A 288,358-nucleotide genomic window follows, 5' to 3' on the forward strand; every position below is an offset into this window, starting at 1 on the left:
TAGCATGAAAAAATGCTATGCATTTCCAGATACAGAACTGATGAATTCAGAGTACACAATAAAGCAAACTTACTTTCTTTCTTCTCAGGTTTTTTCCCCAGACATAATCAAATCAGAAGTGTGTTTTGCATGACTTCATATTTGTGATAGGTTTTGTACTTTTTTACTTTCTCAGTGGGAAAAAAGGAGGTGAGGGACGGAATCTGGAACTGAAAATGAAATAAAATAGAATATTTTAAATTAAAAAATAAAAATTTTTAAAAAGCGGATAGATAATATCTATCTAGGATTTGTCAGTTAAGGTCTTGCTAGGTTGCAGGTGGATTAAAAAGATGAACTATTAAGGATTCTTTCATGGATAGGGTTCCATGATTCTTGGGGATCAACAATAGAGGGCAATGCATACCATGGCATGCATGATACTTACTTTATAGAAGAAAATAAAGAGACTGTGAAAAATCAACAGCATATGGTGTAAGTTGGACAAGGTTGTGCTACTACTTGTCCTAAGCATGCTAGGAGTTTAAGTGAGCAAATTTCATGGAAGCACCCCAACATGTCTCTGCTGATAGATTTATGCAATACAATGAGTGCTACCAGAAACAACTTCAAATTGGCATCTTTATTAGGTTCTCTCAAATGGTTACTCCATTAAAGATTTCTATTGGGAACTCTTAGAAATACCACTTTTCCTAGGTTTCCTACTGGTAAAATGCCAGATAACACAGCTTTCATTGCATGTGGTTTAATTCAATCAATAACCATTTTGATTCATTTAAATAAACCAACAGGCCTGTGGTTTTAGTCAATTACATAAAGGCCAGGAATAAACTGGTACATGTGAATATTTGAGGGGGTGTTTGTTATACTGAGTGGCCCAATACCAAGTTCACTGTTATTTCCATCTTTATATGCTTCTACCACCCTGGGAATTTTTTCCTCAGGCTGATGCCATTTGACTACCTGTATCTATTCTATTTTGTTTTTTTAAAATGACTTACCGCTTAAATTTTTTAAATAATAGGCATTTATTTTCTTTCCTACCTTTCACTACTAGAAAAAAGAAAGAAAAATAAGATTCTTGTAAAACATATTCACAGTCAAACGAAACAAATTCTTGCATTGGTCATGTCCAAAAACATATGTGGAGTTATTTTTCCTAAGTTTGTGTCTTGGGCATCCTTGGCTCAAAAACAGCTTTTTTATCTTGGGTTTCCTTTTTGTTCACTAATTCTTCATTTTTATTGAATTATAAAGAATTTATTAATTTTAAGTTTTACAATTTTTCCCCTAATCTTACTTCCTTTCCCCACCACCCACAGAAGGCAATTTGCCAGTCTTTACATTGCTTACATGGTATGCATTGATCCAAATTGAATGTGAGGAGAGAGAAATCATATCCTTAAGGAAGAAAGATAAAGTATAAGAGATAGCAAGATCAGACAATAAGATAACAATTTTTTTCTAATAAAGATTTTATTTATTTTTAGTTTTACAATTTCCCCCCCCAATCTTACTTCCCTCTCCCCACCCCCCACAGAAGGCAATTTGTCAGTCTTCACATTGTTTCTATGGTATACATTGATCCAAATTAAGTGTGATGAGAGAGAAATCATATCCTTAAGGAAGACACATAACATAAAGTATAAGAGATAGCAAGATCAGACAAGAAGACATCAGTTTTTTTTTTTCTAAATTTAAGGTAATACAGGGGCAGCTAGGTGATGCAGTGGATAGAGCACCGGCCCTGGAGTCAGGAGTACCTGAGTTCAAATCCAGCCTCAGACACTTAATAATTACCTAGCTGTGTGGCCTTGGGCAAGCCACTTAACCCCATTTGCCTTGTAAGAAACCTAAAAAAAATAATGGCTAAATTTAAGGTAATAGTCCTTGGTCTTTGTTCAAACTCCACAGTTTTCTCTGGATACAGATAGTATTCTCTATCGCAGATAGCCCCAAATTGTCCCTTATTGTTGCACTGATGGAATCAACAAGTACATCAAGGTTGATCCTCACCCCTCTGTTGCTGTTAGGATGTACAGTGTTCTTCTGGTTCTGCTCATCTCACTCAACATCAGTTCATGCAAATCCCTCCAGGCTTCCCTAAATTCTCATCCCACCTGGTTTCTAATAGAACAATAATGTTCCATGTCATACATATGCCACAGTTTGCTAAGCCATTCCCCAATTGAAGGACATTTACTTGATTTCTGATTCTTTGCCACCACAAACACAGCTGTTATGAATATTTTTGTACAAGTAAAGTTTTTACCCTTTTTCATCATCTCTTCAGGGTATAGAGCCAGTAATGGTATTGCTGGATGAAAGGGTATGCACATCTTTGTTGTCCTTTGGGCATAATTCCAAAATGCTCTCCAGAAAGGTTGGATGAGTTGACAGTTCTACCAACAATGTAATAGAGTCCCATATTTTCCACAACCCTCAAAGAATGATCGTTGTCCTTTCTGGTCATATTGGCCATTTTGAGATATGTGAGGTGGTACCTCAGAGAAGCTTTAATCTGCATTTCTCTAATAAGTAATGATTTAGAGCAATTTTTGTATGACTTTGGATTGCTTTGATCTCCTCATCTGTAAATTGCCTTTGCATATCCTTTGACTGTCGATTGGGGAATAACTCTTTTAAAAAAAAACTGGCTCAGTTCTCTGTATATTTTAGAAATGAGTCCTTTGCTGAAGCTAACATGTCTAATAAGATATTGAATAGTAGTGGTGATAATGGGCACCCTTGTTTCACTTCTGATCTTCTTGGGAATGCCTCTAGCCTCTCTCCATTAAATATAATGCTTGTTGATGGTTTCAGATAGATACTGCTTACTATTCTAAGGAATAGTCCATTTATTTCTAAACTGTCTAGTGTTTTTAGTAGGAATGGGTGCTGTATTTTGTCAAAAGCTTTTTCAGCATCTATTGATATAATGATATAATTTCTGATAGGTTTGTTTTTGATATAATTAATTATACTAACAGTTTTCCTAATATTGAACCAATCCTGCATTCCTGGGATAAATCCTACTCGGTTCAAATGTAGTATCCTATTGATAACTTGTTGTAATTGTTTTGCTAAGATTTTATTTAAGATTTTTGCATCTATGTTCATCAGGGAGATAAGTCTATAATTTTCTTTCTCAGTTTTAACTCTTCCTGGTTTAGGTATCAGCATCATATTGGTGTCATAGAAAGAAAGAGTTAGGGAGAGTTCCATCTTCCCCTATTTTTCCAAAGAGTTTATATAGAATTGGAACCAATTGTTCCTTAAATGTTTGGTAGAATTTACTTGTGAATCCATCAGGCCTGGAGACTTTTTTCTTAGGGAGTTCAATGATGGGTTGTTTCGGTATTTAATCTCCTCTTCATTTAACCTGGGCAACTTATATTTTTGAAATATTTGTGCATTTCACTTGGATTGTCAAATTTATTGGCATAAAGGTGGGCGAAATAATTCCTAATTATTACTTTAATTTCCTCCTCATTAGTGGTAAGTTCACCTTTTTCATTTATGATACTAGCAATTTGGTTTTCTTCTTTCTTTTTTTTAATCAAATTGACCAGAGGTTCATCAATGTTATTGGTTTTTTCATAAAACCAACTCTTGGTTTTATTTATTAATTCAATAGTTTTTTTTGCTTTTGATTTTAGTAACTTCTTTAATTTTTAGAATTTCTAATTTGGTATTTAATTTGATCTTTCTCTAATTTTTTTAGTTGCATATTTAGTTCATTGATTTCCTCTTTCTCTAATTTATTCATGAAAGCATTTAAAGATATGATATATTCCCTGGCAGCTGCTTTGAGTGAATGCCATAGGTTTTGGTATGTTGTTTAATTATTGTTATTATCTAGGATAAAATAATTAATTCTTTCTATAATTTGTTGTTTTGATCCACTCATTCTTTAAAATGAGGTTATTCAGTTTCCAATCAGTTCTGGGTCTATATCTCCCTGGACCAATATTGCATATGATTTTTATTACATTGTGATCTGAGAAAGATGTATTCACTATTTCTTCCTTTCTGTAATTTATTAGGTTTTTATGCCTAGTACATGGTCAATTTTGTGTAAGTACCATGTACTGCAGAGAAAAAGGTATATTCCTTTCTGTCCCCATTGAATTTCCTCCATAAGTCTATCATATCTAGGTTTTCTAACAATCTATTTACCTCCTTAACTTCTTTCTTGTTTATTTTAAGAATTGATTTATCTAAATCTGAGAGTGAGAGGTTGAAGTCTCCCACTAGTAGAGTCTTGCTATATGTCTTCCTGTAGTTCTTTCAGCTTCTCCTCTAAGAATTTGGATGCTATTCCATTGGGTGCACACCTATTCAGTATTGAAAGCACATTATTGTCTATGGTACCTTTTAGGAGGATATAGTTTCCTTCCTTATCTGTTTAACTAGCTATTTTTGCAGCTGCTTTGTCTGAGATAAGGATTGCTACCCCTGCTTTTTTCACTTCAGCTGAACAAAATGTATTTTGCTCCAACCTTTTACCTTTACTCTAGAAGTAAGTTTCTTACAAGCAGCATATTGTAGGATTCTGGTTTTTAATCCACTCTGATATTCACTTACGTTTTAAGGGAGAGTTCACCCCATTCACATTCAAAGTTATAATTACTTTTTATTGCCCTCCATGCTATCTTCCCTCTGTTTGTATTTTTCCCCTTTTATTCCCTTTATCCATATTCCCCAGTATTTTGTTTCTGAATACCTCCCCCTTCAGTATGTTTGCCCTCCTATATCCATCCCTTCCCCTTTCTTTCCTCTTTCCCTTTCCCCCCTTCCCTTCATTCTATTAATTCCTTGTTTTCTCCCTCTCCCTGTCCCCCTCCCCTTTTCCCTTTTTAATACTTGAGAGGTAAGATTTTTTTAGTTTTTTTTTTTTAACAAGGCAATGAGGGTTAAGTGGCTTGCCCAAGGCCACACAGCTAGGTAATTATTAAGTGTCTGAGACCGGATTTGAACCCAGGTAGTCCTGACTCCAGGGCCAGTGCTTAATCCACTGAGCCACCTAGCCGCCCCAGTAAGATGTTTTTTTAAGTGTTTTTTAAGTTAACTGAGTGTGTGTGAGAGTTAATTTTAAGCCAAGTCTGATGAGAGGAAGATTTAGGTGTTTCTCATCTCCTCCTTTCTTCCCCTCTATTACCATAGGTCTTTTGTACCTCTTAATGTAATGACATTCACCCCATTCAATTCCTTCCCTCCTCCCATCTCCTTCCTGTCCCCCTTTTTAAGGAGGTAGTGTTTTTAAATCATTCTATCTGAGTCATAGAAAATCCTGAGTATCCATCACTTCTGGCTAAGTATGTTCTATCTAATAGAGTTACAATTCTTGAGAGCTATTAGAGTCTTTCTCCCAAGTAGGAATATAGCCAGCTTCATCCCATTGGGTAGCAGTCTCATGGGTAACTCATGAGTGTCCATCATTTCTGAATAAGTATATTCTCTCTGATAGAGTTACAATTCTTAAGAGTTATGAGACTCTTTTTCCCATACTGAGATATAGCAAGTTTCATCTTATTAAATAGCAGTTTTTTTTTCTTTACCCAAACCTCTTCTTTGATGTCTGAGTTTTCTATCTAGCTCTGGTTTTTTCATCAGGAATTGTTGGAAATCTTCCATTTCATTAAATATCCATCTTTTCCCCTGAAAAAGAAGGCTCAGCTTTGCCAGATAGTGGATTCTTGGCTGCATTCCAAGCTCCCTTGCTCTTCGGAATATCTTGTTCCAGGTCCTTCAAACCCTTAATGTTGATGCAGCCAGGTCCTGCATAATCCTTACTGTGGTTCCTTGGTGTCTAAATTGTTTCTTTTTTAGCTGCTTGAAGGATTTTCTCTTTTATCTGATACTTCTGGAATTTGGCCACAACTTTCCTTGGTGTTTTCATTTTAGGATCTCTTTCCAGAGGGGAGTGATATATTCTTTCAATAACTATTTTGCCCTCTGGTTCCATGATATCAGGGCAATTTTCCATCACTAAACCCTGTAATTAGAAGTCTAGGCTTTTTTTCTCTTCAACATCTTCAGGAAGACCTATAATTCTCAGGTTGTCCCTCCTCAATCTATTCTCGAGGTCAGTGGTTTTGCTAATGAGGTATTTTTACATTTTCTTCTATTTTTTCCATTTTTTGGTTTTGTTTAATAGGCTCTTGCTGTCTCATGAAGTGATTTGTTTCCACTAATGACTCCATTCTTTTTTTTAGAGAAGAATTTTCTTCATTTACCTTTTGCAACTCCTTTTTCAATTGGTCAATTCTATTTTTGAAAGAGCTTCCCATTTGACCAATTGAAGTTTTCAGAGAATTATTCTCATTTTGTATTTGTCCAATTTTATTTTCCAATGATTGGTTTTCTTGTTGCAAGGTGTTAATCTTCTCTTGGGTTTCTTTTCCCAAGTTTTCCAATTGATTTTTAAACTCCTTATTTCTTCAAGAAAGTCCTTCTGTGCTGGAGACCAGATCATATTCTCCTCAGAAGTTCTAGGTCTCTCTGAGTTAGGGCCTTTTCCTTTCATGAATTTTTCTATGGACCCTCCTTTCTGCTGGCCTTTCTTCATTTAGTAAGACTTTGAGTTGAGGAGGGGCTGATTCACAAAGGTTTGGTGTTGGGGTCCCTAGAGGCTTCACTCAATTAGTGTAACATCTCCAGATGGCCAGTAGGGGGTTCTAGAGGGTTTGCTTTTGCTCACTGAGTGTAATATCTCCAGCTGACCAGTAGGAGGTGCTGGTTGCTTTCTCTGGAGTGTCTGTGACCTTGATTGAGGCCTTCTTCCTTAGCCTGGAGGGGTTTACTGAAGCTGCTAAATACTTTTGTCTTTGAAGCTGTTAAATACTTTTGTCTTTGAAGCTGTTAAATACTATTGTCAGCTGAGGTAGTTCTTCTGCTCAGCCTTAGCCTGGGGCAGAGGTAGTCTGGAATTGTGTTTGGTCTGGGAAGAGGCTTCAGCTGAAAAGGAAGTGTGGACTCTGAGTTGCTCCTGCCCAGAGAAGCCCAGGGATGATGTCTGTAGCTCTCCTGCACTGGAACTCTCCCTCTAGCCCTGACAGCAAGCTCCCAAGGGTCAGTGCCACCACCAATGCTTCTGCTCTCTAGTTGACCCAAGCCCCCGTGGTAGACCAGGATCTAGCCCCACTGCTGATTAAGTTGGTAGGGTTCTTGGTCCCTCAGGCTCTGGGGCTCCAGGCCCATAGCTCATCAGACTAATCCGAGGCTAATCCAGACTCCCAGGGTCTCTCTGGTCCTGTGCTCCCTGCAGAGTCTGCTCTCTGTACCTGGACTCACCCACAATTGCAGACGACAAATCCTGAGGTAGTTGTTCTTTCTCCTGGCTTTTCTTTCTGGGTTTTGTTGATCAGATTTCTGTTATGAGGTTTGTTTCGTATCATATACGGGGGAAGATCAGGAGATTTTAAAACTGTGCCAGTCTTCTCTCTGCCATCTTGGCCACAGTCTTATTCACTAATTCTTTTTTTGCAAAGCAATGGGGTTAAGTGGCTTGCCCAAGGCCACACAGCTAGGTAATTATTAAGTGTCTGAGGTCACATTTGAACTCAGGTCCTCCTGACTCCAGGGTGGATACTCTATCCACTGTACCACCTAGTCGCCCTTTGTTCACTAATTCTTCTAGTCTTACTTCCTGAATTCAAATTTTGTGTTAGGGTGTGGTTGTGCATGCTTCTGGAGAAGTATTCTCCAGTATCCTGGTGTTGCTTTCTCTAGATATTGAATTTTGTCTTCTTCAAAGATCTCAGGAACACCTTGGACCATGGACTGGCAAACTTTCAGTATGCCCTAAATTGTCTAATCCATAACAAAGTCTGATTGCTGCCCTCCTGGTCAGAGATTTGCAAACTTAGATTTAGGTCTGGCAAAATAACTGTGAGTTTGCCTCTAGTTGAAACTCCAGTAGAATCTACTGGTTCCAGTCCTATTAGCTAACCAGAATTTTCTGTAGGCTCAAAGCAATAGAACTACAGGCTCACCTTTGGTCTGAGCTCCTTGCCTTGGTATCTCAGCTGTTAGTTCCAACTCCATTTGTGAGATAAAGGTAAAATAATCCAACTCAGGAGTCAAAATGACAGAGCTGCCAGCTAACTCCTGTTCTTAGTTCCTGCACAGTGTACTGCCTTGGGCCCTGTCTGAGCTACATTCCCAGTGCTGTTCTTTGACCTGTTATATAGGCCCACACAGGTTCCAACCCAGTTCCTATGCTGAAAGAATATACATGGACCTTCCTGGTTAGATACTCCCCCACTCAGTGCCAGCAGACCTCTGGCTACCTCCCTATGCTGAACTGGGTTGGCAAAATGATTTACTGTGTTTCTTCTTTGATTTCCTAATTACTATTAAGTATGATGCCCTTCTTCAATCTCTATCAGTGTGGTTGTGTGTGTGAGAGAGAGAATGTGACTGTATTGCTTTCTCCTTCTCTGCCCTTTTTAAGCCAGTATTTCTAAGCTGATCCTTATACATCAGAGATGACTCTGTTTTAATACTGAAAAGCAAAAGAGTGAGTCTTTTTTATGACAGAAGACCACAGCTCAGGAGGATCTGCTTACCTAGGTTGCCTACATCTTTTACAAGTGGTTCAGAGACATCCATGTTTCCAGTATTAAGAATACAATCTCTCCCCTTCCTAGATAAAAACTGTAAACAAAAAGAGACAATGGATTCACTGAGCTTTAATGCCAGTGAAAAGTATCTGTCCATACATTTATATCTTTCCTTGGAGCTCTAGCCTAAGCCCTTACAAATGATATGTGCTAGTACCAAAAATCCTTAAATCTCTAGATATATGACCCCTCTTTTAATGGTTAACTCTGACACTGCTGATGGGAGGTTTCAAAAGGATTGTGACACTCTGCTTTGCCTAGCCCAGCAAATCCAAAAAGCTCAGCTACATCTGTATAATGCAATCTTAATTCCATTTTATCCTATATTGATTGAACAGAGTCTAGAAGGACATAGGATGCATACATAGCAATGGTGTAGAAAGAATTGCACATCTGGATCCCAAGACTTGACCAGGCTCTGCCAACTGTGGCTCTCAACATGGTATCAGGATGTTTTTTCTCTAAGTCGCATTCAATAAACAGAGTCTATACTCAGAGATGAGTTGAAAATGTCATTAGTCTTCCAAAGTTCTGTCATCTTCTCACCAATAGTCAACTGAGGTACTAGGGGAAGGAGGAAAGTATTCAGGTTCAGTTTAGATTCTCTCTTCTTGTTTATCTGACACAAGAATGATTTTCTCTTTCATTTAAATGCAAGTGGCACCTTGGTTTTCTCATTCATGTGCATACTTCCTGGAATAAGTAAGTCAATGGAGCAAAGCTCTCACTATTCTTCACAGTTCAGTTGGAAAATAAGTTGTTAGATGATGAGCTTCATTATCAGCACACTTTGCACTTAGGTGGCATACTTGTTCCAAAGAGTGTATCTTGGGTGGAAGAGAAAAGCTACAAGGTCAAGTAGAAATCATACTGACCTAGAACTTGGCCTGTGTCAAATTCCCCATGTGCTTTTTAAGCACTTAGGCACTGGAAAAGGGGAGGATGGAGAAAGGTAGAGAATCATTGCAGCTCAATTGGAGTTTCTGGACTGCTGTAGCTCCCAGGGGTGTAGATTCAATTCACTAAATGGTTATTTAGTGCCTATTAGGTTCCAGGCTCTGTCCTAAGTTCTGAGTTAATGAAGACAAAAATGAAAGAGTTCCTGCCCTTGAGGAACTTCCATTCCACTGGGAGATGGGGGTAGGGCACATTGAAGCAACAACAATTTCTCAACATATACAAACCCACTGTGTATGGGTAATATATATTTGTAAACTGACTGAATGACGGACTGACTGAACAATATCATGAATCTCTGGGAGCAGAAGGTCACCAAGTTCTACTGACTATCACCTTCCAAGCTGTCATCATTACTTCAAGGACCTGTGACCTTATTGGTATAGTAACTCCCAGTGTGGTAATTCCATCTGTTGATAGAGATAACAATTCATCCAAAAAATAGTCTTAAATAACTTCCTAAGGCTCAAAGAGATTAAATGACTTGTCATTTTCATGAAGTTAGAAAGGACCAGAAGTTGACAACAATAAGATTCACAAATACACCCCAAAATGACCTAACAATTCCTACAGGAAAAAGTAAATGCATGAAAATGTTTATTGTACAGACTATCATACCTACTTGCAAGGTTACTCCATTGAGTTGATATAACAATACATATATCTGGGGCAAGGATTGTAGATAGACAACATGCTAAGCCCAGAACTAACAATGACAAAGGAAAACCTAGAGTGTGTTTGGGGAAATATACAGTGTTTTTAAGATCCCAAGCTGTTCCCTAGCATAAAATCCCATCTTTTGAACACAAATATTCTCTCAGTGATGTCCTATAATTAATGAATCCTGAACCACTACAATCTCCAAAGACTCAAAGGAACAATGAAGCGCTACACAATGACTGCAAATAGGTCATTACAGTGCTTCTAATGATGATTGACATGGAAGAAATGTTGTTAAGTAATATCAAAGAAGTATATAATAGGAAAGGGGGAAGGCCAGTGCTGGGGCAAGAGCAGAGGATAACAGATGGACAAGTCAGTATTCCCAAAATATAAAAAGATGCAAAGAATGTCCTTCACTAAATTAAGCTGGAACTCTGTGGATGTTCTATTAGGAAACATAGACAAGTATCATGGGATTAAAAAACACATATAAGTTGCAATGAGCTCCAATGAAGGGAATATTCATATCATCAGGGTCACAGATCAAGTGAAGTATATCATTACCATCATTAGTATAATCATCATTGTTGTTATTACTCTGACAGCCAACCCAGACTGAGAGAATAACATGAAACAATTCTGGAGAGAAAGAACTCACTGAGTTGGTATCCTGTGGTTTTCTTAGATGCTGATCGAAGGGAAAAAACCTCAGCAAGATGTTAGCCTTGAAAAGCTCCCCGGGTAATTTTCATAAGGATAATATTGACTGTGTTAAAGAGACATGATGGCTTCATATTTTACCACTAAGTCAATCCCATTGTCATTGCTCAATATTGCTACACAAAACTGCCTAGCAAAATGACAGCCATGCTTCATTTATCTTGATTTTCCTATAATATATTTGGTAAGAGACTGATATTGTTATATTGCCTTATTTAATATTGATTTCATTTATGGAGCAATTCTTTAACAAAGACACTGGCACTTACTTTTACCTTGAACACAGAAATGAGATTTTTTTCAATGGGGCTTCATACATATGGTTTGAATGAGCAGCCTGGGTCTGAAATCAATCACATTAACAGATTGGAGTCCATCTCTATGGATTAGGGTAAAGCAGCCCAGAGACTGAAAGGTGTGGCAAGTACTCTATCATCTGGAAAACACGAGTAGGAATGAGCCTCATACAGGACATGGGACCAAGCCAAAAGATTTTTTTCAAATGACAAGTAGATGTTTTGTAAAATGAAAATATTGACAAACAAGAATACAGAAAGGGCTAGATGCCCAAGTACTATAGTACACGCCCCAAAAAATTTAATCCTATTCAGTAAGGGTATCTATACATGAGTTTCCCACAATGAGCCATATACAGGAATTCATGAGATACACACAAGTTAAACAACTCAGTAGATTTACATCTTGCAGTTTTCTTCTATCAAATTCTGTGCATCCTTCATATTGGGGCCTTTACTAGACTGCTGAACACAATCATGGGATCTATTCATGAAAGGATCCTCCAGAAAGCATCATAATTAGTCTGCCAATACCTGTGGCTTTCTTGATATAGCAGAGTCAGGAAGGATACTTCCATCTGGTTTGTGACCACTTGATAAATCAGCAAAAGGGAATAGGGAATACACGTAACCCTTTTAAATCCCAAAACTCTGAAGATAGGTTAAGCCAAGCAATTCAATGATAATTAAATCCCAAAACATTTCTAAAGTGTCTGCTATGTGCAAGCCACTGTCCTAAGTGTGGAAGATACAAACATAAATGAACACTCCCTACCCTCAAAAAGTTTAAATTGGATAGTCACCCTGATAATACTCCCTTGAATTCTGACTATCCAGAGAAAACTAGGTTCCTGGCCTAACTTTGTCTTTGGTTTATCCTCACTTGAATCCCAATTTGGAACATATCCTTCTTTCCCCAGAAGAGAATTTCCATCCTGACCTCCTATTCTTCACCTTCAGTAATAACCAGAATCACTAGTCCATGTCCCCTCCCTCCACTTTTTCAGGAGCATAAAACTCTATTCTCTTTCTCCAAATGAGTCATGCCAAGTTGTCAATTTGTAAGAGACTGCACTAGGCCAGGGATTCCCTGAGAGTAATTTCTTGTTTTGACAACTCCCTGCTCCACACGTTAAACTTTGAATTTCTCTTGTCATCGAGGTTACAGTTAACAATATCAATTTTAAAAACAGAAAAAATGGACAGAGATGCAAGGTAATAAAGATATGATGATATAAAAAGTAATCTTACTATTCCCCGTGAATGTTTGTGGGCTATATCATTGGATGAAGGGAATCAGTTCATTTGAGTCTAATGATGCATGACTTAGCCTTGAGAAGTAGAAGCACAACCTCTTGCTGGGTGAACCTGGATTTAAATCTGCAGGCAATCCAGAGTCAATGTAAATTCTCTAAAAAGGAAGTAATATGACAAAGGTAGTGCTTGAAGAAGCAAAACTAAACAACATGGGCAGGGAACCTTGAAGGGGTAAAGATTAGAGTTTAACTGTAATAATCCAAAAGAGAGATTAAAAGGGCCTAAATTATGGTGGTTGGCAGGGCAGTGGAGAGGAGGTAATAGACACAAGAAATTCCTTGGTAGCACTTAGGTGATCACTTCCCTAATCCCTCCACAAAATAAATTGTCTTCTTATCCCTGAAAGCATACAGCATTTTTCTTCCTTTTTCAAGTCTTCCCATGAAAGAGGCTTGTAGAATTATATATTAGTGCCATGAAAGGCCTAACCTTTCTGGAGAGCAATATGGAACTATGCCCAAAGAGCAATAAAACTGTTCATTCCCTTTGACTCAACAATTCCAATTCTAGGTCTATAATCCAAAAGAAATCATAAAAACTGGTAAAAGTCACACATGTCCCAAAATATTCACAGCAGCTCTTTTTGTAGTGGTAAAGAATTGGAAATTGAGGGGATGCCCATCAAATAGGGAATGGTTTAAACAAGTTATGGTATATGAATATTAGAGAATACTATTGTTCTATAAGAAATCATAAATGGTCTTACTCTGGAGAAGTATGGAATGAATTACAGGATCTGATGAAGAGCAAAGGGAGCAGAACCAAGAGAATAATGTCCATATTAGCAGCAGCATTGTGAGATGATCAATCTTGATGACAGCAGCTCCTCTCAACAAGTCCAGAGAGCTAGGTCAACCCTATTAGACCAGCTATGGACAATGCTATCCCCATTCAGAGGAAGAAAAGCAAAACAAAGAATTTGATGAACACTACTTTCCCTTAATCCTAATTCCTCATCCTGAAAATGGCTAATCAGTAAGCATGTTTAATATAAATGTGTATGTACAATATTAACCTGACTGTTTGCCACTAAAGGAAGGGAGGTGGGAAGAGAGTATTGAAGAAAATTTTGTAACTTAAATATATACATAGGCATATTGATGAATGTTGAAAAACTTTCATAACATGTATTTGGAAAAAATAAAATATCAATAAAAAAGAAACTTACGTTCTAACAGAAGACAATGACATATGAAAGGAAGCTGCAAGGAAGGGAAAGGAAGTAGAATAGACTGGGGGAGAAAGTATGGAGAGTCAGAAGTAAATCCTGGAAGGGAATAAAGTCATGACCAGTCTGAACAATCTTTTTAAAATAGAGGCTCCAGGAGGAACAAACTTGAGGAAAGGGAAGCAGAGGCAGAGAACACTTCCAGTGAGAGGAAGTCAGAGACTCAGACAACTCTGTTCAGCAGGCCAATGCAGTTTTGGAAGGTCAAGAAACATAACAAATTCTCTTCCCACTTCAGTTTCCTTATAAACATGCACTTCTCTATGAAGAAAATGATGCAAACATGTTCACTGACTCAAGGGACTAAAAAGCATCGGTGATGCAAGATGGAAATGCAAAAAAAAATAATAATAATTGAAAAGTGGGAAGTGGAATTTAAAAGAAGAATGAGTCCCAGATGAGATGGACTTCTCAGAAGCTTTGGAGTGAAAGAGAAAAAAACAGCTGAGAAATACTAGAGCAAAGAAAAAAGTAAAGAACCAGGAAGCAGGGAGTTTGCATTGTGGGACCTGTGACTTAGGACCTGTTTGACCTTGGCAAAGTCATTTCAACTCAGTTTCCTCATTTGTACAATGAGGAAATTGGAATAAAATCACGGAAGATCAGACTTGAATGGGGCCTCAGAGATTAATTAGTTTCCTAGCATTCTGAAAAAAAAAGATTTCTCTACAACCAAATGTGTATTCATCTAGCTTTTGCTTAAAGACCTACAATGAGAGGGGAGCCCATTACCTTCTAAGGCAGTCCTTTCTACTTGTGCATAGCTTTAATTGGTGAAAGTTTATAATTATATATATATATATATATAATATATATATATATGTGTGTGTGTGTGTGTGTACATATATGCATATATGTACATATATGTATATATATAATATATATATATATATATATATGTCAAAGGTGGTGTGATAGATATGATCTGATATCTGGCCTGATTTTACAGAAAGCTGGAGGGGAGCATACCAGAACCTATGAGGAAGGTCAAACCGACTCTAGAATTGAGTGAGCCTAGGCAATCTCTCATATATCTAAGAATAAGATAATCCTTAGCTTATACTTACCTACTTAGTTCCTTCACACTAAACACTGGTTAAACAAAAGTCCATCATGGATAGTGACTAAACCTGTTTATCCCAGTAAAACGGCAATAAGAAACTGGAGGACTCCTCTTGATTAGACTATTATATTACCAAAGAATATGAAGAGTAAATGAGCTCTTCAAATAAAAATCTAAACTCAACAAAGAGAGAACACCCTCAATCCAGAGATACATTCTCAATCATCTCTAGAATTACAAACCTGGAGATCAAAGAACATAATGGAATCTGCTACCATATGTGTCTAAGATCTCCATGCTACCACCACAAGTTTCCCTCTTGTCCACCTCCCTGGAGCTCCCCTCTCTAAGTGTGTCTCTGGAGTTTCTCTAACAAACTGAAGTTCCTGTACAGATTAAAAGTAACATTCAGCATTCTCTCATCAAGTGTTGCATCTTCCTCCAAATATTCCACAACAAGCACAGGGCTATCTTTTAGCAAAATCACCCCCAAGTCTGGACAGAATCAGGATTACACATCCACTAAGCCCAACTTTCCATTCATTGCTCCTGGTTTTTCCATGTGTAATACTCTTATACTTGAAGACATTTATAATATTCTCTAAGTCTTCTTTCTGGGGGAAAAAAATCCCCAGTTCTTCAGTTGATTCTCATTTTCCATGATCAAGGTCCTTGACCATCTTGATTGCACTTCTTGCACATTTCCAGCTTATTAACATTCTTTCTAAAATGTCAGGACTAAATGTAATACTCAAGAGGTAGTTTAACCAGGGCAGGATATATGGGATTATCACCTTTCCAGTTCTAGAAACATATTTTGGCATTTGAAAAACCTAATGCAAAGGAAAAGAAAACTCATCCACAGTCTCTGGTTGGAGGTCTCAAGAGACTAATGGAATTTTCCCAACCACAAAATCTGGTGATACCAACATACTTTGATTTTGTAGGGAGCCAGGCCCAGTAGCCTTATAGATTCATTCTGCCAAATCAGAAATAGCAATTCTTCCAGTGATATTTGATTCTGCCAAATTTAGAGCAACCCAGTATGGGTAAAGAATGGTCCTAAGCCAGAGGGAATGTACTCCAACCACTGTCATCTCCTAGAGACCACAATATCAGTTCATATTTCAATAGCAATTTCTAAGCTCTTCTTCCTGGAGCAATCATTTTTGACTCACTCCCAATATCTAAAATGTTCGGCCATTGCTGCTAGAGGAAATCTTTCTATTATATTGGTTTTCCCCTATAATTTAAACCTTAACATACACCGCTGGGAGATAGCACAAATGACCCATGCGAAATCTCCCAAAAATATATGTGCAGTTTCAATGACTAGTTCAGATGCTATGTGCTGCAAAAAAATGCAGGTGACATTTGTTTTATTTGAAGTAAAGTATAAAACCTTCCTGAGCTGAAACTTGGGAAACTAAACATCTACCCAAGGAAAAATGTCTGTTATTATTTATTTTTAAATCATGCCATTCAACCACTTGAAAATTATGGAAGCCAATGTTTATGAGAAAAGAAGCATTTGTTCTGGGGAAAAAAGTAGAATATCCAGATTGGTCAAAGCTATAACAATATAGTCATTCATATAATAAAGGAAAATGGAAATTAATGACCTTTATTGGTACAGAGATGACAAAAAGGATAGATTATTAGAACTAGACTATTCAAGTGCTAGATCTATTTTACCTCTCTCCTTTCAGCAAGGTGTCAAATGAGGCCTGTGGAGGAGAAGGGGTTTGACTATAGCAAGTAGCCAAGTTGATACTGGACCCCAGACCAACTGACTACCAATCTGGAACTTTTTCAGCTACCTCATTCTGCATCCAAGTGAGCTCACATAAAATGCTGGACAGTCACTCTCAGTACAATGAAGGTCATTAATTGCCATTTTCCTTTATTATATCAATGACTATTATTATAGCTTTGGTCAATCTGGATATTCTACTTTTTTCCACAGTCATCTTAACAGAAAAAAAATAAGAAAATACCAAAGTTCAGTTTTGATTCTCCCTCCAAAATATTTAATCTGGGCAAGTTGTTTAACTTCTCTGTGTCTGTTTCCTTCAAATGAGATAATAATAATATTGGGTTGTCAAGTGCTTAGCAAACCTTAAAGTTCTATGCAAATGTGAGTTACTATTCTTATTTTATAGAGGAGGAAAACAAAGATTTATAGAGGTTTAGTGACTTGCCCTAACTCAAAGAAAGCTCAGGCTCAAACCCTGGCTCTCAAAGGCCATATCTAGTGCTATTCATTCTTGATTTCCACTAACAAAGCTTCTCTCTTATGTTATTCTAAGAAAGAAGCTTTATGACAATATAGATGGAAGTCACAGAGAGGCAGATTTCAACTCACTATAAGAAAGAATAACTCAGGGGGGGCTAAGTGGTGCAGTGGATAAAGCACTGGCCCTGGAGTCAGTAGCACCTGGGTTCAAATCGGTCTCAGACACTGAATAATTACCTAGCTGTGTGGCCTTGGGCAAGCCACTTAACCCCATTTGCCTTACAAAAACTAAAAAAAAAGAATAACTCAAGATTTGATAACTGCTTAATTATAAATATCTAAACATTGGTGGCATAAACTTGGAAGAACATACACTCAGAGGTATCTGTCAAGTCCATCTTTTTAAGATCAATATTTTTCTAGTCATGGTATATGGTTGTAAGTTCTGAAATACCACAACACCTGAAGTTGTGGGTCATTCAAAAAGCTCTAAAGAGGTGCATGGTAGATGCAAATGGGCTGCAACCTATTACCACTGAAGAACTATGAAAGAGAACAAATGTAAAGTAGGTCATCAAAGAGATCTAACTGCCCATACTAACCAAAGCAAAGAAGAGTCACAGACACCCATGATTGTTTCAGTGAGAAAGAAGTAAGAGACTGTCAGGAGATACAGAACCCTGAGTGAATCCCATGGGGAAATTTCAGAAGAAGACAAAGGATCATAAAGGAAAGGGCATGTATGACTTACCACTTGTATCAGTAGACAAAATATCTACACTGAAAAGACCACAAATACACTAATATATTTAAGAAAAAAATTGTCTCATAAAGTAATAGTCTGTGTGAATAAAAGTACCCTGTAAAGGCTGGCTCATTCTGTAAGGGACAAGGGAAGAAAAGAATAGAAATGATGGAACTGGTAACTCCTTGCTGAAAGAAACTGATACTGTGATTGTCTAATAGAAATAAGAACTCAAGGCCTCTTCTTCCCAAGGCAGGTAGCCAAGATATAACAGAAAACCTCCCAAGACTTGAAAAAACACATGATGACTATGTACTTCTGATAATTCATAAGCAGAAACCTAGAAAACACTGCTATAGATTAGAAAGTCTAGAGACAAAAAATAAAATGAAGACTATAGAACTTAAACAGTATTTTCTTGGCATTCTTGGTATTCTCATTGCATGTAAAAGATGAAGAAAAAAACTAATTTGGGAAATGAGGCTAAGATGATGAAGTGCGGATATAGAAATTTAGATTTCTGGCCCATGGCTTAAAATATAGGAATGACCAAATGGAGTATACCTGATGTATTTAGTTGGTATCTTAAAAGTCTAGTCAAAAGAGTTTTAAAATTAAAAGGGGGCAGCTAGGTGGTTGTAATGGATAGAGAATCAGCCCTGGAGTCAGGAAAACCTAAGTTCAAATCTGGCCTCAGACACCTGATATTTACTCATTGTGTGACCTTGGTCAATTCACTTAATCTCATTGTTTTTCAAAAACAAAAATAAATAAATAAATGAAATTAAAAAAAAATAAAAATAAGAAGGGAGGGAGAAAGGAGAAAAAACTACCTATATATCTCTACCAAATGCTATATAAAGCAACTACAAATTAGGAAGAATAGCAGTTGATACACTCAGAAGTTCCACAGGGCAATAAAATACAAGAAAGGAGCAAGTAATAAAAAAGGTATTGGTCTCAGATGTCTATATACAAATGCCTAAAGTTTAGGCAACAGTAGTCTCAAAAGGATCCCTGTAGGCAGTAAATTGGTTTAGGTTTGAAATGTGATATCTCTCCTTTACTGTATTTTTATTTAGTTTGTTGAATATTTCCTAATTGCATTTTAATCTGATTCAGGCTGCACTTGGGAGAATTTGTGGGCTGCAAGCAGTCCATGGGTCACACCCATGACAGAAGGTTGACACCTCTGAAACAGAGGATATAATGTTAAGGATAACATGACCTGAGAGGTGTTAACGAGTCTTTGTAGAATGAGATCTGTGACTGGAATATGACTCAGAATGAGTATACCTTATTCAAAAATAAACAAGCTAGGTGAACCAGGAAGGGAGGTGAAGTAACATTGTATATTGAAAAATAATTTCCTCATGTAAGAAAATTCCAGACCCAAATAGAATAAAACATGTTAAAGAGTGAAGGAAAAAAGTAACTTTTTCATCAGAGTGTTCTTCCTACAAGACCACCTACACCTAAATGAAAAAGAAGAGACACAGAGTTAAAAAAATAGACTTCAAGCCTAGCACAGAAAACATGCTCTATATTAATGATGGCAGACTCCAATTATCCAGTAATCTTCTGGAATACTGTCTGTATCAAAAATAGAGCAGTTAATAACTTCTTCATTTACCTTAATGATAACTTCATTCTTTAAAAAGTACAGGAACTAACAAGGAGAAATTCTATTCTGGGGTCTAATACTATGAGGAAGGAAATGTTTGTTGAGATAGAAATAATGGAAAAAACTGGGAGAAAGTGGAATACTTTATCTTAAAATTTCTGATGGAAAAAAAGGAAAGTCAGGCAAAAAATCTGACATGTGTCCTAGATTTTAGGAAACAAGATTCCAAAAGGGTTCAGAAGAAGGATAGCAGAATCTCATTCTACCAGGGAAGTTTAGACCAGGAGAGATGCTGAAGACACAAAGGGAAATTGTTCTGAGGAAAAGAAAAAATAGAAGTTATCTGAAGAAATAAATGTAGATACACAGAGAACCTGCTAATAAACTTGGATTTTAAAGATATATACCAGGTGGCAGAGCCAAGATGGCTACTAGAAAGGATCATGTCTTAGGCGCTGTCTCATTAAAACTCATAAGCTAAGGACTCTAACTAAACTTTCAAGAGACAGAACCCACAGAGGGGACCAAAGGAGGCAGTTCTCCTACTCAAGGTAACCTGGAAAAGAGCAGAAAGGCTCTGTTCCCCAGGGTCGGAGGGGCGGCCCACCAGAGCAAAAGAACTTCAGCCTCCTGGAGGCAACCCCAGAGTGCTAGAAGCCACAGCTCACAGCAGTGGGGGAGTCTCTGGAGCTACACCCCGGCAAGCATCAAGCACAAATTAGAGGAACAGTGGGGACCTCTGCCAGAGCAAGCACATGAAACCCAGCCCTCAGGGCACACAGCCCCAGCTTGGCCAGCACAGCCCAGATCCAGGAAATGAAAGCAGGCTGAGCTGGCAAGCAGGAGCCCCCAGGGCATGAGACCATTGAACCTAGGGAGGGGAGTGAAAAGAGAATGCAGAGCTCTGTCCTCTGCCCCCTGGAACAGGACTCTGGGGGTCCTGACCACATTCAGATCCTGATCCCAGTCTAGGCCCCCCCCATAGAACAGCAGGGCCCCCTCCACCTCAGCCCCGTAGCAGAGGGGGGCACATATGGGTCATTCACAGACCAGGAGGGAGGACAGAGTCTCACACACTGAGACCCTTGTGGGAGTGTCCCAAAAGCCCAGGAAGCACCCCAAAAACAGGCTCAGGCTGGGAAAATGAGCAAGCAGATAAACAAGAGGAAGACCATTGAGAAATATTTTGCAAATGAGCCCAAGAAGGATCAAAATACTCAGTCTGAAGATGAGGAAGCACAAGCTCCTGCATCCAAAGACTCCAAGAAAAACAGAAATTGGGTTCAGGCTATGACAGAGCTCAAAAAAAGACTTTGAAAATCAAATGAGGGAGTTAGAAGAAAAACTGGGAAAAGAAATGAGAGAGATGCAGGGAAAAGCATGAAAATGAAGTCAGCAGCTTAGTCAAGGAAATCCAAAAAAAATGCTGAAGAAAATAACATGCTAAAAACCAGCTTAAGTCAAAATGGATAAAACAGTTCAAAAAGTTATGGAGGAGAAGAATGCTTTAAAAAGCAAAATTGACCAGATGGAAAAAGAGATAAGAAAACTCTCTGAGGAAAACACATCCTTCAGACAAAGAATAGAATTCAGGGAGATTGATGAGTTTACCAGAAATCAGGAATCAATACTTCAAAACCAAAAAAATGAAAAATTATAAGAAAATGTGAATATATCTCATTGAAAAAACAGATTTAGGAAAGATAATTTAAAAATTATTGAAATACCTGAAAGTTATGATCAGGGAAAAGAGCCTTGACATCATTTTCCAAGAATTACTACAGGAAAATTGCCCTGATATTCTAGAAGCAGAGGGCAAAATAGAAATGGAGAGAATCCACTGATCCCCCTGAGAAAGAGATCCCAAAAAAACCAACCCCCTAGGAATACTATAACCAAGTTCCAGAACTCCCAAGTCAAAGAGAAAATATTACAAGCAGCCAGAAGGACACAGTTCAAATATCGTCAGGATCACACAGGACTTAGCAGCAACTACTTTGGAACCTCGAAGGACTTGGAATATAATATACCTGAAGGCAAAAGAGCTTAGAATGCATCCAAGAATCAACTACCCAGCAAGGCTGAATGTCCTCTTCCAAAGAAAAAGATGAACTTTCAATGAACCAGGGGAATTTCAAATGTTCCTGTTGGAATGGCCAGAGCTGAACAGAAGGTTTGATCTTCAAATACAGGACTCAGGTGAAGGATAGAGAGTGGAGGAGAAGGGGAAAATATGAGGGACTTAATGAGGATGAACTGCATGTATTCCTGAATAGAAAAATGATATTGATAACACTCATATGAACCTTCTCAGTTAATAGAACAGGTAGAGGAAGTTATTATAGTTGAAGCACAGGAGAAAGCTGAATTCGAAGATAAAATATGGTGTAAAAATGGAGTCAATAGAAAAAAAGGGAAACGTAAAAAGGAGAGGGAGAATAGGCCAAGATATTTCATATAATAAGATTTTTCTTTATTACAATGAGCCATTGCAATGATATAGAAGAGGGAAGGCAAAGGGGAATGAGGGAAACTTCGCTCTCATCAGAGGTGGCTAGGAGAGGAAACAGCATATATACTCAATGGGGTATAGACATCTGAAGTAAGGAGCAGGGCAGGGGGAAGGGGGAGGTGATGTGAGTGATGGAGGAGAGGATGGACCATGGGGGGAGAGTGGTCAGATATAACACATTTTCTTTTTTACTTCTTGCAAGGGGCTGGGATTGGATGGCCTGTCCAGGACCCTAGGGCCAGTTGGATGCTGGGCCTAAGGGGTGGTATGGGGGCTCAGGGCCTCTTGTCCCCAGAGCCGGGGATCTGTCTGCTGTGCCACTCAGATACCCTAAAGCAGAGTCAGAGTGAAAGGAGAGAGAAATTATAGTACATGGTATTGGAGAAATACGAAAGGAGGGAGTTGCGATCAGCAATGGAAACAGTGGAAAAATATGGAAGTAACTTTTGCCATGGACTTATCATAAAGAATGTGATCCACCCACGACAGAGTTGTTGGTGTTGGAACAAAGACTCAAGCACATTTATTCTTATTATTTTTAGGGGGGGTGCAGGGCAAATGGGGCTGGGTGGCCTGCCTGGGGCCAGACAGCAGGGTGATCGTTGGGTGTCTGGGGCTGGATTTGGACCCAGATGCTCCTTGCTCAAGGGCCAATGCTCTGTCTGCCACCTAGCCACCCCTACTATTATTACTATTTTATTTTATTTGGGGTCTTTTTTCTTTTCCTTTTTTTTTTTTTTTTTGGTTTTTGCAGGGCACTGGGTTTTGGGTGGCTTGCATGTCACATGGCTGTATGATTGTTGGGTGTATGGGGCCGGACGTGGACTCAGGTGCTTGTGGCTCCAGGGCTGGTGCTCCATGCATTGCGCCACCTGGCCATACCTACAATTACTACTATTTTTTTTAATTTTAATAATTTTTCTCTCCCCTTTACTTTATCACTCAAGCAAATCTATATTTATGGGGGGAGGGGATATTTCGTTTACTCTTAAACAAGAATATTTTATTAATGTAAAAAAACATTATTTGTACAAAATGAGAATAAATATTAAATAAAAAGGTTGTAAAAAAATAAAGATATATACCAAAGAAAGAAGCAAAGACAAATAATAGAGGATGAATACATGAATACAAGCATGCTCTTATAAGAACAGTGTCCGGACATGGTCAATTCAAGAATTTATTTTGATTGAGTATGCATATCTGTTACAGGGGGGTTGTTTTTCTTTATATTTTTTTCAATGGAGGGAGGAGGCAGGAAGAGAAAAACAGATTTTTATTCATGGGAAAAAATGAAATTGAATTTTAATAAAAGGATACTGTCAGGAATGCAAAAGTTCATGCTGGATTTCTAGAAGGAAATAACTATTGTTCCCCTCAGGTTTATGGCTGTTGTCCTTCATGCTCAAAGAGGACTAAAATGACATCACTATGTTGGGGGTCAAGGTATAGTGTAACCAACTGTGGCTGATCAGATCAATATGAGCTTAGAAGCCTCTACTCCAGATTGGCTATATGAAGATCTGGAGTAGAGATATCGCTATATTTGTGCATCTCACATTTCTTTTGAGCTACTGCAATTCTACTTCATTCATAGACTGTGGCACTTTCATTGAGGAGGGCATGCCATTCTGGGCAGACCTGTGCCAGTATCTCCTATTTTTCACAATTGCAAAGTTCTTCAGAGAGACCTTGAGAATGTCCTTGTATTGCTTCTTCTGACCTTCATATGAGTGTAACAATATAATAGTTATTTCCTTCTAGAAATCCAGCATGAACTTTTGCATTCCTGACAGTATCCTTTTATTAAAATTCAATTTCATTTTTTCCCATGAATAAAAATCTGTTTTTCTCTTCTTACATTATGTTTAGTGTCTGTAAAATAGTCTTGTAGACAAACATATGTTTGGCATTTGAACAGTGTGACTAACCAATCAGAGTTGTACTCTTTGCAATAGAGTATGAATGTTTAGCAGTTTAGCTCGAGAAAGACCCTCAGTGTTTGGTATCTTCTCCTGCCAGGTGATCTTCAAAATCTTCCAAAGACAAGTCAAGGGGAAACCATTCAGTTTCCTGACATGGTGCTAGTAGGCCATCCAGATTTCACAGGCATACAACAATGGGGTCAGTACATGGCTCTATAGACCTTCAATTCCATAGTCAATCTAATACCCCTTCTCTCCCACACTTTCCTTCAAAGCCTCCCAAACACTGAGCTAGCTCTGGCAATAACTGTGTCAACCTCATCATCTATATGGACATCCCAGGAAAGTATACTGCCAAAGTAAGTAAAGCTATCAACAGCATTAGAAATTTCTCCATTTGGGTAACCAACAGTTCAACATATAGAAGATGTGGTGCTGGCTAGTAGAGAAACTGTGTCTTCTTAGTGTTAACTATTAGGCCAAAATTAGTACAAGCAGCAGAAAATCAATCCATATTCATTCAGTCTTTAGTAGTAAGTGACCATTGCTGTACCTGTTCCTGACTCTATTCCTCCCAAGGACTCCCTGTCATGTCTGATAGTCTGTGGGCACTGGCATCAAAGCCACCTAGAAATATGAACTTGCCTTCTTTCAGCATGTTGATGACAAGGGTCTTCAGGTATTCACAAAATTTTTCTTTGACCTCATTAAAGTTCATCATGACAGCACTTCTGAGCAAGTTTTGATGACATTGTCATGAGCCTGTGATACACTATTCCTGGTAGACATATAAGCTTTTTGACTAGAATTGTTTTGACTACAAAACCTATCCCAGGGGCAGTTAGGTAGCAGAGTGGATAGAGTACCAGCCCTAGAGTCATGAGAACCCAAGTTCAAATCTGGACTCAGATACTTGATACTTACTAGCTGGGTTATTTGGGGGGTAAGTCACTTAGCCTCACTGTCTCACAAAATACCCCCTACAAAAAAACTAACCCAGCTTCATGGTGCTCCCCATTACTTTGAGTACTCCAGAAATATGAATATACAAGTCCAACTTTGGTATACTGGACTTCATTTGCCAACCTTGTTTCACTCAGGGTTATTAGGGAGATGCAATACTTCCTGAATTTTTTCACAATGAGAGCTGTTTGTCTTTTCAATCTAGCAGATTTCATGTTGTCTACAAGCATGCTCACATTCCATGTACCAATGAAGAACAGAATCATCTTTGCAAAAGTTTTTGTACATTTTTTGTGTTTCAACCACAGGGTAGGATCCTTACCTGCCAAAGTAAACAGGTCAGGGTTAGGTTGGGAGAAGCAGACAAGTTTAGGGAACCTTTTCTAGCTCCTTCTTCATGCCAGGAGGTGAGTCTTAAAAAACACTGCTCAACCTAGGAGGCTACCCAATCCCACTAGTACTTCTGTTCAAAGAAAAGATAACCCTATGACCTAGGCCACCTATGTACAGGGTTGTGACTACAGCACCCAGTGTATCTATACCTGCTATTTCATCACTTGCCCATTGTCACAGGGCTTTGAGGTAGGGAAAATGGTAAATTGGTATAGGTGATGTCTTTTGACTCACACATAAATTGGATTTAAGCAAGGCAGAGCTGCACAAAGTCATCACTCTCACTCTTTGTTCAAAAGTCATCAAAGTCCAATGACAAGACAAAAGTTAAATCGACTGGCAATGACCCAGGAGTCAGTGACTGACCTTGGTGTCTTTGATATCTGACCAAGCTCTAAGTTTTCCAAATTACCAGCTTCTCCTGTCTTCATAGTCTTTGGAACAAATTGTTATCATCTATGTACTCTGCCAGGGAAAGTCTTCAAATTCTTGGAATAGACACTCCCCCTAACTCTCTAATGAGTTTGAGTAACATTGATCATTTTCAACCTGGTTTAGCCTGTCTACTGAAATGGTTTACCAGGACATGACCATTACACTTACCATGGCTTCTTAAAATCACAGGTGAGATTTGGGTGACCACTTGGTGGCCAAATTAGCAGCCCTCACTAATACCAGAAGTAGAAGTCTTTCCTGAATATTTGTATATCTAAGAATTTTTAGAAGGATCCCTGAGGTGTTGGACGCCTAATATATTAGTATTACTCATAAACCTCATCCAATATGCTTAATCAATGAGTAGAATTCCATTAGCTTTTACAAAAGAGTACTTAATGAGAAGCTATAATAAAAATAGAATTTATGAACCTATATTCTCTTCCCAAAACTGGAGGCACACTCTCCCTTTGCACATACAAGGTCCCTGGAGAAAGTAAGCTCAAACTTAAAGTCTACTTGGAGTATGGTACATGTGTAAGGAACACATATAGCCAAGATCTACCTCAGAAGTCCTGGTACTCGAAGTTCTTTTTCCCTTTGTGAAGTCTTCATGAAGTTCCCCTTAGATGAAGTTCTCTTCTGGGTTCAGTGAGCCAATGCCTTTATAAAGTCTATAACCAATGGTTTGCCTTATCAGGAGTAGTCAAAATCCTTGAAGCTTCTACTAGCTTTGAGAACTGTATTTTCACTTTTATCTAAAAGTGTTCCTAGTGTTAGCCACCACTACTCTGTCAAACTCTACTGCCAACTCCTGAGTAATCAGGTCCTCTGACTCTGCAGCTGACCAAGACTCTTCATCACCATATAGCATCAGCCCCCTGGTTACTCATAACCATAAGCAGGTTCATACTATATACATAGTTGAACTAGAGCATGCTGGGAATTATCTGCTCATGTTCTGTATAACCCACCAGGAAGGACAAATTCAAACATGCCCTGCCTGCTAGGTCTTCATTAACCAGTATTCCTATACACAAAAAAGAAGCTGGCTTATTTCTGGGTAGATGAAACAATGATAACTGACAATAGAGAAAGAAGAGCAACTCGATTTTCATTTTGTTTCTTTTTTCTCTTAATGTTGAATGGTCCTTGGCCAGAAAAGAGAATGAAAATGTTTAATAGAGACCTAATATCCAAATAAATAATGATATAGTAAGAGAGCACATATCAACTTTAATTTATTCAAGTCAGCAGGTCCAGATGAGCTATAGCCTTATGAACTGAAAGAACTAACAGTAATAATTGCTGATCTACTGTCTGTGATATTTGAAAGATTACTGAGAATAGGACTGGAGAAGAGCAAACATCATAATCTTCAAAAAAGGTCAGAAATGGGAGTCCTTAAACTATAGACAATGGAGCTGGAATTAAATTACTTATAAAATTACAGAATATTAAAGAGATAGATAGTGAACACCTAGACAAGCAAAGGATCATTCAACAGCAAGAAAAATAGGTTAAATTAAGTTAACCAACCAAGCCCCGAAATATATTTCCTAGTCACCCAGCTTCAAAGCTGTAGTCCTTGCTGCAGAGCAGCAGATCAGAGGTTCCAAGGCACATTTTTCATATATACTATGCCAGTAGTTTAATAATGATTCCCAGAGGAACTCTTCATATTTAGGTTGTTGGGACAAATCACTAAGAAAAACAATTTGAATGAATGAATGAACTTTATTAAAGCATTTACAATCTGCCAGACACTGTCCTAAATGATAGGGATCCATATACAAAATGAAAGACAATCCCTAACCTCAAGGAACTTACATTCTAACCAGGGAGAGTACAATATATATATATATATATATATATATATATATATATATATATATATATATATATATGTATATATATGGAATGGGGGGGAGTATGGGATGATTTGGATTGGGAAATCAGACATAGTGACTCTCCATTTGATGTCCAACAAGCAATTCATCACCATCCTTTACAATCCCAAAAGGTTCTAAATAAAAAGTACAAAGTCAACCCATCAACCCATAAATTTCAGTTATTATTAACAATAATAACATCTACCACTTAAATAGCTCTTTAAAATTTGCAAAATATTTTACATATGTTATTTTATTTAATATAGCTACAGGACAGAAATAGTAAATATTCCTATTTTTCATAGTATTTACTGCCTGGGATCAAGTCCCTATTCCTCCACTAAATTGTTGTGTGACTTTAAATGAGTTACTGAACATCTAGAAGCCTAAGCCTCCTCATTTGTAAGATGGGGCAAGCAATATCGCCCAAGCTCCCCAAGAATGCCTTTGGGGAAATATTGTGAGAAAATTTATGCAAAGCACATTGTGACAATAAAAATGATATATTAGGGTCAGTTTCATTTGGCTTGTAAATCACAAATCTTACCCTTAATCCTCAGGCTAAAAACTTCCTATGTAAATTCTAATTGGTTTTAAGAAATCAAGGTGACCCAAAAATACCTGTAAAGGGGGCTTCTTCCTTTCAGTACATTTTATAGGCATTGATACTCTTATTCACTGAGGCCCAGAAAGGTGGAGAGATTTGATCCGGGTCTCACTACTTGTGAACAACAGCAAGACCAGGATTCAAAGGGAGTGAGATCTCTTCATTTAAAATTCATGGCTCCCTTTCCCTTTCACTAGGCTTTAGGCCCAGGTACCAGGACTTCTCACCTAACTAATGAGGGGAAATTTATATCATGTGTCAACTGGGGGGGGGGTAGAGGGTGAATTTTAAAATAGAGCTTCAGGAATAGTAAAATCTTTAATTTGATGGAAAGAATATACTAATGGGGTAATTTATTTTGTAGGAGTGAATTTTGTGGACCCCTAAAATACCACCACAAAGGCAGCTTCTACCACATCTACACACAGAACCATCACTGACACTAGAAAATGGTTTTAGTTGATGATTTTTAAAGAAAACAACAGGACAATTACTCTAGTCAAATAGCCCAGAATGTGATCTCCATACAAAAGAAAGCACATAAAAAGAAAAATTCCCAGTGCCTTTTTTTCCTTCCATATATAAAAAAGCTGGTACTTGACATAATGATATTCCAAATTCCATTTGTGGTGAAAGAGATTATACAGCATTCATAAAAGAAACCGCAAATAATGGATGTGCTTTGGAAACAGCCCAGCCTTGTTAACTTCTCATTTTGTCTGTAAGTTCTCAAATTCCAATTTTCTCTACATTAAGACTGTCAGTATCTTTTCCTCCTTTGTTTACATTAACAAGTAGTTGGCAGTAAAAGCCCACTGAACAAGGAGGAAAGTATCAATGTATGGGACATATGCAGTGCAAGGAAGTAGTCCAAGGAGGGGCTTTTCCAAGATGGAGCAGCACTAGGATGGTTTAGGGTGATAAGGTCAGTCATTGAGTAAGCAAGCATTTCATAAGCACTTGCAATGTGCTAGTCATATAGTGATGTCATCTTGGTCTTCTTCAACAACAAAGGACAAGAACCAAACCAGCTAACAATGTGCCAATCGCTGTGCTAACTAACTAGAGCTATTAAAAAAAAACCAAAGACAAAAACAATCCCTGTCTTCAGAGCTTACATTAGAATGGATCTGTGACTTGATTCAATTCAACAAACATCTATTAAACCCTCACTAAGCACAAATCACCAGAAATGGGAAGTCACCTAACAAAAAAGCAGAGAAGAGACTCTGCTGCTCCCCCATGTCAGAAAAGAAAAGAAAAAAAAATACTGACCCAAATGGTAAAATGTCTCATTTCTAATGACAGTATGGGAAACACTGAGTCAATATGTCACATTTAAAACCAGAGAATCTGCTATTTTGGTCAAAAGGAAACAGGGTTCCTCCAAAGAGAACCAACCAAAGATGACATTAACCTTAGAAATATATCATCTGTTGAACAAGTATGGATGTGACCTTAAAGAATATAAAATTCAGAGCTGGAAGAAACCTCAGGCATCATACAGTCCAATCTTCAACTTTTACAGATAATTAAATTTCAGAGTTGAAAGCATGGTCATATCCTCCAATAATCCACTCTGCAACATACCCTTGCTTGCAGATTTCCAGTGAGAAGGAATCCCTCCACCCCATAAAAGCCTTTCAGACTTGATAATTACCATGCTCCTTCTGTGCATCTCATGACTTCAAGGCCCTCCACACTTCTAACTGCCCCTCTTCTTGATGCTCTCCAGCTTAACAAGTCCTTCAAAAAAATTAGTCCCCAAACTGAACACACAATAGTGGTTGGATGGCTGCAGAGGATAAAGAGGTTACAATCTCCCTTGTCTTGGGCACCATGCCTCTGAATAAATTTGTCTACCATATCACACTGAGCTTGCAATTTGCTAAAACACCTATGAGAAAACTGAAACCCGAAATCACTCCGACAGTAAGCAGCAACAGCAGAATTCAAACTCAAGAATCCTTGGCTCTAAATTTAAGGCACTACGATGATAAGCTTGAGGTACCAATAAAAAGCATCACTCTGAGATGCTTCCCCAAGAAACCTAGGTTTCCTAAGGATTAGAGTCCAGCAAGAAGACCAACTATACTGATAGCCAAAGAGTACATACAGGATCTCAAATTTCAAGTGAGGATGAGAAGACGGAGATCCAAAAAAATGAGACAGGATGTCCACTGATTGAGAAATGGCTAAACAAATCATGATATGTGTATGTAATGGCACATTATTGTTCTGTGAGAAATGACAGAGAAGAGGAATTTGGGGAAATGTGAGAAGACATGTATGAAGTGACACAAAGGAAAGTAAATAGAATCAGGAAAACAATATACACGATGATTGCAACATTGTAAACAAAAGAACACTAAAATGTAGCCAAATTCTATGTGGCTGTAATGTGCAATCTTGACCAAAGAGAACTCCTTTCATCATAAGGACTATAGTGACAGATCGTGGCACATAATGGTAGATGTGGTTGCTGTCAGGTGCTTTTGTTTAACTGTTTTTCTCTACTCCGAGAAGACTCATTGAGGAAGGGGGAGGTGGCATATCTGATAACTATATACTAGGATTTAAAGAGAAAAGGCATAAATTTAAACTTTTTTAAAATGTAGATTTCAGGATGGTGTTGTGGGAGGGACCAATGGTTGAAAAATTAAGCATCTTAGGCCCTAGTATGGGCTCTGTTACTAACTAGTATTGTGGCCCTGGCCAAGTCACTTAATCTCTAGGGCTTCATTTCCTTGAAAATAATAGGACAAAGAAAACAAGTTCTTCTAGGTTAAAAACCTATTACAATCAGCAAGTCGTAGGCTAGGTGCTGTTTTTTAAAACTGTCCACTCAACTCTCCCACTTCTATTCAATTACTTCAAACAGCAAAAGTTTCCAGTTACCAAAGAGCAAATCTGCATTGTCTTTGCCAAAGGATTCCCATTTCATGACAGTACTGTGATTGGCGTGAATTTTTCAGATGTCCAGAAAGTTTGAAAAGATTCTCTCGGGCCGCTAGGTGGCGCAGTGGATAAAGCACCGGCCCTGGGGTCAGGAGTACCTGGGTTCAAATCCGGTCTCAGACACTTAATAATCACCTAGCTGTGTGGCCTTGGGCAAGCCACTTAACCTCATTTGCCTTGCAAAAACTAAAAAAAAAAAGATTCTCTTCAGAGGAGACCAAAGACATTGCATTTGTTTTGTGAAGTCTTGCCTAATTGACACTAAATTAAGTAGATGACAGATGGAATGGGGAAAACAAATAAGTAAAGTTACCAAGAGACTTCTCATTACTGTTCCACAACAGAGTCACAGCCAAGAAAGCTTGCACCTGGATAAGAAACAGGAAAAGTGGGCTGTTTTGACATGGGGCAGGGAGTTAAATACAAAAAAAAACCCAACAAAATTAAAAATCTTTGCCCTCAAAGAATTTATTTTCTATTGGAAGATGAAACATTGAGGAGGGAGAGAGCCCTCCTCAAGTGGGAGGACCAGCAGAGCTTCCTATAGGAGGCAACACATGGAAATGAACCTTGAAGGAAGTTTAGGAGTATTTTGAGGGACCTCATTGCAGGATGGAAATAGGAAATGTAATCTTGAGCTCCTGAAAGTTAGTTTGATTTGGCTGAGACAAAGTACACGATGAGGAATGAGGTAAAACAAGTATGGAAGAAAGTCTGGAGCCCGCCGGTGAAGGGCTGTGACTGCCAAGTTGAAGGCTTTGTACTTAAGAAGTGGTAATAAAGAAGTAAAGCAAGTTCTTTAGCAGGGGAGCAACATGATCAGGCATGCCTTAGGAGGATTACTCTGGCAGCTGTGTGGAGGCCGATTAGCTAGCAGACAGACTGGAAACCAGAAACCTGGGTAGGAAGCTATTGCAATAATCCAGATGAGAAGTGATGCCAGAGGTGGCCACGTGAACAGGGAAGGACACAGATATGAGAAATGCTAGGAAGAGACTTGGCAACCAGTCTTTTATAAGAGACGAATAGGAGATAAAGCTCAAGTTATGAAGATAGGTAACTGCAAGGATAGTGGTATCCTCAACAAAAAGAGATAAGCTTGGGGAAGGAGTGGACTAGGTAGGGGGAAGGAGGAAGAGGAGTTGTTGGAGATATATTAATTTGCGATGCCTACAGAAAATTTAGTTGAAATGTCCAATAGGCAGTTAGTGATGTGGAACTGGAGCTCATAGGTTAGATTAAGGTTTGATTTATAGATCTGGGAATCAACTTCCAAGTGATGATAATTGAAGTCAGAAAGCTAATGGGATTTACCAAGAGAAGGTGGAGACACAGAAGAGGGACAGTGGGTGGCAGGGCAAAGAAGACTGAATCAGACAGATAAGGGATGAGGTAGGAATAGTCTGAAAACCCCAAGAAGAGAAAGACAATATGCAGAAGGAAAGGGTAATCCAACGTGATCCACCTGCAGATCCACAGGTGATCAAAGGTTGCAGGGAAGTCAATAAGGATAATGACTGAAAAAAGGCTATTAGTTTTGCTAACTTGGCAATTAAGACATCACTGTTAAATTTGTAAGGAATAAATTCAGATGAATGGTGAGTCAGGAAGTTCAACTGAAGGAATGGAATGGAAACAAGAATAGAAGACTTCTTCTGGAAGTCTGGCTGTGAAAAGAGAATAACTGGAGATATACAGGCCAGTACTTTCCAATTTAAAACATTTTTTTCTTGTTAGCTAAGTGCTGGGTCAGTCATGTATGGACAGTACAAGATTCAGGTATAAGAAAGTTAAAGGTCTAAAACCCTTCTCCACTAACCTACCTTTCTTCTCCACCACCATCATCTCTTTCTGAATACTACCTGGTCCCTAGATACCCACTTCTGCTTCTTCTCAATGGCTGTACCAGGTTCAGTTCCAGGAGGTGGGATCAAGAACTTACTGGCTCTCTCAGTTCTAGCCAAGCAGATGCATAGTGTCACATCCACCTTGTATGGGGGGATGGGAGGGGGCAAGGGGGCAAAATGCAGGCTTAGCCAATGGGAAAAGACCCCAGCTTCAGCTAAGTGTTGAGGTGCTAGGGTTGGATGGGTGCAAATCTCCCATTCACCACTAGGTGGAACACTAGAAACAGAGCGACCCACACTCTATCCTCCCCATAGCTTGAAGTAAACCTTCAGAGTCAGGGACTCCTGGACATGGCCCATTCCCAATCCACTCTGCCTATGCAGAAGGTGGCAAGAACATTGTAGCTAAGGCTGTCAGGGAAGAAGTGATGCCAAACTCTGCAAGGGCAGGAAAGTGATCCAGAAGTCCATGGACCTGTCTTCTCAGCATTCCATTCCTCCTGTGATGCTAACTCCAGAGTGGAGCTGATCTCACCATGGAAAACATGATCTTGCCTCTACTTCATCATCCTGTCATTTTCTCTGTCCTAGCCACAGCTCTATTCCTGGGCCAACATTAGGCTCCATCCCAGTGAAGGAAGAAAGGAAACTGTCAATTTCCTGCCTTAGGGTAAATTCTTCCCAGGAACAGTGGCTTCTTCTCCACAAACTCAATTACCTCTGGAAATGCTCCTGTCTCACTCTATACCAGGTGTTCTTAACCTAGAGTCCAGGGCTGTAGCTAGATTTCAAGAAGATTGTAAACTTAGATAGGAAAACTTTACATCTTTTAATATGACTGACCCCTAATTTTTTAAAAAGCCAAGATCCTAAGAATGGGTTCATAGACTTTACCAGCCTGCCAATGAAACCAAAAAAAGCTCAAAAACTCCAGTTCTAAACCCACCCACACACCACAGTCTCTAGCAGACAAAACATGCAAAAAGACTATGATTTTAATTCCCCTCTGCTTTATTAAGGTGGTTCCTAAATAGATTATCTGGACCAGAGTTTCTGGATCTGCAACAGGTATGGACTCAGTCAATAGCTTGATTCCATTTCATCCCCAACATTAAAAAACATCCAGGTTAGATAAATGCAGTCTAATTAACTAAAGGTTACTTAATCTTAGTTAATAATTCTGTCTCACAGTAAAAGAAACACAAAGCCATTCCTATAGGGTGCTACTACTGGAGTCAGATTAGCCTACCACCAAGGATCAAAGACAAGATTCATCTTTAAAGTACCCTCTTGGACTCCACCCCCCATGCCAGGAACTTTATGATCCTATGATCATTGCTCCCTAATGACCCATCTAGGCCTGCCCTCTTCTTGCCCCTGCTTCCCCTATCACCAAAAAAAAACCTTACCCACCCTATGTCCTATTCCATCTGGGCCATGCTAATAAGGTAAATTAGCTTCTACAAAGGTATTAGAGAATGATAATTGCTAAGTGTGTCTTCCCAACACTCTCCCCTCTTGCTGCCCCAGGTCACGCATGGTACTTGTATTTTAACAAGCAGACTTCTAGAGACACAATGTCTCCAAAGGAGTAACCCTAAGAATGGGAGCTTCAGGCATCATAAATAACAAGCCAAATAAATAAATGAATGAATGAATAGATAAATAAATAAATGACAAGCCAATAAGGGACATCTTGGGGCCCAGGGGCCATCAGCAACCCTACAGATCATAACTATTGGGCCCACCCTATAGTGGGGAAAAGGACTCAAGGTGCCTTCTATACCAATGTTGTTTGCTGTGCATCAGCAGATATGTTTTGACCTGTAATACATATTATATATATATATATATATATATATATATATATATATACATACATATATATATATATATATATATATATATATATATATATATATATAGGACTACAGGCAGGAACTGTGGCCTTGTGGAAATCTCAAAAATAATTATGGGTCACATAAAAACGTAGGGAGAAGGGGCCCTACCCTTCTTCCTCTTTCCAGCATTATCACTGGCTGGCTGGACTGTCATTCAGTATCAGGTTAGTGAATGATAATACTCATTGGTCACTTTATTATTTCTCCTTGGCCTGATGCTGATTAACTGTTCAGCCCTGCCAATTATAGGAAACAGAGGAATACTGTCTTCTCCCTCCATTCTGTTAATTCTACATAAGGAGGTGGTCCCAGCAGCAATCTGATTATCCAGAAACACTAGGGCAACAGCAGGCTAATGCTAAAACTCAACATCTTAGTGTCTCCCTCATTATAAGTTACACCAAAGAGGAGAAAGGGGACTTCCTGGGGCCCATGCATCTCCAAATAGGGCACAATTTTAGTCCTAGGCAGCAAACCTGCCTAGGTTGATGAACTCTGTTCTACATTCTATTACTTCATCCTTTTATGTCGACAAAGAAATAGATGAGCCCCACCATCCTAAGGCCAAGAGGATGTTGATAACAAACACTAATTAAAGCCTCTGGTCCTAAACCGGGGAAACTTTCCAATAACTGACTTATTATACTTGTCAGTACTCGCAGCTATCAGCTGATTTCACAGCTTCAGCGGACTAACGCAGCATGGAAAGGATGTCAAATAGCCACCTTCAGCTACAAATTCACAGGGAAAAAAAGAAAGAAAAAGAAAAGGGGTGCACTGCTCCAAGAGACAAAAACTACAATCAATAGCTTCCTCTCAAAAGTCACTTATCTTCAGAAAACCATAACATGAATGCTCATTCAAGAACTCACTTCATCTTAAAAATAAGAGACAATAAATATCAAAGAAAATTAACTGGCAAACATGAAAGAAGCCATTATTATTTATCAAGTCCTGAGCATGACATCTGCAAGACAGAGAAAATTTCCTTTGCTGATGGCTGCCTCTGATGTGGTTTTTCAGTGTTTGGTTCAATCTGCCCTGCCCACAGAAAGGCTAGAGAGGGAATTAGAATACCACTGAACAACTTCAAAATCGGAAAGATTGAGACCTGAGAGCTAATACCAATTCTTCTTAGCCATGAGTTCCTGGATAAGTCACTTCTAAATCTTAGTTGCCTCATATGCAAAATGGTGACATTAACCACTCCATAGAGCTTTTCTAAGGAAATTGTTCCACCAACTAAAAAGCACCATAAAAATGTGAGTTGTTTGTTCTTGTTGTTGTTGTTGTTGTTGTTCTTCTTCTTCTTCTGTTCTTCTTCTTCTTCTTCTTCTTCTTCTTCTTCTTCTCATTATAGGCATAATCCTTCAAGTGCCTTCAGTCTTTTGGGTCTGATCAGGCATCAACTCAACAGGATCCTGGGAGAATCTAGGTTCTTAGTGAAGAATTATTTGAGTTACTCAGCAAAAATAAAAATGCCCAGTACTGGATGCTTTAATTGTACAAACAGAGAAAGTTATCATATTTCACATTAGCAAGGCAGAACTACAGAGAAGAAGGGAGGAAGGGAGAAATTAGTGCCCACAGCCCACTTGCAGTGGGGTAACTAGGTAGACCTCAGAAAGAGAATGGTAACTACCATTTTTTTCTCTGCCTCTTGGACAAAGTAGGCTTTTCCCTTGTTCCAAGACCTTATAACTCTTTGTTCAACCCACAAACATTTATAAAGTATCTACTAAGTGCCAGACATTGTGGTAGTACTAGAGACAGGAATATCAAAGGGAAAATCCATTCATTGCTTCAAGTTCCCAATTTCAGAAGGTTCAACCCCAATAATTTGACACTGATGAGGTTCATACCTAAACAATATCCTTGGGCTCATCCTTTAAAGGACAAAGAACAAAAGAGAAGGGGGATATACCAAAACTTGGTTCCCTGGCAAAAGGATTGTGCCATCGCTTAGCCTGCAGGGAACCAGATGAAAGAACAGATCAGCAGGAATTGGAGATGTGGAAGTCCTATCACAACATGGGTAAGATTTTTATGGTGGCCTGGGGGAAAGAGGGACCTCAGCAGGGCAAGAAGAGGACAGACCTGTATGAGCCACTGGAAAACAATAACCAAAAATCATAGAGTTCCTGGCATGGGGGTGGAGTCTAAGAGGGTACTTTAAAGATAAGAAACAAGTACTGAAAGAACAGGGAGCCATGCTGTGGAGGAACAACCTGGTTCTAGCCCTACTCCTTGTACTGTGAGTTGTGTGGATAGTGAAAGTCCCAAAGGACAGTAGAAACTATTAGAGTATAGGGTTGCTAGACTCTTAACAATATTGAATTCTTTATACATAGACATATAGATACACATATTGTCATTACCTATTAGACTACCTAAAACTTGTCCTGTTGGATTCAAAGGGGCCTGTAGAGCTGGACCTACAGTTAGGAACACTTGAGTTCGAATTTGGCCTCAGATAGTTACTAGCCAAGTAAGCTTAAACAAGTCCTTAACCCATTTGTCTCGGTGACCCTAGCTGTAAAATAAGAATAATAACAGTGCCTACTACTCCCAAGGATTGATAAAGTGAGATTATATTTGTAAAGCACCTAGAACAGTACCTGGTGCATAACAGGTGCTAGAGAAATGCTTACTCCCATTCCCTTCCCTTCCCTTCCCTTCCTTTTCCTCCCCTTTCTACTTTACATGGGACCTGAAGACCCTCTTGTTTCGGGGGGGAGGGGATTTTGGATTCCACTTTTTGTAGAACTAAATTCTAATATTTGGCTACAAGCCAAAGAGATTTATTGAGGCCTTCAAGATAAACTCAATTCAACTGTAGCTCTGGACCATGAGCTAGAGTCACCACTTTCCCCACTGTGATCTGTCCCCCTGCCTCTCCTCATATGCTGTAGCCAGTCTAAGAGCCTCTAGTGGCCATTCCCCAAATACATCCATAGTTCCTACCTCTGTATATTCCACACCATTCCCTATACTTTTCTAGTCTTCTTACATTTTATACACATACCACACCTCCAAAATCCCCACCCCTCAACATATTTTTCTGTCCAGTGATAGTGGCTGCCTTACTATTCCTCACACAACAACACAACTCATCTCCCACCTCCCCAACATTTTCACTGACAACCCCCATGACTGGAATGCTCTCTCCCCATCTCTACCTCTAAATGTCTTGAGTTCCTTTAAACTCCAACTCAAATCCCACAGTAGAGTAGCCAAATAGGCATCAGTCTACTGCTGAAACCAGATTTAAATGTCATTTAGAAACATTTAACAAACTAAATTAAAATATTAAAGAACATAATATAACCATTTGAGTTTGACCCCACTGCCCTACAGGAAGCTTTTTTTCTCAATTCAGTGACTTCGCATCTACTGATTATCTTGTTTGCCCATAGTTATTTGAATGCTGTCTCTCCCATGAGATTGTGAGCTTCTTGGGTACAGAGGCTGGCTTTTTCTTTTCTTTGTATTTCCATTGCTTAGTGGATAGTATGCTCTTCATGAATATTTACTGACTGACTGCCCCTCTGCCTGCCTTTATAGAAAGCCTCCATTTTATCTCTGCCTTTAGAGATGCTAGAGTCCTTGTAGGCAAGCACAAAGGTAGAGGAGCCTTACACCAATGAAAATATGTGCCCTTGACTTTTTCCAATATTTTTATGCAGGTTAAATCAGATTGACATAAAGACTGAGGGTAGCTTTGGAGGCATTTCAACCTTAAACAAGGTAGTAACAATGGCTAGCATTTGTTACAATACTTCCTGTACATTATTTCATTTGACTTTCACAACAAACCTTGGAGAAGACATTGTTATTTCCATGGTCACATAAAGGTTTAGTGTCTAGAGGGTCGGCCTTGGAGTCAGGGAGAAGTGTTTTCAAGGCTAGTCTCTGACAAACACAGTAATTCTCTGATACAGGAGGGGGGGGTTGTGTGTTTGTGTGTGTGTGTGTGTGTATGTGTGTGTGTATAAGTAAACACACACATATGTATATATCTTAGATACCTTTGGTACCCTAATGAAAGCTATGAACACTTTCAAACAAAAGAGATATTTCTAAAGGGTTTAGCATAATGTCTGACCCATAAAAAATTCTTAATAAAAGATTATTCTTTTCCCCTTCTGAGGATATTGGGTTTTTTAAATGCATCACTGAAGGAATGCTAAATTTCAGCTCAGGGTTAAAGAAAAGTCAGCTGTATTTTTTCCCCGTCAAAGTTTACAGACCCCAAGAAAGCTATCCATAGGCCCCTTTGAGTTTCATGGACCCCAGGACCTCAGGAATTCTCCAGAATGATTGAAATGGTGTGAGAGCAAGTCCACATCAGCCTGCCAAGGTCTTTGTTTTGTTGGCCTGGCTTGTGCCCTAGCCTCCTTGTGGTTCCACAAACAAGATGCTCCATCTCTTGGCTCTGGACATTTTCTCTGGCTGTCCGCCCTGCCTGGAATGTTCCCCTTCCTCCACTCTGCCTCCTGGTTTCCCTCAATTCCTTCACATCCCAACTAAAATCTTCTCAATCCTAGTGCCTTTACTCTTTTAATCACCTCCAATTTATCCTGCCTATAGCTTGTCTGTATATATTAGTTTGCATTTTGTCACTCCCAATAGACTGTGAGCTTCTTTGGGGCAGGAAATGTATTGCCTCTTTTTGAATCCCCAGCACTTAGGGGATTTGGCACATGGTAGGTGACTAATAAATTTTTAACTGGCTAACTGAATTACTGGAGAGAAGTATTTTGAAGAAGCATCAGGGTCTTCTGATGGGCACTCACTTGTCTGTGAAGGTCATCACCTTTCATTCCACAAATGAAGAGTTTGGGAGTTTTTCCCCCTGGCACATTTTCCCTCTTCACTCTCCTAAGCCTCTGACTTGGGAATGCATCTCAGAATTCATCTAGTCCAAACCCCTTTACTTTGCCAATGAGGAAACTGAAGAAAACATTAAATGACTTGCCAAGTATCAGTGACAGTAAATTAGCAAGAAATTTGAACCCAGATTCTCTGACTTTAAATTCAGAGTTCTTGCTCATTCATTCATTCAACATGCATTTCTCTTTTTTCATTTTTAAATTTCGATTTTATTTTTCCTCAGTTACATGTGAAAACAATTTTAACATTAATTTTTAAAACTTTGAGTTCCAAATTCTCCCCCCCTTCCTCCATCCCATCCCATGCCCCATTGATAAAGCAAACAATTTGATATAGGTTATAAATGTGTAGTCATGCAAAACATTTTCATAATAGTCATTATAAAAGAAAACATAGACCCCCCCAAAAAAAAGAAATCTCAAGAAAAATAAAGCTAAAAAGGTATATTTTAATCTGGATTGAGTGGGATATTCCCTCTTAAGAGTTAATATTCCTAAAAAAAAGAATTAATATTCCTAGTGAAGTCCTCTCAGGGTTAAAAATCATTAAAACAAAGACAGACTATTACTCTTAGACTATTCTTAGAAGAAAGAGGGAAAGAGACCTTGCATTCCAAGCCAAGCACCCTCCCGATTCTGTTGGGGTGGGGTGGGGGGAATAGTGGACTATTTCCAGAGAGACTGCATTTTCAGTTAGTCACCTATTTGATGATAAAACTTTCTTAACTGGGCGAACAGTAGACTTTTTTCATGAGAAAAACCTTGCATTCTAACAAAGCTCATAAGACTCCTCTTGTTTGATGATAAGTAGACTGTTACTTCAATAAGATAGTTATAATCCTGAAGGTTATTCTCACCATCTGGATGGTGAGGTCATATTTTATGAAAACCTTTCATTCTTTTCTTTGTTGCTGGGCTAGATTTTTACAAGTAAAATGTAATTCTGAAAACTAACCAGTGAGTGGACATAGAGGGATGATAGGGAGGAGGGGATGACGTTAGGCCACATAATCTTGCGTGACTGTTAATTCGGGGCAGCTCCTTGATCTTCACTACCTTTTCTTGAGAAAAGCCAAAATAAACTTTCTTTCTTTTTTTTTTACTCAGAGGAGTCTCTATATTTTTTAAAGTGGATTTTTATCCCATACAGTTTTAAGACACTATCAGATCCTTCTATGGAGATGGATAGCTTCCTTTATTATATGTCCTATAGAGTTATGTTGGGTCACAGTATTGCTGAGAAAAGGTAAGTCTTTCACTGCTGATCATCCTACAATATTGCTGTTATTTTGTATACAGCACATTTCACTTTGCATCAGCTCATATAAGTCTTTCCAGGCTTTTTTGAGAGCATCCTGCTTATCATTCCTTATAGCAAAATAATATACCATCATAATCACAAACCACAATTTTGTTCAGTCATTCCCCAACTGATGGGCATCCCCTCAATTTCCAATTCCTTGCCACCAGAAAAGAGTATCTTTACATATCCTTGCACATATAGTACTTTTTCTTTTTCATCTCTTTGAGAATACAGAAATAGTAGTGGCACTGCTTAAGTCAAAGGTTTTATAGATCTATGAGCATGGTTCCAAAATGCTCTACAGAATGGTTGAATTAGTTCACAGTTCCACCAACAATATATTAATGTCTCATTTTCCCTACATTCCTCCATCATTTGTCATTTTTCTTTTCTGTCCTATTAACTAATCTAAGAGGCATAAGGTAATAACCTAGAATTTTTTAAATTTTCATTTCTCCAATCAGTAATGAGTTAGACTATTTTAATATTGCTATAGATAGCATTAATAACTTCATCTGAAAATTGTTCATATCTTTTGATCATTTATTAATTGAGAACGTTTTTATTTTTATAAATTTCTCTCAATTCTGTTTGAAAAATGAGATCTTTATCAGAGAAACTTACTTCAAAAACATTTTTCCCAATCTTAATTCCTAATTCTATTTTCCTTCTTCATATCCCATCCCTATTTATTCTGTCTCTTCTCTTCTCTTCTCTTCTCTTCTCTTCTCTTCTCTTCTCTTCTCTTCTCTTCTCTTCTCTCTCTCTCTCTCTCTCTCTCTCTCTCTCTCTCTCGTTACCCAGTCCCTCCTCAAAAGTGTTTTGCTTCTTACTAGCCCCTCCTCCAATCTGCCCTCCCTTCCATCACCACCATCACCTCTTTTTCTCATTACATCCCCTCCTACCTTCCTGAAGGTAAGATAGATTTCTATACCCTATAAACTGTGTATGTTATTCTGTCTTTGAGCCAAGTCTGATCAGGGTAAGATTCACTCACTTCTCCTCAACTCCCCCCTCTTCCACTTCACTTTAAGTTTTTTTCTTATTTTTTTTATGTGAGATAATTCATCCCATTCTACCTCCCCCTTTCCGTTTTTCCCAGTACATTTCTCTCACCCTTTTTCAGATATCATCCCTTCACATTCAACTAACACTTATGCCCTCTGCCTATATATACTCCTTCTAACTGTCCTGATAATGAAAAAGTTTGTATCAGTTATTAGTATCATCCTCCCATGTAAGAATATAAACAGTTCCACATAATTAAATCCTTTATGATTTCCCTTTCTTATTTAACTTTCCATGCTTTACTTGAGTCTCGTCTCTGAAGATCAATTTTCTGTTCAGCTCTGATCTTTGGTTCAGGAAAGCCTGAAAGTCCCCTATTTCACTGAAAATCCACCTTTTCCTCTGAAAGAGTATGCTAAATCTTGCTGGGCAGTTGATTCTTGGCTACAACCCAAATTCTTGCTTTCTAACACCATATTCCAATTCCTATAACCCTTCATCGTAGAAGCTGCTAAATCCTGGGCTAATTTGATCACTGCTACACCTAACAATGATGATGGTGGGAATGAAAGCTAACATCAATATGGCTAAGAGGTTTACAGATAGCTTTATATATAATAGAAGCCAAACCTGGAAGTGATCTAAAGCAGAAGTTGCCAAACATTTTTGATCATGTACTCCATCATTAAAAATTTTTTTTGAGAATGCAACACATTATTTATTCATAAATTCCTAAGTTTTTATATATGCTAATAAGCATATGCTAAAAAATAAAAATAACAAATTGAGAGACCTAATTCAAATTATATGCCATAAAACTTAGAATTCAAAAGAAATAGATTTATCTAAGAAATATAATATACCCAAATTAATAGAACACCAAATAGGAAAAGTGAATATAAGTTCATCAAAAGGTGTCATAGTCTTCAGTTTGATCCTGTCATTTTGCAGACAAGGAGACCAAGGCCCAAACATACTCTCAGCAGGATCTGAATTCAGGTTTTTGACTCCAGGATCAGCCATCTTTCCACTGAATTCTCACTCAATCCTCCTCTGAAACTTTATAGAGACAAGAAAGAGATTCTGGGGTCTCAGGTGCTGGCTTGCTCAGATATGGGCTCTCTGACAAGTCCTACTGAGTTGGAGGGGGGGGTTGAGTCCAGTCTTGAAACCTTCCAAGGGCTAGTCCCTAAGACCCACTTTGGCCAGTGTGGCCCCTCCACATAGTACCAAGAGCTTTCATTAGTGTCTGCCATCACCATCCTTTTGACCAGGTAAAGGTGGAACTCCTCTATTTCTTTGGCTATTAAGAAAAAGAATGAAGTTGCCGAATATGGCCCGGTTTGTTATTATGGTACCAGTAAGCTGGTTACTCAGTTATTCCTCATAATAAGAACATATCCTTCCCCACACAGTCTGCCGTCATTAGCATGAGCCCTAGACCAGGGGTTCTTTCCCTTTTTGGTGTCACAGACCCCTTTGGCCATCTGGATCCTTTTTCAGAATCAGAATCAAGGCAATTGCTAAACTTCAGGGAGGGGTTAGTGAAAATAGAGATGCAAATTGTTTTCCCAGCCAGATCCCCAGTTAAGAGCCCCTGCCTTATGCTTTCAACATGGAGAGGAATGTATTGGATATGCATGGCAATGGATAGATTCCTAACATTGGGTGGTATATACACGCATCTTTATGGGGGGGGGGGGGGGGGTCAGAATGAGATAAGATGGCGCTGAAACAGTGTTTGATGGGAAGCCATCGGGGTTTATTGAGTAGTGGGGGCAAGAGGGGGGCCATGATCGCTTTGGAATCGGCAGTTAAGTGGAGAATAGATGGGTTGGGGAAAGGCTAGAAGCAGGTGGCCCCGCCGGCAGGCGCGGCCTGTGGTGAGGTGATGGAGGCCTGGGCCAGAGTAATGGCAATACCAGAGTGAAGGAGGCTCGGAGGAGAGCAATTACTAAGGCTAAATCAGCCGGCCTTAGCAACAACTGGGAGGGGGGGGGGGGGGAGGCGGAGAGGCATGTGGGGGAGGGGAGGGAGGGAGAAGAACAACAGGCCCCCGGGCCCTGACGGACGGACCGACCCTGACGGAAGGGGCCCTGGACCACCTTAAGGTCGCAGAGCAAGGGATGGGGAAGATAAGGTGCCCCCAGCCTCAGAGACTAAATGAAAGGGTGTGGGGAGGGGCAGGGAACAGTTTTACCCCCTGGCCCGTGGGGAGGGGAGGCCCCCGATTTGGGGCTCACAGAGGAAATGAAGGGCGCTGGGGGCGGGGAAGGGAGCGGTTCACTCACCAGCTAGTTGGGGACAGAGAAAGGGAGGCGACGAGGTGTTTCCCAAGACGCCCCGGTGCGTGCGCAAGAGGGCCGCGGTGGGAGGGGGCCAAAGGTGAGAGTGCTGTGGGGGAGGGGCAGTTGGGGAAAATACGGGGCAGCTTGCTGCACTCGGATTGGCTGCTCGCGCCTTCTGGGGCCAAGCCACAGTGACCCTTTGCAAGCCCTGGTGGTCCTGCTAGGTGAGCTGCTAGGTATCCTGAAGGGGGGACTTTGGGCCAGTCACTTCTTACCCTCCCTGGGCCTCAGTTTCCTTGTGCATATTTGGAGGGAGGTCCTCACCTGTCTTAGCCAGCTGATTTTGTGAAGTGGAAAAGAGTCCTAGGCCCTGAGACTGCCAGAGAACTGAGGTCTTCAGCTGCCAGGCTGTGTGACCCTGGACAAGTCACATGCCCTCTTTGGCCCTCTGTCTCCTCCATAAAACATGGACATGCATTTCTGAAGCAGAGCATGTGAGGACTCTCAGACAAGAGGATGCATGCAGCATATAACTGTTACTGTACAATTTGGGATATAATTAAGCACCCAATTTCTCCTAAGTGTCTGCTAGCTCCAATGGCAACAATGAGTCCTTCGCTGGCAAGGAGCTAACAGGGACACAGGAATGGAGTGTATTTGAAGTATGTGAAGAATCAATATAAGGGAAAATTGTTTAAAAAAAATAATATTAGGGGTTAGGGAGGGTGAATCCTAACAACGGAGTTGGATCAGGAAAGGCTTTGCATATAGTAGTGTCTTAGAGAGTCATTCTCTGATTCTGAGGTGAAGGCAGTAGCTCCAGGCGACTATCAGTGCAAATCATTAGTTAGGAGATGGACTGTCCTAGCCATGTCCAAGGAGGAGGCTTCCAAATCTGGTAAGGGGGCAGCTAGATGGCACAGTAGATAGAGCACCAGCCCTGGAGTCAGGAGGACCTGAGTTCAAATCAGACACTTAGCAATTACCTAGCTGTGTGGCCTTGGGCAAGTCATTTAACCCCATTTGCCTTGCAAAAAAAAATCTAAACAAAAAAAAAAACAAATCTGGGTAAGGTTTATTGCTACCAAAAAAGGCCTGAAGTGTGCTACCAGTTGCTCTGGTGTGTATGAGGGAGATAGGGTGAGGGAAGAGGGGGGAAGATCACAGTTTTGCAATCAGGTCCCTCCTGATAGCAAAGATAAAACTGCCTATAACTTAGTAGGTCAGTCCTGGGGAGATGCCTGATGTCCAGAGCCTTGGAGCTAAGAAATCAGAGATGAGCTTTGAACTCTCAGCTCTCCTGATGAAGCCTCCCACCCAAGCCACTATTCCAGGGTTCCTCTTTAATACAGTTTAAAAATAAGAAAATAGCTGGAGATATACTTCACTCTCATTATCATCCAGACGGTTCCAAGGCTTCAATCTAGACGCTCAAAAAATGCTGCCTTCTAGCTCCGATATGATGTCACAATAATGGTACCTGACATTCTCAGGATGTTTTATATACCTCCTCTCTTTAAAGTTTCACAGCAACCCGCTGACATAAATACCAAAGGGATCATTAGCCCCATTTTACAGATTTGGAAACTAGGATTCAAAAAAAAAGTGAAGTGACTTCTGTTGTCCAAAGGCACCTACCTAGCAAATGTGAGAGGTGGGATTTGAACCCAGGTCTTCTGATTCCAATCCAACTCATGGTTTAGGGTTTTTATTTTGCTGTTTTTTTCCCCACTATTTCCTGCCCTGCCTCATTCTTGAAGTCTGCTCCCTTAAAGAACCCACCCTAAACAGCAAAGTGGTCCCTCAACATAACAAGGGATGTCCTGGTCAAGAAGCCACCACCTGAGACCTAGATGTCCATCCCCAGACAGAAGCAGCCCTCTAAAGAGCCCAGGATAACAAGGGGAATGAAGACTCCTGGTTGCTTGGGCTCTGCCAGCTCTATTGCCTTAGAGAGGCTGTTTCTTCTGTCCCACATAACTTGGTGTAGAGCCAGGCCCAAGCCCTCACTTGGCCTCTGGCCAACCCGAAAGCCCGAGGTGTCTGCAGACACAGCCTTCGTCTGCCTGGCACTGGGTAGTCCTTGGTACTTTGCCAGCCCCTAATGTAGCTTGGTTTGTTCTCCCAGCTCTGCAGCTTGTCTTTCTTATGGAGCCCACAGATCAGCCTAAGAGCAGTGATTGGGCCTCATCCTGGGCCCAAGTGGAAAGCATATGGCCTTCTCCTGAGGAAGTCTACAATCCTCTTTCCAGTGATTTTTTCCCAATTCAGTACAAACTCAGGATCACACAGTCAGCAGGAGACATGGCACCAGCTCAGACCGTGCAAAGATTTCTCCCCAGCCTTGCACAGAACCCCTGCCTGCTGGGCAAGCCTTGGCCTCCAGTTTCAGAGGCCTTCCCAGCTAACTGTAGTTTAGGGTTTTAGTATCTTCATTAGATAATGGACTGATTTCTGTGAAAACTGAATGCTAAAGTATTTCTTCATCACTGACCCCAATGTTGTCCCATAGAGATCATAGCTTAAAAGCTGCAAGAGCCTCTCAAAGGCCATTTAGCCCAAGCCCCTCATTTCCAGATGAGAATCCTGAGCCTCAGAGAGGTTAAGGGACTTGTCCAGGGGCACACAGCCAGTGAAACAGCAGGATGAGGATTCTAATCTGGCTTTAAAACTCTGCCCATTGGGATACTCCCTTCAGTCAAGTAATTACCTTCAAATGTTTACAACTGCTGAGGACTTGGAGCCAGACCATGGAGACCTTGGGGGGGGCATATTAGCAAAGCACAAGCAAAATGACCCTGAGAAACCACACAAACCACCCTTCTCTGAATGAGTGGAAGCACAACTGGGAGAAAATGTCCAAACTGCAACTTTTCTTTCCCCTCTGAATTTAAAGATGTCCCATAAAGCACCACCACAGCTTACCCTCTCATTTTAAAGATAGAAGGATCAGAGATTTCAGCCTGGAAAGGAGCATAAAGATCATCTAGTCAAATCTAACCTCCTCATTTTTCAGCTCAAATAATCCAAACCTCTTTGCCCCAGGTTGGTAATTGCTTTCCAAATGACTGGGATCAGTCCTAGAAGCTGATAACCAACTTGAGTGACCACCAAGAGAATTCTTGTCCCTAGGCCACTAGTGTTCCTCACTATCAGAGTGATTGGCAGCAACCCTGGCTATAGAATGGGGGCGGGGTCAACCCTGCAGATGCATAGGAATGTAATCAGTTCTGAAAACTGAAAACCACCACTCCATCTGAAGGAAATGGCCAGAAATTCCTCAGGACCAAAAGAAGGGTCAAATACCCCAGAATTAACTTGTGATTTTCATTCTGTATTTTGGTCATATGCACAAATATAGAACATGGGAGCAAAGTATTCATCTAGCAACACTGGAATACATGTGTGTTTAATCTACTTATATACTTTATTTTTAATAAACTTAATAGATGTAAACATCTACCTTTCTGTTTTTTCCTGGCCTTCAAGGAGTCTTAAAACTGGGAGAATGTTTTGAATAAAGAACCTAGGGCTCCCTCCAAAGCAGCATGAGAGGGTACCAATGAGACAATGTCTTGTGGCTTCAGAATTAGTATTCCAGGTTGTAGTTCTATACCCTTTAAAGTGACAGTATACAGACACTACAATTATGCAGGGTCTGATGTGGGTTCTGGGCCATGGGGGGGGGGGGGGTTAAATGATGAATCTTAAAATAATCCATTTGGATCAGAAATCTTTAACAAATTCCTTGAAGACAGTCACAGGAACCAGACCCCAAAGTTACAATGTTCTGACAGTAATAAAAAAAAATTCTTAAGAGTCAGAAGCAAGAGGTCCTGGATTCAAGGTTCTTTCTGACATTAACAGTGGGACCTTGGGCAAATCACTTCAGCTCTCATTGCCAAAGGCACTCTAGTCCCAAACTATAAGCTCCAGAGGAGTCATTGTCTGTGTCAATGAAGAGTATTTCTACTCCTGGGAGTTCCTGAAATGGATGAAATCCCAGACCTAGCCCAAAAGAAAATAAAAATTTTAGTAGATCCTATGAAAAGCAGCAGCCATAAAAACAACAAAAAGTAAGCAGAGCTTAGAGACATTGTCCATGTTTTAAAAGACATAGCGGGGGGCAGCTTGGTGGCCCAGTGGATAGAGCACCAGTCCTGGAGAAAGGAGGACCTGAGTTCAAATTTGGCCTCAGACACTTAATAATTACCTAGCTGTGTGACCTTGGCCAAGTCACTTAACCCCATTGCCTTGCAAAAAAAAAGCAAAACAAAAGAAACGTCTTCAGAAATAGCTGCAAGAATTCCTCCTCAGTCAAGTGAAAGAGCATGGATCCAGGCCAAAGGAAGCCTGATCCATCTAAGTGAGAGGGAAAGGAGTAGGGGGATTATCCATTCCCCCAGGCATTGCTCCAGATCTCCAATAATCTATGTAATATTACCACAAATCATGTTTCATTCCCTTCCTAGAGATGAAGCTCCATACTTAGCAGCTGGGTTTGCATGAAATCTTGGTGCCTAGCCTGGGTCCTCCTTCATCCTCATTGGGGTCATTGCAGTGATGAGAGATTTGGGGCTGCTCTCGCAAGGTATACAAGTCAGGAACTTAGAAAATTGTAATCCTCGTCCTGTCATTCACTAGCTACGGAATCTTGAGCAAATCACTTACATTCCCCAAGTCTCTATTTCCCATTCTATTAAGAGTATGTTGGAATCACTGCTCAGGCATCTCAACATTAGAACTCTAAGTTCTAAAAGAGCTCATTTCCTCCAGAAGGAATCTGAGGCCCAGGGAAATGAAATGTCTTGCCCTAGGTCATGCAGGTAAGAAGCAGTAGAATTGGGATTTGTGACTCATTCCAATTCTACTCTTTATACTGACTTCACAGGCCTCCCAGGACAAATTCACTCTAGATTGTCCATGAGGCTGGGGCAGAAAGCCTCCTTGGCATCAGTCTCCTTCCTTTCTGTTTGTATTTCATATCAGAGTTCTAGCTATTTGACTGCTAATGACCCCAGACTGTTTTCCCCCCTCCATCCTCCCAGTAGCCTGTGTTCCTGTCACCTACTTCAAATGATCCTCCTGAATTTGATCTTGAGACTTCCTAACTTTGGTACCTGCAGGCAGCTAGGGAGCACTGCAGTGGATACAGCACAAGACTTAGCGTCAGAAAGATTCATCTTCCTGAATTCAAATCTGACCTCAGACTTAATAGCTGTGTGATCCTGGACAAATTAACTTTGCCTCAGTTTCCTCATCTGTAGGATGAGCTGGAGAAGGAAATGTTAAGCACTCAAGTATCTTGCCAAGAAAACCACAAATGGACTTGCTCATTCCATCAGTACAACAATCAGGGACAATTTGGGGCTGTCTGCGATGGAGAATACCATCTGTATCCAGAGAGAGAACTGTGGAGTTTGAACAAAGACCAAGGACTATTACCTTTAATTTAAAAAACCCATTATCTTATTATGTAATCTTTCTATCTCTTTTACTTTATTTTTCTTCCTTCAGGATATGAATTCTCTCTCATCACATTCAACTGAGATCAATGTATTCCATGGAAACAATGTAAAGACTAACAGACTGCCTTCTGTGGGGGGTGGGGGAGGGAAGTAAGATTAGGGGGAAAATTGTAAAATTCAAAATAAATAAAATCTTTTTTTATGAATAAAAGAAAACTAAATAAAGAAAAAAGTAAAAAAAAATAGAAAACTTCAAATGGGATCTCAGAGAGTTGGGCTCAACAACAACAAACTTGATATCTAACAGCTCCCTTCCTTTCTAGTCAAACTCTCAATGCAGACACAGACACACACACACACACACACACACACACACACACACACACACATACACCGCATTCATATCTGAGAATTACAACCCTCATCACCATTCCACTGTTTGTCATTGGCTGCTCCCCTCAGGAAGGAATCAGGAAAAAGCACAGACAGTACAAGCCTCCCACTGATTGATGAAGGGTCTTATAGGAGCCTAGATCTAGACCTAGAAGGAACCTCAGAAGCCATCTTGTCCAATCCCCTCATTTTACAGATGAGAAAACTGAGACCCAGGGAGCTAAAGTGACTTGTCCAAGGTTATACATAGAATCACAGACTTAAAGTCCATTTAGCCCAGCTTCCTTGATTTACAAATGAGGAAACTAAGGTTCTGTGAAATTCGGAGACTTGCTTAAGGTCATAGGGCCCACAGGAGTGGACACAGACCTCTCATACCTACAGCAAGCAGATGCAGAGCCCATTTATTTCTGTGCCTTATATCTCTTGTTCTCCCTTTCCTTGATCTCCTTCCCAGCACCCAGGAGCCACACAGCATCTTCCTGAAGCCTTAAAATAGCCCCTTGGCATCAGTAAGCAACAATATGAACCAAACTTAAAAAGAAAGCAAGCTGCTTCTGCCTGGTAAGTTGGGCTCACCAAACCCAACTGATGATTTCCTAGAAGTTGTCTTTAAGGCCAACCTAAAGGGCCCCATAAAGGTCTAGACTAACCCAGAAAGGTTGCCTCTTGGTCACACAAACCAAGCATATGTGGCAGATGCAGAGGCCTACTGTGGCCCACCATAGTTGGCAGCACTGCCAACAGCCATGATTGGCACTTGTACTTGATGGCCCTCTTGACTGTCAAGACTGATTGGTCCATCATATTCTGGGTGTGCAAGACATTGTGCTCTATGTTGTCCAGGAGCTACTGCTGATCTGAGAGGAGTACCCTGGCTGGAGGAAAAGGCCTTCCAGGTCCGCCAGCTGCTGTTGGTACATGTGACCATGGCCAGGTGCTGCTTGGTCCTCAGTATATTGGAGCTCCAGTCCACAATATAGGGTAATGATTGGTTGGCCATCAGTTGCTCAATGTCTTCCTTGCCTAGCTCCAAGTCTGCCAGCTCAACTTTTCTCAGTCTTTTCCCCTTCAGCATCCTCACATACTGAGTCTTCTTGGAATAATGGCAGCTGATGGTATCTTGGCAGCAGTCCATCAGCACCTCAAGCTGACTCTTCCCAATTCAGTGTTCCACCCACCAGCCCTGATGCTCAGGGGCCATTTCTCGATGGATGGTACCAAGTTGGGGTTAGACCCAACAGGCCAAGCTGGCAAAAGAGCTTTCAATGGGCTTAGCTCATGCTTGGCCCCCAGCATGCGCTCCTCTATAGCACAGCACAACACACCCTGCTGCTTCCTGTCTATCAGATAGCCTTTCCAGCTCATTCAGTGCCAAGGAAAGCCTGGCCACTTCCTGGAAAAACTTCTCCATGGGATTGGCCTCATGATCCTTGAAAGCAGGGTTGTCAAAGTGCTGAGTATCATCCAGCTCAGAGGGGTTCCCTTCTTGGCTAACTTGGCTCTGTAGCTCCTCCAGTCTGGCCTTCATCTTGGCCTCCAGCTGCTGGCCTGCCACATCTGGGGCAACAGGCAGCAAGAGGCACGCATCAGCTTTGTTCAGCAGTGTGGGGAGGTAGGGATCGAAAGGACGCCTGCGTCAGGGGAAGCTATTAAAAAGTCTTTCCTCCCTGGGCAAGCAAATATTGACAAAGCCAACAGGCCCCACAATGTTGATTTAGGGTCATGTGGTTGAAGAAGATAGGCTGGTCTGGATTGCCTGCCAGAAACATGTATAAAGTCCTGACTTGTCAAGGGCAATAAGGACATCTGCCCGAGCTCTAGAATGTAAGGGAGAGAGGGGACAAAGAACAGGGCTGGGGTCCTGGTCTGGATTACCTCCTCTGCTATGGCATCCTGCCCAAGGTTCAGGGGGGACTTGTATGCAGACATTGGGGAAAAGAGCATAGGATTGAGAGATGAGTCCTGAGAAATGATGCATTCCCTTGGTCTGTCATTGTCTCAGGTCCAGGAATCAAGGAAGTCCTGTGGTTTTGCCAGCATGGGGTGTCAGCCCAAAACACTGACTGAAAGGAATGTTCTTTCCCAGGATTGCAGAGCACAGCAAGGCCAGCATAGGAAGATCTATGCACTTGGAAAAGTTTCACTTTGCTGCTACCCTTTCCTTCATCATCTCCCCTTCCTTCACCTCCCCTTTGTTCATCTCCCATTCTGGATCCAATATATTCTGACACATACATGCCTGGGCCTCAGTCTCTGTATCTGTAAAATCAGGATAATAATGCCTATAGGAGTAGCTATCTTACAGGGTTGGGGGAAACCAATGCAATAATAGGCTACAAAATTGTTTACAATCCTGAACACTCTCTAGAAATGTGTACTATTATTATTTTGTTAGGTCTGGGCTTTCATTTCATTTCCCCTCCCTTCACCTCCCCTTCAGGATCCAATATATTCTGACACATACATGCCTGGACCTCAATCTCTGTATCTGTAAAATTGGGGCAGCCAGATAGTGCAGCACTGGCCTTGGAGTCAGGAGGACCAGAGTTTGAATCTGACCATAGACAACTGACACTAACTGGACCAAACTGTTTACAAATCTTAAAGCTCTCTAGAAATCTATGCTACTGTTGTTTTGTTAGGGCTGGGCTTTCTAGCAAGCAAATTCAAATAAATGATCTGTGTTCATGGGATATGATGTTACTCTGAACCACAAAACATAGATTATTACCATTAGAAGAGATCTCAGAATTGAAATGCTTCATTTTACCAATTCAAAAACTGAGGACTAAGAGGGGGAAGTGGTCACTTGTTTGCCTTTTCTCAGAGGTCTATTGAAGATATACGGACAACTCAAAATAAGAAGTATTTTCAATGACCGTGTCAGGGAAGTAGGGGAGAATGATTCCTTAGTGAGAAGGTGAAGCCAAGGTCTAGGAAATAAAAAATGAACTGGTTGATGAGCAGATTTTTTTTAAGTATCATAAGAACTTAGATGTAGAAATAAATTTCTCTTGGCTTCCAGCTCTCCCCAATCATCATCTCCTGTGACTCAACTTTCCTGTATACCCCACTCCATCCCATACCTTATTATTATCTTCTCTGGGTTTGTCAAAGGATTGACAATGACACCCATCTGAAGGAAGTCTAACTTGGGCCATTCCAGTGCCAGCTGGCCTTTTCCTTTGCTTAGTTATCAAGAATACCAATATCTGATAATCCAACACCATAGAACATCAAATGTGGATAAAACCATAGAGATCAGCTAAGAAAACTAAAACTTAAAGAGCCAGAAAACTTGAATTGAAGTTAGGACATTGACTTCTCCATTAGATCACAATGAAGATGAGGTGATGGCCCCTTTTGGAGTAGACTAAGGGGAAAGGATTTGGCTCCTTTTCTTTCCCCTTAGCTCCCAGGCTGAGACCCAACACTATGATATCAAGAGGACAGAGGCAGGTCCAAAAGGGAAGTAAGTGGGTACCTACCCTAGATCTGATCTGATGGCAACATCTTCTACCATGGGAGGTCCATGCATTTCTCTGTGTTAGACACTGCCTGCTTCCCTCTCCAGCCTTAACCATTTGGCACTTGTGGAATTCAATTCAATCCGGCAAACACTTAGGAAGGACGTACTGTGTATAAGACCACATGGAAAGAGATTTAAGATTAAATCCCTGAGGACTTTCCATTCTACCTAAAGTTTATAATATGTACAAGTGATTGTAGAGGGAGGAAACTCAGTAAATGAAGATGATCTGGGAAGACTTCAAGGAGGCTTCTGGGCAGTTCTGTACACTATGTCCTCTGAGTTCCATCTTCCTATCTAAAACCTTATCATTTCAAGAGGGCAAGTCCAGAGGAAGTGAATTTCAGGTGGGATACCTTTTTTTAAATTAATAAATCACTTACTTTGGTTTCAGTGAAAAGGCCTCCTCCCTTAGACATGCAAAGAGACTGCTAAAGCATAGGTTAAAATTCAGTTAAGGGAACTCAAGGTGGGACATCTGAGATAGCACTACATGGCTCTTGGCACCAGTTCCCTCCCATCTGAGGACTCTCAAACCTGTCTATAGGCTCCAATATCCTCTCTGTCCCCAAAGAAGGGGACTCCCAAATTTCCTCCCTTATAAAATGAGGAGTTTCCTTCCAGCTCTGTATCTATGATTCTATGATTCCTCTCTTCAATCTCTCATCCTTTCCCCTCTTCTCTCTCTCTCTCTCTCTCTCTCTCTCTCTCTCTTTCTCTCTCTGGAGGTGGGTAGGAGGGAGAAGTGGAGCTTAAGGGAATAGTTCCAAAGACCACTAAGCCCAAAATGACCACTAAGATTTAAGATGTTCTGTGACCCTGGGCAAGTCACTTCACCCTGTTTGCCTCCATTTCCTCATTTATAAAATGATCTGGAGAAGGAAATGGCAAACCATTCCAGTATCTTTCCCAATGGAGTCATGATGAGTTGTACATGTCTGAAAAACAACTGAATAGCAACAATCTCAATCTTCTAAATAGCTGCTGGTGGACATGTTTCCACCCCCCCCCAAGTCCCAAACATCACTTTATAGTTCATCAGGTTGATCAACACCCTGCACAAGTCCCTGTTATCTCTAGGACTAAAATATCAACTCTCTCAATCAAGGAGGCAATCCTCTCATTTTACAGTTGAGAAAATTGAGGACCAAAGAGTTAGTACCTTGGTCAAGTTCACACTGGTAGTGAGTATCACAGGAAGATCTTCTCATACCCAACCCAAGGTTTATCTACCACTCTTCCATGCTGCCTATAAATAATGAATATCAAATTCATATTAGAGATGACCCTTGCTTCAGTTATCTCCAGTTATCAGCCTCCACTCCCCATACTCATTCTTCCTTTCAATTCCTAGGCTAGAGAATTCCTCCACACTCCCATGACTCCATGAATATGGAGGGAGGAAGTTTGATTTGGACAACATTCCTCAAGTAAGATGGGCAAAGCTTCTGGGGCTCTACCAGTTAAATCACTAGGCAGGATTCACCATAATTGCTTCCAGTTTCCATTATGCTCTGGGCATCAGCTGATTATTACTAGACTTGGATCCATGAGGTACCTATCATGGGCACAATGGCATCTCCTCCTGCAAGGCTGGCCTAGTTAATCACTCTGCCCAGGAGTCTTGATTTTCCCAAAGGCCATAAAAACATCCAATCTCCCCCTATATTTTCCTCAGATCGGGTGAAGGCTAGCATGTCACCTCTCTCCCGAGCACCCCAACACACACACACACACACACACACACACACGCGCGCGCGCGCACACACACGGCAATCTTTCATAATAGAAATACTCTAGAATCGACCTCACAATGTTCCTCTCCACATCTTCCAGTGACATGGAAAAAAGGCAAAGGCAATGAAGCCAAAGCCATCCCCTCCCCCCAATTTAGATAACCATGGGAGACAATTTATAGGAAGGCACAGAGATGGAAGACAGAAAGAAGCTTCAGTTTCCTCATATGTAAAATGGGGGCCCCTAATCCCCTGCCCTTCTGATGAAAGGCTCTAATGAGATAGTGAATGGGAAAGAGAGTACTGTAACTCTTAGGAATGACTCTGGTGATACACAAAGGTAGATTTCTTAGGAATTTGAAAGACACTTTAATGGATTTTTTCCTGCCTAACACACTAGATCCCAGGGAAAGGTTAACTGAAATTCTTGACTCACATCACATTGTGTGAAAAGAAATGAAGCAAGATTCAGATAAAAATGTGGGCAGGAGAATGCCTCATTTTTGTACGCATTTGATATTGAAAAGATGGGTCAGGAAAAAAATTATTTGTCTCACTGACAGAGAGGAAGAAGAGGGAGAAAGAGACATAGACGCACAGACAGAGACAGAGTGACAGATAGAGACAGAAAGACAGAGGAGAGACAGAGTGACAGAGAGAGACAGAGTTGCTTGGATAATAAAAGGGAATTCAGCAGGGTAATTTTTTCAGAGAGATTCCCTTTCTCAGGGCTCCTGGCCAAGATCCCAGGAGAACGCCGATCCTTCCAGGAAACTAGGCAAGGCTGATTGGAAAGACCTAGAAGTCATACGTATCTGGGCCCTGGAAGAGTTCCCTGTCTACCTAAAAACATAGCAGGGACTCATTGAAAGAGCACTAAATTGGGAATCAGAGGATTGGAGTTGAAAGGTTGCCTCTGACACATCTTTCTTATTGTGTTACATTGAGCAATTCCCTATTAATCTGTAAAATGAAAAAGTTGGCTTAGATGACCTTTAAGGTCCCTTCCAACTCTAATGACCTGTTTTGTAAGGTTTCTTTGGCTTTAATATTCCATGTTCTGAAATCCCTAATATTCTTTATTTTATGAGTTTATGAATCAATGGTAACCTGATTGGTGATTAGAAATTTTAATGGGACCCAAAAGGGATTTTACAAATGCTCTTACAAGGCAAAGAATCAGTCATTGCTTGTTATCAGTTCAATCTCTTCCAGGCTCAACTATTCATTCATAAAGTATCCACATTACTAATCAAAATGCTCAGAATTATTTATCTATGCAACCAAGGTGGAAGGAAAAGGAAAAGGAAATCCATTTGTCCAGAGAATTGAAAAGGTGGCTATTGTGAAATAGTTCTTAAGCACCTTACTAGCAGTCTTTGCTTCTTAAAAATGCTTCAGAAAGAGGAGAAATTTTTCATAACTGAGGCTGGGGAAAGAATTTTTAACCAAACAAGGGAAAAAAGAGGTTGGAAAGGAGAACCAAATCAACCATTTTCATGACATAAAATTAAAAATAGTTTTACACAAACAAAATCAATGCAACTAGGATACAAAGGGACTGGGGGCGGGGGGGATCTTTGCTTATATTCTATGCATCAGGCCAGATTCTCTTGTTAGCAGTTTGATGAAAGTCCTGTCCTCTACCATAGATTTATCTCAATCTTTTTTCCCTATTCAAAAAGTGGTTTGCTAATCATATCCATGCTTTGCCTCTCATTTCATTTCACTGCCTCTTCTCTCCTTTTCTCCTTATCTGCTTTTTCAAGCTAAATTCACAGAGCCTTCTCCTTCAGTAGCCATTTGTGTGCAGGAGATAGAAGCTAACTTCATTTTTACTATGGTTTAATGTAAAAATACTAGTAGTATTTCTCGAGGAAGATGTTCTGCTAGAGAGACCAGGGGAATGAGATGGGGAGAGGGGGCCAGGGGAGAGGAGGTGAATGATAGATTTCTGAAATCTCAGGATTTGGTTCCTGGGAATCTCAGGCCTCCTCTCCTCTGGAGTGTTAAGTGAAATGGAATCACAAAAGTTAGCTTCCCCAAAATAAACAAACAGAAAATTCACCTCTAGCTCTATTCAAGAGTCAGGCTAGCCCTGGCCTTGAAAATACTGGAAAATGCATCTGTTGCTTGGGCCCTAGGAAGGTACATTAGCAGTTGGGTAGTGTCAGGTTGACAAAAAATCCAGACAGGGGATGATAAGTGCTACCAAGCCGCAAGTGGTTGGCCTCCAAATGGTGGTACATCCTTTCCTCCTCCCTCTCACTCAAAGTAATTACATTAATGTTCAGGGAAATGGCCCACTTAGAAAAATCATTTCTCCAGGCTGAGTCTGATTTTTATTCTTCATATATTGATACATCGATTCTCTCCCCCTGTCTTCTGCCCAGAGGCAAATCCTGAACCCTTTTGCCAAATGATTTTGTTTGCTATTCAGTAACAACCTATATTTGCCAGAACAGCCTGGTTCTCATATGGCAAGTGGGTGAAGACACCATAATAATCAAGCATCCTTTTTATGCCTTGGTTGGTAGCATGGAGGGATGGGAATTAGGTAAGGGGAAGAAAGACTAGGAGAGATGAGAACAAATCAAAGGAAAGTACAAATTAAGGAATCTTCTTTTGGGGCTGAGAGGGGGTGTGTGTGTGTGTGTGTGTGTGTGTGTGTGTGTGTGTGTGTTTGTGTGTGTGTTAAAAAGAGCAGGTAAGGGGCAGCTAGAAGGCACAGTGGATAGAGCACTAACCCCGGAGTCAAGAGGATCTGAGTTCAAATCCAGCCTCAACCACTTCAAAATTACCTAGCTGTGTGACCTTGGGCAAGTCACTTAACCCCATTGCCTTGCAAAAAAAGAGCAGGTAAGATGTGAGGGTGAATCTCAATACTTAGTTATTGTGTGACCAAGAATAAATCATTTAAACTCTCTGAGTTTTCTCATCTGTAAAATGGGAGAAGGAATTACCTAGAGTACCTCCCTCCTGGGACTTGTTATGAGGCTCCAATGACTTGTAAAGCACCATGTAAATGTTAGTTACTGTTAAAATGAAGTCATTTGCTCATTGTATGTAAAAGATACCAACAAGAAAATCTGCTGCCCTCACTGAGGAATGGCATTAGGGACTTTGCTAATCCCAGACCATCACCACAGTAATAGCATTCTCCCTGACAGATCGTTAATCCTGGTTAGTATGGGTCTCAGCACAGGAGGTCTCTCTAAATAGGTTAAGCATTTATCTGAACCATAAATATGTAAGCCACTGCCCAGAGCTAAAGTCCTTTCTGATGTGAGCTCAGGTACAATCTTATAGGCTTAAAACATAACAAATCTTCTTCTTAGTTCATGCCACCTCCCCTTGAACCCTTTCCCTCTCTCTCAGAATATTAAATTTCTTTCCAACTCTCCTTTCAGGGTAAGCTGAATATCTCTTCTGTAAGCAAACAAGGCATTCAAGCTTCTTTTAACCATAGAATCTTATTTCAGACTCTGATAAAATGAGGAGGGACTAGTATTCAAGCTGCTTTACCAAGAAACTAATCAATATATCTCACTCTAAGGTGAGTACCACCACCCCTGCATCCAGAGTAATTTCATCTTAGTTTCCTCAAAAACAAAACACCAATAATCAAAGTCTAGAACAGGGATTTTCCATCTATTTTGTATCACAGACCCGTTTGGCAGTCTGATGAAACCTATGAACTCCTGCTCAGAATAATGCTTTTAAATATATAAAAATACATAAGATTAAAAAGGAAATAAATTATATCAAAATACAGTTTTTAAAATACTTAAAAAAAACAAAATCATGGACTCGAGGAATAGAGAAGGTTCTAGAAGCCTAAGAGTACTATAATTGCTAGTCTCCCGGGTTCCCAGCACTCTGTTTGGAGCTATATAGAAGGTCGTGAAGGTCCTTTGTGTTAAACTTCAAAGATGTGGGAGAAGGCATGAGCATCATCCCTGCATCAGCAGGGAGATAAAGGTAAATGTCTCCCTGAGGGAGCCAACTGTGGCCAACCATCCCATCTCAAAGAAAAATTTCTGCAAACATTTGGAAAGAAGTTCAAGTAGTACCAAGGAACCAGTGAGGACTACACAAGAACTGGTGACTTCTAAAAACCAGAGGAGATCTTGGACCATAATAGTCCAAAAGGCAAAAGATGTAGGCTTTTATAATAATCAATCAAGATAATCCAAAATAACAACCCGCAAAGCTAAATATCCTACAGAGGAAAAATAAATCTTTAATAGAATAGAGTAGTTATAAACATTTCTTATGAAAAAGTCAGAGATAAGTAGGAACTTTGAAATATAAATTCAAGAAACCTAAAAAGGTAAACTTATTGGAGCAATCAGAAGATAATATGCAGATATCATGCTAACATCTAATAGGGAAAAAGAAGAAACAAATGTCACTTCATAATCTTAAGATCTTCAAGATATTAAGGCTATTATTAGGTAACTAGGGAGTACACTGGACAGAGTGACAGGTTGAGTCAAGATCAGAAGCCAAGCACTTGGTCATTCCATCAGTGCAATAATCAGGAACAATTTTAAGGGATCTGTGATGGAGAATGCCATCTGAATCCAGAGAAGGAACTGTGAAGTTTAAATAAAGACCAATGCTTATAGTCTTCGATTTTTAAAAGTTGTCAAGTGCATAATGTAATTTTGCTATCTCTAATGTTTCATTCTTCCCTTTGGATCTGATTCTTCTCTGACAACCCATTCAATTTCGATCTATGCTTATTGTGGATGTAAATGTAAAAACCTCTCAGATTGCCTTCTGTTGGGGGGAGGAGGGAGGGAAGGGAGGGAGGGAGAAAAATTGCAAAGCTCAAAACCCTGCAAAAAAAAGGTTGGTAGAAACCACCATTGTATATAATTGTAAAACAAATAAAATATTTATATAATAAAAAAGATCTGAAGTCAAATCCAACCAGAGGCACTTATTAGTTTTATGACCACAAGCAACTCACTAAGCCTCTGTTTCCTTACTTTTAAAAGAGATGATAATAATAATAATACCTAGCCAGGCTTTTTATGATGACCACTTAAGGTAATAACTTATAAAGTTCTTTGTCCAGCATCTGGCACAAATTAAATACTATATAAATGTTAACTGGTATTATTAAATGAGAAAACAAAGGACCTGGGGGAGATTATTTCTGTTATGAAAGTTTTAAGAGGGAAAAGAGAGTAAAAGGAATATACAAGTGAAGAAAGGAGGAAAAAAGGAAATAGAACTGAATATAAGAGAATGGAATCTGAGAAGATTATGTAAATAGTAACAAGGTAGAGGGAAAAGGAGGATATGGAAATTTTTTTAAAGTCATAGAAGGAAACAAAAATAAGCACAGGGAAGGAATGTTTTGAAAATAACATATACAGGGTGGCTAGGTGGCACAGTAGATACAGCACCGGTCCTGGAGAAAGGAGTACCTGAGTTCAAATCTGGCCAGACACTTAATAATTACCTAGCTGTGTGGCCTTGGGCAAGTAACTTAACCCCACTGCCTTGCAAAAAAACCTAAAAAAAAGAAAATAATATATACAATGATAGTTTTCTTAAAAGCAAGAAGAATGAAATGGAAATTCACAGTGTTTTATAGAATCTTATATTTATGTTCTACTAAGCACATAAGAGGAATCTAGGTGGCACTGCAATAGATAGATCACTAGACTTGGAATCAGGAATGTTTGTCTTCATGAGTTCAAATCTTGCCATAGATACTTACCATCTGTGTAACCCTGGACAAGTCACTTCACCCTGCTTGCCTCAATTTCCTCATCTGTAAAATTAGTTGAAGAAGGAAATGGCAAACCACTTCAGAAAGAAAACTCCAAATGGGGTCATGAAGAACAGGATTGGAATTATACCCAAAGGGCAACAAAAATGAGCATACCCTTTGATCCAGCAATACCACTACTGGGTCTATACCCTGAAGAGATGAAGAAAAAGGGTAAAAACATCACTTGGACAAAAATATTCATAGCAGCCCTGTTTGTGGTGGCAAAGAATTGGAAATGAAGTGAATGTACTTCAATTGGGGAATGGCTTAGCAAACTGTGGTATATGTATGTCATGGAACACTATTGTTCTATGAGAAACCAGGAGGGATGGGAATTCAGGGCAGCCTGGAGGGATCTGCATGAACTGATGCTGAGTGAGATGAGCAGAACCAGAAAAACACTGTACACCCTAACAGCAACATGGGGGTGATGATCAACCTTGATGGACTCGCTCATTCCATCAGTGCAACAATCAGGGACAATTTGGGGCTGTCTGCAATGGAGAATACCATCTGTATCCAGAGAAAGAACTGTGGAGTTTGAACAAAGACCAAAGACTGTTCCCTGTAATTTTTAAAAAAACCCATAATCATATTATATAATTTTGCTATCTCTTATACTTTATGTTTCTTCCTTAAGGATATGATTTCTCTCTCATCACATTCAATTTGGACCAATGTATACCATGGAAACAATGTAAACGACTGCCAAATTGCCTTCTGTGGGGGGGGGGAGTGAGATTACAGGGAAAATTGTAAAACTCAAAATAAATAAATAAATTGAAGAGGAACAAAAGAACAGGATTGAAATGATTCAACAATAAGAAATATATATATATATATATGAACCCATATTAAGATATGCAATCCACATGGGGAATCTAAATGTATAGACATGAATCACAGGTGGCATGGATCCCTGGAATTCTCAAAGGAGACTATTATTTCCTTCTTTTTTTAAGATTTGATTTATTTTGAGTTTTACAATTTTTCCCCCATTCTTGCTTCCCTACCCCCACCCCCACCCCCCACAAAAGGCAGTCTGGTAGTCTTTACATTGTTTCCATGGTATACATTGATCTAAATTGAATGTGATGAGAGAGAAATCATATATGATTTCCTTCTTGAAGGGAGTAGAAGGGTTGTGGCTGGGTGCTTGTTCCTTTCCTTGCCTAACTCCAAGAGAAGTATCAAGCTAGAATTATATTTACCTGTTCTCTTTAATCTCTCTCTTGTCTAGGGGTATGAGTGGTTTAGAAGAAAAGCTGTTTCCCTGATTACTCACATCTAAGGAAGAAGAGAGTCCTTAGCTTACATTCTCTAGCTAAGCTCCTTCTAACTGAACATTAGTTATGCAAAAGATCATCACAGATAGTAAATAACCGGTAAACCCACGTATCAAAGCAAATAGCAAAGGGAAATTAGAAAAGTTCCATGGATTAGAATACATAGTCATTCCTGCTAGAACATGTTTCAAAAACCGGAATTTGTTCCAATTTGATATCTTCAGCCTATTTAGAATTTCATGTTTGCTTCTATACAATTTCTTAGATGAAAAACAGCAAGAATGGGTAAAAGTGCACCACTTCAAAATAACTCATAGGGGCAGCTAGGAGGATAGAGCACCAGCACTGGAGTCAGGAGGACCTGAGTTCAAATAAGGCCTCAGACAATAATTACCTAGCCGTGTGGCTTTTGGGCAAACCACTTAATCCCATTGGCCTTGCAAAAACCTAAAAAAATAACTCATAAACTACAACCCTTCCTGATTCACTTTCACAGACAAATTTTTTTTAGGTTCTTGCAAGGCCAATGGTGTTAAGTGGCTTGCCCAAGGGCACATGGCTAGGTAATTATTAAGTGTCTGAGGTCAGATTTGAACTCAGGTCCTCCTGACTCCAGGGTGCTCTATCCATTGTGCAACGTTGCTGCCCCCAGTTCTTTGTTAAACTGGATAAAGTGCCATGTTTATCATTTATCTTCTGCTGCGATAAGAGCTGTGAGTGGAGAAGGCTGGGTCCTCACCAAGGCCACCTCCTTCTCCTTATAACTTCTAGATCTGGCCTACACAATTAGTAGAAACCAGAGATGATGCCACTATTTCTTGTATTATTCATGTATTTCTCGATCACTTAACATGTATGTTACCATTTGTATTAGGTTCCTACTCTTTTTTCCTATGTCACTGATAAAGTTTTTGAGTACTATATTGCTAGCCCCATTTTTTTTAGAAACCTTGTGGATTTTGGCTCAATTTTGCATGGTGAGGTGCTTTGGGGGAATGCATATGTGGAGTAATAGCAGGACTGTTTATACTAAAGACTAAACAAGAATGAAATGAGTTCCTAGAAAGATGAAATCTCATCTCATGGCAAGAGAGAAGACTCAAGGAGGTTCAGTCAGGGAGGTGGTGGAGAACACTTTCTAGTTGTGTGACTGGGCAAATCACTTATCTGCACTTTTGCCTATGAATCTACAGAGAGAGAGAGAGAGAGAGAGAGAGAGAGAGAGAGAGAGAGAGAGAGAGAAAGAGAGAGAGACATATGCATAGATACAGACTGTGTATCATAAGAGACAGAGAAGAGTCCAATTTGGGTTGGATTTTATTCTTAGAGCTGAAAGGGATATTCAAGAGTATCCTCCTCCTTTTGTAGATAGGAAAAGTAGCAGAGTTGTTCTTCATATCTATTTCCCCTAGACCCAAACCCAAAATTCTTTGTTATGTACCATGCTCTCTTATGCTACTTCTCTTGACTTAACTTCTATTTGCCTCACTTTCCTCAACTGTAAGATAGGGATAGTGATACTACCTATCTCAAAGGATTGTTATGAGGATCAAATGAGATAATGTAAAGGACTCTGTCCATAGTGTGGTACATAGTAGGCATTCTGTACATGTTAGTTATTGTCATCATCATTATTTTTTAGGAAGATTTGATTTATTTTGAGTTATACAATTTTTCCCCTAATCTAGCTTCCCTCCCCCCCACCCCCATGGAAGTCAGTCTGGTCTTCTTTACATTGTTTCCACATCATTATTATTATTGATTTTTGCTGCAGCTAGAGGTTAGGGAAAGCGCCTTGGATTTGGAGCGGGAGAACCTGCTCTTCAATATTGGTCTTCCTGGGCTCCATTTCTTGGAACTCAGACCTTGAACAGACATTGTAGTTAGACAATGAGCTGGAGCCAGAATTAGTTGGGGAAAGAACAATTTGTCTGGCATTCAGCAAAATGTACAGTGACCTCAGACTGCTCCTCGACGCTCATTGTCTTTTTCCCTTTTCCTTATTTCCTTTCTAAAATAGTTTTATGATTGCATTTTATTTGTAACAACTGATCTTGCCCAAAGAACACCCATATGAACTGTTCCTACCAAGGACCTTTCCTAAATTAGTTTCTTTTTTAATGATAACCAGAAAGGAGGGATAGGATTTGAAACTTGGACAGTCTGGCACCTTTGACCTTTTCCAGAATGCTGTTCCCTTTCCCTGTTGACTTTGAGTCTGTCATTGATGTAATGTGTACATTGTCTTTGAATCAATTATGAAGCATTTATTAAGCACCAACTGTCTACCAGGGACTCTGGATCCCAGTCTGGGGTTACAAAGAAAAAGAATGAAATAATCCCCACTTTCAAGGTATTTGCATAGTAATACAACATTGCAGTCACTGGTGATCATTTGTCTATTTTAAATACATTTGTTTTTTCCTTCTGAACTTAAACACCAAAGAAAATGGGCATTTTTTTGAGAGAAACAGATATTCAGAAAGAGAGAGAGAGAGACAAAGAGAGACACACACAGAGAGCAAGAGACAAAGACAGAGAGACAGAAAGAGCAAGAGAAAGAGACAGAGAGTCAGAGACAGAGAAAGAGGGATGGACTGACAGAGAAAGAGAGAAAAAGAGATAGACACATAGATAAAGAATTTTAGGTATAATGTTGAACCTCTCAAATGCATTTCAATTTTATTATACACACATATTTATAATATATATATATAAAGAGTAAATATTAAAAATCTAGGGTTAAAACAAAATGACAGAACATGTAGGTTAGATATGAAGTTTTACTAGGATTTACCAAGGAACCTACAGGTTGGCAGTCATCTATCCAAGATGACGACACTGAAGTGAGAGAAAGGGTATTCACACTTGAAAAGAACAAGGGGATCATTAAAAGCTTCTGATACCTAGTGAATGAGGTTACACATTTGCTCATAAATATGTCATCCTTACATTCCATGGAGAAAATGGCTATCTCTCTTGTACCTGATTTAATATTTAACAAATACCAGAAACCTATGTGGTTGTTACAAAGATAGCTAGCCAGGTTTCCCAAATTCTAATCATCTCTCTTCCTGTGATAGTTAGAACAACCCAATAGGACAGATAGAAATTCCAAACTCACAATCCTTTGTTACAGATTAAGAATTTAGACTTTTCACAGTAGCATAGACTGTAAAAATTAACTTTGATTACATATATGCATATATATGCATATATACAATAAATTTAACATGTAACTTTTAAAGCTCTTGTGTTATTTGTGATTCTGGTCTTCTGTCCTCTTCTGTGCATTTTAATTTTTTAATTTTTAAATTATTTTATTTTATTTAAGGCAATGGGGTTGAATGACTTGCCCAAGGTTACACAGTTAGGCAATTATTGTCTGAGGGAGGATTTGAACTCAGGTCCTCCTGACTCTAGGATTGGTGCTCTATCCACTGCATCACTTAGTGTGCATTTTTTAATAAAGTATCTATGGGGCACTGAGGTGGCACAGTGGATAGAGCACCAACCCTGGAGTCAGGAGGATCTTAGTTCAAATCTGCTCTCAGATACTTAATGATTGCCTAGCTGTGTGACCTTAGACAAGTCACTTAGCTCCATTGCCTTGCAAAAAAAGAAAAGGAAGAGTCAAAGTTCAAGAGTTCAATAAATACATGTCTTTTTAAAAAAGTATCATAGGGGCGGCTAGGTGGCACAGTAGATAGAACATTGGCCCTGGAGTCAGGAGGACCTGAGTTCAAATCCAGCCTCAGACACTTAATAATTACCTAACTGTGTGGCCTTGGGCAAGCCACTTAACCCCATTGCCTTGCAAAAACTAAAAAAAAAAGTATCATAGTGACCCTCTTTCTTTTTTCCTTTTTTTTTTTCCTTTGGTTATCTGATATAGCCCCTGTCTGCATCCCATGAACCTCCCTAAAATGAAAAAAACAAAAAGCCAAAGCCCCTGTAACAAATACACATTATCAAGAAAACACTGGCTGTACCTGAAAACATGTATCTCATTCTGCATCTTGATCCAGTACCTCTCTATCAGAAGGAAGACTGACCATAATTTCTTCAGTCATTCCCTATTTGTTGCCATCAGTCTTTTAATCAAACACCAGTATTCTCCTGTGATATGGAATGTCTACATAGCAGAAGGCACTATGATCGCCAAGCTGTCAATATGGCAATAGAAGACTGCACAGTGGCTGGTAAAGCAAGGGGAAGCATGAGGATCTGCACTAAGAGGTGGAAGAGCTGGGATCCCCCAAAGAAAGTTGGTAAGTCATGTAGTAAGAGTGAGACAGACAAAAGGCTAGAGCTGTTACACCGGTGGTATTCCAGACCCAAGAGGAAGGTTGTCAAGATGGTGGGCAGATTTTCTACAGAGGACTAGTCAAATGCACGTATGAGAGTTGCACAAGATGAGAAGATTTAGTTGACTATAACAAAACTAAGTTAATGGAAGCTAGGTGGCGCAGTGGATAGAGCACCGGCCCTGGAGTCAGGAGGACCTGAGTTCAAATTTGACCTCAGACACTTAATAATGACCTAACTATATGGCCTTGGGCAAGCTACTTAATCCATTTGCCTTGCAAAAACCTAAAAAAAAAACAACAAAAACTAAGTTAAACAATCACTAGTTTCTCCCTGCCTCCATGGTGGAATGGAGAATGGGCTGGAAAAAGGGCCAGAAAAATGGGCCTAGGTCAGTTCCAGTTCCAACCACTGCTCACAGTCCAATGGGGAGGTGCCAACTACATAGGAGATGCTCACGAGGGGCATGGTGGGTTATTAGGAGGAACAAAGAGAAGAAATCTATGGTCACCTGGCTCAAGGACCTCCCTGGGCTGCTTGCCATACATCAGAGCCCTTTAAGGCTTCTTAAGTGCCTTCTTCACAATAACCCTTGGAGGGAAGGGCTACAGTTACTAATGTGCTCAGAACTCTGAAGCTAAATAAATGGCTTTTTCTTCCCCTTGAGATGACTCAAGCATCATAAATTTGGTCTCTGAATTGTTGATCCACAGGAAGTTGGACATCAGCCTCCCACTCACTCGACTCCCTCTTCAAACCTGTAACCATGGTGATATGTCCCTGGAAGGACCATGTGTTGAGGTGCATTAGCAGAGCCCAATTACTGTTTTCCTTCAAATTTTTTTCCTATTAACCTAGAAGTAACCTAAAAACCTTCTTCCTCTTCTTGCTTCCTTTCTATCCATCTCTCTGAGATAGGACAAAGATGTCTATGGAAATGACTTGAGCATGTGAGTGTAGACAAAGGACTGCCACTGTGCTAGCCATTTCCATCTGCTGAAGACGCCAGGTGTTCCACCATGTCTGTAAATACGTTATGTGGTTCCGTGTACATTTATTTCTGTTGGTTGTCTTTTCACCATGGAATAGAAGTAGGTACTGGGTTTTCGAGATGCAGTAAAACCCCTTAGTAACATAGAGAGGAGTTTACATTTTTCACAATTCCTTCCACAGGCCCCACTCATTTTCTCTTTTGTTAAAGAACTGAGTCTCCCCTTTTTTGCCACAATTTGCAGACATATTTCTTAGACAGATTTAGTCAATACCCCCATTATTTGTTACAAAAGTCAGCCCCCCCGAAGAGCAGAAGATTATTTTCTCTATGAATTTAGCACTGCCTTTGGAATCACAAACACTGCAGCCACGTCACCCAAAGGGTCCCGCATGTAAGCCATCATCCCTTACCAGAGCTCTCTAGGCTCAATCATGGGAACTCTCAATAATTAGTCCTTTCAGTGCCTAAAGCACCCAACTCAGAATCTCTGTTAAAATAAATATATGACTTGTGTTTAGCCCTCTCCTAGAGGAAAGGGCATATAAGCCAACTAAAGCTTACAATAAGTATTTGATTATAGAATATTATTTCAAACTATAATGAACAGAGGAAAGAAACAAGAAGGTATCATCTAACTATGAGATGCCCTGGCATTGTGTGAGGTGCTTTGATTCTCCCAGCAATCCTGGGAGATAGGTACTACTATTAGCTCCATTTTGCAGTTGAGAAAACCAAGAAAAACAGAGGTTAAGTAGGTATAGATATAAGATATATATATATATATATATATATATATATATATATATATATATATATATAGACAGAGAGAGAGATATATATATATATACACAGAGAGAGAGAGAGAGAGAGAGAGATACTCACACATTTGTATTGTGTAAATGCACATAAAGGCCTGGACAAGTCACTTAAACATTGTGGGCCTCAGTTTTCTCACCTCTAAAATATGAATTCTATTAGTACCTACCTCAGAGGATAGTTGGAGGAGCTAGGTGACTGAGTGGATAGAGCACTGGGTCTCGGATCAGGAAGTCCCAAGTTCAAATACAGCCTTAAACAGTCACAAATTATGTGATTTTGGACAAGTCACTTAAATGGAATTTTTGCTCAGTTTCCATAACTGTAATTTAAAGATCATAATAATTTAGGGATTGCTGTAAGGATCAAATGAGATAATGTAAAGAGAGTGTTCTTTAAACCTTATAATTATAAAAATGTGAATTATTATTATTATTTTTATAATCCCAATCATGTTGTTCATAATCTGATCCAGAAAAGAAATTCTCCTCAATGGTTCAATCTTTTGAAGGATGGAATCATCTTAAAGTCAAATCCAGAAATGATTAACTGCTTAGCCTTGTGCATGGAGAGAACTGCCATAAGCTATTCAAGATCACTGAAGTTGGCTGCCCCCAGAAATATGAGCAGTTATGTCCTTTTTCTCGTCTTCATGGTTAGCATTCAGATCCAAACAGTCTTAGACAAGACTCTGTCTTGCTGTCGTTCTATATTTCATGTTCCACAGACAACTGAATAGACCAATAAAATAACTGTTATTTGTAGTGAATAAAAGGATTAGGATGTAAGCTTATCCCTGGCAGATTCATGGCATCCTTGGTACAATTACTGTCAATGTTATCATTTCATTCTCATTTTGTCAATGTAATTCCTGTGATTATCTGACAAATACATTATCATTTCTCATCTTATTATAATTGTTATTATCAAGTTCTTAACACAGGGAATCCTTTATTTGGCACAGGGGAAGAGACTATTAATCAAATCCAGAAACATTTAGTGATCATCTATTATGTGGCTGGCACCTTGCTAAGCTCTGAGGACACAAAGAGGCAAAAGATAGTTCTTGCCCTCAAGGAGCTTACAATCTAACACTAAAATACAAAGGTAAAACTAAGGTAGAATACTTTGTCCTTACAGAGTGGGCAGTCTAATAGGCCAATGAGATGGAGAGGTAGGTAGATAGACTGGAAGGATTGGTGGATAGGAGCCTCAAACAACTCTAATCAGGGATCCTAGGGTAAGTGACACATCTATCTATTTGGAAAAGGGAAGCTGGGAGAGCCGGAGCAAAATTAAAAATAATACAAATCTATTATCTGGGAAATTGCAAAATACTCACAAATCACCTAGGAAAGTCCAGTCCCTGTTTAGGTCGATGGTACCGGACAGTGGCAAAAGGCCTGAATTTGGAGTCAGGGCAGCTAGTTTGAAACTTACCTCTGCTACTTTCAAGGTAAGTGACTCCCATAAGATTAAGAATTGAACAAATGTTTGCTGACTAGTGCAGTGGACAGAGCACTGGACTTGGAGTCGAGAAGACCTGAGTCTAAAGTTGATCTCAGATACAACTAGGTGGCCCAATGGATAGAGCACCAGCCCTGGAGTGAGGAGGATCCAAGTTCAGATCCAGCCTCAGAGCTTGACACTTGCTAGCTGTGGGACCCTGGACAAGTCACTTACACCTGACTGCCTCACATCCAGAGAAATCTCCATTTGTCCTGATGCATATCTGACCACTGATGATGACTGTGGAAGAGAAAGTGAGGCTGGGGAGTTAGCGCAGCTCCTCTTCACTCAAATCCAGTTAATATACTTGCCACGGCATCACCTCCCTGATCTTCAAGAATGAAGGATAGGGCAGCCAGGTGGTGCAGTGAATAGAGCACCAGCCCTGGAGTCAGCAGGACCTGAATTCAAATCCAGCTTCAGACACTTAATAATTACTTAGCTGTGTGGCCTTGAACAAGTCACTTAACCCCATTACCTTGCAAAATACTCAAAAAAATTACACAGAATGAAGGACAAACAGCAGCAACAGCTAGTTGTGTGACACTGGATGAGGCACTTAAACTCTGTTTTCCTCAGTGTCCCTATCTGTAATATGGGGATAACAATTGCACCTACCTCTCAGAACACTTAGCATATTAAGTAATAAATGCCTATTCCCTTTCCTATTCCCTTTCTCTCTGCCTCAGTGTCCTCATCTGTCAAGTTCACTCTCCCACACTTGACTTCCACTACAAGTTCCTTCAGGAAAGATGCAAATGAGTTCCAAATATTCACTTTAGAAATGAACCTTTGAAATCCAACTTATTGGCAAATTGGGGCCTGCCTACCTGCAGTCATTTTACAAAGAACAAAGAGTTGCTTGTACTCACAATCATAATCCAGATTTAATTAATTCCCTTTTCCAAATATTTATTCTGTGTTGTGTCACAAATTTTCACAGTCCTTTCCAAGAGATAAAAACCATCCCTAATCCCACCCCCAAACAATTTTCTAGTTGGAAAGCCTCACAAATAGGGACAAAAAAATAGGACATGCTATCCCACCATCACTTAGCTCTGCCTCAATAGCCCTTACAAACAGGTTATTCTGCCTCCTCTCAAGTCAATCTAATCAGTATCTACTATAATAAGATCAGGCATCAAGGAGGAAGAAGCAAATGGTACCAGCAATGGCAGTATAGTTTTTGTTCCCTTCATGCTCAGTGTTTCAGGTACAGCCCCTGGTTAAGAGGAAAGGGGGTTCCATGTTCTGTTTCATCCATACCTTTGTAGTTGTAATAGCTTCTGCCTTAAATGTCTTCCATTCAAAAACCTACAAGAGACACACTGATGCACTGGTGATGAAGTTGTGAATTGGTCCGGCCACTCTGTTAAGCAAACTGGTACTATGCTCTCAAAGTCACTAATCTATGCATACCCTTTGACCAGTGATACCACTTCTAGGCTTATACCCCCAAAGAGATCAAAGAATGCAGAAAAGGGTACAAATATGCAAAATTATTTATACCAACTCTCTTTGTAGTGGTAAAGAACTAGAAGCTAAGGGCATGCCCCTCAGTTGGGGAATGACTAAGCAACCTTTGGTATGTGAATGAATGGGATATTAATGTGCTATAAGAAATGATGGAAAGAATGGTTTCAGAGAAACCTTGAAAGACTTACAAGAGCTAATACAGAGTGAAATGAGAAGAACCCGGGCAATAACTAATGTAACAATTGCATTATAGGTGCAGCTAGGTGGCACAGTGGATAGAGCACCGGCCCTGGAGTCAATTTTCCCTGAGTTCAAATCTGACCTCAGACACTTAGTAATTACCTAGCTGTGTAGACTTGGGCAAACCACTTAACCCCATTTGCCTTGCAAAAACCTAAAAAATGCATTGTAAATGCTGATCAGTGCAACAATCAATCACAGTTTTAGAGGCTCAATAGCATGCTACCTCCTAACAGGTGATGGACTTATGATACAGAATAAGACCTACATTTTTGGACATGGCCAATAGGGGAATTTGTTTTTCTTTCCCTTTTGACTTGTTACAACACTTGGGGTATTTAAAAAAACCTCTTTATTCTGGTTTAGAGAAAGAAGGAAGGGAGAAAGAGTTAGAATTATTAGAAAGAAAAGAAGAGAAGAGAAGAGAAGAGAAGAGAAAAAAGAAAAGAAAAGAAAAGAAAAGAGGGTCACTGAAACATTTTAAATGCACAAAAGAAGTTGGAAGGAAACACACAGGACATCTTTGAAAGTTACAGGTTGTGTATAACTTACATTGAATTATTTGCCTTCTCAATGAAGGGGATTAGGGAGGGAGGGAAGGAGGGAGAAAATTTGGAACTCAAAGTTATAAAAATGAATGTTAGGGGTGGCTAGGTGGTGCAGTGGATAGAACACTGGCCCTGGAGTCAGGAAGACCTGAGTTCAAATTCGACCTCAGACACTTAATAATTATCTAGCAGTGTGGCCTTGGGAAAGTCACTTAACCCCATTGCTTTGCAAAAACTAAAAAAAAAAGCGTTCTCTCCTCATTTCACATCATTTAGATCTACCCCTGATACTTATTTCCTCCATTTTAAAAATGAATGTTAAAAATTATTATTACATGTAATTGGAGAAAATACAATTCCAAGAAAATAAAAGAAAGCTATATGCTGAATTTATCATATCCTTAAAAGGAAAAGTAGGCTATATACACAATAGAGATTCATAGCTTCATATACAATTATCTTTCTATATCTCCTACTTTGTATATGGAAATATTTGCGCTTTTTGGTGTTTGTTATTTTTTTTAAAAAAATCCTCCTCAAAAGTCACCTCTTAGGGTGGCTAGGTGGTGTAGTGGATAAAGCACCGGCCTGGGAGTCAGGAGTACCTGGGTTCAAATCCAGTCTCAAACACTTAATAATTACCTAGCTGTGTGGCCTTGGGCAAGCCACTTAACCCCATTTACCTTGCAAAAACCTAAAAAAAAAAAGTCATCTCTTCCCTTATTTACCTCCTGCCTTTATCCAGCAAGTTCTCAGAAGAAATGGAAATGACGATCATTCAGAAGGCAATGAGGAGGTACATGGAAGACATAGGCAGGCCATCATACAATAAAAAGGAGTTACAGTGATGAAATGGTATAAAACTCAGATGTCAAGCTGGCAGTCCACAAAACTCACACAGATTCAAATGATATTGGGAAAGTTTCACAAAATCAATAAAAACGAAATATAACATAGATAATGTTCATTTGTAGTTTTCTAAGTCAATGCATAGCTCACAGAGACCCATTTCTACTTGAGTTCACCACCCCTGGTATAAAGGATGTCATTTACAAACTGTAGGGTCAAAAAATTAGATTAACTGGTCACCAGGCCAAATTGAGGCATCATTAATGGAGGAGTCTCCTGGTTTCCCTGGCTTCTTTCAGGACCACTAAAATCTCACCTTTCCCAATCTCCCTTAATTCTAGAGTCTTCTTTCTGTTAATTTTCTCTCATTTAAGTTACTGAAAGCTTGTTTGTCTGCAGGTCAACACCCCCATTAGACAGTGAGAGCAAGGACTATCATATGTCTTTCTTTTTATCCCCAATGTTTAGCACAGTGTTTGGCATCCAGTAGGTACTTAATAAATGTTTGCTGATTGACTGACTGACTGACTGCTCTCAGCTGGGGAAGGGAGAAGGAGAAAGAGAAGGCAGAGGAAGGTTATTGAGCTGTCTAATGATTTCCAGCAACCCACGTCAGGAGAGCTTTGAGCAAATATCCATAAAGCTGTGAATATCTCTGTAAATTATGGCTATGAGTCACTCAAAATCTCTCTGACATTTAAATTCCAATAACTAGCTACTTTGTTCTGGGTCTTTTTATAAAACATTCTCTCTTTAAACCATCTCCCCACTACTGATAATTCAAAAAAAGACAAAGCTCATACAAGGGTTTTGTATACAAGAGATGCTCAATAATGATTTGTTGAATAGAACTAAGTGAGAAAAGAAAAGTCCAGAAAATGATCCCAATAAGTCAGGACTTGATAATGCATAGGAATTGCTTTTCTACACTGTAACTAGGGTTGGGGGTCATCCTAGATTGAACCCAGGGCAACTAAAACATGGAGTTCATTGACCAACTCTTCTGCAGTATAGAAACAATTGAGCTTAGCATCCAGTGGACAAGATTAATTAGATCAAACTTTGAAACTTTTTTTTTAGGTTTTGCAAGGCAAATGGGGTAAAGTGGCTTGCCCAAGGCCACACACAGCTAGGTGTCTGAGACCGGATTTGAACCCAGGTACTCCTGACTCCAAGGCTGGTGCTTTATCCACTATGCCACCTAGCCACCCCTAAACTTTGAAACTTTGAAAGACTTGGGAACTCTGATCAACACAATAACCAACCAACCACAATTCCAAAGGACTCCTGGTGAAACATGCTGCCTCCTCCTGATAGAGAGGTAAAGGACTCAGAGGGCAGACTGAGACACATTTTTTAGATGTAATCAATGAGGAAATTTGTTTTGCTTGACTACACACATTTGTAACTTGGTTTGAAAATAATATAAAAATTAATTTCAAAAAAAGAATAATTACCTAAAACAGAAAATAGCTATAGAAGAAGGCAGTTAGATAGCAGATTGCAAGGATTCTGGGATTTGAAGACCTGAGTTCTATTCTTGCTTCTCTATGGCCTTTGTGACCATTAGCAAGACACTCACTTCACTGGGCTTCAGTTTCCTCTTCTGTAAAATGATGGAGTTGGATTCAATGGTTCCAAATGTGCTCCAAATGTGTGATCCTATGTGCCCATGGCTTCTAACAACCACAGTTCTTCTACATCCCACATGAACTTCTGGGCAACCCATCCTATCTTCCACAAAAAGTCATTTTGGATACCCCCTAATTCTGGTGCCATTCCTTCATGAACTATCTCTAACTCACCCTTTCCATATCTTAAGGTGGACATATCTGTTTACAGGTCATCTCCCTCATTAGAGTATGAGCTCCTTGACAGCAGGGACTGTCTTTTGCCTTTCTTTGTATCCCCTGGGCTTAGCATAGTGCCTAGCCCATAGCTAGAACTTAATAAATGTTTTTTGGACAAACTGACTAAGGCTGGGCCTTGGGATCAACCAATGCTCAGAGAGCTCCTTCTCTGCCTAGCTTCTAATGACCATTAATTAGACACCCTGAAGGTCTCTCTTAAGAACTTTAGAACTGACTGTGAAGCATGGGAGACCCTGGTACAGGACCACCCAGCATGGTGTGCCCTCATCAGTGAGGGGAAAGAACTCTATGAGGAAGGCAGAATGGAAGAAGCTCAAAGGAAACATGAGATGCATAAGTTTAGAATAAGCACCCAGGCGTTCACATGGACTGTATGTGACCCACCTGTGGTAGAGCGTTCTATGCTCCTTTAGCCTGATCAGTCACAGTTGGATGCACTATAACTCTTCTCTAATATAGTGATGTTGTTTTGGTCTTCTTTGAGAATGAAGGATAAGAATGAACCAACCATTGGTCATTAAAGCTTCATATCAACATCTTTCACTTGAGGCAATGAGTCCCTGGGAGACTATGTGACTCCAGCTCACATGACAACAGTCAAAGGGGAGCCACTGGGATCAGTTCTTCACTTGGCAGCAAATCCTATGACTCTATCATGCTAAAGTTTATAATAATAGCTGATATTTATAAGTCATTTTAAGGTTTGTCCCCAAAACCAGAAGAGTTGTTATTTTTCCAGTTTTACATATAGGAAAACTGAATCTCAAGAAGTTTAAGTGACTTCCCCAGAGCAACACAGCTAATGAATGCCAGAGGGAAGAACCCAGGTCTCCTGCTATCAGGAGAGTTCCGTTTTTATTATGAGGAGGATCCCAGAATATTAGAGCTGGAAAGAAACTCCAATGTAGTTATTAACACTCTCTTTTGTAGATAAGGAAAATAAAGCACAGAGGAGGGGAGGGGAAAGAATGGCCTGAGTCAATACAGTCCAGGATTCCAATCTGGATCTTGTGTTGTCAAAATTCCTTGGGAAAAGAAATAAACATTAATAAAACATTGGTAAATTCCAAAAGGGGACACAAATGACCATTGTGTTAACTACTCTTATTAAATTCAACATGTATCATTTAAAAAAAATAGAACTGTTTAAGGAGTTTTCTGTTTACAGTACAGTTCTCTTCTGTCTTCTTGCATACAGAAATATTCACTTTTGTGTGTGATTGTTAAGATCATAAAAAAGAAAATTAAAATTAAAAATAAATAGAAAGCACCCACACATATATACTCAAAGAATTCCTTGAGACATAATTACTAAGAACAATGAATGCTGAGCCAGGCTCTCAGGATAACCAGAAGAAGGGATGGGATGGCAATCACTATAGTCCCTGGTCTTTGTGACTATCATCTAACCATGACCTCCCCCTGCTCCCTCTTGCCCCTATAACACAAGTCCTTGAAAAGTCCTGCTGTTGTTAAGTATTAAAAAGGGAAAATACAAACAGGGAATATAACATGGAAGGCAATAAAGAGTTAGTAATTATAACTTTGAATGTGAATGGGATGAACTCTCCCTTAAAACATAAGCAAACAGCAAAGTGGATTAAAAACCAGAATTCTACAATATTCTGCTTACAAGAAACTTATTTGAAGCAGAGAAATACATATAGAGTAAAGATAAAAGGTTGGAACAAAATATATTTTGCTTCAGCTGAAGTGAAAAAAGCAGGGATAGCAATCCTTATCTCAGACAAAGCAGCTGCAAAAATAGATAGTGATAAAAGAGATAAGGAATATAAGGATATGATTTCTCTCTCATCATATTCAATTTGAATCAATGTATACCATGGAAACACTGTAAAGACTGACAAATGGCCTTCTGTGGGGGGGTGGCAGGAGGGAAGTAAGATTGGGGGAAAATTAATAAAACTCAAAATAAAATCTTTAAAAAAAAAGAAAAAAAGAAAAGTAGAATAAAATGAAAAAAGAGAGAGATAAGAAAGGATACTATATCCTCCTAAAAGGTACCATAGACAATAAAGTGATTTCAATACTGAATATATATGCACCCAATGGGATAGCATCCAAATTCTTAGAGGAGAAGCTGAAAGAACTACAGGAAGACATAGACAGCAAAACTCTACTAGTAGGAGACCTCACCTCCCACTCTCAGATTTAGATAAATTGATTCATAAAATAAACAAGAAAGAAGGTGAGGTAAATAGATTGTTAGAAAACCAAGATATGATAGACTTATGGAGGAAACTTAATGGGGATAGAAAGGAATATACCTTTTTCTTTGCAGTACATGGCACTTATACAAAAACTGACCATTTACTAGGGCATAAAAACCTAATAATAATAAATTACTTACAGAAAGGCAGAAATAGTGAATACATCTTTTTCAGATCACAATGCAATAAAAGTCATATGCAATACTGGGCTAGGGAGATACAGAGCCAGAACCAGTTGGAAACTGAATAACCTCATTTTAAAAAATGAGTGGATCAAACAACAAATTATTAGAAAAATTAATTATTTTGTCCAAGATAATGACAATAATGAAACAACATACCAAAACCTATGGGATTCACTCAAAGTGGCTTTTAGGGGATATATTATATCTTTAAATGCTTACATGTATTAATTGGAGAAAGAAGAAATCAATGATCTAAATATGTAACTAAAAAAAATTAGAGAAAGAATAAATTAAAAAACCCCCAAGTAAATACCAAATTAGAAATTCTAAAAATTAAAGGAAAAATTACTAAAAGCAAAAGCAAAAAAACTATTAATTAATAAATAAAACCAAGAGTTGGTTTTATAAAAAAAAAAATTGATAAACCTCTGGTCAATTTGATTAAAAAAGAAAGAAGAAAACCAAATTGCTAGTATCATAAATAAAAAGGTGAACTCACCACCAATGAGGAGGAAATTAAAGTAATAATTCAGAATTATTTTGCCCAACTCTATGCCAATAAATTCAACAATCTAAGTGAAATGGACGAATATTTCCAAAAATATAAGTTGCCCATGTTAAATGAAAAGGAGAATAAATACCTAAACAACCCCATCTCAGAAAAAGAAATTCAAAAAGCCCTCATTGAACTACCTAAGAAAAAAATCTCCAGGGCCTGATGGATTCACAAGTAAATTCTACCAAACATTGCTTCCAATTCTATATAAACTCTTTGGAAAAATAGAGGAAGACAGAACTCTGCCTAACTCTTTCTATGACACCAAACCAGGAAGAGTTAAAACGGAGAAAGAAAAGTATAGACCTATCTACCTGATGAATATAGATGCAAAAATCTTAAATAAAATCTTAGCAAAACTGGACAATATATTATGACCAAGTAGGATTTATCCCAGGAATGCAGGGTTAGTTCAGTATTAGGAAAACTATTAGTATAATTAATTATATCAACAACAAACCTAACAGAAATTATATGATTATACCAATAGATGCTGAAAAAGCTTTTGACAAAATACAGCACCCAGTCCTACTAAAAGCACTAGAGAGTGTAGGAATAAATGGACTGTTCCTTAGAATAGTAAGCAGTATCTATCTGAAACCATCAACAAGCAGTATATTGAATGGGGAGAGGCTAGAGGCATTCCCAATAAGATCAGAGGTGAAACAAGGATGTCCATTATCACCATTACTATTGAATATCATATTAGAAATGTTAGCTTCAGCAATTAGAGAAGAAAAACAAATTGAAGGAATTAGAATTGGAAAAGAAGAGAGAAAACTCTCACTCTTTGCAGATGACATGATGGTCTACCTAGAGAATCCCAAGAAATCATCCAAAAAACTACTGGAAACAATTAGCAATTTTAGCAAAATTGCAGGATATAAAATAAACCCTCATAAATCCTCAAGTTTTCTTTATATGATTAGCAAGATACAGCAGGAAGAGCCAGAAAGAGAAATACCATTCAAAGTAACCTCAGACAATATAAAATACCTGGAAGTCTATTTGCCAAGGCAGACTCAGAAACTTTTTGAAAACACTTCTACAAAACACTTCTCATACAAATTAAATCAGATTTAAATAACTAGGCAAACATCAACTGCTCATGGATAGGTCGAGCTAATGTAACAAAAATGACAATTCTACCAAAACTGAACTACCTGTTCAGTGCCCTACCAATCAAAATTCCAAAACATTACTTTAATGAGTTAGAAAAAGTTGTAAGTAAATTCATATGGAGAAATAAAAAGTCAAGAATTGCCAGGGATTCAATGAAAAAAATTGCAAAAGAAGGTGGCTTACCCCTACCAGATCTAAAATTATATTATAAAGCATCAGTCATCAAAACTGTCTGGTATTGACTAAGAGATAGAGTGGTGGACCAGTGGAATAGACTAGGTACAATAGCAGAAAATGATGATCTGCTGTTTGATAAACCCAAAGAGTCCAACTATTGGGATAAAAACTCTCTTTGATAAAAACTGCTGGGAAAATTGGAAGTTAGCATGGAAGAAACTTAGATTATACCAACCTCACACCCTATACAAGATAGGATCCAAATGGATACAGGATTTAGACATAAAAAACAATATTATAAGCAAACTAGAAAGTAAAGGAACAGTAAATCTGTCAGATCTATGGAAGGGGAAGCAGCTTATGACCAAGGAAGAGATGGAGAACATCATTAAAAACAAACTAGATAATTTTGATTACATTAAATTAAAAAGCTTTTGCACAGACAAAACCACTGTAACCAAGATCAAAAGAAATATAGTAAACTGGGAAAGAATTTTTACAACTAGTATTTCTGACAAAGGACTCATTTCTAAAATGTACAGAGAACAGAGTCAAAATTTTTTTAAGCCATTCCTGAATTTTCAAATGGTCAAAGGATATGCAAAGGCAATTTGTAGATGAGGAGATCAAAGTGAGCTGTAGTCATATGAAAAATTGCTCTAAATCATCACATATTAGAGAAATGCAAATTAAAGCATCTCTGAGGTACCACCTCACACCTCTTAGACTGGCCAATAGGACTAGTAAGGATAATGACCATTGTTGGAAGGGTTGTGGGAAATCTGGGACACTATTACACTGTTGGTGAAGCTGTGAATTCATCCAAGCTTTCTGGAGAGAAATTTGGAACTATGCCCAAAGGGCAACAAATAAGTGCATACCCTTTGATCCAACAATACCACTACTGGGTCTATGTCCTGAAGAGATGATGAAAAAAGGGTAAAAACATCACTTGGACAAAAATATTCATAGCAGCCCTGTTTGTGGTGGCAAAGAATTGGAAATCAAGTAAATGTCCATCATTTGGGGAATGGTTTAGCAAACTGTGGTTTATGTATGCCCTGGAACACTATTGTTCTATTAGAAACCAGGAGGGATGGGAATTCAGGGAAGCCTGGAGGGAATTGCATGAACTGAGACTGAGAGAGATGAGCAGAACCAGAAAAACATTGTACATCCTAACAGCAACATGGGGTTGATGACCAACCTTGATGGACTCACTCATTCCATTAGTGCAACAGTCAGGGACAATTTGGGGCTATCTGTGATGGAGAATACCATCTGTATCCAGAAAAAGAACTGTGGAGTTTGAACAAAGTCCAAGGACTATTACCTTTAATTTAGGAAAAAAACAGATATCTTATTGTCTAATCTTGCTATCTCTTATACTTTATGTTTCTACCTTAAGGATATGATTTCTCTCTCATCACACCCAATTTGGATCAGTGTATACCATGGAAACAATGTAAAGACTGACAAATTGCCTTCTGTGGGGGGGTAGGGGGAGGGAAGTAAGATTAGGGGGAAAATTGTAAAACTCAAAATAAATAAAATCTTTATAACAAAAAGATGAACAAGGATAATTAGCACGATCTGAGTTGTAGGGTTCTGTCATGTTACAGCTTGAGTCATATATCAAAAGGCTGTTCTTGTACTAAGTCAGGCCTTTAAATCAAATCCTGCCTCTGGCACTTATCGGCCCCTCTTTTTTTGTATTTATTTTTGCAAGGCAATTGGGTTGAGTGATTTGCCCAACTTCACACAGCTAGTATGGATCAAGTATCTGAGTTCATATTTGAACTCAAGTTGTGACTCCTAGGCTGGTGCTCTATCCATTGCAGTGCCACCTAGTTACCCCTTTTAGCACCTCTTGATCATTTCCCCAACAGCTCCCTAAAAGACAAGGAATTACAGGACACTTGATCTTAATCCCTCCAGACAACTGAGTGGTGAAGTGAATAAATACCAGGTCTTAAGTGAGAAAGCCCTAGGTTCCAAGTAGACCCCAGCCACTAACTAGCTATGTCAAGCTGGAGACGGATCAAACTCTGTCTGCCCAGTTGTGATATAAACCCTTATCCCCTGACTCTAAATCCAGACATCAGGAACAACCAGTGAAAGGGAAGATAGATGGTCCAATGTCCAGGAGCTCTCCTTACTTGATGCTTCCTTTGAGGGATGGAATTAAGATTTCTGCCCCTTAAAGGAGGGCAGCCTGGGACCCAGGGCCCAGATAGTGTCAAACACACAAGGCAGACTACATTACATTTTACTTAACAGTTATTCCAAGCTGGAAGGAGCCTCAGAGATAATCTAGGTGAATTCCCTCATTTTTCAGATGAGGAAGCTGAGGTTCACAGAGGAGAAATGATTTTCCCAAGGTTACACAAGTTGTGGTTTCTAGTTTTCCTAACATCAAAGTGCCATAATTTAAAAACAAATGCTGTAGGGAATTGTAATTAAAAAGTCAATTAAGACATGATCCCTATGCCCTGGAAACTGAAAGGCCAATTGGAAAGTTCAGAAGTAGATGTATAAAGTAATAAATGTGTTATACAAGATGATATATAATTAGCTGCTGAAACATATGAATTTAACGAACCTGAAGACAGGGCATCTTAATCTTAGATCTAAAACTTCCGAGCTGTGTAATTATGGGCAAGTCACTTTATTTCCACAAGCCTGTCTTCTCATCTGTAGTATGAAAATTGTGGGGTCCTGAGAACACAGATTTATAGAAGGCTGACCCTTTCATGTGACATGTAGCACCCTCTTTGGGATTATGCCACCAATTTGCATTAGCAATTGCTGTGTGGGTCATTAGAAGGATGATTGCTACCTCAGTTTGGAGTTATTATGTCTGACATTACAGTTACCAAGCCCTACTACTTAACCAGCTAGTGGACTCAGTGACCTCTCTTTTAAAATTAAATTGTCCTTTATTTTCAGATCTGTAATCTCTCCCTTCTACCTCCACTGAGGAAGCAAGAAAAGTAAACCCCATTACAAACTGGTAAAGTCAAGAAAAAGAATTTTCTACATAGGCCATACTTATTTACCTCTTAGAAAATATATTTACTCAAATAGCAGAGCAAGAAGGGTAGTTAAAAATCATTTCCTCTCAGCCCCTGGAATGTTCTCTCCCAAAGACCCATGGAACTAGGAAGGATGCTGTGGAAAGAAGGTATCACAGCAGTGAAGCATGTGGGTAAGGAAGACATATGGTCAAGGCAAGTCACAACTCCAGAATCCCAGGCCTCAGTGACCTTTCTTTTCTCATGGAATTCACTGTGTGGTAGGATGATAGGATCAGTCACTACCTTGGACAACATTGGGGAAGGAGGAAGAGAAGGCAGGTCCCTGGCCTACTCGAAGCTGGCTCCTCCTAAAGTATGGTATCTATGTTGGATGGGTCCATCTGATAGACTCCCTCTTTGACAGGCATGTAGAGTCTATCACCTCCAGCTTCAAGTTTGGGTTTGGATAGATGTTACTTCTTTTTCAATTGGAGTACTCTTTCAAAAAGGGCAGATGGCTATTGCCTAGGAGGCAGAAGTGAATTAGCACAATCTAAGCTTCAAGGCCTACGATTTAAGGCTCATCAATCCCCAGTTTGGAGTGGAACAAGTATATCCTCTCCTATTCACGTTTCCTGATTCAGAGTCATCCAGACTTATGGAGATCATTCTATTACATCTCCCAGATTCACAGGCTTGTTAGTAAATAAAAATGAGTATCTAAGAAATTAAGGTAGGAGACAATATTGTCCTGGAGGCAAATATTATCCAAGAGGGTCTTTTCACATATAATTAAGCTATTCAATACGCATTTCTAAAGCCCCTATTATGTACATTGGCAAAATAACAGTCTGCTCTCCAAGGGTCCAGAGTCTAACGGAAAAGACAACATGCAAACAACTATTTACAAACAAGAGTTAAATTGGACATAATATCAGAGAGAAGCAAAGATTTAAAAAGAACTGAGTCAGGTTTCTTTCAGAAGGTAGGATATTAGTTAAAATATAAAGAAATTCAAAGAAGGCAAAAGGCAGAGATGAGAAAGGAAATAACTATTCAGAATCAAGTGATGGAGTATGTGAGGAGTGAGGAGGAGGCCAGGGTTCCTAGATTAAAGAGGACATGGAGGGGAGTAACCTGTAAACTAAATATATCAACTAGTAAAACAATTAGAAAAGTAGGAAGGGGAACGGGTTATGAAGGGCTGTCTGCTATTTTTTTCTGTCATTTTATTTTAACCCTGAATTTTTAAGGTTTTCACAGTTTTAGGTTTCATAAAAGACAAACAGAAGATTTTATATTTGATCCTCTAGGAAAAAGGAGGCACTTTGAATGGGGTGGGGGTGTTGACAAGGTCAGAACTATTTCTTAGGAAGATCAATTTGACAGCTGAAAGTGGAGGATAAAATGGATCATACAAGATATAGACTGTTTTACCCCATCCTTCCATCTCATTGTCTCTGACTCAAATCAAATCAAATTTTGGAGTGGGAGAGTCAACAAAAGGATGGAGTGAGATATTTCTCCCAGTCTAAGACAACTTAGAAGGTTGGCAGGAGAAATCTAGGACATAAGGGAAGGAGTGAGTCCACAGTGTACAAGGCAGTAGCGCCAGCAGTGGGTATTGGAGGCAGTTCTGATAGTGGCAGCAACAGCAACTTCAGCAGTTCTCAGTTCAGAGACAGTAAGGGGGTCAGGTAATTGGCCAGGAAGAGATTGCAGCGGACCCACTGTGGGAAGTTGGTGCTGATAGACAACCCTATTGCTCATACAGTTCTGGGTCACAGTTCCAGGGTAGAAAAGAAAGCTTATGTTTGATTACCAGGGAGCAAGGGCCTTGGCTGCAGTTCCAAGGTAGAGAAGATCACTGGTACTTGGAGCTGTAGGGGAAACAGAGGAACTGCTCATAGTCACATGGTCAAAAGTTGCAACTACTGAGGAATAGGAACCTTTCCTGTAAAGACCAAAGAACAGGGGTGGCTAGGTGGCGCAGTGGATAAAGCACCGGCCCTGGAGTCAGGAGTAGCTGGGTTCAAATCCGGTCTCAGACACTTAATAATTACCTAGCTGTGTGGCCTTAGGCAAGCCACTTAACCCCATTGCTTTGCAAAAAAAAAAAAAAAAAAACTTAAAAAAAAAGACAAAAGCACAGATCAGTAAACACACCTCTCTTCACACCACCTTGGAAGAAATAAAAACTTGTATTCAGAGTCCTAGCACTAGATCTGAAAACAGAAGCACAAAAAAAAAAAAAAATCTCTAGCTTGGGACAGGGCCTCCCCAGCTCTTGGTGAGCAGAGACCAACTTTAACATAAAGTTCAAAGTCAAGAAATAAGCTGAGAAAAGAGCACACAGAAAAAAAAGAACTTGACCATAAAAACTACTATGGTAGCAGTAAAGACCAAAACACAAACTCTGGAGAAGATAACAATATCAGTTGTTGCCAATTAGCTCATGGGTAGGCTGAGCTAATATAATAAAAATGACAATTCTACTTAATTACTTATTTAATGTCATACTAATCAAAATTCCAAAAAGTTACTTTAGTGAACGAGTAACTAAATTCATATGGCAGAACAAAACGTCAAGAATGTCAAGGGAATTAATGAAAACAATGCAATAAGAAGGCAGTCTAGCCATAACTACATCTAAAATTATTTTAAATCATCAGTCATGAAAACTGTTTGGTAATGACTAAGAAATAGAAGGGTGGATCACTGCAAGAGATTAAGTGCAAAAGAAACAGCAGTAAATGACTATAGTAATCTACTGTTTGATAAACCCAAAGATTGCAGATTCTGGGATAAAAACTCACCCTTTGATAAAACCTGTTAAGAAAACTGGAAGATACCATGGCAGAAACTAGGCATAGAACAACATCTCACACTCCATACTAAGATAAGGTTGAAATGAGTGCAGGATTTAGACGTAAAAGGTACTATTATAAGCCAATTAGGAGACGAAGGAATAGTTTACCTGTCAGATCCAAGGAAAGGGGAGTAGTTTATGACCAAAGAAGAGAAAGAGAACATTATAAAAACCAAACTGGATAATTCTGATTATATTAAATTAAAAAGTTTTTGCACAAACAAAACTACTGCAACAAAGATTAAAAGGAATGTGGTAAGTTGGGAAACAATTTTTACAACTAGCCATTCTGGCAAACAACTCATTTGTAAAATATATAGAGAACCAAATCAAATTTATAAAAAAAACCAAGTCATTCTCCAATTGATAAATAGTCAAAGGATATGGAAAGGCAATTCTCAGATGAAGAAATCATATACCATAGTCAAATGAAAAATTATTCTAAATAATTATTGATTAGAAAAATACAAATCAAAACATCTCTGAGGTACCACACCACACCTATCAGATTGGCCAATATGACTAGAAAGGATAATAATTAATGTTGGAGGAGATGTGAGAAAATTGGGACACTAATATATTGACAGTGGAGTTGTGAACTCATCCATCCAATCTCGAGAGCAATTTGGAATTATGCCCAAAGGGCAACAAAAATATGCATACCCTTTGATCCAGTAATACCATTACTGGGTCTATACCCTGAAGAGATGATGAAAAAGGGTAAAAACATCACCTGTACAACAATGTTCATAGCAGCTCTATTTGTGGTGTCAAAGAATTGGAAATTGAAGAGATCCCCATCAGTTGGGGAATGACAGAACAAATTGTGGTATATGAATGTGATGGAACACTATTGTCCTATACAAAATCATGAGGGATGGGATTTCAGAAAATCCTGGAAAGAGTTACATGAATTGATGCTGGGTGAAATGAGCAGAACCAGAAGATTATACACACATTAACAACAACATGGGGTGATGATCAACTATGATAGACTTGTGCATTTCAGCAGCAAAATAATCAAATATAATTTTAAAAGATTCATGATGGAAAATAAGAAGGAACTGTGGAATTTAAATGAAGACCAAAGCTTATCACCTTCAATTTTTAAAAGTTATGATGCATTGTGTCATTTTTTTTCCCCTCTCTAATGTTTTCTTTCTTCTGTTTGGATCTGATTCTTTTCTCACAACATGATCAATATGGATCTATTTTTAGCATGGTTATAAATCTAGAACCTTAATTAGATTGCTTTCTGTCAGTAGGTGGGGGGGGAAGGAAGGTAAGGAGGTAGAAAATATAAAACTCAAAACCTTGCTGAAAAATGATTGGTAAAAATTACTACTGCATGTGGTTAGAAAAACAAATAAAATATTTTTACAAAATTTATAAAGAGGGAAATACATAGTAATCATAATTGTAAATGTAAATTGGGTGAGGTCACCCATAAAACAGAAGCAGATGGCAGAATGGATTAGGAACCAGAACCCAACAATATGTTTACAATTGTTGTTTACAAGACTCTTTACATTGATGGGCAGCTAGGTGGCGCAGTGAATAGAGCACCGACCTTGGAGTCAGGAGTACCTGGGTTCAAATCTGACCTCAGACACTTACTAATCACCTAGCCACGTGGCCTTGAGAAAGCCACTTAACCCTGTTGCCTTGAAAAATCTAAAAATAAAAAAATATTGTTTACATTGTTAGCACATGTGTATAAGAGACACACTTGAAGCAGAAAGTCACACATAAGGCATTCAAATAAAGGACTGGAGCACAATCTATCATGTTTCAGATGAAGTAAAAAAGGCAGGAGTAACAATCATGATCTCAGACAAAGCAAAAAGAGACCTAATTAAAAAGAGATAATCAGGGAGACTGCATTTTGCTAAAAGGTACCATAGACAATAAAGTAATATGAAAAAATTTTACAAGAACTTTCTCTGATAAAGGTTTTATTTCTCAACTAGAGAACTGAGTCAAATTTTCAAAAATAAGCGCCATTCCCCAATTGATAAATGACCAAAAGATATGAACACACAGCTCTCAGAAGAAGAAATCAAAGTTATCTATAGTTATATTAAAACACCATAAATCACTATTGATTAGAGAATGAAAATTAAAACAATCTGGGGTACTATCTCACACCTATCAGAAATGACGAATGTGGAAAGCATTGAAGGAAAATAGGTGTTGGTAGAACTATGAACTAGTCCAAACATTCTGGAGAATAACTTGGAACTATGCCCAAATGGCTCTAAAATTTTGCCTATCCTCTCACCCAGCAATACCATTACTAGATTTATAGCAGCTAAAGAATTGGAAATTGAGGAATGCTCATCAATAGGAATGACTGAACAAGTTGTGACATATGATTGTGATGGAATACTATTGCACAATAAAAAATGATGATGGGAATGGTTTCAGAAAAAAAAAAAAAACATGGACAAGCCTTAAATGAGCTTTTCTAAAATGAGGTGAGAAGAACCCGGAGATCATTGTACACAGTAACAGCAATGCTGTAATGATAATCAGCTATGAAAGACTTGGTTACTCTGATCTAGACAATGAATTGAGACAATCCCACAGGACTCTAACAACGCTATCCACTTCCAGAGAGAGAACTGGTGGACTATGAATGCAGATTGAGGCTTCTTGATTTCTTAATTTTTTGTTCTTTTTTTATAATATGGATAATATGGAAATATGTATTGCATAATTTTACATGCCTAATTGATATCATTTTGCTTCACTTCTCAGTGGATGGGGGATAGGTAAGAGAGACGGGGAAAGTTTAGAACTCACAATTAAAAAAGAAAAGAATAGGGGGCAGCTAGGTGGTGCAGTGGATAGAGCACCTGCCCTGGAGTCAGGAGTACCTGAGTTCAAATCCAGCCTCAGACATTTAATAATGACCTTAGCTGTGTGGCCTTGGGCAAGCCACTTAACCCCATTGCCTTGCAAAAAAGTAAAAACAAAAAACAAAAAAAAAAAACAAGAATGACAAAATAATAATTATTTTTTGAAAGTCAGTGGGGTTAAGTGACTTACCCAGGGTCAAATAGTTAAGTATTAAGTGTCTGAGGGTGAATTTGAACTCAAGTCCTCCTGACTCCAGGTCTGGTGTTCTATCCACTGTGCCACCTAGCTGTACCATAAATTTATTTTTTTAAAAAATCAAGCCAATTTCCTGTTACCATCTGGGGAAAAAATAATCAAGCTACACCCTTAGCCACTGACAAGGAAACTGAGACCCAGGAAGTTTAAGTGATTTGCAGGAATTTGAATCCAGATCCTCTGATCCCCTATCTAGGTGCCTTTTGCATTGCATCAAAATAATAAGACTTCTGCAGAGGTGTTCTAAAGAGATGTCTTTGTAAAATGTGAGCCTTGGCATTTGGAGTATTCACACCACAGGAATTCAGAGGAAAGATCAGTGAGGGAGTCATCAGGTAAGATTGGAAGCTGAATTAAGCCTCTGAGGCCCCCTTAGTCAGAACAGTTGTGAGAGTATCTAGGAAGCTGGATTTGTGGGGGATCCCTATGATCTATAATGACCTGGAGAATTTATGTGAAATTGTTGCTCCCTCAGAAACTCAGTTCATTGTTAGATTTTGCAAATTGATCATTTCAATAATCCATGAAAATGTGACCATTATCATTCGATCAGCACCTTCTGCAGCTCCAGTTCTAATATTAGGACTTGAAAGACATACTAGAGCCCATGATTTTCCTGCCATATTTTCAAAGGCCTGCAGATGTTTCAACTCTCATCTGAACCAGTTGCTAAATTGATTTTCTCCAAATAACAATTCATTTGTATGCACTGAATTCAACACAGGAGATTCTTGGAAGAAGACAGTGTGCCAGCATTCTTGAGACACCCAGATAGAGCCAGGTACAGGGCAAAAGGAAGGAAAGAGCTACCAAAGCTGACTCCCATAGCAAGCCAGAATCTGGTCCACACATCTGGCCAGATATGGAGTGGGGTGGGGGTCAACAGCTCCTGGAATCACCAAAAGTCAGAACTGGAACTCAAAAGCAGGTCCTCTGTCAGTTTCCCTTTAAAATATATAACAAGTTCATTCATTTTTAATTCTTCAGCTCATCTTTCTCTTTCCTTTCCTACATATTCCTGTGCCTTTCTCTTTTTCATCAATATAATTGCACCACCCCCCCACCTCTCAAAACTATTTTAGCAATTTTCTCTTTTTAATATTCTTTTGCCATCACAGTCAAAAGCACAGATGTTGTTCAGGCTGTGACTAATTTGTGTTCACAGGCCATGCACCAAATAAACAAACAGAAATACGTTCCATTGAGATGCCCCAAGCTACCAAAAAATTTCCTCTAAATGCTGGCTGGAAATTCTGTTTGGCCCAAACCATCCCACTTCAATTTTTCTTTTAAAAAAAGAAAAGAGAAGGCAGTAGAAAAAGTTCTGAAGTTAGTCTGCCTCTCTTTTTGGATCTTCTCCAGGGTCCTTTTTCTCCCTCCTTTTCTCTGTCAGTTTCCCTGTCTCTGTCTCTCTTTTTCTTTCTTCTGTCCATCTCCAATCAGTTCTACACTCAGTCTCTCTTCTTCCTTTCCCCTCAGTCTGGATTTGTCCTTTCCCCTTTGTTGCTTACTGCCTTCCCCAGTAATTCATTTCGTTTCTTCTCCCCCCCCCAAACTGGCATGGTCCTTTTCCTGAGTCTCTCCTCTGTCTCCAATGGTTCATTCTGTCTATGTGTGTTTGTATCTTTTCCCTTACATTATCAAATGATATATTCACAATGTCTGTCCCCCACAATTACCAGTGATGTCTTGACTCTCCCTCCCACTATAAAAGCTCCTTCCCTTTGTCTCTTCCTCCCACCTACCTAGAGTGATCCTTTCCTTTTGTCTCCCTTCAACCTTAATGATTCATTTCCTGAATGTGTGTGTCTCTTTCCTCCCACATTTCCAGTGTCCGTCCATTACCAATGGCATCTTCCCTCTCCAGCTGAGATAATTAAAATCCTAAAAGATGATGTTGTAAAAGTGCAGCACTCAATATGCCAGCAAATTTGGAAAACATAACAGTGACCACTGAATTGGAAAAGATCACTTCATGTCCTAATCCTAAAGAAGGGCAATGCCAAGGAAGGCTCAAGTGACCAAAAAATTGTACTCATTTCATACGGCAGCAAGGTTATGCTTAAGATTTGGCAAGCAAGGTTTCAGTACTATACGAACCAAGAATTGCCAGAAGAGCAGACTGGTTTTGAAGAGGCAGAGGAACTGGAGACCAAATTGTCAACATTCACTGGATTATGGCAAAAGCAAGAGAGTTTCAGGAAAAACATCCACTCCTACTTCATTTATTAGACTAAAGCCTTTGCCTGGGTGGATCACAACAAAATGTGGCAAGTCCTCAAAGAGATGAGAATACCTGATCATCTTGCTCATCTCCTGAAGAACTTGTATGCAACTGATTGGTTTAAGGTTGGAAAAGGAGTAAGAGAAAACTGAATAGTCATCTGATTTATCCAACTTATATGCAGACTACATCATGTGAAATGTTAGACTGAATGAATCAAAAGCTTGAATTAAGGTTGCTGGGAGAACTATCAACAGTCTCAGATATGTAGATGATACCAGTCTGATAGCAGAAAGTGAAGAGGAGTTAAGAAGGCTTTTATGAGGGTAAAAGAGGAGAGTGTAAAAGTTGACTAGATTAACATTAAAAACCCTAAGATCTTGACAACTGGTCCCATCACTTACTTCCTAGCAAATAGAGGGAGAAAAAAAATGGAAGCAGTGTCAGACTTTATATTCTTGAGTTCAAAGATCACTGCAGACAGTGATTCCAACCATAAAATTAAAAGATGCTTGCTCCTTGGAAGGAAAGCTAGGGCAAATCTGGACAGCAGACTGAAAAAACAGAGACATTGCCTTGCCCACAAAGGTCCATATAGACAAAGCTATGGTTTTTTCAGTAGTAATATACGGCTATGAGAACTGGACCATAAGGAAAGCTGAAATCCACAGAATCAAAGCTTTCGAATTTTGGTGTTGGAGAAGATTTTTTGAGAGTGTCTTAGCTAGGAGATCAAATTAGTCAATATTTAAAAGAAGTCAATTAAGGCTATTCACTGGAAAGTAAATTACTGAAGCTGAAGCTTAAATACTTTGACCATATAATGAGAAGATGAGACTCACTGGAAAAGCCCCTGATGTTGGGAAAGGTGGCAGGCAAGAGGAAAGCATGGGGCAGAAGATGACATACATAGATAGTGTCATGGAAAAATGAACATGAACTTAAACAGACATCAAAAAATAGTTGAGGATAAAAGGGTCTGGTGTGCTATGGTCCATGGGGTCAGGAAGAGTGGAACATGACTGTCTCCTCCTTCACCCTTCCCACTCAGTCTAGAATGGTCCTTTTCTTCTGACCACTTCTTAACTTCCCCAATCTTTAGAGTTCCTTTCTCTTTTTCTCCCTTCTATCCCCGATATTTTACTTCCTTTCTATGCATGCCTTTACCCTGTCCAAAATTCCCAATGGTCCTTTCCCTCAGTCTTCATATACACAGTGATTCCTTCCCTTAGGTTCTTTCCCCCTCCTCCAGGCAGAGTTGTCCTTCCCTTTGACTTTCCCCCATCTACATGGTTCTCTCTCCCAGTCCCTTTCCCCCTATATTCCCAATGGTCCTTTCCCTGTGTCTCCTCACTCCCATAACTAGTGGTGTCTATCTTCTCTTTTCCCTCCATCCCCAATGGTTCCTTCCCTCTTTCTCCCCCTGCCCCATCTACAATATGTCCTTTCTCCAGGCTCTCCCCTACTTTCCCAATACTCCTTTCCCTCTGTCTCTCTTCCCTTCCCACATCTGGAGTTCTGGAGTGGTCCATTTCCTTTGTTTCTCTCCCCCCATCTTCATGGTTCATTCCCTCTTCCCCTTCTACATCCAAATTTCTTTCCCTTCTCTTCCCCCCTCCACCTTATGACTAGTGAACTAGACATCTTGAAAAGGCTACAAGCCACAACCAAAGTGGAGGAAGTGTTGGTGCATGATCTGTTTGCAGATGATTGTTCCCTCAGTGTATTCTCTGAAGCTGAGATACAACAAAGGATGGATTGATTCTCTACTGCTTGTGCTTGTTTTGTTCTAACAATGAACTCCAAGAAAACCTGGGTGCTCCATCAGCCAGCACCACATCATCCATATGGGGAACCATCAATTACAGCAAATACAGAAGTTTTAAATACTGTGGACAAGTTCACTTACCTTGGCAGTGTCCTTTCCAAGGAGGTATACATGACAATGAGGTTGACACAGGCATTGTCAGAGCTAGCTCAGTATTTGGGAGGCTCCAAAGGAAAGTATGGGAGAGAAGAGGGATTAAGACTGACTACCAAACTGAAGGTCGACAGCGTTGTGCTGACCTTATTGCTGTATGCCTGGACAGTCTACCAGCACCATGTCAGGAAACTGGATTGCTTCCATTTAAATTGTCTTAGGAAGATTCTGAAGATCATGTGGCAGGAGAAGGTATCAGACACTGTGGTCCTTTCTCGAGCTAAACTGCCTAACATTCCAACATTACTATAGAAAGTGCAACTACGATAGGCTGGATATGTTGTTAGATGTACACTTGCCAAAAAACTCTTTTGTGGAGAACTCCCATGGGGCCAGTGCTCACAGGGGTCAGAAGAAGTGAAACTGAGACACCCTGAAGGTCTCGTTAAAGAACTTAAGAAATGATTGGAAGCATGGAAGATACTGTACATGGCGTGCCTTTATCAGTGAGGGTGCTGCATTCTATGAGGAAAGTAGAATTGAAGCAGCTCAAAGAAAATGTGACATACTTAAGTTTAGAGTACCCACTCCAGTTCCATAGTTCACATGGACTACTTGTGCCATGCCTGTGGTAGAGCATTCCAAGCTTGTATTGGTCTGATCAGCCACAGTAGAACATAGTATCTCAAATATAGTGATGTCATTTTGGTCTTCTTTGATAACAAAGGACAAGAGCTAACCAATCTACATCCAAATTTCTTTTCCTCTCTCTCTGCCCCCCACCTTATGACTAGTAATTCTGACTCTTTTCTTCTTCTTCCCCAGATCCCTGCAAATCAGAAATTGTCCTTTCTCTTTGCTTTCTCCATTTCTCCAGTGTTTCATTCCCTCAGTTTTTGTTTCCTCATGGTCCCAATGGTCCTGTCCCCCCATATATTTCCTTCCCTATGCCTCTTCTCCCTAAACCCAATTTAGAGAGGTTTTATTTCCCTTCTCTGTTCCCTTTTTCTGTTGTTGTTCAGTCTTGTCTGACTCTACCTGACCCCAAAGACTCTTACACCAGACCACTCTATCTTCCACTATCTCTTGAAATCCATCCATGTTCATTGTTTCCATGTCCCTATTTGTCCATCTCATCCAATCTTTCCCAACATCAGAGTTCCATCTTCTCATTATGTGTCCAAAGTATGTAAGCTTCAGCTTCGACTTCAGTATTTGACTTTCCAGTGAATAGCATGAATTAATTTCTTTAAGTATTGATTGATTTGATCTCCTTCCTGTCCAAGGATCTCTCAAAAGTTTTCTCCAGCACCACAATTGGAAAGCCTTGATCTGTCACTTACAGTCCAACTTTCTTACAGTTCAACTCTCACAGTCATTCATTGCTACTGGAAAAACCATCATTTCAAGTCAGCTTTTATACCCTAACAACCACTGGACAGTGTTGTATTTTCCAAATTTGTTGGCATATTGAGTGCAGCACTTTTAACAGCATCTTTTAGCATTTTAAATAGCCCAGATGGACTTTCATAACTTCCACTAGTCTTACTGTTAGCAATACTTCCTTTGGCCCACTTGATTTCATTCTCCAGGATATCTGGCTTTAATTTAGATCAGTAACTATACCATCATAGTTATCAGTGATATTAAGATCTTTCTTGTGTAGTTATTTTTTATATTCTTGCCACCTCTTCTTAATCTCTTCTGCATTTGTTAAATCCCTACCACTTTTATCTTTTATCATTCTTTTTTGTATGAAATGTTCCCTTGCTATCTCTAATTTGAAGAGATATCTTGTCTTTTCCATTCTATTATTTGTTTCTTTTAAGAAAACTTCTTTCTGTTCTCTGGAATTCTGCATTTAATAAATCTCTCCCTTGTTTCTTTATTTTCCCTTTTCCTTCTTTCAACTTTTTGTATCAGACAGCCATTTTGCTTTCTTAGTCTTCCTTTTCTTTGGAATGTTTTTTGTTGCTGCCTCTTGTACATAATATTGTGAACCTCTGTCCCAAAATACTTCAGGCACTCTATCTCTCAGATTTAATCCCTTAAATCTATCACCTCTGCTTCATATTCCTAAAAGCTGTCATTTACTTCATACTTATATGGTCTAATGATTTTTTGATAATTTCTTTCTCTTTGTATTTCCTCCATCTCCAGTGTTTCTTTTTCTCTTTCCCCCAAATTATCAATGTTGCATTGCCTTTCTCTCTCTCCCCCAGCATTTCCCAATATCTTTCCTTTGTCTTTCTTCCCATTCCATCCCAATCTGAAGTGGTTCTTTGCCTTCATCTTTTCTACCAATCCTAATGGTTCATCTCTCTGCATGTCTCAGTCCCTTCACATTCATAACTGTCTTTCCCCTCTACCTCCCCCCCACCCATTTCCAGAGCTTCCCTGTCTCTATCCTCCCCATTGACAGTCATCTTTTCTATTTTTCCTCTCCTATCTAATATTCTTCCCCTTTATCTCTCTCCCCATTTCACCATCCCCATCCCCATTCCTTCTGTCTTCCCCTCCTCCCTTCCTCCCTCCACCCCACCCTGGCCAAATCTGGAATTTTTCTTTCTCTTTGCTTCTCCCTCCTTATCCCCAGTGGTTCATCTCCTTTGTTTGTCTCAGTCTGCCCCACATCCCCAATGGTCCATTCCCTTTGTCTTCCCCCCCATTCCCCAATGTGTCCTTCTTTCCCCCACACTCCCAATGTTTCTTTCTCTTGCCCCCTACTATTCCAGTGGCACTTTCCTTCTAAGTCTTCTCCCCATTCTCAGTCGTGTTCTCTATTCCTTCTTTGCCCCCCATTTTTCTCTATGTCCTGCTCTTCAGTGGTCCCTTCTAACCCCTTACCCCTCTTCTTCAGAAGGGTAATGTTCATACCACTAGCCCAAGGATAATTAATGGAGTAAACTTTTCCAAAACAGGAACTATGGTCCTCATCGCAGACTTATAAACGGATAAAATTAAAAGTAAAATAAAGCATTAGCCCTAACTGAGCAGCCCAATAGATCAATTGTTCTCATTTCACTCAAGATAAGCCATTTAATCTTTCATTGCCAGGAAGGAATAAGTGGCCAAGGATCAGTTGAAAGGGAACTAGAAGTTGAAGCTTCTTTGCAAAGGTTCCAGGGCTAGTTTTTCAACCCACTTTTATATACCTATCATGAATGTGTGCACACAGGAGAGGGAGTGTTCCCAGCAGCAGTCAGGGATCACTTTATAGGAATGAGTAGCATTGTGTGGGAGCTCAATGGAGGTGGCAGCAGCTGCAGAGGGCATAGGCTTCCCAATCATCTTTCCTCTGGCCCCCTTTCTCCGGCAGAACCTGACTCCCCCTCAGTGACCTCAGACCACTCCAGCTGTTCCACCTGCAGGTCTGCCTCCTGCTCCCCACTCCCTACCCCCTCTCCAAAAGCATCCCAATCTCACCTGCTGACCTCATTAGGTATCAAGCTTGTAACACTGAGGCTGAGGCTGATCATGAATATTCTTTTTACCCCTCCCCAAGGGTATTTGAATTTTAAGAGAGAATATCTACAGACAGCAGTAATTTATCCCAGGGGAATGAATTTCTCTTGGCAAAACCCAAAGCACCAGAATATGCATCTGGAATCCAGATTTGGAGACTGAGTGCAGTTTTCCTAGCACTCTTGAGAGTGCTATACATAGGTAGCTTGTAAAACGGTCAGGGTTCAACTCCTTACTCTGCCACTTACTAGGGATTTAATTGGACAGATCCTCTGACTTCTCTGTGCCTAAGTTTCCTTGTCTGAAAATGAAGAAAACTAAATCTACACAACCTCAGAGGGCTGTCCATAGAGGTTAGAAGGGACTTAAGTTTCTAATTGTTCAAGATGAATGATATCACACAATTTGGTAAAGCATTTTGTGGCTGTATAAATGTCTCCTATAGTTACTGTTACTCTGCATGATACAGCAAACCCTAACCACAATGCCAGGAAAGCTTGCTGGCCCCATCCTCTCTTTCCCCAGCTGCAGCTGATGGACATGGATAGGAACATATTCCTGAGGTAACACATCTATGGAGCCCTGGAAGCTGGAGGAAGCCCAGTACCTAGCCGGAAAGTCCAACCTATGAGATGAGGTCTCCCTGGAATGGAGACCTTTGCTTTGTACTTTGGTGAAGCCAGTGCTCTATCCATTGCACCCCCTAAAACATTATTTTTATTATTATTATTATTATTATTACTTTGGTGAGGAGTCCAAAAACAGTTTCATCTAATAATAAGGGATCCTGAACAGGAGAAATTTGGAGGAGCAGGGAAAATTTATATAAGTTGTTGTTTGTCCTTCATCTGGAAGAAGACCATGATACCAGAGAGATAATGCCATGACATCCAAGGGAATTAGATTTAAGTGAGGGAAGGCTATGTAAAGTCACCAGTCTCACTTTTTCTTCTAGCGTCATCTGGGTTCAATAGTCAGATATAAAGGAGGATGTCTGTAGGTAGTACAGTGGATAGAGCACTGGCTCTGGAATCAAGAGGTGGTCCTGAGTTCAAATCCAATCTCAGACACTTGACACTTATTAGCTGTGTGACCTTTGGCAAGTCACTTCACCCCAATTGTCTCACATTCAGCACCATTTGTATGCACTAACAGAAGGAAGTAAGAATAACACAAGCAGGAATTAATATAATGGTTCAGGAAGGAAGGAAGGAGGGAAAGAAGGAAGGAAGAAAATAATGAAAATTACCTGTGAGGACAAATAATGTCATTTACATCCTGTCTCTGGGACAGTGTACTCTTTTCCAGCCAGGCTGTTCTTTCCTCTCGGTGCCTTTGTTATTTTTTTTAGAACAGAGTGGCTAATGAACTGAAGGTTCCCTGTTTTGAAGAGGCCTGGATTATCTACAAGCTAGTTGACAACTAACATGCATTGCCACTATGGTGCTTTTTGATTAATAGGTTTTTCTGTGTTTTTGCTTTCTGGCTGGGGGTGTAGTGGTGGCATAAATTCAGAAAAGGAAAAGCAAAAGAAAGATTCAAGGGAAGGGTCCATCCCCATGCCTGCCCATCACATCTCATCCAAATTCATTCAACAAACATTCCCCAAACACCTGTTACAAGTAAGAGGCAGGGCTGGTTGAATAGGAAGATAAATCAGGTGTTATTCCTTCCTTTGAGGAGTTTCCTAACTAACAGAGGAGATAAAACAGGGACCATTGGTGAAGTGAATACAAATTAAAATCAATACAGTAAACAGAGGATTTCCAGGGAATTGAGATGAGAGAAATCAGGTCATTCAATATGAATACAAGAAATATTTACTGAAACCTGTTGAGTCTTAGGCACTTGGGGAGAAGTTTAATAAAATGGGGTTCCTTCCTATAAGACCCTTGCCATCTATTATAGAGGCAAAACCAAATACACACATTTGGTACTCTAGGGGTTCATGTGGAGAAGAAACCACTCTGCGCTCAGTTGGGGGTGGAGGAAAAGGAAGATAGAGGAAGAGTAGTGAGCTGTCCAAAGATTATCAGCAACCCACGTCAAGAGAGCTTTGAGCAAACTTCCATAAAGCTGTGAATATCTCTGTAAATTGTGCTGTGAGTCACTCAAAATCTCTCTGACATTTAAAGCCCAATAACTCAGTACTTTGTTCTGTGTCTTTTTATAAAACATTCTCTCTTTAAACCATCATTTCACCACTGACAGTTCAAAAAGCTGAGACTCATATACTGGGCTTGTACAAAGCTGGTGCAACTGTGAGGGAAAAATTGGAATGTAGGGTAGTTTCCTATTTTATTTCAATCTTGCTAATTAGGGCCTTAGCTCAGTTGTTTCTAGCTGCTTAAAAAACTTATGTGTTGTAAATCTTCTAAATTTTTATGTCCTTAGAACCACACTAGCCCAGTTAAAACTATGGCCTAAAGTCCCTTCGCCAAACTGAATGACCCTGGATACCCAAATTACACCCTCTCCCCTCTCTGATCTAAGAGAACAACAGAAAGAAACACCTTGAACATAGCTCCTTCTTTGGTGGGGAAGGAGGATCATAAAGTTGATCTCTCTTGCTCATTCTAAAGCACCTGGAAAAGGAGAAAAAAAAGGAATCTCATTTTCTTCTCTTTTCCCATCTCATTTGAGATCCCTGCCCAAAGAAAGGCCCATCCATGGAAATTTCCCTAGCTTGGGTTTGGGCCTTTTTCACCCAAAGGTGTGGAGAAGGAAATGGCAAACCACAGGAGTATCTTTGCCAAGAAAACCACAAATGGGATCATGAAGAATGAAACATGACTGAAATTACTCAATACCAACACTCAATGGTCAAACTATGATAGTTTAGGAAGAGTGGGCAACAGGTCACATACAGATTCAATTGGACAGCTATGGAATTCTCTTCTAATATGGAAGTCCTATATCTTGTGAAGTATTTTCTCAAGGTCTCACAGCTCATTATTGGCAGACCCAGAGCTATAAGGTAGCTTCTCTAACACTTCAAGTTAAAACTAAACTAAAGTTGACTCCCAAATAAGCTTTATATTACCCCATCCATCACACTTATTTGCTTGCTAACATGCCTTCAAAATATTTCTTCTCAAAATATTTTTTTAGGTTTTTGCAAGGCCATGGGGTTAAGTGGCTTGCCCAAGGCCATGCAGCTAGGTCATTATTAAGTGTCTGAGACCAGATTTGAACTCAAGGACTCCTGACTCCAGGGCCGGTGCTCTATGCACTGCACCACCTAGCCACCCCTTCTCAAAATATTTTAAAGTGAAGAACATGATCTGCTAGACCTACTAATCTAGGGATGAATGATTTGGGAAATTGATACACCCCCACCTCCCTCGATTATTTTTGTCTTTTACTCAAACACCAAATTCTCCTCTCCCATATCAATAAAGTCTGACAAAGAAAAACATCCTAAAAATTAGCAAGCTACCAAAAAGTGGTATGGGCTACTTCTGAAGGTAATGGGTTCCTTTACTGTAGAGTTTAATTTTGAACCAGTTTAATTATGAATTGCACAAAATAGCTTCTGGTATTTCCTCCAACCACAGGATTCTTTAAAAAAAAAATCTATGTAATGGAGCCCTAAGTAATGGTAGAATATGGTTACTAATAGATCAGACCAAAATATACTAAATGAATCAATGATAAAGTGATCATGGTTGAGGACAAAATTCCCTCGGATTTCTTTCCCAAGATTCTAGGAGTCCAGAGAACACCGGTACCTCGAAGAAATTCCCCAGTTCTGAGACACTCAGAAGGTGGTGTGGGGAGGCATCTTTTAGAGAGAAGGAAGTTTAAAATTAGGGGCTGCCAGACTCAGGACAAGAATATAAGATCCACACAAGCTTTTGGGGATCCAAGGAAAGAACAATCAGTGTTTCCAAGTGAGGGGACTGGAGGAAAGATTTTGGGGGAGAGGTGATGTATGAGCTGGATCTTGACAGTTGATTTGAGGGATTTATTCCAGGCCTAGAGAACAGCACCAGCTAAAACAGAGCCAGAGTCTGTATCCAATGAATTGATTAGTTTGACATAAGTGGAGAATCTATCCAGGAGGAGCATTAGGCAATAAGGACAGAAAAGTAGGGCCTCTTAAATGACCTCAGCAAGAAGGAGCTTCCAAGATTTTTTGCAAGAGAGGGATGCCATCAGAGTAGCATTCTGGAGATTAATCGGCTAAGAAACACAAGAGACAGAGGGAGACCAGAGGTGGGAAGATTAACCAGGAGGCTATGTACTTTAACAAATGTTAACTTGATTATTGCAATGATCCAGATGTGTGACAATTATGAGTCACGGAAGCTTTTGTTCTTGCTAGAGAGAATCTTAAGTACAGGTAGAGAACTTTATCACCAACCTCGGTAATATCAAACACAAAAAGAAATGGGCCATTACTCTGTACAAATTGAATTTTTACTGCCACATAGTTACTTCGTTTTAAAATGTAATATTATTTATGTGTAATTGTATTTTTATTTATTTTATTAAATATTTCTCAATTATATTTTCATCTGCTGCCTGATGCACTGTGGAACACACATGGTGTGTTTGTCACCTCTGGCCTACACAGAACATCAAACTACCTGAAAGTCAATCCAGTACAGAAATTATTTCTTCAGAGCTAACAAGCATCTTTCTTTAAAAATCAAAATTAGAGGGAAGAGAGCGTAACATAGTAAGGTGCCAGGCATTTTTCAACAGTGGATCTAGATGTTAGGGTCCGTGATCTTGTTTTGAAAATATTTTGATAACTATATTTCAATATAATTGGTTTTCCTTGTAATCATGTTTTATTTTATGCATTTAAAAACATGATTCTCTCAAAAGATTACAAAAAGATGAATGATGAAAACTATCTTTGCATGTAATTGAAAAAATAAAATGACATTTTTAAAAAACCTCAAAAAAAAAACATGATTTTGAGAAGGGGTCCTGAGGCTCTGGGGACTATGACAAAAAAAAAGTTTAAAAACTGCTAATCACCTACTTTCTACTAAATAAGATATTCCTGCTGGAGGAATGGGAATTGGAAGGGGAGATTGGCATTTGAAGGCAATTTTAGAGGACTTATGTGGAGGGAAGCACTAAATTGCTAAGAGACAACAAGAGCAATGGGTTTGGGGGCAGCTAGTGGCACAGTAGAAAGAGCATTGGCCCTGGAACCAGGAGTACCTGTGTTCAAATTTGACCTCGGATACTTAATAACTATTTAGCTGTGTGATCTTGGGCAAGTCACTTAACCTCATTGTCTTGCAAAAAAAAAAAGCAATGGGTTTGGGTGAGTAGCAGATGAAGGAAAGGTATATAGAAAGGGATATTGGAAGGGCTCAAAGTTAAATTTCATCAACTTTACACTTTTGCCAATGGCCACATCATCTTAACAATCATGTCCTTTTTTTTAGGTTTTTGCAAGGCCATGGGGTTAAGTGGCTTGCCCAAGGTCACACAGCTAGGTAATTATTAAGTGTCCGAGGTCATATTTGAACTCAGGTCCTCCTGATTCCAGGGCCGGTGCTCTATCCACTGTGCCACCTCGCTGTCCCACAATCGTGTCCTTCTATACTATATATGCATATCTTTAGTACTTGGGCATTAGTTGTCAACTAGCTTGTGAATAATCCAGGCCTCCTCAAAACAGGGCACCTTCAATTCATTAGCCACTGACCTAAAAAAAATAACAATCAAGAAGGTTGATGCTCACACATGGGCATGGTTCCTTGCCTAGGCCTGAAATTCATTCCCTCTTCACTCCCATGTGGCAGCCTCTTCTGAAATGAGTCCTTTCTGGATCCCCTCAGTCACAAGCACTCTCTTCCAATTGAAATTATGTTGCTGGCAATTTGGATATGCTTTGTATTTATTTTCTTAACTCTTCATTGTCTCTGCCCTGGAGAGTGAAAACTCTCCTGAAGCAGGAGCACCTTCATTTTTGTCTGACATGTAGAAGGAGCTCAGTAAATGGTCATTTCAATCCAATAATTCTCAAATACCTCTATGTGTCAGTTACTGGGATTACCTAAATGAAACAATCCCTACCTTCTACTAGGGGAATAATGGAACAGGCAAAAAATGCAAATATATACCTTTATCCAAAGTGATTTCAGGACCAGAGTAAAGCATTAACAAATTGGGGTGGGTTAGGAAAAGTCTCCTCAAGGAAATATCACTGGAGGGCAAGTCTTGTATAGTCGAACTATAGATTCCAAGAAGCAGAGATGAGGAGGAAACAAAGGCACAGAGAGGGAAGAATGGTCTGGCTGGAAAAGAGTGTACTTTTGAGGTCATGGTGTGAGATCAATCTGGAAACATATGCTGGGGCTACATCATGGAGGGTTTTCAATACCAAGCTATTGAATTGAATCGAACAGACTAAAATGAAGGTTTTGGATTATCTGTGATCTAAATAATCCAGACTCTCTTTCCCCTATGGCCATGGATAAATTCAAAGCTGGTTGTACTTTGCAAATCCCTTTCCTTTCAGTTTAAGTGAAAATAAACCAGAGAAACCAGGTAAAAATATAATTAGAAGAAGAATCACGGAGATGAGTGTGAAAGCTAAAGCTTCATGAATCATTGAGTCTGGTCTCAGGCAAGTCATGCAAAATAATCAATATCACAGTGAGATTAGGGGATGATAAAAAAGATGACCCTGGACTATTACTGCCATTACTGAAGCCATCAGGATAAATACAGCTTCGACACAAACACAGCTGGGGTTTTTCCATCCTGTTCCGACTTTGCCTAATTCAGTCTTCTACTTCCCATAGCAACATGAACTGCTAACAACGAGAAATTAATTTTAATTATGGGAAGGTGTCTACTTGGAAATTTTGTCCACCACTTAGAGTGACAGAAGGTCAGGGCTGGAAGGAAACTGAATGTTCAACTACACCAATTCTCTTTGTTTACAGAGGAAGAAACTGAGACCCAGAAAGTGCTAATGACTTATCCAGCATCACATAACAAATGAGGAGCAGAGCTGCAACTGGATCCTAGGTCCCTTGACCCTGAGTCTAGTGTTCTTTCCAAATTCAGTCCCTAATAAAGCATTCTTTTAAAAAAACAGTTAGTAAAAGCCTGTAATAAAGACTAAGTGTCATCTCTCTCCCACAACCTTAGTGTTGCCCTGTCCCCTCCCCTCTTACCTGGACTACTTTGAAGTAGCCTTCTTCCTGGCTGGTCTCCCTGCTTCCAGTTTCTTCCCACTCCTATCCATCCTCTATACAGTTGCTAAAGTAATCTTCCTAAAGCAGGGGAGAACTTAATTATTTTGTGTTCATAGAGTCCCTTGTGTGCCATAGTCTGATGAAGACTATGGAGCCCTTCTCTCATAATAAAATGCATAAGATTGAAAAGGAAATCAATTACATTTTTTTAAAAAATCAAGTTCACAAACCAGTTTAAAAATCTCTGTTTAAAGTATACTTCTGACCATATTATACCCGTGTATGTATGTCTTGGAACACTATTGTTCTACTGGAAACGGGATTTCAGGGAAGCCTGGAGGGATTTGCATAACTGAGGCTGAGCAAGATGAGCAGAACCAGAAGAACATTGTACACCCTAACAGCAACATGGGGGCAATGACCAACCTTGATGGACTTGTTCATTCCATCAGTGCAACAATCAGGGACAATTTTGGGCTGTCTGCGATGGAGAATACCATCTGTATCCAGATAAAGAGCCGTGGAGTTTAAACAAAGTTCAAGGACTATTCCCTTTAATTTAGAAAAAAAAAAAAAACCCTGATAGCTTATTGTCTGATCTTGCTATCTCATACCTTATGTTTCTTCCTTATGGATATGATTTCTCTCTCATCACATTCAATTTGGATCAATGTACAACATGGAAATGATGTAAAGACTAATAGACTGCCTTCTGGAGGGGAGGGAAGCAAGATTAGGGGAAAAATTGTAAAAGTCAATATAAATAAAATCTTTAAAAGAATGTAAGCTCCATGAAGGCAAGGACTGTTCTTGCTTTTCTTTGTATCCCCCAAATATCATGCCTGGTACAAAGTGGTTGATGGTGGTAGTGTTGATTCTTGTTGCTGAATACCAAAATGACATCATAATATTTGAGAGAAATTACAGTGTGTCCGACTTCACTGATCAGCCCAGTATGAAGTCGGATTGCTCTACCACAAGTTGAGCACAAATAATCAATGTGAAAACCTGAGGTGGGTACTCTAAACTTACAAATGTCACATTTCGTTTGAGCCGCTTCCATTCAGCCTTCCTCACAGAGCACAGCCTCTTTACTGATGAGGGCATGCCATGCTGGGTGGTCCTGTGCTAGTGTCTGCCATGCTGTACAATATATTCTAAAGTTCTTAAGAGAGCTCTCCAGGGTGTGTTTCTCCAGGGTGTGTCTCTCCAGATCCCTTGTGAGCATTTACCCTGTGTGAATTCTCCATAAAATAGCTTTTTTTTTTTTTTTTTTTGGCAAGCACAGGTTTGGCATTCTAACAATGTGGCCAGGCCATCAGAGTTGTGTTCTCTGTAGTAACATTTGAATGCTTGGCAATTTATCTGGTACAAAATAGGTGCTTAGTGACTGATGGAATGCTAACTTTTTTTTTTAGTTTCTTAGTTTTTGCAAGGCAATGGGGCTAAATGGCTTGCCCAAGGCCACACGGCTAGGTAATTATTAAGAGTCTGAGGCCAGATTTGAACTCAGGTACTCCAAGGCCCGTGCTCTATCCACTGTGCCACCTAGCTGCCCCTAAAACACCAACTCTTGACAAGATTCTCTTATGCCGTCCTTGTAACTCCAATTGCCAACACAGTGACTGACACACTTAATAAATGCTTATAGAATAAATTAGGAACACATGATCCCCAAATATGAGGGGTCCAATAGAAGTGGACAGTTGAAACGGTTTAGTAATTATTGGGATTACTCAGTATCTTAGTGCCTTCACAATTATTGTCTCTTTTTTTTTATTCTCACGATGACACTGGTCGCTATTATTGTTCCCATTTTACAGATGAGGAAATTGGGACAGGCAAATGTTAAGTGACTTATCCATGGTCCCACAGGTAGTAAGTGTCTAAGGTCACATCTGAACTCAGTTCTTCCTGACTCCAGGCCAGGCACACTATTCATTGTGCCCCCTACTCCCAGCAGTGGAAAGAATGTTAAACCTGGATATACAACTTGAATTCTAATCCTGGCTCTACTTTTATTAGTCTGATGTCGTTGAACAAGCCATTGCACTTTCAAAGGTTTTAGTGCCTTTATCTCTAAAATTGAGGGTTTTGAACTAGAAGATATCTAAGATCCCTTCCATTTCTTATAACATTCTTTTTTTTTAGGTTTTTTGTAAGGCAAACGGGGTTAAGTGGCTTGCCCAAGGCCACACAGCTAGGTAATTATTAAGTGTCTGAGACCAGATTTGAACCCAGGTACTCCTGACTCCAGGGCCGGTGCTTTATCCACTGTGCCACCTAGCCGCCCCCCACTACGCCACCTAGCGGCCCCAATCCCTTCCATTTCTAAAGCTTGTGATCACCCCATGAAAGTTGCTCTCTAAGTCTCAGTTTTCTCATGTATGAAATGAAAGAGTTTAACTAGGTCACCAAGGTCCTATCTTTCAAGTCTTTACTTGGGGTCAAATCCTATCTTTTAAAATTTATGAGCATGTGATGATCAACTATGGGAGACTTAGCTCTTCTCAGAAAAACCACGAGCAAAGACAATCCTAAAAGAATTGCAATGGAAAATGTCATCCATATCCAGAAAAAGAACTAAGGGGTCTGAATGCAGATCAAAGCAGGCTATTTTCAATTTTTAATTTGTTTTTTGTTTTCTTCTTCTTCATGAGTTTTCCCTTTAGTTCTAATTTTTCTTTCACAACATGACTAACATGGAAATATGATATGAACTAGATTAAAATGGAATTGGAAGATATTTAATACAATCAATTAAAAAATACAATAAAATACAGATATTACACTTTAAAACTAAGACAATATGGGGTCCACAAAGATGCTTAGGGCTCTTTTTTCTGTTTTGAGTTTGATGTCACTGCTTTAGAGAACCAAAAATGACTAATAATCACTTGTATTATGGGATTCAGAAGTGAAAAGGATTTTAGGTTTCATCTACCATGGGAGGAGTTCTTAACCTAGGCTCCTTGAATTTGTATTTTAATATTTTGATAACTGTCTTTCAATTTAATTGTTTTCTTTATGATCCTATGTATTTTATTTTATACATTTAAGAAGATGATTTTTTACCTTTCACTCTTGTGGCCATCCTGTGGGCTGAAATTCCCATGATGATCACTTTGGCAGATGTTGGAAATGCTTGGAGAAATAAGTACGGATGGTTACCTGGCAACCACTGGCTGCCAAGCAATTGCTAGCAGTCCCTAGCAGCTCTTGCTTGATGATCTCATCAGCTCCCATGGGTTCAATTTTCCTCTCTATACGGATGATTCCCAAATCTACATATCCAGCCCTAATCTCTCTCCTGAGTTATAGTCCCATGCCACTAATTACCTCTTGGACACCTCAAATGTAATGTCCCATGGGCATCTCAAATTCCTCATGACCAGAACAAAACTCATTCTCTTACCTATCCCCCAGTCGCCCATTCCAAACCAAGGGTATCTTCCAATCATTCAGGCTTATCACCTTGGGATCATCCTTGATGCCTCACTTTACCCTGCCCACATTTCCAATCTACTGCCAATCTTGTGTCTTATACCTTTGCAACATCTCTTGTATATACCCCTGCACAGTTGCCACCTTAGTTAAGGCCCTTATCATCTCTTGCCTGGACTATTACAATAGCCTCTTTTTTTTTAGTTTTTGCAAGGCAATGGGGTTAAGTGGCTTGCCCAAGGCCACACAGCTAGGTAATTAAGTGTCTGAGGCCAGATTTGAACTCAGGTATTCCTGATTCCAAGGCCAGTGCTCTATCCACTGCACTACCTAGTCGCCCCCTACAATAGCCTCTTAAGTGACTCAGTGACCCAAGCCTCTTCCCACCCCAATCCATCCTCAACTCAGCTGCCATAGTGATTTTTCTAAAACTCAGGTTTCACCATTTTATCCCCTACTCATTAAACTCCGGTGGCTCTTTTCTTATTTCCAGGATAAAAATTAAATCCCGTTTGGCTTTTTGAGCCCCTTATAACCTTCATTCTTCTGATATTCAACTCTTCTCCACAGTGTGACCCCACTTCACTAGCTCCATCATCCCTACTCAGTCCCTTAGAATGGATAACGACAACGACAATATTAACTTACCCTGCGCAACAACAGTAATAACTTAGCCTGTGTCCAGAAAGCTCTCCTTCACCTAATACTTTCTGGCTTCCTTCAAGACTTAGCTCCAGTTCTATTTTCCTAGTCTCCCCATCTGCATCCTACCTCCTACTAGTGCCTTCCCCCTCTCAAATTCTTTAAATCTTCTAGGTAGATATTTTGTAATTATGCAGTAAAAATGTTTGTCTTTCCTTCTTGTAGAAGACCATGACATCAGTGAATTGAATTCGGGGGGGGGGGGCTGTACTAAATCACCAGCCTCACTTTATCCCCCCACAGTCATCTGAGTCCAGTGACCAGATATGAATCAGAATGATTGGAGATGGCCCTGGATGCGAGGCAATCAGGGTTAAGTGACTTGCCCAAGGTCATACAGCTAGCAAGAGTCAACAATCAGGCTGGATTCGAACTCCTGTCCTCCTAACTCCAAGGCCGGTGCTCTATCCGCTCCACCACCTAGTTACCCCAACATTTATTATTATTTATGCAGTAATTTGCATGTTGTCTCTCCAACTAAAATTTGAACTCCTTGAGAGAGGGATAGTAGTTTTGTTTTTCTTTTATTTTGATCTTTCTTTGAATCCCCAGATTTTAGTGTGGTACCATGCATAATAAGAAGCTTATTAACTTCCTGTTGACTGACTGGGAGATTCAAAAGGGATTGGTGGACAGAGTGGGGGTTAAGGATAAAGAGAAGTACCAGAGTCATCTATTGATTAAGAGGTATGGAAGAAGTGGATAGAGCACCGGCCCTGGAGTCAGGAGGACCTGAGTTCAAATCTGGCCTCAGACACTTAATAATTACCTAGCTGTGTGGCCTTGGGTAAGTCACTTAACCCAATTTGCCTTGCAAAAAAATAAACCTAAAAAAAAGAGAGATTTAAGAGACCAATAGAGATTCTAAACCAAATGTCATTTTTACATTTTACATAGGAACACACTGAGGCACTGACAGCATCTATGTCCTGAAAGAGCTGATTACCTTTCAAATACCTGTAGTCATGAAACAATACTTCATAATCCAAAACAGTATGTGGGAGGGTCAGAACCATGGTTGACTGGAGGGTAGAGAGGGTGGGGAAATGAATGGCACTTTTTAATATGATTTTTCATGAATGCACAAAGTTTAATGCCAGAACTGTTCCTTCTCACAATCCAAGGAGATCTCTTCTGTGATATGTCAAGTCACTTGGTGAAGCAAAGTAACAGGTGATTTAAAAACAATGGATGATAAGGAGTCTTTAGCATGTGACCCAACTGACCCCCTTGATGACTCAGATGTGAAACCTGGGATAAAAGACATCAGTTAAGACAAATATAATTTCACTCCTTGATATGCTCCCAGTAAGAAAAGGACAAAAAAGAAAGGTCCAATAGATCTAAAAATCTTTGAGGTGGCTCAGACTTAGAAACTAAGGGGGTCCCCAGAAGTTGGAGGACTAATAAATGGAATGAAATATTCTTGCACCCTAAGAAAAGGCAAATAGAATCCAGGGAAGGATGGAAAGATTGTTATGAGACAGAAGAAAACAGAACTGGAAAAATAATATCCAACTATAAAAATCTCTCTCTCTGTATGTATATATATATATATATATATATATATATATATATATATATGTGTGTGTGTGTGTGTGTGTGTGTGTGACAATGATAAACAAAAACAGACACAAAGCAACTGAACTCAAATTAATTGCAGAATGATTTTGTTTACCTTGATTATTAACTGCTTCTCCTGGACTACTACTTTTGGAAAGCAGTCCTGTCTCACTTCACTCCCTACTCTCTCACTATTGCCTACACAACTTTGTACTTTCATCTCTGAAACTTTGGTTATCTGTATTGTGGACTTCCTCTCCTAGATTCAGAAAAGTCATACTTAATTTAGCTTTCTAAAGTCAACTCTAGGACTCATTCAACTGCCTTGTCACTGTGAGACTACTCTTTCCTCCAAAGAGCCATGCTCAAATCAACTCTGGCATTTTTCTTGAATAGGATGTGTCAATCTACCTATCCCTGTGATTCTACTTACTATAACCCTGTATTACAGGAGTATTACATAGCCTACCCCAACTTCAATGGAACCAAAAAGATTTCTAAGCTCTGATACCTTTAGAGAAAGAAAGCCTTTTTGATTGAGTTACAGATGTAAAACTCATTGTGAATAATTCCCTGACATCTCTTTGGAATCAATCAATCAAACCTGTATGAGATAAATGTGAGGAGAGAAATACTTCTAGCCATTGGATGACATCAGATAATAAAACGTGTTGGGTTTGATTGAATTAGACATACCTATGTGTATCAGAGGATATTTCAGCAAAAGACTTTTCTGGCAACTGCATTGGAAGTCAAGCTTAGGGAGTACTTTGAGTCCTTTAAAAAAATAGACTTCTTGGGGCGGCTAGGTGGCGCAGTGGATAAAACACTGGCCCTGGAGTCAGGAGTACCTGGGTTCAAATCTGGACACTTAATAATTACCTAGTTGTGTGGCCTTGGGCAAGCCACTTAACCCCATTTTCCTTTTTAAAAAAACCTATTAAAAAAAAAAAGAAAATAGACTTCTTGTACCTATACCAGGAATCGGCAAGAGGGAGCAAGATGGAGGGAATATCACAGTGCCCCCCCCCATTCGTTTTACCATGTCATCAAAGACTGTGGACCAGTAACAAGAATTGAGATGATAAACTAGATACACTGAAGGAAAACCTAACTTGGCTGAAGTGAAGAAGGCAGACTCAGAAATCTAAAAGGGTCAGTTTATGACCAAGGAATAGAGAACAATAAAAAAAAACTGGATAATTTTGATTACATTACATTAAAAAAGCTTTGCTTTTACAAAACCACTGTAACCAAAACCAAAAGAAATGTAGTAAATTGTGCAATAATTTTTACAACTAGTGTTTCTGACAAAGGACTCATTTCTAGAATATATGTAGAACTGAGTTAAATTTATATAAAAAAAATTTCCCAATTGACAAATGGTCAAAGGATCTGCAAAGGCAATTTTCAGACAAAGAAATCAAAGTGATCCATAGTCGTATGAAAAATTGCTCTAAATCACTACTGATTAGAGAAATAAAAATTAAATCCTCTCTGAGATACCACCTCACATTTCTCAGTTTGGCCAATATGACCAGAAAGGACAATGATCAGTGTTGGAAGGAATGTGGGAAATCTGGGACACTAATGCATTGTTGGTGGAGCTGTGAACAAATCCATCATTTCTGTAGAGCAATTTTGGATTATGGCCAAAGGGAAATAAAAATGTGCATACCCTTTGACCCAGCAATACCACTACCGGGTCATAAAAAAGGGTAAAAATTCCACATGTACAAAAATATTCATAGCTGCTCTCTTCATGGTGGCAAAGAATTGGAAATCAAGGGGATATCCATCAATTGGAGAATGACTGGACAAATTATGGCCTACATATGTGATAGAACTCTATTGTTCTATTAGAAACCAGGAGGGATGGGATTTCAGGGAAGCCTGGAAAGACTTGCATGAATTGATGTGGAGTGAGGACAGCAGAACAAGAACATTGTTTACCCTAACAACAACATGGGATGATGATCAGTCTTCTAAGTTTGTTTTTTTTTTAGGTTTTTGCAAGGCAAATGGGGTTAAGTGACTTGCCTAAGACCACCCAGCTAGGTAATTATTAAGTGTCTGAAGTTGCATTTGAACTCAGGTACTCCTGACTCCAGGGCTGGTGCTTTATCCACTGCGCCACCTAGCTGCTCCAATGATGATCAATCTTGATGGACTTGCTCATCCCATCAGTGCAATGATCAGGGACAATTTTAGGGATCCAGGATGGAGAATATCATCTGTAACCAGAGAAGGAACTGTGGAATTTAAATAAAGACCAAAGCTCCATTTTAAAGTTTTTGCAAAAGCTGTCTTATGTTTACATAATTTTGCTATCTCTAATGTTTTCTTTCTTCCTTAGGGGTCTCTTTTTTCTCTCAACACATTCTATTTTGATCTATGCTTATCATGGAAACAAATGTAAAGACTATCAGATTGCTGTCTTTTGGGGGAGGAGGAGGGAAGGGAAGGAGGGGAAAAATTGTAAACCTCAAAACCTTGCAAAAAATGATTGGTAGAAACTACCATTTCATGTTATTGGAAAACAAAATATTTATGTCATTTTAAAAAAAGAAATCTAAAAGGTCCCCAATCCTCACAGTTCAGCATTAAAGGGAACCTTCCTGAGGATTCCACAAAGGAAGAGAAGGGATTCTATTGAACCAGAGGCTTTGAGTTTCCCCCTACCCCTACCAATTGTACTTTCTAAGCTTAATCATCTTTCCCCTGAACTCAGGGTGTCCTAGTTTGAAAGATTATTTGATAACTCCCCTTACTATACCGGATAAATAAAAGTCATTTCAGCTCCACTTTGAAGATATTCCATTTCTTATACCCCATCTACTCTACCAAAAACAAATTGCACATACAATACTCATAGCATCAGGAGCAGCAAAGGGGCTCATAGCAGAGTCAGTTTTCAGGGCTCCTCCTGGTTTCTCCTTAGAGGGTCAATACCTGTCCTTGTAGATACAAATTTCAATAATCTACCTGTTACCCTGGTGTAAGTTCTCATTTTTCAGGACTGTCTTCCCAGGAAGGCTCATTCTTCTCTGTTGTGCATATGCTGAATATCCATAGAATCACTTTCTCTGAAGCATTCCCGATCCATTCCTATAATCATATCTGCTACAGGGGTATTCAATTCTGTATTCACCAAGCTTTTATAACAAAAATAGGATTGAACAGTCATCTCCTCTATCCATCCAATCTGATCTATGACAAAATGGCAATCTTTCACCAGAGTAGGAGCTCTTTGAAGGGGGAACTGTGTCTTTGCCTTTCTATGTATCTCTAGTGCACAAATCCTTAATAAATAGGGATTGAGGAGCTCTCCCTGTTTGATGAATACTATCAAACCACAATCCCCCGCAGCCTCATTCTGCCTACTGACCACAGACTTCACTTCTGGTTCTTCCTAGATCTCTGCTAAGGTCAAATCTTGATCGCAAATGTCTTTCTGAGGCCTGGACCATGAATTAGGATTTAAGTCACTAACCAGTTGTAGGGTCCTGGACCCGTAATGTCTCCTTTCTGGGACACCATTTATTCTTCTGTAAAGTGAGAGGATGTGATCAGGGGTTCTTAATCTCTTTCTACAAAATTATTTTTTAAATCATTTCAAAAACTATTTCACTAGAATTCGATTTTCTTTTTAAGTCTTAAATAAAGACCAAAGGTTGATTAGAAGAGGTCCACACTGCCACCAGGCGGCCAAAAGGGTCTATGACAGCAAAGTGATTAAAACTTCCCCCCTGACTGGCTGATTTACAATATTCCTTCAAATTTCAATAATCTAGGAATCTAACTGAAACATTGCCTGATACTTCCTCCAGTTCTAGAAAGAAATGATGTCAGAGGCTCTCAGAGGAGGTATAAGGTGCAGAGGTTCATCCCAACGCAACATCTACAGAAATGAGGATGATTTCCCTATGATTGAAGGCTAGGGGGTTGGGGGAGACTCTTCAGTATCCTTGGGAGGAAAAATAACTCATGGGGCAGCTAGGTTACAGTGAATAGAGCACAGGCCCAGGAGTCAGGAGGACCTGAGTTCAAATCTGACCTCAGATACTCAATACTTCCTTAGCTGTGTGACCTTGGGCAAGTCACTTAACCAAACTGCCTTACAAAATATATATATTCACATCTCAAATCCATCCTAGTGCTTAATGAATCTGTCTATCTCAAGGATCTAAGGGAGAATACCTGCATGGCTTCTGATGCCAAAGCTCCCTTGCCTCATTGTTTACCCAGGGAGCTTTTCCCTTGCTTCTTTCCAGCTCCCAAGCCTCAGCTGTGGCTATTTCCTCCATCTCAAGTCTGGTCAACCCTGCACAATTATTGATGCCTCCTGCAAACTATCTACTGGTTGAGGGCAAATATATATATTTTTTCAGTTGTAAATCAGTCATTAAAATTTAATAGATATTGCAGGTTATCCTAACCCCATTCATTCCCTGAGTCCCTAGAGCAATGTGATTACCCTCCCCACAGACCCAGAAGGATCCAAGCCAGTGTTGTGGGCACCAGAATAGCCAACGAAAGGCTCGGAACCATAGTAGTTACGGCACCATTGTAGAGGTCACCAAGGCAATAGCTACTGTGAGTGGTATAGGACACAGCACCCACCAATTCCGTTTCCTCCTGTTCACAGTGATGGATCAGGGTGTCTGTGGTTTCTTCTCTTAGTTGAGCTGCTGCTCCAGTGCTTACCTTCCCCACATGTCCTTACAATCTCATCTGGACTATGGTCCTGATTGATGGACCCCAAAACAGGAAAAAGATGAACTGGGAGACCAGATAACCTGGATTTCAACATGAGGTCCTGACCAACCACTTGTTCATTTCAGCAGTACAATAATCAAAGACAATTTTAAAAGACTTGTTCCCATCCAGAGGAAGAAAAACAAAAACAAAACAAAGCCTACAGAATCTGAATGAACATGATAGTCACTTTTATTTTACATTCATTTTTTAAAAATTTCTCGTTTTTCTTTCCAATTTCATGGTTTTCTTTCTTTGCCCTTAATACTAATTCCTCATACAGAAAACAACTTATCTGTAAACATGTTAAAGACAAATGTATACATATGATGTTCGCTGCTGAGGGGAGGGGGTGGGAAGGGAGGGGAAGGAAATTATGTAACTTAAAAATGTGCATATGCATATGGATGCCAGTTGAAAAACTTTCATAACCTGGAATTGGAAAAATGATAAAATATCAATTAAAAAAAAGACTTGTGATGGAAAATACCATCCATATCCAGAGAAGGAACTATGAAGTTTGAATGAAGAACAAAGTTTATTAACTTCAATTTTTAAAAATTGCCTTATGTATTATCTTTTTTCTCTCTCTAATGTTTTCTTCCATTTAGATCTGATTCTTCTCTCACATCATGTTCGATCCTGATCTGTGTTTAGTTCTGTTATAAATGACTCGTGAATACTAAGTCCAGAGTGAACAAATGGTTTTTTATTAAGGGCTCTTCAAACAAAGGCGCATCTCTCTCAAGGTGGGAGGGGCAGCAAATATATAAATTTTGAAGGATATAAGCACATTTTGTAGCAAGCTCCCCAGAGCAAGGAAGGGAAAGGATGTCTGAAATTTCAAGAGGCAAAACAAGATTTAAGGGAAAAGCTGGCCAGATCCACAAACATTAGCAGCTTTGAAAATACAGGAAGCCTGCAAATGGAATATGAACCAAAAGAGACAGCTTTTTGGATACTTTTAACTAATGGGGTACATCTTTAGGAGCCAAGATCCAACAGGTGACACTGGCCTGGGGCTAAGACCTAAGTCCCAACTCTCACTCAGCCCCTGAGTAGCTCTATCACCACAGGCAAGTCACTTCCCTGTGACTCAGTGTGCTTTTAAGTCAAGTGAAATCAGATTAGATGGAACCCCAAATCTTTTCCAGTTTACCTGCTAGTTGGATGACTTTGCACAAGTCATTGTGATTTTCGGAGACTGTTTCCTTGTTCACAAAATGGGCACATTTGCACCATCAATCTCACAAGGCTGCTGTCTTTGTAAACACAGAAGCTCCCTAGAAATGAGAATGATTATCATTGAATTGAAAGCTTATTGCTTGTTTTAGATTTTATGTTGCTGCCATCTAGTGTTTAATCTATGTTTTGTCAAATCCATCCAAACTCCAGAAAATTCACATTGCAGAATCAATCTGAATCTTATAAATGCATCCTAAGAGCATAGATTTAGAGCTAGAAAGAACATCCAGCTCTAAAGGTCATTGAGGATAACTCTATCTTACATTTCAGGAAACTGAGACCTGAAGAGGGGAAATGATTTGCTTGATGTTTCAGACATGTAGCAAGCAGAAGGACTAAGTTTAGAATCCAGGAACTACAGTTCCAGAGTAGCAGTCCTTGAAATGCTGATATAACAAAAGTAATTCTATATTCCAATAAAGAGTTCACAGAAAGTGTCTCTTTCATCTGTTTCTCCAACTTCTCCAAAATGAAATTTCTTCCGCAGTAAATGCTTTATCTGATCCTTTCCATGATGATAGACTCAGTAACCAAATAACCTGATTCTTTTTTTATGCTGCAGAAGAGTTATGCTGGAACAGAGCTCTCTATAAAGCAATTGTTCAGCTACTAAACAATAATAACTCTCCAATTCTTCCCATCTCTCTCTGTATCTCAAATATGTCCTTCAGAAAAAACAACCCAATCAAATAAAGTATTTGTTTTTAAAGCTAGAGCTATAAAGACCATGGGATAAGGAGAAAGAAGAGACCTGTGGGATCATCTGGTCAAATCCCTAGTTACAGGGACTCAAAGATTCTCAGGTTACCACCAATCCCTCTTCTCCAGCACACATCCAAATCCAGGGACATGAGAAAAAAAAAGATTCTCAAGTCTACCTTTCCTGCTCCAACCTCTCTCTGACATCCCCAGCTGCCTTTCAGACTTCTCAGACTGGGTGTTTGTCTAATAGGCATTCTGAACCTAGGGTTCAAAACATACACAAATAAGCCAATGCCAATGCCTGTCCATTTCACCTTTGCAGCATCTCCCTGATTATGTCCAGATCTCTCCTTGGACACAGACACCTCTTGGGTGCAGACCCTTCTTCTTCACCTCCTGCCTGGATTCTTGAAGCTACTGGCTACAAGGCAGGGTCCACCTGCCTCAAACCTCTCACCATTCTGCTGCTACATCCTCCATTCAGTCACCAGTCATTGTCCTAAACTGCTTCTCTTACAGAGGTAGGACAAACCACAAGGTGGCACTATAAGACTGGGGCAAAGACTGGAGGGGCTAACAGTGGAGTGATACCAGAGGATACTGAGGACAAAGAGACCCAACCAGAAAGGAAGAACTGTGGATTTTCAATGACTTTATGTACTTTTCTGTATTTTCTTTCTTTCTAGGGCCTTGAAAGCTATACTTTCTATGGTATGAAATAAAGTGTACGTTGTTCTTGCTAATGTTTTATTACAGTGCGCTTGTTCAGCAGTTGAGGCCCTTTGACTCCCATCTGTAGTTATCTGTTGTTTATCCTTTCTTCTAGAAGACCACGACATCAGGGAGGTGATGCCATGACAAGCACATGAATTGGATTTGAGTGAAGGAGGGGCTGTGCTAAGTCACCAGGCTCACTTTCTCCTCCAGATATAAATCAAGATGACTGGAGATGGCCCTGATACGAGGCAATCAGGGCCGTGACTTACCTAAGGTCACACAGTGTTCAAGGACAGATTTGAATTTAGGTCCTCCTAACTGCAGGACTGTGTTTGACCCATTGCTCCACCCTAAGGGCCATATCAGATCTTTTCAGTGCCTCTTCTTGGGCTGATACATAGCCCAAGAAAAGAGAGCGTTAAGACTTTACACAGCCCAACTCCCTACACTCAAGTCGAAAACAAACTATCTTGAGTTTTTTGGTTTGTTCTTTTTGTTTCTTCAGTGCCTTACATATAAGGAACACAGCAGTTGTGTGTTGCAATTGGTAAGAGTGCTGGACTTGGGAAGAGCCAAATTCCAATCCTGCTTCAGGCGTTGACTGTGAGCCAGGCAAGTCAGCACATCTCTGTTTCAGGTTTCCTCACCTGTAAAGTGAGGATAATGGCAGTAACTACCTCAAAAAGTTGAAGTGAGGATGAAATGAGTTAATAGAAGTACAGCATCTTGAAAACCTCAGTGTTATTATTGATGAACTAAAATAAATCTTAGCAATGTGTTCAGTAGTACTAAGTTTATAATTCCTTTGAAAGCAAGCAAGCTGAATGTCCCACTTACTATTCATGAAATTCGTGGACAACTTAATTTGAAATCCAGAGAAGCCGAATTCTTTTCAACTGAAGGTCAAGCTCACTCGAAGACAGGAAACATTCCTTTAAGAAGTGGGGAAGACTAGATCATTTCTGGCCTCTGACAAAGTAGTCATCAAAAGTACAGGGTGATCTTTGAAGGGATGACAGAATTCCTTGCTTACATCCTTGCCCTTTTCCCCCACAGCGGGTCCTTATGCCAGATGTCAAATGCATGACTGGTTTCTTACCTTCCAGTGTCTAATTCAGTAGCTATACAGTTACTCAAGAAATATGTTGAATAGTTTAAAATGCAACCAAAAAATGTGCATTAAGTGGATATTTCATACCACTGCCAGATCAATGTTTCTAAGATACAGGCCTCTCTGATCATGTCACTGCTGTTCAGTATCCTTCATTATCCAAGGAAGAGGCCAAGTTGCTTACCTGGTTTTCAAGGCCATCCACCCAGCTTTCACATTATTTCACCTACATAGCTTCAAACCAATTTTTCACTGTATAAAAGCCTAGAATGCCATTTCAACCTTCACCCAGGGGCAGCTGGCAGCACAGTAGATAGAACCCTGGGTCTGGAGTCAGGAAGACGTATTTTCAAATCTAGCCTCAGATGCTTACTAGATGGACAATACAACCTGATCATGTTTTCTGGATTGTAAAAATGCTTTTCTCCCAGGTCTGCTATAAGGATCAAATGTGAAAAAACAAAAAGAATTGGTAGCAGTGTCTGGCACAGATTGCTTTATTGCCTTCCTGTTATCCTTTCCTTTCTTTGGCCAGAATTCCACTTTACATATAACCACTTATATATTTATCATTACTGTGTGTACACCTCCAACCCCCCAAAAACTCATAACTTCATGAGGATAAAACCCAGATCTTGGTCGTGATTCAGCCCATTCAGCACAATGGATACTAAAAACATTTGTTGTAAAGCTTTTTCTTTCTTTGCCTTTCCTTGGGCAAATCGGATCTGACTTAGGGTTCCAATTGTTGAAGAAATAAATACTCCTATTGCGAGCCTACTTTTGGCTGTGGTGGGGATAGGTCTGAGTGGTCTTGCTCAAAACTCCCAATCTGTACTAACACACACATATGCTAGGAACCATCTGGATAGGAGACTTATCTTGTGAACCTCGAGTCTGGGGAGCTTCAATTTGTCAAAGCATCAATTAAATACTTCAAGGATCTGTGATGTCAATCAACATGGGCACACAAAATCACAGCATTTTTCAGATGGAATGAAACTTACTGGTTATCCACCCATGTATTAGGCCATAAAATCATCCAGTAAAGATCTCCATTCCTCTATAACCGGAGTCACTAGGGTCGAAAAGCTTCATCACTTGGCGTTGGCAGCCCCAGACCTTCTACAAGCTATTCAGGAAAATTTCAGGTGGGAAGGACCTGGCAGAGCTAAGGGACTTCTGGTGGAGTGTTCAAGAGAGCTGGTCTAAGAGGTGTGCCTTCTCAAAAACATTTGTCTCACAGGAGTGGGAGAAAAAGACTCTTACTGCTTTGATCCCTAACCACTTCCAAGGTGAGCTACTCAGTCATTTTGTTAGCAGTCATGACCGAAGTGAATGACTGGGAGGATAGAATGACAGTTATCTTGTTTTCCTTTCCTGTTCACAATGAAAACAATGATTCAGTGTCATAAAACCATGAAAAATATCGGAGAACCATTGCTTTGAGGGCCCTCCTAGACCACAGTCTAACCCCTAAGGGACTTAAGTCCCTCCACAGCAAACCCCCCAAAATGAGCAGCTTTCATTCTGAGGAAGTCCATTGTAAGGGAGGCCCTCATTGTCTTCTCAAGCAGACAACTTTTACCAAGTTTTCCTTTCATCTGTTAAACCTCAACCAATCTTCTCTTCAACTTCTGCCCACTACTCCTAGCTCAGCCCTTGTTTTAAGACTTCAGCACTGTATTGAGCATCTTTAAAAATTAATTTAGTGCTATTTACTGAGCATAGATGTATAATTACATATGGGTAGAAAACAACTTTCTAAAACCTTAGAATTCTTGAAGATGATGAGATGCCAACTTGGTATTAGAATTCAGTACATATCCTGAAGATGAAGACAAGAGATTCAGAAATTTCTTGAAGTAAATTCAATTCAATGGGATACTGAATGGGACTATTTTGCAAAGATCTAACTTGTGGATGCTTATATTTCCCAGTTAAGAAGCAATACAGGGGGCGGCTAGGTGGCGTAGTGGATAAAGCACCGGCCTTGGAGTCAGGAGTACCTGGGTTCAAATCCGGTCTCAGACACTTGATAATTACCTAGCTGTGTGGCCTTGGGCAAGCCACTTAACCCCGTTTGCCTTACAAAAACCTAAGAAAAAAAAGAAGCAATACAAAAATCGAATCCAAAGCAAGGGTTTATCTTTTTTTTATTAAGACACAGCTGGAAAACAATAACATCTCAAATTACATAAGTGAACTCCCCCCAAAATTTACAGATTTACATGTTTATAATACAAACACTAACAGCTCATTGCATATAAATATTACATTTGGTCTGCCATCATTGGGTGGCATTAAAAATCCCTGAAGCATATTTATTTAAAGGGACCTGAGATTGAGGCTGTAAATATATGGGCATAAATATCCCTAGAAAATCAACACCCAAACTAAATGTATTAGTTCAATCTGGTTTTGTGCATTTTTGGTGGCCTGCTTTAAACTGTCAGGAACACATAAAATTGCAAGAGGTTAGACAGTACTTAAAACTTTGTTCAGAGCTCAACTGAAAAACGAAACGAAACAAAACAAAAACACAACACAAAACCAAAACAAACGAACCCCAAACTGATCTTCCCCAACCAATACTGCTGTAAAATAATATATTACTTTTTCCTAACAAAAAAAAAATACTTAATGTGAAAATGTTTCAGACTTAAGAAATTTGAAAAATGTTTCATTTTAATGTTTCAAAGGGAGTTTTTAACCTAATAAAACCAAACACTTTTTTTTTCACCCTCCCAATCATCAGCCAAGGGCCATTGTCATAGCCACTGGGGGTGCCAGAAAGAGATGGGTGATAACAGCATTTCTTAAAACAGTTTATTTCTTGAATTTTGTACAACAGAGAGATGTACAACATAAACATGCAGTCCAATCCTTGGCCTGCCAAAAAATCTTGAAGCCAGTGAAGTTCTGAGCACTGGGAGGGAAGTACATGGCTAAACACAGAAGGTAAGGAAGGAACTAGGCTGAAAAGTCCCTATTAGCTGACAGAGTGTTTGCTCCTACAGCTTCTGGCTCATGGTCACCCCCACCCACCCCTCAACCCCTCCCAATCCCGCCCAACATCACAAACCTCCCACCCTTCGCCCTCCCCAAACATTTTAGTAAAGCACCACTTAGAATGTTACAGTTAAGACTGCAGGCAATTCTGCCATAAATCAAAAAGTTCAGGGCTTTGTGGCTCAGAAAATCTTGTTGTGAGCCAGAGGAGGGTCTTAGACATCTCAGTTTCTGAGGTCTAAAACACTTCAAAGTGTTGAGACCAGTTTTGCAGGCTAACATTTTAACACAGCGAGTTGCCCAGTTTTCAAGTGTAAACATCAGATTTACCACCACTAAAAGTGACCCAACGCACATTAGCAGTAACTTTCCCAGGTGAAGAGAATCCTTCATCCTCTTAGCAGGAGGCTCCTTATGTCTCTCAGGTAAACAACATTTTAAAAACATTCTGTGGCAGAGAAAAGAACCAAAAAATGTAAACGCCAAGAAATGACATTTTCCTAACTAAACTAGTCAAGTTCCCATCTGGACCTACAGTAAGAAATTGCCAGTGTTAATCTGCCATCTTCTCATGTTTTGCTACCGACTCTCCTCATAACCATGAGTTAAGGCATAAAGTAGCAAGAGTGCATTTTGGCAGTGAATTTAGTCCAGTATTCTCCCACCCCACCCCACCCCCCAAAAAAAGAATATCACTGGTGCTCACTCAAAGAGTTTCCAAATAAAGTGTTCCTCTAACCATTGCTTTTTAAAGAGAAGTCACATTAGCTTGGCCCTCCTTACTGAATTGTTGGTTTTGTAGACCCCTGGTCCATAAACAGTAATCTATAAATGACATCAGGGTAATTTCTCTTCTCAAAACATGGACCCTAAGATTTAAGAAGACCACTGTGCTGTTAATACTATGTAGGGGTTTACAAAGGAAGAGAATGACAAGATAAGAGGATAAAAACGTTATTTGCTGATTGCCATCACCACACACTATTGGTTAAGAATTAGAATTTTTAGTACCTCCTAATAGCTAATATGTCTGTTTCTAGAGGATTGTAAAACTATGTCCCAAATCTAGATTTCTAAAGATTCTGATATCCCATCAATTTTACTTTCTAGAAAGTACTAATCATTCTCTTCTTAAACAATAAAGGTCTCCTTTTCTAGGTTTAAGTGTTACAAAAACAAGTGAGTATATAGTTAGGCAAACAAACACACCTTATTTAACTCTAAGCTGTAGGGCATTTCTATTTACACAATTGCCAGTCCTGCTGACATGTGCTAATTTAGGTAGCAGTTTTATATCACAGAAAGTAAAATAAAAGAATGATACTGGGCATGACAGTCCCAAGAAGATGAAGGGGAGAAAAGTATTTTTAAGAACAGGATTAAGTAAAAACTAGAAATAACATTAGGGAGATTTGAGTGCCACTAATCTGGCATAAATGTAGCACCTAGAAAAATGACTTTCATCTTTATATTGGCATCAAATAAAAATTTGGTTAACATGGAAATAATAACTTTCAGGTCAAGTGAAAAATGAAAGGGAATGGAAAATCTCCAAAGTGATTTTTAAAGCAAAAAATAAAGATTAATGAAATCTTTCTTTTAATGATACAAAAATTACTCTATGAAAAGATGTTGCAAAATTCTATTTCCAATATGGTTTCTGTCAATGTTTTAAGTATCATAAAATATCATTGAATTAACATTCAAAAACTGATGTTAAATATCAAAAAATGTAACCTTTCCTACAAATAGTATGAATTTCTGGAATCAAGTAGTGATCACTTTATATTCCAATAACAAATGATCAATACAGTATACCTAATTATATTTTACTTGAGATCTTTTAAAAATTGTGCAAAAATTCCAAAATCTGAAATGAGCACCTGTTGATAACATTGCACTAACTCATTCTCAGGATATGCAAAAACTAGCAATTGAGTATTGTCTATTTATCATGTAAGCCATAATAATACACCTGTGAAAAGGCTCAAAAGTGCTGGATTTTAAAATGTCAGTAGTGATATTCACATCATCCATTTTCAATACAGCTACCACAGATGCCTAATGGCAAATGAGCCATACAAAGAAAACTCGTAAAAAAAGAGAAAGAAAAGGAAAATATGTAAGAGAAACAACATCCACTAATTCTGAAGATGCTTTGACAGGGTTGGAAAACTAGGTTCAAATCTTTAAGACCTCAATTGTACAGAATTAACTCCATGATTTGCATTCAGTTAAGCCTGGACTTGTAGGAGGGACAGGAACAATAAACACAAACAGTAATTTTCAGGGAAGGAAAGAGGGGGGGGTAAAAAAGAGAGAGAAATAAAAAGGACAGTAAAACAAAATTCAATAAAGGCATATGGATACATACCTAACTTGGACTGATTAGAAGGTAAATCAAGAGCAGTAGTATCAAAGTAGGAATTCAACAATTATGAAATAAACTCCTTTCTTTGTCTAAAAGAAGGTGTGAAGATTTGAGGGAAGTGCAAATGCATACAGAAATGCAAAAGCTAGCCACCACTAGCTTGGGGGAAAGGGGGTGTGGAACAGTTCTTATTGCTAGAAGAGAAAAACTGCAACATACAATCCAGTCCCAAACAGGCAAACCAATTCCTTACAAATATATACAGCATACTCACTGCTAGGCTCTTTAAAGCCTTATTATGATGGTACATTGTAGGCTTGCTAACACCTTCACTAACCATTTATAATCTATCATATGAAGACCAGCTTCATAATGATATGTGAACATAATTTTATGGACCTAAAAATAAGTGGTCTTTTCTAGCAATGAAAAATGTTATGGTCTTTCACACCCTCCTGTAAACCTCTCTCAATCTCCTGCTCTACTTCTTTTAGGGTTCAATCAAGGTCACAAATGAACTCTGAGAAAATGAGAATGAGTAAGTAATGAAAGTTTTTAAAAGCTACCAAGTATCTACAGGATGAAACTTTAAAAATAATATTTAAATTGGAAAACAAATGTTCAGATATGAAAAATAAAAAGATTCTTACAAGTCAAGGCTATTTTCATGCATATAGAAAGTCTGCATGCAAACGGATGTTTTGCAATCAATGAGAACTACCACTGCTCTGACACAACTTTTTATCTTGTTCTTAAAATTCTAACCCAGAAGATTAAGACGCACACTAGAGACAAATGCTGCTTCACTATTAGCTTCACAGTATTTCAAGAGACATAAACTAAATTCTTCAAAGAAACACAGTTAACCTTATTCAAAACGATTTTACACTCAGAATAATGTCTTGGGGAATAAATGTGATTTCTCTTTATCAAATAAATAAATAATGTTTAAGCTAGCTAAGATTGCATAAATGGCAATTCTTCTACTATATTTTAATAGGGAAATGTCAAAAAGGAGTTTATGCTAAGAATCTATGATGGTATATACTGGAGTGTGCATACTAACTGAAGTATCCATGTTGCACTGCTCAGTGTTAAGGTCCAGGAAAACACAAGCAACAAACTCTTCTAAGTACACAAAAAAGGAGTGACTGAAATAGTGCACACAAACAAAAATCAAAGAGGAGAAACAGACTGCAAAATGATACCTGTTTACACCATGATTAAAACGTGGCAGTAAAATTGCACCTAAAATGGAGATGGGGTTTAGGGAGGAAAAAGACTACAACAAAAAGTCATCAATGACATTTACTGTACCAAGATTAGCTAAGTTAGTGCCATTAACAGTTCACAATAACACTTTTGTCAAGCCCAAAGATCATTTATAAAAGACAAAATGAAATAGGCTCAAAGATCAGTCCCAGATACCCATCACCACTTCATTTGCCCCAAATTCTGTCACCCCTTCCTCTGTTCTTAATGGAATTATCAAAAAATTAAACAACCCAAAAACATGGAATGATCTGTAGTTAGCTTTGTAGTTAAGCAGTAAGTTAGGATAGCTGAGTGTAAATTAAAGACCGGCTGGTTCCAAGGCTGATCCTATTTATAATGGTAGAGTCCAACAAATCTGCTACTGTTAAGTCAGAGACTACTGTTTTCATTCCATCCCAGAGCTAAATACCTGCTACTGAATGAATATGAATATCTCAAATGCAAGAAATAAAACAAGTCTTTTAACTCAAACTATCTTATGGCACCCACATATATTCTATTGCTGTAATCATGAGCACGAGGACATTCAAATCTTTCCTCACTCCCAGAAAGTCATCATTCCAAACAGCAGCATACAGTGCAACATGGTTCTTTTCCTGAAAGACTGTAACAGAAGAGCCCTTTTATGAATAGTGTGAACAGAATCTACAAAAGTTGATCCCAAATATTAGTCAGCTAAGTGGACATCACAGCACAAACTGGATGTTAAGTTTACAGGAATTGAAGGAAAACCAAAGAACCCACGTCTGTTCAATAGTAAGCAGTAGGAGAGACATAGAAACAACAACCCAATATACTACTTACACAAATGTGTTCTACTACAAGCTAAGGTAGAGTACACAAGGCTCGTGAAATTTGACAGTTACTGCTATTAAAGTCAGAGCCAATAGGATCATAAGCAACCTTTTGGCTTATCATTTGTGAGCAAAGCAATTCTAATGAAGAGCTAATTCTAACTTCTTAGTAATGCAGAACTGCATCTATTTTCTTTTAGGTTTCCAGTAGTTAGTGTTCATGAGAGGTAGCTGAGCTACTGTATTCAGAGAACTCACTCTGTGCGGATGAGGAATTTTTCACTTTAGCTACACAATGTCTAATAATGCAGTAAAATATAAGAAAAAGAAAATAGATGCAAGTAACTTTTGCATTTGGCACCTTTAGTCTAGATTTTGATACTTCTCAAGTAATGTTTTTTAATAAAGTTAATGCACACATCAGGACACACCACAGCAAAGGTTTGCTACATATTTACAAGGCACCAACCCTTTTCTCACCTTTTAACATGAAGAACCAATGAAAAGCATATCAAGATCCCCCCCCAGCTCCCCAACTTCTTGGTCAGGTACCCTCCCCCCCTCCCTCCCCCAAAAAACCTGTCGTATAAATATACTTCAGCTCAGTACAATTTGTGAAAGTTTGGCCTGGGATGATTAAAATAATCCAGATCCTTCTTACGAAATAGAAACTGTAAACATTTTATAGCTGCCTTTAGGATTGGTGTATTGTGCAAAAGTTATCATTATTACTGTGTATAGGAATCAAAATGGTTAAAAAAAACTATATAAAAACTCTGTAAGAAGGTGCTGCAATTTCTATAATACAAAACCAAAAAAGGGTGATTTCTTTTTTGTGATAAAAATGTCATGCTACTGTAGAGAAGCTGGATGCTCCATAAACACAGTAAATATGTAGTGTGTGGGGGAAACAGAATTTCTTTAATTTAAGGCCTAATGAGTAAGGCTTGAAGGGAAAATTGAAGTGTGGAGAGCTCAAGTCTCAAAACAAACATATACTGGCATAATGAAAAAGCACCACTGGAAGGAAGAAGAAGTCCCCACACAATTTACTTGGTATATTTGCCTGGTGAGTTTCACTGCAGTAGAAGGCCATTGGGATGTGATTTTTAAAAATTCTTCTAAAAGGTTTATATGTTAATAATTCCATCCCATGAGATGACTAACCCGGGCCTTTTCTGTCATTTTACGTACTCTGCCAGACCTGGACGTACCAAGATTCAATGGATCTTCAGTGGGAACAAAGCTGTCATTATCAGAATCATCATTATACAAAACAGTTCTCCTGCCTTGGTTTCTTGTTTTAATTCGGGGCAATCTACTAAATCGACCTGAAAACATGTTATCAAATTCGTCTTCTGCAGTGCGGGCACGTTTGGCTCTAGAGCTTCCTCTAAAGGGTCCTCTTCCTCCTCTTCCTCTTCCTCTCCCCCTTGCTCCATTTCCTCTTCCTCTGCTTCCACCACCTCGGCTTCCTCTTCCTCTTCCTCCTCTGCTCCGTTGACCCCATCTGCCCCATCTTCCTCTTCCTCCAGTTCCTCTGCTTTTCCAAGGCCTTTTGCCACCAAGATCCTTTCTGAGTTTTCTTTTCGGTCTGGTACGAATAACTTTGCTGTAGTCATGGTCTCCCTCTACATAACCACGATCTGTTTGGGAACTTGAATCAGAGTCTGTATCAGAGCAACACGAACTTTCAGAACTAGATTCCCCACTCTCTGATGAAGATAAACACGTTTTCTCTTTTGTACCTGTTTTCTCTCTTTCAGCTTCATCTTGGCTTTCATCATCATCTGATGTAAGTAATTTCCGTTTCACTCCTTTCTGAAGTTCTTTTCCATTACCATTTGTAAGACATTCAGCAACAGACTGATCTAAAAAAGGAGGAATGATTTTTAAAAGTTAAGATTGGGTTTGTTAAGATAGTTGATAAGACTCAAAACTGAGCTAAACAAAAATTAAATATATAACAAATAGAAAACAAAATGACTTCCTCCTGAAAGGTTAATATACAAAAGCACATCGCCTAGTCTTCACTAATACCAAAAGGAAGAGTTTGGGGCTGATTTGGGGGTGTGCATGTGTGTGCATGCAGGGTTTTTCAAAATTTATTTATTTTGAATTTTAATTTTATTTAATTTATTTATTAATTTATTTTGAATTTTACAGCTTTTCCCCCTAATCTCGCTTCCCTCCCCCCCCACCCCCCACAGAAGGCAATTTGCCAGTCTTTACATCATTTCCATAGTATACATTGATCTAAGTTGAATTGATGAGAGAGAAATCATATCCTTAAGGAAGAAACATGAAGTATAAGATATAGCAGAATTACATAATAAGATAACTTTTTTTTAATTAAAGGCAATAGTCTTTGGTCTTTGTTTAAACTCCACAATTCTTTCTCTGGATACAGATGGTATTCTCCATCACAGGTAACCCAAAATTGTGCCTGATTTGCATTGATGGAATAAGCAAGTCTATTAAGGTTGATCATCACCCCTATGTTGCTGTTAGGGTGTACAATGTTCTTCTGGTTCTGCTCAGGTTCAGTTCAGGGCATGTAGGTTTAAGAGATTTCCTATAACATGATCTTTTCTCAGGACTCACTGCCATGGGATTCCTGATCCCATAAGGAAATCTTTCCTTTTCCCAATCCCATCTAGGAGCCTAATAGCACTCTTTTCCCTTACTACTGGATAAACTATCACTAACACACTAAGGATAATATGTGAATAGTCTTCCAGCAGAATCTCCCATGCAGTTTTGCAGTTAATAAAGTCTCAATGAACAAGGCAAACTTTTTCAAAGACTACATCATAATTCAGTCTTGTCAATAGTTTAGGATGTAGAAGGGCCCTGGACTAAAAACTGAAGAAACAAATGAAAGGGAAAATTAAGTTCATGCCCTCAAGGGACTCTTATTCTAAACATAACAGTACACAAATGAATATAAATGGAAGCATGAAAGGGGAAAGGGCTTCTGAAGAAGGAAGGATTTAATGAGAATCTTAAGGGAAATGAGTGAAGCTTGTAAACAGGGAGGTAACAGGAAGCCACTGGGTTTTGCTGAATAGAGGGCAGAGATGGTCAGGCTAGCCCTTCAGAAAAACATTCTGGCAGCTGAGCAGAGGATGGACTGGAATGGGGAAACACTTGAGGGTGGAAGCCCCAACAGCAGGGTACTGCAACAGTCCAGTCATGAGTTGATAAAGTCTGCACCAGGGTGGGATCAATGTTAGAGGAGATGTTACGAAGGTACAAAAAACAGAACTTGACAACACAGTGAATATGTGGGGTGAATGTAAACAAGGATAAACAATGAAGATCAAGTCAGGGTGACAAAAGGATACTAGTGCTCTCAACAAAAACTATGAAGTGTTTGGAGGTAAAGAAAATGATTACAATTTGGGATAAGTTGAACTGAAAATGTCTATAGGATATTCTGTCAGAGATAACAAAAGACAGTTGGAGATGGAGACTGGAGGTGAGGAGAGAGATTAGATCTGAGAAATCACTAACAAAGAGGTTAAAAATGAATTCATGAGAATATGATGAGGTCACCAAGTGAGAAAGGAAAAAAAGAAAAAAATCCAGACAGGACATCCAGGGTTAACAGGCATGACATGGATGAAGCTAAAGCAATGGAAACTGACAATGAACTGTCAAGAGAGGTAAGAAAACCAGAAGAGATTAAGGTTGTGAAAGCAGAAAGGAGAGACTATCCAGAAAAAGGGAAAAACCAATAATGTCAAAAGCTGCAGAGTAGACAAGACATATGAGGATGAGAAAGGACCATTAGATTTGGCATTAATGCTCTTCAAAACTATGGAGTGCAGTTCCAATTGAATGACAAAGCTGGAAGCCAGATGGTAGAGTTTAGAAGGTAACAAAAGGAGAGAATGAGAAGGCACTAATGTGTGGTGGGTTTTTATTAAGTTTGGTTATAAATGGAAGGAGAATAACAGGATGAAAACTAGGGGTTGGATGGTGTGATCAAAGGAGGATATTGTAAAGATGAAGAAGGAAGGGAAATGTGAGCAAGTGTGCAGACAGTATTGAAGCCGTCAATGCATAGCATGAGAAGACTAGTGATGACAGAAGGAGCAACCTGGAGAAGATTACATGGAATAGGATCAATGGTGCATATGGAGGAACTATCCTTGACAAATAGAAAGGTCACTTCCCTCTTCACATGAGATAGGAGAGACAGAGAAAGATAGTGGGGAGAGACATCTGAGTGACCTGAACTGAAGAGGCAGAGAAAAGAGAGGGTGGTTCTTGTCAAGTGGCCTCATTTTTTCCCCCAAGAAGAATGAGGCCAGGTTCTCATGAGAGAGTGGGTAGAGCGGGTTCAATGCCAAGTTCAGAAGGAATGAAAATTTTTGAAATATTTGCTGTGGTGAGTGGGACAGTGAGTCAGTTATAGGGAGGTATAAAAGAGGATTGCCTTACTGCAGCAAGGAACTATCCAAGATTCACTGCAAACTAAATTGTAGTGGATCCACTCAGCAGTTTCATGATTTTCTTTTATCTCTGATCAACAGGATACCAACAGAAAAAGACTTTCAGCATTTCAATAAATTAAATATTCTTAGATGGTGGTATAAGACACATTATATGGCCTCAGATTAAAAAGAAAAGTAGTAGTAATAACATGTTATGAATTGAAAATCTAGAATTCTCCCCTTTTAACCTTAAACCATTGAAATTTTGATCATAAAAGTAAGATCTATTCATTTAAATATTTCAATTTTGTTTGTTTCTGTGATGGATTTTCTCACTTAGGTTAACTTTTCTATCCAGAATAATTTTAATTCCTGTTCAATTATCTTTTCAAAATCACAATTTGTTAAGAAATAACTATTGAGGGGCAGCTAGGTAGCCCAGTGGATAGAGCACCGGGCCTGGAGTCAAGAGTACCTGAGTTCAAATCCGGCCTCAGACACATAATAATTATCTAGCTGTGTTGCCTTGGTCAAGCCATTTAACCCCATTTGCCTTACAAAAAAAAAACCTAAAAAAAAGAAATAACTATTGACCATTTGCCTTCAGTCAAGTCATTCTCCTACCATGAGCAGAACAGCATGCATGTTGCTAAAGAAGGTACACAGTTTAGCTGAAACATACTTCTTGCCCTTCTAGATTTTACAATTTACTCAAGGGATACAACACAGATACTGAGGCCCTAACACACAAAACATGACAACTGAAGTCCAGGCATATAAAACAAAATGGGATGAGCAGTCCAATGAGGACAGACATCATTGAAGATCAGTGAAACTTTTATGCAGAATATAACATTTGAGCTGACTTTTACAGAATGTGTAAGAATTTTAAACAATGAAGAGTGGTAGGCTATAGGAAAGAAAGGACATTCTAAGTCACATGGAAGAACAGAAGAAAAGTACAAAAGAAAAAAGACATAGTATATGTTTATAAGGCAGAGAAGAAGTAGTTTAGTTTATCTAGAGGATAGAGAAGAGAAAAATCTGATCACGAAAGCCTGGAAAATGAAAGAGACACTCTATGAAAGGCCTTTGAATGCTAAGCAAAGATATCTGATTTTTATACTCAGTAGGCAATGGGGAGGCACTTAAGAATTTTTTTTAGCAGGCCAAGATAATCAGAGTTTTTATCTCCATGAGAATACTGTGCCATCCATAGGAAAGAAGAAAGAGAGGAGAGGTAAGAAGAATGTCTATTAGGCCATAACAGAGGTAAAGAGGGATGTAATTAGTAGTATTTCTGCTACTTTTTCTTTCTTTAAAATAATATATTTTGTTATATAGGATGGCTACCTGGGACAGGGCAGAAGAGACACTGGGGGGAATACAGGCAATGGAAAAATATAAGACATCAGTCTTATTATCAGATCTTGCTATTTCTTATACTTTATGTTTCTTCCTTAAGGATATGATTTCTCTCTCATCACATTCAATCTGGATCAATGTATACCATGGAAACAATGTAAAGACTGGCAAATTGCCTTCTGTGGGGGGGGAGTAAGATTAGGGGAAAAATTATAAAACTCAAAATAAATAAAATCCTTAAAAACAATTAAAAAAATAAAAAATATATCAATAATAATTTATTAAAAATGAAAACAAAAAACAGAAACCAAGATGTGGAAATGATGGTGGAGGAATAACGAAAGAAAACTCTGAAGTTATAAAGATGGGAGAGATCAGTGAAAGAGAAAAAATAATGAAAGCAAGAGAAGGGGCAAATATAGGAGGAAAGGAAAAAAAGACATGGTTTTATTTTGGATATGGTAAATTTGAGGTGTGAGTGTTTATAGCCAAGTCTTGTAGGTAGTCACAAATAGAAAATATAAAACCATATACTTTAATCAAATTAGTTACTATTAAATTTTTCAGACTAAAAGTTATAGAAAAACACTATAGATTTAGACCCGCCATTAAAAAAAGGGGAGGGGGGAAGATGGGGGGCCAGAGTGAGGTGGAATCTAGGTTTAATTCTTTAACTTCATTAGCTTTTAAAAGACTTATCTGTCTGTTTAAACAGAAACATAAGTCAATCAAATTTAAAAATTAACAAGTATGTATAAAGCAACAACAGTGTACCAGAAAATGGCAAAAAAAAAAAACAAACAAACCCCAAAACAAAACAAAACCAAAAAAATCCCAAATAGTTCTGGTCCTTGAAAGAGCTTACATCCTACTTACTGAAAGACAAGTTAAAAAAGAAATTATGAAATTATTTATATCCTACCTCTTTCAACTGGTGTAACTTTACCCTGGGATGATGTACTTTTCCCTAGATCAGAACTATTTCCATTTTGGCTCTGTTCATTTGAATTTGATGATGAACTTTGTCCCTCAGTGGGTTCATCAGCTACAGATCCAACAGGATCTTCACCAGGGTCTGAAACTTCATTTTCAAGAGAGTGCACTGTTAAGAAGACAGCAGTGAACAATCAGATCCACAGTTATTTAAGACCTGCAAAGGTGATCCACTCAGCTGTGCTATGTTATAATTAAAAATGGCAGAATTCTAAATTTGAATATGATTATAATGAACATCAATCACAGCTCTTGGTCAACGGCATCAATGAGAATGTGCTGAATGAGTCATACCCACCATACCACAATAAATTCTCATTTTTCACATTTCAAAATGAGTTTAAACTAAATATGAAAATAACAGCAAATATATGATGGGCGAATTTACATAATGGAGTCGATAAAAATGCTCAGATTTGGGAATGGGGGACACAAAAATAACTCGAGATATTATCTAGTCAGAAATCTTCATTTCTAGGGCTAATTGGGGTACAGCAGTTAAATGACTCGCTGAATTTTTCATCTGTCGGCATGAACACAGAATTTCAGGCTGTATGGACACTAATTCAGAGCTCATACAGGTGAGAAGCAAAGATCTACAAAGGCCATGAAGTTGTATACTTAGACTATAGTCAGCACTAAAATCTTCTAGCTCTCACTAGATCAAATGGAGGTAGAAAACAAATGAACATTTTTACCACGAGATGAGACAGAAGAGCTTGTCCGGGTCAAAGGCAGTGAGGTATTTGGGTCACTCAGAGACTTTGTTTGCATTTGTTTCCGTTTTCCTTTTGGACTAAAACCAAGAATATTCAAACATAAACAGATGGCCTACGATGTTAGAAACCAAACTGCAATGTGAAAAAATTATTTTTTACCATGAAATCAATTAGAAGAACCCCAAAACAACTACATTTTGGCAAAGTTAAATGAAGTAACTTCAAATTTTATTGAGTTTATGAGAGAATCCAGTAATAAATGAATAATAAAAATAATGGCTAGCATTTGAGAATAATAAGAAAATTAATGGAGGGATTATGTCGAAGCAAAACTATAGAGAATAGATCATATAGGTTGATTTAACAGGAAATAAAGAATCAGAACATGTGAGTGGGCTCTGGATGAAAGAAAGTGAAGAAGGCAGAAGAAGGCTGGAAAAAAGAAAGCTCTGGCACTGAGTATACATCTTGATCACTATCCTCTTCTTTACAAAGAGGTGACATAAAACAAAGAGAAAGTAATGAATAAAAAGAGGATGAAGGGAAATATGTATTTCCTAATCCTAACTGTGAATGAGATGATTTCAACCATAAAAAGGAAGAGAAAATTAGAAAAGATCAGAAAGCAGAATCCAATAATAATGCTGTTTTACATGAAACACGCTTGAAACAAAGATGCACAAAGAGTTAAAATAAGAGACTGGAAGAAAATCCCACCTTTCAGCTAAAATTCTTTTAAAAGGCTAAGGTATAATCACGTGCATGGAACCTTTATAAAAAAATGATCATGTGTCAGGGCATAAAATCTCACAAATGCAGAAAAGCAAAATATTAGATAATGACAATGTAACAAAATTGTTGGGATGTGATCAAGGCAGTCTTAAAGGGAAAAATTTCTATCTCTTAAGATTTTTCTCAGTAGAAAAGAGAACAGGTCAACAAATTGGCCAAGCAACTACCGAAAAACCAACAAATTAAAAAACACCAATTAATTATTAAAATAGTAATCCTGAAGATCACTAAGCTTAACAAAATCAAAAGCAAAGCCACCACTGATTAATAATAAAATTAGAAGGGGGGGTGAATAGCTACACTATTATCCAATTTTTTTTAAAAAGTTGAAAACAAATTTTTAAGAGAAAATACAAAAATTTAAAAAAAAGGATAACTTGGTATCTAAAATCAAGGAGAATCAAAACAGAAAAACAAAACTCTAGATAAAGATCCATAATGAATACTGGTGCAAAAATTTTAAATACATTAATAAGAGGGTTGCTGTAGCAACATATCACAAAGATTATAGACAATAACCAGATTGAATTCCTACCAGGTCTGCCAGGTTCTCAAGCATCTACTAAATGTTTATGATGTGTAACCTATAACTAGAACAAAAATCCTATTTCATTAATATATGAGAAAAAGCTTTGGATAAGATACACACCCATTCCTGTGAAAAATAAGAGATAGTCTGGAAAAAATGGATTTTTCCATAATGGAAATGGTCTCCATTTTAAAACTAAAAGTCAGAATTATACACAATGGGAATAAACTTAGAGGCTAGCTCAAAGATCAAGATGCCAGGATTACCATTATTATTTGAAGTCCAGCTTGAAATGCTACAGTTATAAGAAAAATAAACTTAAGGAATAAACATAGGCAAACAGAAAATAAAATTGTACTGCTTTTTGTAGTTATGATGGGTTATTTAGAGAGCTAAAAATTAACTGAAACAATAACTTTAGCTAATTTACAGTGTAAAAAATAAGCCCACAGAAATCCTCAGCATTCTGTAGATAACCAAGAAAATAAAGCAGTGGGGCAGCTAGGTGATGCAGGGGATAGAGCACCGGCTCTGGAGTCAGGAGGACCTGGAGTCAAATCTGGCCTCAGACACTTAATAGTTACCTAGCTGTGTGACCTTGGGCAAGTCACTTAACCCCATTGCCTTGCAAAAACCAAAAGATTTGGGAGACACTGGTAGAGACCAGAATTGAACCCATTAAAAATGAAGCAGGAAAAGAAAGGAAAAAATGTCATTTAAAACAACTGTAAAATGTATAAAAAACTTGTGAGATTACAGACAAAAAACATATATAAGAACTACATGAATATAACACAGGCAGCAAAGTGACATGTTGGATAGAGAATTTTTCCTGGAGTCAGGAAGAAGTGAATTAAAATCTGATTCATTTACTTCAGTTTCTTCTAAGGTAAGAAGAGGATAATAATTATATCTACCACCCAAAATTGTAGTAAGGATAAAACAAGAGGTAATTTGTAAACAGCTTTGCAAATCTTGATGTGTTGAAAATGCTAACTATGAAAAAATAGAAATAAAGCGAAAAAAATTGGAGACTTTAATTGCTCAGGGGTAAACCAAGTAAAAAAATAAAGACAATATGGGCCAAATTAATCTACTTATTCAGTCCCATACCAATCACACAACCAAAAGGTCACTAAGAGCTATAAAAAATAAGGAAATAGACCTGAAGGAATTACAAAGCTCAGAATCTCAAAAGAAAAAAAATGAAAAAAAATGCAAAGGAGGCCTACCAGATCTCAAAATAGACTACAAAGTAGAAAATGGATTATAATGGTGCAGAGAAGGAAATGAACCTGTAGTCTAATGGTTGATAAACCTATAGATTCCATTTATTGGAGTAAGAACTCACTATTTGACAAAAATTGCTGGGAAAACTGGAAAGCAGTCAAGAAAAAACTAAGAATACACCAACATCTAAATGTTTAACACATAAACAGTGTGCCATAATTTTAAATAAATGGCTAAATAATTAAATAACCAACTAAATAACTAAATAAAAGGAGCAAGAAAGAAATTACCTTTCAAAACTATGCTTAGTCCCCTAAACAAAGGATAGAGAAGAGGACCACAGATGAGAAATGAAGTTTTGATTACAAAATTGGGCTGAAAGGTGAGACAGACTTTTGTTCATTGAATTCTATCAATTTAAAAGGATGTCATGTTCACCCCCAAACCCTGCCCCATAATAAATACACAAGATATATTTTGAGTAGAAAAATGGCACAGATGATGAAGAGATCCTTTTCATGGTAAAACAGAATATTCCCTACTTCCTATCTGTGGGATTAAACTACTGACTAAAGATTCCTCAATAGATGCTTGCTTATTTTCAACTGAATAATTCTTTGTAATCGATATGAAAGAAAGGACCTAGGGGACAGAATTGGACTTCATTACTATAAGGACACTCAGATAAGAAAACTCCCCCTACCAATTCAGGTAGGCACTTTCTCTGCAACTTAAGTCTTAGAAAGTCATCTAGAGGTTTCTGCATCTGCATGTAAACTTTGAAAATGACAACTGAGCATTGTTTCTGCTGTAATGTATTTTTTTCAAATTTTAATCAATAATTTTCAACTACACTTTGACATTTCTGGTCAGGTCAGTCACACTGGCAGAATGGGACAGAGAAGAATTCTTGGTTTCAAAGCCAACCAGTTATCCATGGCACTGCTCTAACACTGAACCTTTTCATGTTCAAGTTCTCTCTGCATGTTAAGGATGAGCAAAAAAGTAACTTCAGGTTACATTGCTACTGAATTGTCATAGGCCAAAAGTCTACCCAGGTTTCATCTCCGCTGCATGGTAAACATTTCTAATGTATTATTTCCCCCAATTTGGACCTACTGTTACCTCTAAACTCATTCTTATAGTTCATACATTTCATTATTACAATAAATATGTGAGGTAGAATGGCAGATTTTTGGTCAAATTATAAAAAAAGTTCATTTATGATAGAATAACAAGAAAGTCCAATGACCTTGATGCTCTGCTACTGTATGGTGAACTGCTGCTGCTCCGGAGGCGTTTTCGGTATGGCTTCCTCTTCTGACACTGGATGGTAGATTTATAATAGAGATTAGAGTTTTAATATGATTGGCAAAAAAGGCAGATAAGCGAAGAGTCATGCTGTAGATCTGAAACCGGGAAACAAAACTTAGCTCTATTTCAAAACGCACAGAAACATCTGTATCATTGCTACAAACAAAACACAAACTCAGCAGTCATGAAATGCCAGTCACGGAAATGATGAATTAACTACAGTACAAATCAGTTAGATCTGACTATTTGGGGAGAAAAAGCATTACTGTACGACTGGAGAACATATTACAACTGCCTAGTTGGACTCCACTATGTTTCATTTCAGAGAGAGCATCGGGCAAAGGTTCCAAGACAGTTAAAATGTTAAAAGTTCCAAATTGTGCCCAATTATGGAGATGAGAATGGCAATATGATCATTTTGGGTATTTCATTTAGGCTATCTCCATAATACCAACCACCTTTTTCCCAAAAATGAACACTTGCCTAATTTTCCTCTTACTACTTACTATTGTCTTGACCTTTCTCTGATAGACTCAGGTAAAATGTACACACTTGAATGAGAGACAAGTGAAAGGAAGACAAGTTAATTCAGCATTGCTTATATGCAAAAATAACTTGATATGTGACATGCATACTTACTAACTCATTTGAGTAAAGATATTTCAAGTGACTGAACTATTATATTCACAGCAGCACCTTGCTTAAAGTGTAAAAAGTGACCAAAGACAACTTTAATACAAATGACTGATTGCCTAGATTAGGTTCAAGGAATTTTTTTTTTAACAAAATGGTTAAAATAATTATTCCATGAAGAATACTCATACCCTTGACTTTTTATTAGGAGTATAAGCTTTTGAGTTGGTGAATATTAGGCGAACATCCTTATAAAATTCCAAAGGACTGGCATAGTTTCCTGCTTCCAAAGTTTCTTTCACAGTGCTGAAGTCCATAGGAGTGTCTATAATATCTTGATAATCCTAAAAGTATTAATGTATGTTATCATATCTAAATCTTGGCAACAGCGTTCAACAACAGACATGAAGAAAGAGCTTTGCTTAGCATAACTAGATCCTACATACATATATATGTATTAAAAACCTTCCTTATGCTTTAGAAAGTACCCCCCCAAACCATGCTAGACAATCAAAACAACTACATGACAATGTAGAGATCTTGGATGTAGCTAAAGCTTCTAGAAGTAGAAATAAGCTAAGGAGGGACCTTAGCTCCTATTCCCATCCTTCAGAAGCAAATGGCTGTGCAAGGATACAATAGATTAGACTGATCATTAAAGAAGCTCAAGTCCTATAGAGTCTCTCTCTCTCTCCAGCACAGGGAAAAGTATGAAAGTTGTCTACCAACCAACCCCCCACACACACACACATTCCCAAAAGGCTTGCTCTCCTGTTGCATGGAATGATAGAACTATAAACATTTTCAGGATTCTGCCCTCTATCACAGAGTCCTACATAAATAGATAGATTCAGAGTTCAATTTGAATAGTTTTAAGGAAAAGATTCTCTTATTGTTTCACCTAGACCTCTCATTCTAGTAAAAAAAGAATTGAACCAATCTACTAATAAAGGCCAACATAAAAAGCCTTTAGCAAAGAAATCACAAAACCAAATTTCTTCCAATCAATGCAGAATTATGAAATGATAAAACCATCCTATTCTCTACAAAGAAATCGAAAAACAGAAAGTAAAAATCCTCTTAAGGAAAAGCTCTTTGACTCAGCTCCTCTTACCTTCAAATGAGGGACTCAAAGGACTCCAGATACCAAAAAAAAGAAAAAAAATTAATTTCTATTCAGGAGAATTTTTAGACAATCAATTCAGAGTCCAAAGAACCACAAAGAAAGAGAACAACCATCAAAATCTGATGACTGACAATTACAGCCCACAACTTTTCTAAGGAGGTCTTAGGCGGATAAATCCTGCATTAGTCTGACTGTAGCTCATCTAAACAAATATACACCTTTGTGGAAATGGACAAGAGAAACTTTAAAGAAGAAATCCATTAGACAAATGGCTTGTAACATTTTCTGTGCAACTTTTTGAAAAAAAACACAAAAAAAGGAAAAGGACAAAAGCTGTTGAATAGTTTTGTCAAATCAGAAAAAAGTTCACTGTAGTATGTGGGATGAAGGGGAATCAATTTTTTAAGTTTGATTTTGAAGTAGCTACTGGGGCAGCTGGGTGATGCAGTGGATAGAGCACCAGCCCTGGAGTCAGGAGTACCTGAGTTTAAATCCGGCCTCCGACAATTAACAATCGCCTAGCTGTGTGATCTTGTCATGTAACACCATAGCTTTATATAAATAAAAAAAAAATTGGCTACTGAGGGAGAAGAGATTCCTTTGATGCAAATGGATTTCAGCAATTCTTGTCCTTGCAGCTGCTTATGCTAGGAGAATAGAGTACATACTGTGTAGCTAGATTGCTATTAAGAAAATATTAAATGCCAAAAAAGCAAAAGTTTCCAAAACAGAATGCAATTTTAGTCTTTAAAAACAATCCTAAACTTTCCTTTCAAAATTGTCTTTGATATTGTCTAAGAAAAAAGATAAAATGTATCTATCCTTTAAAAATTAAAAAAAAGCAAAATTTGGAAGATTCATCCATTTCTGTTTGAAAATACCTTCCCTGAGTTAAACTGGTTTTTTATTCCTAAGAAAGAACTCATGGATAGTGGAATACACCTTGGGAGCAATGAGTTGAAGGGTGAGTTTAATGGAGACACTCTCAACCAGGGGCACTATTTCAAAATAACTGGTTACCTCTGTAATCTTATATATCGTCTTCAGCATTTAGAAACATTATTCTGAAGAGTTCAGACTTTACCAGACTGCCTTTTAAAAATCCAATACAAATAATATGATAAATAGCTTCTAATGATCTTTTCCTCAACTCTCATTCTCATAAAATGAAAAGTGGCCTTGTTGCAGTGATGACGTCTTAAGGATCATACTAAGAAAAAAGAGTCAATAAGAATTAAGCGAAAGTGGAAGAGTTTGTGCACTTGTTTGATGAATGTATACAACATGCCAAATCTACAGCAATTTTTTTAAAAACATTAAGAAAAAAACTATAAAAGTGGCTGACCAAAGTAGACAAGAAAAAAGCAGCACAGAAAGATTTGTGTTCCGACCAGAGTGGCATTTTCAGTTCTGGGATGCATAGGCATTCCACAAAGCAGTGACATTATCAACTTCCTGTCTGTGGAGTGAAACAGCGCTGGTTTCTCAATGAAGGAAGCACAGACTTACCGAGTAAGGTAACTGATCGACTGGGTGTCGTAAAGGCTCAGAGTCTTCACGCTCATAAATAAGGCTCAAAAGTTCTTTACACTGTTTTACCCATTCAACAGGAGGAGCTTGGATGGAAGTTTTAGGTAGGCATCTTACCTAGAAGTTTCATGGGAAACTATATTTAAAAAGCCAGGATTGAAGTCCATAATGGATTCCTACATCCTAGGTACTCAAAATCTTTCTATAAATGAGCTTCATTTAAGAAAAAATTATTTTCTTACTTTATTAACATGCAAATAGCTAGATTACTAAGTAAGCCTAATGTATACTAACATGTTTTCCTCTTAGAATGGTTGAAGTGGGTTTGCTGCTTTAAGAATATACTTCATGGAAATTTTAACCTTGGAAACATTTTAACCTTTGGAATCTCCACACTTGCAAGGCCCCCATATAGTCTAGCCACTCAAAATTTTTCCATTCAATTTCAGCAACATTTCTTGTTTTTGTTAAATCAATCCATTGTAGGGCCAAATAAATTTTACTTTACAGTATCCGTTTCATGATTCACCTCAGCTTGACAAGGAAAAATGTAACTTAAAACTTATACATTTACTAAATGTGGAAAATCTTGAAAAAAAGTCTTTCCTTCTTTCTCAGCAAGTCAGTTCTGTTACTTACTGTTATTCCAGAGGATGTTCCAGGGCCATCCGAATCTAAATCTGGCACTTGCACCACCTAGAATTCAAGAAAAGAAAAACATCGTCTTGAAAATTGTACAAACTACTTGAATAATCATAAATCTAAAAGTAGCCAAAACAGTCCTTCTTGGTGACACCAACAAAAGAAAAGTTTCAGGCGATATCAAGAAAAGAGTTTTTATTGCCCCACCCTCTCCCAATTGCTCTCTCTCCTGCCTTCTCCCCTCTTTCTCCTTCAATCTGATTGACAGCAATGGGGAGAAAAAAATCATTACCACTAACTGCTTGCTGGCAGGTCAAAAAGAGCAAACAAATAAAATGTTTGTTCTAAAATGCACACACACATACACACACACACACACACACACACAAACTAGTGACTTGCTTTAATATTTTAAGAATTTAAAATTTTCATTAAAAAATAGAAAACAACTATTGTCTTATTCTGTAATTTTGCCATCTCTTATACTTTATTTTTCTTCCTTAAGGATATGATTTCTCTCCGCATACCATGGAAACAATGTAAAGACTAACAGACTGCCTTCTGTGGGTGGGTGGGAAGCAAGAATAGGGGTGAATTTGTAAAACTCAAAATAAGTAAAATCTTTCAAAAGAAAAAAAACCAAATCCTACCCCCCAAACATTAATGCACAGAAGCCTGTGCTATGATTTGAGGTTGTACTATAGGATGTGTTACTAGTGCAATGACAAAAAGGCAGCAGCTTCTCAAAGTGTAGGCCAAATGTTCAGAGAGAATGGAAGTAAACCAAATACAAGCCATAATTGAACTGAAACCAATATAAAAGCTGTTCTTTTAAAGATGGGGCTTTTGAATTAGATTTATTCCAGTACAATTCTGTGCTACATTAGCTGCAGGAGTACTCTAACTCAAATGTTGCTATATTCCAAGCCCAAGTCAAGGGCAAGGTGAAAAACAAAACACAAGATTATGAGTAGGATTGTTATTTGTGTGTTACATTATAATAAAAAAAACACATGGAATTTTCTGTGTTTTCCTAATTTTATAAGCAACAGTATCTAACTCACTCTGGTAATGCATAATAATATTTTTTAAGCCTCCTCTATTTTCTAAGGATAGTAGAAGCTATGTACAAACATAAGGGCAAATGAAGACATGGCCTGAAGCAAAACAAATATCTCAAAACTGAGGGCTAAATACACTAAACTTACACATACTATCCAACAAATAAAAAGATACATAAAAATTTTAATAAATAGTAAGAAGTGCTAAATGCATTCTTTTCTAAATCTAGATATACTTATGACTGAAAATATCTTAAGTCATAAGAGTATAACAGTTAACCCATCTTTAAAACATTTGTGACATTGGAATGTCCCCCCCATAACACAAGTGAGCTTTAATTTTAAAAAGATGCAGTAATTAATCAAACAACTTGCTCATAGTCAACTCAAACATACTGATTTTAAGCACCATTCAGAAATCATCCACTTTTTCAGACATTCTTACCTCACTGCTAATGTCCTGATCCCCATCTTCCTCAGTACTTATTAAATCTTCTGCCTTAACTTTATTATATGTAGACAGAATATCAGTACAACTCTGGTCCCTGAAAAACAGGAGGGCAAATTCCCCAATTGACAAATGGTCAAAGGATATGCAAAAGCAATTTACAGATGAGGAAATCAAAGCAATCCAAAGCCATATGAAAAATTGCTCTAAATCATTAATTATTAGAGAAATACAAATTAAAGGTTCTCTGAGGTACCACCTCACACCTCTCAGACTGGCCAGTATGACCAGAAAGGATAATGATCATTGTTGGAAGGGTTGTGGGAAATCTGGGACACTATTACACTGTTGGTGGAGCTATGAACTTATCCATCCTTTCTGGAGAGAAATTTGGAACTATACCCAAAGGGCAACAAAAATGTGCATACCCTTTGATCCAGCAATACCACTACTGGGTCTATATCCTGAAGAGATGATGAAAAAGGGTAAAAACAATCACCTGGACAAAAATATTCATAGCAGCCCTATTTGTGGTGGCAAAAAACTGGAAATCAAATAAATGTCCTTCAATTGGGGAATGGCTTAGCAAACTGTGGTATATGTATGTCATGGAACACTACTGTTCTATTAGAAACCAGGAGGGATAGGAATTCAGGGAAGCCTGGAGGGATTTGCATGAACTGATGCTGAGTGAGATGAGCAGAACCAGAAAACTCTGTACACCCTAACAGCAACATGGGGGTGATGATCAACCTTGATGGATTTGCTCGTTCCATCAGTGCAATAACCAGGGACAATTTGGGACTGTCTGCAATGAAGAATACCATCTATATCCAGAGAAAGAGCTGCAGAGTTTGAACAAAATTCAAGGACTATTCCCTTTAATTTAGAAAAAAAAAAACATCTTTTTATCTGATCTTGCTATCTCTTGTACTTTTTGTTTCTTCCTTAAGGATATGATTTCTCTCTCATCACACTCAGTTTGGATCAATGTACAACATGGAAACAAAGTAAAGACTGACAGATTGTTTCCATGGGGGGGGGGGGGGAGTAAGATTGGGGGAAAAATTGTAAAACTCAAATAAAATCTTTAATAAAAGAAAAAAAAACAGGAGGGCAAAGTAAAAGGTGGTTCGTGACAACGTTAAAAAGTTTATCATTATGAAAAATCAAATTACTCTCTTACCCAATAAAGCGAAGTAAAACATCAGTTACAACTTTGGCTGCTTTAACTATAGGACTGTCGGGCTCATTGAAAGTCCTGGCATTATGTTCAATGTATCGTACTTCCCACATCAATGCTGATATTCTCCTGAATAAAGGAAAATTTATCTGTCAGTTGTCAAGAATAAGTACATTTATGCTGATAGTCTAAAGATTAAAAAAAATTGAAATAACACTCTGCATAACATAAGAAAGGTTATCAAATTGATGTGCATGATTGACATGCAAAAAGAAAAAGAGGGACGAAGAGACCGTGAATACACAGAAGTCAAGACCCACACTTAGGGTACAAGAATCCTAGCCTACACATCAAAATTTAGGATAAAAATGAAATTATCATGTCCTGGATAAAAAGTGATTTAGAAGGGTATTGGGGTGGGGGGGGGGGGGAGAAGGAGAGAGATGGAAAAGATGAGGAGGGGAAGATGACTTTCTCAAATAGAAGGAAAAGAAAGAGAAAAGAATGCTAAGGAATGTGATTTTAGAAGCAACAGTTCCATTAGGGGTTATTTTTAAATTTGGCATGAAATAATGCACCATATTTTGCTGATAATGGGATTATGGGATTCAGGAGTCCATCCACCATAACTGGATGAAATTATAATGGATCATTTAGAGTAATTCCCTATTTCATACTATAACAGTAAAGACATTACTGTATCTAGCGCAAAACAGTCAACCTTATATCTTCTTTACAAAAATTATAAGAACTCAACTAACCGATAAAACCGGTTTTCAAGTCTCCGTCTAATTGTGTTGAGGTCGGTAGGATAAGCGACTACAGTGCAATACAAGGGGTAGGCACTAAGGTCCACAGGAACAGCAAAAGGGCTAGCAAAATCTAAAAAGGACAAAGGTCAAACAAGACAATGTTAAAAATCAAATCACACCAACAAATGAGATCTGCTTCTCATCAATGCTTGCAAGGAGTAGGTGCGATACACCTATACTACATCATAGAACAATTAGCTGATTTGGTTTTCAATTTGTAAAAATATAAGCTTAGAGAACTAAAGAACTATCTATCCTGAAGTAAAGAAATATAATCATTTGGAGGAATACACACACACATACACAACAAAAAAGTCAAACGGGAAACTATAAAACTTGGTTTCAAAGTCACTTTTAAAAGAAAATTCTGTAGATAGTTTTGTGGGCCAGCACCATGTTTCATTAGTCGTGTACTTTGTGACATATAACAAGGCATGCAAATACGAGAAATGACTTACCTAATGTCTCTCCCAAATGAACCCACCTGAACAAGAAGTAATCGACAAGGGGCAAAAATCTGGGGAGAGCTATCTCCTCAATGCCAGTCACAAGAAAATGGGGAAGATAAAGGTACCTGGGTTCTTGGAGGTCTACCTTTTACCATTAGTCTCCAAAGAACATCAGAAAAAAGTATAGCAGTCATTTAAAAGCACTAATGCTAAAACAAATATCAGTTTCCACCCTATTAAAAGAAATGGGTATTTGAATATGGCAAACTGTGAAATTAGATTCCATTCTCCTGAGTCGAAAAATAAGTTCCCTTGATCTCACAAGTCCATCATACCCAGAGTAAGAAGATGATCGATGCCCTGAATAATTCGTTCACACTCTTCATCTCTAGAATGAACCCCCCATTCTCCTTCTTGAGGTCTGTAGAGTAGAGCAGTCAGTTCTTCCTGAGATACAGGGACACCAGCACCAACTTCATCTGGCAAGGCAGCTTGTGGAAAGAATAAATCAGAAACAATTAACTTGCCATCTCTGGGGATTGCCATGTTACTTTCAGAAGAGAGAGAATGAATTATCAAATGGATATTTACTTCCTTCTGGAATTGGTTCCATGTCCCAGGGGCTCATCTTTTCTCTCTCGTTATTGTCCCAACTATTTAAAAAGCAATAAGACAGAAATCAAATTCACATGCACTTGTTTTTACAGACACAAGACAGAACTTTCTGTGGGCTATTTGAAAAGGAACAATGCAATCTTTCACCTAGACAAAAATAAAAACCCTCAAGAAAGACAAAAGTGACTTTCAACTATGTGGTTCGGTATAAATTACCTCCAAGACCCAAATTTACATCTAAAACTGAGTCAAGAAGAAATGAAAGAAATAATCACTTTAGGAAATGTGCTTTTGAGAAAAAAGGGTGACCATATTGTATACTTTTTCATATTGTGAATGAACAGTTCCCTTGCTGAATCAAAAAGTTAGAAATGTCTTCTTATCCAGTCTGTAAAGAGTGAACCCCCAACCCATTCTGTAATCAATGATTTCTTGAAAATAAAATCTATAAGAAAACTAAGAATGAAACAACTGCATTGTTTTCCTCAGGACTCCTCAAATCACAAAATTAAATAAAATGTTAAGCTACATGCTCCTTGCTGTGTCAATCCAATCACATCAAATCACATGATGACATATTTCGGCAAGAAGATATTAGAAAGAAAAGAATCCTTGTCTAATTCAAATAAAAACATAAGAAAACAGGAAGAAGGAAGAAATAGTCTTAGTTATAGTTACACAATGGACCAACTATTAGGTGGTTTATTCTCTGAAAAACAAACACTCAAGGAGGTTTTTAAAGCCCATGTATTTATATACTATGGCACCAAAAATGTGCATAAAGGGCAACTGTAATCACCATACTTACTGAACACTGTAACACTGGAAGGAACTGTCGGGATACTCTGGTTGGAAAGGTTGTTGACTTTCCACTGTTCCAAACCACCATGCATCATCTATTATACTGCGAAATCTATCACCTAAAATTTTTGTTAAAAGACAATTTTTAAAAGACACACATAATTCTTGAACAGACTAAAATCTATGAATCTAGAATGTAAGAATTCTAGGAAGACACATTTTAGGAGAACTGGATATTATGCCTTCCAGTGCCGTAAATTTTAATTTTTTTTTAACTAACAGTAATACATTTCAAAGAATTTTTTTCAAATGGTATTACATTTTTCTCTTCCTAAATACTGAATACTAAAAGTAATTTACTATTTCCCAGATATGAGAACCTATTACTTATTATTAAATAATAGTTATGTTTGCTACTGTCCAAAGTCACATCTATTTTCATAGTGCCCACATTTAACAAATTGAACACTGTCCTTATATTAGTTGACTAGGGATCAGAAACTTAGAAAACTAAGTTGGTTAAGAATTAGAGGTAAGCAGTAGATAGAGCACCAGCCCTGGAGTCAGGTGGACCTGAGTTCAAATCCAACTTCAGACACTTAACAATTATCTAGCTGTGTGACCCTGGGCAAGTCACTTACTTCCAATGCCTTTTCCAAAAAAAAATTATAAATAAGACAAACATGAATGAGGTTCCAGATAAGCTGAATGAGAGAGTGCATGGTATTTGTTCAGGGACCCAGTAGCAGCTTCTTCAAGAAATTAAATTTTAGGAGTGAAGAAGGTAGCATTACTGTGGAAGATCTCAAGACTACACACATGATCCCAATATTATCCCAGGAATTTGAAGAAGACCTCTGTAATGTTGGGTGCGATTCTAGAGGAAGGTTTATTAGAGATCCTGTTATCAGAAGCACACAGGTACAATTGACATTTGCACCACTAAAGAAAATATCCGTACTGATCAGATGAGAAACCCAATGTACTCAAGTATAATCATTTAATGTAGCTAAAAAATTAAAGCCTATTTTGTTTTCCAAAAGCTCTTGCAGACTTAACTAGTTGCATTCTGTTACTATGAAAGTTGTTTTTACTTATGTTATTCTACCTTCAGATCAGAAGAATCAAAAATAATTATATCTCCCAGCTTAGTCTCTCCTCCACACTATATATAATCTGTTCCTCTCTTTTTAATAAAATCCATTTTATTTCATTTTAAGTCTGCATTTGTTTCCTTCTACCTCCACCATTAAGAAAGCAGAAAAACAAAACTCAAAACTATTGCAATACTGGAATGTATAATCAAGCAAAACTAACTCCCGCACTGGTCATGTACCGAAAGAAAAACAAATACACGGTTCAATTTGTCCACTAAGTCTAATACCTCTCTCCAGAGGTACATAACATTGTTGTTTCATCTCAACTCTTTTGAACTTGTGGTTGATCAGGGCAGCTAGATGGCACAGAGGATAGAGCACCGGCCCTGGAGTCAGGAGAACCTGAATTCAAATCCGGCCTCAGACACTCAGCCTAGCTGAGTAACCTTGGACAAGTCACTCAACCCCATTGCCTTAACAAAAAAAGAAAAAGAAATTGCGTTTGATCATTGAGTTAATCAAGAGTTCCTAAGTGTAAATTGTTTTTCTTAACAATATTGTGGTTGATATATAGATGAATATATGTATGTATGTATATATATTGTTCTCGTAGTTCTACTTTGCCTACACTTGTAATACAAGTCTTCTCAGGTTTCTCTGAAACAATTTTATTCATTCTTTCTTTCTATCTGCAAGGCAAATGGGGTTAAGTGGCTTGCCCAAGGCCACACAGCTAGGTAATTATTAAGTGTCTGAGGGGGCATTTGAACTCAGGTCCTCCTGACTCCAGGGCCGGTGCTCTAAACACTGTGCCACCTAGCCACCACCCCTCTTCATTCTTTCTTAAAGCACTCATTACGTGCATATGCCATGACAAGTGGAAGGACAACCCACAGATTCCAATTCTTTGCCACCACAAAATGAACTGGTAGAAATATTTTTTACCTATTTGGTCCTTTCCCCTTTTTTGATCTCTTTGGTAAGCAATTCAATTTAGTAGCAGTATTGCTAGATCAAAGAGCATGCACAATTTAAAAGCTTTTGAGACTTAGATCAAAATTGCTTTCCAGAGTAGCTGAACTTAAACATTATAATCTTTTTTTTAAAGGTTTTTGCAAGGCAAATCGGGTTAAGTGGCTTGCCCAAGGCCACACAGGTAGGTAATTATTAAGTGTCTGAGTCCAGATTTGAACGCAGGTACTCCTGACTCCAAGGCCAGTCCTTCATCCACTATGCCACCTAGCCACTCCATAATCTTCTTGATGGTATATTGGATCACAAAATCCTAGGATCTGAATGGGAACTTAGAAGACATCTAGTCCAACACCCTTGCTGTAAAAACGAAGCAGTTGAACTCCAAAAACGTCAAGTAAAGCAGTGAGTTAGAAACAGAGCTAGGATAGGAACTCAACCATCCAATTGCAAATTTAGTGCTACTGAGATTACACTAAAGACACCTCCACAACATTGGAATTCCTTTATGGAGGATGAGTTTAAGAGGTAAAGGATCTGAACTGAGTATATCAGTAGAGAAAGTTACCAGTGAGGAAATTTCCTTGACCCATTCAGGGCACAATTAATCTACAACATTTATAGAATAAGAGAGTTGACAAGGGAACTGACTGGAGGATTAAGTAATTTGCCCAGGGACAAACAACTAGTCCATAGTATGGGAAAAGTAAGATCTGAGTCCAGGTTGTCCTGGCTCATTATTAACCACTGTTCTTTTCAGTATCCATTACACTAAAGGAATCACTTAATCCAAAAACAAGTTGATTCTCTCTTTGGTGGCAGAACTCATTTAACACTTAAAGTTAAAAGAAATTTGAGAACTAAAATTAATTGCAATAAATAATCCTAGACCCTGAAAAGAGTAGAACACATATTCCTTCTTTATTGGGAAAGAGAGGTTGTTGTTTGGTTTTGCTTAAAAATATATTTCTATGTTATATTTCTATGTTGGGAATGGGAAAGATGAAATCATTAGAAAATGTCAATTATAGAAAGAAAAAGCTAGTTTCAAAAAAATGAGAAAAATATCTTCATGAAACATATCTGGTCCTGTTCAGTAACTGATAAAGGTATAAGTACAAAATGACATTCGGTAAACTACTGCAAGGTTCCCTGCTGACTGCAACAGCCACAAATTTATGTGGAAGTAGAATTTCAACATTTCTTTTTGAAATGGACACATAACACCTGTGTATGTGTATAAATATTCCTAACAGTACAGGTTGTTGCTGTTTATATAAATACCCATACAAGTGTATATTCATTTATATGGATGGATGGATGTCCATTTGGAATGATTTTAAGAAATAAAACAAAAAATTGGCACAGGGGAATAAAGTGGGCATAAATTCTACATATTTGTAGAAAAATATCAAAGTTTTGAGAATGAAAGGATATTTTTATGGAAAAGAAAATTAGCTCCTAAGTTAGAAAGATGAACAGAAGAGTTCTCTGAATAGAAAAGTATTCGTGTTAAGTAAGTGACCCTTTCTGAAAAGAATGAGGGATTTGGGTAAGAAGAATTGGATTTACAAGTTGTAGAAATGGGGCAGCTAGGTGGCCCAGTGGATAGAGCACAGGCCCTGGAGTCAGGAGGACCCGAGTTCAAATCAGAGACTTAATTACCTAGCTGTGTGACCTTGGGCAAGTCACTTAACCCCATTGCTCCTTAAATTAAAAAAAAACAACCTATGAAAGTTGTATAAATGATCACAGAGAACAACATATCAAAATATATCAAGCTTTCAGAGAACATTCAACTGTTCTACTTAGTGAAACTTCAAATAAAAAAAGAGAAACTTCAAGAAAATAGAATGAAGATATCATCAATGTGGTAAGGTATATCTGCCTTTACATCAATGGTTCCAGTGGTTCTGAATCAAGTCAAAAAATCAGTAGTAACCAGATATAAAAGAAAAACAAAAAAAGTTAGAAAACAAAGACCCAAGAATCTCCTATGTTTGGAAAGGCCAACAAGATAATGATGATGATGGCAATGATTATCAACTCTGATTATCCAAAAAACAGGGGTGCAACTGTTCCTGGAATAAATGGGCCAGCATTGATTAAACCAATTCAAAACAGGTACAAGACAACTAGAGAAGGTCCAGAGAAAAGAAATATAGCAGATTCTTAATAAAAGTTTACTGACTTATTGGTTAATAAGATGATCCCACAGTGCAGACCTGTTTTGTTAGTACAGTCTAAATTAATTCACTGTATTGGCTCCCAATTCACTATTGTGGCAAAAGAAGGGGTTGGATAAAATCAAGAATTATTAACCTAGGATCTACAGCCTCATTCTATCATAAACTTAGATGGGAAAACAATTGTATCTTTATTTTTATTAATCTCTAGTGGAAATTCAGAATTTCTTTCAACTATTAATTTTATTAAAAAATTAACCTTAAAAGTAACCAGTAGACTTCATAATGCAAAAAAGTTTAAGAAAATCCCTGAATTAGAAGATTTAAAGACACTGATAATTTAGGTTAAATGAATCTCTAAATTTTAATATTCAAATCTGGAAATATTGAGAATAGACAAAATTCAAGATTAAAAACACAGAAAATGCACAATGAACGAAAATGTCTTGGGTTTAAAAGAACACTTTGGGTCAAAGAAGTCAGTTTTTTGCACAACAGGTAGCATACCTAGGGGATCTTGTTTAAAAAATCTAGGAGTTGCAGAAGATAAAAATGAAGAGGTTCAAAAAGATTGGTACAAAATTCATGGATTTAGACGCACCGAAAATGTGTGTGCTATCTCTTAATTTTTTGAAATTATGCCACAGAGAGAAACCTATGACTTCATTCAACTTTCCTTTGTTGCAAATGCCAGAATCAAAATACTGTGCTGGACACATCTTATGTTAATTCTCTCATCTTTGGGTACACTGGCTATTTTTTTACTAATTATTCAGTAACAAATTGAAAAGCAATGGAGAGAATAAGTTGGTGCAAGTTTTTATAGTCAACTACATTTATACTATCACTACTGATACCATACTTGTTAGTTCCAATACAAATTCATTTCTAGGGATCTATTAGTCAAAAACAACATAAAACTTGTTTATTCACCTTGAACACTGCTCCAAAAAGGTAGAAAAAACCTACTTACCAGTCTGCCAGTTCCTTTCTTTGGCTTCATTATAAAACTGATGGAGAACAAGGAAATCAATAACATCTGGCATATCATGGTACCTTTGTAGGAAAAACAAATTGCAGATTTCTATAAATATGGCCTGCTGGGACCCCACACTGGCTGTACAGTCTTGGGCAAGGTCATTAACTTCTCAAGTATCAAAGTAGAGAGATGCCAAAGGGTTCACCATACCAATGAAATCCTAAGTCCAATCCCAAGGCCTAGAATATATAGAGGCAATACTAAAAAAGCTGCATTTTGCTAGTGCCTAAATGTTCAGAAAATTTTTCCCTACTAACAACCTAACAAAGTAGGCAATGGCAGAATTAGAAGCCCCATTGTATTAAAAAAAAAAGGCAAAGAGACTCAAGCACAGGTGTTCTTCTGCCTCCATAACCAAACACTCCCACTCATTAAAGGGCTACAGATCCTCACTCTAAAGATACAAAGGTACAGAATCAAGAAATTCAATTAACTTGGGAGTGAAGTCATTTGAGGTGTAAGATCACTAAGCACATAAATGCAAAGACTTTCGAGCAGGCATGCCTAGAATGTGTTCATTTAGCACCTGAAGCATGCAAAGGGCTGTTAGAGGGAAGCTGGATTTAATTTACTAAACATATTAAAAAATGATAAAGATTTCCTGACAATTCACTTAGCAAAATTATCACTAAAATTAAATTTACAGGGTCAGATAACACTTAACGTAACTTAAGGTTCTGATCAAGTTATCGAAAACTTAAAACAGGGTCATCAAAATAAAAGTTGCCAGGAATACCAGGAGTCACCAATGCTCTCTCTCTATATCTACAGGAAGACTTGACACTGCTCAAGGAGAGGAACTCTGTCTTGGCAGATAGTCACATCACAATTGAGGAAGAAAACAGATAGATAGATGGGGGGGGGGGGGGGGGGGAACCACACACCCTGCTATATGCTGCACATATATAGAAGCTATTTGATAGAAACTTGTTGATGAATCCGACAAAAAAAAGATTCTATGACCAGAGTGTGCAACTCACTTAATAGAAAAAGATTCTCCAGTCATTTTGCCTGAGATGGGATCCAGAAATGCGAGCTTCAAGCAGCAAAGTGTAGGGGGTCCAATTTCATATTTGATTCCCACAGTCTTCACAAATTCTTGTTCCTATTCAGAGAATTTCAAAGAAAAACTTTTGATGTACAACTTACTTTATCATGAGAAAAGTCCATAAATTATCCATTTTTCTACCATCATAGGACTAGAATGAAATTTTGAGGGAGAATCTCATTTGTGTGCTTTTTACAAAGAACCCAACATATTTTCTTGTTCCTATTTCTAAATCTGCAGAGAAAGGTTCAACTATACAGTCCAATACACTGTGTCCATAACTTTAATTTACCTTCCAAATTTCTACTACTAAAATAAAATATACTTCTTATCTTGTCTTCATGCGAAAAATTCAACAAATACTCCAAATGTATCAGAAACATATAAAACACCTTCTTAGTCTCTTTGCTGGATCTTCATCCAGGTTAGACTCACTAACTGTGGGTACCACACAAAGCTCTCTCCTCCCTTTATGCAATCTCATTTAATGACCTCACCAGACCTCATCAGTCCCCATGGATTCAATGATCATTTTTATAAAGAAAATTTTCAAGTCTATTTATACAGTTCTGACCTCTTTCCTGACCATCATCCCCTCTTAACTGTCTACTGGCAGCTACAAATTGATGCCCCTTCCACACCTCAAAAATCATCATGTCCAAAATTGAATTCATTATCTTTCCCTCTAAACTCTTCCCTATTACTAACTTCTCTATTATTGTGGAGGGACCCAATCTTCCCATTCAGCCAAGTTCCCAAATGGGTTATCCTTGACTCCTCACTCTCTCTCATTCCCCACATCTAAACAGTTGGCCAAGGCCTGTCAATAGGCTGAAAATACTTGGAAAAATATGCAGAACCTTCATCAGAGATTGTTATTGGAAATGGGCATGAGATTCATTCAAATAATATCTACTTGAACTTCTGTCAGCTGAATATGGGGATCAAAAGAGATCTGTAAAGTACAGTTGATGTAAACCAGAATTCAAGTGCTACATTAACTCCCATCACTGTAATCACCACTGTATTTCTGCTAAGTGTGCCTCACTTCTGAATTTCATTTTACTGCTAGATCAAGCAGTAGCCTCTCAATGAAGAGAAAAAGAAAAAAGGCAGGTGAGAACTACACAAATTAAATAAAAGTAACAAATGGAAATAGAACATACCACTTTCATGTCAACTTTGAGAATCACTGTCCCAAGCACTCCTGTCCTGTAGATTCTACTTGGCCCATTCCTTCCACCTTTGATCTAGCACTAGCCTTGGCCTCATGCCCCCCCTCCCCCACCCCCATTCTTGAGCCTTGAAGGTAGGGACTATTCTTGCTTGCTTTATACTCATACACACCAAAGTTAACCCCAGTGCCTGACCCATATCAAGACAAGCTCAAGCCAGGAAATTTATCAACTATTGTTGAAGTGCCCTCACAGTACTCATATTCTTTTGAGGGGATAAAAACCAAGGGTGCATATTGAGGAACCGATCAACATTGATTTGATCCTAAGAACAACCTTGTGAGATGGGTACCATTAGTTTCCCCCAGGACATCAGTATCTTGAGGCAGGGTTTAATCTCTGGTCTTCCAGCCTCCAAATCCAGTAAATCAACCCACCATAATGATAATGGGACTTCCTACAGAGAGGGAGGGTACAGGAAGGATATTCCAGGAAAGAGCTAAGTAAATGCATGGAAGGAGACAGAACTAGCTAGCTAGTCTACCAGTTTCCAGGAGATGCTCAGTACATGAATTTGAGGAAAATGGAATTCAGTTTGCAGAAGTAGGTTAGGGGAGCAGCTAGGGGGCGCAGCTGTGCAGAGAGCACCAATCCCAGAGTCAGGAAGACCTGAGTTCAACTCCACCCTCAAAAAATTTGACCCTTGCTAGTTGTGTGACCCCAGGGCAAGAAAAAAGAAGGTTTGAATCCAATTGTGTAAGAGTTTGGGAGTTATTGCATATTCTGTGGGTAGGAGTAACAAGATGTGACCAATGTTTTACAATTATCACTTACTTTGCTCTGTGGAAGGGAGAGAAGCTGAAAGCCCAAGTGGGAGTAAAGAACAAAAACAAAGTCCCATAGAATCGCTAAGTCTTCTAAGTCAATAAACAGTTTAATTCATTTGCAAGGGTACTTCAGAAACATAGGTTCCTGAAATTGGTAAGCTTACCCTGAGGTCTATTTTGTTCCATGGTTGTTTCTGTAAATTAACACTGTATATTTTTGTTTTTCTTACAGCCCGCACATAAGCTTCATGACCTTGCCTAAAATATATAAGCTAAGGGAGAAAAGAAAGGTATTCAATAAAATGTCATTTTGAAATTCTAAATACCCAAACACTCTAACAAACACCAACTTGCTTCTGTCGCCCATCCAAAATGTTCCAGGGCTCATTCCTTGGCCCAGAAGTTCTATAAGAGGAAAATGAACCAAGATGACTTAAAGAATTCAATGACAACGTAACAACAATCAATCACAAACATAGAGATAACAAAGTCATTTAAAAACATAAATGACGAGTCATTTAATAACCACTCTACAAGAGAATTTTCATTAAGCCCCTTCTTCTTCCTCTGTGATTCGCTGAAACATTATCTACAATGTGTAATATAATCCATCCTCCAAACATAACCATCAACAATGAATATTTGCTCCATTTTAAATAATAAAAGGGATGAGGTTTCACTCACATTATAAAACAGTCAGATACGAGTTTGGGGAAGAATGTCAATTGCTCAGAAAAAAATATACTATAGAACTATGGGTGTTACATAGGGGCTATTACTTTCTAAGGGAGATTTTAAGTACTGACTTAATTTTTTTATTATTTATTATATTTAATGTATATATTTTTTATTTTATTTATCTAATTTTTTTAATTTATGGTCCAAGCTGTTCATGCAGCTTGGATCTGCATTACCCTAATAGTTCAAAATAAACTACAAGAATAGGATTCATAATTTAAAGAAAGTATGCATATGGGTCAATAACTACTCAAATTTGGAGAATTACTATCATATCAGGTTTAGATTTCTTTTGTTTTGTTTGAGGTATTAATACCATGATCATGTACTTCTAGGCAAATTCACTCTTCTGAGATATCTTAAAAATCAATCCCTATCTGAGTTTAAAAAAAAAAAAAGGTTTTCTCTAGTAGAGATGTATTCTGCACCTGTCACAGCAGGTCCAACTTCTTTTCCCAACTTGATTTCCTTGAATGCAATTTCTATTTCCATCTTAACACAAAGACAGACCCAAAGATGGTGCATCCATCATCAATGATAATGAATAAGTTATAGTGAACATTGAATAAGCTGTAAGTGAATAAGCTCTAGGGCTGTCCTTTACTGCCATTTTTATGTGCAAAGGGAAATAAGCATGGCCTGGCTAAAGTGGCTTCTTGGGTTGCTTTTGGTCTCCTTGTGAATGTCAATTGGTTAAACTTATCACAAAAAAGGCAATAAAAGCTAGCCTTGAGGTTCATGTATTTCTCATTTTTAAGAATCAAGTAAGAATCATTAAACACTAAACTGATTATAAATATAGCACCAATAACAGTACCTTGGTCAAACAGGGCAGGCTGGGAGTGAGTTTAGGCAATACAATATGCTCTGATCAGTTAAGAAATAACTAACACATCAGTAATGAGTCATTTTGTGGATCTCAAATAAAGAGTTCTTTTTTTTACTTTTGAAGTAATTTAGAGTTTGCTACTTATATCCAGGGCTTTTAGATAACCTTCCTGATAAGAATCTGCATGAGAGGCAAGGATAAATTTGCTGAATAACCTTCAGAAACTTGCCCTCTACATTATTTTACCCCAAACCACATAGTTATACAGGACTTTCACTGGAGTCCTGTATGTCTACCTCTTATCTGATATCATCAGATATCAAACTGTGTGGAATGAGTTGGGAAGACACAGTTAATGAGTGAATTAACTTGACTGTACTTATCTGTTGCTAAGAAAGAAGGGGAGGGGCGGCTAGGTGGCGCAGTGGATAAAGCACGGGCCCTGGAGTCAGGAGTACCTGAGTTCAAATACAGTCTCAGACACTTAATATTTACCTAGCTGTGTGGCCTTGGTCAAGCTACTTAACCCCATTTGCCTTGCAAAAAACTTACAAAAAAGGGGGGTGGAAGAGAATTGAGATAGTAATGTCAAGAACTGAAAAATGAAACTGAAATGAAATGAAATAATAAAAAATACAGACCTGTATACAATTAGGCTTAGAGCACCGGCCTTGGAGTCAATATACAAAATACCCCCGAGAGGGTCTGAGAGTGGACAAAAGTATTTGTTACTAAGAGCAAAATATTCATATACTCATCTGTCTTAAGTTCATAATAAAATTTGAATTTAAAAAGAGAAAAAAATATCAGTTATGAGCAAGTTGTCACGGTTCTCATAGAATTTTTCTATTTTTTTTCAACCTTGGCAACATGAGGGCACAAAAGCTATCACTATCTTCATGGTTCTCGCAATCCATCTTCAGAACTGCAAAGCAAGATTATCAAAAGTAGCCCATTCAATAATATTTCTCAAGGCCTCTGGGCACAATGCTGACACCTCTGCAGAACCCTCCATTGTTTTTCCTTTTAATTTTTTTTGACAAAAGCCTATTAGTTGCTCTTCAATTTTGCTGTACTCTCTAAATGATCAAACTGGAAGTGCTTCAGTTCCTACAATAATCTTATCAGTCAGCAGGATATCAACTCCATTGTAGGAGAAAGTCAATAGTAATGTTAATATTTATAAAATGGTCAAAAAAGATTATGGTGCTTATGATTTTGTGCATTAAAAAAAATTTAAACAGCCAAAACTGATGTTTGGCAAAGATATAATAAATGTTTAGATAGTTAAATACATACTTTTTTGGAGGGTGAGTTGCAAAAGAATGGGGTTAAGTATCTGAGGTCAAATTTGAACTCAGGTCCTCTTGACTCCAAGGCCAGTACTGTAACCCTAATCCACTGTGCCACCTAGCTGCCACTAATGCATCTATTTTTCTAATAGCAGCCATAACTCAAAATTTTCCAAGACAGCAGAATCTGAGTTCTAAAAGTTCTGCTTGGGGGAAAAGAGTTTCAGTTCACTTTCAGCAACAGACTTGTCTCTTATCCAATGAATATCCAGCTAGCAATAAAAATTGAGGTTTCATTTAAATGTTGGAGAAACCATACAAGCCTTCTGGTGTGTTTCACTGCAACTTTCATGAAGAAATTAAGAGTTACTATTTCTTATTTAGAGAGACTAGAAATTTTGTACTAATCAATTAGGAATATGGTTAACTATAGTCATTAGTTTATACAATAAAATGAACCAAAGAAAGGAGTTTTTGTTTTTAGTTTTTTAGAACCTTTTCAATTAAGCAGATGATGTACTGAAAAATTCCAGTCTTCCAGAATTAAAACTTGAATCTAGGATTAAAGTATTTCTCTTAGAAGAACAGACAAAAGAGAACTGTACACAAAACTGCCAGTTTGCCCATAACATGATTTTCTTTGGAAATTTATGATGTAAATTTCAAAGTTTTCACTTGAGTCTTGCTTTTCTGGAAGGCACTAGAGAAAACAGTTTTTATGATTGTGAAAATCAGTCAATAAAAAATCACCTCATCTCCCATCTGTGGAACTAATGGGGAACGGCGTGGGATGGTATCCAGGATCCACTGGGGTGCAAGCCACTCTTCACTGGGTTCACCTCCTACAATAGGTAGTCCGCTAGGTTTCTTAAATATAAAATTGAGATATCTATAATTTTAAGTACTCAGACCATTAACATATTTCAAATGTTAAATATATCTGGTCTACAGTGTAGTCAAACATTGAATCTGAAGACATTTTCCTTCAATACCTAAGAAAAACTTTCCTGACAATAAAAGTATTTCAGATGCAACTGAAACTGAAGCAAGAATTATTTTGAAAATTACACTCTGTGTTTAATGCAAATAATGCTTGTCTATGATAGTCCATGAAATCAAATGCAATCCACAAAAGCTTTACTGATACTAGATCTCTAACAACGAATTAGGCAACAAAATGTTTAACTACAGTATTTTAGATTCAAAGAAATAGAGGGATCACCAGGTAAAGCTAAAAGTGATAAAATCGTCACTGAAGGAAAAAATGAAACCAAAAATTAATAAAGAATTATGCACCATACAATTTACTTCTTGCTATCTTTAGATCTAGAAATAAAAAATGACAAATATTCAAGATTTTTAAAGAAAGGATTTGCACTCTCTGAATATTTTATACTCTTTGTGACAAGTTAAAATGAATGATCCAAAGAACGAAAACTGTGTTTTGATAATAGAAGAAAAACACTGTCTAAAAACCAATTGCATATTATAATGAAGTAAATTTCTAAACCAATTAATTTTTCAATAAAAAAAATTATCAGCCTTCAAATTCCAAACCTTTTTTCTCGTCTGTTTTGGTTTATTTTTCTTTTCTTCTATTGATTTGGTGTCCCTCATATTTTCTTCCTCAGAGCTGAGACATATTTTCCGAGTTGTCTGTCTGGTTTGTCTCTTTGGAGGTTGCAGATTAATTCCAGCATCTGCTATCCAATCAGAATAATCACTTGATGAATCACTGCAAATAAAATAAGCCAAACAAGGAGTTTATTAATGAAAAGCAATTGTTTGGTATTTCAATTTAACAATTCATTTTTACCAAGTATATATGGTAGGCATTTGTGCCACCAAAAAGAGATCATTATTGGATTACTGATATCACTGGCACTAGGATGTTTTTTGATTAAAAAAAAAAAAGAAGATATTGCAGCTAGGAGGAACCACTAGCAGGGTGCCTGGCTGCTGCTATTTGAAATCTGTTCTGATCAGGGACTTTCCAAAGAAATCAATGTATTATCACAAATATTACTACCACGGTATTTGTTGACCCTGAAATACGACTCATGTGTATTTTAGCAGATTCATGAAACTTTCAGAACTTATCTCCAACCAAACTGAAGAAGAATTCGGATGAACATCTTTACAAGTACCTGGAGGAGCTTTCCATTTGCCACTCGGCTACAACATCATCAGCAGATGCATCGCTAGTGCCTCCAGTTTCCTCTTCCTGCAATCAAAATCAAATCAAGTCTTCACTGTCTCGTCTAGGATAGCTCAGTCAGTTCTGCTATTATGCATGTTTTTGAAAACTCGTTTGTTCCAATGTGATTGCGAGATTAGAGAACACTTGGAGCATAATGTAATTTAGCATTTGCTTATGTGAGAGATCCCCCATGAGAAGCACAATAGCTCCCAAGCTGTAACCCCAAAAAGATCCATCTCTGGGCAAAGTGAGATTTGCTTGGAATCTTGAATTGATGTATAATGTCATTTTAAGATATTTTAACAAATTATTAGACTCTGATAGACTCAGAGGACACATTCTTCCAAGATTTATTTTTGTAACTGTCATACTGGCATATACTGAGATATACTCTTAGTAACTACACCTTATAACGTAAAATCCATTTATACCAAATGAATACTAGAACAATTTCTTTAGTGTATCTTTAATTTGGTTATTCTTAAAGTCTCAATACACATGCTATTTTAATTATAAATTTACCAAAATTCTTGTGGTGAATTTTTTGTTCATGCTTTCATTGAAATGAATAAATGAGGGGCAGGGCCAAGATGCCAGCATGAAGGCAGCATTTCCCTGGAACTCCTTCCCCCCCAAACCCCAAAAGCCAAATAAATAAATAAATAAATAATGACTCTAGCCAAAATTTAGAGTGGCAGAACCCACAGGAAGACTGAGAGATACATTTTCCCAGTCCAAGATAACTTAGAAGTTCCGCTGGAAAGGTTTGTTTCACCAGGACCGGGGTTGGAAAGAAAGCTGCGGCCACAGCACAGAGCAGCACAGCCCAGTCCAGAGATCACCGGCAGCAGCTTGAAGGGGCAGTGAGAGAACTCTGCTATTACCAGAATGAGTGTGGAAAGAGGGAGCATGGGCCACAGACTCCGCAGCAAGAATCTGGGGAAAGCAGCCTGTACTCCTAGAGACAATAAGGGAAATCTGCAGAAATTTCTCTGCTCACCCTCGGGGTAGGACTCTGCTGCTAGCCTATACTCAGTTCCAGGCTGCAGTTTGAGAGACAAAAACTCCCATTCTTTTCAGATGATATGATGGTATACCTGGAGAATCCCAAGAAATCATTCAAAGAACTACTGGAAACAATTAGAAATTTTAGCACAGTTGAAGGATATAAAACAAACCCTCATAAATCCTCAACTTTTCTAAATATGACTAGCAAGATACAGCAGGAAGAGCTAGAAAGAGAAATCCCATTCAAAATAACCTCAGACAATATAAAATATCTTGGAGTCTATTTGCCAAGGCAGACTCAGAAACTTTTTTAAAATAATTATAAAACACTTCTCACACAAATTAAATCAGATTTAAATAACTGGGCAAGCATCAATTGCTCAAGGATAGGTTGAACTAAATATTTGCAGGATTGATTTCCTCTATTCATCTTTCTGATTGGATTTAGTACATTGCTTACAATTAAGCACAAACTATAATTTCAATACCAATGGTCATAGGACAAATTTTTCAGTATTTTAAATCCCAAGTATGCATACCTCTTAAGCCTAAACTCAAGGATCCCTCTCTTCCTAAATTCAAAATTCATCATTTTAAAAATTAAGTACCTAATCAATACATGCCCAGTTATTATACTAAATGAAACATTTCAAATATTTCTTAAGCTGAGGAGGCAAATCTTGTGAATCAAGTGAAGCAATGCTGATAATCATGCAGAGAAAATAAAGCACTTTAATAGTGACTCAAAACTTCTGAGAACAAATAAATCTTACAGTGGAGTGGGGTGGCATGTCATCAGGGATGGAGAGTGTTTTCCTTGGTTTTGTTTGACTGTCCTTTGTAACAAAATATGTTGGGGAGGAGGAAAAAGGTGAGGCATTGCAAAGTGATAGTGATGAGAGAAGAATCATTAACAAATCAAAAAAAGAATAAATGAATGAAGCAGAAGTTACAAAAAAAAAAAAGCATAGGCAAAAAAGAAAGGGGATAATAAGGCAAAGGAGGAGGAGAGAAGAAAACGGTCATGTTATCATCCTCATTCTGGCCTAGCTTCCTATTATGTTGATAGCTTGCTTTTCTGGAGAACTACCCATTTGTATCCTTTGGCTATGGATCAACACTAAATATGTGTATTCATTCCCTGTTTTGGATATCAGATTGTAACTGGAAAAATTTGCTACAAATATAATTTCCCAAAATCTAAGAGCACCAACACTATTTTTATTGATGCAATTTTACATTTAATGTAACACAAACTATATATTTTATCTTATATAAACATCACTATCCTTGGGCTAGTAATTCTTCTTCTATACAAAAACATTAAAGGTTACCGTGGTCGTTACTCCTCTAACATGGTTAGGATATGACTCTGGTCATACTTCCTCATTCTCAGAAAACGTGGCGTTACTTACAAAAAGTGGTTTGGATTTATTCTATCTTCTGTAGTATCATTCTACATATGACTTTTTACTCAGCAGTTAAGGATCTACCAGATAGACAAAAATGAAAATTAAGAGAAAATATGCATATTGTATGGATTTCACATGTCAACAACTCATTAACACTATTTTCATTTCATATCCTTCCTCTCATCAACTAGAAATATTCTTAATAATTGTCATAAACTAACAATATTTTTGTAAGAATTTTGGCAACATAATCGACTGATAAAGCAGGCTAAAGCAATGCAATTAATAGAAAACATGGGGAAAAGGGTGACAATCCTAGAATCTCAGTCCCAGAGACTACAGAGCTCAACCAACTTTTTCCTTACATTGAACTCAAATATGCCTCCAATGTATTCTAGCTCTTACCTACCACTTCTCAAGGATCACACAGAATAAATGTAAGCCCTTCAAATATTGAAAAGTATCATCTATTATAATATCCTGTCACTCAGACTAAGCATCTATGTCTAGTTTCTTCAAGACAGCTTCCTATGGCAATTTCAAGCCCTCTCACCAGCTGGGAAGCCCTCCTTTTAATGTGCTCTACTGTAAGGTCTTTCCTACCAAAGCTGTAACCAATAATTCTTTCAAGTGAGCAAAGTATCATAAACTACACCAAGGGCAAGAGATAAGGAACGCACAGGGTAACCATCGCAAAAAGGAAGAAATGAAGGCCAAGAAAAGTAAAATGACTTGCCCAAGATCAAAGAACTAGTCAGTGGCAGAACCTGGATATGAATCCAGATCCTCTAGATTCAGTGATCTCTATTCTACACTATATTTATGGACCTCATTTAAGTCAAATGTCTAAGAGTTTTTTGCTTATTCCATTGAAATTTAGGAAACTGTCATTTTGGAATGAATATTCTTTCTTTTACTAAGGTGACTCTATTCAACTTCATTTTTCTATTTTCAATCTAGCACATAATGCAGGAAAGGCAATGCCCTGCCACCCTTGCCTTGTTTCTACCACAGGTTCAGCGGGGAAGGGGATCAAGGGACACATCAAACAACAGCTCTGGGCCCCCAACTGCCTCTTCCCTCAATTGCTTCAAGGTGGTCTATCAGCTTCACTGGCACCTCTTTATTCACCTCAAAGCCAGACCAAAGCTCCAATCTTATCAGTCTTGAAGAACCAAAAGAGACGACCAAACTCATCTCTAACAGTATCTAACCATAAGTCTGTCACTCTCCTCAGAAAAATACTAAAGGCTTCTAAAAATCCCCATCAATTTTATCATTAAGCCTTCCATTTCCAAGCAACTAGGCGGCACTGAAGTGAATACAGTGCAGAGTTTGGAGTCAAGAAGATTCCTCTTCCTAAGTTCAAATCTAGCCTCAGACACTTACTAGCTGTGTGATATTAGGTAAGTCATTTCACTGTTTGGTTCAGTTGCCTCATCTGTATAATCAACTAAAGAAATGACAAAGCACTCCAGGATTTTGCCAGGAAAACTCCAAATGGATTCATCAAATCAAGTCAGATGTAAGTGAAAAACAACTGAACTAACTCTTTTTTCTAGATGTTAATTTACTACTACTTTTTGATGCAGAGGCAGGTTTGGTGTTGGTAAGAAATGACAATTAGACCTGGACCAGAGATTTCCTTAGTTAAAGGAAACTCAGTTAAATCATTAAAAAGCTACCTAGGATAGAAAAATCATCCTTGTCCAGAATCATTTATCATTTTATTACTAGTAGAAGCTAAAGTCAGTTTCTTATGTCTATAATTGGAAAACTTGACAATCTTACCTGTTTGGAAAATCAGCAACAACTCTCTCAACTTCTCCATGATCTCAGATGTGGAGTTCAGTAATCATATCCACCAGTTCTTTCAGTATGCTTGGAGGAAATTTGTATGATGTCTGGTGGCTTAGTCAAAGTTCAACTGAACTCATCAGGTACTTCTGTTAATTCCTTATATAATCTCTAGTTTCAGCTCCCTAGTCATCACTCTGGTTGCTTTCTCCATTTCAGACCTTGAGGATTATTTAGTCCAACTACCTCATGTGAAATGAGCTTCATTTGGCTCAAGGTTCCCAAAGTTTTTAATTGATGTGCTTGAAACTAGAACCCAGGTCTCAAAATCTCATTCTCTCATCCATCTCATGTGCTCACTTGCATGCACACTCTCTCTCGCGTGCGCGTGCACGCTCACTCTCTCTCTCTCTCTCTCTCTCACTCTCGCTCTCACTCTCTCTCTCTCATCTTCCCTTCCTCCACCCCCATGGTGTAATAGAGTTTAGGACAGTTAGGAAATATCTAATCTAATAGTTGGGAAATATCTAATATGAGTCAGTCACTATGCTAGACCATTCTGATACACAGATGCCTGCCCTCAAGAAATACAACATTAATATAAGGCAACTTGGAAATAAAAAGGTGCAACAAAATTGGGGAAATGGGAATGGAGGACTGATCAGGACAGGCAACAGGTAAGCAGGACTTAAACTGAATTTTAAAGGAAATTCGGCATTCCAAGCAGCAGAGGTCAAAAAGCAGCAGCACATTACAGGAATGAGGGATAATCAAGTGGTATTGAAATGAGACAACAAGATCCAGCATTCCTGAGAATGCAGTCAGGAACCCAATATGTCTAGACTGTAAAGAATGAAAAGGGGCATTAATATCAAATGAAGCAGCAAAAAAAGTAGGCTGGGGTCTGGGGGTCGGTCTTCCCCAGCCTGGGAAAGACTTTAAAGGCAAATAGAGGAGTTGCTATTTGATTTGTGTGGTAACAGGGAGTCCTGGAGTTCACAGAGTAAGCAAATGACAGAACTGAGAACTGCCTGGAGAGAGAAGAGACAGGAAGCAGGGATAGCAATTAGAAGATGGTCAATGCCGCTGGACTTAGGATTCATATCAGGCTTGAACTCGGGCTGTAAGCTAAGAAATGACATATTTTTGAAAAAAATACCTGTGGGAGAAGAAAATGAATGAAAGAAACAAGAAATAAATGGCTCTCAAGATGGAAACTCTTTGAAAAAATGTAAATTTAATTACTACAACATTGTATGTCTAACCTCTGAGGAGCTTCCTGAGCCTTCCTGGGGAGCTGAATTTTGACTTGATACCTGTGGACTATGTTCTGTGGTAGAACGTGTTCGGTAACCATGCTGGCGCTTCCGCTGTATTCTTCGTAAAGATCGTCCACTCCCAGGTTGAAGATCACTCTTTAAGAAAGAAGGGGAGAGGAGATTAAAAGAACAAGATGTGAATCTCACAAATAGTACATGGATATGTAATACAAACCCAAACAACTAGAGAATGAAAACAAATTATATGAGAAAATAGAAAACAAAGGGAAAATCTGAAGATGAACTTCTTGTCATTTTAATCTGGAAGCAAACATCTGGTTAGAAGTATTAATTTTGATGATTAAGCATGAAGAAACAATTGAAACAAGACTGGAGACTTTAAAAATTTCCAAAGAAAGCAGGCATTTGTGGTTATCTAAAAAATTCCTGCGGTCCCACTTAAAAAGGAAGATCTAACTACATCAAAAGAGCAAAAAATGATCTTTGTATATAAAATACAAGACCCTAATTTTTATAATCAACAAAGGAGAAATAAAAAATGCTAAGCAAATTCCAAATTGCATGTGCAAATGGAAGGAAGATGGTTTAAAATCATAGATGATAACAAACCATTTATCATTTGGCTTTGAAATGTGGTCCAATCCAGAAATTAAGACATCAATTCACTTGTAATACACTGAACTACATCAACCAAAGTTGGACCTCATTCTATTCCAGGAAGGAAGGGTACAAAATACACATCAGGTATCCACAGATGACACATGGGTGAAGAATCAAAGGTTCAACATAAATTTAGTAGCTGAGTTATAGGATGACTTATCAAAGATCTAAAGTAAAAGGGACCTCTCCAAAGGGCATCTAATTCAAAATATTCATTTTACTCTTCAGGAAATCGAGGCCCAGGGATAAGTAATTGCTCCAAAGTCACACGGGGACTAAATATAAAAATATTTGAGTCCAGGTCTTCTGAATACAGAAAACTATGCTTTTTTACACTCAATCATGGAAGTAAAAGTTTCTGCTACTTTCCACTTGAAATTATCATTTGTGAAAAGCAAGTTAAAAGTATTTAAAATCTATGACAAGGGAAATTTGAAGTGGCCTTTGTCCTAAGCAAATATTTTCTATTTTTCTTACTCTCAAAGAAAAAAAAAACTATCTTTTCCAAAGTAAAAGAAGTTTTCCTAGGTCGCATCTCTCTTTTTTAGATCATTCTATCTTTTAACAAACTGGATTAGAAGGAAAGGAGATTAACTGGTAGCAGCATTTAAAATTGTTCTGTACTTAAAATAATTCAACAGCACAAATCCTAACTCTACAAAAATTACCGTACTAAATGCAGGTATTAAAACAATAACCTAGACAAAGAAAAACAATGAGCAAGCAACATTAAATTGATTTAAACATTAAACATTAAAATGACTTAAATTTTTGGAAAGCTACCTAAAATGGTATTTAATGACCAAACAAAAAAATCTGAGAAATTTGGCATTTGATTCTTTCTTTCCATTATAGATGCAATATGCCTATAACTTTTCCAAACGTTTCCAAACCAGTCAACTTTCAAAAGTAACTGACTACTCCTGGAACGTCCATTCATATAATTAACCTGTAATAAATTCAACTCAAAAGACATTGATTAAGTAAGATAATGGGCATGCTGCTGGTAGGGGGAAGTAACCTGGCATGAAAGGACAATGTGAGAAATATGACAAAATAATGAGAGCATAACTGTATACTATGATTGCATAAGCAGGGCCAAATTTTTTTCATTATTAACATTTTATTTGTTTTCCAATTATATACAATAGTAATATGTACCCATCATTTTTTGCAAGGTTCTGAATTCTACAATTCTCCCCCCAGAAGACTGTCTGATAGTCTCTACATTGTTTCCATGTCATACATTGATGTAAATTGAATGTGTTATAAGAGTAAACATAGGGGGCAGCAGCTAAGTGGTGCAGTGCATAGAGCACCAGGAGTACCTGAGTTCAAATCCGGCCTCAGAAACTTAATAATTACCCAGCTGTGTGGCCTTGGGCAAGCCACTTAACCCCATTGCCTTACACAAAAAAAAGAGTAAACATAAACCCCACTAACCCCACCAAGAAGATGAGAAACCTCAAGAATAGAGACAGAGAAAAAGAAAAATTGTACTTCAGTCAAAAAGGGCCAAATTAAAAGAACTGTTACACCTGTCTTATAAGAGAATGCAATACAAGTATTCCTATACCCCACATTTCCAAAACACATGCAAAATAACAAAGAAAAAAAAAGTTCAAAATATGTTAATATTTGTAACTACAGTAAATACTAAAAATCAACAAATACTTACTCTCTGGGTGTCATGAGATGGCTTTCTCTTCTTTTCAAAATTATAAATATCAACTTCTCTTTCTCCTTTTGCAGCTCGGCACTCTTCTTGTACCCTAATCAAAATAAGTCAAAGGTCAAAATAGTTAACTGAAATTCACCAAAATGCATGTTCACAATGAGAGAAGAAATATTTGAAAGGTTAGGCATGAAAAGAGAGAAACACACTAATTAGTGGCAAGTGTAGTTATTACCTGATCTACTCAATTATGGAAAACATGGTGACTTAAGGAAGAAATAATCCAAAGATATCACACTTCTGGGAATATACTCCAAAAAGATCAATTAAAAAGAAAGATCCCAGGGTGGCTAGGTGACATAGTGGATAAAGCACCAGCCCTGGAGTCAGGAGTACCTGGGTTCAAATCCGGTCTCAGACACTTAATAATAACCTAGCTGTGTGGCCTTGGGCAAGCCACTTAACCCCGTTTACCTTGCAAAAACCTTAAAAAAAAAAAAAAAAGAAAGAAAGAAAAGAAAAAGAAAAAAAACTAAGGATGAAAAAGAAAGATCCCATAAGGACCAAAATATTCAATTTTGCTTTAATGTAATGTTAATAAAACAGAAACAAAGTAGACAGTCAGACATTAAGGTCTGGCCAAACTGTGTTATGGAAATATTATAATTATTATTATAACTAAAATAAAGAATTTGGAGAATTATGTGAAGATAGATATGCACAGATACAGAGTCAAGAGAGCAGAAGCAGAACTATCTACTCAGTCAATAAGGGACTAAGATGCGCCAGGAGGAACAAAATCAATGGTGAATCCCTGCTTCTCTAAGGAACTAAATAAATAAGAGTGATGGGTGGAAGGAGTAACATCAACAAGATTGGAGGGATACAGCCTGAAGTCTCTTCTCTAGGAAGTACTAATCAGCTGTGGAACTACAATGAATTTGTCAATATTATTCAACAGAAACAGTTCTCTAAAAAGTTATCAAAGTCTTAGATAGTAATTTTTAATTAAAAAAAAACTTCAGTTCCAAATTCTCTCCTTTCATCTCTTCCCTCACTCAATGAAAGAATTACAATAAGCATTATAGATATAAAGTCTTGCCCAAATACATTTCTTCTTTGATCTCTGGTGTTTAGTTATTAGTAACTAAATCGAACGGTCTTTCCCCTAATCCTCATAGTTCTTGACCTCTCTACTACAGCCTTAAATACTTGATCTTTGTTTTCTCCTGGGTATCTCCCTTCTGTTTTTGTTACAAGGAGGCCTGGATCTCCTCCATGAATCAGAACGCTGCCCTTCCCAGTCTCTCGGATTTTTAAGTTGCACTCGAAAACCCTAGGGTTGTTTTTTATTTTATTTTAATTATAACGATAACAAAGTTCTGTCCTTGGTCCTGTTCTTCTACACTATCTTTTTTAGTGATCTCATCAGGAACCAGGGGTTCAATAAAGTTCTATAAGCATATCTCTCTTTTTCCAGGACAAATATCTCTCCTGACCTCTAGTCTCTCATCACCAACTGCCTACTGGACATCTTTAACGGCAAACATCTTCAAAAACAGAACTCAATTTTCATACAAAACCTTCCTCATTCTAACTTCTCTATACTATTGAGGGAACCATCATCATACTAATCATCCAGATTCACAACCTCATCTCATTTATATTTTACTCATGTATCCAAACTGTCATCTTGCTTCTACCTTCACACTCTCTTTTCTATATATCCCTTTCAATTCACTCATCTAGGCAATAAATACCCTAGTGGCCTTCATCCCCTTGTATCTGGACTGTTGAAAAGTCTTCTTATTAGTCTCCTTGCCTCAAGTCCCTTCCACTTCAATCCATCTTCAACTCAACGCAGCTGACAATATCACCACCATCCTCTCTACCAATTAAAAAAATTCTCCAATAGGTCCCAATTACCTACAGGATTAAATGTATTGCTTTACATTTAACTGTGATTCAAAGTCACAAAATATGCCACCTCCCAACTCTGGGAGGTTCTACTGGTTATCTCTCCTCATCTCTGATTTCTGGCTTCCCTTTAAAACTCAGATCAATTTTTATACAAGACCTACCTTGTCCCTTACATTGCTAGAGTGCCTGTCCAGGGAAATTACCACCTTTTTAACTCAATATATCTCATTCACTTAACTCTGTATAAACATCTTCTGTATACTATTGCTGCCTGTTTTCGTTCTCCAGGGCTTATTATGGTGTCTAACACAGGTAAAGTGCTTAATGAAATGAATTTGAACTCAGATAAAATTCCATCACAATTCTTGGTTCCATGAGAAGCACTGGACCATGCATGAAGAATTGTTGAATGTGGCTTTCTGAGCTATATTAGAGCTGTGTGAAATAAATCAAGACAAGACTGTGGTCATGATTCAAAGAAGAACTAAGGGACTAAGAGAAGGAATAAGGTAAAGGTGAAATTATTGTTCCACTCACATGGTCAAGGATTCAATTTCTCCTTCCTATCTCCTGCACATATACATGTAACATTTCAATGATCAATTTACCTGTAATCAATACCTCTATCAAAGAAGTCAATCATTAAAAAGTGTGGTAAGGGGGGCAGCTAGGTGGCGCACTGGATAGAGCACCAGCCCTGGAGTCAGGAAGACCAGAGTTCAAATGTGACCTCACACACTCAATAATAATTGCCTAGCTGTGTAACCTTTGGCAAGTCACTCTTAATCCCATTGTATTAAAAAAAATAAAAATACAATAAAATTTTTTCAAAAGTGTGGTAAGGAATTGGCCATGACAACATTTGGGGATCGTCTTGTGCTAGATTTTGTCATGTACCTAGACTTCACTTTCCAGCAAATACTTGCTCAAAGAATAAGTGGAATGGCATGTAAATAAATATCAAACAGCAATGATTAATGACATTTTAATAGGAAAATTTTCAGAACAATTTCATGTAACACTGCAATATGGGACAGATACTTGCCTAAAAAGGTAAACTCAAAGTAAAGTATCAGATAATTCAAACAACTATCTTACCTACTAACACCAGGAGCTAATTCATTGACCACTGCTTTTTGGTTCAATGACGTGAAATCCATTGGAATATCCTCCGGATCTGGAGGAGAATCATGAAGGACAACATCCATCTGAGCACTAGGTTGCAATCCAACATTTGAGGAAGACGCAAATTCCATTGGACTTTCCAGGCCTGAAAAATAGGCAAAAACATGGCTTTTACCATACGTGTTTCCCAACCTGTTTTAGAAAAGAATTGGAAATGAAACATAGGCTTCTAAGATGGTGTCAATGATATATTTAAGAATGAAGAAAAGAAAAAAGACTGATGCACAATCAGCAGTATGAAGATGAATAAAAAGTGACAACAAGAAATTAAGTTCTCTTTTAATCTAATAGACATACAGGTGATTATAGCTTAGGCAAGTAGAAATCTTGACTCCTAAAAAGCATAGACTGATTGCAGTTAGATATTATTTACGGCACTGACCCTTGTTGGATTTAAAGTTAGATGAGACATATGCAAACTCCAGGTCTGCTACTTACTACCTGTGTGATCTTGGGCAAGTCAGTTGTTGAGAACTACTGTGGGTCTCAGTTTCTCAAACTGTAAAATGAAGGGCCCAGACAAATAGACTTTAAAGGTTTTTACCCTCTCTAAATCTAAGATTCTAAATTTCAACAAGTCATTACACATTTCTCCATTACTTATAGTTAGAAAAGAAAACAACTATTTAATGGCAGAGATCAGTGACCACTGATCATTTACTAACATTCAACAAAACAGTAAAGAATGTGTTTCCTGGGGGTGGCTAGGTGGAGCAGTGGATAGAGCACTGGCCCTGAAGTCAGAAGTATCTGAGTTTAAATCTGGCCTCATGACACTTAATAATTACTTAGCTGTGTGGCATTGGGCAAGCCACTTAACCCCATTGCCTTGCAAAAACTAAAAAAAAAAAAAAAAAAGCTTCCTAGATAAGAATACCAATATAATAACAGGTCCTAAAACAAAGATCTAACCCAAATCTTATAACTTGGGAAGAAATGGCCTCATATGTGATATTGGTACCTACAACTCAGCTTGACCCAGTAAAGAAAAGATAGTTGGATTTACAGTTCCAAATGATCTAAAGTAAAGAATCATTTCTATGACAATGATAAAAGTCACGTGCCCATTTCCCCTGCCCAAATCAAGACATGGCTTTAATACTATATGAAGTAGCTCAACCCAAATTGTATTCCTTATCTGGCCACAGGAAACCTAGATTCCCTAAATGATGTATACTCATTATGTCAGTACAACAAAAAATTAATCCTTCCAACATTTTCAGTAAGAAGCATAACTGAATGTATAGGAGAACTCAAAAACAATACTCATGCCATAAATAGATTTCTCATATTTTAGGGAAAAAATACATAATAACCATATTAGAACAATTATGTCATTGTCAACAATTATAAAAAAGGAAATAAAAATCAAATCAGCAGGTGAAGCTATGTACCTGAAAAAATCTAATACATGTTCTTCCAATGTCCAACTTCTATAAACATGGTTTTAAATACAAAGGTTGAAAAACATTTACTTTAAAACAGGAAGGAGTATATAGAGCACCGGCACTGGAGTCATAAGTACCTGAGTTCAAATCCAACCTCAGACACTTAATAATTACCTAGCTGTGTGGCCTTGGGCACACTCTGCTAACTGTTGGAAATACAAATAGAAAAAGTAAGGCAGTACCTGGCCTTAAGGAACTTACAATCTAAAGGGGATATAAAGGGATGTTCATTTTTCTTGTTCACAAGGTAAAAAAGGCTAAAACTATAGTGCTACTATGTAAATAATTTCAAAATAGCTTCAAACATAAGCTTAGAATTTGGAAATCATTAAAAATTCACAAATGTGAAGTAGCTAGGTGACACACTGAACCTGACGTCAGAAGAATCTGAGTTCAAATTTGACCTCAGACACTTAGCTGAGTGACCATGGGCAAGTCTCTCAATCCCATTGCTGTTTAAAAATAAAAAAAAAAAAATCAAAAACAAAGCAAAAATTTACAAATGCCCTCCATCACTATTGACCTTACATTTATGCAAACAAAATGGCAAAAAGTATCAAATTCAATGGCATGTTTAAGAGTACATACCTCTATTAAGAGAATATGATCTATTAGGAGAAAATGAACTACCTTGTTCATGAGACATTCTTAGGTCCTGCTCCCTCTGCAGTTCCCTGATCATTCCGTCAAGAAGATTCCCATCTTGATCAGCACTTTGTTGACCAATCACTTGCTCTACCACTTCACCATCACCTTAATTAGAGCCCCCCACAAAGAAAAACACACACATATCATCAAAATATGCATTCATCATGTATTTATCAAGTCACTTGAATGATGCAGGCACAATGTTAAATATAAGGGGCACAAAGACAAATATGTCAAATACTCTTGGAGCTCAAGGAGCTACATTCTAGATAGCATCCTAAAGAAAACATTAATACAAATTTTGAAAATCTCAATTCAAGCTATCATGTTTAGGTTATTAATAAAAACTATGAATTATTTAACAAAAACTAAAACCATATATTTACACAATACCTAAGAAAGCAAATTCGTATTTGCGGTGATTTTTAAAAATCTACTGCTAAAAAAAATGTAACATAGGAAAAATTCTAAACAAGCAAACATGATATAATCTTGAATTTTCGCACATCCTAAAGAATGTTCCATTGATTAAGGGGAACATATTTGAAAATTCATTTTACAAGGAAATGAAAGCAAAGGGAAAATAAACTCTAATTAATAAAACTGATCATTTAAAATAAAGATTACTTTTATTTATGACTACTTTTGCAAGACATCATGAGCTATTTTTGAGTATTTCCTTTTCATAATGAACACCAGAGAACAATCAGAGGTAAGGAAAGTCTACTTTTGTGAAATATCAGAAATTAAGATACATAATTAAGTAAATGATTTGGACTTCTTTTCCCTCTCAGAAATGTGATGTTGGAATATGTAAGAAGAACATTGATTCATTTTGATATGACGCTACAAACATCTTCCTCTCCCAAACTGCATATATGTCTCCTATACTGAAAAGCTACAAAAATCCTACATCATTTTCAGTTTCAAGTTTCAAAGAACAGACAAATTGCCATTTCTGGGTTGAGGATGAGAAATTACTTTTCTCTATTTATATTTTATAGACCCAGAAAACTGAATTTTCCAATCAGGTGATACAGTAGATAAGTTCAGAACCTGGAGGCAGTCTAAAACACCACAACGTGACTCTGAGCTACTTTAACTACTACCTGCCTGAATTTGCTCATCTACAAAATGGGGATTAATACCATCAACTTCCTAGGGTGGTTGTGAGCATCAAATGAGATCATCTTTGCAAACTTTAAAGTGCTATATAAATGCTGGCTATATGTGATTATTAAGTAATGAAGTCTGGCTAATGGAAAGCTAAAACCCATAAAATAAAGAGATTTGCCCATCAGAGTCAAGGTTTTGAACTATATATGGAAGTAAATGCTTCAGGGGACAGCAGAAGTCTATAGCCAAGGTTGTTAAGTAAAAAAGTCATTATATTTGCCCTACCTTGGGCTGATAACCCATTCCCACACAACAGGTTCTTCAGCCAGGGTAAAACATGCCAATAATGTATCACAGTGGGATCAGAAACAACTCAACACCATTACCATTGGCAGGGATTCATTACTTCTGGACATGTTAGTAAGATTATGGATTTCAAAAACAATTTTGGAGTTAACATACCATTAGCAAAGTATCCCAGTTGTGGTATAAGATGCTGATCCTTACAATGTTCCCGTCCTGGTACCAGTCTTTGGAGGTCTATAGGATGAGGGTTGCCATCCATATCCACCAAAAATGGAGGGGGCATCAAATGAGGGGCTTGTTGAGTCTGTTCATCCAATACATAATTGTTAGCATCTCGAATGAGGGGTCGATAATCCGTATGGAAGAACATCTGATCTGGAATCTGGATTTTAAAAATGGGGAAATTAACACATCAATACATTATATCTCAATACTTTGAACTCATATATTCCAAACTAAGCATCTTTTCCATTTTCAGCACACAAAAGCTGCTGGCAAATTTATCAACAAATATTTATTAAGTGCCCCTCTGTGTGTGTGTGTGTGTGTGTATGTATATATGTATATATATATATATATATATATATATATATATATATATACACATATGAAGGTTCTTTATTAAGACACAGAAGCAAAGACAAAAATCAAGAAATCCTTGCCTTCAAGGAGCTAACATCCTTTTCTGTGAGGCAAAAGGCAAATAAACAAAAAAGAGAAATGGGATAAAGTGGAGAGGGAAACTAGAAGGGGGGGATGGGATAGGACAGACCTCATGGAAAAACATGCCACCTGAGCAGGGTTTTCAAATAAATATGAGATTTTAAGAGGCAGAAGTCATACAAGACACTGGGCACAAATGTGGACTGTTAAGGATGAGAAACAGCAAGACCACTATTTTGGCTACATTAGAAAGTACAGGAAGGAGAGCAATGAATGTCTAATAAAGTTAGAAAGTAGTTTGTTGGGGCAGCTAGATTTCACAGTGGAAAGAGCACCAGCCTGGAGTCAGGAGGACCTGAGTTCAAATCCAACCTCGAACACTTAATAATTACTTAGCTGTGTGACCTTGGGCAAGTCACTTAAAACCCATTGAGGATTACCTGCACTAAGGTGCTGGCTGGTTTGAAAGAAGGGGACAGTTAGAAAGACAATATTTGACAAGTAACTGGTTGGGCAGGGCAAGGGCAAAGGGCAAAGAAGGAATAAAGGAGAACAGCAATGTTAGAAAACTGGGTTAATGGAAAGGCTAGGCCACTCCACTGACAGAATGAGGAGATCAAGCAAATTTCCCAGAACTTTAGGATCACGCCCTGGAATTTATTTTTTGTCACCTGTAAATCCTTAAGAATGATAAAATAAAACTACTGAATAATATGATTATTTTAAGCAGATTTTCAATTTTCACTTATTTTTCCATATTTAAATACTTAAATGAACTATCAATGATTCTGTAATAGAGTGATAAGTCAGTAAAATCAAGTACGTAAATATTAATTTTTAAAACAAAACATCGTACATCTCAAGATACTTTCCTGATCTGAGTGGAACTGTCTCCGAGTACTTATTTTTCACAAACCTAGGGGGTATTTTGATCTAAAACTCTTTACATATACAGAGAGGAACATATAATTAATACCATTATTATGTGAAATAATAACATTCAATTTCTTGGACCATACATTAAAATGGGAAACACCAATCAGAGAACAATCCAAAAAAGAGGGACCTGCAAGGCAACAGAGACTAGGGATATTTAGCCAAAGAAGAAAAAAATAAAGCCTGGGAGGTGCGGGGGACACAAGAGGAAGATGTTAAGACAGTTTGTTATCTGAAAATATTTGTAGGGTTGTAAAATCCAGTGAAGTCATTCACAAGATTGCAGGATCTAAAACTGGAAGCGTTATCATAATCAAGTACAACAACGTCCCTTCACGTTACAGATGAAGAAAGGGAGACGAGGAATTGTAACCTTCCTTCAGCTAACCATACTCAAAATGAACAGAGTAACTTTTGCAAAAAGCAGTCCATACCTTTCACTTTCTTTCTACAACCCCTTGTAATCTTACTTCAAACTAAAAATTCAACAAAAACCCATCTCCAACAACTTAAATCTTAAAATCCTGGCCTTTTCTCAGCCCTCTTCACCTTTTTACAGTATTTAAGACTAACCCCTCATGCTTCCTCATCTCTTCCCTGGTTTTCTTATCTGCCTCACAGAACCCCTTTTGCTAGGTCTTGTTTATGGATTCCTTCTGTACCCTGCCCCTCCCAGAGATGAACCAGCATCTCAGGGTTCTGCCCTGGCCTCCTCTTCTCTCTTTGGGTCAATTTACCAACTCCCATGGGGCTAATTATCATCTCAGTGCAGATGACCACTTCCAAATCCCACACACATCTTGCACTACTATTCACTATAAATTACAATTCTCATTCTAACCTCTCCTTGTTTCTGTTGAGGGCATTACTGTGCTAATCACCTTGGCCCAAGCCTTCCCTTAGACTCTCTCCTCATACCCAAACAATTGCCAAATCTTGTTGACTCAAACTCAAAAAAAATCTCCCAGATCTGTCTTTTTCTACTCTATTCATCCTCAGAGTTTAGGCTCTATTTACCTCTTGCTTCTCAATCAGTAGCTTTATCTTTCCCTATGGGAATCTATCATTCATATAGTTGTCATAAAGATATTCCTAAAGTACAGGCCTAATCAGCTCACTTTCCTACTTTTTAAAAAGCTTCAGTGGTTCCCTAGTGCTACAGTAATAGAAGACAAACTAATTTCTTGGACATTTAAGATACTTCAAAAATAAGCTGACCTAGCTTTAATTCACAGAAAAACTTTATATACACACAATCTTCCAATGACTGCCCTCTAGGCCTTCATACATGTTATTATTTCTTATGTTTAAAATGTTCTTCCCCTTCACCTCCAGATCTTAGAATCACTAGCTCCCTAGTTCAAATCCACTAACATTCCTATACAAAGACTTTCCAAATTCCCCAACCAATGTTCTATTATTTTGTGATTAATCAAAACTATGGAGCAGATAACAAAAATAGGAAAATGTAGCACACACAAAATATAACAAACCAGACTCATGTGCAGTGATACCTAAAATCTGTGGTTGAAAAAATACAAAATGAAGTCCTAACATGAGCAAATATGATCAAGCTATCTGTATCTTCATTTCTCTCATCAGAAAAAATGTTCCATTGAGTAAAGAGAAACAATTTGAAATTCACAATTTCAAATTCAAGTTAACAGTGAGAAGAAAATAAAGGCTCTACTCAATAAAACTCTGATCTTTTGAAATAACAAAAATTAGTTGAAATCTTCTTTTAAGACTACTTGAGTGACAGGATAAAGTCATTTCAAATATTTACATTTCAGATCAAAAACTACCATCAGCTAAGAATATTCTCAAAGCAGCTAAGTGGGACATTTAGGAACAGTGGGACGGTGAACAGAGTCAGGAAGACCTGAGTTCAAATCCAGCCTTAGATTCTTACTAGTTGTGGATCATGACAGCACCTGCCTGCCAGATTTTTGTGAACAACAAATGAGCAACTTTCTGTAAAGCACTTAGTACAGTGCCTGACTATGCTAGAAGGAACTAGATGAATGCTTGTTTTCTTTCCAATGACTTTTTACTCCACTTAGAATATAAACTCCCCAAGGGTCGATATTGTTTTCAGTCCCAGTGTCTTACTTCCTATCTGATGCTTTTTTCTACTGCTCTTTCATCAACAGAATCAAATGAATCATTTAAGACAACAAATACAACATAGATAATGTCAATACTGTACCACAGGAAGTAAGATTAGGGGAAACATTGTAAAACTCAAAATAAATAAAATATTTATAATTAAAAATATATATTGTACCATGGAGGGATGCCTGATCAAGACAAAGGCCAACAGGACACTTACCTCTTATTGATTCAGGTCAGGGATACAAATTAGAGAGGGGCTATTTAAGCTCCAGATAATGAAGAACCTTCCAACAATGGGACAGATTGCCTCACAAAGTATTAAATTCCCAGATACTCACAAAAGGGTTCCAAGAGACCACTTGCTACCTGGTAATAGTTATTATAAAAGGCTTTACTAGAGAGAGCAGGAGAAAACTCTGAAGTTCCCTTCTATGGAGAAACTGGGTTACTTGGAGTTGAAGTGACTTACTCAAAAGTGGCAATGCCAGGCAGATTCAACAGCACATTCTCTACCAGGTAAAAGAAATAATAATACATACCATCAACATCAAAAGTTGATTTTTCTCCAAAGAGAACACTGTGCGAAGGGGGAGAGGGGGAATCAGATTCTTGTTCTCTCAGTAAGAGAATTCTAACATATACTTCTATGAATATACCATTCCTACACAGTTTTGTATTAATTCCCATGGGACAACTTCTTCATTCTATGCTATTATATGCAACTCACAATGACCATCTGGAATCTAAAAAGGTTCACCTCAAAAAAAAAAGTATTAACAAAAACTCAAAAATATTCCCAGAAGAAAAATGGGAAGAAAAAACCCTCACCTTTTCATACTGTGTACCACTTCCAAAACCAAAAAGAAGCAAATGTCCATGAGAATCTGTACAGGCAAAATGCTGCCCATCTGGTGAGAACTTGCAATCAAATACAGAACCATGGCCTTGGCCTTCAATCTGCAACAAAAAAAATAATCTGACATCAATTTTAAAACGATAATAACAACAATTCTATGGTACTAAGTGTTGGGCAGTAGTGCTAAATGCATTACAATTATTATGTCTTTGATCAACACAACCACCTTGGGAGGTAAGTGCTATTATCATCATTCCTATTTATATGTCAATAATGGCTAAGTGACTTGCTCAGGGTCACAAAGTTAGTAATTCCCTGAGGATGTATTTGAACTCAGATCTTCCTTCTTCTAGGTTGGTTTTAAATCCTCCTTTCTTCTTACCTTAGACTTAGATAGAGTAGCAATCCACCACACTCTCTACAACTTCCAATTTGGGTAGGATAAATGGTGAATCACAGTACAACTTTACAGTTGCAAAACACCTTTATAAGATGAGGAAATGGAGGCTCAGTCATTCATATGGCCCAAATTGATACAGGAAGTAGACAACAGAGTCAAGATTCAAAGACAGATATTCAAGGGTTGTTGCTGGCCTGTGGACATACACCATTAGGGAGTGTCGAAGTTGGATGTCAAACTGCCATAAAATAAGGAACTTCGTATGACTTAGGCTATTTATGCCAAGCAAATTTGACCATGTCAGAAGATGAATTCCAGCTGAGATTTCCAGATTTAGATGAATAGCTGGTTAGGAAGAAAAGCTTCAAAAGTCCTCCAGATATCATTTAGCACAAAGACACAACTACTGAACAAGGAAGAATCTCATGATCACGTTAAAACTGGTTTGCAGTGTCATGGCCAAGGGTTTTTTCCAAGTGCAACTGACTGGAACAAAGGGAGAACAATCACTCTCAGTTTCCTCTCATACTTATTTCCAAGTTTCCCTTTGAAAAGGAAATAACACTAATCATTCCATATATTACACGATTTGCTAATAACATCTTAGTTAATTTGAGAAAAAAGATTTTTTAGTAAGTTACAAAATACCAAACTGAATTTCTCAGTCAACATTTATTAAGTATGTACTAAATATCATGTATTTTATTTATATTCCAATTTATCTCAATGGCTTGAAAAAAAGTATCTCTAAAGGCTAAAATCAAAACTCATGATTTAGTGGCCCCATCCTGTGCAACTCTGGGTTCACACCCTCAAACAAATTTTCCTCCCTTCTCATGAAGGTGCCTGAATTCCAAATGACAGAAGTACCAGCTGCTTATTACTTTTATTACCCCCTTTTTTGGTCAAATATTCAGACATTTTCAGGAAAAGACTTAGTACTCTACAAAAAATTTTAAAGGTAAAAATTGAGGGATTCTGAAAATATAGCTAAGAAAGATGATTAAACGTATATATAATGAATAAAATGCTTATTTTCCCAGAGACCGATTTTTAAAAATCATATTAAAAAAAGCAACTAAATGCTTTTAGGATTTTTTTACTTATTCAAACATGCCACCCATAGGCCATTTGGAAATGAATAACACCTTATTATTACCAAGTCATTTTCCATTACCCTTGGCTTATAATCATTATAACAGAAATTAGCACTTAGTGATTTAAAACCCAGATTTTATTTTAAGGAACCCAAGCTTCTCTTACCATGTTAAAGTAATTTCGAATTTTGACTCCTCGTTCAAGGTCCCAAATAAAAATGTTCCCATCATGACCGGCAGAAAGTATGATCCTTTGGTCAAATGGATGTGCTTCCAAAACAAATACTTCATCATCATGCCCCTATGAGGAGATGATACAAAAATCATTGAAGGAGAAACACTACCATTTTTGTGTTCCACCAAAGGCCCAGGAAGAGGTTCATTCATAGAATACAGGCAATTGCACAGAAAGCAATGCATATACACTCATTTTACATTTCCACCCCAGTAAAAGGCATAGAGACCATCCATATGCAAACAATTTAGGGAATATTATCTTGAGAAATCTGACAATTCAAATAAGCACAGCGCATGAACTACAGTAGTCCAGTGCAGCTGATATTTCCCAGCCATGCTGTTCACAGGGCCACAGAAAGCATAACAACAAAGGTCTTTTAGTGCCCACAGTCAGTTTCGTTCATACACACTTTACAGAAGCAGCAGAAGTCAATGAAGAGCACTACAATATATCTGTTAGATACTACTAGATATTTTATTCTTCTCTTTCTGGCCCAAGGGAACATTGCCATTGATGGCTTCAAAGGAAAAGGCCAAGGTGAGTGCTAAATAAGCCCCGTAGATAATCATAAGCAAAAGTCCAATAACTCATGTTAGTCAACTAGATACTGCAATAATGGGAAAGGAACACCTTTCCATAACTCTTTCAGGCTCACATAGGTCTTCTTTTAAAAAAAAACTGCCTAGGGAGCATTATTATATGTAGTGCATTCTGTCTAGGTGACTGAACCCAAGGTCCACGAAGTTGCAGAATGGGATTCAATTGAGATTCCTTCCACTACCCCATACTAAATGACCTAATATCACTGTCACTACTAAAAGAATAGACAATTCTATAATAAAGCTGTGGGAACAAGTCTGGAATACATGGCAGTAGAGTACTCAAATAACAAAAGCAGACTTAAGTCCCCACAGGTATCTTTTAGTAAAAAAAATTCATTTGTTGTTCTAGTTGAAACAAACCCTGCTAGTTAAAACAAACCCTGTTTCAACAATGACAAACAATAGTAGTGACTTCTCCAGAATTGCATGAAATTGGAACAATTTCAAACAGAATGTTTCATACATATCCATTAAGAGAATATAGGAGGAAAGTTCAATTCTGTCCTTCTATAACATAAAAGTACTTAGCTTTCACCTCTACCTGCTTCAACCAGTTACCACAATCTTGGGTCAGAAACATTCCTGAATTTTCAAAACGCTGTAAATCATCCCCTTTCTCCCAAAAATGATAAAGGATCTTAGTGGTAAAGCAATACAAAGCCACCTCATCAAGACACCTCATTTCACATAAGCAGATACAGAAAAAGCATCTGAATTTTGTCATCTAATTCTTCAAATGGTCAATTATTAGAAATCAATCATTGTAATAAAATAACAAGACTAAATATACCATTGAGAACACCATAATATAATTCTGTCAGTGCTATGGGATAAAGGGTACAAGATTCCTTAGGTAAAGAGAATTGCTGCTATTTATCAAAATTTTGCTTTTAGTACAACAGAATTTCGCAGACTTCTAATATCATCATCTCATTGCCACAGCTAGGTTCCTCCCTTCTCCAATTTCAGTCACTTGGACCTTGGTCTAGAGAAAAGGATGATATTCAAAGATACTACCTACACCGGGTGAAAGAAAAGCAAAACTCTTCTAACAAATACTCTATATTAAGCAAAATGTAAACCCACATTGACCACGAGCCCCAAAGTACACCTAACTGCTCTTTACCAGAATCCATAGAAAAGAAATGACAAAAAACCGCCTACCAGGCTCATCTTGGAGATGTTTAGGAAAAGAACTTCATTACACAAAATTTTCAAAAGCAGGAGGAAAATCTACAAGGGATTCCAGAATTGAATCCTTCCTTAGAATCCCCCAAAGCTAAGAACATTCAGAGCATGAATCAAGGCAGTGGCACCACCCCCAGAAGGCTGGTGCAGGAATGTAAGAGATGCAGTTTTCATTCATTAACCTTTGGCTCTCTGGTCATTTAGCTTCCAAATCCGTTAAGAGTTGATGAGAAGATCATCTTGAAGATGTCTTTCAACTCTAAAAATCTTTAATTCAAAATGAAAGTGATTGGGAATAAGTGATTAAGAAGCAAAGCTCAAAATCAGAATATGATCTCATGTCTAGCAGTTTCACCAAAGCGAAAACAAAAGTGTCCTGCTGCTGAACTGACTCTCAATTAGGCAGAATATCTTGAGAAGTTTCATTTTCAAGATTCTGACATTGCACTTATAGCAATATATCAATTGGTTTATCAGCTCAGGGACTAATTAGTTTTTTTCTTTTTTTTTAAAGGTTTTTTCCAAGGCAATGGGGTTAAGTGGCTTGCCTAAGTCCACACAACTAGGTAATTATTAAGTGTCTGAGGTCGGATTTGAACCCTGACTCCAGGGCCAGGGCTCTGTCCACTGCATCACCCAGCCACCCTAACTAATTGGTTTTAAATTAGAAGAATAGAAGAAAAGATCTCTCTCCATTATGAATATCAAAGTCTAAGCAGGCACTACTAACTACAGGTAAATAATGAGTTAATGAAGGGTGCCACAGTCAAACTATGATGCAGGCAAAAATTTTCTATCCTTTTAATTGGTTTTCACAAATAAACAGCAGCAAACCTGAGAGATCATGTGATCCACCCTTAACTGTTAGACATTATCTCCCTTTGGGTGGATCAAAACTAGCAGTGAAAATAGTTCTGTGGTTGTGCAAGAATGAAAATGAAGTCAGGACAAAAAGTCTTATTTCCTTCCCACTCACAGCAATGTTTTTTTCTAAACATGCAACCAATACTTGAATCAAGAGAACATTCAACCACACTCCAAAACGATAATACTCACATAGAGATTATGAAGAAGCTGCCCTGTGACAGAATTCCATACTTTCAAAAGAAAATTGTTTACTGCTGTAATAACGGTGGCATCATATCGGTCCCAAGTCACCATAGTCACCTTTAGCTTAGTTACTTTATCTTCATTTGGAGAGTTGTACCTGAACAAAAGAATTAAGCAAGTTGGCCATGATGGTAAAAAATGGGAACCTTCAAAGAGAATGATACTGGGAAGACACACACAATAAGTTTATGCTATGGAATTGTTGCACTGTTCTCAAAAACAACTTAGAATTACACAAGTTAATAAATGGTTTTCATCCTTTTTAAAGGCAGAGAATTCAAACAAGATCATTAAAAAATGGTCATAGCAGGAACATATCTGATGACAAAATTATGTATTGAAGAATGGATAAGGAGCTGACGCTGACCAAGTTGCGGTCTACGAAGACAAAGGAACAACAAATATGAATAATTCAAAATCACAAGAGAAGAAATTAAGGAAATCATAGGAGTGCAAAGAACAAATTTAAAGCACAATACACACAATTATTATTAACAATGTACATAAAATCAACACTGAAAATAAACAAAACAGTCGAATTCAAAGAAAAATGTTAATACTACTCTATCAAAGATAAAGGCCTTCCTCATCCTGGCAGTAACTAAGTTTTAGAGGAAAATACTTTCTGTGTACATGCAGGAAGGGTTGTGTTTGTTTCTTGAGAAATGTCTTTTATGTAAAAATAAAATGTTATCACAAAACCTGAAAGTTAAATAACAAAATATTCATAATCTTGCAAACTTACCAAAAGAAAATCTAAATTCACAAACCATGACAGAATTGAGGAAGCTATATTTTCCAAAACACATGATGGTTACAGAACACCTAATTATAAAAAATGAGAAAATGCACGCCCCTAACTTAAAGAACTGTAATTTAACAACCCGTCATGATTGTCTTTTTCATATGCCTTGAAAAGAGCAAAACAAAGCTGTGTTAGTTACTAGCATATATGAATAAGAAACTATGGTCCATCACAACAAAATAGGAGGCACTACAAATGAAAGGGGTGGGGGGGGGAGAACAACTGAAACAGGATGTTTCAAACTGAGTGAGGTTTCTGACTATCTAACACACAACGACTTTGTGATTACAGGATAAATTTGTCAATAGAAATGGAATTGGCTTTGGGGTCACATCTAAAATGTCAATCAAGGGGGAATTATAGCCCCAAAGAGGTAATTATTGAATATTACTATCAGTGACTCAGCTGATGAAATAGGAAGTATACTCATTAAATGAGAAGGTAGAAAGTCAAGTGAGGCTACTGACATCATGAAGCAGATGAATAAAGACCCTATCAAATAATAAAATGTACAATGATATCCAATATTGACAATTAAAAGATAGCTGGGAACTAAAAATAAACTATAGAGAAACAAGATGGAAAATGAATGCTTAAACCCCAGGAAAAAGCAAGGGAAAATAACTAAAAAAGATCACAGAGTCACAATAAAATATAGCTTGAATATGAACCAGGTACGGTTCTCTACTTAAGTATATATGATGGACAAGAGCAAAACAGGAATTACTGGAGGATCAAATATTGACTCAAACATCCAAATAAATTTAAATGATTTCCAACCTTATTCCAACAAATTTTAACAAAAATAATTTAAGTATTTCTTGATGTTACTTATTATTTAACCCATTTTCCTAAACATTTTCTTTAATATTCACTTTTTAAAATTTTGAGCTCCATTTTCTCTCTCTCCCTGAGGTGGTAAACAATTTGGTATAGGTTATATATGTGAATTGTGCAAAACATATTTCCATATTAGTCATGATGTAAAAGATACACAACAAAAAAACAGAAACAAGAAAAGAAAAACAAGAAAATATACAGAAAGTGGAAAAAAGTATGTTTCAATCTGCATTCAGACTCCATCAGTGATTTCTCTAGATGTGGATAGCAATTTTCATGATGATACTATGCAATTCAACTTAAATCATTGTATTGCTGAGAAAAGCTAAGTTATTCACATTTCATCATCATACAATATTGCTATTACTATGTACAACATTCTCCTGGTTCTGTCACTTCACTTTGTACCAGTTCAGGTGTTTCCAGGTTTTTCTGAAAGCATCCTGCTCATCATTTCTTATAGGATAATAATATTCCATGACCACCATGTACCACAAGGGTATGCAGATTTATAGTCCTTTCAGCAGAGTTCCAAACTGCTCTCCAGAATGGCTAAATCAGCTCACTACTCCAACAACAGTGCATTAGTATCTCAATTTTACCACATACCCTCCAACCTTGATCATTTTCCTTTTCTCCTTTACTAGTCAATTTGATAGGTATGAAGTATTTGCTTTTCTCTTCTATAATGATTTAGCACTTTTTCATATGACTATGGATAGCTTTGATTTCTTTGCATGAAAAGTACTAGTTCGTATCCTTTGACCATTTATCAGATAGGCAATGATCTGTATTTGAATCAGTTTTCTACATATATGAGAAATGGGGCCTTTATCAGACACACTTGCCATAAAATTTTCAGTCAGCTTTCTGGCTGCCCCATTTTTAAATATTTTATTAGTTTTCCAATTATATACAAGAGTAGTTTCTACCTATCATTTTTTATAAGATTTTAAATTTTACAATTTTTTTACCCACATTTGCTATTACTAGCTGTATTTCCCTCCACTCCATTCCTCCCCACTCTCATTTATTCTATTCGCTCTCTCTCCCTCCAACCTGGCCCTGTCCAAAAGTGTGCTGTACCCTCTCCCACAATATTCTCTCTCTTCTATCACCTATCCCCCCCCCCCCACTTCCCTTCCCCAATTCCCTCTTGTCCCACCCCTTTCCTCTCATTCTTCTCTAGGGTAAGCTAGATTTCTATACCCTATTAAGTGTGTAGTTATTTCCTCTTTGAGCCATTTCTGATGAAAATGAAGGCTCACTCAGTCCCACTCATCTTCCCCCATTCCACTCCACTGAAAAAGCTTTTTCTTGACTCTTATGTGAAATATCTTAGCCCCTTCTTCCTCTCCTTTCTCTTCCTTCCAGTACTTTCTTTTAGCACCCATTGACTCCATCTTTTTACTATATTATACTATTATATTCAGCTCCTTCCTGTGCCCTGTCTATATATGCTCCTTCTAAAAGCTCTTATAAATGAGAAAAGTTTTTTTTTGAGTTATCAGTATCTTTTTCCCATGCAGGAATACAAACAGTTCAACATCATTAAGTTCCTCATTGTTAGTCCTTCTCATCCACTGTCTCTGTGGTTCATCAGAGTCCTGTACTTGAAGATCAAGCTTTATTTTAAGCTCTTTCAATAGGAAAGTTTCAGGGAAAGACGTTGTTCAGTTTTGCTGGGTAGTTGATTCTTGGTTGTAAACCAAGATCTTTTGTCCTCTGGAATATCATATTCCAATCCCTACGAGCCCTTAATGCTGCCAGATCCTGTGTAATCCTGACTATGGAGCCATAGTAGGTGGATTGTTTCTGGCAGCTTTTAGTATTTTCTCTTTGATTTGGGAATTTTGGAATTTGACTATAATATTCTTGGAACCTTTTCTTTTGGGATCTCTTTCAGGAGGTGATCAGTGAATTCCCTCAATTTCTATTTTACCCTCTGCTTCTAGGATCTAAGGACAATTTTGCTATATTATTTCTTGAAAAATGAAGTCTAGGCTCTTTTCCTGGTCATGACTTTCAAGTAGCCCAATAATTTTTAAATTATTTCTCCTGGATCTGTTTTCAAGGTCAGTTGCTTTTCCAATGAGATATTTTACATTTTCTTCTAATTTTTGACTTTTTTTTAGAAAAGTTTTATTTCTTCCTGATTTCTTGCAAAGTCCTCAGCTTCCTTTTATTCCATTCCGCATTTGAAGGAAAATAAGTCCTTCAAATGCAGAATGGATTTTCTTCAGAGAACTTTTTTATCTTGTATAGGTATGAAATGTTAGTCTATACTCAGTTTCTTCCACTTTGAGAATTGGTACAGCAACCCTAAACATTTTCAATGACAGTATGCCATATCAACATAACCAAACTCTGGTCTTACCCTGGTCCTTTAGTTGCCATGTCAAGCACCAAGTTCTTCCATTCCTGTTGCTGATACTGCCATATTTTTGCAGTTCCATCTCTGCTTCCACTAACAAATCTCAAGCTGTGGAAAAAGATTAAAAATAAATGTCTCTTGTTATTCTTGAATAAAGTATAATCTTATTTTGCATCTGCATGACTTGTCTGGAATTGAAAAACCATTTTCAAAATGCATCTCAGTTTCCTAATAAGGCATGATATGGTCATGAGTGCCAAATGTGCACATGGGAACTTAGGGAGTCTTCTTCTCAGTCTTAGTTTCCTTATAAAATGAGGATAAAATGTACCCTAATATATAAAATAAGGATAAGTAAGACATACCCTAATTATCATAGAAGGTGGCTGTGTGAATTTTCTGACAAATGTAAAATGCAATTTTAAGAGAACAAGTATTTTGTCTTCACAAAGCAATATCATCTTTCAGGAAGAAGAGCAATAAATTACTTTAGAGGACCCAAACTTGAAAGTACAGACATGTTTGTAGTCTCAGAAACCCACTCAGGGAATGAAACACATGTGCTAGAGTCAACTGAAACATTAGCTATTAAGCATCATAAAAATAATTAGATAACTACATATAATATGTTAAGTTATTTTAAAAATAATATCTTTCCTCACACATGTCAGCATCATAAATATGATAGTAACTCCATCTGGTGACCTGCAATGCTTTCATAAAAACAGCGGCAGGTTTGGACCATAAATATCTTGATTTATTTTAATGAAAATATTGACATGTGTACAGACCTTATAAACACAAATTTTAGACAAAAAGTCTTATTGTAGATCAAGATACTCCATCTTATATAAACACACATTTTCTATGTGTCAAAGGGCTTAAATTATACTGTAACAAAATGCATTAAACAGCAGTGATTTCTATCAGATTTATATTTATACTATAAAAATAATAAATACATAAATCTCTAGGTACAGTCATGAAGCAATAAGAATGTGAAGTTGTCATCCTGTTTAAGGGGGGGGGGGTTGCCAGCTAGATGGCAAAGTGGTTAGAGCACCAGCCCTGTAATCAGTAGGACCTGAGTTCAAATCCAGCATCCAACACTTAATTACCTAGTTCTGTGAGCTTGGGCAGGTCATTTAACCCTATTGACTTGCAAAAACCAAAAAAAAAAAAATGTATATTAAATTAAAAGAAAAAAAAGACAGGTCAGACTGATTAGAAATTATAATGGCCCAGTTGGACCTCAAGGCAGCTTTGCTCATTCCTTTGCAAATGGAGGGGCCTATGAGCAAAGGGAACCCTAAACATGCCACTCCTGTTCAAAATGTTGATTAGTTTTGTAAAACTTTTTTAGCTCTTGGCTCTGGGAAGAAAAGAGAACTATATTGGAAAATGAAGACAATGGGAAAACAAGTTATGAATGGGTGAAAAATATTTTGAAGGGATATCTAGCATATTTAGCATTTAAATAGCTGGGATCAGTGGACCAAACCCACCATGAATATTAGTTTAGAACAAAGAATATTTGCCAGGTTTACTCAGTATTTATGAGAGATAAACAAATGAGTCATTGCAATAGTTCCTTTCTTAACATGAGAGATTATCAAATCATATGAGAAATTAGAGTCACATCCAAGTCAATTGAAGGTATTTTTTCCCAGGCCTGACCTTAGGACAAGGGATGCATGTACAAGGATGCACTGGATCCCTTCTTCCATTTAATTATCATTATTCTTTAGAGGATACAAAGAGGCACACTCCACAATCAATGTCTTAAAGGAACTTCCAGCTAACATGACAGGACAGAGGCATTTTGAGAGTTAAACAAGAGTACAAAGAGGCAAACAGCAAAACATCCAAACAGTAGAGCAGAGAAGAATGGCTACAATCCAGGGAGTCCAGCAAAACTTCAAACTGAACCAGAAGCAGATTCAAATAAACAGAAAAGCAAGATAATATAAATAATGTGAATCTATGGTTTTCTAAGACTCTAGGTGGAGGACCACTCTTGAACGCTCTGGAAAAATGTAGGCATGTGGGACAAAAACCAAGAAAGCTCAAAGTACAAGATCTTCAGGGAAAAAAAAAATAAGGAGTCCAAAGGAACTCAAACAGAGAAAACATATAGGGGGAAAATGGAACAAGGGAGAGGAAGCAGAAACACCTTCAATCCAGCCACAGAGATGGAAGAGAATGGAGTGGTAGTCACACAAAGTTTGGAAGGGAACTGAGTGGGTTTTTGCTTGTATGGTGGAAGCGGGGTGGGTAGAGAAGGAAAGGCAAGAAATTACTAAGATAAAGAGATTTTAAAAAAACAAAGAAGGCAGAATTCTCTGCACTAAAAACATGTATGAAAGAGACCAACCACCCATTAAATTATACTAAACATCTGGACAATAAATTTACCTGTCTCCATTGTTAGAAAACTGAACTGCAACAACTTTGTCCTAAAATATAAAACAAAACAGTTTCGATTAGAAAGAATTGAATTTTTTCAAGCAATAAATAAAAGGTGTGGTCTTTTTCCTTTCATATTCAAAAGAAAACCAGAGAAGGAAATTTTGATAAATAGAATCTTCAATCATTCTGGATTCCTAAAATTAAAAGGGGAATATTTCACTTCCTAAATCAGCAAATTAATAATGAAAATAAATGATTATCAGCATCAACCTGAGACAATTCAAATAAAAATTTTTTTTCTATTTTACATTGGACTTAGAATCATATAAACTGGGCAGTTTAGGGTGAGAACTTGATACACATCACCATTCTTCTGACAGTTCAGATGCTACCAAAAAATAATTGTCTTCTTAAATGTAACTGTCTAGATGAAAATATCTAAATTTTTGTGCTATTTGAGTAGGCAAATGAGTCACACCCTCCAGTTTGTTTCATTATACTACAACAGAAATATTTGACATTTAGTGTGCATTATATTTCAGGCACTATATGAATGTCTTTTAAAAATAATTAATCAAAAATTAACAAAGCAGCTTTCCCATTGCCTTTCTTCTTTGTCATAATAGATTGCTCTCTGGGTAGTGGGAGAAAAATGAAAATGATATAATAACAAAAGACAGCAATAAAATTTTTTAAATTAATTTTTAAAAATGATTAACTCAAGTATTTTTCAAGGTATGTGCCTGAAAGACTGATTTAGATTGGGGTCTAAGTAAAAAATTTACCTTCTCTCCAGGTTACTCTAGTCAGTTCCCCCCCCCACCAAAAAAAAGTCATCTAAAAGCCACCTATAAAACTACAGCTTTTTACAATTAGTAAATTTTCCAGTGGTGCTCAAGCTAAATGTTTAATAAAAATATTGATATCTGTAATTTTTTTTCCAACTGGAAAAAAATTGCTAACAAAACTTCTGTGAAGTCCAGAAGCATCCCAGACTCATCCTGCTCCAGATTTCCTTATGGTATTGTTTTAGCACAGAATCTGGTCTACTGCCAATTTCAATGTCTGGTTTCAGATGTTCTGAAGGCAAACTTTCTCCCCAAAGTCTAATAACAGCCACTGATTTTATCAGGGAGTGTTTTACTTTTTCTGACTTTTCTTCATTACTTTATGTTCCACCATAAATAAAAATATACTCATCTATGATGCTCTTCTACAGCCTTCCCAACTTTGATTTATTTTCTCCCAGGTGTTTCCCAGCACAGGTAGTAGTTACAATGTGGATCTTCTGCCTGCTCTAACACTAATACGAATAACTAACCCTCCCCACTTGGCTTAGTAGAAGAAACCCACTTAACACACACATAACTAAGGTCTCAAGATTTTGTTGCTGCACAGTTAGTGACTAGCCCATGACTGGGTTTATCAATGAACAATTAATAAAAAGAAGGCACAAATGTGGTTCAAGAAGAGAGTCTAAATCAAGGGTTTTAAACTAAGAAAAAAACAACAAGTGTCAAAGGCATAGAGGTAAAGGTTATAATAAACAGAGGTCTCTACTGCAGTTAATTTCTGAAACATGAATCAAATTCTAGGCCCAAAAGTCTTTTTTTTTAATCACGTTTCAGAGAAACTTTTATTAACATACAAATATCATTCCAGAGGTAGCTTCAATACTGATTGGAAATGAAAACATACAGAAATATATAGCAGAGTACTTTTCATTTCTGTCTTTACCATTTTGGCAAGAGAGCTTGCTAGGCATACAATTATTGAGCACTTTTTAAGCAGCAGCAGCAGTAGCAGCAACAGCAGCAGCAGCGGTAGCAGCAACGGCGGCAGCAGCAGCAGCAGTGTTCCCTCACTCCAGCTTCCAGAGCCAGTAAGCATCAAGATTGTGGAAAGGTGAACAGGGAGTAAACTGTGCTAAAGTGGCTCCACATTTTCTGAAAAAGCCACATGGGAGTGAAAATAGCCAGAGAGAAAAAGGTGCCAGTCACCAGCGGCTGTCACCCCAAGCAAGCAGCTGCTCCCTATATGAAAGGCTGTTATTGAGAACTAAGTGGGATTACTTTCCATTAGTCTTTGATGAATTTCTGAAACCAATCAGACTAAGATCAACAAATCAATTCCATCAAAGATACTTTTTCTAAGACATATTTAATATTAAGTCATTGATGAAGCATGTAGATTTTTAAAGGAACAAATAATGTAACGAAAAACTTCATCCAAAAACAGGATTTTCACAAAATTTAATCGGGTTCTTCAAAGAAACAGCCATGTATGTTTTCATTTCTTCCAATATAGCTTGAAGGAGAACTTCTAAGGAACATTTACAGACATCCAAAAGCCTAAATGTTATACTGATCTATCTTCATTACTACAAAGACCCCTTGGGCAAGGCACACAAATCTTTCTAAGTTATATAACACAGACATAGATAGATAGATAGATAGATAGATAGATAGATAGATAGATAGATAGATTCAACAGGAGACAGGCATAAAAAAGAAATGAAACTAACTGATGGAGGAAAACTGAAATTTCTCATTTCACTCTTACCGTGTGTGACTCTAACTCAGCAATTTTTTCAGGGGACTCTGATCCCAAGTAATATATTCTAATCACATGGTCAGTGCTACCTGTAACAATGAACATGCCACCTAGAGGGGGGGAAAAATGAAAGGTGACCAAAAGAACTTAAATCTTTGAGATTAACTTTCAGGATAGTATGCTATATACTCATTTGAGTAAAATGCTAGCAAGATTTATAAGATTCTCCCCTTACCATCAAAGAAAAATTATATTTTTGATGAAACAAAACCAAACAGAATTAAAACCCCAAACAATACTGAAAACCCAAAAGCAGTGTAAAAAGCTAAATCAATCATTTAACAAAAACACATAAAAAGCACACACTGAAAACAGACAGGAGCTTTAATTCATTTCCTTAAAAATTTATGTAAAATTAATTATAAGGTGAATTCTACTGCATAACTGTCCACTGCATGGAAAACTCCAAAATGGAAAAAAAATTTTGTTAAGTAGGCATTAGGCTTGTACCACTAACAATATTTTAAAACCCACTGAACAGTCATGTAATACTTTAAATCACAACTGACTAAGGCCCACCACCCAGTTCAAAAAATTTCCCTGAGATTTAATTCATCTTGGATAATTATGTTTCAATATTGACATCATTATCATTAAGCAGCACAGCTACAGTTCTCATGTGGCAAGGGGTTGGAGGTTGTGCAGAAAGTCACCATGTAGACTGACCCTGACTCTCTTGGGGCTTATGGCCAATTGAAATGCTTCCCTCTTTCAAATATATCCACATGCAATTCAGAATGATAAGATGTAGGTAAAAATTAGTTCTAGAAGAACATTATACATACAGGTATTCACAACTCCCAAGAAAAAATATCCGAGAGTATGCTTTTAAAAGGGGGGGGGATCTAGACACACGTTCTGTATGTATAAAAATATTATAACAAGAAAAAGTAAAATAAAGAGCTTTTAAGCAGCTTTTTCCCCATCCCAAAAAATAAATCAATCTGGAATCCAACTGCATAGGCAACCTTTGGATGTCACGCATTCTATCTCTCATTTGTCTTCGACAAATATGGCTGAAAGGGGAAGTCCCAACACTTTAGCAAAAAACTCTGATTCTATCCTACTTATTTCTGTAATCATGACATGGTCCATCTAAAAGATTGGACTGAAAACTCCTTGAGGGCAGGGGTGACAAAGTTTTTCATCTAGCTCAGTACCTTATAGTAAGCATTGGAATAAATATTTGTTAAACCGAATTGAAATAACTGAGGATGTGAAGGTTTGGGGAAAAAGTAATTGCTACTTTTATTGCAGCAAAGAGGAAATCTTGAGTCAAATAAAAAGGGGAATAATAAAGTATGTGTGCTTGTGAGAGGGTTTGCCATAATATGAATGAAAAGGATTAACTTTAAATAGTACCTGAAGATTTGGAAAACCCTTTAAATGTTTTAGGTCATTTGAGCTTCACAATCCCAAGAGATATGTGCTATTATCTTCATTTTACAGATGAGGAAAATAAGGCTGCAAAGGGTTAAGTGATTTCCCCATGATAATAAATCAGTCAACATCGTGCCTGAGGGATTAGAACTCAGGCCTTCCTGACTCCAACATCAAGATGGAAAAGCCTGAATGTTCACATCACTGTCAGTTGATTCTCAATATTAGATAGTAGTTATCCAAATCAGGAGACAACCAAGAAGACTGGTCACTTCTCATTCATTCAACAAACACTAAATGCCTACTGTGTAAAGAGCACATGAAAACAAAGACAAGAAACTGTTGCTGCCTTCTAGGAATTTGCATTCTGATAGGGATATGAGGGGAGCTGGGAAGAAGGCAAGAAAAATTCCCCAAAGGAGGCAACTTATGGGAGCTTTAAAAGAAGCTAAGCATGTGAGAAGCACATTCAAGGCACGGGCAGGAGAAAGCACATGTGAAAGAACAGCATAGGAAATGAAATGCCTCCCCTGGCTAATTCAGACCAAGTTCCTGCCCTCCTGGGGCTTACACTCTAAAAATGGGATGATCAAGATAAACGTAGATAATCTTACACGTCTGTAAATGTGGCAGACAAGGGCAGACTAAATGTTCCATTTTCCAACCTATGCTAGTCCTATATTTAATAACATCTCTACTGGAAATTTGGAGGTGGGAAGGAGGAGATCAAATTAAATGAAATTACCCTTAGATTTGCTATTAAAGAGCTATCAAATTTGGCAAGGAAGAAGGGGACTGAAACTGAAAGGAATAGAAAAAATGAAGTTTAGTGACTCTTTATAGGTTACTTCTTCATGTTCTTTTCATTGCCTTCCATAGCAATTGTGCTTAAGCCTTAAAAAAAACTAACCTAACCTTATATTTTACTCATAGTCTCAAATGGTCTGTCACAACTAGTTTAAGGTAGGCATCCATTCACTAAACCTCAAAAGGTATTAAAAGAGGGATAGTTTTGTTAACATATCACCAGAGGGACAATAAACACTACATATGCAGGAATTTTCCATGGCATATTAACTGTTTGGTGAAACAAAATTGCTATTTTTTATATTTTAATATTCAATTTCAATATTTTTATATACATACCAGAGCTGAAGGAAGAACAAGAAATCTGAACGCCAGGTTTAGGTCTCTCGGTAAATTTCAGGGGGCGTTCCCTAAAAAAACAATTACTATTTGTCATTATCCTTTACAAATTTGAAATAAAAACCTTCCTCCCCAAATGGGGCACTAAGCATCAGATCTAAGACTGATCTAAGGCTTACACTGCATAAAAGAGGCATATCCAAATCTGAGTTAGCTTTCCACATCTGGCAGCAATAGCTGTACTGAGACAGCATAATGCATCAGTAAAACTGTAGCTGGGATTTGAACTACAATTGCTGAAGATCCTTTTCAAGGTTTTGAATCCATCATTGTTATTGATAATTTTTATAACAATGGTTTACATTTATAGAAATGAAAAGGTGTGCAAAGAGTTCTATAATTATATTCTCATTTGATCCTCACGACAATCCTGAAAGGGAGGGTAGGTACACTATTATAAAATCCATTTTATGGATGAGGAAAAATGAAGTAGACAGAAGTTAAGTAACTTGCCCAGTCTCAAAGTTTCTAAGTGTTTAAGAAAAGATTCAAATTCAGATCTTGACTGAACTCAAGTCCTCTAAGTCACCCAACTGATTTGCATTCAATTGGCCATATTACTTAACATTTAATTACAGTGGGGCCATCTTTCCAAATAAGCAAATTCTGTATATCAAAGGAAATTTTAACAAATATTCTCTTTACCATTACTATTGAGTCCAAATGCTTTTATTATTCTAAAATCTGCCACAAATCTACTGAATCAATAAATTTACTTTCTCTGACCAGCATCAAATCAGACTTTTTTTAATAAGTCTAGTGGTTTCTGGGGTGGCTAGGTGGTGCAGTGGATAAAGCACCGGCCCTGGAGTCAGGAGTACCTGGGTTCAAATCCGGTCTCAGACACTTAATAATTACCTAGCCATGTGGTCTTGGGCAAGCCACTTTACTTCATTGCCCTGCAAAAACCTAAAATAAATAATTAAAATAAAATAAAATAAAAATAAGTCTAGTGGTTTCTGAGTGAATTGCTAGCATTCACTCCTCCTTACTTGAATTTCAGTGTGTTCACATGCCATTGCCAGAAGCAAATTGATCCATCAGCACCAGTTGAAGTGAGGTAACGAGTTGTTCCTTTCCTTGCTGGGCAAAACTATGGAGTAAAGTAAACCAAAATGATTATTCTCGAGCCTACATTAGTTCAAACCTTCAAATAATATGTCATTTCTATTAATACACTTTAAAAGTTTACCTAACATGGGGGCGGCTAGGTGGCGCAGTGGATAGAGCACTGGCCCTGGAGTCAGGAGTACCTGAGTTCAAATCCGGCCTCATATACTTAATAATTACCTAGCTGTGTGGCCTTGGGCAAACCACTTAACCCCATGTGCCTTGCAAAAAAACCTAAAAAAAAAAAAAAGAGTTTACCTAACATACCAATTTTAGCTCTCACACTCTGACCAATCAGCAGTTTGCTTATGAAAAATTTTCAAGAAAACCCAGTAAAACAGTTATACATGTAAAACCTATATTAGACTGCTCTCTGTCAGAGGGGACAGAGGGAAAGGAGGGACAAAAATGTGAAACTCAAAATTTCACCCAAACAATGATTGTTGAAAACTCATCTCTGTAAGTAATTGGAAAAATAAACTAATTTTAAAAAAAGAAAATCAGTTAAGAAATTTAACAAGAAGTTAAATATCAAACATTTCCACAAAAGAACTGAAGACCAATTTATTATCTTTGCTATCTAAATATCAATTTACTTATCTGCAAAATGGAGATAATATATGGAGATGATAATATCTTACCCTTTCTTTAGAGGATCATAATTAGAGTTGGTCTAAACTGCATATTTTTGCATGGACAACAAAATAAACCAAAAAGAATACAGTAACATTATATTAAATCACATTTTTAAATGAGTTTTGTTGATTAAGAAATGGGCTGTCAGCTTTCTCTTCAGAATCAAAATGCAGAACAAGTAGAAAAAAATTGATGGTGCTTTATCTTCACAACTTTGAGCCTCCACAGATAATGCAACTGAGTTTGACATTTTAAAGAGCCCTTCTACATACACTCCATCTTCCCTGTTGGGTTCCATGTTCACCTTCAATTCCAGTTATGCACATTCCATTTGTTATAAAACTCCATCCTAGTTATTGCCAAGAAGCACTGCTTCCTTGAGCCCCTCCTCTACCCATCAAACTACAGAGGGGATGGAGGGCCCCGGAAGCAGTGCAAAGTTGTGAATCCAAGAGGATCGAGCGATAAAAGCCCTCACATGAATCTAGTTGCTAACATTTCTATTGTATTGTAAGAAATGACTCCCGACTGCTATTCTTTATGAGAAATGGGCAAAGTCAGGGCAGCTAGGTGGCATAGTGAATAAAGCACTGGCCTTGGAGTCAGGAGTACCTCAGTTCAAATCCAGTCTCAGACACTTAATAATTACCTAGCTGTGTGGCCTTGGGCAAGCCACTTAACCCCATTTGCCTTGCAAAAAAAACCTAAAAAGAAATGGGGAGAGTCAATCTTAATAAAAGACACCAAGTATTCCATGAACATCTGATGCTGAGCGAGATGAGCAGAACCAGAAGAACCTTGTACACCCTAACAGCAACATGGGGCTGATGATCAATCTTAATGGACTTGCTCATTCCATCAGTGTAATAATCAGGAACAATTTTAGGGGATCTTGTGATGGAAGATGTCCAGAGAAAGAACTATGGAGTTTAAACAAAGACCAAAAACTATTATCTTCAATTTTAAAAAAAATTGTCTTATGTACTACATAATTTTGCTATCTCTAATATTTTATTTCTTCCTCAAGGATGTTTTTTTCTCTCATCACATTCAATTTTGATCAATGTATAGCTTGGAAACCATGTAAAGATTATGAGACTGACTTCTGGGGGGGGGGTGTAAAATTCAAAGCCTTACCAAAAAAAGATAAGTAGAAACTACTACTGTTTATAATTGGAATACAAATGAAATATTTATATAATAAAAAAAGAGAAACAGAGCAGAAGAAAAAAAAATAAAAGAATGGAATAAAGGAAATGTATAATTTAAAAGAAAAAGTCACCAAGTCCAAAGCAACAAAACTATGGAGTAAAGTAAAGCAAAAATGATTATTCTCAAGCCTATTTTATTTCAAACCTTTAAATGATATTTCAATTAATATACTTTAAAAGTTTACCTAGTGTACCAATTTTAGTACTCACACTCAGAACAATTAGCAGCTTGTTTATGAAAAACTGTTAAGAAAACTCATTAAAACATATAGTTATACATATATAACCTATATTAGACTGCTGTCAGGGGAGGGCAGAGAGAAAGGGGGGGAGGAAAAAAATGTGAAATTCAAGCAAAGTCAGTGTAATTACAAACAAATTATACCTCAGGGGGACCAGACATGCTTATCCAATAACAAAAGTCTATATTTGAAAGGGCAAAAGATATAGGCTTACAAACAGGAATAGTTTACTCTGTCCTACCCATACAGTCCTACAGGAGGGACAATGGACCACGCCCCCAGGCAATTTTCTATCATTTCTGATGAACAGACCCAAGATTGATAAGGAGGCTTGAAATTCAAACATTAATCAAGAGAAACCTATAAAAGCAAATTCATTTGAGTACCTGGAAGGAGCTTTCTAAGATTGTAGCACAGGTAATCTAAGAGAGAGAGAGAGAGAGAGAGAGAGAGAGAGAGAGAGAGAGAGAGAGGAGAAATGTGTGTCCCATCAAAACCAAACCTTAATGTTTTCAGAAGGTATTGAGAGTTAAGAGAAACAAAGGATCTGGAGAGAGAAAAGTTCAACTGTGAGAGTTTTAGGAGAAAAAGGAGAATCAAGTTTAAAAAGAAAAGTGGCATAGAGAACAGGGAGAAGAGGCTAGACCTTGCTAATTTTCTTAATTGGGGTGTTTGAGTAGGCACAAATGGAGGAAAGAATGGGGAGAAGGGGCATCAAACAAACCTGACTCTTATTTACATGATACAGACAAAGAAGGGTTAAATACACATACACACACACACACACACACACACACACACACACACACACACGCACACAAACACAAACGCGTGATTGGTGTAGAAAGACATTAAATTCAACAGTGAAACAAGCAAGAATTGAGAGCAGGGAGGTTAAGAGTGAGTTAATACTGATGAATGAATAGCCACATGCAAAAAAACTTCCTGATCCTGAAAGGGGAGATTAAAATGGAAAAAGAAAAGAAATGAAGGTGCCCATCAATTGGGAAATGAAAAGAGAAGCAATTATTCATCTCCCAAATTAAAAATGCACAAATGCTTTTTATTTCAATATAAAAACTTTCAACTCCTGAGAAGCCAATAAAAGCCAGTTTGTGCCCACTTCCTCATGAATGGGTGGGATGTTCCATAAATAGCTAGTTGAGCTCAAATTAACAGCCTAAGACTGAAAAGATGCACCAAGTCATCCCTCCAAAGCCCCGGTGGTCCAAGGGCTCATTTGAGAAGACTAGCTCAGCTTCTCTTCTTAAAACAAAGGTAAGAAAAGTATGATGTGTGTTAGTGATTTGACCAAAAAACTGAATTGGGAAACTTTGGGTCACTCAGAACATAACATCTGGAAGAAGCCCTCCCATGGCAAAAATTTCAAGGAGATGAAGTCCTGTTAGGAACTTAGATGTCAAATTCCAGTTGAGCTCAAGTTTGTATGAAAGGACAATTTTGTGATCAAATGAATATGTCGCCTAAGTGCTTAGCTGTGAACAGCATTAGAAAACATGCAGACAGACCTCTACACAAACAATCTTAAGTCAAAACCCATTTGCATCTTCCTCAAAGAACTAAGTCCTTTGACCCTACCTAATAGTTGGGTCAGTCTGACTTGTCAGAGACAAAAGATCCTCTGGGATAACACTGCAATGGGCAAGATGCAGGAGTCCTAGGATGTAGGCTGGATTCCTACCACCAAGCAGAAGGATGAGGGGCATGCATTTTTACTTCCTTTTTTTTTCTCACCTGTAAGGATGTAATAGAAGCTGTATGTCCCAGAAGGACAGCAACTGGTGCACAGGTTTGAAGACACCATACTCTGATCACTTTATCACAGCTGCCAGCTGCAAGAAGGCTATTTTCATAGTTGACAGTCATGTCAGAAATTTCAGCAGAATGTCCTCGTAGTGTGGAAAGGAGGCGCCCATCATCAGTAGACCAAATTTTTATCAAACAATCATCTGAACCCTGTAATTACAAGAACACAAAAAGTGACATATTACAGGAAAAAAAGAAACAGTTAATGGACACAAAAGGAGAATAGCAGTCATTACAAGAGAGCCTGAAGGCTGTTTCTCATTTGATCCTCTCATGAGGGAGATAATGGGATTCTCATTTTACAGAATAAGAAACTGACAATATGCCCATCATCTATCCAGCTAATAAATCCTGGTGAAGAGATGCTCACACAGCTGATTCCAAGGCCAGCATTCTTTCTCTGCTGGAATCTCCAAGTATTAGGGTTTGCTCTTTCTCACCCCAAATTTTTATAACTGCATTTCTTGTTCTCAGTATTGTGGCCAAAAACTGTAAACAAAGTGCATTCCCATTACTGAGGATCAGTTGAGTAAATTATGGCAGTATATGAATGTAACAGAATATTATTTTGATATAAGAAATAATGACAACAAAGAAACAAAAGATGGCTAGTAAAGTGAGCAGAATCAGACTAGAAAACTTGGTAGAAAGATGACTAGGTTTGGTATAGAACAGAGTGCGTCAAAATCAAAGAAAACAGGATCACAGCTGCATACTGACTCAGGAAACAACAAATTTACATTATCCATTTTATTTTATGGCATTTTTCTTTATTTTGTTAAACATTTCCCTATTACATTTTAATCTGGTCAAGAAAACTCAGTATGGGGGTGGCTAGGTGGCACAGTGCATCGAACGCTGGCCTTGAAGTCAGGAGTACCAGAGTTCAAATCCAGCCTCAGACACTTAATAATTACCTAGCTGTGTGGCCTTGGGCAAACCATTTAACCCCATTGCCTTGCAAAAACTAAAAAAAAAAAAACAACAAAAACAAAATAACGAAAAAAAACCCCTCTGTACCAAGTTTGAAACTTTGGCATGAAAAACCTGAATACAAATGCTAGTTAAGTTATTTATTATAGGTCTAATCCTTGAGAAGTCATTTTGCTTGCTTATGATTCTAGTTTCTTCACCTAAAAAATAAGAAGACTGGAATGGATGTTCCAAGGTCCTTTCCTACCTTTAACACTACAACTTTATGAAGTCACATTTCCAGGCTAATTAACTCTCACACCTCCCCACACAGTCTATGTTCCAATCAACTGGGCTTCATGCCATTCCTCACCAAAGCTGGTACGCACATACCATACCCATTCCAAAACTATCTCCTTAGTTACCACCACCTTTGAAAGTCCCAACTCCCTTTAAGACTCAGTTCTCCCCTCTCACCCCTCCCCATTTTTATTTCTTTGCTATCTATTCTCTATGGACTTATATAGGGACTATTCTAAACTGATACACAATGAAATATACAGAACCAAGAGCAAATGTAAGTAACTAGTATTAACTGAAATAAAAATGCTGCCAAAAACTTGCACTCCAATGGTAAAGAACAGGGTGAATACATAATCAAATACTTTGGAGAGAGAGAGTGAGAGAAGGAGGGAGGGAGGGGGGAAGAGGGAGGAGGAATAGATGTCAATAAGGTCCTACTTAACTTTTTTTAACTTTGTTATGACAAAGGAGAAGCAGGGCCTACATACAAATAAGTGGGATGCTTTTAGCTTAAAAAAATAAAATGTTAAGATTATAGACAGGTCTCCTTTAGCACTTCTACCCTTTTCATTAAAACACAAAATCTAAGACCTTGAAGATATTTCAGAGGGAATCCACTAGTCACCCCAACAAGTGGACATACAAGAGAACACCACCATCCATGGGAGACAGCACATTCTCTTTAAAAACAGCTACAGAGGGGCAGCTAGGTGGCGCAGTGGATAGAGCACTGGCCTTGGAGTCAGGAGTACCTGAGTTCAAATCCAGCCTCAGACACTTAATAATTACCTAGCGTGTGGTCTTGGGCAAGCCACTTAACCCCATTGCCTTGAAAAATCTAACAAAACAAAACAACAGTTACAGAGGGGCAGCTAGGTGGCAAAGTGGATAGATCACTGGCCCTGGTGGCAGGAGGACCTGAGTTCAAATCTGACCTCAGAGACTTAATAATTACCTAGCTGTCTGGCCTTGGGCAAATCACTTAACCCCATTGCCTTGCAAAAACTTCAAAAGAAAAAAGGAACAGGTACAAGATGCTAAAATTTCATTACACTTGACCTAAAGTCAGCCATGCCTCTCCACAAATGAACATATCTAATCCCTGCTTCCCATGGAAGCCCTTCAAACACTTAAGAGACTGCTATTAGGTTCCTCGAAAATTTGCTCTAATAACAAGCTAAATTAAAACACATCCAGAACTATGTTCTTTATTACTAACTTCAAGTTTGACTATCTAGGTATTAGGATCATAGAGCTGATAATCAAACATGCTATGTAAAGAAAGAAAAACCAGAAAAATTCATTTAAGGAAGAATTTATATGAAATAAATTTTTAATCACAAAACTATCAGGGTTTCCATGCATTTAACATCTTAAAATTAAATGTTCCAAAAAGAAAATGATTGAGAATACAGCGTAACTAATATGAAAAATGAGGGAAAATCAAAACAAGTCTTTACTAATATCTTTTTCTTTATTCAAAGTCCTTACTAAAGGAAATTGATGCTTATGAAAATACATTCCCATGAAATCTACCTTCATGATAAATTCTGAATAAGACACAGCATCATAAACTTTAAACTCACTGTGAAAATTCTTCTCCCACTTCGGTCAAATGCTACACAGTAGACAGATGATAAGTGACCCAAAATTCTCTTGTGTATCTTCATTTGTTGGTAAGAAGATGTTGGGAATATATGGTTGAAGCGACCATATCCAGTTAACTGTCTGGCAGAAGTGATCATTACTGGAAAACAAATAGGAAGTTGATTTTAAACCTATCTCATGACATTGTCATTAAACCATAAAATTCTATGCTTATTTATGAGAAAAGTTGACAAAATGGGATGCATAAAACCCATCTCAAACACTGATAGGTTCAAACATGTGCTTTTCAAATGACAGAAATCAACAATCTGAAGGTCAGCTTTGTTCCTCCTACTCAAAATTCAAATTCCTATGTCTAAATTACTCCATTTTTTTCCTGTGAAGTACAGTACATGGTCAAGTTGAACTATAAAACTACCCAACACGTGGGACAATTTCAAGGATGGGCTAAATTCTATCCAAAATAGTTTCATGCTATTCAGTTCTAGTGGCACAAACTTAAAATAGGAAATAATCTCTTCTACACCTGTGAGGCCTTAACTAGCCATCAACCAAGGTTCTATACGACCTCCCCAGTAGTGGGTTAGTCTATTATCAGTAACAATGGCAAAATATTTCCCCCTTATCTCAACCACAGACTGCTCATTTCCAAAATGAGCAGAGGCACTATTTGGTAATTATGGGATGGATGAATAAACTGGGACACAAATTCAAATATTAAGCCAGAAATGAGAAAAATGACGATTAAGCAAATGAAGCATTGCAGAGAAGGGGGGGGGGGGGGTATTATCAAACTCCAAAGTAGAGGTATCAGAAAAAAATACACAACAATAGTGGCAGTTAAGAAAAAGACAAAAGGTAAAGTGAGTTTCAAAAGTCACAGTCCAAGGATAAGAACAGGCAATTTTCAGATGAAGAAATTAAAGCTATTTATAGTCATATAAAAATGCTCTAATCATTATTGACTGCAGAAATGCAAGTTAAAGCAACTCTGAGGTACTACCATACTACCTATCAGACTGGCAAAAAAGACAAAAAAGGAAAAATGATCAATGTTGGAGAGGATGTGGAAAAACTGGAACAGTAATGCACTAGTGGGGAAGTTATAAACTTATTCAACCATTCTGGAAAGCAATTTGGAACTATGCCCAAAGGGCCATAAAACTGTACATAAATACTCTTTGATCCAGCAATACCCTTACCAGATCTGTCCCAAACAGATCATAAAAAAAAGGAAAAGGATCCACATGGACAAATATATTTATAGCAGCTATTTTTGCACTGGCAAAGAATTGGAACAAGTAGTGGTACATGTGATGGAAATACTATTGTTCAGTCAGAAATCGAGAACAGGTGGATTTCAGAAAGATTTACATGAAGTGATACTGAGTGAAGTGAACAGAACCAGGAGAACAATGTACACAATTACAGAAACATTGTCTGATGATCACCTATGATAGACTCAGCTTTTCTCTCCAAGACAATTCAAAAGGACTTGTAATGGAAACTGCCATCCACATTCAAAGAAGGAACTAAGGAGTTTGAATGCAAACCAAAGCATACTACGGTTAATTTTTTTTTTGTATTTTTCTTTCTTGTGGATTTTCCCTTTTGCACTGATTCTTCTTTCACAGCATGACTAATATGGAACTGTATGACATGACTATACATGTATAACCCTTATCAAATTTCTTCCTGTCTTGGGGAAGGGTGAGAAGGGAGAGAGGGAGAAAAATCTGAAACTCAAAATCCTGCAAAAGTGAATGTTGGGAAAAAAAACCTATTAAAAAAACCCTATAAAGAAAAATGGGGCAGCTAGGTGGTGTAGTGGATAGAGCACCGGCCCTGGAGTCAGAAGTACCTGAGTTCAAATCCGGCCTGAAACACTTAATAATTACCTAGCTGTGTGGCCTGGGGCAAGCCACTTAACCCCATTGCCTTGCAAAAAAAAAAAACCTATTAAAAAAACCTTTAAAGAAAAGTGAATGTTGAAGACTATCTTTACATGTAACAGGAAAAAATAAAATATAAAAAAATAAATAAAGGATAACGTCTGTGTTACTTATCCTGTTAAAGGAATTTTTTTTTACTTTAACCAAAATATAATGTCATATATGGATTCTTGAAATTCTTGATTGCAAATGGTTCTTGTTTTATTTTTGTTTATGGTGGATTATGAATGAAGAAACTAGACCAGGACATACCTGTTTCCACTTTCACAATTGGTGGATGAGCCTGAAGTGGGAGGAGCTTTTCCTCTTCCCTCACTAGCTTTCCTCACTTTAGAGTTGTTCCCAATTGCTGACTGGTTGTGCAGTCAACACACCAGTAATTCAATGGATTCTTCTTATGAACGGTTTTTTCTCTCCCCTTATCACCCAGATTCTGATATGGATTGCTTTAGGCATACATCAGGAAAGGGACAATGAGCCAAGACCAGATGACAGGACAGCACAGTGCATGCACTTGGATCTGGTTGGCCCCAATTTGGGGACATGATGTTCAGTTCTATGTGGCATATTTTAGGATGGACACTGTCATCATAGAAGACATCTAGGAGAGTGAATACACAGGATATGATTTCATATGAGCAAAAACTGCAGGATCAAAGGAAGGAAGACCTTCAGGGAAAAATTAATTCTCATTTTCAGTTTAAGGAGAACAATCATCTGAAAGGATTAGCCTTTGAGATCAGCAATAATAGCAACAGAAGAAATAGCAATGAGGCAGCTCGAGGAAACAAGGAAAAATTCCCGACAAAGACAGTGGAATGAGCAGGCAGGATGCCCCCGAATACAGGTCTGTGCTGGATTCAATGACCTCTAGATTCCCTTAGAATTGCTCAAGTCTATGACAGTGATTTCACTTTAAAACAAAACAACTCAAATCACCTGGGTTTTTCTTTCCTCATTTTTAAGATCATCATCATCCCATGGCTCTTTATAACTCAGTATTCCCCAACCCCTGCCCTCTCAACCTGCACCCACATACCCACCTACACCTAAGACTTTGGAAAGGATCAGGTTTTTGTCTCTTTCTGTATCCAGACAGTTTAATAGTGTCTGGAGCATACCAGTCTTTTGCTGATTGACTGGAAGCTACCCTCTGGCCCCATAAATATGCATATTAAAAACAAGGACTCCCTAGCACAGAGAGCTACATTTATACTACTACAGTTATATTCCAAACTAAACTCCCTCAATTCCTGGTCATCTCAACCTAGAAAAGCATTTTGTCGCATAATGTGAAAAATGAAGTACCCCAATAATTATGATCATTGACTGAAAGAAGGTACTATGCAGAGTACTGGATGATAAGCTCATTTGATGGTCACAAAAAGCCTAGGAGGTATGAGCTATTATCTCCACTTTTACTGATGAAAAAACTAAAGCATATAAAAGTTAAGGGACCAACCAGAGTCACAAAGCAAATAAGTGTCTGAGGCTTAATGGGAAGCCAGGTCTTTTTAACTCCAGGCCAAGAACTCTATCCACTACACCAACTACCTGCCCAAGTTCGATTCTTCCTGGCTTATACAAGGTAAATTTATGGCAAGATTACAGCCATAATCTGTAGGGGCAGTTATATGGCACAGTGGATAGTGCACCAGGTCCTGGAGTCAGGAGGACCTGAGTTCAAATGTGACCTCAGACACTATTTAATAATTACCCAGTTGTGCAACCTTGGGCAAGTCAATTAACCCCATTGCCATGCCAAAAAGAGAGAGAGAGAGAGAGAGAGAGAGAGAGAGAGAGAGAGAGAGAGATTATGGTCTTTTGGTAAGGTATAAAATGATTATAATTTAATGTGATTTATGACTCTTGAGAAGTATATTTCTAATGAGACAGAAGAGATAAGGCACTTAGTGACACTCATGAGAGTAATCAATTAATCAACCTTTGAGACTAGTACTTCTATCAGATCAGATTGGTTACCATGACAAAAAAAAGGGAAAACGGTCATTGTTGGCGAATTTGGGAGAAGACTGGGACATTAATGAACTGTTGCTGGAGTTGTGAAGTAATCTAACCATTCTAAAGAGCAATGTGTAACTATGCCTAAAAGAGTAATAAAACTGATCATATCCTTAAACCCAGCAATATCCATACTAGGAATATAAATCACAAAAAATGGGAAAAGTCTCACATATTCCAAAATATTCATAGCAGCCCTTTTTGCAGTCAAAAAGAATTGGAAATTGAGGGGATACCCATCAATTGAGGAATGGTTGAACAAATTGTGATACATGTATGTGATGGGAACAGTATTGTTCTATAAAAAATCATGACTGATTAGACTCTATAGAGAAGCATAGAAAGAATTATAGGAACTGATGCTGAGTAAAGGGAATAGAACCAGAGAACAATTGTACACATTAACAAAAACAGTGTGTGTTGATCAACTTTGATGGATGCAGCTCATCTCAGCAGTTCAGAGCTAGGACAACCCAGGGAGACCTATTATGGATAATGCTGTCCACATCCACAGGAAGAAAAAGAAAACAAAACAAACTACAGAATCTGAATGAACTTCTCTTTTGTTTATCCTTATCTCATGATTTTCTTTCTTTTTCCTTAGTCTTAATTTCTCATACAGAAAATGACTTATCTGTAAACATGTTTAACACAAATGTATATATGTACAATGTTCACCAGACTGTTCGCCTCTGAGGGGAGGGGGGAGTGGAAAGGGAGGGTGGAAGGAAATTAGGCAACTTAAAAATATGCATATTCATGTGATGAATGTTGAAAAACTTTCATAACATGGAATTTGAAAAATAAAATATCAATTGGAAAAAAAGATTATGGTCCTAGTGAAATCGTAACACTCCTTATAATCAAAATTGCAATCTAATCAACTTTTCAATAGGGAAACTAAGAGAAGATTCAGTTGTCCCTAAGCAGTTCAAAAGTTCACATCTCCAGGTACAGATAAACTATCCTGGAGTAATGAGAGAATAAGCAGGATGATTAGTGAGGCCCTTGCAGGGATTTTACTTTATTTGAGATTTTTCAAGGCAGAGGGGTTAAGTGAGTGAGACTTGCCAAATGTCACACAGCTAAGTGTGTCTGAGTGTCAGGTTGGATTTGAAATCGGGTCCCCTGACTCCAGGGCCAGTGCTCTATCTACTGTGCTACCTAGCTGTCCCCTGGCAGGGATTTTAAAGAGTATGGAGAACTCATAAGGTGCCAGAGACGTGGAGAAGAGGGAAAATGTAATCCAAAACTTCAAAAACAGAAGCTCTGCTAGAGTACAAGTTATAGCCAAGGGAGCTTTCTTGGGAAAGTTGCAGAACTGATTCCAAAAGCACGCTTATTGAACAGCTATATAGAAAGGTGCAAATAACCACAGAGATGGCTTCCAAAACCCCAGGGTATCCCTAACTAACCTCATTTCCGAGTTCTGAGGTTGGAAGTCTTCTTGACAAAAGGACTATTGCACCAGCCACGGAGTCAGGCAAAGTTGGGTTCAAAGTCTCACACACAGCGAAGCTATTAATAAGTCACTGGAGAGCTCGAGTCTAAGTTTCCTTAGCAATAAAAATGAGGCTAAACTCACAGGGTTGTCACAAGGAGCAAACAAATTAATATGTAAAATACTTTGAAAGTTCTGTCTGTCATCTGTCACTATTATTATGATTCTGATAGATCAGATTGGCAGGGAGATTTAGCCCTGCTGAAGTCACCACTGCAGTCTCTGCTTTATGGAGAAAGGCATCACCAGTAGCCTGAACACTTGGCCATCAAATATACAAAAATGCAAAATGAACTTCAGTCTTGTCTGGAGTCTTCAGTGAAAATGGCAGAGTGCCAAGAAAGAAACCAAAGTGGCTTTATGGAGAAAGGCATCACCAGTAGCCTGAACACTTGGCCATCAAATATACAAAAATGCAAAATGAACTTCAGTCTTGTCTGGAGTCTTCAGTGAAAATGGCAGAGTGCCAAGAAAGAAACCAAAGTGAGCCAAGGATTTCAGATTTAGAGGTACTCTTAACTACTGGTACTCTTAACTGGGAGATCCCTGTCTCATGACAGAGCGGACATAATGCAAGAGCAAATGAATCCTCTCAACCTTGACATCTTTGCTAGAAATGATACTCAAAAATAAAAGGAAGCAAGAGAAAAATTGAAAGCTGCTTCCTTCATAACTCCTCCTCAGAGAGAAAAAGAAGGGAGTTTGGCTTTATCATGTGCCCAAAGGCATTATTTCATATAGCATTTAAGCAGTGATCATTGATAAGCATTTGCAGGAAATGCACTGCAGCTCATAGACCAAACATAGTTCCACACTAAGGATAGGAAGGGAAAATCTTCAAGAACTTGATAAGATCCATCTCCAAAGCGAAATGACAAAGACTTTAATAACTAGTAATGTCAATGCAATGGGAAGAACAAAAGGCAGATCAATGAAAAATAGGTTGAAAATGATAGTTTAATTGGAAAAGAGAGGACAAAAATCCATTTGTTGTACAAAAGCCCCATAACTACTAAACATAGGTAATATTTTCTTCAGGAAAAGACACAGTAATATTGTAAACAAAAGGAGAACCAAAATGAAGCTAAATTAAAGTGTAATGGTTTCTAAGCCTAGAGAAGAAGTGATATTATTGAAGGGATTTGAATGGGGGGGGGGTAGTAAGGGTACTGACAGTGATGGAGGTAAGGGGCAGAGTTGGAGAATATCTAGAAATTACTGAGATTTTAAAAATCAATAATACTATGAGTCATGAGGCATTAGATACGACAAAACTCAAATTTGACATTAAAAAAAATTACAAATTGTATTTTAACAGAAAGTCACCAGTTATAGGATTGTTTAAGTCAATTCTTGGTCCCATCTAACAGAAGCATCTGACAAAAGATCAACACTGACACCCAAGTAAGAGGGTAAAAAGGAAATGACAATGGTCACTCCAACCTGGTCATTTTTTTTAATGGACAAAAATGATACCAACCCAGATTAGAGATATTTCCTAAGAAGTTTGAGCACGTATGACAATCATTTACAAGAGAAATCTAGGAAGCACAAAACTAGCAAATACTTGATCACCTTTCCAACAGAGAAAGAAAGCAGCCAAACTATTTAAACAAGCTTGCAGGAGATGGTAAAAGGATATGAACAGTATAATCCCATAAAATAGCAAGAAGCAGTTCAGATTCAAACAATGCTTGTTGAGAAATTGTTCTAAGTAAAATCATACCAAATGTATTTACAGATGAAATTGGAAGGATAACAAAGGGAAATGATCTGTAAAGTTTTTTATACATTTTCTCTAAAAGTAAATAAGGGAGCCACCACACTTGTATACCAACATTAAAGTCCCCAAAATCCTGCATGTGCAAGTAAAAATTGCAATAACTAGAAACAGTAGCTGGATGAGATCAAGTCTATATGGAGAATACCAAAGATGCTAATACAATTTTGAGGATAATGAAGTTTATAAAAAAAGGTATATGAATCAAGGAAGATAAAAATGAAATAGTAAAAAAAAAACTCAGATCTTATTTTTACTCATAAAAGGTTTAGAGATAATGTTTACCAACCTATTTTTCCCTTAACCACCTATTTTCATAAGGACAATATACACTCACCTAGGGCATCTCTGATGAAGGTATCATAAGGGAATTGATAGACTTTTGCAACAATACCTCACAGTTAACGTCTTTATAGTAACAATAGACTAAAAGGTCTATCTTACTGTGTTTATACTTAATGACTAAAAGAAGGTATTTGATTCAATAGAACGAAGACTCTTCTCTAAAAAAATTTCTTTAGAAGATGTATAGCCAGTAAAAGGAATGGTAAAGAACAAGGGAAATGGTTAATAGATGTACTACAGTGGTCTCTACACAGCATCACTATATCTACAGGATGCTGGGCAGAGCTCTTGCGCCATATTTATGGGTAGGCTGGATGGATAGCAATTAATCATGACTTCAGGGAATATTCATAGATGAGATATCAAAAACATACAAAAATACTACATTGATAGGGTCAGTAGACAGCTATCATTATCATTTATCAAGATTTTAGCAAATTATCTGCCAAAATCTTTCGACAAAGTCTTTGATGGCACAGTTGGAGAGATCTGGGATATAGCTTGTACCCAACCAGATTCAGAACTGTCAGGAAGACGAGAGTTCAAATTTGACCTTAAACACTTAGTGGCTGTTAGTTTCCATAAAATGAGGTGGAGAGGCGGCTAGGTGGCACAGTGGACAGAGCACCAGCCCTGGAGTCAGGAGGACCTGAGTTCAAATCCGACCTCAGACACTTAATAATTACCTAGCTGTATGGCCTTGGACAAGCCACTTAACCCCATTGCCTTGCAGAAACCTAAAAAAAAAAGAGGTGGAGGAGAAAGTGGAAAACTATTCCAATATCTTTGCCAAGAAAACCCCAAACAGGGTCACAGATAATCAGACATGAGTGAACAACAAACATCAAATGAACATCAACAATAATCAAATGAACTCGACAGCCTAAGAGATCTTAATGTCTAGCTTTTAAAGTAAACTGAAGAGTCATTGGGCCATTTGAAGTTGATAAAAATGAGGGGGAAGACTTTTAAAAAGAGGAATGATGAAAGAAAAGTTACTAAATCTTTGAAGGCAAGTATTAACATAGAAGTTAAGAATCTATATACCTTTTTTTTCCTCTTTATGAGTACTCCCTTTCCTAATTCAAAAACAATTGTTTCCAGACGGCCAACTCACTTTGTCAAGGATCCTCTTCATGATGTAGCTTAGCAGATTCTAAATAACAAAATTTCTAGGGCAAGCTTGGCTAAAAAACTTTGTTAGCTCCTGACAGAATTTGTACTTTGTTGACACAGCCTGTAAGAATTTAGGATCAACTCCACTACCAAATAATAGGAGGATTTATAGAAGGATTATAAAAGAATTTTAATAGCAGGCATCAAGAAAACTACCTAAAGTTGGTATTACTTTAAATGTGAAGATCAGTACAATTCATAACAATATCAAATATTGTTTTTAAAAAAAAACAGCATCTATAATATATGCATGACTGCCCTTCCTCCTCAGTCTTAAGATTTGCCAAGGAGATAATCATAAAATTTATGGAGCAGAATGATTGTTTTTACTAACTTTACTGCTAGCCATTGAGAAGAATACTAACAGGTGGTGTCCTAGCTGTGACACACACTGAAAGAGGAGCCTCATGTCTTTTGTCTCTCCCCCAGCAGGCACGAACATACCATCTCTGTACTTTGGTTCTCTGCAAGACACTATGTCCAGGGATCGCTAGGTGGTGAAGTGGATAGAGCATCGGCCTTGGCCCTGGAGTCAGGAGTACCTGACTTCAAATCCCTCCTCAGACACTTAATAATTACCCAGCTGTATGGTCTTGGGCAAGCCACTTAACCCCATTTACCTTGCAAAAACCTAAAAAAAAAAAAAAAAGACACTGTCCACACTTTGCTTTCCTGGGTATTCCATGCTGGAGACCTCTTCTAGAAGGTTGTGCACACACAGAATTACTGCTAGAACAGAACTTTGTTCATAATTGCTAATAGCTGATGGCTGAGAACTGACTAGTTAGAATGCACTCTTGACTCTGGTCTTTCACTGAGCGTAAAGGCAAGAACTTTTCTTCTGGTATGTGCTTCAAATAGTTACATTTTTTCCTTCAACTGCTCAATATCATAGTCTTTTTCCTTCAAAATGTTAAGTTAAAAAGATTAGGTCAGGGAAAGAAATTCCTAGGCTGAAGCATTATTTTAGAAACTGCTTCGAATAACTTTCAATAACTTTCATTTTTAACTTTCAGTAAAAATCTTAATGATTTTTGTGTAACTTTCATTGTTATACAGCAGAAAAAAACATTATGAATAATAATTATAAAGATGAAGGCCATACAACAAATGAGAAAAAAATTTGTAAAACTTTTGACAATAGAGTTTCTATAATATTTTCTAACTTCTACCTGCAGCAATTCTTCAGTTACAAAAAAGGTTCAAGAATTTGTAATATTTGCAGTACAGCCATTGCAAAAGATCACTAGGGACAAACAGCCTTATTCTGGTCACTGTGATCACAGAAGGAATTTCATAGCATAGGACAGAAATGCTGTTCCAAGAGGTCTAGATGATGAAAAATAGATTCACCTATCACAATCTTTCCTATTTTTTGGTATATTGATTTTGCTGATATTTAAAATTTGCCACAAGAGACACCTAGGGGGTTGAGGAGAAATTCAGGCAGCATTAAAAAAACAAGATACCAATAAAAATGGTTTGTTTTTTTAATGTAGCATCCATAATACCCCTACTGGAATCTCAACAGGAGAATCTGAAACTTCAACCACTACTATTCTCTTCTTCCTACCAGATTTAGACATTCACACACTTATTCTAACCCTCCCAAAGTATGTACTAGGTACGGTGACGTAAGCTTGTAATCCCTGCTACCGGGAGAGACCGAGGTTGGTGGAACCCTTGAGCTCTGGATTTCTGAGGTGCAATGGGATACAGTCTATGGGGTGTCCATCCTATAAGCCTGGCAACAAAACAGTGAACCCCCACGAGTGAGAGGCCATCAAGTCCACCTAAGGTTTAAATAGGCCATGTGGAAAGTGAAGTCAAAGTCTCTGTGACACTTGGTTACTTGTGAAATTGGACTTGAAAAGGGTTGCTGCACTTCAAATTGAGGTGATAGGAAGACCCTCTCTCAAAAATATCAAAACTGAAAAAAAACCCGAAATGATTTAAATTAGATGATCTCAAGTTCCTTACAGCTCCAAAATCCTAACCATAAATGCTTTAAAAAAATCTACCATTGCAATACATTCATGTTTTTATTATACTGCCTAGATTTCTTGAAATTTCTAGCTATCTTTAGTTATCTGTCTTAAGTTAGAAGTCACTGGAGTCTAGAATTAGGTACCTTTCAAACTGAACAAGATCTTAACCTGACCACAATTCAGTTTTTGTGAAGAGAACCTGCTCCATAACCTGGTTCAGATCAATTCTGCTTATTTTTATTTGAAAATGCAACCATGAGGGGCGGCTAGGTGGCACAGTGGATAGAGCACCAGCCCTGGAGTCAGGAGTACCTGAGTTCAAAACAGGGCTCAGACACGTAATAATTACCTAGCTGTGTGGCCTTGGGCAAGCCACTTAACCCCACTGCCTTGCAAAAACTTAAAAAAAAAAAAGAAGAAAATGCAATCATGAACCACAAGATCATATTCCAAAGAGGACAAGAGCACAAGGAGTAAGCATCAAACCTCATTTTAAACATTTATTTCAATCATCTTCCTCAAAAATCCTTTACCTAAATTTGTAAGAAACAACAAAGTCAACTGACTTTTAAATTTTACTTCTCACCTTTTATTTTAAGTGGTAATGAAGAATAAAAACGTAGAAAAGAAAGATGTCATGTAAAGGACAGAGATGATAGACAATAGTTTTTCAAAGGAAATAGCATTCCCAAATTCTGAAAATATTCATAGCTGCCAAATTTTTACCGTAGAAGATATTTTTCTCTTATAGTCTTAAAATTCTATTAAATTAACTTTAGAACCTGGGAAATCCTCAATTCATCTTTGAAAGACGCCATGTAGAGAAATGTCACATTTTCTGATTGAACCACATAGTCTAGTTAAATGACACATTTAAAAAATCTGGTAATTTCAAGTTCCAATCTATTATGTGTTCATAATATAGCTGACTACATGAAAGGATCACAAAAAGTAAACTCTAAAAAGGCTTTGACAATACCATCTCTGGCGACTGTGCCAGGAATCAAGTAAACTTGCATGTCCTTAGAATGATTGTATTAGAGAGTTTTACTGATTCACAAAGAAGCTAGACGGATTCTCGGGTCCTTCTCATTCCAACTCAGTATCTATGATCCTTTCATACTATGCAGTAGAAAAATCTATGCTGGAATCTGCTAAAACAAAGAAAACCTATGAACTGATTATAGAGGTGCTCAGGAAGCAGTTCAAAAATTGCTGAAAAGGAGAAAAAACTAAGCTAACAAAGAACCATTTTATCCACATGACACTCCATTTACAGGTTTTCTATCTTTTGACCAGGAGGAAGGAAGATGAGTGCAAATCTAGCCTCATACATTTAAACTAGTTGTGTGACCCTGGGCAAGTCACTTTAACCCTGTTTGCCTCAGTTTTCCTCATCACTAAAACGAGCTGGAGGAAAAGGCAAACAACTCCAGTATCTCTGCTAAAAAAAAATCCAAATGGTAGTCATGAGGAATAAGACATGACTGAAATGACTGAACAAGAAGGAAATTTTAAGTAGCCCTTAACTGAAACAATTCTAGGAAATGGTTTTTCACACACATCCCTTTATATCAGGCCATCTGAACATTTGAGTACTGAGTCTCAGATAGCAGGAGGAGGATAATCTATTGAATTCCCTCCGAAGCATATGGCTTGGCACATAGTGGGGACCTAATTCATTTTGTCCACTTATCTATGTCTGACCTTTTGCAACTTAAGGCTGGTCTTTCTTTTCCTTAGAAATTAGAAAAGCAGCAGATGGCTGAATGGACATGGTCAATGTAAGTTAACAGTAATGACAATTTATGGAGGGGGAAGGCCATATTTCTTTGGGCCCAGAGGCCTCTAAAACAGCTTGCCTTCAAAATATTAAAAGTGGTCCAAAAGTAAGGTACTTGCTTAAAGCCCTTTACGTTAAAAATTACTTTAGTAGTCTACAATCCTAGATTTTCTGGCATGTTCCTGGTCTCAAGAAAACAGTTTTACAAAAATTTCCATCAGGCTTTGCAAAAGATCCTTTGTCAGCTCACACATCCAAATTTTGGCTTCTAAAAAAAAAAAAAAAACGATCACACTCTCAACCAGGAATTATTATTTGCTTGTCAAGGAAATTCCTCTCAGAGAACTCAAGAACAGTTGCTAAACTTACTTTCACAGTCAACTTCATTCATAGATCTGAATCTTATGTTGGTGTTCGCTTCCAAATGTCTACCAATGAAAACCTAACCTCCTCAATCTGGTTTCTTCTATCATTCCCTACTCTACGTCCTAAGGTACCCACAAACTGTCCCACTTGCAGGTGCTTCCTCTTCTCCAATGCCTTTGCCCAGCCAGGGACACCTCACCGTTCCCTATCATCTGTGCCAGCCAGAACTATCGCTGTTCTTCAGGACTCACAGGTGCTTCCTCTTTGAAGAGATGCCCATTATTTTGCTTACCTACCTCTCACACCCACCTGGTCCCAAAATATGGACTCTCCTAAGGACTTGCCTTCCAATTCTCCTCCTCAAAGATTCAATTCTCTGAACCATGTTTTATTTATATTGATATCCCTAGGATGTGCTAACAAAGAACTCTTGACTATAAATGCTTAATACAGGTATGAATGAGGAAATGGGAAAATACTTTGAGAAGTATTAAGAATACTAATATTATGAGGCAGTAAAAGAATGATTCTAAAAAAAATACGGAGCAAGCCAGACTTGTTTTTTAGCCATCAAGTCATTAGCACAGATACTAAATCAAGATAATGCCTTTTATTTATAGAATAACTTTGCTTTGAAGCACAATTCACATTATCTCATTTATCGTGAGAACATACCTAGGAAATCTGTAGAGGCAGTTGGAGTAACACGATCCTGATTTGACAGAGAATCTCATGTAAACGGGAGGTTGAGTGACTTGAGGAAAGGTAAAACTCAGCTTCTAAGTCTGGGCCTTCCATTCCTTGGCCAAGCATTTTCCCTACCAACAAGACTGTATTGGGAGGAGAGAAGCTGCACTTTGGATTGGCCATCCTGGGCCCTTTACAGTATACTGCCCCTGTTTTCCAATGACTCCCAGGTCACTGACTAATACTGCATCACAGATAGATCTATCTGGGCCTTTTCCCTCATGTCCCAACCTGGGGAGTTGTTTTAGCTAAATCTTTTCTCTCTCCTAATGCTCGAACAAAATACAAAATAACTAGAAAAGGGTTGCCTAAACATGTGTGTATTCAGGGTAAAGAGGCATACTCACAATTTTCACCTTCAAATAATATCCATTAAACTATGGCTATTCAAAATCTATTTAATGAACATTCAGTCACAATACACTTAGAAGGCTCAATATTGGGAGTAACAGCACAGGGAGACACTAAAATAGTCTTTTGAGGCAGCACAGATTTCTTGATTGGAAATCACTTGACAATTAAATCTCCTTAAAAACTTTCCAAAAGGATCATTAGAGCCAGGTTACTAGCCCAATAATAAGGTTACTTCCTTCCAGAGGGGTTCAAGGCAAAGGTGAGAACCTTAGCACTAAATAACAATGTGGTCAAGGGAGAAGCAGGACAGCAAAAGGTGTTAATAGGGCCTTTCTGATAACTCCAAGGAAAAATCAATTGCATTAATCCATTAACGAGCACTTTTGGAGATTACTATATTTAGTAAACTGCTGTGCTAACTACTGAGACCAATGAAAATAGCCTGGGCCAGAGTTCCAAGTTCCAAGGGCTTGCTCTTGCAGTTTCAAGATAATTCTGGCTTCCCAATCTCAGCAAGTGACTGGAGCAAGCTAAGACTCCCAGAGAGGCAGCCAGTGGTCTGGGAGGGGAGTGGGAAAAAGAGAGAAGGGAGAGGAAGGAAAGGGGGGAAGGGAGAGGAAAGCAAGCACCTGTCAGGCAGAGAGGTGGTGGAACAGCTGCAGAATGAGCCCTGCATCTCTCTGTACATACAAGGTCTGTGTCTTGCTTTCTTTTGCCTGGCAATTAGGAGGGCTCTAGGGTGGAAAGGGAGGAAAGGGAAAAGGAAGATATTGGCAAATGACAGGGATTGAAAATGGTTTTGGACTCAGTGCTCTTGGTTTCGAACAATATTAGCCATCAAGTTAATTGCTTTCAATATTTCATGAAACAGATTCTACCACACTGGCACAGGAGAAAAGCAGCAGATACTAACCCTAAGTAATCCAAGGTGGTCGTTTCAAATCATTTTGCAATGGGGGAAAAAAAAGGACAGAAAGTTGGGGCTCTAAACAACCAGGTCTAGAGCAGGTTGAGCAGCAGCAGGAGCCCCCCCTGCTGCCACCCAGCCCAGGGACAGGGAGGGAGGCATTTTTGAATTCAGCCACAAGCAGCTGATAACAAAACCATAGTCAAATCTGTCCTGCTTGTAAAGGTCTCTTCTGCTACTCTTAGCAGACACCAAGAAGGGTAGGAAATTATGTCATGAACTAACAACCAATGTCAAGTTAGGCATTTCAGTTTCCATTTGCCTTTTTCTCTCAGCAGTCTTGCCTCTCCGTCAAGCAAAGGTAAGCCATCTTCTGGGCCTAATAAAATCATACAATTTAACGTGAACATGATTTTCAAGATGATCCAGTCCAACTCCCTCATTCTCCAGGAGAGGAAACGGATGCAAAGCCTGAGTGACTCAGACACTCACAAGCTGACCGGGAAGCAGTAAGGACCAAGGCCCAACAGACTACTCCACTCCAATGCACTTTACAATGACTAGATTACTTTTTTAAATCAAATCAACAAATCTGGAAGAGAATTTAGGAGTAGAAGCCATGTGGTTCCTACGACACAGGCATTTAGTCCCTAACCTCGAAGAGCTGAGAGCAAATTAAAAACAAAAACTAAAAGGTCACCTGAGGCACCTTCCACAGCCATAGGCAGAACTGGAACCCAGGGCTTCCTGGCTGCCTCCTAAAAGGCTTCAATAGATTTCACTAAAAAACATAACCATAGGGACAGCTAGGTGGCGCAATGGATAGAGCACTGGCCCTGGAGTCTGGAGTAGTACCTGAGTTCAAATCCAGCCTCAGACACTTAATAATTAACTAGCTGTGTGGCCTTGGGCAAGCCACTTAACCCCATTGCCTTGCAAAAACCTAAGGGAAAAAAAAAACATAACCATAAAGAAAATCCCAACTCTAGTCTCCTTCAGAGAAGAAATGTGTTTTAGAAAGATTAAGTATAATACAGAATCCTCTTCCTCAAGTTTGGACCAAAGGTGAAGAAGGGGCTGTTTTTTCCAGAGTAGAGAGAGAAAGGCCAAGTATAAATGGATGTAATGAAAAGAAAAGAAAAAGTTCAAATCTCTTCCAAAACCCCTGGAGGCCACAAGACTTATACCTGGTGTGCCTGATACCATGGGTACAGCCAACAAAACTGGAATCATCCAAGTAACCTCTCTACATATACTCAAGTTTTCCAGTACACATGCAAAAAATAATAATAACGATGCTGATAAAAAAAAAAAGGAACTAAACTCTAATCAGAATGCTCATTCTTGCTCCTAGAGATCTGTTAAGGAAATCCCTTCCTGCTCAACCTAGAGATGGCAGACCCTCCCCTATCTAGGGAACTTGGGCAAGTGTCAGCTTGAAAAATGCACATTGAAGACAGGTCAGCTCCCAAAGGGACTGGTAGATTTGCCAACTTGATTCTAATCCTTAAAGGATCAGAATTTTATTTTCTTTAGGAGTCCTATCATGGTTATATGACAGGAATATTGTGAGCAGGTTTTGAAAGCAGCCCTGAGCCTTTCCCCAGCTTCCTATGTACCCCCACATTATTGAGCTAACATATTAAGAAAGAACAGGTTTGGGGCAGCTAGGTAGCGCAGTGGATAGAGCACCGACCCTGGAGTCAGGAGAACCTGAGTTCAAATCTGGCCTCAGACACTTAATAATTGCCTAGCTGTATAACTTTATCACTTAACCCAATTACCTTAAATAAGTAAAATTTTAAAAAAAAAGAAGAAATAGGTTTTATACCTGGGAGATTGGGCTTCAGAAGCTACAAATGGATTTCAACAAATAATGTCACTTCATTAAACCAGTACAAGATCAAATTTTCTTCAGACAAAAATAATAGTATGGAGGCAAAATGGAAAAAGCTGATCCGATTTCTTGTCAAATTGCTTGAGACCAGTGACCCAGGGGACAGAATGGACTTGAACTGAAATTACTCCACAGAAAGTCCATGACCCTGGACAGTCACTTAACTTCTCTGTGCCTCAGTTTCCCCATCCAGGGATAGAGAACAGTGCCTGTTACATAGGATTATGATGAAGACCAGAAGAGAATGTTATGAAAGCACTAGGCAAACCTTAAACTATAGAACAAGTATCAGCTCGAGATTCTGAGGACCTGAGTTCAAATCTTCTGGGCCATTTACTTCTGTTTCTCTGGCTACAAATTTCATACATAAAATAACCAGGTTAGCCCATGTGACCTTAGAGGCTCCTACAAGTTCTACATCTCTGATTCAATGACAGAAATGGATTTTTTTAGGTTTTTTTGTTCAAGGCAATGGGATTAAGGTTTGCTTGCTCAAGGCCACATAGCTAGGTAATTATTAAGTGTCTGAGGCCGGGTTTGAACTCAGGTACTCCTGACTCTAGGGTCGGTGCTCTATCCACTGTGCTACCTAGCTGCCCCTAGAAATGGATTTTCAAGAGGTTGCAAAAAAGAACTTTTAATAATAGGCTGGGGGGGGAAATAAAAATACTAAGTAAACTTTAAAATTTTACTCTAAATAATATTCAGTTAAGTCAGATCCTGGGGTCATAGATTTAAAGGTGGAAATTTTGAATCTAACTAACCCAATATTTCATTTAAGTTGAGCAGACCATGAAAATGGCAAAGGTCCAGTCACACACCTAAGTGGTGTAGTCAGAATGGGAATCTTAGGTTGTTGCTCATGTTCCTTCTATGAGGCCAGGCTTCATATATCTCTCTTCTAATGAATTCATGTTTCACATCTGTCCTCTGCCCCTGTTTGGAGGCCAGAGCCATGAGCTCCAGAAGCGCACTTCAAAGATAGTCAAGGGTCACTTTATCACCTTCCCCCCATTCCCCCCAACCCCATCACCACAGCCCCAGCCCACTCTGCTACCATTCAATTTCCTTCGGGGTGGGGTCTTCTCCCAGGAAATTAAAAGGCAAGGGCTCTTTCTGGTTTCCATTTGTATGTGTTTAGCTCAGAGTTAAGTGCTTAATAAAGGTTTATTGCCTATGGGGATTATTTTGGTCTGGGACTCTGAATTCAAGGTGGGAAAACTCTACACAGATAAGGAGTTGCTTTAGGGGCACAGTGGACAGAGGGTTGGTCCTGGAGTCAGGAAAGCCTGAATTAAAATCCAGCCTCAGATGCTGCCTAGCTGAGAGACCATAGGCAAGTCACTTAACCCCTCTGTTTCCTCTTCTTTAAAATGGGAAATAATAAGAGAACTTTCCTCCTCCCAGTGTTGTTGCCAGGATCAAATAAGGTATCAGTCAAGGCTTAGTACAGGTTCTGAATACATAATAGGTATTTAATAAATACTTATTTCATTCCCCAGAGTTATAGGTCTGGCTTGTTAGCCATTACTGTACTTCCTCTTCTAAAGGTGTCAGGAACCCTGACAGGTTAAATGCCTTCCCTAAGCCCATACAGTTAGTTGATGTCCAGGACAGGACTTCAGACTCTGCTGCAGACTACCAAGGCTGCTTGCTTTCTTGATGTTCAGAACAATGATCATGGCTGGCAATTAAGGCTTTAAGACCAACCTCTGTGTGTGTGTGTGTGTGTGTGTGTGTGTGTGTTATAACCCCCACACATAAACATGTATAGGTTATCAGAGTTGATCCTCACAACCTAGTAAGGTAGATACTGGCCTGTAAATATCACTATTTTTTTTATATTTTTTTTACAATTTAAGTAAGTGAGGCTGGAGCAAAACTTGATTTTAGGTCTTTGTGGCTCCAAGACTGCTACTTTTTCCATATCATAGTAAAGTGGTTGGGTCTCAATCAGTCCTTAATAAGATGCATCCTAGAGTCAGTCCTCACAGTGAATGGAGTCAGAAAGATATGGCCCAGATAAATCATGAGAAACACAGAAACTGAGATTACTTATTTGGGGATGGGGGTGGAAGGGAGGGTCAAAGAGCATTAGTATGAGGTTGAAAACTACACAAAAGGGAGCAGAGTTCCATAGAGAAGGACACAGATAAGAGGTGTTAATACCATTATATTAAGATTGAGGTGAACCTTAGAAAACGACCTATATGTGGTAGATATGTACTTTAAAATGCCATCTTGTTTTCAGCACTTTGTATACATGAAAATATGAATGTACACTGACTAGTGTCAAGCTCATACTTAAAATCTCTATTTTTGTACTTTCATATAAATTTGGGTGGTCCCCTGACGAATGCTGTCAGCAACTCTTTTTGTCATTTGTTTTTTCTTCAAGAACAAGGATTCCAACCCTAATATAACATACCATTCAACTAACAGATTTAGTTGGACATTCCTTTTAACTATACAGTTTTAAACTGAGACAGGTTTTTAGGACAGTATTCTTTGAAGTTCAGGGAGAAAACTTTGGGGGGAAAAACTACAGCTGTTTTATTTTTCTGCAGTGTAGATTCTCAATCTATTATCTTGAATGAATGTTTAAAGGATGAGGAACAGATTCCATGACAAAATGAAGAATAGCAACAAACAGGATGAACAGACCAAAGAAACATTTCACATAAAAAAAAGCAGCAGGGGCAGCTAGGTGATTCAGTGGATAGCGCACCAGCCCTGGAGTCAGGAGGACCTGATTCAAATCCGGCCTCAGTTACTTAATAACTAAGCAGCTGTGTGACCTTGGTCAAGTCACTTAACCCCATTGCCTTGCAAAAAACTTTTAAAAAAGCACCATATAGCAAACAATTAGAAATTTGAAGGGATGCCAGTCAATTGAGGAATGGCTGAATAAGTTGATTTATGATTGTGGAAGAACACTATTTGACTACATAAGAAATGACTAGTAGGATGATTCAGAAAAACCTGGGAAGCCTTATACAAGCTGATACAAAGGGAAATGAATGGAACCAGGAGAACATTGTTAACAGTACAGAAATACTGTAGTAAAGATCAACTGTGAAAAACTTAGTTAAGCTAATCAAGACAGGAATTCAAGACAATTCCAAAAAATCCAAGTTGACAAATGCTATTCATCTTTGGAGAAAGAACTGTTGCATTCTTGAGTGCTAAATGAAGCATAATCTTTTACACATTATATTTCTTTTTATTTTACATTTTGCAACATGGCTAATATAGAAATATTTTACATGACTTCAACATGTATAATGGATATCATATTGCCTGCCTTCTCAATAGGTGGAGTGGAGGAGTCAGAGGGCAAGAATTTCAAACGCAAAAATTTTTTCAAAAGAATGTTAAAAAATGAATTAATTGCTTGATTAGAAAAAGAAAACAAAAAGCACCATAGTATTTAAAATACCATTAGAAAATGAGGGAGAAAAAAGTATACCACCAGTTTTATTAAAGTTTTAATGTTTTTGTCTGTTGATAGGCCAGAAGAATTTTTTAAAAAGGAAGTGCATAAAGGGGACTCAAGTAAAGACAGGCTCAAAACTCTCAGAAACTGTTCAAATCAGTGAACAAATTGTTGCAGTGGGTCACCAAACTGCAGTAGTTGATGGGGAACTTTTGGTCACAGGAAGTATTCCCATATCTATGCAGATTTTTCCTCCCAGAAAACTGCCCATATATGAGTCAAAAAGTAATTTTGCAGAACCTTTAGAGTTGGGGGGGGGGGGGCCTTTAGTCATTTCATCTGACCTACCATGGATGCATCTTTCAAGAGATAGTCTTCCCCCATCCTCAGGTCTCAAAGGTCTTTTCCAGCTTTCAATCCTAAGACTATATGAAATGAACCTATTACAGCAGATGAGAAACTCAATTTTCTTCAGAAAATCGATCAGCAAGCTGCATTTTCAAAATATAGTTCTTCAGCTCATAAGATTTAAGAGCTACAAAGGGTCTTGGTGATAATTTAATACAACTGCTTTTTACAGATGAGTACATTTGAGTTCCAGAGAAATTAAACCAGCTTGTCAAAGGTCATATAGATTAAGAGAACAAGAAGCTGAACCAAGACCATTTGACTCCAGCCATTTTGGGGCAGTGGATAGAAGGCCAGACTTGGAATCAGAAATAGCTGGCTGAGTTTCCGTGGGTAAGGCAAGTTGCTGAACATCAGTGGAAGAATTTTCTGAACATTCTCTACCCCAACAATACCACAGGGCAGTACCAAGCAAATAACATGTGATTAAGACTCTCATTTTATTATTAGACGTCAGAAAGTATCACTAATGATGTTCCCAGGACTTAAAATGTAGTCAAGGGGCTGCTAGGTGGATACAGCACCAGCCCTGGAGTCAGGAGTACCGGAGTTCAAATCCAACCTCAGACACTTAATAATTACCTAGCTGTGTGGCCTTAACCCCATTGCCTTGCAAAAAAAAAAAAACCCTAAAAAAAATGTAGTTATGACTGATCAAAGTAGGTGATAAGCATAAGTGGTCTACAACTCCCCCTTCACCCCCACCCAAATAAATGTCTGAAGTGAAGGGAACTGAACTGAAGCAGGAAATGATAGGAAATTAAGAGTTGATTCAAGGCAACAACTCAAATAGCTAGTAGGGCTTTTTACAATAAGCTTGATGAGGTGAATTTGAAAAGACCAATAGATGAGGAATATGCCATAACAAACAACTTAGATGAACAGCCTCTGGACATTAAAGACAACAGGACATCCCTAATAAGAACCATGAACTTTTAAAATACAGTTGGCGCTTGGTATCTCAGAACCTAGAGATGACATGAATTTGTCATCTACGTGATGTCAAATCTCTAGGAAACATGCATATAGTCTGCAAGGCTTCTCTAAGCCTCATACTCATTGGCATCATGTTCATGGTATGACTTCCAGCACCAACATTGTCCCCCTTCCTCAGGCTATTTTATATTTTCTTCTGTAAGATTTCTCCTTTATAACATACAGAAGGGTAGATAGGAAAAGGGAAAATTTGATGACCTGGATGAAGGAAGGTTTCCTGCACAGGTAGCCTGACATTTCAAATGGCCTCTCAATCAGAGCAACAAAAAAAAAAAATGATAGCAGGGTTAAAGACACAAAGAGCACCTTATTTAAATAAACAGAAAATGAATTTGTTGTATACCTGTAGGGAGAAGCAAGCCTGTTGAATGCATGGTACACTCATGGCTACATGTGCCACCCTCTTTTTCTGTACTGCTTTGTACATGGATATGCTCATTCTATTTGCTATTAAGTTCAGAATTCTACAAAAAATTATAAATAATTTTCCAACAGTGAGAAAGGATTCACTTATTTAAAAAACCCTAAATAGTTTTATTTCAATCAAATTATTGTAATTAATTTATTGGTATAAAAATCCACCCACCGGCCTAAAACCTGGCTCATCCAAAACTGAAGTACAATCTATAATTGGTCATCTTTCAGTTGATACTCAGATTTCTCCAATCCAAAAGTGTCATTTTAAGGTTACAGCCTATATTAAGACCAATGTGATAGTTCAGCTTTGTCCCAGTACAATACTTTCCAAAATAAGAATATAGGATAAGACTATTTAGAAGAGAGTCAGTTTAACCCTTATATTTATTTTTTGAAAGGATAGTTTGGGTTTCCACGTGGGAGCAATTAAAGTACTAACATTCATTTAATATTTACTGGCATAAAGAAAAGATCCTCTGAATTTATATTCTAATTACTTGCAGGTGTGGTGTGATAGGCACTCCTTACAACAAGCATGAAAGTAATGACTCAAAAAGCAACTTGTTTCATGCACTATTATATGAGTACAAAAATAAAGGCAGGTGCCAAGAGAAATCCTTTGCAGAAGATTGACTTGTGGGTAAGAGACCTGAGCTAAACACAAATTTTAAATAGACCATGACAAAGTTTATATGGAAGAAATTGCACTTTCCTAGATGAGAAGGTATGAAACTAAATGACATTTTCTCATCTAGGTTTCCCCACACATGAAAGAGACATTGGACTTTCACAGTAAATTGTGACAGAAGTTTGCCATCCCAATAAACAGCCATACACTGCTAACTGGAAGTTTATAGCTAGATGTAAATATTAATTTGCTTTCTGAATGAACGTTTAAGGACTACCATGCAAATTATTAGACCTCACTGTGTCAGTGGTGTGAAGATAAAAGAAAGTGGGCTTAAACCAGCCTTCTGCACTTATGCCCATGATTGAGTTTATAAGAACAAATCCATCTGCTGCTTGCGTGTCATGCAAAACAGAAGGGACAGGCTAATCCAGCTGGCTTGTTCAGAGACCGTATTTAGTGAAACATTACTTTTGTTCACAGAAATGTGTTTTATCAAACTTTTCATTGTCTACGTTAACTATTATGGCCAGTCGGTCTGAATAAATAATCCTAAAAAGGGACTATAATTTGTGTTCAATTCAATGACACTTGAACCAATCACTTGCTCCAAAGTCAGGATGTTGTGTTTTAATTGCTAACTAAAACAGACTCATTCCAATTCGACAAAGTACCAACATTTTTAACACACATAACCAAACAGCAAAACTTAGTAATGGTATTCCTGCAAGATTGCAATGAAAATTACAAACACTAATTACACCTATCCAGGGCCTAAGTATTAAACTTTTTAATTTGGTTCAATTTGCTTGCTTTAATATGGTTTTTGCCACAATGCAAAGGCAACATGATCAATCAAGTATAACCCAGAGCTAGCTAATAAAATGGCATGACAAGACCTAAGTTCTGTAATAATTTTTAAATTTTAAAAAACATGGTTCTCCAGGTTCAGTTGGGATTATGGTCTATCTTCATGTATGTTCCCTACTATTCTTTCCCCCTCAACATGATTTGGAGGCACAATCATGGTTTCTTAAAGACTAAGTCTCCAAAAACACAAGCTGTGGCAGAACCTACACCAGCTAGCAAGGCTCTGGACATGGGTCAACAATCAATGGATGCCTGTGCCAGAGGACCAAACTGGTTAACATGACCAGAGTTCTGGTTAAAAACTAAAGGGTTTTGAAAGGCACAGCAACTCCTGAGGCATAGGAGGGGAAGAGCTATGCACTGGCATGAGAAAGTACCCATACATGTGACACCAAGTCTACAAGAATGGTGGTCCTACACTAATAATGAGCAGAAACTAGAAACCCTGGTATTGGTGAAAACAAAATCTGGAAAAAAGGGGCCAATCTTAAATTCGATGGATAATATTTAACTATCTCGACTAAGGAAAGAGGATCACAAAGAACCCATCACAATAGGCAATAGAGGTATCATCATCACTAAACAGAAGTCTTGCCAATCTTATCAAACAAATAATGGGCACAATGTAATCCCTCAAAAAAATGTTAAAACATACTCAAAAATTGTTTAAAAGTAACACTTCAAAAATTAGTTTCATAAAAATAAGTGATCATTACAGTAATCTTGCTCACTCTGTCACAATCTAGGACAAAGACTTATGAATCTTTTACATTTATCATTTTAAGAACTGTGCAAAAATGGCTCTGAATACATACAGCAGAATAAAGGAGAAAGTAAAATGCTCTCTCCACAAAGACCATTTCCTTAGATTAAGGGAGTGTGGATGGATCATGCTAGTGGCCATGATTGAAAGGTGAATCACCATCCAAAGGTTACTCATTTTGATCTTGGGAATGATACATTAGATGACTTTTCAAAGTAGATTCCTTCTGAATAATTATACTTTGCTCAGACTAATGTTAAAATTAGCCATTTTTATGATATTCTTTTATGGTAGCTTGGACGAGCTATGGGCAACAGTGGGGAAACCCGCCCAGAATTACAAATTTAAAAGAGCGTTTCCTGTTGGTTTTGCTTACTTTGTTAATAGGTAAATCGTGTTTGTAGTTTTATCTGGTTAATATAAAAGAAGCTAACTTAAATTAATTGACTATATCGTGTGCTCCTTTTATGAGCTATTCAGATTTCTAATGAACTAAAAGAAATCACACCATGCTTGCCTAAATCATATGTCAAACAGCCCCACCCCTCTGCAACCAATAGAGCAGGTTCCTAAAAGAATCAGAACATCAATGTCTGCCACAACCCCATTTCAACAAAGACTTCCATGAGACAACAACCAAATTCTGAGAATTCAGGCAGAAAGCTATTTCTTGTGGAAAACCAGAACTTTGAGAGAAAAAAAATATGTTGGATTAAGATATTAGACACAGTACAAAAAGAGGGAGAATAATATAAATAACAGAAAGAAAACCTTATCCATTCAATTGACATACATGGTACCATAGTGATATTCAAATAGGCACTTCTTTGTTAGGTTGAAACTAAGATTCACTTACAAATGAACAAATGATCATAGTGTAAAAACCCTGAGTATAAATCTTAGCCTTACCATTCATTCATTTACTAACTCTGGAACCTTGGGCAACTCACTATTTCTTCTAAACCTCAATCTCTTCATCTGTAAAATGGTGACACTACTTAAAACAGACTTCAAAGGGTTACAAGACAATGTATATAAAGTATTAAGCAATAAAGGAATGATAGTGATAAATGGATGAAGAAGGTATGTATTATCTCTGTTCAGTATAATTACTTATTAAATGTGGGTCTATCTTTTGAAAATAATAGCTAGATGATCTTCCATCCCTTACCCATCGGATATAGTATTCTTGCTCAGTCAATGGGACCAAGAAAACCATTACACAAAGAGGAGATTGAGGATGAGTTCAATCAACCCATTCTCCTGATAAACCATACTGAGTAATTCTTTTATATTTTCAGCCTATGCTATCTCTTAAGTAGCAGGTTCTATAAATTTACCTGCTCCATAAACATTTGTTAACCCTCTTTAAAACCTACTAGCTTCACATTTAAAGGGAAAGCATAGGTAAATTTGGGGTCTGCAAATGAATCTACCTACTCAGAACAAGAAAGGACTGAAAAGTGTGTCAAGGTGCCCTGAAATTCATTACTAAGGTAGAGCTGCTTATTCTGAGTGTCCCAGGGTTCTCTCATTGGGCAAGGTAGACTCTCAGAAAACTAAGAAATAGGCAGGGAGTTCTCCCCAAATGGACTCTGAAGCAAGACAAGAGGAGTCGATGCCTCTGCCTGCCTCAGGGCTCATCACTATACCTTTTCAGACTGAAATGTCCACATATGTAAAATGTTAACTATACAGACCCTAACATCCTTTTTAACTTTGATTCTAAGTCAGACCTTCCTTTTCAATGCTACCAGGAAAACTTAAGGGGTCAAGGGTATTAGGAAAAATATTAAGGAAATATTCCTTCCCCTCACAAAAATGACCACACTCACCAGAGGCACAAGATAGAAATTGGGTCCCAAGCCAAAATAAATGGATCCTCTCTTGGTGATCCAAGGGATATTTGAGGAAGGTAGGGTAGACGAAGCCCTCTTGAAACTTGTGGCTAAGAAGAGGGGGTAACTTTAAACCACTGGTAACATGCTCACAGGGGAAGATGGTGTAAATAGATCTTAAGACAAAACCTTTCTTCTTAAAACACAGGTTCTTGTACTGATTCTGCTTGACTTTTGAGGATGGGACTTATAAAAAAAAATAAGTACATGAAAAATGGGGATGCTAAAAGGACAGGTGTGTGTTGATGGGAAGGAGGGGGAGGTGATTGTTGGGTGTACAGGGCCGGATATGGGCTCGGGTGTTCCTGGTTCCAGGGCTGGTGCTCCATCCATTGTGCCACCTGGCCATACCTACAATTATTACTATTACTTTTTTAATTTTAATTTTTTCTCTCCCCTTTACTTTATTGCTCAAGCAAATCTATATTTTTGGGGGAGAGGGGGTATTTTACAGCAACTACATTGGAAGCTCGTAGGGCTTGGAATATAATATTTTGTTTACTCTTAAACAAGAACATTTTATTAATGTATAAAAACATTTGAACAAAATGAGAATAAATAAATATTTTAAAAAACTTGCTAGGAAAGAAAACAAGAGATAAGACAATCAATTATGGAAGAAGGGAAGGGAAGGGAGAAGGGAAGGAAAAGGAGAAGGGAAGGGAAGGGGGAAGGGAGAAGGAGGGAGAAGAAGGGGGGAGAAGGGAGAAGGGAAGGGACAGCACTCTGGGAGGGTATCAATAAATTTGATTAGCCCAAAGCCTGGGGAGGGAGGAGCAAGAGGGTAGATTGCCCACCTGCTGACAACAGGAAGCACCTGTTAGTACTCTAACTGAATAGCACTAGAAACTTCTGCAAGGCTGGCTCCAGTTAACTGTATTTCTGACCCACCTCAACTACATACAGTTTTTAGGCCCAAGTTTCTTCCCATAGGAGGAAAGCTAGTGTATAACGGAACCATCTGTGTTTGTCCTCAAATGGACACACACAGTAAGAAAAAAAGGTACCAGTAAGAAAAGCAAGGGGAAAAGGAAAAGGGAGAAGGTCAGGACCCAGTTAGGTAAACAAAGCCTTTCAAAGATAAGCCAGGTTTTATTCACCCTCAGGTGGTAGCTTTGAAATATAAATCCTAGATCACTAAGAGGATGAGGTAGGGTACCATGGCTAGACATCTGTTTAGTTACAAATCCATACCAAGTCCAAAAGGACATAAAAATTTAACAATGAATGAGCATTACTTAGAAACTGCTCATTCACCCACACATAAAAAAGTTCTCCCTGGCAAAATAACAAGAGACTATACTCTACAGACTCACATAATGAAATGACTTGTAAAATCTCACTTCCTCAGCCTTGGCAAAAGGAGCCTCCTGTTCAAACTTCTAGAAACAACCTGAACCAAAATGACCAGTTACCAAATTTCCACAACTGTTTGCTTTATTTAATATTTGTAAAAACAATTTAGCAAAGCGGTACACAATCCTTTAACAAAAATATCTTCAGTAAAGAGAGCTAGGAGCTGAATGGTATCTCTATGCATAAATAAGTAGTTAAACTAACATCCATGTTTCACATATGTATATCTGAAAAAGAAAGTGCTTCACGTGAGAATGACTCAATTCCTGAGTAGAGTGTGAAGCTCTAACAGTACAGGATTTCATAGTTTGTAGCCTTAGAGCCACACAGGGCATCTTACACATAGACACCTAAAAATGTTATGGTTGGTCAACATTTTGAGAAGAGGGAGATTCAATATGAAACCTGATAATGTCACCAGGTTCTCTGAATAGTCAAGAGAATTCTTCTATTTGAGATTTACAAGGAAGAAAGGAAATGACTTTCTCCCATCTACCACTTACCAGTATTGGGGGTACTTGTATAGTCTGCAGGCAACTCTGGAGGCCGACCACAGCAGAAAGCTGCAAAGGCAGATCTGTTCCATAGTGCACTCTTAAAACCTAAAGGAAAAAAAAACCAACATCTAATCCATGACCTAAGTTATCATCTACATTTTCACTACAAGTATTGCTCTTGAGACTGCAATGGCTAACTTTTTTGGCTTTTTTAAATGAAATGTTTTGTCTCTTTTTGCCTCCTCAGTAACAGGCACTTAATAAATGTTTACTGATTGAAACTAGTTTATTTGTACATCCTAAGCATCTAAATTTCTGAGGAACTGCTAACTTTATCAGGGTGGGATTAGAAACCAATACTGTCATTCACAGGCAAAGCAGAGGCAGAGCAGTAGCTAGCATTCAGCATGAGGTTGGAAGCTTGACTATTGGAAGTGAGGCCACCTCCTGCCACTGAGACATGTCCCTTCCCAGAGGTAGCAGATTTCACTCTTCTGTCTGCAAAGATTACAAAGGCCTCTTACTCTCCCCCCATGGTCAGAGCTATCTGTACTAGCTAACTACCCAAGGCACTCCTCTCCATTATCCAGGTACCCAAGAATATCAACAAGATATGTCATTTATCTGCCAAGTCTTAATTACCTTTCACAATCTCCCCCTCTTCCATCTGCTTGTCACCCCCAGAGGCTAGAAAAGTCTTACCTTTTGTTCCTCTCAACAAAGACTGGCGGCCAACACCTAGTAAAGTCTGTACCCCAGGAACACTCTGAGGTATCTCTCTGTCCAAGAGGGGACCAATCCGCTCACAAATTTTTAGGAGGTAGTCTGGAGGAATGTGTGCATTGGCTGTAACCTAAAACATACAAAAATGTTTTGTAGTTAGCAAAAAACCTTGGAAACATTCTTGTATTTAAATGCTTTCTAATGAAGAATTGTTTTTAAATAAGAAATTTATATAAGATGAGTAAAATGACAAAATTTGGCTGAACCTAACAATTTAGGAACTTTAAATTAACATATCTGGGGGCAGCTAGGTGGTGCAGTGGATAGAGCACTGGCCCTGGAGTCAGGAGGACCTGAGTTCAAATACGGCCTCAGACACTTAATAATTACCCAGCTTTGTGACCCCGGGCAAGTCACTTAACCCCACTGCCTTGCAAAGAAAAAAAAAAAACTATCTGGACATCAACACTGATCTAACTCATTTTTAAATGTCTTTTAAATCACAAGCCCAACTGTTAGTTGCACACAATTTATTCAGATGCATCAACCCATCCCTGCCAGAGAAAATCTTTGTCGCCCCCCCCCACAGAGTTAAGCAGTATTTGGCTTGTAGCAAGTGCTTATAATTTGACTTGACCAAGGAACCACAGTAACACTTTTCTGAAGAATACTGGAGATGGACGTCAGTATAGCAGGAAAAGCACATTCCTCCTTGAAGGATTCAGTTTTAACCTTTATTCAAGAATTGAGAGGGATACAAGCCCCACAAACCCTCTGCCCAGGTGACAGTGTGATCAGGTACTTGGAATCAGAAGACTTCAATTCAAAGTTTTGCCCCTGCCACCTCTTAGCTCTGAGACCTTAGTCTTAGATCCTCACTGGATCTCCATTTCTACAACTATAAAAATAAGGGGGCAACTGAGTATTATTTAAGTATGATTCCTTCCATCTATCAATTCTGGGTTCCTTTGCTATAAAAAACTGACATCAGGTTTCCCCATGAATCCAAATCACAAGAGTAGGAGGGTCACATAGGGGCAGCTAGGTGGCACAGTGGATAGAGCACCCGCCCTGGAGTCAGGAGTACCTGAGTTCAAATCCGGCTTCAGACACTTAATAATTACCTAGCTGTGTGGCCTCGGGCAAGCCACTTAAACACATTGCCTTGAAAAAAAAACTAAAACAAAAACAAAAAGAAAACAGGTCATATACCAGCTAAAAACAGGTATTGCTTAAAACAAATTTGTAGGGATCAGTAATTTTAGTCCCACTGATTTCTCTCTGGAAAACTACAGTTCTTAGATGCAATTAAGTGTTTTGAAATCTGCAAGCAAAAAAAAGTATAACCAAAGTAGGGTAAATCCTATACCATGCCTAATTGTGTGACAGAGTTTCATTTTGGATCTGTAATATACTGACCTTTAAGAACAGTCTAGTAAGAAATTTTGGAGATAACTAAATCAGAAGCTCCATCAAAAACATAGGTGTTATTCTCTCATTTGAAGTACCTAACTTTGCAAATGATCCCCCTTTAGGAGAGAAACAGGTTCTCAAAGGTGATTTGTCCCTTAATAAGTGGCGGAGCCAAGACTTGCCCAGTTCTAAGGACTCCCATTTTAGTTTTTGGATCTGATGCTAACCTTTCTGATTTAACAGTGAACACACTGAAAGGTTCAAGGCCTTCCTCACAGTCCCTTTGAGCACAGTCTTTTCAGTCCAAATGTATTACTCTTTCCAAGAAATCTCACTGTCCTCCAACCATTTAAACAAGTGTTTATATTCTTTTAGCTTTCCAAAATGGTTAATTTTAAGATAATGAGTCATCATGAGAATCAAGATTTTTAAGCCTCCTTGAAAACTGTTGATCTAGAACAAAAGCAACCTAGGTGTCTAAGCCATCAGAATTATGGGGTTTGATTAGAGTACTGGCCACACAAAGTATTTACTTAGGTGTCCCCTCAAACAGAGGCCTGTTTAGAACTGTCAAGCAGGGGAGGCTAGGTGGCGCAGTGGAGGCTAGGTGGTGCAGTGGAGGCTAGGTGGCACAGTGGATAAAGCACAGGCCCTAGAGTCAGGAGTACCTCGGTTCAAATCCGGTCTCAGACACTTAATAATTACCTAGCTGTGTGGCCTTGGGCAAGCCACTTAACCCCATTTGTCTTGCAAAAACCTAAAAAACAAAAAAAAAACAAAAAAAAAACACAACTGTCAAGCAACTGCTAGTGCAGCCATTCGTTTGGGTTCCTTTTTTAAGCCTGTTCACCAGGTAGCAGATAACAGCATGGACAGGAATTTCAAGAAACTGTGTAAGATGGTCCTTAAAAGCCTTCAGAAACACTAATAGCAGAGGTGGCTAGGTGGCACAGTAGATGGAGTAGTGGCCCTGGAGTCAGGAGTACCCGAGTTCAAATCCAAACTCAGACACTTACTAATTACCTAGCTGTGTGGCTTTGGGCAAGTCACTTAACCCCATTGACTTGCAAAAAAAAAAAATCAAAGAAACACTAATAGCATCTCAAGATAGAATAAAACTCCTGGACACACCCCATAAAAGGAAGCCCTTAGCAAAAGTTCCTACATAGAAGAAAAAAAAAATCAAACCATAAAAATAGTAGCTAAATTACTGTTTGGGGGTATGGTACAACATATAAGAGGTTAAACTTAACCTCATTTTATTTTCTCAAGTGATTTAAGAAAAAAAAAAAACTTGAGAAATTTTTCTACCGATAAAACAAAAAGCTGAGTATTTAAATAAGATCAATTTTCATATCCTAGACAATTACAGGGGAGAGGAAATGAGGAAAACACAAGATGAAACCAAGGCAATCAGAGAAATACAAGAGTTAAGAGTCAAAAACCATTAGCTCTCCAGTAGTAGGTAGTCACCACTCCTCTTGCTTATTGTTGAGCTCTGAAATGCCAAACTATCTTCACTGGATTTTCAATTCTTCTGAATTTTTGAATTTAAACTTTTTTAGGATGGAAAAAAAAGCAAAGAAACTTGGGGTAAGGTGGAAAACAATGTTTAACTGTTCACAATGGCTTATGATAAATGCACTATGGTTATACTTGCCAACTCCAGAGAAAGGATTGACAAATAGATGTAGACTATGCTTTATCTATATGTGTAAGTATATCTGGCCTTCTTTGGTGTGGTAACCCAGGGAAGGACAGTTGGTAACTAAAAAGATAGCAACAACAAATCAAGACACTAACTCCTGACATAATCACCGAAGGACATACAAAGACTTTGTCTCCACTGACCAAATTCCTTCAGATTGCTATGATAAGAGAGTATTTATTTTATCCTTGAATGTGACAAATAGCTTCATATCTCAGCCCTTGTTGCTTTTCTGTGACAACTAGACCCATTGACAACTTATTCTGATTAAAAAGTTCTGGTCGCAGTTTGAGATTAACAAAACATCGGGTATCTGACCATGTAGGCAGGGCAAGGGAGACTGGAGATGAAATCCTGCCCCCAATCTTCTGCAGAACTTCAATTTCTACTTAGTAAAATGGAGAGAATTCTTGTAAAACTCAAATCATAGGATTGCTGTGAGCCATTCAACCACTTTGAAAGTCCTTCTAAAGGACTGCATTATCATTGAGTTGTAACTCAACTCCTGCCCACCCAAAAAAAGGACTCTTGCAAAAAGCTGACCCCTTTCCTTGCACTTCTAACAAACTTGGCTTAGACTAAAAATTAGGCCTCGGGTTGTAGTGGTTTGCTAGCGTTTGGGACCTGAGGTGTTTTAGAGGAATTCTAACGGTCATCTTGTCCAAAAACTCCCACTCTTTAAGAGATGAAGATGGCTCAGAGAGAAGTAATTTACTCAAGGTCAACCAGGTCACCATGGAATATGGTTCCAAGTCATACCTTGTGTGCCCAAACAGCAGGTAGGATTCTTTCCACATCACTATATTATCCCTCCACAAGGCAGGAGAAAAGTATATAGTGCTGAGGAATGGCATGTCAGATTAGTACCTCCACCTAAGACCAAAAAGACTAAACTTTACATTGAAAAGGAAGGCAAGAGGGTGGCTAGGTGGTGCAGTGGATAGAGCACCGGCCCTGGAGTCAGGAATACCTGAGTTCAAATCAGAAAGGTTAGCATTAGATCCAATCCCTGGGCAAGTCACTTAACCCCACTGCTTGAAAAATCCAAAACAGAAAAAAAAAAAAAAGAAAAAAAAAGAAAAGGAAGGCAAAGGGTTTTTTGTACCATTTTTTTTAAAAACTAAGAATAGCTCTTAGAAAGCCAGGGTAAAAACAATGGTACTGAATCTTGGGAGTCAAGCTTAATCCAAGATTTCAACCCTTAAGTGCTCTGATATTTATTATCTTGTGGCCTTACAAGAGTCACCTTTGTAGACTTCAGTTTATTAATGTCTAGTGATGTTCCAAGGAGACACACTTCTAGTTCTAACTCCATAATCCCATGCCTTTATGAGTATTTAAAAAGATGATCATCATTGGCTAGAGATACTAAACATCCAACATCTTCAAGAGTAGACCAGCCAAGCCCTGGAGAAAGCATGGGCCTCCAGGTGAATTTAGCAAGTTAGAAAGGACTCAAGCACTCGAGCACTGCCTTGCATACACAATGCTTACTTCCAGGTCTGGGACTTAGCACTCTACCCAATGGTTATTGTTCTATGCCACTCATGGCCAAAATGACAACTCAGGCAGGTGGTTTTTGTTCTAGTGCAAAAGTCTTCAGAAAAAAATAGTGCCCCCTCCCTGTGTGTACACATGCTAGTTAAGAAAACACACAGCTTAAAATGCTTCAACATTTACAAATAAACTACACTCTTCACTATCACTTGCCCATTCTACTAAACAGTAGAAGCCAAAGGTGTTAAAAAAAAAATTGTTTGCAAGTGAACCATCTAGGAACTACATGATAATCTTTGCAAGTTTATTCTTAAGGCTGAGTGAACAAAGAGCCTGAGGGCAGGGAAAAAAATAAACCTCTGCAGACTTATTACAGTTCCTTACTGATATAAGATTAGAGCCATGGATTTACCTCCATCTAAATAATGAAAATCAGTTGGTGCTGTTGTTCTGCTGAAACTTTTAAAAGATTTAAAATCTCCAAGATTTTTAAAAATACTATTTTAAAACATTCATTATCTATTCTTAGTTTTTTGTTAAAAGGACTTTCAAAGTTATTTATGCTGTGACCCAAGACAACTGAAGGACTTACTGTAAAAAACACTAGCCATACCAAAGACAGAGTTGATAGTATCTGAATACAGATTGAAGCATACTTTTTGTAACTATTTTCTTGAGATTTTTCTTTGGGGGGGGGGGCAAGATATGCATATAGTTCTACAAAATGATTATTGTGGAAAGGAATGTTTTCATGACTACACATTTCTAACCTCTATCAAATAACTTGCTTTGACAAAGAGGAGGATTGGGGTAGGAGGAAGAGAGAGAATTTGGAACTCAAGGTTTTAAAAGTGAATGTTGCAACTGGTTTTTGCATATAATGAGCGAAAATGATTTTTATTATTCTTCTTAGTAGGCAATTTACCTTTGCTTTCAGTGTTCTCAAATAAAATCTATCGTTTTTGTCTAAAGCCATTTTAAACTGCATACCTAAAGAAAACTATCAAAAAACAGTTAATTTTCATTTGTTATCAACAAAAGTGAGGAGCAGCAAGTATGAAAACAGAAATGCCTCTGTTAACATTTACAAAATATTTCAAATGAAATTTTCCAATAGGTAGAAGAGTTCCTTCTCAAAATCCCTGATTATGAACACAAAATGCACCTATTTTGAAAGTCACATTCAAAATTTCTTGTCTGATATCTCATGGTATCCTTTCTTAAGTGGATACTTCAGATCTAGATATCTCTTCTTCAATGATATTGGCTTTTAACAAAAACCATGCTTCACTCCTACCCTACTGCCTTGTAAATTAGGAGTAAAACACTATTAAGTGTTTTTATGGCTCCACAAATCTAGAAAGCAAGGGCATAGCTGCAGCAAAGTTAAGAAAGAAGTATAAGATATCCAATTTTGTTTTCTTAGCAGCTTTGTCTACTGTAAAGATGAATTTAGTAGATTTAAGAAAGCTGGGGTTGGAGTACTGTGACATCTTGGGCAGGTCAGACAAAGACCATTAAGGCCTGGTACCCATTTGAAAGGGAGTGAACTGGTGATCTCCAAGGGTTATCTACTAGCTCTTAAAATTATGAGGCTATGATACTTCTTTTAGTAGTCTCTTAAGCAAATCATGTTAGTTAAAATGGGAACAATAGAAAGCATAAGGAGCTAACATAAACTTTGTTTCAAACAAAATAATGTCACTAATTTTACAAGGAATACTCCATTCTTGGTGAAAGTTCCTTTCCCTTTTTCTTACACATTTCTATTTTATTACTTCTTGGGTTGGGTTTTGGTTTTGGTTTTTTTTTTTACCCCAGCTTCTCTTCCCAATAAATGTTTACAAAATTAATGCACATAGAATATTCCAGATATAAAACTTTTCTATTTTCTGATGTGTCCTGAGAGTATGTTACTCAATTCAGTGCTCAAATATGTATTATTAGTCAGCAATGTAATTGAGTAACACTACCTACAGGGACTTCTGGGTCAGTGAAGTTTACTGCTGTTTAAATTCTGCCCCAGCCCTGCTGTACCTTATCTGCCCTTTGAAGACATAATCTGAATTGGCTTTACAAAATATTATGGTTAACCAAAAGTGTCTTAAATCACTACTTCAAAATGATCTATTTGGGAAATTGTCCAATACCAATGGGAGACCATCAGAAATAGTTTAAACAAGAAGGGTTTTCTATTAATACCTATTGCCATGAACATTTACATTCAAATCTACTAGTGCAATTAATCTAATTAATTTAAAAGCAAGGAAGGTAGGAAAATAGAAACTTAAAAACATTAAATCATTCTTAGCCAACTTTTTCTTTGTTCATTTCTGGCAGGTAAGACCAAAAATTTAGTAAGGCTGAACTATCAATGTACTCATTTTTCTAATTATTCAATTTGCATAAGTTTCACTTCAGGGTTACAAATTTTGTATTTAAATGACTTAAAAAGTAGAAGTTGCCAATCAAAAAGCAAGTACTATCTCTTCCCTTCAAAATTACAAGGAAAAACATCTGCCAAAATATTTGGAAATGGCTGATACTGTTTCATCATTTTAACTTGCCTTGCCAGAGAAGACACTCACTATTCATTTTTGAGGTGAAGACAATTTATTTTGGTAACTGTGGAACTTCTCTCTCTCTTGCTACTTCAGACTCATTTAACCTCCCGTAAGTATTTTGTGCATGACCACCTTTCCCCTCTAATTTTTAATCAATCCCATTTAAAGAAATACTGATTTTTGAAGCCTGAATACACATCTCTATTCCATTTGCCCGGCTACCCAATGCACCAATAGTTAGACTGAGAAGGAAATTGAAATCTCTTCTTCTTGTCCAGTGGGAACATACGGAAAAAAGATAGGTACACATGAACTGAGGAAAACAGATTGTGAGAAAGAACATGAAGAGTCTAATGCGTTTGGAGTTTTGTCAAAATCTAAATTATATTTACCATATAGCAGCTCCTTAGCAATCTAAATTCATGTTTTGACAAGTCACAAAAAAGCTAACGTACACATTACCATTTTGATGAGAAATCGAGTCACGCAAGCCTTATTTATAGATGATCTGAGTAATTTCTTTTCCTACTAGATTGAACACACCGAAAACCCTAGATTGGTGGTCAGTCCTCCAAGGGGAGGAATTGGGGGGGGGGGGTCTGAGGCTCCTTCAGCCTAGGGTTTTTAATTGTGTCGTGGCCGTGCCCCCCCCCCCCTTTTCAGTGTCCTCTCCTCCTCTTCGTCCAAAGGGACTGAAGGCTGGCCTCCGTTCCCGTATTTCCAGTCGGGGCCAACCAGGAAAGAGTTTTCTTCCAGCGATGCCCAAGCCGAGCTTGTTAGCGGCGCTGCTATTGGCCAGCGTCAGGCCTTGGTACGTGCCCCGAGATAACCCTCTGCTTTTTCTCCCTCTGCCCCCTCCCCACAAAGGGCCTTCCCTGATGAGGGTGGTGTACCCCCGACCCCGAAATCCCCGTCCCCCCAGCAGCAGCCCCCCGAGCGTGCCGGGGGGGAGCCGCGGCGCGGCGGGGGGGAGGGGACCCCCTAGGCCGGCTTCTGGCAGCCTGCGGGCAGGGGGGACAGGGGCAGGGCGCCCCGGCAGGGGGCTGGGGGCGTGGGGCTCAGTGCGGGGCTGGGGTCGGAGCGCGCGCTGCGCCCCGGGGCGGGGGGGCGCCCGGCCCAGGCGGCCGCGGTCGGGCCAAGTTGGAGGAGCAAACTTTACTCACCAGGTCTTGGAAGCTTCTGCTGTGCTCGCGTCCTTCCCAATCCAGGCGCTTCGGGATCAGCTAGGGGGCGGGGGGGGGCGGGAGCGGACGGGACGGACACTCAGCGGCTGCCGGCGGCCCCGACTGCGCGCCCCCGCCGCCCCCCCCAGGCCGCCCGCTCCGCCCCCGCCCCGGCTGCCCTGGCCGCCGGGGGGGGGGGGGGGGGGGGCCGCGGCTGCAGAGGACGGAGTCCGTCGGGCGGCGCTCCGCTGACCCGCCCCGACCCGACCCGGCCCGTCCCGCTCTCGCCTCCCCGCCGCCCGGCAGTCCCCGCCCGCCCCCCGCAGCGGCTCCCGCGGCTCCCGCAGCGGCTCCCGGTACCTGATGCTCCTCCAGCTCCTGCACTAGCACCTGGAGCGAGACACACAGAAACGCGGCGCGTGAGGGGAGGGAGCCGGCCGGCCGCCCCCCGCGCCCCCCGACGGGGCACAAGCCGCGCCGCTCCCCCGACCCTCCCGGCTCCCGAGGGCGGCGGCGGCGGCGGCCCCGCGCCCCGCGCCCCCCGGACAAGCCGCGGCGGCTGCTCACCTGAGCGGATTTATTGCAAGGTCCGGACTGCAGGAACCTGGCTATCAGGTAATACAGTTCTGCGGGGGGGGGGGGGGGGGGGGGGAGAAAATCAGAGAAGCGGCGGGAGAAGGGCCGCCCCCCCGAGCCCCGGCGGCCGCCGCCCCCCGGCCCCGAGCCCCCCGCTCGGCACCCCCCGGGGGACTCACCGGCTTCGATCTGCGAGGGGGCCGCCGGGGCCTCCGCCATCCTGTGACTCGGGGATTTGGGGGAGTCAGGGGCGGAGCGGGTGGGGGCGCTTCTATTGTGGCGAAGCCCCCATGACCCGGCCCCGGCGGCTCGCCGCTTCCGTTGCTTTGCGCGCCCCAGTTTCGCTCTCTCTCAGATTCATCTCCTCACGTTTCGCCCCATAGATATTCTAACCCGAGCGCTGAGGAGGCGGAGAAGGAAGGGGAGAGCCGGGAAGGCGGAGCCGAGCGCCGCCGAGAGGGCGGGGGAGGAGGGAGGAGGCAGACGCCGGCCGGCGCGAAGGAGGAGCAGGGACCAACTGCGGCTGGGGGAAAGGACCCGGCCGCAGCGCCGCCAACTCACCACCGAGGGCGCTCGAGAGCGTCCGCAAGCCGCTCGCCTCCGCCGGAAGGACCGCCTCCTCTGCCCCGCCGCAGCACCAGCGAGCGAACAAGGCAGAAGGCCGTCTCTATGGTGCGCGGCGCTCTGGCCGTGGCCGCAGAACTCGATGGCGTCAAGCCGCCGTGCGCTTTCCGGCTTAGTTACCTTCGCCGCGCCGTTGCTAAGTCCTTTCCTGTGACGTTCTATTCGCTGGCGTTGGCTCCTGGGGGGCGGGGGAGGGGCGGGGAGGCGGGGCCTCGGGCCCGAGGGCCCGACCCGCTTCGGCTCTTTCCGCCCCCCCAGCGGGGGGGCTTCTCCCCGGGGGGCCGGGCGGCCCTCCCCGGCCGGCCGAACTTGACCCCTGCCCCTCGGCCACTTGGCTCCTTTAACCAGACTTACCCGAACCTGGCGGACCCCTCAGCCCCGCTGATGCTCTCCTCCCCCCCGCCCCCAAGCCCCCCCAGCCCCGAAACGGGGAGGAAATGTACCCGGGCTCCAGAGCCTGCGATTTGCATCCCGGCTTCCCCCCCGGCACGCGCCTGTCATGCCTCAGCCCGGCTCCTGGCCATCCTGCGCGCCCCCCCCCCCTCCCTCCCGGCCCGCCGCCCAAAGCGATTTGCCCAGCTTTTCAAAAAGCCCTCGGCCCAACCGTTGCTTTGGGCGTGGGGCACCTTGGACCTCTTTTGGAAGTGGGCAACGAACGGACTTGTGGAGATTTGTGTGTTTTAGCAAACCGGGACGGCGCCTTCTAATGACAATGCCACCTGTTCGGAGGTGCTGCTCAGTGCCAACAACTTCAGCACGGGAGCTCGCCAGGGTGCCACCGTGTTTACAGGTGCAGCACGTGAGGAACCCCTTTTCTTGCCCCTCCCCCCCCAATCCATAGGCTTCTGAATCAATCCGATCGCCCCCGTGGGGTGCATTTTTGTCTAAAGAATTCCAACAGCCCACCGTGCTTTCAGATCTAATAAGCCTGAAGTCCTCTTTTCAGGCATTCGGGGTCCCTAAGTTCTGTCATTCACAACATGAATCACAAAAGTGCCCTCTTTGGCTTCATTACACCAAAATAAGAATGGTTTCTTTAAAAAAAAACCCAACTAAACATGACTTAAACCTTTTCATGTGTTGGACCACAACCATCCTTAGGTGACCCACAGGAACTATATTAATCCTCCACATTTGGCTTCTATGTAAAAATCCAACCTAATCATTTCAAGTCGTATGCAAAAAAAGCCCAATTCCAGGTCATAATAAAAATTGCAATTCGATGGAAGAAGACCAGAGCCTCCGCTGAGCTCTTGTGTGTTGTTTTGTTTTTGTTTGGGGATTTTTTTTTTAAAGGGAGAAGTTTGCTTTTCCCCTTCAGGGTGTGGCTCCCCCTGGGAAAAGTCCGCGTTAGAATATATGTCTGCAAATGAATTGTAAATAGCTCCCTAAAATTACGGTCTATTTGAGAACTGAAAGGTGCTTCTATTTCTCCTACTTAATCTGCTTTGCTTTCAGTTTAAAGTAGCTGGTAAACCATAAGGGAATTCATAAACTATTAAATCAAAACAGTATAGAAAATGAAAACTGGGGAAAAGATTAATTATTTACCAAATGTGCTTGGGAATACTGCTTGTCTGTTTGGAAGCAACAACCCTGGGGCTCACACCTTACACTCTCTTGCAGCTCAATAATAAACAAACATAAAAAGGGAACTACAAAAATGGAGGGGGAGAATAACATATATTTATATCAATTCTGAGAAATTACTTTTTAAAAAAAAATCCTCAAATAAAGATAATTATGAAGCCAAGCTAGAAATGCTTGACCCTATTTTTAAAAAAAAAAATCAAAGGGGGAATGACAGATGCAGGAAACTATTGCAAATAGAAGCAATGAAAACTTGGCATCAAAAATAAGAGAAAAACTGATACTTTAATATGTTTTCAGCTAAACTGAGAATCGGTCTAGCCATTCTGGAAAGCAATTTAGAACTATGCCCCAAAAGTTACTAAACTATGTTTAGCCTTTAACCCATCATTACCACTACTAGACCTATTACCCCAAAGAGAACAACAAAACAGGAGAAGACCCATGAGAATGTTACAAAAGTATGTATAGCCGATTTTAGAGGTATATAGCAGCAGCAAAGGGAGTGTCCATCAATTAGGGAATAGTTGAACATACCATGATATTTAAATTTAACAAAATAATATTTTGCTGTAAGAAAAGATAAAGGGACAGTTGCAAAGCATCCAGGTAAGGCTTGTTCACACTAAACAAAGTACAGTGAGTAGAACACAGAAAAATTTTTACAAGGGGACGATATTATAAACCCAAATGATTTTTTAAGACTTAAAAAACCTGACTGGCTTTGAATCCAGATGACTAATAATGAAACATGCTATTCACACTCATGACAGAGCCATGATGGACTCAGGATGGAGACCTATATTTTTTGGGGCATGGCTAATGCAAATTTGTTGTAAAAGTTTTATTTTTCTTCCCCCCCCCCTAATGGAGGTGAGGTGGAAGGGAAAGAAAAAGAAAATAGATTTTGTTCATCAAAAACATAATTTAAATATATATGGAAATGTCAAAAATTCACAGATTATTTGCTCCACTTTGATTTTATACAAACCAGATTTGAGGGGGAAAGTGCAAGCCTATATTTAGATAAGACATGAGTTAAGTAAAACGTTTCATTTCAAAGAAAAAAGATGAGACTAGCTTTCAGTTCCTGAACAAAAGCAAGAGAACATAATATGCTTTTTGCACATGTCTAACACTAATACTGAGGCATCCCCAGGGCTTGCTATGTTATTCACTTCTACAAATAGACATTTACTTAAAATGAAAAATGATGTCCTTTAGGAATCTGGCAATGTATAGCATCACTTTCTAGGCCAAACTGAAGTTCTATAAATTGAGAGTTGAGCTCAGATAGTTGGGCTGTTCCCACCACAGATATGACAGTGTTTCCAAGCTCCTAATACTGAAGCAATGCTTCTCTCCTAGACACTTCAGTGGAAAGGACTTGTGCCTTTGAATAGATGACAGAAGGAAACCCAAACAGCTTTTGTGTGGTGAGCTGTTGAGGTAAAGTGGCGTAACCACAAGCAGGGAGGGTAGAAGATGCGTTCTAAGGATACACTGCCACATTCAAAATTGTGGCAGGGTTGTAGGCTTCTGGAAAACAATTGGGGCAAACAGAGGAATCTTAGCATGGAGTAATCAGGGTTCTTAGAGCCCTGGGCAGTTTAAAAGTCAGTCTTTTGAAGGGAGATCTGCAAATAGTAACAGTGACTACAAATCCAAAAACAATTTTTACATGGACACAGTTTAGAAAGAAACCCCAAAGATTATAATGGTACCACAGTCACTTCATCTTTGAATACTGAATAGATCATATATAGTTTGGGGATTCCATTTGTTGATTTATGTTGACCTCCCTGCTTCCTTTTGTGGAAGATAAAGGTTTATTCATGTTTAGGTTTAATTTAATATTCAGATTGGTTATGTGGGAAGAATAAATTGTAGTATTGCTCCAAATATTCATCTTTGGGAAGGTTCATTAGCTTTTAATCCTGCTACCATTAGATTTTTTTTGAAAGCAAATTTCATAAACTAAAGGGGAAAGTCTAATATATATATATATATATATATATATATATATATATATATATATATCTTTTAGAAAATTTATGATGTCATAGCTTTAATTCTCTATTGAAAGAAAGTGAAATATCCCTGCTCATTGACCCAAAGATCCTACTGCTAGAAATAATACTCCAAGGAAGTTGATGATAACAAATATCACACATATACCAAAATTCTTACCAGGACTGATTTTTGTAGTTGGAAAGAGTTGAGAACACAATAAATGCCCATTCATGGGGGGAATAGCCCATATATGTGGGGTGTGAAAGTGGTGGAATAGTATTACTCTCCTGTAAGAAACGATGACTATGATAAATACAGAGAAGTACAGGAAGTCTTATAGAACATGATGCAAAGTAAAATAACCAGAACTGGTAAAAACAATACATGCATGGACTAAAAGGACTCTTGTGACAGTCTGGACCCCTCCTCAGAATCATATTTTAAAGTGCACAGAATTACAAAGAACACAAAGTATATTGCGATATAGTGTTCAAAATATTTTTAAATAATTTCATCTATGTCGTTTTTTCTCTTTTTTTCTCTTCCACTTGAATATAGTTCTTGCATAGGGATTTATGTTGGAATAATATGGATCTATGTTTAGCATGGTTATAGATTTAGAGCCTGTATTACCTTTCTTTCTGTCAGGGAGAGGGTGGAGGGAAGGGAGGGAGAGAGAAAAATATTTTAGAAATGATTACTGAAGGGGTGGCTAGGTAGCACAGCAGATAGAGCCCTGGCCCTGGAGTCAGGAATACCCGGGTTCGAACGTGGCCTCAGGCACTTAATAATGACCTAGCTGTGTAGCCTTGGGCAAGCCACTTAACGCCATTGCCTTGCAAAAACTAAAAAAAAAATGATTATTGAAAAATTATGGTTATATGTATAGAGAAAAAGAAATGGGGGGAAAATAAATTCATGGAGCAGAGGTTAAGAACCCCCTTGGATTATAAAAATGGAAATAGAAATGACAACAGCAAAACCATACAAACTGAATGTTATGAAATCATAATGACCAATTTTGGGCCCAAAGAAGAGATATAAGTCGTCATATATTCTTTTCTTTGAAGTATGGGACTCTAGGAGTCAGACCCTGAATATGGCAAAACTTTTTTTCACATTACTTAATTTTGTTAAACTCTTTTTTGTTCTTTATCATATGGAATGGCTATCTGGTAAGGGGGAACATTGTTGAATGGGAAATGTAGGCAATGTGAAAAAATGGGTAGAAATAAGCAGTTATCTTCAAGATAATTCCATATCCCAAATATAGACCTCCTATCACCAGACTAACTGCAGAAAGGCATTGCCAACCCCTCAGAAAGACAAGTAGCAATGCCCACCCTGAGATTATGTGCTCCCTGGTTACAACTTCCTCTGATTAATTCAAAATTGTTGCATACAATTTTGCTACTTTTTCTTTCTAATCATTTAATATTTATTGTTCAAAGTCATTAATTGCAAAGTGAGATGAGAATTTGTACTCCCCCAGCTCTTGAAACTGAGGTAATAGTTTTCTTTGTTTTTTTTTCCTTTGGGAGTTTGTTTTTTGCATTGTTCATTTTTATAGTAGCTGTTTAAGGGTGACTTTCAACAGAAAAATCGAGGTCAAAAAGATAACCCCTTTTCCCAGATATTTGAAGTTGGGGGGGGGGGGAGGAGAAGCTCAGGAAATCCTATGGGGGGGAAATCTACATGAGCTCTTACAAATGAATGATTGATCTGCTTTTCCAAAATAAATTATTTATGGAAGCCTTTGCCTATCTCTCAAACTCAACCTTCAGCCCTTATTTATTCAAACGTTAACGTGAAGAAAACTCCTTTGCTTGACTCCTGCCCCAAACAGTAACAGCACCTGGCACAGCCACAAGCCTACTACTGAATAGTGGAGCAGGCCTCCATCAGATTGGCTCCCCTCCCTCCTGCACAAAAGAAATGGCCAAAGAAAGTTTTTTCCAAGTCTCTTCAGCCACCACCCAATCCAAGGAGTGCTAGTTCACAGAACCACAAATTGGAGGGAATCTTTGGAGGCTGACTCTCTTCTAAAAGGGAGGCACATACAGACCTTCTGAAGAGGGAGGCCCGACCCGGCAATGCCAGCAGACTCTGAGGCAGCAGGCCTGACCCTCCAAGAACACCTGGCTGACTGACTGGCTGAGGCTCCAGTGTGCGAATTCCGTTCAGTTCTCCAAACATATTAAGTGCCTATTGTGTGCAAAGCACATAAATAATGTATGGCAAAGCTATTCAAATGTAAGCTATTATTATGATTCTCCAAAAGCTGAAATGCAGATGACATTGATGCAAACATAAAAATGAAAAGGTACCACGTTAAATATTCACAGTGCCCAAGCAGACAGTCACCAAATATTTACAGCATGGACAGTTTTCTTGCTGTATGTGATATATTGGCCTAGAGGCCTTATAAAGGGGCTGGGAATAGGGAAGCCTTTGAAGGCGGAAAGAATGGGGTTACCAGATTAACAAATGGCTTTCCTCAGAGAGAAATGGAAACTAGAGGCAAGGGATCCTGGGGTTTGGGCTGTCATCATATCCAGCCAAGGAGGAGAATGAATGACTGAACCATAATGGCTAACTCAAGAAACCAAGAGATGCTATACTTCTTTAGAGGAGTGAGGTGGGAGAATTATAGGAAGGGGAGGGCTTCAGGTTCCACTCATTATTCCTTCTATTTTACAGCAGGTTTTGAAATCTTTGGTAGAGCCAGTAATATACAGGATTAGGAGTCAGGAAGGTCTAGATTCAAACACTGCTTCTACTACTAACAGTATAACCCTGGTCAAGTCATGGACCCTTTCCAAACCTCAGTTTTCTCATCTATTCAGTGGGGATAATCAAATCTGTAGTTCTTAGAGCAACATTGTGAGTACTTTGCTGTCTAAATGAGTTATTACATATTAGGATGATGTTCCAACAATATAAATATTTTATAACCAGATAGGAAATCTTAACTACAATGAAAAGATTAGCAAAATCTTTTTTCCCTTTAGAATGAAAACAGTTTTCTGTGGAAAAATTTGGGGGAATGAACTAAACTAATAGAAACTTTGAGCTTTAATTTCTGACTATTTAGAAGGTGATACTTCAAATTGAAGTGAGTTTTTGAAAGATGGTTTTTACTAGTCTCTACCAATCCAAGCAAACACCCATTTCTTCTCCAATATCTTCTCCAAAATGTCTCTCCTTTCTCTGCTGTTCCACACACCCTGCAGTTCAACTTGACAAAGAGAAAGTCCCTTAGGACATTGTTCCTGACCATCCACAGTATGTGTTCATGATCCCATGAAAATCAGATACACAAGTTAGGGAGCACTTTATCCCTCTGATGTTTCTTTCCTGAAGCATAAACAGTACCAGTTCTGAAGGTACATTTGGGGCAGAGCCCTGCCATGGGAAGCTCCTTAACCCCTTTGGGGAATCAGGAGGAACCGGGGCTACTTACTTAGGCACCTCATGGAACTTTGGAAAGGAATTTGGGAGACCTGCCTTGGCGAGCTCCCAAACATAGTGTCTGTCCTTCCTGCATCTCCTTCTCTTTGCTTCTATCCCAAACTATTAAATTTTTTTTTTAGTTTTTTCAAGGCAACGGGGTTAAGTGACTTGCCCAAGGCCACACAGCTGGGCAATTTAAGTGTCTGAGGTCGGATTTGAACTCAGGTACTTCTGACTCCAGGGCCGGTGCTCTATCCACTGCACCACCTAGCCAAACCCATCAAACTCTTAAACTTCGTAAAGGTGGAGGACTCTTATCTTTATAATTTTATGCCCAAAGAAGTACCTACTGGATGTCTTTCACATAGTAGGCACTCACTCAAAAGCTACTCAGTGAATGGAGCCCAGTTCAATCCACATGCCTTCTCCCAGGGGCAGCCACTTCTCTCCTGCTGCTCTTTGACCCAGGTCTCTTCAACCCATATCCTCTGGAAGGAATTCCTTTTTTTTTTTCCATTTCACTCCAATAAAATGCTTTCCTCCCTGACCTTTGCCTGATTTCTCTTTCCGGTAGTTCCTCTTGCCTTCCAGAGGCAAGGGGCCTCTAGGTCTACTGAATTCACTTGCACAGTGAATGCAGAATACTCTGGAGAGTGCATCTTGTATTTGCCTCCTCTGAAACTTGGTTTGGAGGGAGGAAATAAAGTAACACTGTGCAACCAATTTTTCCTTGAGGGCAGTTAGATGGTTCAATGGATAGAGTACTGGCCTTAGAGTCAGGAAGATGGGAAGTGGAATACAACCTCAGACATTTACTAGCTGTGTGACCTTAGGCAAGTCACTTGACCCTTACTGCCTCTCATTCAGGGCCATCTCAAGTTGTTCTGATTCACACCCTGGCCACTGGATCCAGATGACTGGAGAGAATGTGAGGCTGGTGACTTAGCATAGCACCCCTCATTCAAATCCAATTCATCTGATTGTCATGGCATCATCCCCCTAATGTCATGTCTTCTTTGAGAGTGAAAGACAAAGATTTTTTTTTTCATTTCCTTGACCAGCAATGCCATCAAGTAGGTAGGGGAGGCTCTATTCCTCCATTCTCCTGACAACTTTCCGCCACCACATCAACAGATAACACAAGTACCCCAATTTATTTCCAAATTGGTTTACCATGGCTCCATTGATTTGATAAGAATGATGTTCTGTCTATCTCTGAGTGTCAGCTTCTTCAGAGTCACTAAATGTTTTCCCCATGCCGGTGGAATTTCTTTTTTTTTTTAGGTTTTTGCAAGGCAAATAGGATTAAGTGGCTTACCCAAGGCCACACAGCTAGGTAATTATTAAGTGCCTGAGGCCGGATTTGAACTCAGGTACTCCTGACTCCAGGACCAGTGCACCACCTAGCCACCCTGATGTCCACAGAATTTCAGAGCCTTCTCCGAACACCAAGAGCCAGACACCTAGTGGTCACGTGTCTTTACTGGTTAAGTGGCCCTGAAAATACCTGCCGATGATCTGTTGTTGGTTTGGAAGCTTAGTATAGTCAAATGGAACTTCTCAGCAGGAGGACCCAAACATCTTTCCATTGGTGAGGACCCCAAGATAAAGAAGGTTCTGAACTGGGTAACTCTGAAAGCCAAGATGAGAGGATCCTCACAACTTTGCTCAGTTGCTATTTTCAGTGTAGCTCAACTTTTAAATCCTATATGTTGACTAAGGAGAACTTTGCCTGGTACCTTTTCCTTAGAAGCCCCCTGGTCCAGGGTTTGTCCCCAGCACCTGGGACAGTACCCAATCACAATTATCAACTGCATGGTTGTTAAACCACTCCCTTGTGCTTTTTTTGAGAAGGGATGGGGAACTATTGCAAGTAATAAATAACATGAATTGAGAGAAGTTGATACATTAATAGCTATATTGCCTGTTTTATTTTGACATCAACCTTTACAATATAGTAAAAGCATAATGTAGCTTCCCCAATCCTCTCCTTCCCCACCCACCCACCCCCAAATCAAACAGCTTTTTCAGGAGTGGGATTAGTACTTCTCTCTTCCTCTGTGTTAGCTTGGGTGTCAACTCAGGAGGCTTCTCTAAGGTGTGAAACACTTATTAACACCTTTTATTGAGACCCCTGTCTAGGATTGCTATCTGAGGTGGGGGTTTGTAGCAGCAAATCTTGAAGGTGCCAAGATCTCCTCATAGGAACCTCTGTATGCTTGTCCTTCACTGCTTTCTCAATAAACAATGAGCATATTTACCAAGTGTTGCTGAGGAAAAGTTGTGCAAATTTGGGTGGGGAGGGGGATGCTGTACAAATTACAGGAGCCCAGTATGTTAACGACAGGGGAAAAAATGTAATGGGTCTAGAGGGAGAAGGCAATCCTATAAATAAGAAGGTTCAGTGTATTTCTAAAGTGACTGCCTAACTCAGTAAATAGACTAAAAGTTCCCCCAATATGTACTACTGCTTAGTTTATTTGTCTGGTTGCCAGGGAAGCACCTTTATTGATCTTCAGTAATATATAAACTAGTGAACAGAACATAAAGATGAAAGGACTCCCTATTCTGAATTTATTTCACATATTTATGAACATAGTAGCTGTATGTTCGATTTACTGGTTGCATTCCAGTGTGGATTTTACCAAAGCATAGGCACAGATTGTATATGTGGCTAGGTGTTCTGATGTAAGGGGTAAGTGGTTTGGAAGCTTCCTCCTCCTCCCCCTCTTTATCAGTGAAGCATTCTGGAATGGTACAAGAACAACCTTTTTTTCCAAAATCCAGTAAAATATTTCAGATTAGCTACAGCCAATTGCTTTGAACTGGTGAAATATTCCGGGAGTAAATTAGGATGAGTTGAGGAAACATGTCAGGGTGAGTGCAAAAACACAATTCTCCAGTGAGGAAGTGCAAAGGACAATAGTGGAGTTGATTATCAGAATAATCTTGGACCTTTATAGAGCTCTTTGCATTTGAGGTCGCATTTGATGGACATTGTCTCCCTGGATCCTGACATCAGCCCTGGAAGGTACATGGGACAGGTATCTGTGTTTTAGAGGAGAATACACGAGATTGTGACTTGCTTAAGGCTGCAGAGCTAGGAGCCAAAAGGTGAATTCGGCTGTTCAGCTCCATGGCCTATGTGTTCCCAGTTACCCTACAACTGACCAAATGGTCTGAATCATGGAGAAGATGCAGGTTTCAGGCTTGGTGACTGATGGGAGTGAAAGATGAATGTTAGGAGTGCTGAGGCCCTGTAGGGTCAGGATGGCTTAGAAGGGTGATTAACATGAATATTGAAGGCATAGAAAATGGGCCTGTGGATGGATTTGAGAGGAAGACTAGGGACCAGGTGTTCACACTTCATAATTACAGCATCAGGAAACCCACTTCACAAAACAAACCCTGCATTTTGTAGTTTAATCTTTAGATAGCTTTACCATGAGTGTTAGTCTTCTCTTCGTCTTTCTCTTCTTGCTACCCAAATTAATTAGAGCAAACTGCTTCTTTGGATTGGGACTTGACATACTGGAGTCTATGCACATGCCTTTCCAGTTTAACCCCTGACCTTAGTACATATTTGAACACAGGCATCACTAAAGTAAAGCCTCTATTTCAATACTTTCATCTTTAGATTTTAGTCAGTAATTCAGTTCAATAAATATTTATGAAGTATTTATTGTATACAAGGCATAAGTGATGCTAGGAAATGGGAATAACTACAAAGACAAAAAGTGACTAGTCCCTGCCCTTGTGGTTTCTCAGTGAAAGAAGCATTCATTCTCCCTTTGTTTAAGCACGCAGTTTGATTTGTCTGTACTTGGGAAATACAAATCTGTTATAAATTAGGTTGTATGCTTTGATATGACTTTCCATAATTATAATGAGCTCTTTGGAACTAATCTAGTATTGTATGCAAAAGGAGACAGGGAGATTTGGCTCCCTCACTGAATAAGTGCAAGAGTTGGAAACATTCGGGAACAACAGGGTAACTACTGAATTTGGAGTCAGAAAAGATCAGAATTTGAATCCTTCTGCAGACACTTCCTAGCTGTGTGACAATGTGCAAATCAATTAACCTCTCTCAACTTCAGCTCCCTCATCTGTAAAATAGGGATAATAATATTTTTCATTATACCTCTCTTTCCAGACTTTATACTGGTTATCTCCCATGTCTGGAATGCACTCCCTCTTCACTATGACCTCTTCAAATCCCTGGTTTATTTCAAGACACCCCCCCCCCAAACACACACACACACACAGACACACACCTGGAGCTGGAACTGCCCAGCTGCTAGTGTCCCTGTCTTTCAAAAACTACTTCATGTATTTTACATGGACTTTATGTTATATATATAATGTGTGTCTATATATAAGTAATTTGTAAACTATATAAACATGAACTATTGTGGGCAACTAGGTGGCACTGCAGTGGATAGAGTGCCAGGCAGGGAGTCAGGAAGACTCCTCCTCCTAAGCTCAACTCTGGTTTCTGACACTAGCTGTATGACTCTGAGCAAGTCATTTCCCCCTGTTTGCCTCAGTTCTTCATCTGGCAAAGGAGCTGGCAAAGGAAATGGCAAACCACTCTAGTATCTCTGCCCAGAAAACCCCAAATGGGGTCATGATAGGTCTTATACAACTGAAAAGGTTGAACAACAGTAATCGTTATAATATTTGAAGGTGTCCTAACTAAGCTTCTACCTTCAAAACTATAAGGTAAATTAACTGGCAGTATTCCAGCAGAATATTCAGCCAGAAAGTCCATACAAAAATCACACCCATCACACTAAATTATTCTGACTGAAGCAATCAGTTAAAATGACAATTCATTAATGATTCTAGGCTTAAGAAGTAGCCTTTCTGAAAATCCAGTGTAAGCCTAGGAGAGGACTAGTAAATTAAGTCTGAACAACCAGATAATATGGGACTGTGTCTTAGGGGAAAGACCCCAATTTAGCAGCTAATTGCTCTAGTCTAGTACAGGTTTAGGCTCATTGACTCTTTCTAACTGCTAACATTGCCCTCTGGTGTTCTGTTAGGAAAACATTTCATTAGAGTCATCTTCGAAGTAGTCAAATTACTAGAGGAAATCCAAGACACAGATAATTTAAAATGATGAAATTTTGTAATTAGTGGTTAATTTTGTAATTCAAAGTCACCCACACAATGCCCAGAACCTCATCCTTCCCTACTGAGACATCCTGGGACCCAGCAGAAGCTACGTAAAAAGTGGACAAATGGGTAAATGTATGATAATCAAGATAATCCAGAGTTGACTGTAATTAGGATTTGTTTTAGACATATTTACTTTTATTTATATGGTTTTTGGTGTTTCTCCAGAGTTACCTTCTAGTGAACAGCATGGAATTGATGTTATTGTCTATCTGTAATAACTTTTTTTTAGTTAATAACAATTTTCATGATAATGAAAATACATAGCTGTCCTTTCAAAACTAGCTACTATTAAAGAGTTCTAAGAACCAAGTTGTGAAGACCAAGATAAGTCTACTAAATTATGTTTATAATCCCTTTGGCATCTAGAGGATTGCCAAAAAGAACCTAATTCAGTCATGTAAGACAACTGATTATGTAGCGAGAGCTCTAAGATGGGAACCAAAAATGATCTGAGTTTGAATTCTGCCTAGAAAACTCAATAGTCCTTAACATCTCTGAATTTCATTTTTCTGATGTGTAAAATGGGAATGCTAATATCAGTAGCACCACCCTTCTCAAAAGGTTGCTAAGATCCAGCAGTAATGGACATAAAATGATAAAAAGCAATATAAAGGTTAACTAGTGTTTCTGGAGTAGCAAAAATCTGGAAATGATACCTAGCAATTTTGGGAATGAATGACCAAACAAATTGTGGTATGATGAGTACACCAAAATATTTCTCATGAAACAATGAATATAAACAATTCAGAAAAGCATAGGAAGACGTGTGAACTGATGCAGAACTGGGAAAACACTTGTTTTGTTCATTCATTTTACAGTCCTGTCTGACTCTTTGTGATTCCATTTTGGGTTTTTTGGCAAAGATGCTGGAGTAGTTTGCCATTTCCTTTTCTAGTTCATCTTATAGATAAACAACTGTGTCAAATAGGGTGAAGTGATTTGCCCAGGGTCACACAGCTAGTAAGTGAAGTTGCATTTGAACTCAGGAAAAGTCTTCCTGACTCCAGTGAACTCTGTCCCCTGTGCCACCTGGTTGTCCATGGGGAAACTGTTAGACAATAAATATAATTATATAGATGAAGAGCAGTAACAAAAAAGAAACTGAACTCTATGTAACTCTAATAACCTCTAGCCTTGGAGAGGAAAAGAGAAAATAAACATTTCTGAATATTATACCAAACCAGAATTTAAATGCAATTTAGAAATATTTTTAAAATATTTTATTTATTTAATTTTTCAACCACATACAAAGATAGTTTTTTAACAATCACTTTTTCTCAAGTTCTGAGTTTCATATTTTCTATCTCCCTCCTCCCTGCCTCTGACAAATAGCAATATAATAAAAGTTATAATGTTTAACTATGTTAAGCATAAATCTATATTAATCATGTTGTAAAAGAAGAATCAAATCGAAACAGGGAAAAATTAGAGAGAAAAAAATAACGTAACTTTTGTTTTGTTTTGTTTTGTTTTGTTTTGGTAAGGCAACAGGGTTGAGTGGCCTAAGGCCACACTCACTGACTCCAGGGCTGGTCTTCTATCCACTGAACCACCTTGCTGCCCCTGACAACTTTTAAAAATTAAAGATTGTAAACTTTGGTCTGGATTTAAACTCCATAATTCCTTCTCTGTTGTAGATGGTATTTTCTTTCAAAGCCTTTTAGAATTGTCTGATTATTGTGCTACTGAAATGAGCAAGTCCATCATAATTGATCATCGCCCACTATTATTGTTAGTGTGTACAATGGTACACAAAGAAAATTATACACCTTGATCACAACATGGGGTGATGATCAAACTTGATGGACTTGCTCACTCCATCAATGCAATGATCAGGGACAATTTTAGGGGATCCATGATGGAGAATACCATCTGTATCCAGAGAAGAAAATGTGGAATTTAAAGGAAGACCAAAGATTATTATCTTCAATTTTTAAAAGCTGTCATATGGGACGACTAGGTGGCACAGTGGATGGAGCACTGGCCCTGGAGTCAGGAGTGCCTGAGTTCAAATCCAGCCTCAGACACTTGATAATTACCTAGCTGTGTGGCCTTGGGCAAGCCACTTATCCCCATTGCCTTGCAAAAACATAAAATAGAAACTAACAAACAAATAAATAAATAAATAGGCCTAATGGGGCAGGTAGGTGATACATTGGATAGAGCATCATCCCTAGAGTCAGGAGGACCTGAGTTCAAATCCGCCCTCCAACACATAATACTTATCTAGCTGTGTGGCCTTGGGCAAGCCACTTAACCCCCTTGCAAAAAAAAAGTTGTCATATGTATAACATAATTTTGCTATCTCTAGTGTTTTCTTTCTTCCTTATGAATCTGTTTTTTTCGCTCAGCACATTCAATTTTGATCTAGGCATATCATGGAAATAAATATAAAGACTATATCAGATTGCCTTCTTTTGGGGAAAGGGGAAAAATTGTAAAATTTAAAACCTTGCAAAAAAAATGATTGGTAGAAACTACCATTGTATGTAATTGAAAAACAAATAAAATATTTATATAATTAATATAACCCAACAAAACCAATGTTCTTCTGGTTCTCACTTCATTCAACATTAGTTCATGTAAATCTTTCTGGGCTACTCTGAAGTCCTACTCCTTATGATTCGTTATAGGACAATAGTGTAACATGACTAATGTTGAAATAAAGTATTTTTTCTTTTAAATATTTTATTTATTTTTCCAACTAGATAGTTTTCAACAATCATTTTTTGTAAGGTTTTGAGTTTCACATTTTTCTCCCTCCTTCCGCCAACCACTCCCCCTGACAGAAAGCATTCTAATATAGGCTATACTTGTATAACAATGTTAAACATAGATCCGTATTAATCATGTTGTTAAGAATCAAATCAAAATGGAAAAAAAATAGAGGGGAAAAAATCCATAATACGTAAGACAACTTTTTTAAAATTAATTTTTATTAAAGATATTAGTTTAGTTTTACAATTTTCCCCCCAATCTTACTTCCCTCCCCCCACCCCACCCCCACGGAAAGCAATCAGTCAGTCTTTACTTTGTTTCTATCTTGTATCTTGATCCAAATTGGGTGTAATGAGAGAGAAATCATATCCTTAGAGAAGAGACAAGAATTCTAAGAGGTAACAAGATCAGGCAATAAGATATCTGTGTTTTTTTTCTAAATTAAAGGGAATAGTCCTTGCACTTTGTTCAAACTCCACAGCTCCTTATCTGGATACAGATGGTACTCTCCTTTGCAGACAGCCCAAAATTGTTCCCGATTGTTGCACTGATGGAATGAGCAAGTCCTTCAAGGTTGAACATCACTCCCATGTTGCTGTTAGGGTGTACAGTGTTTTTCTGGTTCTGCTCATCTCACTCAGCATCAGTTCATGCAAATCCCTCCAGGCTTCCCTGAAATCCTGTCCCTCCTGGTTTCTAATAGAACAATAGTATTCCATTACATACATATGCCACAGTTTGCTAAGCCATTCCCCAATTGAAGGACATTTACTTGATTTCCAATTCTTTGCCACCACAAACAGGGCTGCTATAAATATTTTTGTACAAGTAATGTTTTTACCCTTTTTCTTCATCTCTTCAGGATATAGACCCAGCAGTGGTATTGCTGGGTCAAAGGGTATGCACATTTTTGTTGCCCTTTGGGCATAGTTCCAAATTTCTCTCCAGAAAGGTTGGATGAGTTCACAGCTCCACCAACAGTGTAATAGTGTCCCAGATTTCCCACATCCCTTCCAAAAATGATCATTATCCTTTCTGGTCATACTGGCCAATCTGAGAGGTGTGAGGTGGTACCTCAGAGAAGCTTTAATTTGCATTTCTCTAATAATGATTTAGAGCATTTTTTCATATGGCTATGAATTGCTTTGATCTCCTCATATGTAAATTTCCTTTGCATATCCTTTGACCATTTGTCAGTTGGAGAATGGCTTTTTGTTTTAAAAATATGACTCAGTTCTCTATATATTTTAGAAATGATTCCTTTGTCAGAATCATTCATTGTAAAGATTGTTTCCCAATTTACTACATAAGACAACTTTTAAAAATTGAAGATAGTAAGCTGTAGACTGCATTTAAACTTCATAGTTCCTTTTTGGAAATGAATGGTATTTTCCATCACAAGTCTTTTAGAATTATCTTTGATTGTTGTATTCCTGAAATGATCAAGTCCATCAGAGCTGACCATTACCCAATAATGTCATTCGTGTATGTAACATTCTCCTGGTTCTACTCACTTCACTCAGGATTAGTTCATGCAAATCCCTCCAGGCTTCCCTGAATTCCCATCCCTCCTGGTTTCTAATAGAACAATAGTGTTCCATGACATACATATACCACAGTTTGTTCAGCCATTCTCCATTGATGGACATCCCCTCAATTTCTAGTTCTTTGCCACTGTGAAAAGAGCTGCCATAAATATGTTTGTTCATGTGGAATTTTAATCCTTTTTTGTGATCCTGGTAGTAGTATTCTTGGGTCAAAGGGTATGATCAGTTTTATTCTTCATTAGGCATAGTTCCATATTGCTCTCCAGAAAGGTTGGATCAGTTCACAACTCCACCAACAGCACATTAGTGTCCAATTGAGAAATATTTAACAAAATAAATAAATGTACAATGAAGGATAAATAATGCTAATATGTGGCTTTCTAAATCACCCTGTGGCCCCCCCCCAGGGGTCCTTTTGATCAATTGAGGGGCCCTGTTTCTAGTAGAGTTTGATGCCACTGGTGTACTGTCACACCCAGTTGATAGTTGGGTTGTTTTTGCTGAAATGCCTCTTTTTCCTTCTCTCTTTTATTCTTTGTCTTTGGATAATTGGATGTCTGGAGAGAAATACTTGGGAATGAAGGTGATATAAAAGCCAAAGACATCCATAAAAGTTAAATAAAATATGCTGTTAAAAATTTTAAAGTAAACACATGATTGTCAGCTGTATGATGATGAAGGTGGTGGTGGTGGTGTTGAATCTTCTCACTCCCAGCTTTTCAAAGATCAGACATGTAAAATACAGGTTCAACTTCATTGGATCAACCATTAGATAAGGGATGATGACTGAAAGGACAGTGGTAAGGGGCAGTCCTAAGCATCTCAGATCTACAAACATTTGTCATTGGCTAAATTAATTACAGAGGGTACATCATATTTAGTGTTTAATCTTTGTCTAACAGCTAACTGGTTCACACATTAGTAGAGAAAGTAAATGACAGAGGCAGACAGGCCTCCAGTGATTGGAAGAGTTCTTCTGTGAAGACTTTCTGCAAAGAAAAAGATAAACAAAAGATTGCACAGGCTAAGAAGAAGGCATGGATAGATGGTGATCTTGGCTTGGAAAGGGTTTGGACTAAAGAATCTCTCATGATTTGTGTATCAGCTTATTCTACTCTTAAAACTTTGGACTCCAGGAAGGCAGGAGGTTATCAAATTCAGTTATAGGAACAGGTAGATATGCATTGAACATGTTACAGGAGTAAGATAATATACAGAACAAATATCAATGAAGGATGATGGATTTCATTTTGACTGATCTTAGCAGAACACAATTATTTTGAGATCTTTTAATAGAAAATTAACTGTTTTCCTTTTAGAAAGATACAGTTAAATATTGTTCTTGTTTTTAAATCTTAGCTGTTGACTTTATATGTGAATATAGGGCCTAAGTTTATGCTATTTTTCATGTATCATTATTATTTATTTATTCAGAAAAAAATTTCTTGATTGGAATTATTGTAATATGGTGATAGTTGGGTATTTGCTGTTTAAATTATTAATTGAATAAATGCAAAATATCTCCTCCAGGCCTAGCACAAAGCCCTGCATATAGAAGATTAATCAATGTTTATTGTATTCACTTATGTGTGTATATTTTGATCTTCCCTCCTCCCCAAAGGAATATAAGCTCCTTTAGGGTAGAAACTGTTCATTTTTGTCTGTGCTGCCAAAATAATTTTCCTTAAGCTCAGATCTCACCACGTGACTCTCCTACTCAACTCTCCTGCTTCCCTAGTGCCTCTAGGATAAACTATAAATTCCTCTGTTTAACTGTTAAAGTTCTTCACAGGCTGATGCCAAGCTTTCTTTCAAGCCTCCCTGGCCATTACTGCCCCCTTGTCCACTCTGCAGTCCCAAAACTGGCCTGCTCTCTGGTCTTCCCTCTCCTTTTTTAGGGCCTTCTCATTGGCTCTCTTGGCCTCCTCTATTCCTTTAAGACCCAACTCAAACACTGACTTGTCTACATGATCCCTTCAACTGTTAATGCCTCCCTCCCAAACATCCTTTGATTTCACCATTCTGTATTCATTCACATGGATGCAGATGGATCTGGTGATATGTATATGCTTTTTGTACTTGGTGGTGAAGTGGATAGAGCACTGGCCTTGGAGTTAAGAGTTAAAATATGTTCACAAACAACTGAAATTAATTATCTGTGTGACCTTAGGCAAGTCACTTCAACCTGCTTGACTCTCTTGGGGCAAAGATGAGTTCATTCTTTTTTTTGTCTTTTTAAGGTTTTTGCAAGGCAGATGGAGTTAAGTGGCTTGCCCGAGGCCACACAGCTAGGTAATTATTATGTGTCAAAGGTTGGATATGAATTCAGGTCCTCCTGACTCCAGGGCTGGTGCTCTATCTACTGAGCCACCTAGTTGCCCTGTCTTTTTTTTTTTTTAAAACAAATTTTATTTATTTAAGGGAATGGGGTCAAGTGACTTGCCAAAGTCACACAGCTAGGCAATTATTAAGTGTCTGAGGCTGCAGTTGAGCTCAGGTCTTCCCAATTCCCTGCCCCAGTCCATTCTCTTATCCTTGGAGGCTCCACTGAGCCTAGTCCAGAGTACATTCTTCTTCAACGCTTGTTGATTGATGGAGTGACTGATTTATTGCTTGTGTCCTCTGGGCCCAGCCCTGAGCAGGGGCTTAAGTTTTCAAATCAACAAGCCTGTATTCAGACTTGCTTTGGACTGAACACTGGAAATGCAAAGACCAAAAGTAAGGTAGTTCCTGCCCTCAGGAGTTTACTTTCCACTGGAGTATTTGGATGCATGAAAAGGAAGTGGCGGAAAAGGAGGGCAGGGAGGGGAGAGGACCATGGTTGAGTTTGGGGGCTGCTCAGAATGTAAGAGGAGGGAAGGAGAAAGAAGGAGAAGAGGAAGGGGGGGGAGGGAGAAGAGGAAGGAGGGCCACAATCACCACATAACCATACCTAATTGTATAAGCAAGTGATATCCAAGATAAAATTGGAACCATCCAATTTCTGCCCAAAGAAAGGTGCTAGAATTTGTGTTGGGGGGTGGGGGGTGGGGCTAGGCAATGGGGTTAAGTGACTTGCCCAAGGTCACACAGCTAGGTAATTATTAAGTGTGAGGTCACAATTTGAACTCTGGTCCTCCTGACTCCAGGGCAGGTCCTCTACTTCCCCACCTAGCTGCCCCCTGGAAAGGTACTAGAATTAAAAAATATTGGGAAAGGCTGCCTGCAGATGTTGGAATTTGTGCTGGTACTTTTTAGCTGGAAGCCCAGGAGAACTAGAGATGGAGATGAGGTGGGGAAACATTCCAGGAATGGAGAACCAATGAAAAGACCTAAGAAACTGGAGGCTAGTGTCCCTGGATTGAAAAGTATTTCGGGGAGGAGGTCTAAGGTGTCCAATTTGAAAGGTTCTGGGAGAGGCAGGTTCTGGAGGGCTTTGAATGCCAAAAAGGATTTTATAGTTGATACTAGAGGTGATAGGGAGCCACTGAAAAGAGGGGTGAGGTGGTCAGACCTGCCCTTTTTTTAGGAAGCTGAGTGAAGGATGCATCAGTGTAATCTGTAGGCTGCTCAACCTGCTGGTTATTGCAATAAGTCTGTACCAGAGTGGGGGCACTGTCAGAGGAGTGAAGGATGTGTATGCAAGAGATGTGGGGAAAGATAAAATAGACAGGCTTGGACATCCCATTGGATTGGGGAGGGTTTTGTGTGTGTGTGTGTGTGTGTGTGTGTGTGTGTGTGTGTGTGTGTGTCTGTGTGTCTGTGTGTCTCTGTGTGTGTCTGTGACTGGGAAGAGGGTGGTCCCCTTCCCAGGCACAGGGAAGTTAGAAAGATGGGAGGATTTGGGAGAAAGATCATGAGTATTGTTTTGAAGCGCTAGCTGAATGAATCCAAAGTCACTGCTATCTTAGTTTATCATCACCCCACAGAGTAAGCATTACTGCTCTAAGTTTCAACATTTCATATTAGTTGTATTGTTTGGCTAAGATTGATTTCCCTATGGAGCTGTGAATGTTTCCATCACCACCCCATAGTTCCCTAGTCCTGCTTCAAACCATGCCCCCCAGGATCTGGGAACAATAATTGATTCAACTCTTCCATTCTTACTGTCCAACATTTGTTGGACTCCATTCACTATCCCTATGACTTCCAAGACTACCACACTCTTCTGTGACCATTGCTTCTCTAAATCAGCGAAATAGAAGTCCCTGAGATCTTCTAAGACTCTTGCCTTTTGTATTAGTTATTCCTAATCCTGAGGACTTTAGGGAAGCACCAAATGAGAACTTTTTCTTTCCTATGAGATCGAAATTTTTCCAAGTCTCTCTCTAGTTTGCCCCCTAGGTGACAACTTCCCTATAACTTTCAAAAGCCCTAGCAATACCTTATCTTTGTTCCTAGAATGATTAGAAGTGACTTACTCTGGGAGGGCCTGGTTTCTTTGAAATAATTGAGAAGGGCAAACTTCCATTATCTTGTCTTTCAACCAGAGCGCTTCAGGGAGATTGCAGTTATTTTGGTAAATATATATATATATATATATATATATATATATATGTACATACATATATATACATACATATATATATATATGTATTCAATTGGCAACTGTTTTTGTAATTAACATTTTAACCTGCCTGAAGGTTACTTCTGAATTCAGCATTCATTTATTTTTCCTCTTTAAAATTCCCCAACTAAAATTCTGGATCTTGGTCTCTTTGGTCTTTGGGGATTATAGCTAGCAGGAGAAATTTTACCAAACCCAACCCCTTTAAGGGGGCGGGGGGGGAGAGAAAAAAAATACAAATGAGTTATCATAGCTCACCCCTCTTCAGAGGCTCTTATCCAACCTTCAGAAGGTAGCCTCTTTATTAGTGAATTGAGAAAAATGTTCAAATGTGGACCATTTTCCACATTAGAATAAATTCCCCCAAGAAGGGGGTGGACTATCCTTTCCAAGTGATCCATAAGCACAAAACAAATGCCATCTTTCTGAAATGGTTAAGATAGTCTTTGCAGAATACTGAGCTAGACTAAATGACCTCCTGAGATGCCTACAAGCTCTCCAATTAAATTAAAATGCAAGGGATCCCATGACTAGTGTGCTATTACTCATCTTCCCCTAAGGCAAAATCTCCCTTTTTCTCAGTTTGTGCCTTGACTCTTGAATTTGGATTCAGAAGTTACCAGGCTCAGACTTGTCTGACTCTCGTTTTCAGTTAGCTGGGCATGCTTATCTTGTTTTTTGTTATTTGTATCAATCTAGCTAATCTATCAGCAAAAGGGAGACACCTCCTTTATTCTGCACTCTTAAATATCTAAAATGTAGCTAAGGATCAGTGGGGGGTGTGCGGAGGAGGGAAGAAAGAAAGAAAGAAAGAAAGAAAGAGAAAAAAGATTCCTCTGGACAGTCAAAAGAAATGTCCCAAAGTCACTGCATTGAAGCTCATTCTCTTTGCTCACCAGAACTCCTTAGGCCCCCAGCCAAAAGCCTGTTTAGTATTACTTAAGCCAAAATTCCATCTGGTTTAATTACTTGATTTCTTAACAAATAGCAGATTAGAAAAGGCAAGTTGGAAGGGGGGCAGAGCAGAGATTGGCCAGAGAAAAGACATATGAATAGCCAAAAGAAGTGAGAAGTTATGTTCAGAATGAGGCCCTGGAAATTTGGAATCAACAAGGATTCAATTGTCTTCAGCATGCTATGCTTAGTTAGGCAGGTGTGTCAGCCTTCTGGTTAAACCGATCAGGGTTCACCCCAGAATTATGAGGGGCTGAAGTGACTGGGCAGGAGATTTACCGTGGTGAATTGCAGGAATACACAGGAACAGGTGTCAACCAGCAGCCTCATCAGTTCAGCAGGCCTGAACCAGCAGCTGGAACAGCTCATCCTAGACCCCAGATTCATAATTTCTGGGAACAAAGTGGGCCCTGTTAGTGTACAATCAAGAATGCAAAGCAGCAGCCCTGACCACTATCCCAAGCCTGAGTGACTCGAGGGTCCCTCCTCAAGGGAGAGGCTTTTATATCACTCAGGGGCTAGGTGAAAAGTACTGACACAGCTGGGTTTTTTAATGAGGCTCTAGTTCCCACAGGGTAGAAGAATACAAGCTGGGCCTGTGACCCTGAGCTCTGGGGCCTTATCACTATTTCAAGAGAAAATCCCCCTTAGCTCCACTTTCCATAGGGAATCTGTAAAAAGGGGGAAGAAGACAGTGGAGGAAAAGCTATACATATGTCCCCTATCTTGGGTGAGAAAGCCAGGAGCTAAGAGAAGCAAGTAAACAGAAAAGCAAAACCCAGAACATGAATATGTAACTCCTATAGACAGGCAAAAGGGTTGGGACAGAGTTTGGGTCTTTCAGAGCCATTCACAGGCCAATATAACTGATCCACTAAATCTAGGTCTAGATTAGTGTGAATAATGAATCCCCTCAAGTGCCTGCATGTATTTGAATTAGCACTGAAATTATAATTATGTAAAATATGGTAATTGGTTCCAGCCCAATGGAAATAATGCAGTGCAAATTTGAATAATGGGATCACTTAGGGGGATTCATTATATGCACTAATCGGGACCTGGTTGTAACTCATTTTATTTTTGCTTTTTGCTTTTAATTTTACCATTACCTTTTGAATTTACTGTTGCTTTAAGCTCTGAAGATTTGTCTTCCTCCTCTCCTACGTATCAAGACATTTAACAAACTAAGAGGGGGGACTCCATTGATTACCCCACCCACTTCAAGATAATTACTTTTGTTAGGGGAGAACCCTTCTGATCAACTCCATCAATCATAACTGAATACGGGCCTGTACACCTCCTTGAATCAGTCAAAGCAAGGTGGTATGAGAGACTGAGTCACAGAGAAGGAATTTGTATAAAAGGAAGAAGCTACTTTAAGAACTGGGTAGATGCTTCAGGTTCTAAAGCTAAGAGGTTGGAACAATTGTAGCAGGGCTCAGGAAGACTTCGACTGAACTCATAATTTCCCCTCTAAAATAAACTCCCTAAAGCCAAGAGGAGGGACCTTCAGAGGACCTTTTGTATAATGGACCTGAGAGACCATTCTGTTGCCCTAGGCTTAAATAAAAACTATTTAGTGTAATGATGTTACACATAGAAAAACAAAATAAAGGAGGAAAAACCAAGTCACAAAACTAATCTAAATGGGAACCAGTATGTCAGTATACAAAAAAAAAAAAAAAAAGAATTCCACATCAGTGGTCTCTTACCTTTGCAAAAAAGAGAACAGGGTTACATTTTACTTATTAACTTTTCTCCAGGGTAGAGCATCTTGGTTTTTCTAATTAAATAATATTCAATTCCTTTTTGTTTGTTTGTTTCTTTACTTTCTTTTTTCACTTTTATGGACTACTTGAATTTTAGGAGAGTTTTCAGTAGCTCAGAAAAGATGGAGATTATGGAAGTTCTGTACAATTTCAGCCGGGCAATTCTGCCAATCTCCAAATTCTTTGGAGTGGAATCTGTAATCTATAGACTGATGAGCATAACATCAAAACAATTCCTGTCTGATTTTAGAACCCATTATTAAAGTGGAAAAGTATTTGCCATAAAGAGCCAACATGGCTTCATCAAGTCATGTCAGATTAACTTTATTTTCTTTTTATTTTGACTGGGTTACTAGACTGGATGATCATGGAAATGCACTAAATACCTATATTTCTTATATTTCAGCAGAGTTTTTGCTGAATTTTCTCATGCAAGTCATATGAACAAGATGGAAAATTGTGGACTTGACGAAGTATGGGTAAATGGATTCAAAATGAGTTGACTAGCTAGACTAAAAAACAAGTCATATTAGGTTGATGCCAGCTTGGAGAGAAAACCCTAGTGTCCTTGACTATAATTTAATATTTTTTATCAGTGACTTGGAGGAAGATTTAGTTGACATACTGACATTTTCAGATAGCATAAAACTGGAAGAAGTAGATAGTCCACTGAATAGACAAGTCAAGATCCAAAAATGTCTTGCTGGGCTAGAACAGAAGTATAAAAACTTGATATCTTCAATAGGCCTGGACTGGCAGAAAATGTAGTTGATAAATGTTTAACAAAACAAAGAAAAATATAGTACAGAGATAAATCCTATTAATTTGTAGTTTTCTAATCTATAGGGCTCTGTTTCTAGTTGAGTTTGACATCTCTGGCCTAGAACATAGAATTGTATCTAATAAGTTGTAATTTAGTAGGAATAAATGCAAAATCTTATACTTGGCTTCAGCATTTCAACTTCACAAGTATAAGAAGAGAAAATTATGACTAGAAAGCAGTCTATCTATAAAAGATCTTATAATTTAGCAGACTATAAAGTCAGTATGAATCCTCAGTCTGATATGGCATCCAAAAAAGCTTATATGCACTTAGGCTGCTTTAAGAAACATATAGTATCTAGAAAGGAGCAGCTCGATGGCTTAGTGGATAGAGCACTGGACTGGGAATCAGGAAGATCTGAATTTAAATGTGGCCTCAGACACTTACTAGCTATGTGACCCTGGTCAAGTCACTGCCTTGCCTCAGTTTTCTCATCTGTAAAATGAACTGGAGAAGGAAATGGCAAACCACTCCAGCATTCTTTTTTTTTTTTAGGTTTTTGCAAGGGAAATGGGGTTAAGTGGCTTGCCCAAGGCCACACAGCTAGACAATTATTAAGTGTCTGAGGCCCTGAGGTCATATTTGAACTCAGGTACTCCTGACTCCAGGGCCAGTGCTCTATCCACTGTGCTACCTAGCTGCCCCCTACTCCAGCATTCTTTGCCAAGAAAACCCCAAGTATCTTGCACTAGAACAAGGAGTTCTCAGAGTTATTTTCTGTTCTGGAAGGAACTGGAGAGCATTCAGAAATGAAAACTGAGATTTGACCCATGTTTCCAAAAGCTAGGAAAAAATTAGTGATAGAATGTAAACGCAGGTCTGTCCTGGTTATGTGGTCATGACTGTTTCTATCTTGTTTCCTTGTGAAGATTAGTGGAAGGAACAATGTATGATTAGCCTGGAGAAGGAGGTTTGGGGGAGGAAATGGTAGCTATCTTCAAGTACTTGAAGGCAATCCAGTTTGTTTTTCTCCGATCCTGGAGTGAGCTTTTTGTAGATCTTTGCTCTGTCCCAGATATGCATACTGATGGACAAATAGTATCTGCATCAGAGGCATGCTGAAATCTGGGCTATAGGCATTTGTCATGTTGAAGAGTTATTAGCCATGTTCTGCTTGACCCCAGATGGCAGAACTCACCGCAGTGAAGGAAAGTTAAGGAAAGGCAGGTTTAGGCTCCAGTAAGAGCAATCTTAATAATTAGCCTTTTCAAAAGTGAAGTGGTTTGTTTTTGCTGAAATAGAACTTCACCCTTGTTTGATATTGTTTGAATGGTGAATTCAATGAAGGTTCTTGGAATTGGTACAAATGAGTTCAGTTCATATACAATAAACCTTACAATTAAGTAATTTTTTTAAAAAGTGGACTGCATTAGGAATGGAGAGGTTTCTCCATAATTTGAGGACTTGGAACAAAAGCTGGCTGGCTACTTGTGACTGTTGGATAGGGGATTCGTGCTCAGATTGGAATAAATGACTTGAGATTCCTTCCAGTTCTGTGATTCAAGGAGCACTTATTCATTCCCTTAATGAGTTCAATACAACTATGGTCTTGGACATTTTTCTCCTCAAGTTATAAATCACAGTCTGCCCTGCTCTCACTTCATTCTTAGGAGATAACTTCTCCTGCCCACATGCAAAAGTGGGTTTTTTGTATATAGACAGATATGTACACACGTGGATATTTATCTTTATATTGCTGCTGCATACATTTTCTACAGACGTGTGGTCTCTCCCAGTAGAATGTAAGCTCATTGAGAGGGTTGTTTCATTATTTGTTCTTGCATCCCCAGTGTCTGGCACATAGTAGGTCTAATTTACTAAATACTAATTGATTGATTAATTGATCTTGCCTCCCATTCCACAAATAGCCATCAATTGATCTACAGGAACATCCTGTGTGCCAGCCACTGCTAGGTACTGCAGAACAAAGTATTATAGTTCCTGCCTTAAAAGAATTTTTATTCCATTTTGGGAAGAAACCTAAACATATATTCTCAGATGGCTCTCAAATGGCTCTGTAATCTTATCAATCCAGGAATTCTTTCCAATAATGCTAATCTCAGCTCATGCTGTGTTACTCCTGTCCATGTTTGCCCAGAAGTTTACCAGGAAGGCTTCAAGCAAAGTGCTAGACTCTTTTCCTCATATTTTCCTGACATTATGAGGATATCAGTAGACCCATTCTGGCCTTTCACCTGTCATCCTTTGCTTTTTTCATGTGATCAGCTCATCTTCTTTTCCTATGCCATGATTTTTTGATATCCTTTCTTACTATTGGGAATTTCTCTTAGTGTACTTTGTAAGCCTGATGATACCAACCACTTGCCCAACTGTTGCCATTTGTATGATCTTCATCCTTAAGTCTTCTGAGGCAATGGTGGGCTATGTCTATGAATTTCAGCCATATAGCAATACCAGGAAAATGTCAGTATTGAAAATACAGGCCTTTGCTTTCAGGGAAGCTTTGAGTTGGAGCTTGGCAATTTCCCAAAGGCAATCCAGTTTGTTTTTCTCCAATCCTGGAGTGAGCTTTTTGTCCATCTTTGCTCTGTCCCAGATATGCATACTGATGGACAAGCAGTGTCTGCATCAGAGGCATGCTGAAATCTGGGCTGTAGGGATTCGTCATCCACTTGGTCTTTTCTGTATGAGTAGCCAGACCAAATTCCTTTAGATCTTTACAGATTTCCCCTCCTTTCCTCCCCCCCCCCATCCAAGGAGGTCTCAGACACTTGACACTTATTAGCTATGTGACCTTGGATAAGTCACATAATCCCATTGTCTCAAAAAAATATAGCTCCCATGGGGCCTCAATGTTCATGGGGAATCCTTTTATAAACTGGACTCTGCCCTGGACTTTGGTGAATATATATATTCTTTTATGCCTCACTTGATGTTTCTTATCAGAGGATCATTGAAAAGGACTATTTCTGTTGTTAGGTCTTCTAAGGAATTCTGAATGATCTTGATGGAAGATAACCTGCTGTAAGGCACTGCTCTGTCCTAGAAGGATCATATTTTTTTTTAATAATCAACAAAGACTAAATACAGTAAGATCTTTTCTCTTCTTTCAGTTAATTATAATATGATAAAGGTATTATCCATATTTGAATATAGCTTATAAAAGAAATCTGTTCCTTACTAATACCTTCATCAAGAATGTTCTTGGGGGTGGCTAGGTGGTGCAGTGGATAGAGCACTAGCCTTGGAGTCAGGAGTACCTGAGTTCAAATCCGTCCTCAGACACTTAATAATTGCCTAGCTGTATGGCCTTGGGCAAGCCACTTAGCCACATTGCCTTGCAAAAAAAAAACTAAAAAAACAAAAACAAGAATGTTCTTGATTCATAGATAAATAATTCTCATAAGCATTTTATATAAATGGTAGAGCAGGACATAAATGAGTGGTTATTGATGTTCCATAGGTCTTTTTTTGAGATCCCCCCATTTCTTTGGTAGCTTGTCCTTCAGATACTTTATATGTTGGTTCCTTAATATCCTTCCAAATCATATTTCTTACAGCTGTGGTGTAAAACAAATAGAAATGGGGTCCACCGGTCCATACATAAGGTCCCTGGGGGCTCATTTTTTTTTTAGGTTTTTGCAAGGCAAATAGAGTTAAGTGTCTTGCCCAAGGCCACACAACTAGGTAATTATTAAGAGTCTGAGGCCAGATTTGAACTTGGGTACTTCTGACTCCAGAGTCCTTATTCACTGTACCACCTAGTGCCCCTTGGGGGCTCATCTTGACTGAGTTTTAAATGTAATCATATCAATATTTTAATTTATTTTTATTTATTTTGTTCAGTATTTCCCAGTGACATTTGAATCTGGTTCCAGCAGCATTGGGGAGTATTATGGGCAGAAGGGCATCTATGGGAAGCATGGGACATCTCTGACTTAGAGCACAGATCTCTTGGTCTCCTCAGACTGCTTTGTCAGTCTTTGTTCCTTCTTCTGCCAGTTTAACTTGCTTTATAAGTAAATCTGGAGTGTTGATGTCTGTTCTTAGTGGAGAAACAATTTGTTAAAATGGTTTTTGTCCCAGAGTCCCATTGATGAAGCATGCTACCCACCCCCTGACAGAGAGGTAATAGACTCAGGGTGCAGAGTGAAATATTCTTTGTACATGTTTTGTGTGATTAAGCTAGTTTGTTATAAGGGTTCCCCCTCCACCTCCCCACCGGGGAGAGGTGGGAGGTAAAGAAAATAGATATTTGTTCATTGAAACAATTACATTAAAAGAAAAGAATATATCTCATATGGAAAGATTTATATAGAATGGTAGAGTGAAATGCCCAGAAACAGGAGGAAGATTACATGATGCTTTCAATAGTATTTGAATGCTAGAGGTATAACATGAAGCATATATTCTCACACATAGACAATGTGGTTTGTTTTATTTGTTTGTTATATTTTTGTTTCTTTTCTTTTTTTTTTACTTGTTTGTTATAAAATAGGGTTTCCACTTTAGGATTGAAATGTAAACTGATCTTTTCCAGTTTTCCAGTTCAGTGGCTACTGTTGAGTTTTCCAGGTTCCCTTGCATATTGAGTGTAGCATCATCTGTGAAGATTTTAAATATTTTTTTGACTTTTTGCAAGGCAATGGGGTTAAGTGATTTGCCCAGGGTCACACAGCTAGGTAATTATTAAATATCTGAGGTCAAATTTGAACTCAGGTCCTCCAGACTACAGGACTGGTGCTGCTGCCCCATTATAATCTTTCTTATTGGTTGTTGGTTGGTTCTTGTCCTTTGTTAGCAGAGAAAACCAAAATGAATTTTGTTTGAGACATATTATGTTTGAGACAAATTACAGAGTGTCTGACTGTGGCTGTTCATACAAATACCAAGCTTTGAATGCCCTACCACAGGTTGGGCAGAAATAGTCCACCTAGGGTGGGTACTTCAGAATTACGGATGCTATGTTTCCTTTGAGCTACTTCCATTCTGCCTTACCCATACAGCACAGCACCCTCTCTAATGAGGGCACACCATGCTAGGTGGTCCTGTGCAAGTGTCTCTCAAGCTATATAACCAATTCTAAAGTTCTTTTTCTTTTAGGTTTTTGCAAGGCAAATGGGTTTAAGTGGCTTGCCCAAGTCCACACAGCTAGGTAATTATTAATTGCCTGAGATCAGATTTGAACCCAGGTATTCCTGATTCCAGGGCCGGTACTCTATCCACTTTGCCAACTAGCTGCCCCTCTTTTTTATTTAATTAAAGATTTTATTTATTTTGAGTTTTACAATTCCCCCCCCCCCAATCTTACTCCCCCCCCCCAGAAAACAATTTGTCAGGTCAATTCTAATGTTCCTCAATGAGACTTTCAAGGTGTTTCGGCATGGCTTCTTTTGAGCCCCTTGTGAGCATTTGCCTCCATTTTAGCTCGAGAAAGGACCTCAGCATCTGGTATCTTCTCCTGCCAGGTGATCTCCAGGGTCTTCCTAAAACAATTTAAATTGCCTTGATCTTTCTGTATATTCTATATATTCTGGACACCTCTTCTTAATTTCTTCTACTTTTGTTAAGTTACTATTTTTGTTTTTAATCAAGTCCCTTTTTGGTATCTTGATATCTCTAATTTTCTCGATGAGATCTCATCTTTCCTGTTCTGTTGTTTTCTTCTATTTCTTTTATTGCTCCTTCAAGAAAATCTTCTTTCTCCTTGCTATTCTCTGGCATTTTTCATTCAATTGGTTGTATCTTTCCCTTCTGTTTTCCAACTTCCTCAGCTATTTGTAAAACCCCATCAGATAGACATGTTGCTTTCTTGTTCTTCTTTTTCTTTGTAATGTTTCTTTTTGTTGCTTCCTCCTATACAACATTGCCAACCTCTGTCTATAGTTCTTCAGGCATTCTCTCTACCATATCTAATCCTTTAAATCTATTCATCACCTTGACTTCATATTCATGAGGGATGTTGTTTAGATCCTACTTCTATGGTCTGATGGTTTTCCCTACTTTTTTCAATTTAAGCCTAAATTGTACAGTACAATACTCATGATCTGAGTCACAGTCAGCTCCAGATTTTGTTTTAACTGACTATATGGAGTAAGTATAGCCAATCTGCTGCCTGACCTGTGGACCCATTCAAGCTAACTGTAGTGCTGGTTGTGCTCCTTGGTGGGTTACTTTGTATTCATGAATGGGCATTGAATTGTGGATGTGACTCTTGAGGGTTTTTTTTTTTTTTGGTTTGGCAATGTGATGCAGAAAAGCTAAAACGTTGGACACCCCTGGTATAGAGCTTTTCCACTTTTGGTTGCAAAGAATATAATCAATCTGACTTCAGTATTGACCATCTGGTAAGAGCCCTGTGTAGAGCACTGCCTTTTGGATTGTTGAAAAAGAGTGTTTGTTAGGACCAGCAAATTATCTTGACAAAACTCTCTTAGTCTCTCCCCTGCCTCATTTTGCCCACATTCCCTGGATTAATGGAAAAAGCAAGGGAGTTCTAGGAAAAATATCTACTACTGCTTCATTGACTACACTAAAGCTATTCTCTGTGTAGATCACAACAAAAGGTGGCAAGTGCTCAAAGAGATGAAAGTACCAGATCATCTTACTTGTCACCTAAGGAACCTATATGTGGGTCAAGAAGCAACAGATGGGGTGGCTAGGTGGTGCAGTGGATAGAGCACCGGCCCTGGAGTCAGGAGGACCTGAGTTCAAATCCGCCCTCAGACACTTAATAATTACCTAGCTGTGTGGCCTTGGGCAAGCCACTTAACCCCATTTGCCTTGCAAAAAAAAACCCTAAAAAAAAAAGAAACAGATAGAACTGAACCTGAAACAATGGATTGATTTAAGATTGGGAAAGAAGTAAGACATGGCTATATATTGTTGCCTTAGTTAATTAATGTATATGCAGATAGTATCATATGAAATTCTAGACTGGACAAACAAACCAAAAGCTGGCATTAAGGTTTCTAAGAGAAATATCAGCCATCTTAGATATGCAGATGATACCATTCTGATGGCAGAAATGGAAGAATTAGGAAGCCTCTTGATGAGGGTGAAAGAGGAGAGTGCAAAAGCTGGCTTAAAGCTCAGCATAAAAAAAAAAACCACCCTAAGATCTTGACAACTGGTCCCATCACTTTCTGGCAAATTGAGGGAGAATAAATAAAAGCAGTTTCAGATTTTATACACTCAGCTATTACTGCAGGTAATGACTGAGGCCATGAAATTAAAAGGAAAGCTTTGACAAATCTGGACAGCTTGCTAAAAAGCAAAGATATCACCTTGCTAACAAAGGTCTGTTATAGTCAAATCTATATAGCAACGTTTGACTCTAAGGGTTGGATTATAAGGAAAATTGATCGCCATAGAATCAATGCTTTATAATTGTGGTGCTCGAGAAGACTTTTGAGAGTTCCTTGGACAGTCAGGAGATCCAATCAATCAATACTTAAAGAAATTAATTTAGATTCTTCATTAGAAGGATGAGTACTAAAACTAAAGCTTAAATACTTAAACACAAAACAAGAAGATAGGACTCATTGGAAAAGATCTTGAGGTTGGAAAAGGTTGAAGGTAAAAGGAGAAGGGAACAGCAGAGGAGAATCTGGACAGATACTGTCACAGAAGCCATGAACATGGGCTTCTACAGGCTTTGGGAGATAATGGAGGATAGTAGGGTCTGGTATGCTATAATTCATGAGATCTTGAACAGTCAGAAGTGTCTGAATGACTGAACAAGAAGTAGGCTCCCACAAACATTTTTAAAATTCCCAGAAGTGAAATAGAGCAATTTTGTTATACTTTTGTAAACTGAATGTTTTTTTAATTTAGTTTTTTTTAAGTGTCTGAGGTCACATTTGAACGCAAGTCCTCCTGACTCCAGTGCCAGTGCTCTATCTGCTTGCACCCCTTAGCCTCCCTAAACTTAATGTCTTTTTAAAAAATTAATGTGACAAAAGATCACATTTTGTTTTTACATAATCATTCTTCCTTTTCTTTGTGTATTAAAAAGCTTGTTGATAATTTCACAGTTTAAAAATATTTTTAAAAATGGTAAATAAAATGGTTTTTGCACATTCTTTTAGTTTTCCTTCTGAATGTAGCCCTTCTTTCATTTTCATCCTTGAATGCCTTTGGGATGACTATCTTATCATGATTTCTTTCAGCTAATTTTACCCTCCACTACTTCTCTCTGCATTATGAAAAAATACTGCTCATAATGTTCATCACTCTTCTTCTTTTTTATTTTTTGTTTTATTAAAGATTTTATTTGAGTTTTACAATTTTTCCCCCAATCTTACTTCCCTCTCCCCACCTCACCCCCACAGAAAGCAATTTGTCAGTCTTCACTTTGTTTCCATGTAGTACATTGATGCAAATTGAGTGCATCACTCTTCTTAAGATTTTTAGAGATGAATTTATATTCTAAGCCAGTGCTTTCTTTAGCTTCCATATCTCTTCAGTTGGCGACTAATTATTGATTAAAGGAACTTTCTGGGCTCTTTAGTTTCGTTATTGTACCAATTAACACTGGTTAAATCTCTTGCATAAATTATTATAGTCAGTGTCAATATCATTTCTTTTATTGATTTTCTATTTTCCCCAATTGTTCAATTAAGGATTGAATTGTTTTAATCAAATACTTCATACTTTATTCTTCTACAAGTCAATGGTCTGATTGAACACAGACAGCTAACTCAGGTGTAATTGCCACGAATAAATAAGTCATTTCCTGTACATTAAAATAAAATGGATTTAATTCTTTATGGCATTATTTAGAACTTGCCATATCCAAAACCTACCCTATTTTTTAAAATATGTGTTCCTGTTATGAAGTGTGAAGCTTCTTTGTATTACACAAGTTTTTTGACTTCTCTTATTTTTCCTTCCTGAACTATGTTCTCCCATATACTTTTTTTTAGTTTTTTTTTTTTTTTTGCAAGGCAAATGGGGTTAAGTGGCTTGCCCAAGGCCATACAGCTAGGTCATTATTAAGTGTTTGAGACCAGATGTGAACCCAGGTACTCCAGACTTCATGGCTGGTGCTTTATCCACTGCATCACCTAGCCGCCCTCCCATATACTTCTTTACATCCTCAACTTTCCCCACTTTTGCACCGCATTCCCCACTTTTGCATTAAAATCACCCACTTTGTATTTGAGTATAGTGATTTAATTTAGAGGATATAATATAGTTCTTTATATTATTTTTCTGTTACTTCATCCTCAACAATTGATATTGGTGCATGATCTGCATTAATTTTCATAGTAGTATTTTTGCAGATAGTTGTCATTTGTACTACAATATACAATGACTAAATGTCTCAAAAGATATTTCTTGGTTGTCTCTGGGCATATGATTAACCTCACTATGCCCCAAGCCCTTGCCTTGCCTTGCCTCCTAAAGGAGTTCTTTTGAACTATCCTTCCATTTATTTGCAAACTATATCTGTGCAAGAATACCCTTTCTATTGTGCCAACTTTTGCCTCATTATACTACCTCTAAATCAGGGCATTGCCCTTTTAGACAATTCTATCAGGAAGTTTTCCATTCCTTCAAACCTAAATTTACCTCTTTGTAACAACATCTACTCATTTCTCCTGGTTCTGCCTTCTGGGGCCAAGTAGAACAAGATTATTCCCAATACCATGTGTTATCCTTCAGAAACTAAAAGATAACTGTCTTGCTTCTTTAAAAAAAAATACTAATTTATTTATTTTTCCAACTACATGCAAAGATGGTTTGCAACAAATATTTTTAGTAAGATTTTGAGTTCCACATTTTTCTCCCTCCCTCCCCTCCCTCCCTTCCCCTTGACAGTGAGCAATCTGATATAGTTTATACAGGTTTAACTATATTAAATATATTTTCATATTGATCATGTTGTGAAAGAAGAATCAGAACAAAAGGGAAAAAACCATGAAAGGGGAAAAAATAAGATAAAGCATAAAACAATTTTTTAAAATGGAAAATAGTATGTTTGGGTCTACATACAAGCACCATAGTGCTTTCTCTAGATGTGGATGGTATTTCCCATCGCAAATCTTTTTTTTAATCTCTATGGTTTATTTATTTTCATGTCTTGCTTCTTCTAAATCATCTTTTTTCCTGACTAAACATACCAAATTCCTTCAAGTAATCATTTCATGGAATAAACTTAAAATTCTTCATCATCCTATGTTCTTTCCTTTGGATATTCATCAGCTTATTGATATCCTTCCTAAAGTATGTTATTTAACAACTAAACATAATGCACTAGATGCTGCCTCCATTAATTCAGCTTATGATTCTGTCAGCTTTTTTGGTTGCCATATTGCAAATATAGTTGATTCATATTGAACTTGCAATTCATTGAAATCACACTACTATTTAAGAATTGCCTCTCCTGCCCTATACATGTGAAGTTGCTTTTCTTAACACAAGTGTAGGATTTTACATGTAATCAGCAAACATCTTTTAAGAGCCTACAATGTACTAGCACTCTGCTGCATGCTAGGGATACAAAAAAGCCAAAAGACCTCTCTATTCTCAAGATCACAATCTGATTAGAGAAATGCAAATTAAACAACTCTGAGGTGTCACCTCTTATCTATTATATTGGATAATATGGAAAAAAAGGAAAATAATAAATGTTTGGGGAATTGTGGGAAACTGGGACATTTACAGGGGGAGTTGTGAATTGATCCAACCTCTCTGGAATTTGGAATTATGGAATTTGGAACTATGCCCAAGGGCAATAAAAAAGTGCATACCCTTTGGTTTAACATACCACTACTAGGCCTATATCTCAAAGACATCCTAAAAAGGGGAAAGGACCTATTTGTACAAAAATGTCTATGGCAGCTCTTTTTGTGGTGGCTAAGAATTGGAAATTAAAGGGATGCTCATCAATGGGGAATTGACCAAAACTGAGGTATGTGATTGTAATGGACATTACTGTGCTATAAGAAATGACAAGCAGGATATTTTCAGAAAATCCTGGAAAGACTTACATGAATTGATTCATAGAACCAAGAGAATATTGTACACAGTAACATCAAGATTGTAAGACTTAGGGGCAGTCGGGTGGCGCAGTGGACAGAGCACCAGCCCTGGAGTCAAGAGTACCTGAGTTCCAATGTGGCCTCAGACACTTAATAATTACCTAGCTGTGTGGCCTTGGGCAAGCCACTTAACCCCATTGCCTTGCAAAAAACTGAAAAAAAAAGATTGTAAGATTTATTCTTCCTTAAGGGTATTCTTTCTCTCTCATCACACTCAATTTGAATCAATGTACAACATGGAAACAATGTACAACATGGGAATAATGTAAAGACTGACAAATTGCCTTCTTTGTGGGGTGGGGAGAGGGAAGTAAGATTAGGTAAAAAATTGTAAAACTCAAAATAAATGAAATCTTTAATGGAAAAAATAAAGATGAGGAAACTGGAAAAAAAGAATTTTTTGAAATCATTAAAGGAATTTTGAAATTAAAAAAAAGATTTTAAGACTTAGATATTCTCAGCAGTGCAATGATCCAAGACAATTCCAAAGGACTAATAATAAAGCATACTATCCACCACCAGAGAAAAAACTAATATTGTTTGAACACAGACTGAAGCTTGATGTTTTTACTTTTTTTCATTTTTTTCTTTTATTTGAGTCTTATACAAAATGACAAATGGAAATGTTTTATGTAATTGCAAATGTATAACCTCTATCTGATTGCTTACCATCTCAGAGAGAAAGGGAGAAAGGGTAGTTTTTCACCATTCATCCATTTACAAGTTTATAAATTACATAAGTCCATTCCCTCCCCCTTCCCCTTGGTGGCAAACCATTTGGTAAAAGTTGTACATTTATATATCAGCTATTTTAATGTAAGAGGAATTAGGACTAAGGGTAAAGAAAGAAAACCATGAGATAGGAAGGAAAAATATAAAAGAAGTTTTTAAAAAGTGAACATAGTATACATTCAGATTCAATAGTTTTTTTTCTTTGTTTTTCTGGTTGTAGATAGATTATTCATAACAGGTTTCCCAGGATTGTCTTTGATCTCTGAACTGCTGAGAGGAGCTGCATCCATCACAGTTGATCAACCCATAATATTGTTGTTAATGTGTACAACTGAACTCCAAACTTTAAACAAGTGTTAAAATATTTTGAAAAAGAAACTCAAAATCTAATAATAAATAAATAAAAATAAAAAAATCTAATAAACAATAAGCAAACATATATGAACAAACAAGTTATATATAGAATAAATAAGAAATAATAAACAAAGAGAAAGCTCAAGATTAAGAAAGATTGGGGAAGACTTTCTATAGAAGTTGGAATTTTAGTTGAGTCTTGAAGTAAGCTAGTAGACACGGATGAGGAAGGAAAACATATCCAGAGAAAATCTTTTTGTCAGAACAGCAAGTTGGACAGTGTTGTTGGTTTGAAGAATATATATCAAGGAGTAAGACACATTGGACTGTTAGAATGCCAGATGTATTCTTGCCAAAAAAACCTATTTTATGGAGACCTCCCACAGGGCAAGTGCTCACAGAGGGGTCAGAAGAAGTGATACCAAGATACCCTGAAGTCTCAATGAAGAATTTTGGAATTGATTGTACAGCATGGGAGACACTGGCACAGGATGCCCAGCATGGTGTGCCCTTGTCAACAAGGGTGCAGCACTCTATGAGGAAGGCAGAATGGAAGCAGCTCAAAAGAAATGTGACATCTGTAATTTTAGGGCACCCACCCCAGGTGTTCACATGGACTATTTGTGCCCAGCCCCAGTCGGACACACTGCAATTTGTCTCAAACATAATGATGTCATTTTGGTCTTCTTTGATAATGAAGGATAAAAGCCAACCAACACATCAAGGAATAAGAATTTAGGAGAATAGAATAGAGGAAAGGCAACTGGGTTAGGAAGAACATTTTGCATTTATCATAAATGTAAAAAAGAGTTCCTGAGCTTTATTGAGCAGAAATATGGAAAATTATGTCAAAATTTGGTTGCATGGAGAAGTTCATCTGTATTATATATCAATCTCATGATGGCATGCTTGTCCATGTTCTGGATAGTGGATAATACTCTAAGTGATTTCACCAATAGAATGAAACAAGACTGTATCCTTGCTCCTATGCTAAAAGGCATGCTATTTTCAGGAATATCATCAAATACCTTCACTGAGGATGAACATAACATCAAGGTGAGCTACCACACTTCTGGTAAATTCTTCAACTTGAAAAGGCTATAAGCCAAGGCTGAAGTGGAGGGAGTGTTGGTGCATAATCTTCTGTTTGCAGATGATTGTGCCTCAATGCAGCCTCTGAAGCTAAGATGTAACAAAGTATGAGTCAATTCTCTTCTGCTTGTGCTCATTTTAGTCTAACAATGAACACCAAGAAAACTCAGGTGTTCCATCAACCAGCACCACACCATCCATATGGGGAACTATCACTTATAGCAAATGGAGAAGTTCTGAGTACTGCAGAAAAGTTCACTTACCTTGGCAGTGTCCTTTCTAGGGAGATACAGGCAATGATAGAGGTCGACATCCACATTGTCAGAGTTAACTCATTGTTTGGGAGACTCCAAATGAAAGTGTGGGAGAGAAGAGTTATTAGACTACCAACCTGAAGACTAGATCTGTTGTGTTGACCTCACTGCTCTATGCCTGTGAAACCTGAACAATCTACCAGTGCCATGTCAGGAAACTGAATCACTTTCATTTAAATTGTCTTAGGAAGATTCTAAAGATCATTTGGCAGGATAAAATACTAGACACTGAGATCCTTTTTTGAGCTAAACTGCCAGACATTCAAATGTTACTACAGAGAGTGCAACTACATTGCTCAAGTGCCAAATGTATGCTTGCCAAAAAGACTATTTTATGAAGAGTTCACACAGGGCAAGTACTCACAGAGGGGGGTCAGACAAAGTGATACAGCATGGGAGACCCTGGCACAGGACTTCCCAGCATGGTGTGCCTTCATCAGAGAAGGTAAGCAAGGATAGAATTGAAGCAGCTCAGAGGAAGTGTGACATATGTGAGTTTAGAGTACCTACCCCAGGTGTTCACAGAGACTATTTGGGCCCTACCTGTGCTAGAGCATTCTGAGCTCAAATTGATCTAATCAGCCACAGTCAGACACTCTTTAACTTGTCTCTAATGTAGTGATGTCATTTTGGTCTTCTTCAATAATAGAGGACAAGAACCAACCAACCGAAAGAATTATCCCTAGAATTTATTGATCAGGAGGTATATGGGGACGTGGTTGGACCAAAGTTTCAGGAAAATCACTTTGGCACTGAATGGAGGATGGATTGGAATAGAAAGAGACTTGAGGCAAGAAGATCTACTATTGCAAAAGTTCAAGTGTGAAGTGATGCCACCATTCCTGCATTAGAGAGAAGGGATATTCAAGAAGTCTTGCAAAAGTGAAATCAACAAAATCTTGTCATCAGATTGGATATGGGGTGAGGTGAGATATAATGAGAAATTGAGGATGATACCTAGGTTGTAAGCCTGAGAGACTGGGAGGATGGTTGTTGACCTTGACAGTAATAGAGAAGTTAGGAAGCAGGAAGGATTGGGGGGGGGAAGATAATGAGTTTAGTTTTTCATGTGATGGATTTAAGATGTCTGCTGGATGACCAGTTTGAGATGTTGTGAGATTAGAAGTCAACAGAGAGGTTGGGACAAGACAGATAGATTTAAGAATCATCAACTTAGCAATAATTAAATCTCACTGGGAACTCTGAGATCACCAAGTGAAGTAGTATGGAGGGAAAATAGAAGAGTGCCCAGGACAGAGGCCTGTTAGCACTTATGATTAGAGGATCTAAAATATATATGAGTATCTAGCAGAGGATACTGAGAAGGAATGGTCAGATAGGTAGAAGGAGAACCAGGTAAGAGTGATGTTCCAAAAACTTCAAAAGAAGAGTATCAAGGAAAGGGTGATCAACAATGTCAAAGGCTGCATAGAGGTTAAGAAGAAACAGGATTAAGAAAAGCCCATTATTTGACTTTTGGGCAGTTAAGGTTTGACAATTAAAAGATCAGTGGTAACTTTAGAGAGAACAGTTTTGCTGCAATGATGAGGTTGGAAGCTGGATCATAAGGGGTTAAGAAAAAGTGAGAGGAGAGAAAGTGGAGACATTTAATACAGATGACCTTTTCAAGGAGTTTAGTCAAAACGGATAGGAGAGACATAGGATGAGTTTTCAGAAAAGGAAATAAAAATTATCTATAGTCACATAAAAATGTTCTAAATCACTATTGATTAGAGAAATACAAATTAAAACAACTCTGAGGTACAACTTCCTACCCATCAGATCGGCTAAAATGACAGAAAAGGAAAATAAAATTCCAGAGGGGATGTGGAAAAAAACAGACACTAATGCACTATTGGTAGAGCTGTAAACTGCTCTAACCATTCTGGAGAAAAATTAACTATGCCCAAGGAGCCATAAAACTGTTCATACCATTCGGTTTAGCAATATTGCTACTAGGTTTGTACCCCAAAGAGAGTAAAGTAAAAGGAAAATGGCCCATATATACAAAAATATTTATAGTATATCCTTTTGTGGTGGCTAAGAATTGGAAACTGAGGGGATGCTCATCAATTGGGGAATGTCTGAACAAGTTGTGGATTATGATTGTGATAGGTTACTATTGCACTATTAAAAATGAAGGAATGGGGCAGCTAGGTGGCACAGTGGATAGAGCACCAGCCCTGGAGTCAGGAGGACCTGAGTTCAAATCCGACCTCAGACACTTAATAATTACCTAGCTGCGTGGCCTTGGGCAAGTCACTTAACCACATTGCCTTGCAAAAACCTAAAAAAAAATCAGTTAGTAAATCAATAAATCAGTAACAGCAATATTGTAATGATAATCTGTGAAAGACTTAGATACTGGGGCGCCTAGGTGGCGCAGTGGATAAAGCATTGGCCCTGGAGTCAGGAGTACCTGGGTTCAAATCCGGCCTCAAACACTTAATAATTGCCTAGCTGTGTGGCCTTGGGTAAGCCACTTAACCCCATTGCCTTACAAAAACCTAAAAAAAAAAAGACTTAGATACTTTGATCAGTACAGTGATCTACAACAGTTCCAAAGGTCTCATGATGAAAAATATCATCCACCTCCAAAAGAGAACTGATTAACTCTGAGTGCAGATTAAAGGATTTTTTTTTTTAGATTTTTCAAAGCAATGGGGTTAAGTGGCTTGCCCAAGGCCACACAGCTAGGTAATTAGTGTCTGAGGCTGGATTTGAACTCAGGTACTAACAATCATTTTTTTTTAAGGTTTTGAGTTTCATCTTTTTCTTCCTCCTTCTCTTCCCTTCCTGTTCTTCTGACAGAAAGTGATGTAATATAGACTATACATGTATAACTATGTTAAACATAGATTCCTATTAATCATGTTGTTAAAGAAGAAACAAGTCAAACTGGGAAGAAAACATTAGAGGGAAAAAAACATAACACATAAGACAACTGTTAAAAAATGAAGATAGTGGGGCTGACTAGGTGGCAAGGTGAATAGAGCACCTGCCCTGGAGTCAGGAGTGCCTGGGTTCAAATCCGGTCTCAGACACTTAATAATTAGCTAGTTGTGTGGCCTTGGGCAAGCCACTTAATCCCATTGCCTTGCAAAAAAAAAAACTAAACTAAAAAAACCTAAAAAAATGAAGATAGTAAATGGTCTTCATTTAAACTCCACAATTCCTTCTCTGGATATGAATTGTATTTTCTATCACAAATATTTTAGAATCGATTATTGTGCTGCTGAAATGATCTAGTCCATCATAGTTAATCATCATCCCATTTCGATGTTAGTGTGTACAGTATTCTTCTGGTTCTTCTCACTTCACTCAACATCAGTTCATTCAAGTCTTTCCAGACTATTCTGAAGCCCTATCCTTCATAATTTCTTATAGAACAGTAGTGTTCCATCACATTCATATATCTTAACTTGTTTAGTCATTCCCCAATTGATGGGCATCCCCTCAATTTCCAATTCTTTGACACTGAAAAGAGTTGCTATAAATAATTGTATATATGTGGGTTTTTTTACCCTTTTTCATGATCTCTTTGGGATACAGATATAGTGGTGGTATTGCTGGGTCAAAGGGTATGCACAGTTTATTGCCCTTTGGGCGTAGTGGAAATATGTTTTGCATGACTTCAAATGTATAATAGATATTGTATTTCTTGCCTTTTCAATGACTGAAGAAAGGGGTGGAGAGAGGGAGAGAATTTGAAACTGAAAATAAAAATAAACTATTTTTAAAAGGGATATAGAATAATAGTGACGATAGAAGGATCAAGTCAGAGTTTTTTAAGGATGGAGAAGAAATGAGAATGTTTATAGGCAGTAGGGAAGGGACCAGGAGATACAAAAAGATTGAAAATAAGTTACAAAATGGGAATGTCAAATGGGGCAGTCTGTTGGAGGAGACAGAATGGAATGGAATTACTTGTACAGATAGAGGGATTAGTCTTTATAAGGAGTAAAGCCACCTCTTCATGTAAGTTGGGGTGAAGGAGCAAATAATGGCAGAAGACATCTGAGTGTTAGAGATGAGAAAGAGTGAGGTCATGGGCAAAGGTCTCAATTTTTCTGTAAAATGTATGCCAAAGTTCTGTGATGAGAGGTTGGGGTGGCGAGGGGCCATAGGAGGGATGAAAGGAGTTGAAAGAGCTGCTGTGGAGAGTAAGATAGTGACTTAATAAGGGAGATGTAAAAAGATTGCCTTGAAGCATTGAGGGTCCAGTTGGGATTGTGTATCATGAATTTGTAGTGGAGCTAGTGAGAATAGTTGCATGATTTTCTCTACTTCATTTAGCAGCACATATATTGGAATGAAGGTGGTGGATGATGGGAGTCATTCAAGGCTGAGGCTTGGCCATGTGATAAGGGGACCAGAAACCCAGAAGACAAAAACAATGTAGAGTTGAACTTGTGGATAGTATAGACAAAGAGTAGGATCTGATATGGGAGGGCAAAGGAAGAAATAGAAGGCCAATAGATTACAGTCAGATAAAGGGATTTTGGAATTTTTGATGATGAAGGTGGTACATTTGTGGGTGATGATAAAATCAAGGATATGTCCATCTTTGTGTGAATGAATAGATAATAGGAAGTGAACAGGTGAAGGAACTGAATAAATTAGGGTGTTTGAGGGGAAGTCAATATGTATGTGAAAGCTCCCTAGTGTAAGGGAAGAAATTGAAGAGGAGGGAAAAACTGTGAGCCAAGTATCAAACCCATTGAGAAAGGAGGGGAAGTAACCTGGAGTTCTATAGATAATATCTGCCAGGATTTTGATTGGGTAATTACAAAATGATGGTGGTAGGGGGATAACCTGGAAGTAGTAATGACAAACAAATAGTATTCCAATTCCTGGGCCTGATCTGTGAGCCCTGGATGATGAATGAAGGTGTTGCCAGTACTGGAAATGGTGGCTATGGATGCTGTTTCATTGGGGGATCCAGATTTTGCTGATTACTGGAAGACAGAAGGATTGGGAGAGAAAAAGATTCAAGATGAAGGGAAGTTTATTAGAACAGGCATTCCAGAGGGCACAGCTGAAGGGGCAGGTGGCATTTGGTTAGGACTTTGGGGTGGGAAGGATGAGGGAAATGTAAATAAGGAATCAGATGCTGGTAGGTGGGGAATAGTGTTTGGATAATTATCGGTAGGGACTCAGAATTACTAAGATGTGTAGGGTATAACCACGTTTAGAGGAGGATTGGAGATTAGGCAGGGGGCAGGGCATGAGGAGATGGAAACCCTTGCCTCCCCCCCACTGACTTTCCTCATCTTCTTTCCTCAAGGGAAAGATGCAGCATGTTTTTCCATTATTTATAATGTAAAATTCAAGCTCATGGCTTGACATTCAAGGCTTTTTATAACTGAATCTACCCTCACCATTAAACCTTATTTTCTCACTGTCTTGGGAATTTGTATATCATTTGACATAAGTGATTTATCACAAGCAAGGAGTCCTCAAATAAAAAGTTTCCATTTCTGTTTGGGGAATGCAGTGCTTCTTTCTATACATCATGGCCCATCCTTTAAGGTATTCATATTGTCTAATGCTATGAACCATTAGAAACTCATCAGTTACGAATATACAGCACTTCCTTTTTGTGTACTATATAAAATATATCCAACAGATATAGGTTACTTCCTGTATCTGTTCCTTGAGAAAAAGAATAAATAAAATTCCACCTTATCCAAATTCTATCCTATGATATGGGAAAGATCATCATGTAAAGTAATAGCTCCTATTTTTGTTGTTCATTCATTTACTTTGCATAACCCACTTTGGGTTACTTCCCAGAAGGTAGTTGCTACCTTGAGGTTTAAAGGAATAGCCCATGGAGCCCCACTTCTTCTTTTTTTTTGCAAGGTAATAGGGTTAAGTGACTTGCCCAAGGCCACACAACTAGGTAATTGTTAAGTATTTGAGGTCAAATTTGAACTCAGGTCCTCCTGACTCCATTGCGCCACCTAGCTGCCCCAGCCCCACTTCTTATGAGCTTTCCACTTGTGTGCTTTCTATTAACAGCCAATTTCTTCTTAGCAAATAGCTAAAAAACATTCCTCCCCAAAGCTAAATACTATATCACAAAGACTCCCATCACAATGTAAAGAATTGGAGAACAATGTTAGTAAGGTGTGCATACAGGGGATATGCATACTACTCTGGGGCTACAAGACTCAGAAGGCCTTTCTCCCTGTATGCAGTCCTCTCTTTGTCCCAGAAAAAGCTCTCTCCTGAATCCATAGTCATCTCTCTTCTCTGATGCCAGGGGTCATATAGCTAAAAGCTTGCTCCTCCCTTGGGCCTCTCTTTATCCATATCTGTCCGAAGTACTTTTCTCTGTTCCCTCAACTGAGCCTTTTACTCTTTAAAACTGACTACCCTACAGTTGGCTGATGGGACCTGGAGGATAGAAATCCCCTCCTTTCAGCACCCCCTCCCTCTCTCCATAATTTCTCCAAGTCTAGGCCTTGACTCATTCCAAGGCTTAGCTAGGTCATGACTACTTGGTCCAGCCAATCAAAATGCTTCATTTTGACTCTATCAGAGAAGTATTCATACTTTGTAGAGAGGCTGTGGAAAACTCCTTAACACCTCCTTCTACTCATTCTTCACACCTTGTTGTGAGGTTGTGGGAGGACTCCTACAGTTCAGCGAGCAAGTGCCTACTACATGAAATATTTTCTTTACCATAGTCCTGGGAAGTATGTTTTTCAGAGAAGAAGAAAGTTAGGTTCTGAGAGCTTAAATTCCTTATCTCCAATCACAGCTGGAACAGGCATCATCTTTGACTCCAAGTCAGTGGTCTTTTTACTACTTACTTTCCATACCATTACCCATCTATGGATCTCAGTTTCTTCATGTGTAAAATGAAGGGATTAGGTCAAATGATTTCTTAGATCAAATGATTTCTAAGTTCTTTGCTAGCTCTAAATCTATACTATGATACAATCTCAATAGAATTATATAGACTGATTTCCTCAGTAATCTGGTTTCTTGGAAATATTGTTCTAGTCAAATAGAAGTCATTTTTAATGTAATACAGTCTAAAAAACCTGTAGTATTTAGTTTCAGATGATTTCTCACTTTGTTCATTCAGAAATAAATGTAAGTAACAAACAGCAGATTTGTAACTACCTTATAAATTTACAGCTAGGTCCTGATTGGTATGAATAAATGAATAATGAGTTTTGTGAAGTGGTCTCCTCATTATTGGAATTTACATTATTTTAGAGTACAATTATATGTAAAGTATGGTGATTGGTTCTACCCCATTGGAAATATGCAATGAAAATGTGAGTAATGCCACCACTTAAAGGAGATTCATTAATTGTATTAATCGGGAGCCTAGAATGTATGCTTTATATATGAACTCTGCATAACAGAAGTTCATAGTTTCATATTCAATCATCTTTTTTGCTCTTTGTATAATCGAAATATTTTTATTTATTGATGATTGCCAAATTTGTAATACAAAGGAAGAAAATATCAGTGGTGATTAAAACAAAACATTGTGAATTACACACCAAAATTTCCCTCCAGTGACGAAATCACTGGCCCAATCACTGGCCCAGACATACTCTCCCCCCCTTATACACACAAACATACATACATACATACACACACACACACACACACACACATCTCTGTTTGATAGTTTCAAGATTTATCATTTAAAATAATAGCACAGTGGTATATTTATTACTAATAATAACTGATAGTCTGAAAAATTCAAAGAAGTCTTTTTTATTTTACAGCTCTTGATGGGTTTTTTCTTTTTGTAAACAAAGTGATCTCATTCTGTTCCTGCTTTATGTTTCTATCCACATGTTTCCTCTAGATGGTGCTCCTAACCAAGAATCATTTCCTAGTCTGGCTGCTATGAAAAATAATTTCAAGAAGACCCTCTTCTTTGTCTACAAATTCTGTAAGCTATTTTTTTCTATATCACAATTTATAGGACACTAGTAGTATAAAATCTTAAGTACATGATTTCTAAGTTTTACAAATCTACTCGATATAACACAAAGCACCATCTGCGTGGAATCATACCATCTGTTGGACTATGGACCGATCCCTATTTCTCATATCTGTGTGATGGCAGGCAGCCATTCACTGGCATTAGATGTTCAGGGTCCTGTTGATCTGCTAGACGGTATGTACGTCATTTGTACAAGTATGAGTTGGATTTTTTTACATTGGTCACACAGACATGATCTCTTTTATGCCTATTTTGTGTTTTTCATATTTAATACACATTTTTGAGAGGGAAGATGGTTTTATTTATTTTTTGATGGCACTGAACTCTCAGTACATACAAAAACAGTCAAAGTTAAAATTTGTTTTGGGAATAAAAGATGGGTCCTAAATTATGTTTTTTTTTTCCCTTCTATCAATTTTGAATTTGCTCTCCTTATTCTTGAATGTTCTCATAGTCCCTACTAGGTTAGGCTTGCTACTTCACCACTTCCTACCCTCTGTCACTTCCCTTCCCCCACCCCTTTTAATAATTCACAGAGAAAGATACCCAGGCCAATTGTACTTCAGCATGTTGGGTGCAAATTTGGAATGTTCCTTTAGTCTCTGGATTCTGTATTCCTGAAGTAAGGGTAGTTAGCTCATCCGATTAGATCTTATTCTTGCTTCCATCTTAACAGCCTCACACATGCAGCAATGTTTAGATGAGTCTTATATTGTGAATAGAGTCCTTATTTTCTTTTCATCATGAGTTGGAATTCAAAAAAAAATTAATTGTTTTCTTAAAAAAAATAAGGTGAGATTCACATTTTATTTTCTTGAAGGGGGAGAGAGGGAAAGCTGTGGGAGAAAAAGCATTTTTTTTTCGCAGAGTTGTCCATGGTTGAAAAGAGAGATTGTATAGGCTCAGTTCCCAATTTTACAGGCTAAAAAATTTTGATTGCCCCTTTCCAACTGAATGACATCGGAAAACTGTAAACAAAGGGGTGCTTATGGTAATTGTGATGTCACTTTCTCTGGTAGGGGAATGGAAATAGAGGCGAAATTCTCAGGAGGTTAGAGAAAATAATTTTAGCTCAAATCTGTTATGTCTGGTGCCTTAGGGGTATGCGGCAGAGTCTCAGAACAATCATTCTATCGGAAATGCAGCTGGGGCTGTCTCTGACATAGTCCCCTACACTGAAAAACTGACTCCCCCTTCCCCTCAAACACTGGGGACTGGACCAAGAGCCACCACCTGGGGAGGCCCATGCAGGCACTGCCCACTTCTCCTGTGGTACCTCCCTAAGAGTGCTTGGAATGGGAGAGAACCTCAGGAGCATGGCTAGATCAGGGTAACTTCTTCAGAAGCAGCCCCCCCACCAACTCCAGGATCCCAGTCAGAGGCCCTCTTAGAGCCTAAGCTGCTTACTTAGACTTTCTTGGGTACAGCTCTCAGTAAACAGCTAAGTCTGCCTAAACACACCAAGGCTGGGGCCAGCCTAATTATCCACCAGGAAACAGTAATTGCAGCTTCCTACTCCTTAAATGCCCCAAGCCTAGTCACCTCTGGACACAATGGATTTCATCTGGTCCTTCCCTTCTGTGGTGCTCTCTAATTACAGTGCTGACAAAATAGAGTGTGAATAATTTCCCCATCAGTTTGGGTTTTTTTTAAATGTGTTTGGTATATTTTGTTTTGACACAATCTATGATTTCTGATTCCCAAACAGACCCTTTGACAAAGTACATTCCTCAT

At 38.4% G+C, this 288,358-nt stretch overlaps 1 protein-coding gene across 1 annotated transcript; it reads right to left on the reverse strand.

Moving 5' to 3' along the window:
• Nucleotides 1-125,546: 125,546 nt before the first annotated feature.
• Nucleotides 125,547-240,295, reverse strand: BRWD3 (bromodomain and WD repeat domain containing 3). Its single transcript, XM_074205417.1, is given in 41 exon segments — nucleotides 125,547-126,841; nucleotides 131,700-131,858; nucleotides 132,469-132,566; nucleotides 136,293-136,386; nucleotides 136,389-136,449; nucleotides 137,179-137,331; nucleotides 139,623-139,760; nucleotides 140,283-140,339; nucleotides 141,792-141,891; nucleotides 142,981-143,106; nucleotides 143,739-143,859; nucleotides 144,574-144,729; nucleotides 144,830-144,891; nucleotides 145,662-145,773; nucleotides 150,883-150,965; nucleotides 151,929-152,053; nucleotides 154,163-154,270; nucleotides 157,608-157,724; nucleotides 158,415-158,592; nucleotides 159,005-159,081; nucleotides 164,540-164,689; nucleotides 166,893-166,986; nucleotides 169,908-170,079; nucleotides 172,073-172,195; nucleotides 173,669-173,894; nucleotides 178,055-178,183; nucleotides 179,746-179,880; nucleotides 182,664-182,814; nucleotides 186,740-186,844; nucleotides 189,152-189,192; nucleotides 191,708-191,808; nucleotides 194,285-194,355; nucleotides 195,337-195,437; nucleotides 199,299-199,520; nucleotides 202,172-202,332; nucleotides 230,287-230,385; nucleotides 230,983-231,133; nucleotides 239,349-239,408; nucleotides 239,709-239,738; nucleotides 239,916-239,974; nucleotides 240,104-240,295. Coding segments are annotated over 41 exon segments (5,280 nt in total). The 5' UTR covers nucleotides 240,144-240,295; the 3' UTR covers nucleotides 125,547-126,107.
• Between the last annotated feature and the right edge of the window lie 48,063 nt (nucleotides 240,296-288,358).

This window comes from Macrotis lagotis, chromosome X (assembly GCF_037893015.1).
Source record: "Macrotis lagotis isolate mMagLag1 chromosome X, bilby.v1.9.chrom.fasta, whole genome shotgun sequence".
NCBI lineage: Eukaryota > Metazoa > Chordata > Mammalia > Peramelemorphia > Peramelidae > Macrotis > Macrotis lagotis.